Here is a 243,793-nt window from a genome sequence, read left to right on the forward strand (position 1 = left end):
CCCCGCGCCTCGGCCCGCGACTCCTCAAGGCGTCGGAGCAGCTCGAGGGAGTCCGCCCTCGCCGAGCGAGCCTCGGCCACCGACGCTCTCAGGCTCATCTGGAGCTCTGTATTACGCCCCTCGGACGTCTCCAGCCGCATCTAGAGCTCCGCGGACCGCTCCGTAGATGCTTGGAGCTCCGACCGAAGGCGCACCGCCTCCGCCTCCAAATCCGAAGCGCGCCGCTCGGCCGCCGCGACAGCCTCAGGGCCCGCTCCAGCCCGAGCCTCGTCCGCCTGCTTCCGGAGCTCGGCATTGCGACTACTCAGGGTAGCGATGACCCGTCCCGCATCACGGACGCGATCCATCAGCGCAGCGGCGTAATGGTTACCCTGGAGAAGCAAAGAGGTCAAAATCAAGCGCCCTAAAACGCACAAGCAGAAGGGCGAGACAACACTTACCCACAACAGCGACTTGGCGGACTTGCTAAGCAGAGTCTCGGAGGATAGAGTATATAAATCCCGAGCTATGTCGGGATGCAGCCCTCCGCGGACGAACCTGGCCGCGCAATCACCATCGGCCCACACCCGGCTACCCCGGGTGAGACCGTCCCACCGGCCGACTAGCGGGTCAGTAGCAGCGCCGCGCGGAAGAGCGCCCACCTCCCGCGCCAAGTAAAGCTCGCCCTCCTCCCCGAGCGGAAGACAAAGGAGCTCGCGAATGGAGGGCTGGCGAGGCGCCTCCGTTGCCACATGTCCACTCGGACCAGCCTCGCCCTCTGTCTGACTCCTCGCGGCATGATCCGTCGGCGCCACCACGCCCTCAGCCCCCGCCGGCACCATGACACCTCCCGCTGAGGCCGTGACCACCTCAGGGTCGTCGCTCGAAAGCACCCGCGCCTTCTTCCTAGGCTGACCGGCCTCGACGTCCACGGGGGCCTCTCTTGCTCCCGCCCGGGTGACAGAAGGCGAGCGGTCCAACGCAGCCGCAGGAGTCTCTACCCCTCGAAGGGCCTCAAGACGCACCATCTCTGCAAGAAAAAGCCAAAAACGACAATAAGTTAAGCGGGCGACCCATGAGCGAAAAAGAACCCCTAAAATCGCCCCAAGGGGTATACCTAGAGACACCGGGTTGAGACCTGCCTCCGCCAACCACCGCTCGGACATGTTTCGAATGGCTCGGGAGGCCGGGAGGATCTCTCTAAGCCTCTGGAGTCCTCGGCGCCCCTCGTCGTCCAAAACTGGGACGGTGTTATCTATCACACGCGCCCCCCAGCGAACCCCAAAACCCCAATCTCCCGGGTGACTGACGAAGAAGAAACGCTCCTTCCACCCCTTGTTGCTGGAAGGGGCCCCGCTCACCCGAAAGCCCGCTCGGGCGGACAGATAGTAACCCCCCGACCCCTTAGTAAGACGAAAGCAAGAAAGGAAGAGGTCACGGGTCGGGGTTATGCGGGCATAGTGACACTCTCCTAGAAACGCCGCCAGGTAGCGCCACGAGTTCGGCGCCATCTGAGACGGGGAGATACGCCACCAGGAAACACACGAAGTTATGACGAGGTGGAAGGGAAGGCGCAGCCCGGCCTCGAAAGCGTCTATGGTAAGGGCGAAGCCCCTAGGGATTGGGTCATATGCTCGTTGACCGGGCTCAGGAGCACGAAGGACGAACTCCGCCGGGATACCATAACGATCCCGGAGGAAGCTCAGCGACGACTCGCCCACGGTAGAGTCATGGTCGTGCGACCACATCAGGGCCTCAAGGGCCCGGGCCGCCCTCTCATCGGACGACGAGGCGGGATTCGATGAAATCGTCGTCTCCACGGTTTTCGAAGGGGACGAAAGGGAGGAGGAAGACGCCATTTCTCACTGACCTTTAGTAGGGAAAGAGGGAACGACTGATGCAAGACAAGAGTAGGTGCACGAAGCAGCGTGATGAAGACAGATGAAAGAGACCCCAGCGGCTAAACCTCAGGCTGCTTATAAGCAGGGCCGCATCCCGCCGAAACGCAACCCCTCGTCTCCCGAAACACGCTTCGAAAACAGAAAAGCATCACCTCGCCTTAAATGAAGTATGACGTGGCTGCCGACAGCAGCGCGGTGCGAAGGCGCCCAATCATGTCAGCCTCGAAAACCGGCAGCCCCAAAAGGGGGAAACCCTTTACTTCCCCCAGAAGAAAGGCGACCCGGCCTCCCGCGCCCGCGTGCGTTAAAACAGCCGATCCCCGGCCGCAACCAATCGCCAAGCACCATGCCATCCCGAGACACCTGCACGGTCACCCCGCCCGTTGTGTTCCTCGGCCCTCGGCTCTACGCCATCCCGAGACACCTGCGCGGTCACCCCGCCAGTTGTGTTCCTCGGCCCTCGGCTCTACGCCATCCCGAGACACCTGCGCGGTCACCCCGCCCGTTGTGTTCCTCGGCCCTCGGCTCTACGCCATTCCGAGACACCTGTGCGGTCACCTCGCCTGTTGTGTTCCTCGGCCCTCGGCTCTACGCCATCCCGAGACACCTGCGCGGTCACCCCGCCAGTTGTGTTCCTCGGCCCTCGGCTCTACGCCATTCCGAGACACCTGTGCGGTCACCCCGCTTGTTGTGTTCCTCGGCCCTCGGCTCTACGCCATCCCGAGACACCTGCGCGGTCACCCCGCCCGTTGTGTTCCTCGGCCCTTGACTTCACGCCACCTAAGACGCACCCGCACGGCCAGCCCGCCTGCGCTGCGCTCCTCTGCCCTCATCGGCCCCATTGCCCCCGAGTCCAACCCTGCTCGGCTTCCCGACTAAGTTGCGCACCTCGACCTCATACTGCTCGGGACACGTTCGCGCGGCCGGCCCGCCTGCGTCGTACCCCTCGGTTCCGTATAGACAGCCCACCTGAAGTAATAAGCCATGCATCGGGCTCCCCGCATGCAAAAACCGACGCATAGCTCCTTTCGGGGGGGGGGGGCATATGATAGGGGTAAAAATGGCAAATGTGACACGTCAGCACGCCTCGTAGACATACTGCCCGAGGAACCAAAGCTACAACGCAGACTCGACATTCGCCGACGTCACCCGCCCTCAGTCAATCACTTTAGCTTTGACCTCGTGCGCTCGGTCGAGGCATAGGAGCACACCAATCGAGGCCCGCCATACCCTGCAGCCGCTCAGCCTTCCACGCAACCCTAGTGGCAATGTCAGACGCCACCAACGGTACCGTCCTGCCCCTGCAAGCGGGCACGTCAGGTAACATCCAACCTCCTCTATAAATACCCCTGAGTCCTGAGGACAAGGGGAAGGAGAAAAAAGGCACTAGAAAGCACCTCTACTTCTCTTCCTCCAAAAAACCCCTCCACATCCTTCTCTGACTCGATCGTCGGAGGAGTCGGGTCGAGCGCCCCGACCCGACTTGTGCGCAGGTACAAAGACGGTGTCGCCTCTTCCCAGGAGCTTCCTCCTGACCCGAACCACGGTGCTCGACCGCAGGGAAAACCCGAGGGACGTAGCCTGAGATCCTCGACATCCGGACCCCAGAACAGAGCCGCGTCGGCCCCGAGGCCACGGCTTAAAAAGTTACTTTACCGTAACATAAGGTAAACTTGTGCATTTTAATATTGTCACATCTTTGCAATGATCATAAACATTTTTCAAGTTTCTGGTGGTGCTAGTTTCTCCACTGTTGTTTATAGTTGAGTTATTAACCTATGTTCTTCCAAGCATGTTTGCCTTGAGCTAAATGTAGTACCTGTGGGATTTACAATTGAAAGGTATACAGTAAGATGAAGGCAACAGAGGTTCTTAATGACTTACTGGGAATGGATGCTAAGATGTTACATAAATGTACTTAAATCCTTTGGGTCTCAATTGACATTACAAAAGGCTTGTTGTAAGTGCAATGCCTTTTGTGCCATGGTGCAGGTGAGAGCTAAGCACAATGATAATATCTATATTAAGATAAAGTGTATGAGGCAAATGTGAATTTTGTTGGTGGATATTTCATGGTGGTCTAATCATAAGTGACAGAAGATTGGATGAAAGAAACGGATTAAGATTTGAGTCTATGAGTGATAAAAGGAATTAGTAAATGAGTCCCTCTCATGGATTGCGTCAGATATCGAATTTATTTTGTGTCAAGTCCTCATCATTATGCGGACATTTTTTTTTGTCATCAATGATGATTGTGGTTAACTATTTAACTCTATATGTGTAAAAGAATATATATATATATATATATATATATATATATATATATATATATATATATATATATATATTAGCATTTATCTCTATATCCCTTGCTCCAAGATCCTAGCTCCAAGATAAACTGGATTGTTGGAATAATAATAATAATAATAATAATAGTCTATAATAATAATTATAGAAGATTGGATTTTGGAAAAAATTATTACATAAGGAATTGGGAGGCAGTCAACCTCATTCCTTTCATGTTGAAGAACAGACCACTTCAAAACCATCAAGAAGCTTCATGTGTAAGAATTTTCATACAAAGTCGAATGTGCAAACTAACATTTAAGCTCAAAAAGGTTTAGATGTGATAATTAAATGTGTATTTCAAGATTCGTTAATTACCTTTAGCTCTTGTAGTAGAGTTTATGATCATTTGCATCACTAGTATTTCAGATTTATGCACACTATCTTCACTCATTCTCAACTCGTTTTTTTTCTGCCTAGTCATGCCTTCGTGCATATCTTTAATATTATTTCAGATAGGATCATAAGATTATCAATCATCTTTATCAATGCGTGATATGCGTTTTATATTTTGATATCAGTTTTTTCGTCTTTGAATAGATTCTGTGCAGGAGTTGTAGAACTGATAGAACTTGCAAGTTCATCAAAAAAATTGAGAAGATACTCTTTTTTCTTTATGACTGAATAATAATGTCCCAAATCTTTTTGTCAACACACGTATGTCTCAATTTTGGGAAGACGGACATTAATGAAATGAATATATGGAAGGAAGTGAGAAAAGTAGAATTCATGAATTTAAATAAGACAAGTAATCTAAGCAAAATCGTGCACTTATTTCATGTTAATGAACCAATGCAATGTGAACGTAAAACAAAGGAGAGGAGACTTTCGGATGGTCACGAAATTAGCATGTATAGATTGATTGTCTCCTGATTGAAATGTGGCTTGCTATAATTAACAAGTGTTGTGATATATATATATGTATATATATATATATGTATATATATATATATGTGTGTATATGTATATATATGTGTGTATATGTATATATGTATATATGTGTATATGTATATACATCTTTGCATCGATTCTCTGGATAATCTTTCCTTTTTTTGCATGAGGATCATCTATAATAGTCGATGGGCGAGATTGCTAATGTTTGTATTGTAAAAAGCGATGATCGATAGAAGAAAACTGAATATTAAAAAAAATATTTTTTTTTAATTTAGGCAATTTCATAAGAAAATTTGAATGTAGAAGTTTTTTTTTAAAAAAGAATTCGTCGGATGTTCAAATCACTTTTCTCATGAAAAGCGTGTTTTCTTATGGAGAGACAAAATTATATAAATATTTTGTCGATCACTTTATCCATATTTGTGATATAAATAATTTATTGCTGCAGTGTTGTATTTCTTGTGCATAGCGAAGCTTATACTCACTACATATAGGAATTAGGGTACCCATTTCAGTTCTCTTTCTTCTCCCACAATGGCGGCTGCGACGCTCCGCTCTGTACTCCGCCGCAATCGCCTCCTTCCCTTGTTCGAAACCTGCCGCCTTCGAGATCGCCTCTTCTTCTCCTCCTCTGTCAATGCTGCCGCCGTCACCGTAGGCGGCACCATGTCTCCAGATCCCCACTTCATGGTGGAATACCTCGTGAACTCCTGCGGATTCTCCCCCTCCGAGGCAGCCAAGTTCTCTAAACCCCTTGCGCGCCTCCGATCCACCGAGAATCCCGACGCCGTAGTTAACTTCATGAGATCTCAGGGCTTCGATGGCGCCGGTATCAGGAAGGTGATATCTGCGAATCCCAGATACTTAAGCTACAACGTGGAGAAGAACCTCGCCCCGAAGTTTCAGTTCTTACGCGATTTGGGCCTATCGGAGTCGGTTATCGTCGATGCCATCCTGAAGAACAATGGCATCCTCCTCTACAACGTTCACCGTTACTTGGTCCCCAAATTGGAGATGTGGGAAAGTCTCATGGGATCGAGAGAGCTCGTTCTCAAGCATCTCAAGAAGAGAAGTTGGTTTTTCTTCTCCAGCGTTGAGAAGACTTTGCATCCTAACCTAAAGTTCTTGAGGGATGAGTGCGGCATTCCTGAAGAAAGGGTCTCTGTCGTCTTGAGAAGTCACCCACAATTAATCTCACAGAAACCAGAGTCTCTCCGAGCTTTGGTGGCGAGAGCCGATGAGCTGGGGATGCCACGGCAATCTCGGATGTTCGTGCGGACGCTTGAAGCTCTCCACATGGTAAGCAAAGAAAGGTTCGAGGCCAAGGTCGAGTTCATGAGGAGGTTCGGTTGGTCGGAGTCGGAGTTTTCTTCTGCTGTCAGGAAAGCACCCACCTTCATAGGCATGTCCCTCGATATGTTGCGAAGAAAAGTTGAATTTTTTATCTATGTGGTCGGTTACACCCCTTCCTTCATCGCCGACAAATCATATCTCTTGCTATTTAGTCTGCTGAAGAGGGTAATTCCTCGGTTTCGTGTCACAGAGATGTTGAAATCGAAAGGATTGTTGACTGGACAAGCCAAGTTTCCATACATTCTCACATTATCAGATACCAAATTCTTGGAGAAGTTTGTTCTCCCTCACAATGAAAATGTTCCTGAGCTGCTCGATATTTTGAGAGTTGAGGGCGTGTGTAAAGGAAAATGATACCTTTCATTTGGTATCGGAGGCTGAGAAAGGCCTTAGCTGATGGTCTAATTTGCCAACGACGAAGGTAGATTACCCCCTAATTTGAGATTTTGGAAATAGAATGCAAAGGGCTTATCAAAAGGTGTATTGAGGTGTGGGATTTTTCTTTAATGGCAAGCTAGATTAGCATTGATTATAAATCAAATTTGTTCCGTCTTACTAATTGTTAGCTTAACTTATTTTCCGATTGTCTTTGGCACAGTATTGTTGGTTTGTATGTAAACTGCATGTTTTAAAAATTCTACCAAACAGTCCAATTGAGATGACCTTCGGATCTATCGTAGGGACTTTTGGCTTTTGTCCAAATTAATTTCAATTCCGGATGGGATTTTGGTTTGTTGGGTAAGTCTCAAAGAGTCCTATTTTAGATCAACTTATGCAGTAAGTATATACAAAATATCACCAAAGATCACAGGAAGTTGCTGAGTAGTAGTTGCTCTAACGATTTAAGTGGCTGAAAAAATCATAGAACAGTAAAGAGTTGTTTCTGTAATTTGTTTTGAAATGAGTCGTCACCAGATTTATGGATTTGGATGTCTAAGAAGGCTTCTTTGCATACTTATTTATTTGTGTGCTAATTGGATATTGAAACTTGATTTATGCATTGTAATATTAGTATGCAGTGGCTTCAATGGAGTTTGAAAGAGCAGTTGCATTGGGTTGATCAGGAGTCACCAGCTTTAGCACTAATTTTGTTTCAAGGTTGTATAGACTTTTCTCTGAGCATCAAAACTTGAGTATGCTATCCTGAAATGTCTTCTGCCTCATTTGGAATTGCTAAAGTTTTTCCTGCATCAACAAATTCTGACTTGCCTCCGGGGGCTTCAGCTCATCCACCCTTTGTGATTTGGTTAGCTGATCTCTTCATTCTTGGAGTCTGTGGTGTGGAGAGTAACTACAAGGAGCATCCTCCAGATACATGCTCTTACAATCTCACAACTTCCTTGCATAGAAATCTTCACTTGACAAACCACCCATAAGAGAATTCCCAACAGAGACTAGAGTTATATCAGAGTCACATTCAATCAATTTTGGATTGGTATTCACTTATCTCACCTTGGAGTCATTGCTCAGTTACTTGGTTCTTTCCGACATTGTAACTAGTTGTCTAACTGGGTCAAAAAAATATTTGACCATGTGCATCAAACATTCTTCTCATCAGACTATTTTTGTTGTAGATTGACTTTTCACAATGAGAACCCCCTTTGTACATTGTTGTTACCTTATTAGATCAAGGGTTCATCATAATCAACAAAATTATTTCCATGGAATGTCAATCTTCACATATATGCTGCATCACAATTATCTTACGTGAAATTTTAGGAATATATACTTTGGAAGCCATCTACAGATTGTTCACAATCAGATATAAAACTGCTGCCATGCCACAAGACTTGAGTGATCACTTTACCAATTTGGATAGTTGTTCTACCCCATTTGGGTCTCACAGTAATGCAACGAACACTCACCATCCCACAACATTTGCGATCAATGGTGTTGTCCTAAAACGTTCCATCAAGAGAAGACACATAATCGCAATGCTTATGCTTACAGCATTATCTGTAGCTATAGTCTACAGTGATTTCTCCATCATAACAACAATAAGTTAATGTGCTGAATAAATTGACAACAACTACTACTCTTACTTCCACCATGATCGTTGCAATGTATTGAGGATTTTAACTGTCATGTCAATCAACAAAAAATCACAAATAATGGCAGTGCAACATACCATCACTATATCTACTACTGTGGATCTCATTAGAGAGAATCCTCATCTCAATCAACTCTTGTATTCAGTCATATGCCAATGTAGTGCTCATCTCCAGCCACAAATTCTGAAAACCATGCTAGTGAATAAAGCAAATGTAAGTTCTGGCAACATTACTTTCCCTTCTTTTCTCTTTCTCTTTTATCTTTCCCTGCCACTACCTTCCCCTCACCATCACCTTTGCAGCTATCCGCCAAAAGCTCTAAACCTGGATACCTTTAATGACATGGAGCAATTAGAAATGCGGAAGAAAGAGAAAACCAACCATGTCTTCCAAGCAGACTCAGTATTACTAGGTTGCTCTCAAATCGAGGAACCATCAGGATATTGGAGAATCTAATGTCAATTTTCCCCTTAAATTCCCTCTTTTCCTCAAATAGGTTTTCAAAATCAGAACTTTACTGTAGACATCATCAATTGCATACAAGTCCATGCTACAATTACTAGGAAAGAAATAGTATACCTTCTTTCTGCAGCTAAGATCCAACACATGTCTATTCTTGCCAATCATATTGACAAGATGTTTAAGTCGCTCAGGGTCCATCTTCCCATCGCTGAAAATATACTACGAGAGAGTAACAAGTATTGGTGGTTTAGACCCAACAAATGGGAATAAATTAGTACACAATTTTCAACAGACAAAGTGCCTGTATAACTGCAGCTGAATTCTTAAGATTTTGGAGGATCAGGAAATTGAGGCTGTCCCCCAACTTTGCCACCTATAGTTTCATTTCCTAATTATTTTTATATGTTTATAAAAGTGAGAAAGTAGCTTTTGGTATCAGAATTCAACATATATAAGCATATAATAGAACTAGTAATCAAAATATGATGTAATAAAAAAAAGACATAAAATCAATAAGAAATTTCTATTATATATTTTGTATGTAAATAAAGCATTATCTAAAAATAGACTTTTCAGTTCTTTTTACTATTTATACTGTATATATGTGAAGAGAAAGAATAAAAGATATTCTACACCAAGGAGGTGTGTCCATGTCCAAATGCACAGGGGACTCTGGACAAGAGCCGTATCCCTTCTGGTATGTTGAATTGATAGCAATAAATAAGCCATTAAACTATCAATGTGTTACGTAAAAAATGATGAACCAATAAAGTTCTCTTAACATTCTTTCTTTTTTCCCCGATAATCATCTTTTGATCTGGGAGTTGGTTTAGGCTTATGAATAAGATTGGATTGCAAAAATTCGCACTGCAAACATTCTACATGCAAGTAAATGAATACATACCGAGGTAACAATCACATGACTTGCCCCTTCTTCAAGATAATTCATGGCATTATCTGCATTGATCCCACCTCCAACTTGCATACCACCTATAGTTACAATTCAACAAAGCAAAGCAAGAAAACATTAAAGTAGAAACTTGAATTCGAAAAATGGAAGAACTACAAAGAGAAAGGAAAAGACATGACTTGAATGATAATGCGTCAAATCTTTATGTCGACCCACATAAGTCTCCAATTTGGCAAGATGGACATTGATGAAATGAACGTAGAAGGAACTGAGAAAAGCAAAATTCATAAATTTGAAGAAGACAAGTTATTAAAGCAAAATTATGCACTTATACCATGTTAATGAACCGTGACAATGTGAACATACAACAAAATGCACATTTACACACGAAGGATAATATACCTATGGATGATCACGAAGTTACCAGGGTAAGCACGAAGGGCCTCGAAGGCCGCAGATTGGCTTGCGGCGTCAGCGCCAAGCATTATGACATGGCCACCCTTGAGCCCGTCCTTCTTGTACAGATTCGCAAACTCTGCCGGCGACTTATCCGACTCGAAGTTGGTCACCAGGTCCGACGCGCCGCCGTCTGTCGAATCACGAAGCGTGGATCCCACGATTTGTTTCACTTTAACCTACCACTTTGGATCTCGTTCTACTCAGCGGTGCCAAGAGAACCCGAGGAGAAAGCAAGAGAAGAATGCGCAGTACCTTGTGGATGTCGATGCAGGGGCGGAACCAGACGGTACAGCTGATCGAGCGAGGCTTGCTGTGCTTCCTCCCCATCCTCCAATGGCTCGCGGGGTGGGAAGAGGACAATGGGTTGCGAAGAGGGATCGGGGTCGAAGGAGACGACCGGAGACTAGGGAACCTGCGAGTAATCAGTGGCATCCCTTCGGGTGGAGCTGAGATGAGGAGATAGGAGGTGGTGGCGGACGCGGGCGGCGTAGCGGCGTAAGTGCGGGGATTGGGGCGGCGATACCAGCGATTCCACTGAACAATGTGATCAAGTGGAAGAGATCATATGCAAGGGGATACAATTTTGATCAAGACCGTTCATTTCTAGGGTAACGGTCGGATGTTCATCCTCAACTCGGTCCCGCGTGGTGTTTTATGGTGCAAGTTTGATCCACTTCCGTGGCTCTTCGACACGCGGGCACGGTATAAATTGATACCTCGAATTCGTGTCGTGAAGTGTGTTGTGCTTTAATTAACAATATATTAATGTACGGTCAAATTTAACTAAAATATATATTAAGCATGATCAACTTTACTCAAGAATTTTTACAAGTCATAAATATTAATTAAGGTATATTAATTCAGACAAAAGAAATATTTTTTTCACTTTGGCAATTAATAATTTTATATTTTAAAGTGTGAATGATAAGGATGAATTAAAAAATATATAATTTTGGTTTTTTTTTTCATTAACGCTTCAAATTTAAAAAAATTTCATATAACATCTTTTTATCGGATGAAAATATCATTTTCGTCTCGTAACATAGAAAATTTTTACATATAAGTTTGGCTTAGTCATATCTCCACCTATGTATAATAGATTTTAACCCTAATATGACATAGGAGAAGACTCGGGAGTCCACTTGAGATGCATGTTTATTTTTTTTATAGATTTTTATATTTTCTTATTATCAATAATCATGATGTGTAATAACGCTCTTATCAAACATGTTTAGAGTCGAAAAAAAAATGAATAGTAGTATGATGATAATTCTTAAAAAAATATTTATATATAATTTTTAAAACTTAGAGCATTCTACTAGATTAAATAGTCAAAATTCGTCCCAAAATCAAAATTATTTTCTTTAGCAAGTGTGTTTTTCTGAAAAAGTTAAAATTATATAAATATTTTATAGATCATTTTATCATATTTTTTAGATACAAAATTTATTCCTGTAATTTTGTATTTCTTGTGCGTAGCGAAGGTTACACACACTGCATATAGGAATTAGGGTTTCGCTTGGGGTGCTCGCTTCTCTCCTACAATGGCGGCTGCGACTCTCCGCTCCGTCCTCCGCCGCAATAGCCTTCTGCCCCTGTTCGAAACCTACCGCCTTCGAGATCTCTTCTTCTTCTCCTCTTCTGTCGACCTTCCCGCCGCTGTAGGCGTCACCACATCTCCTGATCCCCACTTCATGGTGGAATACCTCGTGAACTCCTGCGGGTTCTCCCCCTCCGAGGTAGCCAAGTTCTCTAAACCCCTTGCGCACCTCCGATCCACCGAGAAACCCGACGCCGTCGTTAACTTCATGAGATCTCAGGGCTTCGACGGCGCCGGTATCAGAAAGTTGATATCTTTGAACCCAAATTACCTATGCGTGAACGTGGAGAAGTTGGCCCCGAAGTTTCAGTTCTTACGCGATTTGGGCCTATCGGAGTCGGATATCGTCGATGCCATCCTGAAGAACCATGGCATCCTCCTCTTCAACGTTCAGCGTTCCATCGTCCCCAAATTGGAGCTGTGGGAAAGTCTCTTGGGATCGAGAGAGCTTGTTCTCAACCGTCTCAAGAAGACAGGATGGTTTTTCTCCTCCAGCGTTGAGAAGACGTTGCATCCTAACCTAAAGTTCTTGAGGGATGAGTGCGGCATTCCTGAAGAAAGGGTCTCTGTCGTCTTGAGACGTCACCCACAATTAATCTCACGGAAACCAGAGTCTCTCCGAGCTTTGGTGGCGAGAGCCGATGAGCTGGGGATGCCACGGCAATCTCGGATGTTCGTGCGGACACTTGATGCTCTCCTCATGGTAAGCAAAGAAAGGTTCGAGGCCAAGGTCGAGTTCATGAGGAGCTTCGGGTGGTCGGAGTCGGAGTTTTCTTCTGTAGTCAGGAAAGTACCCACCTTCTTATGCATCTCCCTCGATATGATGCGCAGAAAAATGGAATTTTTTATCAATATAGTCGGGGACACCCCTTCCTTCATCGCCTCCCAGCCATCTATCTTGCTATATAGTCTGCAGAAGAGGGTCATTCCGCGGTTTCGTGTGACGGAAATGTTGAAATTGAAAGGATTGTGGACTGGAAAATACAAGTTTACATCGATTCTCGTATTCACAGATACCAAATTCATGGAGAAGTTTGTTCTCCCTCACAAAGAAAATGTTCCTGAGCTGCTTGATATTTTGAGAGTTGCTGGCACCTGGAAAGGAAATGATACCTTGCATTTGGCATCGGAGGATGAGGAAGGGCTTAGCTGATGGTCTAATTTGTGACGACGAAGGTAGATTATTCCCCTAATTTGAGATTTTGGAAATAGAATGCAAAGGGCTTAACAAAAGGTGAATTGAGGTGTGGGATTTTTCTTTTATGACAAGCTAGATTAGCATTGATTAGAAATCAAATTTGTTCTGTCTTACTGATTGTTAGCGTAAATTATTTTCTGATTGTCTTTGACATAGTATTGTTGGTCTGTCTGTAAACTGCATGTTTTAGAAATTCTACATGACAGTCCAACTTAGATGACCTTTGGATCTATGGTAGGGACTTTTGGATTTTGTCCAAATTAATTCCAAATCCGGATTGGTTTTTGTTTGGGTAAGTCTTGAAGAGTCATATTTCAGATCAAGTTATGCAGGATATAGAAATTATCACCAAAGATCACAAGAAATTGTTGAGTGGTAGTTACTCTAATGATTTAAGTGGCGAAAAAAACTTAAAACACCAAAAAGTTGTTTCTGTAATTTGTTTTTAAATCAGTCATCACCCAATTTATGGATTTGGATATATCTAAGAAGGTGTTATCTCGTCAGTGGAGGCTTCTTTGCAAACTTATTTATTTATGTACTAATTGGAATATTTAAATTTGATTTTTGCATTGTAATATTATTATGCAGTGGCTTCAATGGAATTTGAAAGACCAGTTGCACTGGGTTGATCAGGAGTCACCAGCTTTAGTGCTAACTATGCTCTTCTGAAATGTCTTCAACCTCCTTTGGAATTGCTAAAGCTTTTCTCGCATCAACAAACTCTTGCATGCCTCCATAGGCTTCTGCTCGTCCACTTTGTGATTCCAGGTGCAGATCTCTTCATTCTTGGATTTGGTGGATGCAACTTCTCATCATCATAGCTGAAGCTTCTGCTCCACTTGAAAGCCTTCAGAAGGCTGCACAACTAAATTTCTCCAACATCTTTATCGAGCTAATTCCCTTGGAGTCAGTCGATTCGTTGGTTCCTTGAGAATATTTTGGATGTCATTTTATTTCTTATTTCAAGTCTTTATGTTGCCGATGTGGTCCATGTTTCCCGCATCATGAACCGTGTGGCCCATTGGCTAGTCAATCTCGGAAGGGCTGTAATTTCTGTGTTTTTGGGTCTTGTAATGATAGATCAGTCTAACTCAGTATCTAGTCCTCTTTAATCTTTAATGAAATTTCTCCTATTTCGGTAAAAAAAAAATAATCAAACTCTAGTATTTCTGATTTTTATGCACACTATCTAGACCCGTTCTCAATCAGTATTTTTCTGGCTATCGATGCCTTTGTGGATGTATTCAGTATATCATTTCAGATAGGGTCATAAGACCATCATCATCTTTATCAATGCATGAAATGTGTTTTGGATTTTGATATCAGTTGTTCCATCTTTATTCTTTATGTCTTGGATAATAACGTCCCAAATCGTTATGTCAATACAAGTCTCAATTTTGGTCAAACAGACATTAATGAAATGAATTTATGGAAGGAACTTAAAAAAGTAGAATTAATAAATTTAAATAAGACAAGTAATCAAAGCAAAATTATGCACTTATATCATGTTAATAAACCACTGCAACGTGAACATACAACAACATGCGCATTTTCAAACAAAGGATAGGATATTTATGGACAAACACGAAGTTGGCATGTATAGATTGATATCTCCAGATTGAAATGTGGTCTGCTATAATTAAAAGTTGTTATGTTACAGATATACTATATTGGTGTACAGTCAATTTTAATTAAATATCATATAATCCATGATCAACTTCTATCGAGTTTTTTTTTTTTTTTTACGAGTCATAAATACTATTCAAGGCATATTAATTTAAACAAAAGAAATCAAGTTTTGAAGGATTATAAGATTGTTTTTTCCTTAAAATCTGTTTCAACAATAAATTATTTTTGGATCAAATAAATGAATAATTATATATATAAAGATATAAAATCATATAAATATTTTGTAAATCACTTTATCCATATTTTTGATATAAATAATTTATTCTTGTGATTTTAATCTCTGGTGCATAGCGAATGACAGTTGTTGGAATTATGATACCCTTATATATATGCTTTCATTTATCATCGAATGTTAGTTATAATGCTCGACTCCTCCTTTCACCGTGATAATCCCTTTTGTCGTTATTCAAAACCTATCATATTTGTGGTCTCCTCTTCTTTTACTTTATTGTCGATCGATTGTGATCATGCCTAGATCTAATTGGCTAATAGAAAAATGATAATTGAGTTTTGTCTAACTATATGTATTATATCGTACTTAATCATATAAATTAAATTATGTTGAATCAGGTTGGATTATACCTTACTATTTGAACTAGGTTATATTTAGTCACATAAGTTAGGTTATACTTGACTATATAGATTGGTTTGGTCAATCAACTTACGTTAAATCATTAATTTAACTCATCTATTAAATTATATTTTAATATTTAAAACATTTAAATAATAATAATTAACCTTAAATCCATTCTTTTTTCAAGAATTAACTAATTTAGATTCATAATTTTAAATGTAAAACTAATTAAATTATACAAATTCATACATAATTTTTTAAACATAAATATGTCTAATTAAATAAATTATAATAATTATTAAATTAACTAATTATTTTAACATCATAATTCAATAATTATTATTTATTAATCATAATATTTTAAAATTACAATATTATTTTGCAATATTATTTAAAAAATTCTACTATTAAATATTTAAAAATATATAAATAAAAATGATAATAAAGAAAATAGAGAATCCTTCTCATCCTTGCAATCATGTCATCAAAAATTTTTTTTTCTTAATCCTCCATCCAACTTCTAAGCTTGAGGAACGAGGGAGGAGGAGGAGAAGATGAACTCTTCTCCAAAGATAAATAATATTTTTATTTTACTTTAATACAAAAATAGATTGTAATATTTATTTTATATTATTCACATACAAAAAAAAAATATTTGCTTTCTATGAATCATATCACTCATTAGGAAATAAATTAATTAATAATTTAATAAATTGATAAAATTCTTAATTTATTCACATAATATAAAGAATAATTTTAATTAGTTTAAAGTATACTAAATAAATAAATTAAATATAATAATATATGATTTATAATTAATTAATTTATGTTAAGAAAAAAAATCTATGATTACAAAAATCTTGAAGTTTCAGAACACCTAACATCTATAAAAGGGGAGAGTTGAGTGATAGCCACACAAAAATGGTTACTGGTTCAAGTTAAAAGTATATATAATTAAGTAATTTAACTGTTAATCCGAACAGCAAGCCGAATCACTACATAATAGGAGTCGTCAGAAACCCGTAGTTATTAAAACAAGGTGCTATAAAAAACAAAAATCAGACACGAAGTTACTTTAGCTTATTAAAAAGAAAAATGAAAATGAGAAGTCGAGAGGTCATCTTATCCCCTCAGACATCAACTCCATATGTGGCAGGGAACTCCAAGATATCCTTGTCTAAGAATAACATCACTACCATCGACCAAAAGCGACGAGAAATGAAAGAATTCCTTCTTTAGAAAAACTAATTTAACAAGTTCACAACAAGTCGTCAACCAATAAAATTGACAAAAGTAATGTCATACTATATAACAATAAAAAATACACAAGTCAACAAGCATGATCACGCTACTTCAATCGATCTAATTGGATCGACTATAACCTAATTGAACCGACCTCTAATTTTTATTTATTTGATTTAGAATCATCTTAAGCTAATATAATTTAGATTAGATTAAATTTAATTTAAGTTAAATAGATTTTAATAAATTGAATCGGTTAGAATCATCTTCAATCGATTTAAATTTATCAAGTTAGATTTGACTCAATCGAAAATAAAATAAAGATAATATGTTAAATTGTATAGTAATAAGATATGCTAACATAGTCGATGTACTAATCATTATACATGACGACGATGCATACATCATACTTGGTTCGAACTAATCATGTGCACTACACATTATTATTCATGTTGGGTCGAATTGAATGATTAACCAGGCTTAGTCTGTTCGTTGGGTCTAATATACGGGGTTATAATTTAGCATGTGGGTAGAGCCTCATTTGCTAAGCAGAATTCAACCTAAATCATAATTAAATTTTTTTTAATTTTAAATTATAATATCATGAAATTATAATCAAAACACCAAACTATTACGAGTCGTTAAAACATAATAAATAGTAATAGATTAAAAATATAAAATTACATTAAAGGGAAAATAAAATTTTTACTCAACTATTGTACAAATCTAATAGAAATTGAATATTATAATTAGTATGTTGCATGCAAGATAAAATTTTCAAAAGTTATTATAGTATGAATAATTATAATATATTAAATCTAAAAATAAAATTTTAAATATTTGGATGAATATAATAAAATTTTAGAAACTATATATAGCATGAATAATACAAAATAATAAAAATTATTTTTTTAAAATATAGAAACGTCTATCTCTCTTATTCTGATTTGACGTAGTGAAAAATAAAGAAAAGGAATCGCCCCTATTAAATAAAAAGAGTGGAGACTTCCAAGGTAATAAATATTTTTAATTTTATATTTATTTAATTAATTAATAAAAATAATATCACTTAACTTAAAATATTGAATATTTATTTTATAATTTTTATTCATAAGAAAAGAAAGTAAATAATTGTACTTAAACTGAAACATTTAAGGACATATGAAACCAGTCAAATTAGCATTTTAAGATTATTTTATCCATATTTTTTATATAAATAATCTATTCCTATAATTTTGTATTTCTTGTGCATAGCGAAGGTTATACACACTACGTATAAGGAGGGTCGTTGTAATTAGGGTTCCGCTGCGGCTGCGGCTGCTCTCGTCCCACAATGGCTGCTGCTCCGCTCCGCTCCGTACTCCGCCGCAATGGCCTTCTGCCCTTGTTCGAAACCTGCCGCCTTCGAGATCTCCTCTTCTTCTCCTCCTCTGTTGACACTGCCGCCGCGGTAGGCGGCACCATATCTCCAGATCCCCACTTCATGGTGGAATACCTCGTGAACTCCTGCGGGTTCTCCCCCTCCGAGGCAGCCAAGTTCTCTGAACCCCTTGCGCACCTCCGATCCACCGAGAAACCCGACGCCGTCCTTAACTTCATGAGATCTCAGGGCTTCGATGGCGCCGGTATCAGGAAGGTGATATCTGGGGATCCCAGACACTTATGCTACAACGTGGAGAAGAACCTCGCCCCGAAGTTTCAGTTCTTACGCGATTTGGGTCTATCGGAGTCGGATATCGTCGATGCCATCCTGAAGAACGATGGCATCCTCCGCCTCGACGTTCACCGTTCCTTGGTCCCCAAATTGGAGATGTGGGAAAGTCTCTTGGGATCGAGAGAGCTCGTTCTCAAGCATCTCAAGAAGACATCACGGTTTTTCCACTCCAGCGTTGAGAATAGATTGCATCCTAACCTAAAGTTCTTGAGGGATGAGTGCGGCATTCCTGAAGAAATGGTCTCTGTCGTCTTGAGAAGTAACCCACAATTAATCTCACAGAAACCAGAGTCTCTCCGAGCTTTGGTTGCGAGAGCCGATGAGCTGGGGATGCCACGGCAATCTCGGATGTTCATGTGGACACTTGATGTTTTCCACAACGTAAGCAAAGAAAAGTTCGAGTCCAAGGGCGAGCTCATGAGGAGCTTCGGGTGGTCGGAGTGGGAGTTTTCTTCTGCAGTCATGAAAAATCCCACCTTCTTATGCATCTCCCTCGATATGTTGCGCAGAAAAGTGGAATTTTTTATTAATGTAGTCGGGTACACCCCTTCCTTCATCGCCTCCCATCCAAATCTGTTGCTATCAAGTCTGCAGAAGACGGTAATTCCTCGGTTTCGTGTTTTGGAGATGTTGAATACGAAAGGCTTGTGGACTCGACGAGGCACGTTTTTGTCCTATGTGACATTATCAAATACAAAATTCATGGAGAAGATTGTTCTACCCTACAAAGAAAAGGTTCCTGAGCTTCTTGATATTTTGAGAGCAGGTGAGTGTGAAGGGAAATGAGCCCTTTTATTTGGTATCAGAGGAGGATGAGAAGGGCTTAGCTGCTGGTCTAACTCACATTTGAATTTCTCATCAGGAGCTGAGCAGTGATTCAGCACCTTTTCCCTTGACAACAAGCTGTCTTACATCAACCACCAGCCTTGGCCACTGAGGTGCAGTCCAGTGAAAGAATTATTCCGTTGGTGTCATATGGTAGTAATGTTGTAATTGGAAGGTCTATGCAATGCCCAACACAAAATGTCTTCCAGTTTTACTCATTAAGGTTCATGGAAAAGTCTGTTCTTTGTTGCAAATCTGAAGTCCCTGGCCTGTTTGAAATCTCTGATAGATGAAGGTAGATTATTCCCCTAGTTTGAGATTCTGGAAATAGAATGCAAATGGCTTCTCTAAAAGTCTATTGAGGTGTGAGATTCTTCTTATGTGACAAGCTAGTTTAGCATTGATTATAAACGGACTTTGTTTTGTCTTACTAAATGTTTGCTCGAATCATTTTCTGATTGTGTTTGGCACAGTATTGTTGGTTTGTATGCGAACTGCAGGTTTTATAAATTCTGCTTAGCAGTCCAACCAAGATTATTTTGGATCTTAAGAACATTTGGATTCTGTGCAAATTGATTCTGAACTGGTGTTTGGATTCTCTCCAACTTAATTCTGGATCGGTTATTGGTTGTTGGGTGAGTGTGAAAGAGCCATGTTTCAGATCAAGTTATGCAGTATGTATACATCACCAAAGATGACGAGAAGTTACATGGAGTAGTACTTGCTCTGATGATTTTAGTAGCTGAAAAAAATTTAAACGCCAAAGTGTTGTTTCTATAATTTGTTTTAGGTGAGTTTTCACGGATTTATGGATTTGGATGTCTTCAAGGTGTTGTTATCTTGTCAGTTGAGTTTCTATGCAAACTCATCTGACATGTATTGTGATATTTGCATGCTGGGGCCTCAATGGAATTTGGAAGACCAGTTTTTGTGTTGATCAGGATTACCATTGGTTTGGTACTCACCAATTTCTTTTGCATGTAAGAAGGTGTCTCTTTGCTTGCAGGTTGAATGGACTTCAGAGAATCAAAACGTGTGAATTGTTGAGTATGCTATCGTGAAATGTCTTCAGCCTCACTGGAATTGTTGAGTTTGCTATCCTGAAATGTCTTCAGCCTCATTGGAATTGTTGCTCAGGCATTTCCTGCATCAACAAACTCTAACATGCAAACTAATTTATACGCCTAAACATTTTAAAATTGACAACAAAATGTGTATTTCAAATCTCTGTAATTGTCTTTAGGATTTGTTTTAGAGTTAATGATCATTACATCATAAGTTTTTATGTCCCGCATTTAGTGCAGAAATGACTACTTATGATTGTGCAAACTATCCTTACCCATTCTCAGCTACTCTTGTTTCGGCCTCTCTATGCAATTGTGCATATTTTTAATATCACAATTGAGATAAGATCATAAGAATATTGATAATCTTTCTCATATGTAAAATGTTTTCGGAATCTTGATATCAGCTGTTCCATCTTAGGGACTTTTGGCTTTTGTCCAAATTAATTCCAATTCCGGATGGGATTTGGTTTGTTGGTTAAGTCTCAAAGAGTCATATTTTAGATCAAGTTATGCAGTATATGCAAAATATCAACAAAGATCACAAGAAGTTGCCGAGTAGTAGTTGCTCTAATGATTTAAGTGGCTGAAAATAACTTCAAACACCAAAGAGTTGTTTCTGTAATTTGTTTTTAAATGAATCATCACCCGATTTATGGATTTGGATATGTCTAAGAAGGCTTCTTTGCAAACTTATTTATTTGTGTGCTAATTGGATATTTAAATTTGATTTATGCATTGTAGTATTAGTGTGCAGTTGCTTCAATGGAGTTTGAAAGAGCAGTTGCACTGGGCTGATCAGGAGTCACCAGCCTTCGTACTAACTTTGCTTCTGGGTTGGATGGACTTTTCTCTGAGCATCAAGACTTGAGCATGCATGCTATCCTGAAATTTCTTCAGCCTCATTTGGAATTGCTAAAGCTTTTCCTGCATCAACAAACTCCGACGTGCCTCCGGAGGCTTGTGTTCATCCACCTTTTGTGATTTGGTTAGTTCATTCTTCTCGATGTGATCTATGTTTCTCGTGTCACGAGTGGCGTGGCCCAATGGCAAGTCAATTTTGGGAAATTTATAAATTCCCTAATTTTTGGGTCTTCTAATCGTGTGTAAGCCACTTTATCCTTTAATGATATTTCTCCTTTGTCAGTGAAAGAAAAAAACAAACTATAACATGCCAACTAATATGCAAGCTCGAAAGGTTTTTAATTGACGATTAAATGTGTATTTCAATTTTCTGAAATTGCCATAGCTCTTGTTGTAGAGTTTATTTATATTTGCATCACTAGTGTTTCAGATAGAATCATAAGATATCAATCATCTTTGTCAATGTGTGAAATGTGTTTTGAATTTTGACATCAGTTGTTTCATCCTTGCAGAGAATCTGTGCATTATGAGTTGTAGAACTGATAGAACTTCCAAGTTGATCAACAATATTGGGAAGATACGAAAAAGATTCTTTTTTTTATGACTTGAATAATACTCTGACAATATCACAATTTGCTTGCATCGAAATCTCCACTTGACAAATCACTCATGAGAGAATTCTCAAGAGACTTGAGTTATATCAGAGTCATATTCAATCATCTTTGGATTGAGAGTCACACTGACTTGTAAAAGAAAACTGACAGCGAATAAGGGGAAGTGCATGGATTCAGTATTACTCTCAAACTGAGAAACTATCAGGATCTTGGAAAAAATGTCAAATTTCTGCTTGAAGTCCTTTTTCCCAAATAGGCTTCTCAAATCAGCATTCACAACATTTCCATCAATACTTTGATCAACATTCACAACATCACAAGCTCCTCGTCGATTCCTAGCCTACCATAACACAAATGGATTAGTCAAATTATACAATAAATTATATGTTTTTAAATTTAACACTCTCAATTTACCTTAAGCTTCTTGTAGCATCAATGTACCAGCAAAAAGGTTAATTTTTAAAAATCAAATATAAATCAAGTATTACAATTAGTATCATGCATGCAAGATAATTTTTTTTAAAATAATATTAATATAAATAATTATAATATATTTTAATGTAAAATAAAATTTTAAAAACATTATAGCATGAATAATTATAATGTATCTTAGTCAAAAAATAAAATTTTAATAGCTATATAAAGCATGAATAATTATAATATATTTTAATCTAAAACTAAAATTTTAAACACTTAAATGTATATAAGAAAATATTTATTTTTTAAGAAAGTTAGAGGGATCTACCTCTCGGGATATAATTTCTTATTTTTCTCGTTTTTGTTGATGAATGAATGAGAAAAATCTCTCACCTTAGATTAGAGTGGATGAGTTTCGATCTAAGGTAATAAGATTTTTTACTTTTATATTTATTTAATATTTGTTTTTATTTAATTTATTAGTAAAAATAACATCATTCAACTTGGAATATTTAATATTTATTTCTTAGATTTTATTAGTAAGAAAACTCAAGTAATTATGCTTAAAACGAGCGATTTGATTATATTTATTCTCGATTTGGTTTTCAAAGTCAGCTTACCTCAAGAAATAAAGGAGGATATTACTCTCTTGTATATTATTCTCTTTCCCAAGATGTCTTTTGTCCAAATGGTGTCGTCAACAAATCTTTATCGAAGATATAATTTTATTCATTAGAACATGATTTTTCCTTTTCAAGATCTAGTTCGATTGCTTTAAGAAGGTGGCATTGTCTCATAACTACGGAGGCTAGTAACATATGATATGAGATAAATCCCTGATATACCTTTAGAGTATAGAAACATGAAATTCATCATAGATATTAGTTAGAACTAGTGGCAAAACTAATTTGTATGTCACATGCCCAACCTTCTGTAAAATCTCAAATAAGTCAATAAATCTAGAGGTTAACTTTCCTCTTTATCCAAACCTCATAACCCCTTGGTTGGTGATACTTACAAAAAAAATATGATCATCAATTTTGAACTATGGATCTCTTCGATTTCGATATGCATAACTTTTCTAATGTCTTTGGACCGTTAATAATCTTTTGCATATTGTTTAAACATGTAAGATTAATCATGTGACATATATTTTCTCCGATAACAAGCTTTAAATATGACAATCTATGTACTATTTCAACTTCCACTAAACCCAAGCCCAAGCCCAAGGCACAAGCTCTTAAAAAATCTTTCATTGTTCATTTTTTTTTCTCAGATTGACCATTAGTTTTGGGGGTGAAAACTATTTTAAATTTTAATTATGTGTCCAAAGATTTCTACAAACTCTCTTAAAACTTAGAAGTGAACCTTGAATCTCTATAAAATATAATATTATACCTCAAGATATCGAATGATCTTCTTAATGTATAAACTTGCTAGTTTATCCATTGGATACTTCTTGTTAATAAGGAGAAAGTGAACATATTTAACAAGTCTATTTACTACTAAAAATTTATTGTATCCTTTCACTGGAAACTTATTTATTTATGTACTAATTGGATTATTCAAATTTGATTTATGCATTGTAATATTATTATGCAGTGGCTTCAATGGAATTTGAAAGACCAGTTGCACTGGGTTGATAAGGAGTCACCAGCTCTTCTGAAATGTCTTCAACCTCCTTTGGAATTGCTAAAGCTTTTCTCGCATCAACAAACTCTTGCATGCCTCCGTAGGCTTCTGCTCGTCCACTCTTTGTGATTCCAGGTGCAGATCTCTTCATTCTTGGATTTGGTGGATGCAACTTCTCATCATCATAGCTGAAGCTTCTGCTCTACTCTAAAGATTTCAGAAGGCTGCACAACTAAATTTCTCCGACATCTGAATCGAACTAATTGCCTTGAGTTAGTCGATTCGCTGGTTCCTTAAGAATATTTTGGATGTCATTTTATTTCTTATTTCAAGTCTTTATGTTGTCGATGTGGTCCATGTTTCCCGGCGTGGCCCATTGGCTAGTCAATCTCGGAAGGACTGTAAATTCTCTATGTTTTTTTTTTTTGGGTCTTGTAATGATAGATCAGTCTAGCTCAGTATCTAATCCACTTTAATCTTTAATGAAATCTCTCCTTTTTTGGTTAAAAAAAAAAACTCTAACATGCAAACTAACATGTAAGATCAGAAGGTTTAAAAGTGACAATTAAATTTGTATTGCAAGATCCTATAATTGGCTTTAGTTCTTGTTGTAGAGTTTATGATCATTTACGTCACTAGTATTTCAGATTTATGCACACCATCCTGACCCGTTCTCAACCAGTTTTTTTCTGGCTATCCGTGCCTTTTTGCATGTATTCAGTATCTCATTTCAGATAGGATCATTAGATCATCACTCATCTTTATCGATGCGTGAAATGTGTTTTGGATTTTGATATCAGTTGTTCCATCTTTATTCTTTATTCTTTATGTCTTGGATAATAACGTCCCAAATCTTTATGTCAACACAAGTCTCAATTTTGGGAAGAGAGATATCAATGAAATGAATATATGGAAGGAACCGAGAAAAGTAGAATTCATAAATTTAAATAAGACAAGTAGTCAAAGCAAAATTATGCACTTATATATCATGTTAATGAACCAATGCAACGTGAACAACGATAGAGTATTTATGGATGATCACGAAGTTGGCACGTATAAGATTGATGTCTTCAGATTGAAATGTGGCCTGCTATAATTAACAAGTGTCTTGTTACAGATATAGTATATTGATGTACAGTTAATTTTAATTAAATATCATCTAATCCATGATCAACTTCAATCGAGCAATTTTTTTAAAAATTTTTTACAAGTCATAAATACTATTCAAGGCATATTAATTTAAACACAAGAAATCAAGTTTTGAAGGATCATAAGATTGTTTTTTTTTCCAAATCTGGTGTAGCAATAAATTATTTTTGGATCAAATAAATGATTAATTTTATATTTTTTAAAGATACAAAATCATATAAATATTTTGTAGATCACTTTATCCATAATTTTGATATAAATAATTTATTCCTATAATTTTAATCTCTCGTGCATAGCGAATGATAGTTGTTGAAATTATGATACTCCTATAGCTCTCCTTTATTCTAAAATGATTGTTGTAAAGCTTGTTTTCATCCTTAGTATGATGACTTCCTATCCCTATTCGAAACCTATCGCTTTCGAGGTCTTTTTTTTGTGTACTTCATCGCCGATTGATTGTGATCATATTCTTTCAAATTAGTTGAAAAGATAAGGACGATTGAGGATGAACTCAACGTTTAAGAAGAAGAAGATGAATTGCATCATGGAACTATGACTCAAATGTGTCTCATGTCCTTTTGTGTACAAGCAAAACGATGACCTCATCAAACTGGTGGGTGAATCCATCAGATGATCGAGATGGAAGCACCTCTGCCGGGCGCATACCATGCCAGGGAGCATCCCCATCATCATCAGACAATAATACATCTGTTGACCTATGTATGAATATACAACATGAAAAGGGAAGCACTTAGCCTTCAACTCTTCTTCTTCCTCCCTTGAGAACTAACGTGGGATGCCGAGTGAGCTAATGGGGGATGCATGAGGCCACATAAAGAAGAGCAGGTAAGGAGATAGAGGAAGAATGATTCTGGAGGTCTTGGTAGTCAAGGACATGACGCTATGATTGAATCTTCCAACCATGAGAGCAACATATACAATTGTCTCTGTCACTCTCTTCCCCCACATATAATTCATCCCTGCTTTGGCTCAATGCATTCTGCAATGACAAACCAACAGAGTGAGTTTTCATAGGTACATTTTGATATCAGCATTTTGATATCCGTGAACATGCATTGGTACATACATTAATATCTAAAACCTTTAATCATAAAATGTTTTGATTTGAGTACCTGAAACTCGATGAATTTTATGGATCAATAATCTCATAAATTAAATCACTAGAAAGGTTAATTTATACGATTACTATGTATCTGTTCTCCATACTATGCTACCATACAACTTTAACGTATGGAGAGTAACGACAACGAACATCTGCATATATAGTTTTATGATCTTAACTTAGAGTTAAATCATGATCACAAAATATAAATCATATAAATCGAGTCATATATAATCACATTCAATTATACTTTATCATAGAAGTTGAATTATATTTGATTATATGAGTTAAGTCATATCTAACTATATAAGTTTGGTTATATTTAGTCACATTTGTTAAGTCATACTTAATTACATAAATTGGATCATATTTAATCATGAGCTAAATTATGTTTGATCATGGATTATGCTTGATCATATGAGCTGAGTTATACTTAATCATATGTGCTAAGTCATAACGACAAATAAGTTAGACAATCCTTGATCACATAAGATAAGTTATGTCTAACTATATATATTATATTATATTTGACTAGATGGATTGTGTTATTTTTGAATCACACAAGTTGAATCATACTTAACCATATAGATTGAGTAATACTTAATCACGTCAGTTAGATTATATTTAACCACATAGGCTAATTTGGTCAATCAACTTAACTAAGGTTAAATCTCCAATTTGACTCGTACTTGTTAAATTAGATTTTAATATTTTAAAAAATATTTTTAAAATATTATAAAATAATAATTAATCATAAATCTATTATTTTTCATAAATTAACTAATTTAGATTTATGTTCCAAATTTAAAAGTAATTAAATCATAAAAATTCATACTTAATTATTTAAAACATAAATATACTTTCAATGATCATTATTTATTAATCATAAAATTTTTAAATAAAAATATTATTTTTATAACATATAAATTAAAATAATTCTAATATTAAATATTTTTAAAATATAAAAAAAATAATAATAATAAAAAAAATCTACTCTCCTCATGAACATTTCCTCTAAGAGAGCTAGGAATTGAGGAAAGATGAGCTTGAGCTCTCCATAAAAGATAAATAATAATTTTAATAATATTCTTAATCATATTATATAAACGAAAAATACTAATTTAAATAAAGAACTACATGATTTAAAGTAATTAATTGATGTTAGAGAATTATCGATGGTTACAAAAATCACGACTTTATTGGATGATCTGTATGATTATTAAATTAATAAATTATCTACCGTCAATCAAGCTCACCTAATAATTACAAGAACTTTTGAATGTTGATAGTAGCAATTTGTTCACTATGTAATCAAACAGAGAAGACAAAATCCAGAATATGCTACAAGTTCCTGAAGTTTCAGAACACCTAACAGCTATATAAAGAGGGAAGAGTTGAGATGAAGCATTATGAAAACGATGTAAAAGTATAACATGAAAATGTACCAAGGAAAAAAATAATATAATTCATCAAGAAAAATTCAGTTCATAAAGGGCTTTCTTTCGCATGCATGCATGGCAAACAAAAAGGTTCAATTGTGGTTTTAAAAACATAATTGCCATGCAAAAACAAAATTTAATGGTTCGAGTAAGATATATCTTAATAAGAACAATTTAACTTTTAACCAAGCCGAATCACTACACAATAGGTAGGAATAATTAGAAACCCACAATTATTGACTTAAAAAATCAGAATAACTCCAGTCACCTTTTTCCACATAAACCACCTTTTCCCATAAACAAAAAATTTATTTCCAATATATCTTTTCGTAACTAAGAATAACATCAGTAAACTTCTGCCATATATCGGTAACAATGACATACTTCCCATCTGCATGAGACCAAAGGTCAAGAACAAAAACCTAAGAAACCAAATAATTATTTCTTTAAAAAATCAATTTAATAAGTTCATCATATTAGTTTGACGGATGGATCTAATATGTGGGTTATATTATAGATTGAGTCCGTACACTGATTGATTTCAATTCAAATCATAATTAAATTATACTATCATTAAATTATAATGAAAACATCTGAGTGTCTTATTAAAACATAATATTAACTTAAAATATTGAATATCTATTTTATAAATTTTATTCATGAGAAAAAAGTTAAATAATTAAACTTAAACTGAAAGATTTGATTACAAATGAAACGGTCAAATTAGTATCTTGTAGATCACTTTATCTATTTTTTTTATCTAAATAATTTATCCTTTAATTTTGAATTTCTTGTGCTTAGCGAAGGGTTATACACACTGCAGATAGAAGCGGGTTGTTTGTCTTAGGGTGCCGCTGAGACTGCTCTCTTTCGTCCCACAATGGCGGCTGCGACGCTCCGCTCCGTACTCCGCCGCAATAGCCTCCTGCCCCTGTTCGAAACCTGCCGCGTTCGAGATCTCTTCTTCTTCTCCTCCTCCTCTGTCGACCCTGCCGCCGCTGTAGGCGTCACCACATCTCCTGATCCCCACTTCACGGTGGAATACCTCGTGAACTCCTGCGGGTTCTCCCCCTCCGAGGCAGCCAAGTTCTCTAAACCCCTTGCGCACCTCCGATCCACCGAGAAACCCGACGCCTTCCTTAACTTCATGAGATCTCAGGGCTTCGACGGCGCCGGTATCAGGAAGGTGATATCTTTGAAACCAAATTACCTATGCGTGAACGTGGAGAAGAACTTGGCCCCGAAGTTTCAGTTCTTACGCGATTTGGGCCTATCGGAGTCGGACATCGTCGATGCCATCCTGAAGAACCATGGCATCCTCCTACTGAACGTTCAGCGTTCCATCGTCCCCAAATTGGAGATGTGGGAAAGTCTCTTGGGATCGAGAGAGCTCGTTCTCAAGCATCTCAAGAAGACAGGATGGTTTTTCTTCTCCAACGTTGAGAAGACATTGCATCCTAACCTAAAGTTCTTAACGGATGAGTGCGGCATTCCTGAAGAAAGGGTCTCTGTCGTCTTGAGAAGTCACCCACAATTAATCACAAATAAACCAAAGTCACTCCGAGCTTTGGTGGCGAGAGCCGATGAGCTGGGGATGCCACGGCAATCTCGGATGTTCATGTGGACACTTAATATTCTCCAGAGGGTAAGCAAAGAAAGGTTCGAGGCCAAGGTCGAGCTCATGAGGAGCTTCGGTTGGTCGGAGTCGGAGTTTTCTTCTGCAGTCAGGAAAAATCCCGCCTTATTAAGCATCTCCCTCGATATGATGCCCAGAAAAATGGAATTTTTTATCAATGTAGTCGGGTACACCCCTTCCTTCATCGCCTCCCAACCATCTATCTTGCTATATAGTCTGCAGAAGAGGGTCATTCCTCGGTTTCGTGTGACGGAAATGTTGAAATTGAAAGGATTGTGGACTAGAAAATACAAGTTTACATCGATTCTCGTATTCACAGATACCAAATTCATGGAGAAGTTTGTTCTCCCTAACAAAGAAAATGTTCCTGAGCTGCTTGATATTTTGAGAGTTGCTGACACCTGGAAAGGAAAATGATACCTTGCATTTGGCATCGGAGGATGAGGAAGGGCTTAGCTGATGGTCTAATTTGTGACGACGAAGGTAGATTATTCCCCTAATTTGAGATTTTGGAAATAGAATGCAAAGGGCTTATCAAAAGGTGTATTGAGGTGTGGGATTTTTCTTTAATGGCAAGCTAGATTAGCATTGATTATAAATCAAATTTGTTCTGTCTTACTAATTGTTAGCTTAACTTATTTTCTGATTGTCTTTGGCACAGTATTGTTGGTTTGTATGTAAACTGCATGTTTTAAAAATTCTACCAAACAGTCCATCTGAGATGACCTTCGGATCTATCGTAGGGAAATTTGGCTTTTGTCCAAATTAATTCCAATTCCGGATGGGATTTGGTTTGTTGGGTAAGTCTCAAAGGGCCATATTTTAGATCAAGTTATGCAGTATATGCAAAATATCACCAAAGATCACAAGAAGTTGCTCTAATGATTTAACTGGCTGAAAAAAACTTAAACACCAAAGAGTTGTTTCTGTAATTTGTTTTTAAATGAGTCATCACCCAATTTATGGATTTGGATATATCTAAGAAGGTGTTATCTCTTGTCAGTGGAGGCTTCTTTGCAAACTTATTTATTTATGTAGTACTTGGAATATTCAAATTTGATTTATGCATTGTAATATTAGTATGCAGTGGCTTCAATGGAATTTGAAAGACCGGTTGCACTGGGTTGATCAGGAGTCACCAGCTCTTCTGAAATGTCTTCAACCTCCTTTGGAATCGCTAAAGCTTTTCCCGCATCAACAAACTCTTCCATCCCTCCGTAGGCTTCTGCCCGTCCACCCTTTGTGATTCCAGGTGCAGATCTCTTCATTCTTGGAGTTCATTCTTGGATTTGGTGGATGCAACTTCTCATCGTCATAGCCGAAGCTTCTGCTCTACTTGAAAGCCTTAAGAAGGCTGCACAACTAAATTTCTCCAACATCTGAATCGAACTAATTCCCTTGAGTTAGTCGATTCGCTGGTTCCTTCTTTTATTTCTTTGTTCAAGTCTTTATGTTGTCGATGTGGTCCATGTTTCCCGCATCATGAAAGGCGTGGTCCATTGGCTAGTCAATCTTGGATAGACTGTAAATTCTCTATGTTTTTTTGGGTCTTGTAATGATAGATCAGTCTAGCTCAGTATCTAATCCACTTTAATCTTTAAAGAAATTTCTCCTTTTTCGGTAAAAAAAAAAAAGAAGCAAACACTAACATGCAAACGAACATGTAAGCTTAGAAGGTTTAAAAGTGACAATTAAATGTGTATTGCAAGATTCTGTAATTGGCTTTAGTTTTTGTTGTAGAGTTTATGATCATTTACATCATTAGTATTTCTGATTTTTATGCACGCTATCTTGACCCGTTCTCAACCAATATTTTTCTGGCTATCGATGCCTTTGCATGTATTCAGTATCTCATTTCAGATAGGGTCCTAAGATCATCATCATCTTTATCAATGCGTGAAATGTGTTTTGGATTTTGATATCAGTTGTTCCATCTTTATTCTTTATGTCTTGGATAATAACGTCCCAAATCGTTATGTCAATACAAGTCTCAATTTTGTTCAGACAGACATTAATGAAATGAATTTATGGAAGGAACTGAGAAAAGTAGAATTCATAAATTTAAATAAGACAAGTAATCAAAGCAAAATTATGCACTTATATCATGTTAATAAACCACTGCAACAACATGCGCATTTTCCAACGAAGGATAGGATATTTATGTATAAACACGAAGTTGGCATGTATAGATTGATGTCTCCATACTGAAATGTGGTCTGCTATAATTAACAGCTGTTATGTTATAGATATACTATATTGGTGAACAGTCAATTTTAATTGAATATCATATAATCCATGATCAACTTCAGTAGAGCTTTTTTTTTTTGAATTTTTTACGAGTCATAAATACTATTCAAGGCATATTAATTTAAATAAAAGAAATCAAGTTTTGAAGGATCATATGATTGGTATTTTATACAAATTTGGTGCAACAATAAATTTTTTTGGATCAAATAAATGAATAATTTTATATTTTTATAAAGATAAAAAATCAGATAAATATTTTGTAGATCACTGTATCAATAATTTTGATATAAATAATTTATTACAGTAATTTTTATTCCTCATGCATAGCGAACGACAGTTGTTAGAATTATGATACCTTTATGGATGCTCTCCTTTATCCTTGAATGTTAGTCACATCACTCGACTCCTCCTTTATTCTCGAATGCTAGTCACCAACCAACAAAATTGACAAAAGTAATGTCATATTATTTAACAATAAAAAATAAATAATTCAACAAGACTTATATATATATATATATATATATATATATATATATATATATATATATATATATATATATATATATTTTTTTTTTGAAGGACGACAACAATGTCATATCCTAAATTTCTTTTTACAAGATTTTACAAACACATCAATAAATATCATTTTTAATATATATTATAAATATATATATATATATATATATATATTATAGTTTATTTATACATCAAAATAAAAGTTAACAGTAATCATAGATTTTATTGAGAAACATAATAATATAAACTCAAAAATAAAATTCAACTGGATATACTTTGCAATAAAGGAAGGTATGGTCTCATTGGAATTTGGTCTAATGCTACTAGAAGGTTACTTGAAAAAAAAAATAACAATATTAAGTCATAACATCTTATAACATAAATACATATCAAAAAGTTAATTGAAAGAACCAAGGAACAGAGCAATCACTCCAAGGTGAGATATGTGATTACCAATCCAAAATTGATGGAATGTGACTCTGATATAACTCTAGTCTCTGTTGGGAATTCTCTTATGGGTGGTTTGTCAAGTGAAGATTTGTATGCAAGGAAGTTGTGAGATTGTAAGAGTATATATCTGGGGATGCTCCTTGTAGTTACTCTCCACACCTCAAAGATTTGGGACGTTATTATTCAAGACATAAAGAAAAAAGAATTTTTGCATATCTTCCCAATAATCTTGATGAACTTGGAAGTTCTATCACTTCTACAACTCATGCACAGATTCTCTGTAGAGATGGAACAACTGACGTCAAAATTCAGAACACATCTCACGCATCGATAAAGATGATTGATATTCTTATGATCTTATTTGAAATGTGATAATAAAGATGTGCACAATGGAATGTGCATTGTGCATACCTTTCTCCCAAAATGTGATCCATAATTAGAAGACCAGAAAAATAGGGAATTTATAATTCTGCCTAAATTGACTTGCCATTGGGCCAAGCCATTCATGACGAGGACCAGACTCCAAGAATGAAGAGATCTGCTAACCAAATCACAAAGGGTGGATGAGCTGAAGCCCCCGGCGGCAAGTCCGAATTTGTTGATGCAGGAAAAGCTTTTGCAATTCCAAATGAGGCTGAAGACATTTCATGATAGCATACCCAAGTTTTGATGCTCAGAGAAAAGTCCATACAACCTTGAAGCAAAGATAGTACTAATGCTGGTGACTTCTGATCAACCCAAAGCAACTGCTCTTTAAAACTCCATTGAAGCCACTGCATACTAATATTACAATGCATAAATCAAATTTCAATATCCAATTAGCACACAAATAAATAAGTATGCAAAGAAGCCTTCTTAGACATATCCAAATCCATAAATCGGTTGACGACTCATTTCAAAACAAATTACAGAAACAACTCTTTACCGTTCTATGATTTTTTCAGCCACTTAAATCGTTAGAGCAACTACTACTCAGCAACTTCCTGTGATCTTTGGTGATATTTTGTATATACTGCATAACTTGATCTAAAATATGACTCTTTGAGACTTACCCAACAACCAAAATCCCATCCGGAATTGGAATTAATTTGGACAAAAGCCAAATGTGCCTACAATAGATCCGAAGGTCATCTCAGTTGGACTGTTTGTAGATCAATTAGTATAATTTAAAAAATTATACTGAAAGATTTGAAACGGTCAAATTAGTATTTTGTAGATCAATTTAACTATATTTTTTATATAAATAATTGATTCCTATAATTTTGTATTTCTTGTGCAAAACGAAGGTTATACTCACTACATATATGGAGGGTTGGAAGAATTAGGGTGCCTCTGCGGTTGCTCTCCTTTGTCCCACAATGGCGGCTGCGACGTTACGCTCCGCACTCCGCCGCAATAGCTTTCTGCCCTTGTTCGAAACCTGCCGCCTTCTAGATATCCTCTTCTTCTCCTCCTCTGTCAACGATGCCGCCGCCGTAGGCGGCACCATATCACCAGATCCCCACTTCATGGTGGAATACCTCGTCAACTCCTGCGGGTTCTCCTCCTCCGAGGCAGCCAAGTTCTCTAAACCCCTTGTGCACCTCCGATCCACCAAGAACCCCGACGCCGTCCTTAACTTCATGAGATCTCAGGGCTTCGATGGCGACGGTATCAGGAAGCTGATATCTGGGGATCCCAGATACTTATGCTACAACGTGGAGAAGAACCTCGCCCCGAAGTTTCAGTTCTTACGCGATTTGGGCCTATCGGAGTCGGACGTCGTCGATGTCATCCGGAATAACGAGGAAATCCTCTGCCGCAACGTTCACCGTTTCCTCGTCCCCAAATTGGAGATATGGGAAAGTCTCTTGGGATCGAGAGAGCTCGTTCTCAAGCATCTCAAGAAGTCACGCTGGTTTTTCTTCTCCAGCGCTGAGAAGACATTGTATCCTAACCTAAAGTTCTTGAGGGATGAGTGCGGCATTCCTGAAGAAAGGGTCTCTGTCGTCTTGAGAAGTCGCCCACAATTAATCTCACAGAAACCAGATTCTCTCCGAGCTTTGGTGGTGAGAGCCGATGAGCTGGGGATGCCACGGCAATCTCGGATGTTCATGTGGACCCTTAATGTTTTCCACAACGTAAGCAAAGAAAGGTTCGAGGCCAAGGTTGAGCTCATGAGGAGCTTCGGGTGGTCGGAGTCGGAGTTTTCTTCTGCAGCCAGGAAAGCACCCACCTTCATAGGCATGTCCCTCGATATTTTGCGCAGAAAAATGGAATTTTTTATCAATGTAGTCGGGTACACCCCTTCCTTCATCGCTTCCCAACCAATTTTCTTGCTATATAGTCTGCAGAAGAGGGTAATTCCTCGGTTTCGTGTGACGGAAATGTTGAAATTGAAAGGATTGTGGACTGGAAAATACAAGTTTACATCGATTCTCGTATTCTCAGATACCAAATTCATGGAGAAGTTTGTTCTCCCTCACAAAGAAAATGTTCCTGAGCTGCTTGATATTTTGAGAGTTGCTGGCACCTGGAAAGGAAATGATACCTTGCATTTGGCATCGAAGGATGAGGAAGGGCTTAGCTGATGGTCTAATTTGTGACGACGAAGGTAGATTATTCCCCTAATTTGAGATTTTGGAAATAGAATGCAAAGGGCTTATCAAAAGGTGAATTGAGGTGTGGGATTTTTCTTTTATGACAAGCTAGATTAGCATTGATTAGAAATCAAATTTGTTCTGTCTTACTGATTGTTAGCTTAAATTATTTTCTGATTGTCTTTGGCATGGTATTGTTGGTTTGTCTGTAAACTGCATGTTTTAGAAATTCTACATGACAGTCCAACTGAGATGACCTTTGGATCTATTGTAGGGACTTTTGGATTTTGTCCAAATTAATTTCAATTCTGGATTGGTTTTTGTTTGGGTAAGTCCTGATGAGTCATATTTCAGATCAAGTTATGCAGTATATAGAAAATATCACCAAAGATCACAAGAAATTGTTGAGTGGTAGTTACTCTAATGATTTAACTGGCTGAAAAACACTTAAACACCAAAGAGTTGTTTCTGTAATTTGATTTTAAATGAGTCATCACCCAATTTATGGATTTGGATATATCTAAGAAGGTGTTATCTCTTGTCAGTGGAGGCTTCTTTGCAAACTTATTTATTTATGTAGTACTTGGAATATTCAAATTTGATTTATGCATTGTAATATTAGTATGCAGTGGCTTCAATGGAATTTGAAAGACCAGTTGCACTGGGTTGATCAGGAGTCACCAGCTCTTCTGAAATGTCTTCAACCTCCTTTGGAATCGCTAAAGCTTTTCCCGCATCAACAAACTCTTCCATCCCTCCATAGGCTTCTGCTCGTCCACCCGTTGTGATTCCAGGTGCAGATCTCTTCATTCTTGGATTTGGTGGATGCAACTTCTCATCGTCATAGCTGAAGCTTCTGCTCTACTTGAAAGCCTTAAGAAGGCTGCACAACTAAATTTCTCCAACATCTGAATCGAACTAATTCCCTTGAGTTAGTCGATTCGCTGGTTCCTTCTTTTATTTCTTTGTTCAAGTCTTTATGTTGTCGATGTGGTCCATGTTTCCCGCATCATGAAAGGCGTGGGCCATTGGCTAGTCAATCTTGGAAGGACTGTAAATTCCGTCTTTTTGGGTCTTGTAATAATAGATCAGTCTAGCTCAGTATCTAATCCACTTTAATCTTTAATGAAATTTCTCCTTTTTCGGTAAAAAAAAAAAACAAACTCTAACATGCAAACTAACATGTAAGCTCAGAAGGTTTAAAAGTGACCATTAAATGTGTATTGCAAGATTCTGTAATTGGCTTTAGTTGTTGTTGTAGAGTTTATGATCATTTACATCACTAGTATTTCTGATTTTTATGCACACTATCTTGACCCGTTCTCAACCAGTATTTTTCTGGCTATCCATGCCTTTGTTCATGTATTCAGTATCTCATTTCAGATAGGGTCATAAGATCATCACTCATCTTTATCAATGCGTGAAATGTGTTATTGATTTTGATATCAGTTGTTCCATCTTTATTCTTTATGTCTTGGATAATAACGTCCCAAATCGTTATGTCAACTCAAGTCTCAATTTTGGTCAGACAGGCATTAATGAAATGAATATATGGAAGGAACTGAGAAAAGTAGAATTCATAAATTTAAATAAGACAAGCAATCAAAGCAAAATTATGCACTTATATATCATGTTAATGAACCGATGCAACGTGAACATACAACAACATATGCATTTTCAAACAAGGATAGGGTATTTATGGATGATCACGAAGTTGGAATGTATAGATTGATGTCTTCAGATTGAAATGTGGCCTGCTATAATTAACAAGTGTTATTTTACAGATATAATATATTGATGTACAGTCAATTTTAATTAGATATCATATAATCCATCATCAACTTTAATCGAGCTTTTTTTTCTTTTTACGAGTCATAAATACTATTCAAGGCATATTAATTTAAACAAAAGAAATCAAGTTTTGAAGGATCATATGATTGGTTTTTTTTTTCAAATCTGGTGCAACAATAATTCTTCATCATGTCTGCTGCAACTATGTGTAAGCATAATATAGATTGGAAGTTAAATATATCTCGCAATGATTGTAAGAATTCTTCAATGTCATGGAGAGTATTCAAGCTGAAGCTTTTGCGGAATCATTTAACTATTGATTGTTATTAGCAATAAGTAAGAAGGACATAGCAATAGCATTCTTAGCTTAAATTTTGATTTGCTAATTACCTTACTTTTCACTAAAGCATGATTGTGCCCTGTAAGATTTTTAATCAAAAGTTAAATGTTTCTCTCCCTTAGATTCGTAGTTTTTTAGGTGTTACTGTTATGTGTAGCAACATTATTCGATGGAAGGTAAACTTGTGCATTTTAATATTGTCTCACATCTTTGCAATGATCATAAGCATTTTTCAAGTTTCTGGTGGTGAATCCAACCTCATGTTCTGATGAATGATTTCACTCCTTTTTCTATAAAGAATGCAGCAGGTACTGAGAACACTAAAAGAACATTCTATAGATGATGATGTAAAACGATGAGAATTTGGCTAATTATTTAATTTGATTTTTTATATTGCCTGCTACTTTCTCCACTGTTGTTTAGAGTGGAGTTGTTAGCCTATGTTCTTCCGAGCATGTTTGCCTTAAGCTAAATGTAGTACCTGTGGGATTTACAATTGAAAGGTGTACAGTATGATGAAGGCAACAGAGGTTCTTAATGGCTTACTGGGGATGGATGCTAAGATGTTACATAAATGTACTTAAATCCTTTGGGTCTCAATTGACATAACAAAAGGCTTGTTGTAAGTGCAATGCCTTTGTGCCATGATGCAGGTGGGAGCTAAGCACATTGATAATATCTATATTAAGATAAAGTGGATGAGTCAAATGTGAATTTTGTTGGTGGATATTTCATAGTAGTCTAATCATAAGTGAGAGAAGATTGGATGAAAGAAATAGATTTAAGTGAAACAACAAGGATTTGAGCCTATGAGAGATAAAAGGAATTAGTAAATGAGTTCCTCTCATAGATTGAGTCAGAATTTATTTTGTGTCAAGTCCTCATCATCTTTCCAACCTTTTATTTTGACATCAATGATGATTGTGGTTAACTATTTAACCTTGTGTAAAAGAATATATATATATATATATATATATATATATATATATATATACCCCTATCTCCAAGTTGAAGGTTTTTTTTTTAAAGAATTCGTCTGATGATCAAATCACTTTTCTCATGAAAAGCGTGTTTTCTTATGGAGAGATAAAATTATATAAATATTTTGTCGATCACTTTTATCCATATTTGTGATATAAATAAATCATTCCTGCAGTTTTGTATTTCTTGTGCATAGCGAAGCTTATACACACTATATATAGGAATTAGGGTACCCCTCTCACAGCTCTTTCGTCTCCCACAATGGCGGCTGCGACGCTCCGCTCCGTACTCCGCCGCAATTGCCTCCTCCCCTTGTTCGAAACCTGCCACCTTCGAGATCGCCGCTTCTTCTCCTCCTCTGTCGACGCTGCCGCCGTCACCGTAGGCGGCACCATGTCTCCAGATCCCCACTTCATGGTGGAATACCTCGTCAACTCCTGTGGGTTCTCCCCCTCCGAGGCAGCCAAGTTCTCTAAACCCCTTGCGCGCCTCCGATCCACCGAGAAACCCGACGCCGTCGTTAACATCATGAGATCTCGGGGCTTCGATGGCGCCGGTATCAGGAAGGTGATATCTCGGAATCCCAGTCAGCTATGCGTGAACGTGGAGAAGAACATGGCCCCGAAGTTTCAGTTCTTACGCGATTTGGGCCTATCGGAGTCGGATATCGCCGATGCCATCCTGAAGAACGATGTCATCCTGCGCCTCGACGTTCACCGTTCCTTGGTCCCCAAATTGGAGATGTGGGAAAGTCTCTTGGGATCGAGAGAGCTCGTTCTCAAGCATCTCAAGAAGACAAGATGGCTTTTCTTCTCCAGCGTTGAGAAGACATTGCATCCTAACCTAAAGTTCTTGAGGGATGAGTGCGGCATTCCTGAAGAAAGGGTCTCTGTCGTCTTGAAAAGTCGCCCACAATTAATCTCACTGAAACCAGTCTCTCCGAGCTTTGGTGGTGAGAGCCGATGAGCTGGGGATGCCACGGCAATCTCGGATGTTCATGTGGACCCTTGCTGTTTTCCACAACGTAAGCAAAGAAAGGTTCGAGGCCAAGGTCGAGCTCATGAGGAGCTCCGGGTGGTCGGAGTCGGAGTTTTCTTCTGCAGCCAGGAAAGCACCCACCTTCTTATGCATGTCCCTCGATATGATGCGCAGAAAAATGGAATTTTTTATCAATATAGTCGGGTACACCCCTTCCTTCATCGCCTCCCAACCAAATATCTTGCTATATGGTCTGCAGAAGAGGGTAATTCCTCGGTTTCGTGTTTTGGAGTTGTTGAATACGAAAGGCTTGGGGACTCGACGAGGCAAGTTTTTCCACTATGTGCAATTATCAAATACAAAATTCCGGGAGAAGATTGTTCTACCTTACAAAGAAAAGGTTCCTGAGCTTCTTGATATTTTGAGAGCAGGTGAGTGTGAAGGGAAATGAGCCCTTTTATTTGGTATCAGAGGAGGATGAGAAGGGCTCAGCCGATGGTCTAACTCACATTTGAATTTCTCAACAGGAGCTGAGCAGTGATTCTCAACCTTTTTCCTTGACAACAAGCTGTCTTACATCAACCACCAACCTTGGCTACTGAGGTGCAGTCCAGTGAAAGAATTATTCCTTTGGTGTCATACGGTAGTATTGTTGTAATTGGAAGGTCTACGCAGTGCCCAACACAAAATGTCATCCGGTTTTACTCATTAAGGTTCATGGAAAAGTCTGTTCTTTGTTGCAAAGCAGAAGTCCCTGGCCTGTTTGAAATCTCTGATCGATGAAGGTAGATTATTCCCCTAGTTTGAGATTTTGGAAATAGAATGCAAATGGCTTCTCTAAAAGTCTATTGAGGTGTGAGATTCTTTCTTATGTGACATGTTAGATTGGCATTGATTATAAACCAACTTTGTTTTGTCTTAGTAAATGTTTGCTCGACTCATTTTCTGATTATGTTTGGCACACTATTGTTGGTTTGTATGTGAATTGCAGGTTTTAGAAATTTTGCTTAGCAGTTCAACCGAGATGATTTTGGATCTTAGAACTTTTGGATTTTGTGCAAATTGATTCCGAATTGTCATGGACAAAACTGTAAATGGGGTTTTGATGTAATGCTCATATGTGTCTGTGTCTTTCGGTTTTGTTCATGTTTTAAATAGCATGTAAAGTGTTGACAATAAGCTTAGTAGTCTCATATTCTTTGGTTTTGATGGTTATCTTAGCCTTGCAAACAAAGATTGTGTCCTGTGGGTACTTGTAAGGAATTCAAAGCTTTTAACTCATTTCGATTTTGTAGGTCATAAGAGACCATAGGAGGTTTCGGGGAGGTTGATCTTTTTGAACGGATGCGTAAGAGAGTTGTACAACTTTAGCAAAACCAACTAAGTACATGTTATATTATCTCAAAGCGGGACAAACACTTATAGAAACACTTGGTATACAAACGTAGGGAACCTAGCGAGGTTTGAGAGTAGCTAGCAAGTGTGATTGTTTGGGTGAAACTAACATTGAGATGTAGGAAAAAAGAATCGCTCAGAGAAAGGGATATCTGAGATTGGCATTTAGAGAAATAGCTAATCATTTGCCCAAGAGGCATCACGAAGACAAGTAAACTAGGTAGAATGTGTAGCGCACAAAAGTTGGCAACCATACTTGATAGTGTTTAAGGCAAGCGAGACGCTTGGTTAAGGATGAGATAATACAAGGTGGAAATGAGTTATTCAGCGATCGAAAGAGTTGCGCAAAGCTCACAAAGGTGAGAGGAATTGCTAACTCGAAGAATTCGGTACTCATGTAAGGGCTTGTATGCGGACGATGAAATGTTCGTGGCCATCCCAAGATGATTGAAACTCGGCACCATGGAGCATTGAAACTTTCTCATCGGCATGAGAATGATATGTCCGTAGGAGGTTGAAGTGTGCAATGAGTTCAGTATGTTGTTAGGCCTTGAGGGGTGCAGCAGGGGTTGTATTGATGTGGAGTCACAATTTAACAAGTGCGTTTGCCGGGGCAAAACAATGCATGGTTTGTTCAGTAAGACAGAGTAGTCTAAGAGGATGGTGGTCTCCGAAACTTCCAGAGAGAAAGATGCAAAGAGAGAAGTTGTTTTAACGGGACAAATACCTTGGAGGGATTAGTCCCGGTTCTCTAGAGGGAGAATTATTTGCAACGAATCGTACATATTCAGGAGGAGTATCTCAAAATAATTTCACAAAGCTCAACGGATCGAATCATACATATTGGGGGATACATTATGAGATCAAATAGGAGAGCGACCCGAGGCAACACAAAATGAATGCATACTTGAAGCCGAAATGAAGATTGGATTCAATGGAGGGCTAACCCGTGGAATGGTGGGTGCGAGGGCCACCATCAACTCAATATAAATCTAGGAGCGGAGCAACTTGGGTGTAACTTGGTGAAGTACCCAAGTCGCATGAAGGGAGTCGACATAGAAGATGAAACATGGAGCAGAGGCACGAAGCTTTCCTTAGACAGAGGTCAAGGACATGAACTCTTGCAAAGGCAAGAGCAGGATAATGTCGTTTTATGGGTCCTTCATTCTGATGGTGCGGGCTCATCTTGCATAGTGCCAAAGAGGAAGGGAGCTTCAAGGCACATGTACTCTATCTCGGAGAAGCATTTGACAGAGGAACCAAGGCAACTCAACTTGCAGAAGCGAAGTTGGGTTCATAAGGCTTTGGAATGGGGCAAGAGAACACAGAGGCGGGTACTCTTGAAGAATATGCCAGAATACTGTCATTCAAGTTGCTATGAAGGAAATGGTGCATAGCAGAAATTGTGCTGGTGCGGTAAAGGCTCAGGATCCGGACAATAGTGCATCATTTTCAACGAAGTCGGTGGACTTCGAGAGCTACTAGGCGATGGACTATCCTGGAGCGATGTTTCATTTGGGTGTGATCAAAAAGCAGGTGGACTAAGGTTGATTGTCAAAGAAGCGAACATAATCGAAAGTGGAAAAAGCCCTGCGATGTATTGGTAGAGGCCACACAAGAAGGGATCACAATCCGAGTTCATCCCATAATTATCATAGTTGGCTGATTCCGTTGTAGCATTACAAATAATTATAAATGCACCATATCATAGTTGGTTTAATATGTTGGTTAGTCTAATGGGTTATGGTTTAGCCTGTCCATAGAACCTGATTTGTTAAGCATATTTTAACCTAAATATTAATTATTTTTAAAATTTTAAATTATAGCATCATGAAATTATAATCAAAACACCTAACTATTATTATTGAGTCATTAAACATAATAAATAATAATAGATTAAAAATGTAAAATTACATTGAAGGGAAAAATAATAATTTTACTCAATTATTATACAAATCTAATAGAAATTGAATATTACAACTGATGCATGCAAGATAAAAATTTTAAAATTTGTTATAGTATGAATAATTATAATATATTATAATCCAAAAATAAAATTTTAAATATTTGGAGGAATATAATAAAATTTTAGAAATTATATATAGCATGAATAATTATAAAATATTTTAATCAAAAAATAAAATTTTAAGAACTTGAATGAATAAAAGAAAATATTAGAAACTATATATAGTATGAATAATTATACTATATTTTAATCAAAAAATAAAATTTTAAACACTTAAAGATATAAAAAATATTTATTTCTTTAAAAATATACTTGCGTCTACCCCTCTTATTCATATTTTCCCTAATGAAAAATGAAAGAAATGAATCACCCTAAGAAGAGGTTATCCTTCCAAGGGAATAATTCTTTTAATATTTATATTTATTTACTTAATTGATAAAAATAATATCACTTAACTTAAAATATTGAATATTTATTTTATAAATTTTATTCATAAGAAAAGAAAGTAAATAATTATACTTCAACCGAAAGATTTGAGTTCAGATGAAACGGTCAAATTAGTATCTTAAGGTCATTTTATCCATATTTTTTAATAGATAATTTATTCCTATAATTTTTGTATTTCTTGTGCATGGCGAAGGTTATACACACTAGCTATAAGGGCGGTTGTAGTGATTAGGGTGCCGCTGCGGTCGCTCTCTTTTGTCCCATAATGGCGGCTGCGAGGCTCCGCACCGGACTCCGCCGCAATAGCCTTCTGTCGTTGTTCGAAACCTGCCGCCTTCGAGATCTCCTCTTCTCCTCCTCTGCCGGCTCTGCCGCCGCCGTAGGCGGCACCATATCTCCAGATCCCCACTTCATGGTGGAATACCTCGTGAACTCCTGCGGGTTCTCCCCCTCCAAGGCAGCCAAGTTCTCTAAACCACTTGCGCACCTCCGATCCATCGAGAAACCTGAAGTCGTCCTTAACTTCATGATATCCCAGGGCTTCGATGGCGTTGGTATCAGGAAGTTGATATCTTGGAATCCCAAATACATGTGCTTCAACGTGGAGACGAACCTCACCCCGAAGTTTCAGTTCTTACGCGATTTGGGCCTATCGGAGTCGGACATCGTCGTTGCCATCGTGAAGAATCATGACATCCTCGGCCTCAACGTTCACCGTTCCTTCGTTCCCAGATTGGAGATGTGGGAAAGTCTCTTGGGATCGAGGGAGCTCGTTCTCAAGCATCTCAAGAAGACAAGATCGTTTTTCTCCTCCGGCATTGAGAAGAAATTGCATCCTAACCTAAAGTTCTTGAGGGATGAGTGCGGCATTCCTGAAGAAAGGGTCTCTCTCATCTTGAGAAGTCATCCACAATTAATCTTTCAGAAACCAGAGTCACTCCGAGCTTTGGTGGCGAGAGCCGATGAGCTGGGGACGCCACGGCTATCTCGGATGTTCGTGCGGACACTTGTTGCTCTCCACAAGGTAAGCAAAGAAAGGTTCGAGGCCAAGGTCGAGCTCATGAGGAGCTTCGGGTGGTCGGACTCGGAGTTTTCTTCTGCAGTCTGGAAAGCACCCACCTTCTTATGTATCTCCCTCGATATGTTGTGCAGAAAAGTGGAATTTTTTTATCAATGTAGTCGGTTACACCACTTCCTTCATCGCCGACAAATCATATCTCTTGCTATTTTGTCTGCAGAAGAGGGTAATTCCTCGGTTTCGTGTCACAGAGATGTTGAAATCGAAAGGATTGCTGACTGGACAAGCCAAGTTTCCATACATTCTCACATTATCAGATACCAAATTCTTGGAGAAGTTTGTTCTCCCTCACAATGAAAATGTTCCTGAGCTGCTCGATATTTTGAGAGTTGAGGGCGTGTGTAAAGGAAAATGATACCTTTCATTTGGTATCGGAGGCTGAGAAAGGGCTTAGCTGATGGTCTAATTTGCCAACGACGAAGGTAGATTATCCCCTAATTTGAGATTTTGGAAATAGAATGCAAAGGGCTTATCAAAAGGTGAATTGAGGTGTGGGATTTTTCTTTTATGACAAGCTAGATTAGCATTGATTAGAAATCAAATTTGTTCTGTCTTACTGATTGTTAGCTTAAATTATTTTCTGATTGTCTTTGGCATAGTATTGTTGCTTTGTCTGTAAACTGCATGTTTTAAAATTTCTACCCAACATTCCCAACTGAGATGACCTTTGGATCTATTGTAGGGACTTTTGGATTTTGTCCAAATTAATTTCAATTCTGGATTGGTTTTTGTTTGGGTAAGTCCTGATGAGTCATATTTCAGATCAAGTTATGCAGTATATAGAAAATATCACCAAAGATCACAAGAAATTGTTGAGTGGTAGTTACTCTAATGATTTAACTGGCTGAAAAAAACTTAAACACCTAAGAGTTTTTTCTGTAATTTGTTTTTAAATGAGTCATCACCCAATTTATGGATTTGGATATATCTAAGGTGTTATCTCTTGTCAATGGAGACTTCTTTGCAAACAAAGTTATTTATTTATGTACTAATTGGAATATTCAAATTTGATTTTTGCATTGTAATATTAGTATGCAGTGGCTTCAATGGAATTTGAAAGACCAGTTGCACTGGGTTGATCAGGAGTCACCAACTTTATTATCAGCTTTGCTTGCAGGTTGTATGGACTTTTCTCTGATCATCAAAACTTGAGTATGCTCTCCTGAAATGTCTTCAGCCTCCTTTGGAATTGCTAAAGCTTTTCCTGCATCAACAAACTTGTGATTCGAGCAGCAGATCTCTTCATTCTTGGAGTTCATTGTTGGATTTGGTGGATGCAACTTCTCATCCACCCTTTGTATCATGGCTGAAGCTTCTGCTCTACCTGAAAGCCTTGGGAAGGCTAAGTGAATTGCGATGATTCGCTGGTTCCTTAAGAATATTTTGGATGACATCTTATCTCTCTGTTCAAGTCTTTATGTTGTCGATGTGGTTTATGTTTCCCGGCGTCATGAATGACGTGGCTTGTCGGCTAGTCAATTTTTCCTCTTCTAATGATGGATAAGTGTTGCTTAATCCACTTTAACCTTTAATGAAATTTCTCCTTTTTTCATTAAAAGAAAAAAAAACTCTTAGCATTGCATACTCAAAAGGTTTTAAAGTGACAATTAAATGTGTATTTCCAGATTCTGTAATTGCCTTTAGCTTTTGTAGAGTTTATGTATATTTACATCAATAGTATTTCACACTTTCTTTACCCATTCTCAGCTAGTTTTCTTTTCTGCCTAACCATTCCATTGTGCAACCAATAAATTATTTTGGATCCAATTAATAAATAATTTTATATTTTAATGTGTAAATAATAATAATAAAACGACTTTTTAAAGAAATCAGGTATTTCTTATAAAGAGACAAAATTATATAAATATTTTGTAGACCATAATTTTTATCTAAATAATTTATTACTATAATTTTTATTTCTCATGCATAACGAATGTCTAATAATTTGAGTAACTCCAAACTCAGAAAAATTCTATGAAACAATATTTTCTGAGAAAAAATCACTACTATATCTATGAAAGGTTCATTTCATACAATTGTTGTAATTATATACCATACTCTATTGTCAGACTGCTTTGAGGTGTGGAGAGTAATATACTGTGGAGAGTAATATACTCTTACAATCTCACTCACAATTTGCTTGCATAGAAATTTTTGCTTGACAAACCACTCACACGAGAATTCTAAATAGAGACTTGGGGTATATCAGAGTCACATTCGATCATTCTTGGATTGAGAGTCACATTATTGCATAGAGTCATATTGGGTCATAAAAGAAAACTGACAGTGAATAAGGAGAAGTGCAAGGAGTCAGTGTTGCTACGTTGCTCTCAAACTGAGAAACCTTCAGGATCTTGAAAAATCTATCGTCAACTTTCTCCTTGAATTCCTTCTTTTTCCCGAATAGGTTTCTCAAATTAACATCCACAGTAGTCTCATCAACATTCACAACATCATCACAAGCTCCTCGTCGGTTCTTAGCCTTCCATAACACAAAAAGATAAGTCCGATTATACAACAAATTATATATTTCTCAATTCTCCACACCAGCAATTTACCTTAAGCTTTAAGGAGCATCGATACGCCAACAATATGGTTAATTTTAAAAGTCAAAAAATAAGATAAACATAAACTTAATAACAATGAGAATCACAAGGATAAAGTCTATCACATCCCAAATTTAAAGAAAAATATTATTTGTTTATTTATAATTTATATAAGATTTTTTTGTTAATCTTTAGACTTTGATCGTTATCTTTACCATACTAAATTATTTTTAACTAAAAAAATCATATCTTTTTAGTAAGGTCAAAGGTGATAAGGAAATATCTTCCATCGAAATGTATTATGAAGTAGTATGTTATACTATAAATAAATATAAGTTAAAAAAAATACCAATTATGGTCGATTTTTAAAAAATTATAAAAATAATTTTTAATATTCATGAAACACATACAAATATTAATGATTTAATATAAATTGATAATATATCTATCTATTATTAAACTTATGTATTAAAAAAATAATGATAATTTCTATATAGTAAATAAAATCATGCATCATTCACATATAATATATACATAATAGTCAGGTAATAAAAGCGTAGATTATACCCGATGATATACACACCCAACGATGGATGGAGGAACATATCTTATGAGATTAATTTCTCTCAACAACGGATGGAGGAACATATCCTACGAGATTGATTTCTTTCAACAATGACGGATAGAGAGAACTTATATTACTCTTCATACGGCGGGTGAAGTAGTATCCATTATCTATCCAAGTGGAGACATATTTCTTCTAAAAATAGATGAGAGAATCATCTAATTATCAAGTTTGATGACTTGTTAATTATCGAAGGAATCACTTTATTATGAAGATTCATGATTGATGAATTACTTATCATATTATATCCGACAATGTATTGTAATAAATTGACAGCTTCTTTAATAGATCATACTTCCGTACTTCCAAGGTGGACCACTCTACATAGTTACATATAATATACGATAACAGTCATATTAATATCATCAATTTAATTAAAACTAACGATCATTTCCAAATGACATCTTTAAATGAAGATTTTAAGTTAATCAAATCAATATCTTAATAGTCTTCATTAACAAGAACCTTAATTAGCATAATCCAATTGACTTCACGCAAACTTAATTTAATTAGAATCTTACGAAACTAATCTCCAAAATCTATAGAAGTGATCTATAATCATAATTGACTAATCTAATTTAGATTTGATTAATTTCAATTAGGTCAAATATATTTTTTCAACAGTAGATAAAGATAAACCCTATCTGATGGTTTACTATCTCCGAAGAATCTCATCATATCTATCATCAATGGAAAAATAAAATTATCTCATATTGATCATATATATATCGAGATGAAGTAATACAATACAATGAATCATCTTAATTTATCTTTTTAACATCATTAATGTCAAATAATATCAATTAGCTCTCAACCGATTTAATCGGACCGATTTAACTATAACATAACTAAATCGATCTGTAATTCTTATTTAAATGATCTAACTTACCTAACTATTATAATTTATATTAGATTAAGTTTAATTTAAATTAAATAAACTTAAATAAATCAAATCAATATATTGATTAAATCTTATTAGGTTCAATTAATTCTTAAGTCCAAATAATAAAAGATAAGAATAATAGACTAAATTATATAGTACTAAGTTAGATTGGGTCAGCCGAAATCATATGCAATGCATATGATTGTTATACTAAGCTATGTCAACCCATAGCCAATAACCCAAAGACTAATCAGTTAGGCTCAACTAATCAGTTGAGCCTAACCTACTAGTTATGGCTTAGTCTGTGGGTTGAGCATGACTTGTTGATTAATTTCAACTTAAATTGTCATAAATTTCTTTAATTTTAAATTATAACATCATGAAATTATAATCAAAACATCTGATCATTAACATTATTCATTAAAATATAAATAAATAATAATAAATAAAAAGTTAAAATTGTATAAGAGAGGAAATAATATTTTCAGTCAACTTTTATATAAATTTAATATTAATAAACTATTATAACTAGCATTCAAGATTAAAAAAAATAAAAATTATAATAGCATGAATAACTATAATCTATTATAATTAAAAACAAAATTTTAAATACTTAAAAGAATAAAAAAAATTAAAAACTATATATAGCATGTATAATTATAATATATTTTAATCTTACAATAAAATTTTAAATATTTAAAGATAAAAAAGAAATATTTATATTTAAAAAATAAGAGAACAAAATAAAAATAAAAAATTTTGTTTCTAAAAAATGAAGAAGAGAAATCCTCCCCTTGAATAAAAGAGATGAGCCCTTTAAGGTAATTATATTTATATACTTTTATTTAATTTATCGATAAAAATAATATCATTTAATCTAAAATATTAAATATTTACTTTATAAAATTTTATTCACAGGAAATTTTTTTTGTAGATCAATTTAACTATATTTTTTATATAAATAATTGATTCCTATAATTTTGTATTTCTTGTGCAAAACGAAGGTTATACTCACTACATATATGGAGGGTTGGAAGAATTAGGGTGCCTCTGCGGTTGCTCTCCTTTGTCCCACAATGGCGGCTGCGACGTTACGCTCCGCACTCCGCCGCAATAGCCTTCTGCCCTTGTTCGAAACCTGCCGCCTTGTAGATATCCTCTTCTTCTCCTCCTCTGTCAACGATGCCGCCGCCGTAGGCGGCACCATATCACCAGATCCCCACTTCATGGTGGAATACCTCGTCAACTCCTGCGGGTTCTCCTCGTCCGAGGCAGCCAAGTTCTCTAAACCCCTTGTGCACCTCCGATCCACCAAGAACCCCGACGCCGTCCTTAACTTCATGAGATCTCAGGGCTTCGATGGCGACGGTATCAGGAAGCTGATATCTGGGGATCCCAGATACTTATGCTACAACGTGGAGAAGAACCTCGCCCCGAAGTTTCAGTTCTTACGCGATTTGGGCCTATCGGAGTCGGACGTCGTCGATGTCATCAGGAATAACGAGGAAATCCTCTGCCGCAACGTTCACCGTTTCCTCGTCCCCAAATTGGAGATATGGGAAAGTCTCTTGGGATCGAGAGAGCTCGTTCTCAAGCATCTCAAGAAGTCACGCTGGTTTTTCTTCTCCAGCGCTGAGAAGACATTGTATCCTAACCTAAAGTTCTTGAGGGATGAGTGCGGCATTCCTGAAGAAAGGGTCTCTGTCGTCGTGAGAAGTCGCCCACAATTAATCTCACTGAAACCAGATTCTCTCCGAGCTTTGGTGGTGAGAGCCGATGAGCTGGGGATGCCACGGCAATCTCGGATGTTCATGTGGACCCTTAGTGTTTTCCACAACGTAAGCAAAGAAAGGTTCGAGGCCAAGGTTGAGCTCATGAGGAGCTTCGGGTGGTCGGAGTCGGAGTTTTCTTCTGCAGTCAGGAAAAATCCTACCTTCTTATGCATGTCCCTCGACATGATGCGCAGAAAAATGGAATTTTTTATCAATATAGTCGGGTACACCCCTTCCTTCATCGCCTCCCAACCAACTATTTTGCTATATAGTCTGCAGAAGAGGGTACTTCCTCGGTTTCGTGTTTTGGAGATGTTGAATACGAAAGGCTTGGGGACTCGACGAGGCAAGTTTTTCTACTATGTGCAATTAACAAATACAAAATTCCGGGAGAAGATTGTTCTGCCTAACAAAGAAAAGGTTCCTGAGCTTCTTGATATTTTGAGAACAGGTGAGTGTGAAGGGAAATGAGCCCTTTTATTTGGTATCAGAGGAGGATGAGAAGGGCTTAGCTGATGGTCTAACTCACATTTGAATTTCTCAACAGGAGCTGAGCAGTGATTCGGCACCTTTTTCCTTGACAACAAGCTGTCTTACATCGACCACCAGCCTTGGCTACTGAGGTGCAGTCCAGTGAAAGAATTATTCCTTTGGTGTCATATGGTAGTAATGTTGTAATTGGAAGGTCTACGCATTGCCCGACACAAAATGTCTTCCAGTTTTACTGGTTCATGGAAAAGTCTGTTCTTTGTTGCAAAGCAGAAGTCCCTGGCCTGTTTGAAATCTCTGATCGATGAAGGTAGATTATTCCCCTAGTTTGAGATTTTCGAAATAGAATGCAAATGGCTTCTCTAAAAGTCTATTGAGGTGTGAGATTCTTCTCATGTGACATGCTAGATTGGCATTGATTATAAGCCAACTTTGTTTTGTCTTACTAAATGTTTGCTCGAATCATTTTCTGATTATGTTTGGCACACTATTGTTGGTTTGTATGTGAATTGCAGGTTTTAGAAATTCTGCTTAGCAGTTTAACCGAGATGATTTTGGATCTTATGAACTTTTGGATTCTGTGCAAATTGATTCCGAATTATCACGGACAAATAGGATTTGATGTGATGCTCATATATCTTTATGTCTTTTGATTTTGTTCATGCTTTGCATAGCATGTAAAGTATTGATAATAAGTTTAGTAGTCTCATTTTCTTTGATTTTGATGATTTTCTTAGGTTTATAAACAAAGATTATATCTTCTAAGCACTTGTGAGGAATTTAGTTTGTAGTAGATTATTTTGGACTTTTTTGTTGTGTAATTTTTTAAAGCTTTTAAGTATGTCTGTAATTTCTATATAGTAAATAAAATCATAAAAATATTTTTTAATATTTATGAAATATATATAAATATTAATGATTTGATATAAAATGATAGTATATCTATCTATTATTAAACTTATATATTTAAATAATAATAATATTTTTTATATAGTAAATAAAATCATGCGTCATTCACATATAATACCTATATAATGTCAGATAATAAAAGCACAGAGTATACCCGATGATGTACTCTCCCAATAATTGATTTCTTAATTATTTCTCTCTCAATGGATAAAGATAACTCATATTGCTCTTCATAGATAAAGTAGTATCCATCATCTACTCAAGTGGAGACATTTTTTCTATCAATGGACGGAGGAATACATAGTTAAACACAATCATCCATTTATGTAATATATTCAAAAAATAATATGATAAAATATTATGAAGATTCAATGTATGACTTATCATATTATATCTATTGTCGATCATGTATTGTAATAAATAGATAGCTTTTTTTTTGTCATACTTCAAATGTGGATCACTCTACATAGTTATATATATAATATGATAACAGTCACATTAATATCATCAACTTAATTAAAAACTAACAATCATTTCTAAATGACATATTTAGATAAAATTTTTAAGTTAATTAAATTAATATCTTAATAATCTTCGTTCATAAAAACCCTAATTAGCATAATCCAATTGACTTCAAGCAAACTTAATTCAATAAGAATCTAATAGAACCAACATCCAAATTCTATAAAAGTGATGTATAATCATCATTGACTAGTCTAATTTAGATTTGATTGATTTTGATTAGATCAAATAGATTTTTCTAATAATAGATAAAAATAAACCCTATATGATAGTTTTACTATCCCCGAAGAATATCACCCTATCTACCATCGATGGAAAAATAAAATCATCTCATATTGATCATATGCATGGATAAAATAATACAATAAAAAATCTTAATTTATCTTTTTAATATCAAATAATATCAATTAGCTCTCAACAAATTTGAACTATGATTCAATCGGACCGATTTAACTATAACATAACTAAATCGATCTATAATTCTTATTTTAATGATCTAACTTACCTAACTATTATAATTTATATTAGATTAAGTTCAATTTAAATTAAATAAACTTAAATAAATCAAATCAATAAATTGATTAAATCTAATTAGGTTCAATTAATTCTTAAGTCCAAATAAAAAAAATATAAGAATAAGAGACTAAATTATATAGCAATAAGTTAGATTGGGTAAGCCGAAATCTTATGCAATGCATATGTTTGTTATACTAAGCTATGTCAACACATAGCCAATAACCCAAAGACTAATCATATGAATTGCACATAATCAGTTGAGCCTAACCTACTAGTTATGGCTTAGTATGTGGGTTGAGCTTGACTTGTTGATTAATTTCAACTTAAATTGTCATAAATTTCTTTAATTTTAAATTATAACATCATGAAATTATAATCAAAACATCTAATCATTAACATTATTCATTAAAATATAATAAATAAAAAGTTAAAATTGTATAAGAGAGGAAATAATATTTTCAGTCAACTATTATATAAATTTAATATTAATAAACTATTATAAGTAGCATTCAAGATAAAAAAATTTTAAAATTATATATAGTATGAATAACTATAATATATTATAATTAAAAACAAAATTTTAAATACTTAAAGGAATAAAAAAATTAAAACTATATATAGCATGTATAATTATAATATATTTTAATCTAACAATAAAATTTTAAATATTTAAAGATAAAAAAATATTTATATTTAAGAAAATATAAGAGAACAAAAAAAAAAAACTTTTTGTTTCTCATGTTATGAAAAATGAAGAAGGGGAATCCTCCGCTGAATAAAAAGAGATGAGCCCTTTAATGTAATTATATTTCTATATTTTTATTTAATTTATTGATAAAATAATATCATTTAATCTAAAATATTAAACATTTACTTTATAAAATTTTATTCACAAGAAAATTTAAAAAATTATACTGAAAGATTTGATTACAAATGAAACGGTCAAATTAGTATTTTGTAGATCAATTTTAACTATATTTTTTATATAAATAATTTATTCCTATAATTTTGTTTTTCTTGTGCAAAACGAAGGTTGTACTCACTACATATATGGAGGGTTGGAAGAATTAGGGTGCCTCTGCGTTTGCTCTCCTTTGTCCCACAATGGCGGCTGCGACGTTCCGCTCCACACTCCGCCGCAATAGCCTTCTGCCCTTTTTCGAAACCTGCCGCCTTCGAGATATCCTCTTCTTCTCCTCCTCCTCTGTCAACGCTGCCGCCGCCGTAGGCGGCACCAGATCTCCAGATCCCCACTTCATGGTGGAATACCTCGTCAACTCCTGCGGGTTCTCCTCCTCCGAGGCAGCCAAGTTCTCTAAACCCCTTGCGCACCTCCGATCCACCAAGAAACCCGACGCCATCCTTAACTTCATGAGATCTCAGGGCTTCGATGGCGCTGGTATCAGGAAGTTGATATCTTCGAGCCCCATTTACCTATGCTGCAACGTGGAGAAGAACCTCGCCCCGAAGTTTCAGTTCTTACGCGATTTGGGCCTCTCGGAGTCGTACATCGTCGATGCCATCGTGAATAACCAGCGCATCCTCGGCCTCGACGTTCATCGTTCCATCGTCCCCAAATTGGAGATGTGGGAAAGTCTCTTGGGATCGAGAGAGCTCGTTCTCAAGCATCTCAAGAAGACAAGATGGTTTATCAGATCCACGGTTGAGAAGAGGATGCATCCTAACCTAAAATTCTTAAGGGATGAGTGCGGTATCCCCGAAGAAAGGGTCTCTTCCTTCTTGAGAACTCACCCAACTTTTATCTTACAGAAACCAGAGTCACTCCGGGCTTTGGTTGTGAGAGCCGAGGAACTTGGGATGCCCCGACACTCTCAAATGTTCATGTCGATCCTTAAATCTCTCCAAATGGTAAGCAAAGAAACGCTCGAGGCAAAGGTTGAGCTCCTGAGGAGCTTCGGGTGGTCGGAGTCCGAGTTTTTTTCTGCATTCAAGAAGACACCGAACATATTATGCCTTTCGATGGAGTCGTTTCGTAGAAAGATGGAATTTTTAATCAAAGAGGTTGGGTACGTCCCTTCCTTCATCGCCGACCACTCATTGCTCTTGCGATTTAGTTTGGAGAAGAGGCTAATTCCTCGGTTTCGTGTTTTGGAGATGTTGAATACGAAAGGCTTGTGGACTCGACGAGGCAAGTTTTTGTCCTATGTGAAATTATCAGATACAATATTCATGGAGAAGATTGTTCTACCCTACAAAGAAAAGGTTCCTGAGCTTCTTGATATTTTGAGAGCAGGTGAGTGTGAAGGGAAATGAGCCCTTTTATTTGGTATTAGAGGAGGATGAGAAGGGCTTAGCTGATGGTCTAACTCACATTTGAATTTCTCAACAAGAGCTGAGCACTGATTCGGCACCTTTTTCCTTGACAACAAGCTGTCTTACATCAACCATCAGCTTCTTGATATTTTGAGAGCAGGTGAGTGTGAAGGGAAATGAGCCCTTTTATTTGGTATTAGAGGAGGATGAGAAGGGCTTAGCTGATGGTCTAACTCACATTTGAATTTCTCAACAAGAGCTGAGCAGTGATTCGGCACCTTTTTCCTTGACAACAAGCTGTCTTACATCAACCATCAAGATGTTCTACACTATGCTTGCAGGTTGAATGGACTTCAGAGATTCAATACTTGAGTATGCTATCCTGAAATGTCTTCAGCCTCATTGGAATTGTTGAGTATGCTATCCTGAAATGTCTTCAGCCTCATTGGAATTGTTGCTCAGGCATTTCCTGCATCAACAAACTCTAACATGCAAACTAATTTATATGCCTACATTTTAAAATGACAAGAAATTGTCTATTTCAAATTTCTGTAATTGTCTTTAAGTTTTGTTTGAGTTAATGATCATTACATCATAAGGTTTTATGTCCTGCATTTAGTGCAGAAATGACTACTTATGATTATGCACACACACTATCCTGACCCATTCTCATCTACTCTTGTTTCTGCCTCTCCATGCAATTGTGCATATTTTTAATATCACAGTTCAGATAAGATCATAAGAATATCAATCATTGTTCTTGATTTGTAAAACATTTTCTGAATCTTGATATTAGCTGTTCCATCTTTTGCAGCGAATTTTGTGTAGCTGTGCATGAGTTGTGGAACTGACAACTTGCAAGTGCATCAAGAATATTGGAAGTTATGCAAAAACTGCTTTTCTAATTACATTCTTGATCCTGCCAAGCTTATTAGTAGTAAGACAGAGTTTGCTATGAATCTTTTCTCTTGCAAGCAGATCATTGGAAGTGATTCTTGGATTCTTGTTCATAGTATTTGTTTTATTTTTGAGTGTGTTGGTTTATTTAATCTGTTGTGAGGTCAGTATGACAGTTTCAAAATCATTTGGTTTTTATCTCGATTCTCAATGGGCATATTGAGACTCGTAATGAGCTTAAATTGTGCTTTCACATTGAGTAGGCTTGCTCAATATTTGCGCCCAATTGAACCCATTACGGACCCGTAAGCATCCCATTTTTGTGCGTACACTCGACCCTATATCTTTTTCTTAAATTGTTATAGATTGCTCCTTAGGCAATCAGGTGGGTGTGATTTCTGTGAATTCTTCATCAAGTCTGCTACATTTTCTTCTTTCTTCCAATTGTAAGATATGTATCTGTTATCGTTACACAACTGTGTAAGCATAATATAGATTGGAAGTTAAACATATCTTGCAATGGTCGTAAGAATTCTTCAATGTCATGGAGAGTATTCAAGCTGATGTTTTTGCGTAATCGTTTAACTATTGATTGTTATTAACTTTAAGTAAGAAGGACATTGCAATAGCATTCTCGGCTTGAATTTTGATTTGCTAATTACCTTTCACTAAAGCATGATTGTTCCCTGTGATATTTTTAATCAAAAGCTAATTGTTTCTCTCCCTTTGATTGGTAGTTTTTGAGGTGTTACTGTTATGTGTAGCAATATTATGCAATGGAAGGTAAACTTGTACATTTTAATATTGTCTCACATTTTTGCAATGATCATAAGCATTTTTCAAGTCTCTGGTGGTGAATCCAACGTTATGTTCTGATGAATCATTTCACTCCTTTTCTAGAAAGAATGCAGCAGGTACTGAGAACACTAAAATAACATTCTATTGATGATGATGTAAAACGATGAGAATTTGGCCAATTATTTAATTTGATTTTTTATATTGCCTGCTACTTTCTCCACTGTTGTTTAGAGTGGAGTTGTTAGCCTATGTTCTTCCAAGCATGTTTGCCTCGAGCTAAATGTAGTACCTGTGGGATTAACAATTGAAAGATACACAGTATGATGAAGGCAACATTGGTTCTTAATGGCTTACTGTGGATGGATGCTAAGATGTTCCATAAATGGACTTAAATACTTTGGGTCTCATTTGACATAACAAAAGGTTTGTTTTTAGTGCAATGCCTTTTGTGCCATGGTGCAGGTGGGAGCTAATCACAATGATAATATCTATATTAAGAAAAAGTGGATGAGGCAAATGTTAATTTTATTGGTGGATATTTCATGGTAGTCTAATCATAAGTGAGAGAAGATTGGATGAAAGAAACAGATCAAGTGAAACGACAAGGATTTGAGCCTTTGAAAGATAAAAGGAACTTTGAAAGATATAAGGAATTAGTAAATGAGTCGTCCTCATAGATATGGAATTTATTTTGTGTGAAGTCCTCATCTTTATGCAAACATTTTTTTTTTTGTTATCAATGATGATTGTGGTTAACTATTTAACTTTGTACATGTAAAAGAATAATATATATATATATATAATTAATAAACAGTCAAATTTAATTAAAATATTATTTAATTCATGTTCAACATCTCTGCATGGATCAGTGGACAATCTCTCCTCTTTTTGCATGAGGATCATCGACAATAGTCGATGAGCAAGTTTACTAAGGTTTGAATTATCAAGCGGACGATGAGAAGATAGTGAGGGATAATTGATGAGATAAAAATATGATGAAAAGTATGTAAAAGTACAGTAAGAAACGATGATCAATAGAAGTTAAATGAATATTAAAAAAATATTTTCTTTTTTTTTAATTTAGGCAATTTCATAAGAAAATTTCAATGTTTATTTAAAAAAAAAGAATTCGTCCGATGATCAAATCACTTTTCTCATGAAAAGAGTGTTTTCTTATGGAGAGATAAAATTTTATAAATATTTTGTCGATCACTTTATCCATATTTGTGATATAAATAAATTATTCCTGCAGTTTTGTATTTCTTGTGCACAGCGAAGCTTATATACACTACATATAGGAATTAGGGTACGCCTTTCAGTTCTCTTTATTCTCCCACGATGGCGGTTGCGACGCTCCGATCCGTACTCCGCCGCAAGCGCCTCCTGCCCTTGTTCGAAACCTGCCACCTTCGAGATCGCCTCTTCTTCTCCTCCTCTGTCGACGCTGCCGCCGTCACCGTAGGCGGCACCATGTCTCCAGATCCCCACTTCATGGTGGAATACCTCGTAAACTCCTGTGGGTTCTCCCCCTCCGAGGCAGCCAAGTTCTCTAAACCCCTTGCGCGCCTCCGATCCACCGAGAATCCCGACGCCGTAGTTAACTTCATGAGATCTCAGGGCTTCGATGGCGCCGGTATCAGGAAGGTGATATCTCGTAATCCCAGTCACCTATGCGTGAACGTGGAGAAGAACTTGGCCCCGAAGTTTCAGTTCTTACGCGATTTGGGCCTATCGGAGTCGGATATCGCCGATGCCATCCTGAAGAACGATGTCATCCTGCGCCTCGACGTTCACCGTTCCTTGATCCCCAAATTGGAGATGTGGGAGAGTCTCTTGGGATCGAGAGAGCTCGTTCTCAAGCATCTCAAGAAGACAAGATGGTTTTTCTTCTCCAGCGTTGAGAAGACATTGCATCCTAACCTAAAGTTCTTGAGGGATGAGTGCGGCATTCCTGAAGAAAGGGTCTCTGTCGTCTTGAGAAGTCGCCCACATTTAATCTCACAGAAACCAGAGTCTCTCCGAGCTTTGGTGGTGAGAGCCGATGAGCTGGGGATGCCACGGCAATCTCGGATGTTCATGTGGACCCTTACTGTTTTCCACAACGTAAGCAAAGAAAGGTTCGAGGCCTAGGTCGAGCTCATGAGGAGCTTCGGGTGGTCGGAGTCGGAGTTTTCTTCTGCAGCCAGGAAAGCACCCACCTTCTTATGCATGTCCCTCGATATGATGCGCAGAAAAATGGAATTTTTTTATCAATATAGTCGGGTACACCCCTTCCTTCATCGCCTCCCAACCAAATATCTTGCTATATGGTCTACAGAAGAGGGTAATTCCTTGGATTCGTGTTTTGGAGTTGTTGAATACGAAGATCGGACTCTAACGGAGGGCTGACCCGTAGAATGGTAGGTGCGAGGGTTATCATCAACTCAATGTAAATCGAGGAAAGGAACAATTTGGGTGTAACTTGGTGAAGTACCCAAGCCGCATAAATGAAGTCGATATAGAAGATGAAACATGAAGTGGAGGTACGAAGCTTTTCTTAGACAAAGGTCAAGGAAATAAACTCTTGCAGAGGCAAGAGCGGGATAATGTCGTTTTATGGGTCCTTCATTCTAATGGAGCGGACTCATCTTGCATAGTGCCAAAGATGAAGGGAGCTTCACATACATCCTATCTCGGAAAAGCATTTAACAGAGGAACCAAGGTGACTCAACTTGCAGAAGTGAAGTTGGGTTCATAAGGCTTTGGAATGGGACAAGAGGACGCGAATGCGAGTACTCTTGAAGAATATACCACAATACTATCATTCAAGTTGCCATGAAGGAAACGGTGCATAGTGGAGATTGTGTTGGTGGGGCAAAGGCTCAGGATCCAGACAATAGCGCACCATTTTCAGCGAAGTCTGTGGACTTCGAAAGTTATTAGGCGACGAACTATCATAGAACGATGCTTCATTTGGGTGTGATAAAAAAGCAGGTGGTCGAAGGTTAATTGCCAAAGAAGCGAACGTAATCAAAGGTGGAAGAAGCCCTGCGATGTGTTGGCAGAGGCCACACAAGAAGGGATCACGATCCGAGTTCATCCTATAATGATTAGAATGCAATGGAGATGCCATCAGGAGACGACATGGTGCAGCAGATCGTGGTGGAACAATTCATGACAATGCGATATACACAAAACTAGTCCCGCGAGGGACTGGATCATACGGATATATGATTGGGAGCTCAACTTCGGTAAACAACACGATGACAAGACATCTTGGTGTCTCAAGTTTAAGGACCAAATACACCACTCGGACAATGGAATCACTGTTTGACAATGAGATATAATCAACAATCCAACGTTTCGTGAGCAGATCAATTAGTGAATTCATTCTCTAATGGGTACCTGTGTTGTATCCCTAATGTCCCCACATGAGCAACTATGAGACATGTCGCCTCCATTATATGGATGAATATACAACATCCTAGTATATCTAGTCATCTCAATGTTCTTCTCGAATAACCTATGACTGAGATTGTTTAGGGTTTATATTTAAAATCGAATCTATCTTATTATCGTGATCTTATCACGATCCGATTTCTATTGCATAGATCTATACAACAAATAATATAAAGTGAAAAAAATAGTAAATAAATAATAAATAAAAAAATATGTATCATGTCACCATGCAATCACACATATGATTGACTAGGGTACCTATGACTAGCACGAATGAGCACTCCCCCAATAGTGAACGAAGAGACTTTATTTTATAGGATGATTTTATGTTCTCCGGATAGGGAGAAATCCATATCGCACTCACAACAATTGATGGAGTGATATTCCTCACATGTCAAAGTGGAGATACATTCCTCCTAATAGCGGATGGAAGACATTTGACAACCTTCTAATTCTTGAAAGAAATCACTCTATCTGTCCTCTTTAAGGAAACAAAATCATCTTATATCGATCATTTCCATCGAGATAAAATAACATATTAAAACATCTTGATTTATCTTTTAAATATTATTATTATCAAATAACATCAATTAGTCTTTAATTGACTTGAATCATTGTTTAATCGATCTAATTGAATTAGATTTAACTATTACATAATTGAATTAATTTGTAATTCTCATTTAATCGATCCAAAATCATCTTATACTAATATAATTAAGATTAGATTAATTTTAATTTACGTTAAATAGATTTAAATAAATCAAATATATTCAGAATCACCTTCAATCGATTTAAATTTATCAAATTAGATTTGACTTAATCGAACATAAATAAAATAAAATAAAGGTAATAAGTTAAACTGTATAGTAATAGGATATATTAAGATAACCGATGTATGCATGACTATGTATGTACCGTATCAAATTATTTTAGCTCATAGCCCATGGACATGTGCATGACTCATACTGCACATGTTGGATCGAATTGAACTATTAGCTAGGCTTAGCCTTTTGGTTGAATCTAATCTAAATCTTAATTAGTTTTGCTAAGCAGATTTCAACCTAAATCTTAATTAGTTTTTTTAATTTTAAATTATATCATCATGAAATTATAATCAAAACACTTAACTATTATCAATGAGTCATTAAAACATAATAAATAGTAATAAATTAAAAATAAAAAATTATGTTGAAGGGAAATTAATATTTTTACTCAACTATTATACAAATTTAATAGAAATTGAATATTACAACTAGTATGATGCATGCAAAATACAAATTTTAAAAATTATTATACTATGAATAATTATAATATATTTTAATCAAAAAAATAAAATTTTAAGTACTTGAATGAATAGAGAAAATATTAGAAACTATATATAGTATGAATAATTATAATATATTTAATCGAAAAATAAAATTTTAAACACTTAGAGATAAAATAAAATATTAATTTTTTAAAAAATATAGAAGCGAAAGGAAACGTCTTATTAATTAAAAAGAGTCGAGCCCTTCAAGGTAATAAATTTTTTTATTTTTTATATTTCTTTAATATATATATATATATAATTAATAAAAATAATATCACTAACTTAAAATATTGAATATTTATTTTATAAATTTTATTCATAAGAAAAGAATGTGAATAATTATACTTAAAGATTTGAGTAAAGATGAAATGGTCAAATTAGTATTTTAAGATCATTTTATCCATATTTTTTATATAAATAATTTATTCCTATAATTTTGTATTTCTTGTGCATAGCGAAGGTTATACACACTACGTATAAGGAGGGTTGTTGTAATTAGGGTGCCGCTACGGCTGCTCTCGTCCCACAACGGTTGCTGCGGCGCTTCGCTCCATACTCCGTCGAATAGCCGTCTGCCGTTGTTCGAAACCTGTCGCCTTCGAGATCTCCTCTTCTTCTCCTCCTCTGTCGACATTGCTTTCGCCGCATGCGGCACCACATCTCCTGATCCCCACTTCGTGATGGAATACCTCGTGAACTCCTGCAGATTCTCCCCCTCCGAGTTAGCCAAGCTCTCTAAACCCATTACTTACCTCCGATCCATCGATAAACCCGACGTCGTCCTTAACTTCATGAGATCTCAGGGCTTCAATGGTGCCGGTATCAGGAAGGTGATATCTTGGAAAGCCAGTTACCTATGCATGAATGTGGAGAAGAACTTGCCTCGAAGTTTCTTTTCTTACTCGATTTGGGCCTATTGGAGTCGGATATCGTCGATGTCATCTTGAAGAACCATGTCATCCTCCTCCTCAACGTTCACCATTCCTTCGTTGCCAAATTGGAGATGTGGGAAAGTCTCTTGGGATCGAGAGAGCTCGTTCTCAAGCATCTCAAGAAGACAGGATGGTTTTTCTTCTTCAGCTTTGAGAAGACATTGCATCCTAACCTAAAGTTCTTGAGGGATGAGTGCGGCATTCCTGAAAAAAGGGCCTCTCTCGTCTTGAGAAGTCACCCACAATTAATCTCACAGAAACCAGAGTCACTACGAGCTTTGGTGGCGAGAGCCGATGAGCTGGGGATGCCATGGCTATCTCGGATGTTTGTGCGGACACTTGATGTTCTCCAAATGGTAAGAAATGTTCGAGGCCAAGGTCGAGCTCATGAGGAGCTTCGGGTGGTCGGAGTCGGAGTTTTCTTTTGCAGTCATGAAAGCACCCACCTTCTTAGGCATGTCCCTCGATATGATGTGCAGAAAAATGAAATTTTTCTATCCAAAACCAAGCATCGATTAAAATGAACGTGGACTTGGAAGAGTGCCACAGAGGCATATTTACCGATTGCAAAGAATGAGACGAAGATGCGAGGTGATGGATAGTAGGGTCATGAGCATGGTAGATATCGCAAAGGCGGGACTTTCATGAAGTCATCGATCCCTTGCTCTTATAGAGGGAGAGCGTTTGGTCGTGAAAGGAGTCGGGAATGTGAAGAATGCAGAGGCAAACAACAAGTACCGAGACAAGGTTGAAGGGCAGAGATCAGAAAACTTTGTAAGACCGATGTTAACCATCTTCTTTTTGATAGAAGATAAGATTTTCCTAACTTGATAGAAGATAAGATTTCCCCAATTATATGAGGAAATCTCTCTATTCTGTTTATTCTGTTGAGGGAAATCCTTCCTCCTAATCTATATAAATAAGATAGGGAACATGTTAATATATTTAAGCTAAAGCTATTTCATTTCTATAATAAAACTTCTTCAATTATTGTTCTTATCTTCTATTCTTTTCATCACTTATTAAGATAGTTGAAAGTAAATGACTTCGGGTTGATGCAAGAGTGTTCAATCGAGGAATAAAGTAAACAGTACGTGGTATTGTACCTTTGCAACTCAGTAGGAGTAGGCAACAAAGATGATGGAGAAGACGGGTACAAACCCAGTGGCGACCAAAACTATTAGGGATATGCTCCAAGTTGAGGTGAAAACTTCTTGCATTCCAGAAGTTCAATAGCATTGAGAAGGTGAATCACAATAGCTAACTCAACGTAAGGAGTCCAAACACTTCGAATGCTTTAGAAGTGTGAGCAAAGAGCATGTGAAAGCTAGTAATTAGCTCGATGCATGGAGTACAACCCTCGAAGAGCCAGGCGAAGTCAAGTAACCTTTGCCTTCTTAACTCTTAAGAGAATGGGCGAAACCGAGTACTTCAATTCTCTTATCTATCCAGCAGAGAAGCTCTACACAAGTTCAAAGACCCTTCGAAGAAATCTAATGGAAAACAATAGTTGTCAAATCCTCACCAATGGTGATCAGTGCTACTAAGAATAGATTATCCGCTTCATTTCTTAACAGAATGTCAATTGAAAGCGGAAGTGGTGCGAACCTACTTGAAAGTGACGACGAAGTGGAAAAAGAATCGATAGACAAATTTTATAAAGGAAGGACCCAAAAATTTTAAAGTCTGCGAGGCGATGCTTGCTAAAGCTCCAACAAGCATCTACCTAGTTCAAGCAGCACGAAGCATTTGAGAGACGAGCGCATACTAAGAATGGTTTTTTCCTTCATCTGAGGGATCCACGGGAAACAACAGGATTCAGTACAACTTAGTCGACCCCACACCAGAGTCAGAGTTATTAGCGAGTTGAAACAGCATGGCGGATCAAAGTCCGACTACTCAACAACAACGACGGAGTGCAGTTGGGAGCCATGAGGCGCATTGCAACTGGAGCACAAGATTGAAGACTTAACAAAGGCAAGGAGATGCAGTGTCTGCAAAGGTTTCGATGATGATGTTGAAAGAATAAGTGGGGGAGAATGTTACGGACAAAACTGTAAACAAAGTGTTTGATATAATGCTCATACATGTATGTGTCTTTCGGTTTTGTACATACTTTGCATAGCATGTAAATGGATGACAGTATGCTTAGCAGCCTCATTTTCTTTGGTTTTGGTGGCCATCTTAGGCTTACAAACAAAGATTGTGTCATGTGGGCACTTGCGGGGATTTTGATTTGTAGTTGATCATTTTGGATCCTTTGTTATGCGACCGTTTAAAGTTTGTGTAGTTTATTTATAATTTGCATTGGCTATGAAGTGCTTGCTAGAATGATTACTTGTGGATCCCGAGTGAGATGTTTTCTCTAGCCCGTTTTCTCTTTTGTAGGTCCTAAGAGACCATACGAGATTTCGGGGAGGTTGATCTTTACGAATGGACACACAAGTGTGCTGCACGACTTTGGTAAAGCCAACTAAATACCTGATAGAACGGGTATTAGGATTCTGTCCAAATTAATTCCGGATGAGTTTTGGTTGTTGGGTGAGTGTCAAAGAGATATGTTTCAGATCAAGTTATGCAGTATGTATATATCACCAAAGATCACAAAAAGTTACATGGAGTAGTATTTGCTCTAATGATTTTTGTAGCTGAAAAAATTTAAACACCATTGTTTCTATAATTTGTTTTAAGTGAGTTTTTACAGATTTATGGATTTGGATGTCTTCAAGGAGGTGTTATCTTGTCAGTTGAGCTTCTTTGCAAATTTATTCGTGTGCTAATTGGAAGATTTCATTTCTGTTTCTTTTATGTATTGTGATATTTGCATGCAGGGGCCTCGATGGAATTTGCAAGACCAGTTGCTGTGTTGATCAGGATTACCATTGGTTTGGTGGTACTCACCCTTTTGTTTTGCATGTAAGAAGGTGTCACTTTGCTTGCAGGTTGAATGGACTTCAGAGAATCAAAACTTGAGTATGATGTCCTGAAATGTCTTCAGCCTCATTGGAATTGTTGCTCAGGCATTTCCTGCATCAACAAACTCTAACATGCAAACTAATTTATATGCCTAAACATTTTAAAATTGACAAAAAAATGTGTATTTCAAATTTCTGTAATTGTCTTTATGTTTTGTTGTAGAGTTAATGATCATTACATCACAAGGTTTTATGTCCTGCATTTAGTGCAGAAATGACTAATGATTGTGCACACTATCCTGACCCATTCACAGCTACTCCTGTTTCCGTCTCTCCATGCAATTGTGCATATTTTTAATATCACAGTTCAGATAAGATCATAAGAATTTCGATCATCGTTCTCAATATGTAAAACGTTTTCTGAATCTTTATATTAGCTGTTCCATCTTTTGCAGCGAATTTTGTGTAGCTGTGCATGAGTTCTTTATCTGACAACTTTCAAGTGCATATTGGAAGGTATGCAAAAACTGCTTTTCTAATTACATTCTTGATCCTGCCAAGCTTGTTAGTAGTGCGACAGAGTTTGCTATGAATCTTTTCTCTTACAAGCAGATCATTGGAAGTGATTCTTGGATTCTTGTTCATAGTATTTGCTTTATTTTTTAGTGTGTTGGTTTATTTAATCTGTTGTGAGGTCAGTATGACAGTTTCAAAATCATTTGCTTTTTATCTCGATTCTCAATGGGCATATTGAGACTCGTAATGGGCCTAAATTGGGCTTTCACATTGACTAGGCTTGCTCAATGTTTTCGCCCAATCGAACCCATTGTGGACCCGTAAGCAGCCCATTTCTTGTGGCGTAGGCTCAACCCTCATCCAAACTTCACCCACGTGTCTCTCTCTCGGTCACTCAGAGGCTTCGGAGGCCTCCGTTGCGTCCCACACGTCCCTGCTTGATAGCCCTCGATCCTTCCGCCGTTGGATCATCGTCCATCACGTATCCTGTCCGTCCATGTCCCCCCACTAACAAAGTCCTTTCTCCCGTCCTCTCTTCCCCGCTTCACCCAAGGAAAGAGAAGAGAGCCAAGATGGCCACCCTCCGCCCGTCTCCCATCGCCCTCGCCCCCGCCGCCCTTTCATCCGTCGCTGCCGTCCCCGTCTCCTCCTCCCTCCGTCGCGTCCGCCTCCCCTCCGCCCCCCGCCGCCTCCCCTCACTCAGGGTCGCCTATCCCTCCTCCCGCCGCCCCCGCTGCCCCCGCCGCGGCGCCGTTATGATGGATACCGCCGCGTCGAGCTACGCGAACGCGCTTGCCGAAGTCGCCCGGTCCAACGGCACCCTCGAGGCGACGGTCACCGACATGGAGAAGGTGGAGCGGGTGTTCGCCGATCCGAATGTCCAGTCCTTCTTCGCCAACCCCACGGTGGCGCGCGAGCGGAAGGCGGAGGTGGTGAAGGAGATCGCCGCCTCCAGCGAGCTATGCCCCCACACGGCCAACTTCCTCAACATCCTCGTCGACATGCGGCGCATCGACATCATCGAGGACATCGTGAAGGAGTTCGAGGTGTGCTACAACCGGATCACCAACACGGAGGTGGCCGTCGTGTCATCGGTGGTGCGGCTGGAGTCGCAAGACCTCACCCAGATCGCCCAGACGGTGCAGAGGCTCACCGGGGCCAAGAACGTCAGGATCAAGACGGTGCTCGACCCCTCCCTCGTCGCCGGCTTCACGATCAGGTATGGGCCATCAGGTTCCAAGTTCATCGACATGAGCGTCAAGAAGCAGCTCGATGAGATCGCTTCGCAGCTCGATTTCTCCTCCATCACCCTCGCCTAGTCGACAGGTCAGCCTATTCGGACTTACTCTTCCTCTTCCTTCTTTCAAGATGCAATCTTGTTGTGAATCATAAGGCACTTTGGGGGATTTTCTTTAAATGTTTGTGATAGATTTCTCTTCAGGCAATCAGGTAAGTGTGATTTCTGTTAATTCTTCATCAAATCTGCTCCATTTTTCTTCTTTCTTCCAATTGTAAGCTATGTGTCTGTTATCATTACACAACTATGTGTTAGCATAATATAGATTGGAAGTTAAATATATCAAGCAATGATCGTAAGAATTCTTCAATGTCATGGAGAGTATTGAAGCTGAAGTTGTTGCAGGATCGTTTAACTATTGATTGTTGTTAGCAAGCAGTATGTAAGAAGGACATTGCAGTAGCATTCTTAGCTTAAAATTTGATTTGCTAATTACCTTACTTTTCACTAAAGCATGATTGTGCCCTGTGAGATTTTTAATCAAAAGCTCCCTTAGATTGGTAATTTTTGAGGTGTTATTGTTATGTGTAGCAATGTTATGCAATGGAAGGTAAACTTGTGCATTTTAATATTGTCTCACATCTTTGCAATGATCATAAGCATTTTTCAAGTCTCTGGTGGTGAATCCAACCTTATGTTCTGATGAATCATTTCACTCCTTTTCTAGAAAGAATGCAGCAGGTACTGAGAACACTGAAATAACATTCTATAGATGATGATGTAAAACGATGAGAATTTGGCCAATTATTTAATTTGATTTTTTATATTGCCTGCTACTTTCTCTACTGTTGTTCTTCCAAGCATGTTTGCCTTGAGCTAAATGTAGTACCTGTGGGATTTACAATTGAAAGGTATACAGTAAGATGAAGGCAACAGAGGTTCTTAATGGCTTACTGGGAATGGATGCTAAGATGTTACTTAAATACTTTGGGTCTCAATTGACATTACAAAAGGCTGGTTGTAAGTGCAATGCCTTTTGTGCCATGGTGCAGGTGGGAGCTAAACACAATGATAATATCTATATTAAGATAAAGTGGATGAGGCAAATGTGAATTTTGTTGGTGGATATTTCATGGTAGCCTAATCATAAATGAGAGAAGATTGGATGAAAGAAATAGAGTAAGTGAAACAACAAGGATTTGGGCCTATGAGAGATAAAAGTAATTTAGTAAATGAGTCCCTCTCATGGATTGAGTCAGATATGGAATTTATTTTGTGTCAAGTCCTCATCATTATGCAGACTTTTTTTTTGTCATCAATGATGATTGTGGTTAACTATTTAACTTTATATGTGTAAAAGAATATATATGTATATATGTATATATATATATATACGTATATATATATATATATATATATATATATATTTTGGGTGCTCCTCCATAAAGTTTTGTGGACTTTAAAGTGCTCCTACCTATCATTTTGGAAATAATTATTACATAAGGAATTGGGAGGCAGTCAACCTCATTCCTTTCATGTTGAAGAAAAACTAACATGTAAGCTCAAAAGGTTTAGAAGTAACAATTAAATGTGTATTTCAAGATTCGTTAATTACCTTTAACTCTTGTAGTAGAGTTTATGATAATTTGCATCACTAGTATTTCAGATTTATGCACACTATCTTGACCCATTGTCAACTCGTTTTTTTTCTGCCTAGCCATGCCTTCGTGCATGTCTTAGTATCATTTCAGATAGGATCATAATATTATCAATCATCTTTATCAATGCGTGATATGCGTTTTATATTTTGATATCAGTTGTTCCGTCTTTGCTGTGCAGGAGTTGTAGAACTGATAGAACTTGCAAGTTCATCAACAATATTGGGAAGATACTCTTTTTTCTTTATGACTGAATAATAATGTCCCAAAACTTTTTGTCAACACACGTATGTCTCAATTTTGGAAAGCCAGACATTAATGAAATGAATTTATGGAAGTGAGAAAAGTAGAATTCATGAATTTAAATCAGACAAATAATCTAAGTAAAATCGTGCACTTATATCATGTTAATGAACCAATGCAATGTGAACATAAAACATAAAGGATAGGATACTTTCTTTCGGATGCTCACGAAGTTGGCATGTATAGATTGATTGTATCCAGTTGAAAATGTGGCCTGCTATAATTAACAGGTGTTGTGATATATATATATATATATATAATTTAATTCATGATCATCGATCAGCGGATAATTATTTCTTTTTTTTGCATGAGGATCATGGACAATAGTCGAGGCGGACAACAACATAGTGGGGATAATTGATGAAGTAAAAAATGACGAAACGTGTATAAAAGTACAGTAAAAAACGATGATAGATAGAAGTAAAATGAATATTAAAAAAAAATATTTTTTAATTTAGATAATTTCATAAGAAAATTTTAAAGTTAAAGGTTTTTTTTATAAAAGAATTCGTCGGATGATCAAATCACTTTTCTCATGAAAAGAGTGTTTTCTTATGGAGCGATAAAATTATATAAATATTTTGTCGATCACTTTATCCATTTTTGTGATATAAATAAATTATTCCTGCAGTTTTGCATTTCTTGTGCATAGCGAAGCTTATACACACACTATATATAGGAATTAGGGTACCCCTCTCAAGTCTCTTTCGTCTCCCACAATGGCGGCTGCGACGCTCCGCTCCGTACTCCGCCGCAATCGCCTCCTGCCCTTGTTCGAAACCTGCCACCTTCGAGATCGCCTCTTCTTCTCCTCCTCTGTCGACGCTGCCGCCGTCACCGTAGGCGGCACCATGTCTCCAGATCCCCACTTCATGGTGGAATACCTCGTAAACTCCTGTGGGTTCTCCCCCTCCGAGGCAGCCAAGTTCTCTAAACCCCTTGCGCGCCTCCGATCCACCGAGAAACCCGACGCCGTCGTTAACTTCATGAGATCTCGGGGCTTCGATGGCGCCGGTATCAGGAAGGTGATATCTCGGAATCCCAGTCACCTATGCGTGAACGTGGAGAAGAACTTGGTCCCGAAGTTTCAGTTCTTACGCGATTTGGGCCTATCGGAGTCGGATATCGTCGATGTCATCCTGAAGGACAGTGCCATCCTCCTCTTCGACGTTCACCGTTCCTTCGTCCCCAAATTGCAGATGTGGGAAAGTCTCTTGGGATCGAGAGAGCTCGTTCTCAAGCATCTCAAGAAGTCAGGATGGTTTTTCTACTCCAGCGTTGAGAAGACATTGCATCCTAACCTAAAGTTCTTGCGGGATGAGTGCGGCATTCCTGAAGAAAGGCTCTCTCTCGCCTTGAGAAGTCGCCCACAATTAATCTCACGGAAACCAGAGTCACTCCGAGCTTTGGTGGCGAGAGCCGATGAGCTGGGGACGCCACGGCTATCTCGGATGTTCGTGTGGACACTTGGTGTTCTCCAAATGGTAAGCAAAGAAGCGTTCGAGGCCAAGGCCGAGCTCATGAGGAGCTTCGGGTGGTCGGAGTCGGAGTTTTCTTCTGCAGCCAGGAAAGCACCCACCTTCTTATGCCTGTCCCTCGATATGATGCGCAGAAAAATGGAATTTTTTATCAATATAGTCGGGTACACCCCTTCCTTCATCGCCTCCCAACCAACTATCTTGCTATATGGTCTGCAGAAGAGGGTAATTCCTCGGTTTCGTGTTTTGGAGATGTTGAATACGAAAGGCTTGTGGACTCGACGAGGCAAGTTTTTCCACTATGTGCAATTATCAAATACAAAATTCCGGGAGAAGATTGTTCTACCTTACAAAGAAAAGGTTCCTGAGCTTCTTGATATTTTGAGAGCAGGTGAGTGTGAAGGGAAATGAGCCCTTTTATTTGGTATCAGAGGAGGATGAGAAGGGCTTAGCTGATGGTCTAACTCACATGTGAATTTCTCAACAGGAGATGAGCAGTGATTCGGCACCTTTTTCCTTGACAACGAGCTGTCTTACATCAACCACCAGCCTTGGCTACTGAGGTGCAGTCCAGTGAAAGAATTATTCCTTGGTGTCTTATGGTAGTAATGTTGTAATTGGAAGGTATATGCAGTGCACAACACAATGTGTTCCTTTTTACTCGTTGAGGTTCATGTCAAAGTCCTTTCTTTGTTGCAAAGAAGAAGTCCCTGGATGCTTGTTCATAGTTTTTGTTTTATTTTTTAGTGTGTTAGTTTATTTAATGATGATGTAAAACGATGAGAATTTGGCTAATTATTTAATTTGATTTTTTTATATTGCCTGCTACTTTCTCCACTGTTGTTTAGAGTGGAGTTGTTAGCCTATGTTCTTCCAAGCATGTTTGCCTTGAGCTAAATGTAGTAGAAAGGTGTACAGTATGATGAAGGCAACAGAGGTTCTTAATGGCTTACTGGGGATGGATGCTAAGATGTTACATAAATGTACTTAAATCCTTTGGGTCTCAATTGACATAACAAAAGGCTTGTTGTAAGTGCAATGCCTTTGTGCCATGATGCAGGTGGGAGCTAAGCACATTGATAATATCTATATTAAGATAAAGTGGATGAGTCAAATGTGAATTTTGTTGGTGGATATTTCATAGTAGTCTAATCATAAGTGAGAGAAGATTGGATGAAAGAAATAGATTTAAGTGAAACAACAAGGATTTGAGCCTATGAGAGATAAAAGGAATTAGTAAATGAGTTCCTCTCATAGATTGAGTCAGAATTTATTTTGTGTCAAGTCCTCATCATCTTTCCAACCTTTTATTTTGTCATCAATGATGATTGTGGTTAACTATTTAACCTTGTGTAAAAGAATATATATATATATATATATATATATATATATATATATATATATATATATATATATATATATATATATATATATATATTAAAAATATGAGCATTTATCTCTATATCCCTATCTCCAAGATCAACTGGATTGTTGGATTAATAATAATAATAATGGACTATGATTATGAGGCAAAAAGAAAAGAAAAATCTTATTATGCCTTGCAAAGTATCTGTCTACTTCCACATATGCCACTTAAAAAATATAATACTTATATATCTCTCTAAACGGCAAAAAATATCAGCTATAGTGACCCTTTTCATGGGCATACATAACCATATGTGCTATACCTCTCCTATCAAAAATATATTTTTTTGATTTTTTTTTTACTTTACGTCAGCAGTCAGTTCTTTGTATCTTTTCGTGGGTGGATGTGTTCTTAGTATAAATAGTTGCATTACGATGCCAAAAGATTGGATTTTGGTGCTCGTCCATGGAGTTTTGCATCCATCTCAGATGGATTAATTGCCTCTTAAAGGTCAGATTTGTGGACTTTAAAGTGCTCCTACCTATCATTTTGGAAATAATTATTACATAAGGAATTGGGAGGCAGTCAACCTCATTCCTTTCATGTTGAAGAACAGGCCACTACAAAACCATCAAGAAGCTTCATGTGTATGAAAAAGTCAAACTCTTCATGCCATGAAGAAGCTTCCGTGGCAAAGAAAGTCAACCTCAATTTACGGTGGAGACGACCTTCCAAGGGCGGCTGTTGAGTCGTCATGCATGACACCATTCTTCGCGTTGCCGCCACCCCAAAATCCACGCTCGTTCGTGGAACCCCATATTGTTGCCTTGGCCTGCAATCCAACCACGAGCACTATAAAGCCAGTCTCGCCTCGTCTCTCGATTCTTACACATGGCGACGATAGGAGCAGACTTCGCGCAGGCCTATGTCATGAAGAAGCTCAACAAGGAGAGGATGAAGAGTCTGGAAGAAACGATGGGAACGGGGGCTGAGCAGCAGGAGCTGAACAAGAGTGCCTTCTGGATGATGATGAAGAAGAAGAAGAAGAAGATACACCCAAATGGATCGGCATCACCCAAACGCAGCGAGAGATACTTGGCACAGATACAATGACAAGACAAATGGCTCGGCATCACCCAAACGCAGCGAGAGATCTCTGGCACAGATACAATGACAAGAAATAGGAATTAAGAATACTGTTATTTGTTTCTCATTGTTGGGTATATGTAATATTTCACTGATGAATAGTACAAGAAGAAATTTATGATCTTGTCTAAAGCTGCAGTTTTTACAGCCACAAATCTACTAGCATTTCTCCTCAATCTTGCAGAGACCACATTTTGTGCAATTATCTCACATTAAGAATAATTTATGAGAATGAAACAGATAGACCTAATAATCCAAGTAGCACAAGTTGTATTAAGCAAATCACAGCTACATATCACCAAGCAGTATCATTTCGAAACCAACATAAAAGGCTGCTGCAACAGGAACAAAAAGCTGTAATGACTGGAGCAGCATCGACTATACTTCAAACGACTCATTGAAGATTGCACAACACCAAGCTTGCTTCTATACACTTCTGATGTATTGATGTAGATATGTTTTTGATATAACAATAGATGCTAGCTCCACCATCCTGTTCAGGAAAATAATGTATTTACAAGAGTTGGGTGATCCCGAGATCCAAACATGTCAAAGATCAAGGACCTGACAGCCTACAAGCTCTGCCGCCCCAAAATCCTTAGCAGCAATGACCTTCAAAATTTGAGGTTCTTCCTCTTCCGAGGAATCCGCAATGGCGTCAACCGGAGCAGTTGATGAAGTCGAAACATTCGAGCCTCTACATCTCCGAGAGTCAGCCTCCAATATAACAATATGATCACTGGCATCTTTTGTGATAACATGGAGCTTCCCAAGGAAACCAGCAAGTAGATATGGAGACTCAGAGTCATTGAAACAATGAAGTGGAACCCTTTCTGCAACAACTCTCCAAGCATCCTCCTCCTCATCGTATACCTTTATCTGGGCACTGTCCAGATACCTAGAAGGATCCAAGGCATATAGATCCCCATTGACCACAGCACCCAACTTTGTCCCTGCCTGTCTTGCAGGCCAACCGTCACCCATACCAGGTGGCATGTCCACCCACGAACCTGTCTCTGGGTCATAGACCTCACCTCCAATATCAAAAAAGAAGGGCCAAGAATACAAGCTCTGAGGAACACACAGCCTTCCTCTGTATGAAGCCATTCCTGTTGCAATTGGCTTCACCATGTCAGCCAAGAAAGCAAGAGGAAATACCCGTGTTTTCAAGAAAGGCATGCTTGGCAACTCTGTCCAAAGACCAGTTGCGGGATCAAAAACTTCGGCGGAGTGTAATGGAGTTAACCCATTTCTTCCCCTAATGACACCACCCACAGCGTAAAGTTTGTCGTTCAACAAGCATGTCTTACAAAACGCCCTGGCACTGATCATGGAATTCACTTCCTCCCACAAATTATGGCACGGGTCATATCGCCAAACACAGTCGATTGCAGAAGCTCGAGAGAATCCCCCAAATACATAGAGGCAGCCACCAACAGCACCAACTGCGCAACCACAAAACGACATTTGATCCAAGTTATCCCTCCGGCCAAGCCAGCCTCTTATGAGATCAGCAAGTTTGATGCTAGATCCGACCACGCTCCACATCCGTAATCTAGGCAAAACCCTCTCTCGCTCCTCCTCGTTCGCAAGGCAGGGCATCGGTGGCAAACGTTGCCACTTCCTCAAACGAGGGTCCAGTGCATGCCATGAAAACTTATCCGTTCCAGTCTTTGTCATCATGTATAACCATTCTTCGGTCACCCCCAATTCTGCCCTCAGCCGAAACAGCTCATCGCTGATAATAGCTGCCTTCCAACGCTGGGAAACCAATTTCACGTTCAAGTAGTAGATTCTCGGCAATCTCGCAAGAATTTGCATCGAGATTTCATCTGGAAGACTAGCAATCAGTCTCGGCTTGTCATCGCAATAGCACGACATCCTCAGCCTCTTGTTTGCGTCGCCACGGGGCGTCTCGGAATTCTCACCTGCGCGAGATTTATTGGCAGGCACGCTCAAGAATGAACCCATCAAGATCCAGTAAACTTCCACCGGCTTTTGGGGCAGAATGGGAAGCCAATTTCCAGCAAACCCCTCGATCTATTCTTCGTTACCAGAAACAAAAGAATATCAAATTCATCAGACTAAACGAGATCAGACAATTCTCCAAAAGGGGAGAACCCCCCTTTCAGCACCTTCAAGCAGACCCTAAAAATCTAATCTTTGCAGTGAATAACGAGGGGATCAATCGGATTCTACTGAGACTTTAGAGCTCTAATCCAACAGAAGAACTCACACAAATCAATCAGCCGATCAAACATCAGATCTGAAAAAACCCTACCAAAATCGAAACGGAATTGAGAAGTGTGCATTCCAACAGGAACAACAGAAAACGGAAAAGCAGATGAATCCGAACGATAACAAGAACAGAAAACATCGAATGAAGAAAAAAGTCACCTTCAGGTAGCGATCGGGAACAGGAAACTTTCTCCTTTGATTTTTCTTTCCTCTTATTTTTCTCCGTCTTTTTCTCCTCCCGCCGTGCGACGACAATTGCTGCAACTTTCGGCTTACCGCTCTCTGATCCATCTCCCCGAACGGCATCCTTTTCTACGGCCAGCGCTGCTTCTTCCGCGACTTAACTCACGATTTTTCGGCAATCGACAAATCCTTCTTCACCGTGACTAGAATCGTTGCTTCGGTCATTCGTCGTCTTACGCGTCGTCATCCGTAGTTACCATCTCGCACGCGACCGAAGCCACGCCGAGATGGGGCGACGAATCCAACGATCCAGCCTGCCTCCACATCCGCGCTTCTCGGTCGCGATCCACGTCCATCACACTTTGAGCTTCGTGCAATAGTATTTCTTATATATATCAGTAGAGAATAACACTGAAAGAATATTTCCTATCTATATCGTTTCATGATAAGACAACATCGGTGAACAAATATATCGTGACCGGTGAATCAACATGACTCGATCCAAGAGTCAATGTTGGAGTCTTTCACCGACTGAATTGGACGTCCAACAACCACGTCGTATTTTGAACTCAACATATACCTTATCAGATAATAAAATATTTTTAAATTTAAATAATTTCGAATAAAAATAAATACACTCACGCTAACCTTCTTTGAGATAATATTATCAGAACTTCTCGTTTGTTCAATAGAAGTATAACGATCTAAAATAGGGATCGTTGCATACTTATATAGGACGTCTTAATATTAATAGACACCATCCTTGTCTAATACAAAGTATTCTTTATATTTTGTCGGATCAAAATATAACTGATAAATTAAAATGTCATTTTCATTATGCATCCTTCCGTGGAAAAAAAAAAGATAGAGATATTTATTATGAATCATAGTTCCTTTTTATTGGTGATAGAAATAGCGTTCGTCGGTGACCCGACACGCAGATGCATGTGAGTTTCTGGGTCCCGCTGTCGTTCCTGCCAACTGTCGACGTTCGGCGCAGGCGGGCGGGCACTTTCCGTCCCACTGTACGGACACGGTGGCAGCCATGCACAGTCGTGGCACGTCCACTTTGTGGGTCCCGACCCCAGCCCACACCTGGTTGGCCAGCTCTAAGCGCTACGTCGACGACCTCCCGTGCCAGGTTTTGACGACGCCACGTACTCTCCTTTTTCTTCTCGCCTTTTTTCGTTTTCCGAATAAAAGAAACTCCATAAGTTCAAATCCTAACACAAAATACTGATCTAAAAAGAAGAAATCCTTTCTTCGAAAAATACTAACTGGTAAACATGTTGACTCTTAATAATCAAATCTACTAATGGATGCTTTTTGGTGTACCATTCATTCGAAGAGATCACTGTTGAATGGATTTTGTAATTTTATGGGAATGAGATTGTACAAATTATCCATTCAGACCACGTACTATCATCATTGCATGCAGACTATTTATGAATAAATAAGAGAATTCCTCGATGTCGACATGGAATTCTTGTTCGTAGAGATCAGATCTTAAAATATTTCTTACCTGCAAAGGAATTCTGTGCTAGTTTATAAGAAATATGTGCCCTTTTGAATGCACTCTTGTCTCATTGTCCCCATCTCATCTTAGGTGACCATATACTAAAAACCTCAAATACTTTGATGGTCATATAATGTTGTACAAGTCACAGCCTTCTCTACAAGATGGTTGTCACCTAATCTCTCCAACCCTAGAGGATGTAGATGAACTCCAACACCTAATTTAGGCCAAGTTCTCTCTTTTCCTTTGTAGATTGTCCACATTCCGAGTGGTGGGGGATACTCCTGATGCTTTTGTAAGAAGGAAAGTGGAGGTTCACAAACCTTATCGTGTTGGAGAATGGTAATGTAGCAACACCGTTCCTTGTGGGATACCAGTAAGAGTGTTTGTATGGACAGATGGGAGAGACTCAGGCAGAGATCATGCCATGGTTTGGTGATTGGGGGTGTGCAGTAAAAAGGGAAAAAGAAAGCAGTAAGACTTGGGAACTTAGGAGGGAACAGTAATGTGTCAGAAGACTGTGAGCTGCTCAGTCTTCAGTTGCCGAATCTTTCCGTCTGTTTACAGCATTAATTGTACTGAACTTTAACTGAATCCCTACCATCTTTGCTTCCATTCTTTTTCCTCTCTCTCTCTCTCTATTTTACCATTTGGTTTTGACCACTGTTATCCCTAGCAACTTCTTTTTGCAGTCATAATTCCACCCCTGATGCAAAACCTCATCCATCTGATTCTGATCAGATGGTTTATGTGCGGTGAGAGGATGGTGTAGAAGAAATGATGATACTGTCTTCTACTACTTGCAGCTCCTCTGGTTAGCTCGGTCATTAACAAAGCACGTCTCCTTTACAGTATTCCCAGAGCACTGTGTAAGTTACAGTACTCGACACATTAATATACATCTCAGGATTTATGTAAAGAATTAAAGAAGAGGTAACAGTAAGTAATTATCCTCATGCAGAAAAGATAGTTTCTCTCTCTTACTTCTTACTAGTTCAGTCTGCCAAACTTAAAGTTCAGCAGGAACACCATAGCTTTTCTCTCTTTAAGTACCACTCTTCCCTCTCTCGCCTTCTTCCTTGCAGTGAAGTTGCATATCTCTTTCTCTCTCTCTCTCTCTCTGGTACACACACATGAAGGCCAATGGCTTCCTGTGCCGGTCACATATCGACGCAGTTTGCGTCCCCGGCGACCCTCGGTCGATGATAAGGCCACGGCGGCCGGACAGGACGCTGGTGGAGCACTCGAGGCTGGTCGACTTGAAGTACTCACGTCTTTTCGACTCCCGGAGATTCCACTCCGGTGACCGGAGCCGGGCCGTCACCCTTCCGATGGTTACGAAGAAACAAAGAGACCCACCGAGGCCTGCAAAGACGAGTACCAGCAGCGTCCCCTCCCTGCCTCCACCCAGTGACCATGTCTTTCAGGTAACACCCTCCTACTCGTTAACCTTTTACGACTCGCGCCCTGTGAGACTTCAAGAGACGAAACTTTGTGCTTCAAACGTACATAAAATGGTTGATTTACTACGTTTAGAGTAGCAAATGTGATTTGGTAGCTATGTGGAATAGACAGCGTTTGCTGCGGTGACAACATTACTTTAATGGGAATTTGAGGGAAGAGAAAAGGTTAAAGTAGGATGGAAGGATCAATACCAGTGGAAAGCACAAAGGCTAACAGTGATACTATATTCTTTCATGTGGAGGAACTGCAACACTGGACCAGTGGATACTTTTTCAGATTCACTTTTATCTATAGACACCAACCTATTTTTTTGTCTTGAGATCCACTACAATTATTCTCTTTTGATTTTTGTTCTCCAATCCTTGATTTATTTATGTTTGCCAGGTGGTGGTGATGAGGGTTTCGATTCATTGTCAAGGATGTGCAGGAAAGGTTAGGAAGCACATCTCTAAAATGGAAGGTATGAGATGCATTCTGGACACGATTATTGTATGGTAATATTCACATTCGGTGGACTTTTCTGACAATCAAAACTGGCAGGAGTGACATCCTTCAGCATAGATCTGGAATCCAAGAGGGTAATAGTGATGGGACATGTGTCCCCAGTGGGGGTCCTGGAGAGTCTATCAAAGGTGAAGAAAGCGGAGTTCTGGCCATGCTGAATTGAACTTAGGGTTCCTCTTGTGCATCATAGTCTCAAAAAGTGCAAGAGCTTTTGGAGATGACAAGATGGATCATGCTTTTCTTTTTGTGCCTATGTTTGGCTGTTGGTTAGTATTGTGGCATTAGCATAGAAAATTGTGTTGATTGGTAATGCAGACCTTGGCAGTCTTGTAGTTCTTCTATAATATCCTCAATCATCATGTTAGTTCTATATCTTATGGTCACCGTATATATGATATTGGGACTGCTGTACATTACTCAACCGAACCATGTCTTGTTTTATGTAATATGTGCTCATCAATCAATTTGAACTTCTGAAACCTCTCTGTTGATGGAAACAAGATGAATAATTCTATCTTGAGACCTACGAAGTCTGGTTACTGTCACTCTTGAGGACCAGTGTCTGTTGTTTCAGGACCACCTGGCCATAAACCAGGATAGAGTAGATCCACATCTAAAGACAATTATTAATCCAGGAGTAGGATTAAGAGCCATGCAGTGTTAAGAAAATGCAAGCAGAAGATGTTGTGTTGCTGTTTTCTCTTCTATTTCTTTTCAGGATAGTTGGCATTGCAGGTTCATAGACTTGGTAGTTGGGGGGTGGTGAGTCCTTTGGGCACCTAAAACTGTGGCAAGTTGATGTGGACTGACTACTTTTTGATCATGGTGGGGTTGTCATGGCATGGTAGCGTGGACTGAGCACAGTGTGGGTGTGTCAGCTTGGGACGATGGCGATGATCCTCCACTCATGGCAGTGGAAACTGGCCACCAACCTTTTGGGCACCACTTCAGTGGCTTGCCAGTCCTTTGATGTACCCAACAATAGTGTAAGATGGCAGCTTCTGCTTTCAGATTATCTACAGTGTCTTCAGCTTGATTTCTGACCTGTATTCTTGTTGCAGCTGTATGCTTCCTCTTCCCAAGCTGCTTCCGAGATGTACACGACTCTGAAACACCTTCCCTTGTCTCTCCAAAAACAAGTAATGCATGCTTCCAGCATGGGTTCTTGAGATCCAACACTTGTTGAGGAGAAGAAGGTGAACCATGGTGTGGGCCATGGATCAGCAGGGAAAGAAGCTCGATGACAGTATGAGAACATTCACCGCTAGAGCAAGGAAGGAAAGTAGATTTAAGACTCTGCATCATACATACATGAGAGAGAGGAGCAGTGAGCATTAGAGCCTGTGTGATTTGATCCTTGAGCTGATGCCCTTCCACCAGCACTCGCTCTCTCTCTCTCTCTCTCTCTCTCTGCACTCCACTGTTGCTGGGGATGCATGGAAGCAGAATCTTAAGCTGGAGTTTACTGTTAATTAGGCTCAGCAGCGTTGCTTTGTAAATTAATGGTATATTCACATAGCAATATCCAACTGCAATAAATTCCATCAACATGTAGAAATAATTGATTTAAATATATGAAGCTTACAAAACCCCTCATAATGCTATTGGGTTGTGAAAAGTGGCAATCGATCACATGTCTTATCATTTTTATTCGAATATATCCCATGAACAACATTGAATGATATGGAACGAATTCAAATGCTATGAACAGTAAGACTATGAACACATTGTTCAGCGCCATCCTCATGGCATCCCAACTCCCACCATGGCTTCCTGGCGCTGATCCGACCTTCGCCGCAGTCCGCGAAGCTGGGCTTCCCAGACTTCTCTGTCCAACTCCGGCCGCCGCCTCCTCTGTCCCTCCTTTCTGCCATATCTCAACTCCATGTCGTGTTTCCTGCGTAAAGCAGGGTTCGACAGCGTCTCGTAAGCTCGCTGCAGCTCGATGAACATCCTCGTGCACTCCTTTCTCCTCCAAGGAGCGCAGACGTCGGGGTGGCACCTCAGAGCCATGCTCCTGTAGGCCTTCTTTATCTCCTCCACCCCCACCGTCTCCGACTCCAAGGAGAGCACCTCGTAGAAGTTGGTCTTAGGTTTAAGCTCACTGACAATGGCTCTGCAAGAGAGTCTTCTCAGTTTGGAGTCCCATGAGATGGTTGGAGCATGCGAGCTGAAGCTGAGGGAATACATGATGGATGGAACAGAGGAAGGAGAGAAGGAACACAGATATATAGCCTGTGAATGGAGAAAACAAGGAGAGGAAGCTGACAAAATGATGGCTGTAAAACATGGTTTGTGATGGTAGACCGAATCAAACAAATCTATAATTATAATGAGGTTTTCTGTCTTCTACTGACCCATACAAGATTGAACTTTACGTGCCAAGATTTCCTTCGACTGCACGATTGCTTTGCTGAGATTATATATGTGTGGCCGGCAATCATATATATATATATATATATACTTTCCAATAATCGATGATTCCTCAACAAATCAATTGCTGAAGTCAAATATGTTTTTGTCCAATGTTCTGATTAGATATCGACGACAGCAAAGTCCAAAAGATCTATGAGCAACAGTTGGAGCAGTTCAAAGATCCACGAACGTTATCCTTGGGATCAAGAGAGAACGAATCGCCTTCTTAAAGATCAAACCTTTACAGTTGAAATGATTTAAGCGATTCAATGGCTGATAAAGAGATAAAATCCAAGATTTAGTTAGAATTTCTTGGGTTAAACACTTCCCTGTCCCATCTATATATATATTTACATCATCTTGATCCCCTTCATCTCTTCCCATTTCCTCTGGTCTTTGATTTGCTTCCTTCTAATCTCTTACTTGCTTTCTCTGCTTCAGTCTCCTCATCCATGACCATGCCTAAGGTGGCCTTCCTGCTCTTTCTTCTGCCAGCATGTCTGATGGTTTCAGATATTCCTGGTCACAATGCTGATGGTTGTGATCGTAACCATGGTAAGTCCACCATCTAATTTTTTGCTTCAATATATTGATTACATTTTTGAACCCAAACATGTTTCAATCTTGCGATGGGTAGTGTTAGAGGCTAGATTGAAGATTGTTCTTTAGGAATCAACAACCTAGCATGAAGACCGAGTGGTAATCAACGTCACAATCTCTTACATGTCACTATGTAATTCCTTGATCACTATGTATTCATCCTCATCAAAGAATCTGCCACTGTATCCACCTTCATCATCTCCGACGACATCACCACCGAAGGCACCAACAGCTCTAGCACCAGCTCCTGTCTCATCAATGGCGAGCGCCACAGAGTTCTCGGTGTTCATGATCGCCTTTCCCGTTGCTGCAACAGTTCCCGATATTCTATCTTAGCTTAGATTTCCTACTGCTAATCGTTAGGTTAGATGGAGGATCATAACTCTTTGCCCTTTTTTCTAGCATCACTATGATGGGCAGGATAGATTAGATAGATTGTTCTTAGATTATATTATTTACTCCCTTGTGCTGATCCTTATTGACATATCTAATAAAACTATATTTGCAATGTGCATTTGTTTGAATCATTGACTGTGATGGAGTTTCAAGTTCCAAGGAAGATGATAATGAAGCATTCAATATTCTTTGCTTTAGCCTTAAAGATGCTACAGAGTTGCTCTAATCCAAGCCATATCTACTTCTGTAAACAAATGGTATCGAGCTCATGCTGTGTGCCCTTCAGATCATGGTACCATCTGACCAAGAAACCAACATAATCTATTACAGAAGGACGCATCTTGGGAACCTAAATACCAGGCAAATTTGGATCTCCATCTTCTTGGATCTCTCAACTGTTGGCACACGTGTGTGATCAAGATTCAGCAGGAGTATAGCAGTGCAAGATAAGGGCAGGAATCGATGGATTTGAATGGGAGTAGTTTAGACTTCACAGCACAGGGCTCCACAGCAAGTTGAGCTTGTCAGTAGGAGGAGCTGCAAGCCTGTCGACAAGGGTTGCCCGCAGTGACTTCTTTTCTTTGCAGGGGAGAAGAGTCCATGCACTTCCTGTCAGCAGTCGGCTTTGTTTGCATCCCCCATGGAGCTGTCAAATGTTAGTGTCGTCAAGTTGCTCGCCAGTCAATTCCTCAACAACTGGACTACATTATTTGTCACCCTGATGGCACCACAATCTTTCACCAGTCTGATTCACAATCTTTCAGAACTCTGGAATTTCCATTAGGTGAAGGTAAAAACAAAGGGGTGTGTGTAGACAACAGTACTCACTTGCATGCTCTTGCTTTTAGCTCTTATTTCCCTGATTCATTTCTGAGACAGGACTCACATTTTGTTTCTGAAAGGCTGTTAATGCCAACCCTTCACTGGCAGAACACAGTGACCACAAAATTTTGCTTGCACTCAAAATCTGTGCTGCAGAAATAGTGGATCATCTCATTGATCTGCCCTCAAGTTCATCCACTCACTGCATAGACTCATCAATCATGTGCTCTTCTCTAGAACATTATTTAACTCCAGTAGGGGCTACAGAAGCTTGCCCAAATCCTTATCCAACCCGGCTAATTAAATCAAGAGTGCATCTCAAGTGTCTCATATGAGTATTTTAGATACTATGATCATTTGTTAGCCAATCTTAAATAGAAAATTATATGTATCGCCACTTGCACAGGTGACTCCATTGGGTAATGGACAAATCTAAGCTGAGTTGAGAACGAGGTTGATTAGGTTATTTGGAAGAAATGGCTTGGCTTTCTCATCAACAGCAAGTTCTGATGTGAAAAAAGGAGACAGTGATCAGTGTGGCTGTGACCTGAAAGATATATTAGATATCAAACCCCCATAATAATTCATGGCTGGGCCTTCCCAACTTGACCACAGATTGCAATACCTTATGTCATGTAAAGATGACACAGATATCAGATTACTGAATGCCACTCCTTTTCCCCATGGGAAGACCAAATGGAAGAAAAAGATTGTCATTCTTTCGGAAGGCCCTCCACTGTATCATCAGCCACATTTGTTCCATCATGTGTGCATGGCTACCTCAAATCTGCATCTTTTTTGACCATTTAATTTGGTAGGGCCTCTGCTATGCAGTCTGATTTGGTTCTTTAGACTGTGCTACACTCAAAGAAGCTAAGGAAGCTTCACTGGAAACAACAAGAGGGATTTGATTTAGCTTATGAGATAATGAAGAGTATTGTTCTACACTGCATACTGCTGAAAAGTTAGAACTACTTCACCGCACATCAAGCTTTTGATTCTGACCGAAAGATGGTGGCAGCGGTCATACTAAACGATAAATTTGGAGCTACGCAAAGATGGGAAGACGACACGTTCTTCTGAATGGAAAAAGAAGAGGTGAAGTCTTTCGGTCAATGCAGGTTGCTACTGATTAACGATGTAAACTACTGAGCGAGACCTTGTTTCTGCTTTACGTCACAGAGCAACGATGAGAGAGGAAACGAAGGGTGATAGCGTTTGGGTTGGGGGTTGCCATCATTGCTTCGTGTCGCTCTAGAATCCCTTTACACACGCACATTTCCTTATGCTCTCTCCCAGTTCCATACGTCTGAACCCCACAGCATGGGAGCTGACACTGATCCCACCACAAGGTGATTCCTGTTCTCCACCACCGTGATAATGATAATAATAATTTAGCAGGTGCCGTGATTAGCCTTCTCCGCCATTGGGAGTCCTTCCATGGCTCTGTTCTAAGGAGCAGAGCCTTCGATGTACCCTCAAGAGTGAGATGAACAGTAGCTGTGTTTTCCACTACATTTCCAACTGTTGTGATTTATTTGTTCGTATATTTGGTGGATTTTCTCATCAGATAGCCTTATCTACTCTGCTGGGGGATTAACAATAAGATCAAGAAATCTTGCTGCTTGAGATGCATTGTAGTTGAATCACAAGACTATGGTTGGATAACTTTATTTACTACTTAATTGTATGATTTTGTGAGAGTGATGGATTGTTAGTACTTTTTATTTTTTGCTGGGGTCAAAACTTGATCATGTTAGTTAAGATCATGATGCATGATAATGTACTTGGATATCTTTTCTAATAAAAATTTAATGAAAAATACTGATAATATTGGAAGAACAATGTACTCATCCCATCTTTTCTTTAGCAAATAAGCAAATGTTTAGAATGGATACACAGGAAGGTTACCATATAGAAATCACCTAATTGATAATGCAATTATCTAGAAGACCAATATGAGGAAGTATAATTTATACATATGATTAAGACTTGGTAAAAATAATAATAATTTTCTTATAAGCAGAATTACATGTCCTTGATGTCTTCATTCAACTTTTGTCTTCAAGATAATATGCTCATATTCTATTCTCAACAGCTTGTAACTCCAGTCCATTTTTTGTTGGCTCTACAATAATATTCCTGAAAAGATCTCTTGATTGCCATTCATAAATCACCTGATTGATAATAACCATCTGCCAATTAAACTGGAAGGCCAAATATGATCACCTAATACAACATATGATTGAGATCTGCTCAAAACTAAAAGAAAACCATCTTCTTCCAGGCAGGTATCACCATTACAATGACACTTAACACAAAGGTTGGAGATTCTCATGGAAAAGGATGTTTTTTTCTTATCTTCACTCAAATCATTCATTGACCTAAACAAACATCAGCGAGAAATCATCAGGAATCAAAGTGAAGAATGGGGAATCATTTGATTCTAACAAAACTCAAAAGGTAGATAACCATTCCATTAAAAAAAGAGAGTATCATTTTACAGAGGAACAGAGGAATCTAGAAGAGAGTGTAGGGTCTCATATTACTTCTCATAAAAGCCAAGAAGATTGAAAACACAACAACATCGAGTCTACACTTCTTATCCTGATGAGTTTGTTGATGCTGGAAACCCATAAAACCCCACAACATTCATCTGATTGCATTATAACATTTGCAATCTTTTCTTAGGAGCCTTTGCGAATTCTATAAACAAAGAAGCCAAAAGCTTAAGCAGCCGTGGCTGTTCCGCCATTGCCAGATTGTTCAGTGTCATCGGTAGGAGAGGGTGTATCCTTCATGGAAGTCGGGGAGCATTTCTCTCTCTGTTCATCTAGGTTCATTTGCTGCTGACGACATTCGAGGCTACAGAATGCAACTTCACCCCTGCAAAATGCAAGAGAATATACATACATGCACATAGAGAACTTGTAGGAACACAGTCCAAACATTTAATGCCAATTCTATAAACATCTGAATCACATGAGAAAATTAGGTCTTAGCCCCAGAGAATATATGAAAGACCAATCAGCTTTTTTTTTTCTTTTTTTTTTTTCATTTATAAGACATGCAACTCATAACACTATTTATTTACTTTGCATTTGTATAAGACATAAAACTCTTAACACTGAGAAGCATGGAAAGGAAAAAAAGATTTCTTGAATTATGAGGAAAAGGAAGTTGCTGAGATGCAAATATCATGGAACCAAACAATGATATGATCACATGGAAGTTGCTCAAGTCTAATACTTTCTCCTGTTGAATTAATATGAATCTGTACAAGACATGTAGCTTATAACAGTAGTGAATTAAAATGCAGGGAAAGACATATATAAGATGACTAATGAGGAAAAGGAAGTTGATGAGATTCAAATATCATGGATCCAAAACACAGACATGATTAGTGCAGACTGGGTAATAAGATGATGTATGGAAGTCTGGAATTACGATAAATCAAATTCTTCCTCAAAGGAGGGTAATTAAAGTTAAGATCTGTAACTCATTACAAAATCCAATGAGATCTGAAGTAGAAACTTCCTATCTATCTACAGTAGCTATGGTACAACTAATTAGATTTTAGTAAATCTATTCAAACAAACAAATCAAGAAAATGGACAGTTATAATAATCATCAAAATATAGAAGAAAAACAATTAAGTTGAAACTAAAACTCCTCAAACCATCAACAAAATTAGAACTTGTAAAAACAGAGACGATGAAACCGAGTAGCATATCAAGATGAACAAAAGTAAACATTTAAAGAACCAAAATAAAATCTACAAGCAGAAAAACCATTAACGAGTATGTACCGAGAAAAGAAGAATCGATTACTTAAGTTTAGGTGGGGGAAAAATCGATCTTTGAACTGGAAATCATCAAGCAAACCAAAAAAAAAAAAAGGAACTTTTAGTAGAAAAGGTCGTAACAGAGAGAAGTACCTATACATGTAAGCATCGCGGCCGGGTCCGAGGCGGCGGTTGCAGAGGCCGCAGGCCCTCAAGAAGGGCACCGTCCTCGCCGCGGCCTCGAAGTCGCCGTAGTTCCTTCTGTGCACGCCGCCGCGGGGAGACAGCATGGACCCCACGTAGCTCGCCGCCCGCCAGTCCGCCCCGGTCGCCGCCGTTCTCTGCGCCACCTCCGTCGCGCCGTGCCGTGGCTCAAGGTGGCGGCTACCGATCCCGTCCTGAGCGAACGGCTCGGGGGGCTCCACGTCGAAGAGGACGCCGGCATCGAACTCCGTCGAGCTCGTGGTCCGCCTCATCGGAGGCCTCGGACGCTTCCCCAGCAACATCTTCGTCTCCTCTCCTCTTCTTTAGGAGGGCAGGAAGCTGCGGCGAGAAGGCGGTGACGGGACCACTGACCAGAGAGAGAGAGAGAGAGAGAGAGAGAGCAGAGGAGGGAGTGGGGGTTTCAGAAACCGCGTGTGGGGGAGATAAAAGAGAAAAGAATAGATCTGGACCGTTCAATATTGATGATCCGTCCTTTTAACCGTCTATCCCCTCTTTCTTTGTCTTGATACTGGAACTCGACCCAAACGCATCGAACCACATTTGAAGTGATCTTAAGAGATGGCATTGATGAACTCGACACGGGGAATGTATGATTAGAACGAGTCAAGTTTGACAACGTGGCATGATTCATTTGTGTACTACGACTACTGCAAGTCTCCATTTTGAGCATCTATTACCAATTGTTCTCTCGCTTGCAATGGGTGTTTTGTTCTTATATAACACCATCATCCTTTCGGTGTATAAATGGTATTCTTGTGAGCTTCTACTCCAATTTGTTTTCATTGGATTATTAAAGTTATGCTTACGTGATTTCTACATGAGATCAAATAGGATTCATATTTATGCACGTAAAGACACGAAGTATAGAGATCGGACAAATGAAGCATACTCATTATTATGTGTGTGGAAAATCTATTTTCCACTTCGTAATTTATTGACTTTGAACTCATGGATGAGTTGGTGACAACGATTAATACGAACGTATGCTTTTTTTTTCTTCTTGATTCTTGTGGGAAAGATTAGAGGCGGAACCCATTGATGTGGTGATGTGGGTTGATCATGTTTCGACATTTTTGTACCTATGTGACCAAGCAGAGAAGGAAACAAATGGGGAAGATGAAATGGTGGAGTTTAGTCGAACATATGGTCTACTCACATATTCATTACTACCTTGTGTATTTTTTTTATATAATTTATCATCATCAAATAGATTTGGATTGAAGTTATTTTATATAGTATTTTTAATAAGAACATTAAAAAATCACTTGGGAGTTGGTGTGGGTTCGCTATCAACGATTACATGGAGTTTGGCATCAAATTATTGGGGTAAAATTTGTTTGTTGTTCCCAATGGAATCGACAAATATATTGACTATTTTGAGGTATGCTCTTCCATAGATTTGAGTCCATATCATTCGGCTGTATAGGGAAGTAATAAGAAACATGCCAAGCATGACATGGATTGGCGTATAATATACAGTACATGAGCCTAAGATGTCGATACTGCCATGGATGGAAGCCCCTGTTGTGCGAGTCAAGACCTGATGTGATGGTTTGAGACTACCCAAGAACTGGTCCCATTTGTACTACTATCTTTTTCTTCATAATTATATACAATGTATCTACTCTCTCTCTGTCTGTCTCTCTCTCTATGTATATATATATATAGGTCAGATGTCATGGAGCCTTCCAATCTAAAAGGATAAAGAATAAGTGACGTGATGTTATACATTGTTTTGGGTATTAATCCTGTAAACTTTGAAGCTATTCGAATAGATATTGGCATAGCTGAGGAAGACTATTTATTCACCCACTTTCTCTCCTTCACATCATAATCAGAGCATTCACAGCTCTGAACCCAAAGTTCTGAGGCAGACTGTCGACACAGAAGACACGGTCATAAAGATATGGTTTAGGTATGATGCTGCAAATTCTATAGGGCAATGATCGCCATCCACAAATCCACGCTTTACTGCAAACATCTAAAGTTCCATGAGGCTAGGTGACACATTGGCCACCCACTTGAACAAGACTTTATTAGTTCATGACATCACCAGTGGGATCAAAAGTCTCTCAGAAGCATAAAGCTTTTACACCATGGTGCAGCACTTCCACCTTTGTGTCTGCTTTGCATCATAAAGTGTGACAATGACCCTGTGATGTTTCTGCACTGCACTGCACTGCAGGACTGAACTCCAATGGAGCACCACACTGCACATAGGAGCCATAGAGATCACCAGATTGCTTGCAGAAAAACTGCATACTTGGAGCAACAAGTCACTGGAATTTTAGGTATGCTCACAGTCATCAGTCAGTAGCAGTTGCTGTAATCACAATGCACTTAGTCCTCTATTGGACAATACTGATATCTCCAGCATATGATCATCATCTTTATATGTTGCGCTACCACTAGGATTTTACACATCCATAGTGGGGTAAATTCATCATCTCCAAAAAGCCATAGCCCTTCTCAACAACTACTGTTGCATAGTTGATTCAACATCCTGTATGATCTTAATGGAGCAGTCACTTACATTTTCTACAGTGGTATACCTGCAAATTCTTGTTAAGCAAAGGTGAGAAAGCTGTCAAATTTTTTTTCCCATCCAAAAAGTTGATGCACCATGTACTATTTTGTTCGTAAGAACTTTTAAGCTGAATTGAAGTTTGCAGTAGTATTATTCACAACTGACATAGTACCTTACAGTGCCAATATCAACAACTCAAATCATCTATTCATACACCATCAATATCTTCCTTTGCTAATATTTTCATGGAATGCACCCATTCCGATCTGCTACGCCTTCCTCAGGTAAAGTTTTCATCTCAGTTATTTCTGACCTGGCCATCAATTTCTTTCTCAGGTTCATCCAAGTCTGATGCTGACTTACCAAGACTAACATCAGGTGTGGTCGCCGGCAACTGTTTGTCGGACGATGAAGAATTTGATCGTTTCCACAACAAAGGCATCCGCTTGTCGTCTTCTCTCATCCTAGCAGCATAATCATCGATGTTAAAACTGACTTGGTTGTTACCCCCAAATGCGCAATCAAGTTCGTCCACATTGAAAAGGTCCTCCATGATCTTCTTGGTGCCATTGTCATCGGAGTACACAAATTTAACTTTTCTGTAGGTCTTTGGCTCCAGAAAGGGTTTCACCATCTGCCAAACAATCTTAGAAAACTTAAAACAACATAGACAATGCGGTTTTAGGTTACATGAAACTTATTAGTCGAGATAAATGCTCATAACCTTACATGAATCTATTGGAAGATCTATTATTCTTTCTTCAGAAGAGAATACTCACCATCCAAAAAGGCTCAAAGAACTTTGGGGGATTGTAGAGTATTGCTAAGGCTAGTCTTTCTGGATAATGGTTTTGCAAGACATCAGCTGTTTCTTTTGTGACCTTTAATGATATATTTGACAAGTTGAACTCCTGGAAATCGATGACCCAAACCATCTGTTCCTGATCAGGTGGCAGATTTAGAATTGCATTCTCCATACAGTATACCAAGTATCTAATTTGACCCTTGGTCGATTTTGTGTTCTGAAGTTAAAAAATAAGGAATCAAGTTAGTAAACATCAACTTGCAAAAGTAATGTGACTAGTAGTTTCGGTAAGATGGAAACAAGCAATGGAAGTAGATTCATCGAACCTGGCAACCGGGTCTCATTACAAGAATGCTTCTCCCATACTTGTCTGAGTAACTTGATCGGTAAATTTTTCCTGTCTCAGCTTCATGGGCCACTTCATCCTAGAAATAACCAAGTTCAGAGAAAAAGAACAAGATAAAAGAAAGATGAAGATTTGCAGACATGATGTGATAATACAAGTTTCATGCCAGAAAGGAAAGAGAGAAAACCAAATGCTCAATGACAGTAACCAGAAATTACAAGTTAGCTATATGCACAGAAATCTGTCAGAAGTAATGACAAACTATGTCTAACTATAATTTTCATGCAAATCCAGATGAATTTCTAAGACTCACCCAACGAATTTCTTCTGGCTTGTATTCAAGCCGCCATTTCAAAGTGTCATTCAGCATTTTAGTTGCCTTCTTCACATTCCAGTTCCTTGCTGTCAAATATCTTGCAAGCGATGCATCGGAAGAATAAAGAAATAACTTGTCTGCCAATTTTCCTAAGGATGCCCTCACTTCATTTATCTAGAACACATAATACATAAGGCAACTAAAACATTCATTTTCTTGTTTTAAATTAAGAAAAGAAAGATGATCATGTTGTTGATCAGAGTTACTTTTGCCCTTTGCTCTTCAGAGAATGAACTCTCTTCAGAACCAATGGCCTCATACATCACTGAACTCATACTTCTTTGGAGGTTTCCTGGACAAATGAAGTACAGAAGAATCAATGAGGAGCTGATCTCCAAAATAAAAGAATAAAACCACAGAAAGGATTTTATTGCATATATAACCCTGTAAGATTGCAAAATTGAAGATTTGGATCCTCAAAGTATTAGATACTTAAAACACCATTCTACAACAACAACAACAAAATCGTAAATTCCAAATATTTTGGGTCAACTGCATGGATCTTTTATGGCCATTGAGATTTGTAAAAACCCATATGTTTAGTTAAATTCAGAATATTTAAATATTTATTTATATTTTCTATTAGAGTATTTTTAGATTTTTTCCTACCTTTCCTCGTATCATTAATATTAATCATTTCACCTCTTCTGACTATCGCATTCGAAGGTTTTCTAAGTACATGCCCGTACCATCTTGAATAATCTTCCCTCATCTTATTTCTTATCGAAGCGATACTTGGTTATTCATGAAGATAAAATATTTTTCCATATCTTTCTTAGTAACTCCGCATATCTATCTCAGTATTCTCATTTCGATAACACAAACTTTTTGTGTATATTATTTCTTCGCTGCTCAACACTCAGATCCATAAAGTATTATTGGTCTCGCAATTGTCTTATAATTTTTTTCTTTTAATCTCACAGGTATCTGATGATCACACAAGATTCCGGATGGACCTCACCATTTTAACCATCTTATCTTTATTCTATGAATAATATCTTCATCAATCTCTCCATCTTGTTGAATAATTGATCCAAGATTCCTAGAATTTTTACTTATGACTTCTTGTCCATCCAATTTAACTATATTCTTTTGTCTATTTTAAAATTACTAAGATTACATTTTATATATTTGGTTTTAGTCCTACTTAATCTTAAACCTTTAGTTTATAAGGCTTACTTCCATATCTCAAGTTTATAATTAATTCAACTTAGGCTCTTATCAACTAAAACAATATTATCATCAAATAACATACATCAGAGAGGTCTATCATATAAGTGACTAATAAATTCATCTAATATCAATGTGAAAAGGTAGGGACTTAATGCGGATCCTTGATATAATTCTAGGTTAATAGGAAACTCAATAGACACACTCTTATAGTTCCAAAACTAGTACCTACATCATCATACATATATTTAATAACATTAATATAATTAGTAGATATACTTTTCTTTTCTAAAACCCACCATAAAAAGATCTCTAGGAATTCTATCATAGGATTTCTCTAAGTCTATAAAAACCATATGCAAATATTTTTTTTTCTCCTTATACTTTTCCATTAATTGTCTTAATAAATACATAGCTTTTATGGTTGATCTTCCAGACATAAAATCAAATTGATTTTCAGAGATATTTGTTTCAAATATTATCCTACTTTCGATAACTCTTTTCTAAAATATGACTCATGATTTTAATTCATTTATAATTTGAACAAAATAGTGCATATATAACCAACATATACAACACATACACACATTTATGAACCTGCAACAAATATTAGATGGATCTAACTATATATAACATAGAAGCAAATTAATATGCCATGTTATAAAATATACATATTAATAAGTTACACAATAAGTTGAGACTGAACCTTGTCATGGCCTAAAATATTTACATTAGAAAATCAAATCATACATTTCATATATGTGTGAGGATCATTCTTTCTTTCTCTGTCCAGATGTGGAAATATTGCAATACCATAGGTTGGATATTAGAAGATCAAAGCTAATCAAAGATTAAAATCACCTTGCACTATCCCATGAACTCGGTCATATACCTAGATACTCAAAGTTCACCAAGATAAGGATTGAAACATGGTCTTATATTCTTGAGGATCATCATCATAGATCCAAGTTACACCATCCCAACATTGTAGTCGTTCTAATTACCCAACTAATACTTGACTGGTTTCTCACCATCCACAATGATAATCCACTTCAACTGCACAAATAAATCATTGAATCATCATCCTTGACAAGCCACTTCTCTTACAATGAAAATCTGTCTTGCCAACCCTGGCTATCTATTCCAGTGGACAAGAATTGTCTTACAATGAATCATCATGCTTAACAAGCCACTTCTCTTACACGAAGAAGGCTTGACTTTAGAAGCAGCATCTTGGATCACGAGAGTTGATCATTAGTCACCTATTGGTATATTTATCTTCATTGCTGGTCTTGGATATCAACACCTATCGGTATATTTATCTTCATTGTGATGTTCTTTTACCATTAAACCCAATCCTGAAAGCTTTAATAAGACAGAGGAATTTGTTGTTATGTCTCTTTTCCTTATCTACCAAAAATTAGAACTCAGACGCAGATAATTTACTGAGCCATTTCCACAGCCCAAAATTTTCCCAATTAATCAATGAATCAGGAGTTCCGTCCAAATGAAAATATGCGCTCCAAGAATCATCAAACTGCCTTTTTTTTCGCATATCATCGAATCATTTTGCAGATAATGAGTGAAAACGAGCCCGCTGTCAAACATGGGTATAGAAATGAAGGCATAGAAAACCAAAACCAGAATCATCATAGATCACACTTTTCATCGTCGACCGATGATTTGAGCGCGGGATACGAACCAAGCGAGCCCCAAATTTACGTGATTTACTGGAGAGAGAGAGATCAGTCCCGTGAACTCCAGGTGGAACAACGAGAGGGCACAGGGATTAAGGAACTCAGGACAACGAAGGAAAAAAGTGAGCCTTTCTGAGAGGCATAGCAGAGCAGGGATTACCTCTGGCGAATCCGACAGTCGAGAGCCCACGTCGCGGCTAATGGACGCTGCCGAAACGGCCGCCCGGGAGAAAAGGATCGCCCTTTGCAGGGAGAAGGTCAAAGCAGTCGCCGGACGCGAGACTAAAGAACAAGGAGGAGTGGATCTGCACGAATCTCAAGGATTCTTCAACCTGACAGTTATGATCGCTCCAAAATTCGCGTCGATAAGGAAACCGATAGCGGGATCAGGGGGTTGCACTGAGCTTGGTGGGTCCATCACACTGCAGAGACGGGTATTTTTGTTTAGTGGGGCCTGTCTCGGGTGAGTAAAAGTTTGTCGAAGATATATTTCCATTTAAATTACGTCTTGCCTTCTGTTGCTTTCTAAATTGCGAAAAATATAGGAAATTGCAATGTAGGTAGACCCAAAAAAAAATCCGCTTCTTGCCTTTTCTTTTTTTCCTTTCTAGTATTAATGGTTTGGATTATCACATAAAAAATCCTCTTTCTTTTCCCCTTTTTTCCTCCTTAAATTATGAGAAGATAAGACAATGTTAAAACCCCTACTCATCAAGTTTATGAGAGCTCGCGATAGTGATGTTTAAGAATATTCGGGTGAAAAAACAATTGTTTACTATTTACAAAAATAAATGTCTGGTTTATCATATGCAAAAAATATATATATGGTATGACAATGGATGCAATTTATTCTTTACAGTTACTACTTTGCCTTTCTCTTTCTAGATTATAGATAGTAAAAGCATACAATATGAATTATGAGCGGCTGATTCAAGAAACAGAAGCTATTTAAAGTTCTTGACAGACCAAATTAGATATATAAGATAAGATTGGATGTATTTCAAGTTAAAGCAATCCTTTTTCATCATGTCCTTCCCCATTGTTGGATTCCCATATATTCAAAGGTTTATTGTGACTAATCTTCTCTAGTCCAAATGTTCTTTAACAATGGTATTTTATTGTAAAAATTATGAAAAGAATAACTTGCTCGAATTGGGTTAAGATGATACTTAAACTGAGCTTTATGTGGCTTACTTACTTCATCAGTAATACTAATAAATTCTCTTATCTCACCTGGATATTATGTATTTGTTTCTTGCATCTTCAAGATTTCCATTCAAATTCATCACCTTTCTTTTTAGCTACAATTTCTAATATTCCTTTATTAATTGATATTTACAAACAAATGATATATGCACAACCAAGAGACAAATTGACCAACCCTAAAGAAAGAATACAAGTATGAGAGGCTTCATGGATCATCAATATTTCAAGAAACCTTGTGCTAAGAAAGAGGCACAGCATATGATAAACACTTGCTTAGAGAATGTTAACTTCATTAAGCAATCTGATAAATATGACCAGCAAATGTTACATACATTTTTAAAATAATCTTACAGAATCAAATCCATTCTTGGGTGAAAATTTCAATTGATGCACCATTTCAATCTTCCTTGCAAATCAACTTAATTTATTTCAACTGACAGACTTGGATTTATTTGTCTGAGGGAACCATGCTGATGGTCTCCAAATCTCTCTTGCATATCTCTCTCAGTTCTTTCAGCCTGAGAAAGTTGGCATGCTGTAGAGGCCAGACAAGAAATAAGCTCAACAACATACAAGCAAATGTAACTTTGAAGTTAACACAGCTTAACATTGTCAAAAAGTCTATCATCACGTAAAACTAATGACCCCTTTTTCTTAAATATTAATAACACTCAGACATCTGAGATTTATAGATAAAGCTTAGAGGGGTTTGCATGCTCAAACTAAAAATGAAAAAACTAAGAGGGTTTCTACCAAAGATGAATATAACCTTGATGAACTACAACAGGCTTAGAGACATTGCAATTTCAATCACTCTCTCCTACATGCCTTCCTGGTCCACATTTTTCACCTCTTGTCCCAAGTCACTTCTTTTGGATACCTATTGAACTAGGAATGAACCATGAACAAACATGTGCTTTGCTTATTTAAAGATTTACACAACTGTGTAAAAGAATCTCATGGTTGCTAAGATAATGAGTGTGAAGTGCCAAATTTATTCCCTAGATCCCTAATCCAGTTAATGAGCATAACTTAAATCTTGCATTTGGATGATGTTCACCTAAATGAGGTTGTCATGAGAAGCAGTATCGTAGCACTTGCACTAATGCACAAAGAACGGAAAGCACTATCCTTGCACATCACTTAGCAAGGTTGTTACAAGAGTCAAGAGGCAGCACTTTCTGATACATCATGAGCAGTAGATAATAATCATATTACTAATACATTTTATTAAGAATATTATGAGTAGAGAAAACATTACGTGAAATTATAAATCATAAAACTTCGGAAATCATTTTTTTTGTGTGGAACTCTAGTAATTAAGAAGCATATAATATATGTGTGTGTGTGTGTGTGTATAAATGAAAGGAAAAGAAATAAAAGGGGAAGAAATTCCATCTTTTCTTCTTAGCTATCTTCTTTATTTCTAAAGTGCCACTGTATAATATCCTTAAATTTTATTTATTAATCATTAATGATTTTAATTATTTATTAACCATTTTAACATTATCTCATCACCAAAGCATCCAAAAATGAAAAACAGATTCAACATTCAATGATACAATTGAAATGTCAGGCCGTATTAGCCAATGAATGAAAATCCAAGCTGTGTTGGCTAATTAGTGGATTATAAGGTTTGAGACAAGTGGAGAAAAGACGGAGAGGAGGGGAGGAGAGTAGCCTTGGGATATTAGACTTTAGAGTAGACATACAGATTCTTTGCTTGTGAGAAGCTTCAGAACAAATTTGAAAAAACAAACTGCCATTTATTGAATGGCCATACTAGGATAAACATTTCCAATTATTACCAAGTCATGCTGGCCTCCCTCCCCATTATAATGTGAGGTACCTCTTTGCTCTTATAATGTGAGAAAATTTAATCTTCACTCTTAAAGATTCTTTTTACCAGGAATAAATTTTTTTTATATGTGAACTGAATGAAATGACAGTCTAATATAGGATAATAAACAATTCCTAAATGCTAATTATCACTCCTAAATCCTAATAATGAGAAACATATCATCAAACAAATCAGATCACCAATAGCCAACCAAAAGCAAATCTGTTGGACAAAGAATGCAGTTTCCTTTTCTTTCTTGATAAACTAGAGAGAGAGAGCCAAGGTGACTGACATGTAGCAAAAGAGCATCAAATGTATAATCAAGGGGGCCTATGAGGTTGTTTTATCATTTATGGCATTTATACAATAGTATAAGAAATGGTAGATGTATAACTTGTTTGAAAAAAAAACAAAATCTTTTCACTCAAGATGTCTAAAATTTCTTAAACTACATCAGATTCCTATCCAAAGCCTTTGAGAAATCCTTGGTGTTAAATATGTTTATGACACTACCAAGATTCATATCATGTAATGAGTAGACAAATCAAAAGAAAGGAGGCCAAGATGACTTACAAGCTGGGCTGTTTCAAGCACAAGGGCATTCTCTGTTCGAAGGAAGAGTGATCTCCACTGTTGAGTTAATTCAAATTCCAATTCAGACGATCTTTTTGTGCTCTGTTGAATGGCTTTGATGTTATGGTTACTGCTGCAACTTCTTACTTCTAAGGTCCTCGCAAGCCTTTTGCTTTTCTTCAATGCTACAGACAAAACAAGTGAAGTTAATAAACGCAACAAGGTACAAAAAATCAATATAACTATATGTTTCCTTCTAAAACAATTGTGAAGGAAGAATTACACACAAAAAAATAAAAAAATCTAGCTTGTCTCCAAGTATTCCATGGATGCATAGCACAAGCTTACCAGCAAGTCTTCCTCGAACATCCTGATAGTGTAGGTCTGCCCACATGTAAGCAGCTGATGACATAACATTGACATGACAAACCATAATCAGACAACAAATACATAAATTATTATAGAAAATTTTCAATTGGTAAATAGTACAACCTATATAATGTCCACACTTGATCCATCAGAAAGGTAGGGATTGTAACTTGCCTTTAAGACAAAAGGAACATTTACAAGATTTTTCTGGCATGCTGATCTCACTGCAATTTGAAATACCATTAATAGGATCCGACCCATCATCTACTTTAATATCCGATGACCGAGACGGCTTCAAGCACTTCGAGAAGCCTGATTTATCTGGCCCATCAGCTACTTTGATATCCGGTGACCCAGACGGCTTCAAGCACTTTGAGAAGCCTGATTTACCTAGTGGAACATTGCTGGGAGCTTCACCACTGTCAACATTGCCTTCTTTTACTGCTGCAAAATGCAAACCAGAACAATTTGAAGCAGCAGATTTACTGACATCATTTTTAGTCCGAAAGGAATATCTGAAGGAATCAGCACTATCAGTCTCGTCATCCTCTAGACAGTCGTCTTCTGTATTGGTCTCACTTGATTTATCACAATGGGCAGGCACAGACTCAAAATCACTGTAGCCTTGCCCTAACTTGTCAACTTCAGTAAACCCATAGACAAAGATTCCTTTAGAATCCGAAGTCACAAGTTGACATGCCTGCTTAGAATCAAAGGAATAGAGGCCTTTCCCTTTACCATCAACCAAAAAGTCAGCTACACCATCGATTTTGTCCTTGCGTTTCATGGAAACCCTTGCATCTCCAGCTAATTGTTCATCAAAACTGGCATCTTTAAGTCCTCCCCCTTTCCTGCCAACATTGTGTCTTGCAACATTTGTTTCTAAATCCAAAGATAACCTTCTCTTGCCATTAATGTTAGTTATATCACCCAGAACACCCTTCTTGACAGCCATTTCTCTAGAACCACCTCCTTCCCCCATTGTCCACACCTCTAACAGAGATGGTCGAACGCGAAGTTGTTTGATCTATTCGCCAAGATACAACTTTCAAAAAGACATGAGAAAGGAGGCCGAAAATCATCCCATTTTTTTTCTACAAGAAAACGTTTTTAGAGGATGATTATTAGATTACAAAAACCACGACACGGGTGAACGAGAAATATAGAATAGCCACGCGGTTCATGTTCCCAGGTGACCAAAGCTCCATTTCAAGCAAACCCTAATTTCGCCAATAGCAAGAATTGGCAGGAGAAAGAAAGGCAGAAAAATGATTTATGTGTCCAAAACCTCGAAACAAACATCAGAATCAACCGACGATCCCAAACGATATACGCATCAACCCTCACGATGCAAGAAGAGAAAAAAAGGGAAAACCGGTCGTGAAAAGCCTCGATCAAAATCGAACGGCATGTCCGGAGACGCCGAAACTCGAGACGAGATCAACAACAGCAAGAATTAACGGATCAATGCTACCAACCTTTTCGCCGACGGCTGCGGGGAGACCGAGAGAGAGAGAGAGAGAGAGAGAGAGAGAGAGGAGTGGGATCAGATTTGGCGGAAGAAAGAAAAGGGCGGGCTTTTAGATTTGATAGGGAAGAGCGAAGAACGCTATAAGCGCGCGGACTTCATTGGGATTTCTCCCAAGGCGGCAGCGGGATGCGGTGTTTCGCCGGTGACGATAACCGAACGCTCTCTACGCGTTTGCGATCGCTTATCTTGTGGACGGAGGTAGGTCCGACCGCAGGAACACAAAAAAAACCGTAAAACGTATTACTTGAACTCGTTGGAATGCGATCGCAGCAACATCCGACTAAATGTCTTCGGATAACCGGAGAATTAAGGCGGATCACACCATCTAAAACATTGATGGTGTACCCGATCCGCTAGGGTTTAAAATCTCATCCAAAATATTTTGTGCAGGTATTAGCTGAGAAAATTATGATAGTTTATCATGAGATTCTAAGTTCAAATTTTGTCTTCGTCATTTATCATTTAAAAAAAAATAAATAAAAGATTTTAAGAAGAGCAGAGAAAAGAAAAGCCCACAGCCCATTGGGCCGGAATGCTGAGTGTACAGTCTTCTATAATTGTGGCCCAGAAGATGAACAATGGAGAGACTGTTTTAGTGAAGCTTCATTTCACCAATCATTTAGCCACTAAAACTTCAAGGAGGAAGAAGGTTTTCATGGGGACACTGTTTGCATGAGATCCCTCGGTTCATGGAGAGTCGTCGGCCGACCATGGGAAGACCACTGGGAATAAGAACACCGGAAGACATTGGCGGTCATATGTGTGTCATGGACGACAGTAAGATTCCAAACCTCATCAAAGCCAAAGCCGCCGAAAGCTAACGCCTTTTCACATGCAAGAGCGTGAATATTATTAGCTGCACTTGCCATCAAGAGGGCCACGTCTGAGGGTTATTCTTCCACTCTCGATCCCCACATCACACCTTCTCTTGCATCCCCAAGAAGAATCGCAGGAAAGTTCACGATCAGTGCCATGCATGTCTTACGACAGCCATGAAAGGTTGAGAGCACCACCGACGAAGAAGATGGCTTATCGTCAAGGCACAACCACGCTGTCCGATGTGGGGAATAGCGAATAAAGGATATGTGCCTACCCACGCCACCGAATTCATCGTAAATTTCCATGTCATGGGCGAAGATTTCAAAGAACATGAAAAGCGTGAAGCATGGGAATTGGATCTCGATAGAAAATAAGGTCTCAGGCTTCAGTTGACTTGAGGTGTTGGAACGAAGAATGTGAATAGATGTGGCACACTTGCATGAGGGGTTAGAATCCAGCGTTAGGCAGAGAAGGATCAGTTTACTTTGCGAATGGATTCTTGGAAGGTGGGAAGGTGTTGGAGGCATATCTGCATCTCCATGGGACTGTCAAATGCATGCATGGATTCTGATGACCTATGTGAGAGACAGAAACACTGGAAACCTCCAGGAACAGAGAAGGTTGGAGTAGTGTTAGAATATTGGAATGAAGAAACATGAACAGTTGAAGGTTCTGACGAATTCAAGGTAGGGCATAAAAGTAGTCTGACAAGAGGATTCCTGGAAGGTGTGTTTCTATCAAAAGAAGTAGAGATCACAAAGGCATGTGGATGTCCCCAACTCACCCACTTGTCATTACCAGTTTATTTCCAGTAAGATAACAATGAAAAATGATGCCAATAAGTAAGCAGTGTAGTATTTGTTTGTCGACGAGAAGCATATATACATTTTACTTTCTTTGTGTTTATCAAGAAAAGGCAATTATTCTCACACTTAAATTTTTTTTTTGGGGGGTCAAAAGTCATCTTTACTTCCCAAAAGTATTAGAGGCAAAAAGTTGCCCTACAATACAGGAAATCTTGAGACCATTGTGGGGGGCAGTTTGCCAACCTAGCTAGAATGTCTAGGTGAGGTCAATGATGTGCAGATTTGGCTTGGCTTCTGTCCACTTGACCAAATATCAATTCTACAATTGACCTGCAAAAGTCATGTATAGATCTTTTCTTATTAATGCAACCAAAATTGTTTCAGAATGTATGCAGATCTGATCGTATATAATTGGAGCTGTACAATAATTGAAAGAGGAATCAATTCCTGAAGCTGCCATCACCAGTAGTTCATGAAAGGGAATGTTTTCAGCCTCCCTCTAAGCTCCATCCAGTGGGGTTGAAAGATGATGCGAAGATAACGACGACGACAAGTCTATGGATACCTGCATTCCCAAAGGGATAACCAAGGAAAGGGGGGGTTTCTTCTAGTGCTGTCCAAATCTGATCTGAATCATGACACTTGAGCTAGAAAGATAAAGCCAGGTTTTCCTGCGCATGACTTTTTGTTTACCTTGTGAGCAAGAAAAGGAGAAAGAAAGGAAGACCAAAAACATGTGAAAACCTAGGAGATATCTCAATTGTTGGATTTGGATTTCTTGTGGGGCATAAAAATCCAAAGACGTCCTAGAGATTAGGTGGGCTCACGAGAATGAGCTGTCGACAAGCAATTCCATTTCCTTGCATTCTTCTTCTAAAGTTGCTTTTTCATCGTTCATGGCTTCATCCAAGTTTTCTACTGCACTTGATAGCTTCAAACATCTGTTGGGTATCCAATCAGTTTATGGAGCTATATCACATGTCAGTTATTATGTTTTAGAAACTAAAACCTGATGCTATATGTTGAACTACATAACCTAATGGATCATTTTCTTTGTGGAGTTTTATGATTTATTATTCCTGAAGAACTTGCGAAGCCTTTTTCAGGAAGAAACAAGAAGCTCCCACTGGTCTTTGTCCTCCATGGTTGATTGAGAAATCCTACCTTAAATATTGATGATAAACATGCATTTTCTTGCACAGTAAGGACTAAAACTAGTCGAGCCAACCTTTACTGTTCTTGTCAGATCATATATCAGCAATCTTTGTGCTCGCAATTATCTCATCAAATTATGTTTATCCAGAGCACCAAAGTGGACATCATATCACACCTGATCAAGCTTGCATTGCTTTTGCCTGGGATATATAATTGAAATCCTTGGTGTACTTCTGCTAGTCCACATGTTTATGACTCAGATTTACCTTTCTTTTTCTGACAGTGAGATCAGTCACTTGTTTATTAGCTTTTGGAGCCTTGTGTGAGCTAAGCAGCTGTTTGCTTTCTTTCATGCATCATCAGTCTCATGCATGAGATTGACACATACAATAATAATATGCATAGATGTGTATGCGATTGGAAAGTTCCTACTCACTCATGAAGCACTCATTTCTTGTCAAAGGTGTCATCGACTCTTTAGCTTCCCCCATAATCATGATTCTTCTTCTCTTTTTTTTTTTTCTTTTTTTTTGGCATTTTAGTTGCGGAAGATTCCAAGAATAGATTGTCCAATGATTAAAGTGAGTGAAGAAACCACTGGGAGAGGAAAAATTCATTGAACTGTGGGAAAGGTGAAGTTAGATTTTGTCCCATTCTGAATGCATGATCCTTGAGACATATATAAAGGTGGGGAAGAAGATCTCACTCAAACAGTTTACGAACAACCCTTATATAACCCCCAACTTTTAACAGTATTTGATCATATAAAAACAAAAAATATTGAACAGTAAACTCAATTAAATTAATCAACCTGTTCCAATATACCGATCTCCGATAACATATCTCGTGTCCAAATCAAGAAGGAAACGCTGATCCTCGATAACCTTATTCCGACTTGACTACCTTGTCGTAATTGGGTGGATGTGAGGCATCGGTGGGTCCCGGCCGAGTCAGCGATGGGACGGACCAATAGCATCCGGGGCGCCGTGACAGCGGTGGAGGCCACGCCGAGCTCTTTGTCAGCCACCCGAGCCTCATCTTTTGGTGTTGAACGTGCTCAAAAGAGGCGTTTTGTCCCGTCATCAACCTCCGGAAATTGGTCGTCCCCATCAGGGATGGATGGAAAATTTTGGATTCTCCTCCTCCATGTCGCATGCATCGAGTGACGGCCAACTTGATCAACATGTCGGTGTCATTTCATGCACAGATATATCATCGCATGCATGTCCCCATCTATGTTAGGAATCCTCCTTTCCATTGGGGATGATACCATTGATCATCCACCAAAATAGATGCAACCCTCCATAGAATGAATACACAGGTTTGCTACTTCCACCTTCATTCTCAATTTGTGCATCTCCATGGGAGGATCGGCCATTAATTTTTCTTGTCCCACCATGATTTAGTGATCATTCGATGGAAGAGTACACACACATGAGATCAAGGTGGTGATCATGGAAGCATCATGACGCGTGCTTGAGGAGGATTCCTGTTCTTAAGAGCACAAAGTGAAACACTTATCATTACGTATTGCGGCTGAAAAGTCCATGCAAAAGACCATTTTTTATGTTGATAATATTCTTATGGAGGAAAATTTATTTTTTCGATTATCAAAGTCTTTGTGTATATTTTCATTATCAATATGAATTAGTGTCTTGCTGACCATACAATAATGATTGGGATGATGGCGATACATCAGTTTGTAAGCTTCCTACTTGCAGGTTGAGACAACTCCCTGATGTGTGACCCGTCCTCAAGGATCCGACTAGGTGAGCTCTCTTGGACCAATCGCCTCTCGAAACGGGTCCGCTTTGGGTGACACTATCGGACCTGTCTCCATCCGAATGCTCCATGATCTGACTCCATCCGACCCTTTATCGTCTCAAATCAATCGCGCCGATTTCAGCCTTGTTCCTACGTGATGTCCGTTGGGCAGCGCAGCGACTCATCTCACACTCCCGGGAAACCCGTCGACCAGTGGAGTGAATGGAGCCATGGTCAAAATTATTGACTCGATTGGCCGTTCAATTAAATTGGCTCGTCTCCCTGGTCAACGCCCACCGGCTTTGACCATCCCGTGCTTGGTTGACCTGCATGAGGTGGAAACAGCCATGCGCATGAGATGGTGACGCACGGGAGGATACTCATCTGTTCCAAGAATCTCGTTGACTATGAATGTATTAACGTGGAAGACCAAATGTATCTTAGTCGTGAAGTCAACAAGTCAATCTTTGGTTCGTGTTAGAGTCCACTAAATTTTATTGATAAACGAGTTTGACAGGAGCATATCTAACAAAAATCCCTCAAATAAGACAGTGATGAAATATAATACATGATATAGTGGGTTCAATAATCCCTAGTTGATATAGTGGGTTCAATATAATACATGATAAGTACTGAGCATAGTTTAGTACGAACATGCGTATGTGTAAAGAACGTACATATACTTGTACATGAAGTATTTCCAGTATCTTTGTTGCATCCTCGTGTATTAAATGCGAAGGACACGTGGCGCCATGCCAAACGCAATACGCTCACGTCGCGTCTTGTCCACCTCCGACAGGTCGCTGAAACCCTTAACGCGAGTATCCTTCTCGGAGTCTGGGCGGTGGGTGATCCGGTGCCGTGGGCTCTGCACACCGAGCTCGCACACAGCCGCAGCGGCAGTAACAGCTAGGGTTAGGTTACGGTGACATGGAATTTGCAGCGGCCGAGGAAGATCATATCTACTGAAGTCGTCCCGTCCCATCTCCGCCGATCACCTGCATCGTTCACATCAGAGGACCTGACAGACTCGCACGTCACCGCCATGCAGGGTGCACCGACGAGGGGTAGGGACGTGGTTGCTATGGAGAGGACGCAGAAGACACGCAAGACGACATGGTTGCTGCTCTCTCTGTTCAGGTTCGACGGGTCGCCGACAAGAAAGCGCACACAAAGCTCAGAGTTGTCTTCTCCAGGCAATTGCAAGCAAACAAGCAGACCCTTACAACACATGTAGCTCAATCTTTAACTCTCTTCTATATTCATCTTTGACCGCTATGTGTTCCATGGAATGCTAATCTACATTTCCTGCAACATATATTTGTGTTACTACATGTACATGAGCGAAAGTGTATGTTCTGACCTTCTCCTTCTATCAACTCAATTTGACTTGAAATCATTATATATATATATAATTTTATTTATTAAGATAAAAAGTATTCATATAAATTTTGAGAGATAAATTTTTCTTAATCAATCATAATCAAATTAATTATTCAAATATATGATTGATCCTCGAATCATAATTAAATATATAAGAAAATATGAATATTATTTTTCTGTCATGATCTTCTATCAAATCCATACTCGACAACACAAAAAAACAGATATCTTTATCTATCTTCAAACTTTATTAGTTTAGTTTCTCATCCAATGTAACTCCTCAAAATTCTATAATATATGATATGTATCTGCCACAGACTGGATTATCCAAACTATTAATAAGTGCATGATATAAACTAATAAGAGAGGAAGACATTGATAAATATTTATCGAATATCAAATAGAAGATTCACTCATAACATGATATTCATTAAAGAATGAGTGACTAATAATCCCAAAAGATTAAAATTTTCTTTAAAAAGTATACTATATTTTAAACCCTAACAATTAAGATTGGTTAAGAAACTTGACTGGTGAGTCAATTCAAGTCAATCTCATTATCATTATTGTACTCTCCCAATCCAGCTTGATTGGACCCACCCGAACTTGATAATGCCAAGTGGTGAATGAACCCAATGTATAAATATTGTAAGAGATTTTATTCTTTTCTTTCAATCATTATGTATTCGATACCATGTGTCGATTTCTGGTTGGTCAACATCGGATTTCATGATTATATTTCTAGAAATATAAATATACTTTGCGAAGCATCCCATCAAGGTTCTTAAATGAAACATATACAAGTAAATCTACAGCACATTATCCCAATTGGACGAGCACGGAGTTTAATTTCCATCGATGTGATGGTTTCCATCACAAATCAATCAAACCTTGATCAAGTTGTTGAGCTCCTCTCGATGTGATGTTTCCCGTACAAATGAAAGATGGGGTGGGCTTTATACTTCCTCCTCGCTATAAATTCACAATTATAGAAAATAACATGAACCTTGGGAAATGATGTCAAACCATTTAGTAGAAATTTATACTTCATTGGATATAAAATATACTTTGAGAAAGATTCTACCAAATCGATTAATAATATCATTAGACGATAAAATCGGTTCGTATTCACTTAGTAATATGATGTGTTGATACAATACAAAATTTAGTTTTAGACACTGATCAAACGATAAATAATTAGAACTATAGTATAATTCTTTTAAATAAGAATATTTATTAAAAATAAATTCTTGGCATTTGATTCCTTATCTCCACTCATTATAAAATCGAGTATGAATTCGATTGAGATACTTATTTTTTTTACCGACTTAAACGGTTGAATATAGTTGTTATTATCATTTCGATAAGTTACTCATGGATTTCAAATAATCTAAACCCAAATTAGATATCTAAATTTCTATTTATTATCGGCTCAAATTTGATTAAAAAATATTAAAAAATTGATTAATAGAAAAAAAAAAAGAGCCAAAGGAAAGGAACAGAAAAGTCCCAACTCCAAGCCTTTTAGGTAAAGAACATAAAGAATAAGTATTTGGTTCCCTAAGAAGCTTCCAAGAAGGATGTGTTAATGATGTATTAGCATGGTAAGAAAAGATCGAATGAGTCAAACCAGCTTTCAAAGGTGGCTAACCAAATGACTCATTTATCCCTCCTATGAAGCTAACACATGCACACATATGTATATTTATTTTGGGGACTTTAAATCTACGTAGAGGAAACAATAATATTGAGAAATAATAATCATTCGATGACTCTCAGCATGACTGATGATATTGATCTCGAGATAATTCAAACATCATTGATTGCATACTTCAATTAATTCTTCTTGTCAATAATGTTTTGCCACTATTTCATATGCATAGTTATGTTCCAAGGATCCGCTGTTCCGGAACAGGGAGATACCTAAACGGGTGGGCCGGCACGTGGGGGACGAGTGGACAAGGGGCCCCACCCGTCCCTGCGCGGGGCCCGCGCCCCAGGGATCCTCCTCGTCCCTCCCCACCCTATAAATCCGCCCCTCCCTCCTTCTCGCCACTTCCATCGCTCCGAGTCCCACAACGGCACCCATAAAAATCCCATTTTTAGACGAGGAGGACGACAAAGATCCGGCCTTTCCTCCTTCCCCCTCCCCCCCTCCCCCTTTCTACCTTCGATCCGATATCTCGCCCTCGGCAACCGGCCTTCTCGTTCCCGATCCGAGAGCGTTCCCGGCGCCGCGATGACGAAGCAGAATGTCGTGCCGGCGGAAGCCGTGGCGGCCATCACGGCCGCGGCCGCGGTGGCGAGCTCGTCCCCCCTGTACCCCTACCCGCCCCCGCGATCCTTCCAGAAGAAGTACCTCTCCCAGCTCGACTTCGCCGGCGGCAGGATCGGCACGTGGGTGGAGTCCATGAAGGCCTCCTCGCCCACCCACACCAAGGCGGTCGGCGCCATAGGAGTTCCCGTCGATGAGCAGTCCGCCGCGTGGATCGTGAGTGCTGTTCCCCATCGGTTCGTCTCATGGTTGCAGTCCGCTGGTTGCTAATTCTCTTTTCCTCCGAGCAGATGCGGTACCCCTCGGCTTTGACCAAGTTCGAGCAAATCATGAGCGCCTCCAAAGGGAAGCAGATCGTGATGTTCCTGGATTATGACGGCACGCTCTCACCCATCGTCGAAGACCCTGACTCCGCCTTCATGACCGACGCGGTGAACCCTTCGCTCTTCTCCTACCTCCTGTTCCATTGTCCCCTGCTTAAAGATGACATCTCGATCGTTTCCCTGTTGCTATGGCGACGTTAGATGAGAGCGGCAGTGAGGAACGTGGCGAGATACTTCCCTACCGCGATCGTTACCGGGCGATGCCTGGAAAAGGTACATTTCCATCTCACCGCTCGGTTTCCTCGCGTCCTCTGTTTCTTCCCTGACTCCGTGGTTCCAACGGCGTCCTACAGGTCATTGACTTCGTGGGATTGACGGAGCTATACTACGCCGGTAGCCACGGCATGGACATCAAGGGCCCGGCGAAGCCCCGGCACACCAAGGCCAAGGTAGGCGCTCCTCCCACCTTGTCGCAAAATCTCGAATACCATCAGACTCTTCCATCCTTTTCTTACAGAATTCCCCCCTTGGGCATGCTTATCTTTTCCTCTCATTTTGTGTGGTTCAGGCCAAATCGGTTCTCTTTCAACCAGCTCGCGAGTTCCTCCCCATGATAGATGGGGTCGGTTCCTCTTCCCAGCTCCTCTCCATCAATCCTCAACATCTTCTCTCCCTGCTAACATCCTCTACCTTTCCTCAGGTCTACAGATCTCTGCTGGAGAGAACCAAATCCACGGCTGGCGCCAAGGTGGAGAACAACAAGTTCTGCGTGTCTGTCCACTTCAGATGTGTGGATGAAAAGGTTAGATTTCGTGTCGGATTTGAGCACCTGCTTCCTAATTTATGCCAGAAACGGAAACCATAAGCTCACCTCATTCTGCATCGACACTCTGCAGAGCTGGGGTGCACTGATCGAGCAGGTGAGGTCTGTGATGAAGGAGTACCCCAAACTTCGGCTCACACAAGGAAGAAAGGTGAGAATTCCGTCTGATTCCATTAGCCAACAACACTACTCGTTTTGTGGAGTATCACAATCCACTGTTCAGCTAAAACATGATGGTGACACTGTCTCTTTGGTGGCCGAGCCTTTAGGTTCTGGAGATTCGTCCAACTATTAAGTGGGACAAGGGGAAGGCGTTGGAGTTCCTATTGGAGTCACTCGGTAAGCTGAGAAAACAGCCCAAACATGCGTTACATCACATCGTTTTCACTAGTTTGGTTCGTCGATGCTATTCGGCGCAAAACCGTCAGTTTTTGTCGGCCGTCGGCCTGTGATGAGAGCCGCTCGTTCTAACAGTCTCTTCCGTGCACAGGATTTGCGGACTGCAAGGACGTAATGCCGGTCTACATCGGAGATGATCGCACCGATGAAGATGCCTTCAAGGTACATGAATCTGCACCTCTGCGTTGCTTGTCAGCCGGTGATATCGAGAGGAGGCTAATGGTGTGTGCTCATCTCAGGTTCTGCGAGACCGTGGGCAGGGCCTCGGCATCCTTGTTTCCAAGTTCCCCAAGGAAACGAATGCTACTTACTCGCTGCAGGAGCCGACCGAGGTAAGATGATGACGGTGACAAGATGGCAAGAGGTGATGTATCTCCCCCGGTCGAGTACGAGTGATGGCATGATTCTTGGTGTGTCTGTGCAGGTGAAGGACTTCTTGGTGCGGCTGGTGGAGTGGAAGCGCCCGACGATGAAGGCTCTGTCGAAGGTGTAGATAGGATACGAGCTCCTGTTGCGGCGCCACCTCTGCGAAAGCTTGAGGGTCTCATGGCACTGAATGAAATGGGAGTTCATGTGATCCCCCCCGCCTTTGTTTCAGGAACAATAATGCACCTCTGAAGACGTAGAGGCACGACTTCTGTATTCCTCCTTTACTCCTTCCTTTCTCGGGCTTGAAAGGCTCTGCAACTCGAGCTTTCTTCCCTCTGCACAGGCAGCTGAAATCTGTAATTAGATCTGTGTACAACTGAGGAAGAAGAAATAGCATTTGTTTTCTTTTCCGCCATTACAGTGAATGCGGATGGCAAGTCCAAATGATCACAAAGAATTAACTCGAAGCGTCTCTCTCATTTCTTGCAGTAGATATAGTGGCACGGTGATGCATGAGCAAACACATGCAGTGCGGCAGTACATAAATTGGCTTGAATTGTGATGTCTATTGTGCTCTACAGAATGATCTGACAGTGTCGCGTGAAAAAGTGCAATGAACTCGACACTGCTCCTGCCAGATTCTACAGTACATCCATGTCCAGTTCCTGTTGTTTCATGTGCCTATTAGTTCATTGATATGGACATACTCTTGGTAGCTGAATGGTCTTAAATTAAATCAGGTGTTAAGATTCTCCACTGGAGAGAAACAAAGATTTAAAGTGATGAATTCATGATAGGTAGAAAGGTGGAGACTAAACAAGTTCAGGTGGTCCTTCAATTTCTATGATTGACAATTTAGCAGATACAAGGACATGGATCCCAATCATGGAAGATTAATTTCTCATAATTTATGGCTTGTTCCTTAAGACAATAGCATTGAAGCTTTATCATACAATTGCTCGTGATTGTAAAGGAACTAATGAATGCCAAGGGGACCATCATGTCAAAAGTTCAACCTTAATGGATGACACTCGCAGCACTAGAAAACATCCACCAGTAACATGATGAGTTGAGAAACTACCCTATCATCTCTGTGCAGTCCACATTCAAATCCACCAGCCACAGCATCCATCCCATGAGCCCATTCATGAGAAACCATGATGATGATGATGATGATAGTAGTAGTGCCATGTTTACCATCTTGTTCTTGTCCAACCAGTGGCTGGGTTGACCTTATCTGCTTCAGTTGATGCAGAAGCAAGTTTGGGAGGTGTGCATCTGTTGAGTAAAACATATTAACATGTGAGGACAAAGAGAATCTTATCTTAAAGAAGATCCAAGCTCCTCCGCATAGGAAGCTGTCACAGTTGCCTCTCATGCTTTGTTTACAGGGATATATGCTTTTGGTGGCAGATCATGAGACAGTTCCAGGTAGGGAAGCTTAAATTGTTGGTGACAACAAGAGAGCCAGCAGAGGTATTGGGAATAGAATTAGTCACGTCCATCAGATGGAAGCCAATGCAAGCGTGACACAATGACTCTGCACTAGTCTTCTCCATCGGACTAAAGTTGTCTTCTTTGCCTCCCACCTCCACGCAGACTCCTAAATAAGACTGGTCGTTGCTGAGTTCTTGAGGCTATCATGGAGATCTCCAGCTCAGTGTACCAGGAAAAAAGATCCTTGGAAGTAGAATATTGACTGCAACCATTATAGGGTGCAAGAGAAACCATTAATATAAGGAAAGCAAAGCTGCAAGAATTGTTTGCTTGATCAGATAAAAGACACAGCACATGACCTCGGTTGCTTAGCAGCCCCCACAAGATTGTAATTTCGAGGGAAAGAAGACGACCACCACCTGTGCTGCTCAACGCAAGATCACAACTCCACCATTGGCCACCTTGGATCGTGATCAGTGCCTCCTCAGACGAGGGAGTGGAATCCCATCATTGTTAATGGCCTCTGCTTGGTTTATGTGTTTGGATCAGGGGATTTCCAGAAAGAGAGGCACCAACTAAGGTGTAAAGGAATTCGTGGTTGGGAGAGGAGTTGGATTCCACTTCAGCCCTCATGCCTTTGGGCACGACTGGTTTGGGAATGGGGGAGTCGGTAACATGCCGCGATGCCATTTCCACAGCCCTCCCCCCCTCTTTCCGGCGTGTAAAGAGGTCGCCCACTGCATGCAGCTCATCATTGGTGCCCAAACACAGATAAACAAAGCCCCCGGTTTGGCCCCATTATTGGTGTTACCAACAGTGCCTTCCATTGCAGCATCCGCCACCAATCATCAATACTCGAACACCTCGTCTACAGTAGAATTAAAACGATGCTGAGTTTGGAGAAGTCACGTTACTGTGGCACGAGGAAGAAATCTGAAAAATCAGGCTGCTTCGAGGCAGATTAGATACTGCGGAATAAGAACTTGCGAGCCCAACTCTGCATCGTTCAACCCACATGCAATGGATAAACCACGGTGGCAACCATATTATTGTAGCAGGGGATTTGCATGGACTTGATGTGGTCATGAACTCTCGGTCTCTGCATGATTGGGGTTGAAGCTGCAATCGGCATGAAAATTGGAAACCTCGTGCAAGTCAATCCTTGCGGATTTCTTCTCTGAAACCTCAGCTTTTCTTTGGATTTGGTGCTGGCTGAACAATAGAGAATCACAGAGATCTTTTCCTCTGTTTCCGCGTAAAATTTCTTGTAAGCTCAGTATCACATAAGGAATCAGTGAACATGGCACGCCGGCAGACCATTGTGCATGGTGAAGTCATGAATCATACGCTTTGATATGTTTTGAGAGTTCCATTTGTTATGGAATTCGAATCTAAATTTATCGAACTAATTGTGGTTGATGATAGATTTTGAAGCACATCAAACTATTGTAGCCATCTTTTCCTCTGTAAAAACCTTGCAACTTCAAGGCCAGTGACTGATGAATGAGCCGAGAATGGAAGCACAGGAGAATAAGTAATCATGGATTCTCTAGTAATGCAACCGGTAATCGGACTAATAATAGTTAAGCCAACAAAATTAGATATGATTTCTTTCCTAAAGCTGGAGGAACTTTTAATTTTTCTAAGAGGAAAGATGGTGGAAATTTCACCATGGAGAACATCAAAAGAACCTAAAGGGGACATCAGAAGAGTTTAACCACAGATGTCACTTTCATAGATAAAATCTGAATCAATTCACTGCATCATGATCATAAAGCATAATGTGAGTGACTAGAATTGTGCTGTCTCCTAACATAGAATTCTTTGTGGGCCTGGAATTGATTCAGCATCACAAGCTGCTATCCAATGAAAGATTTCTGATACAAAAGAAGTTGGAAGTATCCAGTTGCTCAAGATTATGACAACAGAATATTTAGTCTCCATTTCATGATCTGCACCTTCAAGTTGGTCTAGACTCTAAACTATGTTGGTGTCCAAAACGATATAAATGTCAAGACTAATGTCCTTTATTGGGTTATTATTACATCAAGAACACATTGCATAAAACCTCAGACTAGATTCATGGAAGTAGTGAGACCTTCCACAACCATAAGACTATTTTGCAGACAGTTCAGCAACATCTGATAAAAGCATTCTTCACTTTCAAGCATTCATCTTGAAACTATGAAACAAAACTTTGATTGAGCTAACAGGGATCCAGAACATTTTTCTCTTCAAACATATTAGCACTTGTTAATGACTGCCTGCCAAGGTCTAAAATGTAATGTCTATAAAATCATCCAACCCAAATTCTTATATGGGATGGCCTTAATCACTCCAATTCTCTTTGGGGCCTCTATTGTCCATATCACCTTGGGAACATAGCCCACCAAGCCTTTGTCTCGGAGTATAGACAAGCTTAAAGTGGTTTCTAATTGATCCTTGGATTTGTAGCATCTCCACTGGAAAAGTGTCAAAATTTTTTATAGTAACACCATTGATAGTCCAAAATTTTCAAAAAAAAAAAAATCAAATTGGGGTTTAGGCATATTTGTATGATAATAATAATTATGTCCACTCTCTAGTGGTAACAAATGCAACATTTATCTAGTTTAAGACACTCAACATTTCTCTAGTTCATTCTTGTGGTCAGTCAAACAGCTAGAGCAAGGAATTGAGCTCGATAAAGGTGGACCTACCAACCTACCTTCTCACACCTCTGAGAGAAAGGCTTCAACTGTGGTAGCTTTCAGCTGCTTGCATGGCTACTGAGACATGTCTTGTTCATGGGATCTCCTCCTGTGTGAAACATTGCCACAATGAATTCTGTACAAGTGTGGATGCTTTGCTGATAAGTTCCTGTTTTAATCTTGACAGAACTGTATCAAACTTGACTTACTCTCCACTTTCCTGTTCAACTTTAAAGACCTTGCTGATAGCTTCATTCTGCATGATATTTCTCTCACAAATCTCTACTGACCCACTTCAGACCAGATCAAACTTTTGTATAATGATCTCAGTACAAATCCTATTTGATGAGTTTATAGCATCACAAGCTCTGAATACCAAAGCAAACTCAACAGAGAGAACAGACAGCACTTCCAGAGCTTTACATCCCCTTAGCACTTGGAAAGCAGGCATTGAGAAGGTTCCCCAACAAAGCTGATTGCAATCAACCACAGGAACACTGGTGATGAGGGCCACTCTCATCCATGCCCTCAAGTGCATTGCCTCTTTCATGATTGCATCTCTTCTTTAGCCACCCACCCTTTACACACAATAATACCAAATTATCTTCACCCAACCTTTATCATTAAGCAACATTTGCTTAAACAAAACCTCTGAAGGAGAGAAGCAAACTAGTTGACAGCAAGCAGCATAATGAAACTGTTGTCCTTGTTTTGAAGGAGAATAGGAGATAACCATTTGTGCTCAGGCATATCCCTCGGTTAGGACCACTCCCTCTTCTCTAGGCTTCCCAGTTATGATATATGTGCTGCAACATGATACTGCAACAAAATACAAACCAGTTCAGCTGATGCTCAAGAACATGTATGAATTTTAAAGTGCTTCAACCTCTTTGGAAGATAAACAAAAGCCTCGAGTCCTTTTCTTTTGTTGATTGAGTTCAATTATTAAGTCATCAACTGATCTAGTAGGTGTTTTAGCTTGGCCTCCTCACTCTTGTTTGTTAGGATAAACAATGAATTGCCACACTGTAGTGATAGAATGGTTGTGTGCAACTATGAAGAGAATAATTCCAGTATTGACTGATAAATACTCTTCTTTAGTGGTTGTGAAGTTGCAAATGATTCTTGATGTAGGAATTGTTCATCTTGTATTCTAGGTTTCAGGACGAATAATCATCCTTCGATTGTTAATACGAGATGTAAGGATTGTAATTAAATTTAGAGAGATAATTAGTTCAAAAGATCTGTAATTTGTCTTTTTTTTTATAGTTTTCACTTGGTAGATTATTGGAGAGAAAAAGGCAAGAATCTTAGAAAGTGGCTATTATAATGACTCACAATTAGTTACTCCCCACTCTAACCAACCAAGCCACCAGCCCAATTTACTAGAACCACAAGGTTGCTTGTTCTAGTCATAGTTAAGAAAAGAACACTCTTCAGCTGAATGAGAGACCGATTGCATGCAGATGAATGTGAGAAAAGAAACAAAGAAAACCATGAAGCTTACCTTTGATCTTAAAGATCCTGCATACATCATTAGTTGGTAGGTAGGTAGGGTTTTAAATTGGATGATGAATCGAGTGTTATGGCCAACTACATGTATTAAACATGGGATCCAAAAAGCTACTGCCCCCTACTCCCACAAAAGGAGGTGAGCCCTCACCCCGTGATGGCCAGCCAAAAGCAAAATGAAGAGAGAAAGTAATAAAGGTGTAGAGAGACTAAAATAAGAACCAAAGGAACAGAGCAAAGCTGGCACACCCCTCCCTTTTAATCCACCCTTCACCTCCTCTAACATGCCGTAGCAAACTACAGAGCTAGGAGATGGAAAGAAACTAGAGAAAGAGAGAGAGAGAGAGGGAGAGAGAGTTACAGAATTAGAGAGAGATGAAGCGAAGAGTGGGAGGAAGTGGAGGAGCTCCGACAGACCTTCTTGTCTGCTTTCCGTCCCGAGCACACCTGACATTGATGCCGAAGCCGATATGCAGTCCCTCTCGGACAGCCGAAGCCGGGAAGCGCCACCAGGCGAGGTCTGGAACTCGTGGCCAGGTGAGTCCCCTCTTCAGGACCAAAAGCAAGAGCATGAGCTCGGAGATCGCGGAGCCGACGTCCCCCAAGGTTACATGCGCTGGTCAGATCAAGGTGAGGCCCAAGTCCAGGACAAGGCAGCCTCCGAGTGGTGGCGGCGACAAGAATTGGCTCTCTGTGGTGGAGCAGATCGAGAGGCTGCACAAGCAACGGAAGAGGGCTCATTGGCTAGACACGGGTAGCCTCAAGAAGGACATCATGCATGTCATCGGCGCCCTCCGAGGCCTCCGCTTCAACATGCGGTGCTTCGGCGCATTCCAAGGCCCGGTGGATTGCATAACCGATGAGGAAGACGGCGAGGGATGCGAAGAAGAGCAGGAGGAGGAGGAAGCAGAGACCAGCACTGCGTCTAGAACAATGTTCTCAAAGTTGTTCATGCTGCTGGAAGAGAACCAAGGTACAAGATGTAAGAAAGAAGGCAAGGAAGAAGTACAAGAAGAAGAGGATGAGGATGAGGAAGAAGAAGAAGAGGAGGAGGACGAGGAGGAGGCAGAGAGAGATGAATGCAAAGCACCACCTTCTTCCGCGCCACCTCCAAATGCGCTCCTGCTGATGAGATGCCGATCGGCACCGGCAAAAGGGTGGCTCAAGCGAAGTGGAGAAGAAGAAACAGAAGATGAAGCAGGAGAGGAGGTGACTGCACAGATGACCAAAGAGGAGGAGAAGGACAAGGAAAGGTTGGTTCTAATGAGCTACGCTCCCGACTTCTTCAAGATCTCGACGGACATCGCAAAGGAGACTTGGGTCGTCGGAAGCATGGATCCACTGGCGAGGAGCCGCAGCTGGAGAAGATGACAGAGGCGGAAGGTGGTGGTGATGAGTTGATTCACTTTATGCATGTGGAGACTGGTAATCTCCATGCTTCTTTCCAGTCTTCTTACTATGAAACATATCTATATATACACTTGTGCATGTGTGCTACAATTCGGTGTGGTTCTTCTTGTTCTCATCTCCTTTGCTTGGGTAAAATCCAAGGTATATAGAGGTGGTTTGATTTGGAATTCTCTCAATCCCTATGTACAGTATCTTTTATAGTTACTGTCCTACTTTTGGTTCAAGATTCTTGCAGCAACTAAAGATTGAGCTCAGTGACAGTAAAAGTTAACATGAATCGTCTACTTATGTTTTGTGCTTAAGGAAGACTCGTAAAGTTGTGGTGGGGACAGTGATGCGAACCTTGTCGGATTTCTTCTTTTCCGAGATGGAACGCAGCTGTATCCAATGGAGTAGCAGAAGTGGTGGAGTGCCATGTCTTCTTCTCCATGTTCTGGCTCAAACTTTTCCTGCAAAAAAGCCTAGTTGGGAAGGTTTTGAGCTATTCATCTGAAAGAGGATTTTAATCACACGTTTTACTCTGAGTTACTCACCGTAGAACAGAGCTAGTATTTATACAAGGAAAAATAATGTGAAAACATGATTCTCAAGTGCACAAGAATCGAATGAGGTTTCAATACCTCAAAAAGAGAAACTTGATGCCTGAGAGAACGGATCTTTAATCAAAACAGGAGAAGAGCTATGAAGACCTCGTCAGAATAGCGGCACTACCAAGGCATGTAGTTGCGGAAACTCCACTGTGCTTGCTTGCTGGAGACCACGAAGAATGCTTTACTGAAGCACTATACATGAGAAATTCCACTTAAAGTGAATTATGGATACAGTGATTCTACCTCCATCTTCACAAAGAAATCCCAACACTCAATTGTCATCTTCATCAGCTTCCATGTTTGAAATATCAGGATCCTGTTGGATCTGACCTACCGCCATATCGAAGGCCTTTGGTGTATTTCTTGGATCATATGATGGAAGAGTTGTCTGAAAGGAAGTCTGCAATCAGAGTGAAAACGATTGAGATCTGATTTATGGCAGAGAACATTATACGGAATGGAAACCTAAGACCTGCTACAATGCTAGTGGCGAGCGGAGGTGCTCGGTCGGCGGAGTAATGGCACCGTGCATGGATATCTCGGTGTCACAATACATACTGAGATTCGACGCCAGGCGTGGACACTGGCACATGCAATCCACAAAACATTTAATGTCGAACCAGGTTACGTCACGCTGATTCGCGGCATCCGATGACTGGTCTTTCACACCCATTGATGCATCATCCCTTGTCAGGTAGGGTGGAAATCGAAAATAATGGTTGATCACGCGATGCTCGGGCCATGTTCGAAGGCACATTTCTTCAAACACGTTTCGGTCGCAGATTGCCCATCGGAAGTAGCCGAGAAACAAAAGTTGAACAGTCTGCTTCTCCTTTTTTTCTTCAGAGGAGCACATATGCGAGCTAATTAGGCCGCAGAACTCGCCATGTAACGTAAGAGAGGAATTTTTGAGACCTAATCGTGGCTTCCTCATCATCCTCCGCTGAGCTAATAGGATCATGGCACCTGGAAGAACGATAAAGAGACAGATTAGCCATCCAGCGTAAACAGGATTGATGTGATGAGAGAGAGAGAGAGAGAGAGAGAGAGAGAGGTAAGTACAATCCATCATCCATCCTTCTTCTATGGAAGCTTGGACATCCACTGATGACGTAATCAGCGTTTCAGCTAATCGATCACGTAGCGGGCAGGCGGTAGCCAGCGAAAGGCTATCTAATTGGTGGAATGTAGTGGGTCCCATTGTTAAAGTTATATAAATGTCAAGTTAACAGAAACAAATACTACGCTGCACTCTCAAATCTGACTTCATGGTTTATTCTTAAAAAATAATAATAAATATAATAATATAAAATATCACTTCATGAAATCAGCAATTACTATATTAACCAAACATCATCCATAAAAACAACTCTAATATAGCAGCAAAAACATTCCTTGGGTAAGTTCATCAAACATCATCCATAATAACAACTCTAATATAGCAGCAAAAACATTCCTTGGGTAAGTTCATCATGATCACTCTAAAAATGAGTGGTCAAAACCAAACAGTACTAAACCAAGCAGATGGAGCGTTTGATTAGTCCATACAAACGTGTTTTGGAAATTGATTAGAAAGCCAGACTGCGCTAATGCATAAGTCAGGGTAGCTAAACCAGAGCAATGCTGCTCTCACCACCAGGAGGCTTACGGACTCCACCGAAGTAGTCTCTGGAGGCAGCTTTCCCATCAGCAAAGATGTCGCTGCCGCTCATCTCTCTTAGCTTTGCCTCGCTCAGTGGCTTCTCAGCAGATCCCGGGGGTGCATCTTCCTTGAATATGTCATTGCCCGTCAGCTCTTGGAACTTCTGAGTGTGGATCTTCTTTGTTGTCTCGGTGATGGTTTCCTCACTAAAAATGATATCGCTAGGACCCCCAGCCGGCTACAAAACCAATTAAAAGTTTAACATGGTAAGCATTCAAAGAAAAGGTGAATGAACGACGGCATACTAATGAGAGCATTGTAGGTACTGAATAACAAAAACAAGCATTCAAATGAAAGACACACTTTAATGTAGAAAGAAGGTGAGAATAAATAAAATTGGAAGCCATGGTCAACTGATACTCTCACTTACATTAGTTACTTTAACTGATGTATGTACGTTGCGAGGCTGCGGCAAGACAAAATCCAAGTGACCCCTCAGCTCCAAATTCCTTGCAGCTAACGGCCTGGCTGGAACCTCAGGAGGAGGACCAAAGATGTCATGCCCACTGAGCTCTTTGCTCTTCGCTTCAGACAGCTGCTTCTTGATTTTAGCATCTAACTCACTCTCAGTTGTTCCACTTAGCTCTCGTTGCTTTGCTACCTCAGCGATTGAAGTAGGCTTCTTTGTGGAAACTGTCTCTTCAGCACTGAATGAGATCTGGCTAATTGCACTAACGGCTTGCTGATGGACAAAAATACAAATTAATTGATTTAATCTACATGCAATAATAGTAGTGACACACTCTAGGCATTTAAGGATCATTATATGAAGTGAAATTATTATACATTACAAGCATGACTTGGATTAAGCAAAACCTCTATTGAATGATGCATAAAATAAGAAGAATAAATTCAGGTTTGATGAAGTAAATGAATTAAATAATTTAATTGCAACATTCAAAATGCCAATGCTAACATTGAACTTGTTGTGTTGGTTAAGCAAATGCATAACCTTGGTCGTTGTATATCACAAATCCTAACTTTGTTAAATTAATTTCTTGGCATTTGATTGGAATACAAATAAGAAAAGATTGAAGCATCAATAGGTCACCATCAATATTAAATAATGAATGAAAGGCTGGGTCCAAACAAACTGAAAAAAGTTACCTGACAAATTCGCACACTTGTCTTACTAATAGGATTTGAAACTGCATCGTCGGATTCCATTGTATCACTCTCACTCTCTGCTGCAAAGATACCACTTCCAGTCATCTCCCGCATTTTCGAGCTTGAACAGGGTTTCCTAGAAGACGGAAGGATTTTCAGTTTGCAACCGCATACAGACACAGAAAAGAAATCCTAGAAGACATGATACAAGGTGCACCAATTAGCTTGGCAGACAGCAATAACAAAGACATGCAAACCTACATTAGAATGCAAGCTACAAAGGTACAAGGTTTGCCACTTAGCTTGGTTCACAGTACATGCAAAGTAGGATTAGTTGGCTCTTACTTTGGGCTAAAATATAATTTGAATAGCCTACTATAGAATGCCTAAGTTATGTTCTCGTCTTAGTAATCAACCAAGGATTGAACTTTATGGTAAGTGAGATGAGTATTTTATATTGGCAACCCAAATTCAGTACAAGTGACACACCAATACTAATATATACGGAATATATGAATTTGATATTTATTTTCTTTACTTATTTTCTTTATTGGTCAGTTCTGTGTTCTTTTTAGCTTTTTGTGTTGAGGAAATATATTGCATATGAATGTCTAGATTTTCTTTTTCTCTTAAGATGGATTTTATTAATAAAACATAATGACATCAATAAGGTTGGAAACTCAATTTCACAATCTTAGTTACACGCCACAACAATATTGCATGCTAAAATATTGTGGGTTGAGATTGCTAACCCGATCATCGTGGGAAGGGGGACAAAGAGATTCCAGTAACTATGATTTATCCTTAATAACTTTCTGAAAGGAGTCAAAAATGTGGAAATGTTAGGTACAATCAGCTTCTAATACTTAATCTGAGCTAAAATCTTTTATTATTCACTTCCTCCCCATTTGACATAAAATGAAGAGCGCGTGTAATCACAAGTCAAAACATTTCAGTTAACTAAAACTTGAGAGTTTTGCTGATCAATTCTATAGAATAATGCAATCGATACCTACCAAAAATTTCATTAGAAAAAAAAATTGAAAAAGGAAGTAGTCGTAGAAAAACAGGGTGAGGGAAAGGGGGAAAACTGCTGAGTCATCAACCAAGCAGATCATTAGCAGCCTATCAAATAGCATCCAGCAAAATATATTGTAGTAGTATTGACCGGAAGCTCACTTCCTAATTGCACAACAGACATCCTAAATGCTAAGGGAAAAAACAATCTTTTGACCAGATCAAGAAAGCAGGCAAATCAAAACAGAACCTCCTGGCCAGAGAATTTAAACCAAGCAAAGAGGGAAGAAGAGAAAAATAGGGAAAACCCATCTCACTGATAAATCAGGAACACACTTATCAAGGATCAGCTCAAAACCCTAGCCGCTGGCCCTGATCTCTCACCTTTTGTTCAAGCTCTCGGCCTCCTCGGCGGACATCTGCGCCCCGAACATCACCGGGGTGATCCCTCCCGCCGGCTGAGACGAAACACAAGGTTAAGCCCTACGCTGCCGGAAGCACCAAAGAAGAAGAACAGCAGAATGTCTTGGGACCTGCATTTACCTTGAGGGTCCGGCGGGAAGGCGGCGTCGCCTGATCAGCCGCCGTCGGCTGCGTCTCCGACCACGTCAGCAGATCGGCAGTGGAGGTGTGCGACTTCCTCACCGGAGTACTACGATCCATCTCTCCTCGTCCTCCCCGTCCTCTTCGTGCGAGCCTTAGACCGACTTGCGGAGGAATGGCCTAGCAGTAATGGAAGAGAACGGGGCCGGGCGTGTAAGGCAAAGGAAAAAGAAAAGAACACAAAAAAGAAGTCCTCTCTCTCTCTCTCTCTCTCTCTCTCCGCTCGATCTCCGTAGACCACGTGGCGTTTTTCCTGATCTTTATATGTACTGTGGGTCGGGTCACCGCTGTCTTGCGCAGGACGCTCACGGTACCGCAGCTGTGAGACAAAGGGCAAGCGGTCATCCAACCGCGAGCGCACATAATTTGGGCGCTACGACGTACCCTTAGCTGAACTGTTCCGAAAATGATGCTATCGGGAGGGCATGCGCATAGCTGTCTGAGATCGAGCAGGGAACCCACCAATGCGAAAATAAGTGGGATCCACAGCTCGATCAATCGCCTCAGTGGAGGCGAACACCCACTAGCACCTATGAGAAACTAAAGCTGGACCCTGTCTGATCCGACACGGGTTACATATGTTATTGCCTATTACACGAGGGGCCGAGTCCGGTGACCGGATCCCCGTGGGGCCCACTCAGTGGACTTAGGACGAGCGACGGCACGTGGGAAGGTGGCGGGTGGATGTCATCACTCCCGCAACTTTAGCTGATATGTACAACTATTTACAGCTTTGCCTGAAGCTCAACTCTTCTCACCACGCACTGAAAGTGTTTGGTTGGATTAACCTTGTCATCCAAGCTGGTCTTCTGCGAACACCTACCCGCAGCACAATATTAATATCTTCCTCCACTTGCACCACAATGTCAATGCCAGCTCAAGTTGCAGTATCAAATCTGAGCCCTACTCTGTAAAATTGGAATTTCTATGATCTAGAAGCACTTGCTACAAGACATTTTCCTCGTTGACTTGTGAGTTATACGGATAACAAGCGAAACAAATAGGTTCAAACAACTGGCATTGGTGTTTCAAGCAGAGATGCAAGCTGCAGAGCACTCTGTTCGTCAGCCTAAACTTCTGCTTCACACTTGCAGAAAACTGCAGCAAGCAATGCTTGGGTTTGCCAGCCACTGAAACCGGCATGGCCGATACTGTGTGGAGGACAAGTAGCAGAGGGATCCCTTCCAGATCCAGCAATCTAGTTTTCAATCATCATGAAGAGTTCTGTTATGTGTTGTTCAGATCAAGCTTGCATGTGTTCTTTACAGAGGAGCCTTGAGATCATGGCTTAGCCTTGAGAAAGTGTTCTTTACAGAGGAGCTGTATTAGGATCTCATATAACTTCTAAGTCAAGCAGCAACAAGTCACCTTATTCTGGCATATGATATAATGCCTTTGATGAGAGGCCTTTTGAGCTTTTTGCTGCCTTTGAGACAGACACCACCACCTCTCAGCCATCCTGACAAAGAAAATATGATATCAGCAAGTGGTTTGAGAGAAGCTCTCATTGCTTTTGTAGAAAGGAAGGAATAGAGAAGAGCAGAAATTAATAGAGAAGGCAACACAAAGGGATGGTGTTGGTGAGATGGGCACTCACATGGTATTATTTCACATGAGGAGTTTATCTGGATTGGTCTTGATGATTGATATGAATAATGTGCCAGAGATAGGTTGTCCTTTATTACTCATTACTCATGTTGAAGGAATGTCACAGTGAAACTGGATTGGGTGATTAAATAAAGTTATTTTCACACATTATCAATTGGTCAAATTATAATTTACATTAACCCACATATACTATCATCATATGGGAGTGCCAAACACATTATTATGAAATAGAACAAGTACAATATTATGAAAGAATAGGTTTCTACATTTACATGCTCCTTCCATTTGATCAGTCCACTTTATGTGAGAGCAATGCCCTCCCATCATTGTCATCAGTCTCAAAATCTTCTCCTCCATATGCTATATCAATCACACTTCTTTCAGAAAGCTGAAGTCCAGAAGATTCTACTAACATTTCATGATCATCATCCAGCTCCATCTGCTGCATCTCTGATGCTTTCAATAAATTCATTCGAGCCCTTTCCCTGTCTCATGGATAGGTGCAGTACAAGAAGGAATATATGAAACAACAGAGTAACATAGGAATTGCTATTGCAGTGTAAAGTGCTTTGGCCAGAGATGAAGCATTTTGTCTGTCAATCTCAACACTGGTACTTTCACTTGGTCCATAGAAAATTGGTTTGTATCCATAAACATGCTCGGCTAAAATGCCAACAGTAGGGGGTGCAAACGAAGATAGCACAGACACAAAAGATCTGTCCAATGCATAAATGCTTGTTCTTGATTTTTCAGGGACAATCTCTGCAGATATAGGGCTGCATAGAAAATAAAGAAAAAGAAATTAAACAATTAGAATGTGAGATAATAACTCTAATAAGGAATATTGTCAAGTTTTTTAATGACAACAAGACTGTGATGAAGACAGCAATTAACACCTTTGACTCTTAGAAGCCTGATAGAGGGCTTCAAATTTTATGTAAAGTAATTTAATGACATTATCTTCTGTTTTTACACTATACAAACAGTGAATGGAATGGTTTAGATCTTACAATGATGTAATCCTTTACTGAATTATTTTAAAATGACATAAGACGGTTCGGATCTTTACAGCCGAAATATCTAAATGAAAATATTTCAAAAAGTTTTATCTTGGTAGTCAATTTCACCTTCTTTATTGAGAAAAATGAGGAGAAACATAGCAAGAAAGTCTTCATTCAGTTACTAGATAGATTGGGCCACCATAAGAGGAAGATGTATCATTGGGCATTACTTGAGTTACTTAGGTCATCATTTTGTTTACATTGTTATGAGTAGGAACAAGATCTCATGGGTTAATTTAGGCATCACTTGATCAGTTTGATAGGTACCACAGATAAAAATTGTAAGCGTACCTGTTTGTAGCTGGACCACTCAAAGAGATGCTTAAACCTGTGACAAACATGAGAAGGGCATGTCCCAATTCTGCAGAGGGATTATCTGGTAAGAACAACATCAACAAGGCTGCAAGTGGGATTGCAGAGCCTGAAGTTATCTGGGAAAAAAATATCCTTCCAGAGTTGGGAAAATATTTAGCAAGACAATCCCCCATCTTTCCTCCTAATGGTCCTCCAAGTGAACTTGCAATGATAAACATACTCATGAGGACCCCAGTTTGATTATGAGAGTAACCAATGAGCTCTAACCACATGGGTGCAAACAATAAGGCAGACCATGGAAATGAACCAGCAACTCCTTGAGCCACAATGATCTGAAACGATGGGATTTTTATAACAGCCTTTGCTTCGTCAAGCATATACTTCACTTCTTCCCTGACAGATTTCCGTGTGAGAAACGCATCAGCTGGTTTGACATCATCAGAAAAATGAGGATCCACCGCAAAGATTCGGATGAGTAGTCCAACAACCACACTTATTATTCCAACCACATGAAAAGCAACCCTCCAACCAGCAATTCCCATGAACGTAGTGGAAGCTAATAGTAGAGAGAAGCAACCACCAAGGATGGAACCGATATTGCCAGTCAGTTGTAACCATCCGAAAGCTGAACCACGAATGCTATCATCAGTAGAGTCAGCAACAAGGGACTGGATGGCAGGTATCACCAAGGCTAGTCCAACGCCATTGAAAGCTCTTGAGATTGCTACCTAAACAACAAAAGGAATTTCATGCATTATTCAAACAGATGTATTTTCATTGCAATAATATCACTTAAACTGCATCCATGGGGAGTAAACTTTCTGAAGCAGAAAGCAAGAAAAAGGTACAAAACCTCTAACAGAAATGAGTCTTGACTAAAAATGACAAACCAGGGATCTTAAAGAAATTAACATGTAAGGTCTTTAACTAGCTTAAATGTAAAATCTCTGTTAAGTACATTGGCAAATGAAATAGGATTTACAAAAAATCCAACCCAAACTAGTCAATGCAAGCATGGTGGTAACATGGTTACCCCATGTAAGGAAGCAACTAATGCCAATAATTATTTCGCTACTACGCGAGCAATATATTCTTGGCAATAATTAGTGACAAGTTTCTAGTTCCCATCTGGACTTCGATCCAGCCCTGATATGAGAAAGAGAGATATAGTCGAGCATAATAACCATTTATTCGAACCATAAGCAGGAACTGATAAACAAAAGACTTTATATCAGTAAGCCTACCCACTCATAGCTAAATGTTTTTGCACGCCGTCAGCATTAACAACATTGCAAGTAACATTCAATCCATTAACCAAATGGAGATCGGCATTAGACACCATAAATTATTACTGAAACACACAGAAAAAATGCAAATTCCAACCGGCATGTAAGCTCTCAACAATGGGAGCTCAATCACACTAGCATATGCGAAAACGCGAGTAATGCAAACTATAGGACCAATAAGCCGAGCCAAGATTCGATTTTCCCAGCCAAAATCGTTTCCTCACTGTCCCGCAGACATCAACTAATTGATTCAACCACAGTCCCGACAAGCATATATCAAGAAAAGTCGAATCTTTAGGCACGCACCTGGAGATAGGTGTTGGATAGAGCGACAAGGAAGGTGGCTGTGGCCCAGAGGAAGGCGCCGAGGGCTATGACGTGGGTGCGATTGTGTCGGGCGGCCATGTAGGCGGCGAGGGGGTAGCAGGAGGACTGGACGATGGAGCGGAAGAGGGTGAGGGAGCCAAGCCCGGCGGGGGAGACGTGAAGCGCCGCCCCCACTTCCTTGTACACCGCCGGCAGCAGCGCCTCATCGGCGCGCTCCAAGATCGCCGCCAGGTTCACCAGCACCAACGTCCACCGCCCGGCCGCCACAGTCCCCATACCCCCGCCTCTTCCTTCTCCGCCAACAGCTCCCCCCCAAGTAGGGCAATCGACAAGGTTCACAGTGGGGGCCGTTGACAGAGTGGAATCTTGTCTTTACATGCTCCTCTTCCGACTTGAAGAGAAGGATGTTATCAAGACAAGTAGTTTCGCATGATGCTAATATTACCTCATGTATTTAGTTACGTTTAACAGTCTAATTTCTATACTTCAAAGGCTATATTATAAAAATAAAATATCTAGATTTATTTAACTTAATATTTATTAAATTATTAATAAAAAAATAAAAAAATAAATAATTTAAATAATTTGATGATATTGTTGGGGACCCAGGATGGTAATTGTGGATGAGAAGAATTTATGTCGATATAGACACAGTTACTAAGCGACTCTTTCATCACTCTGCATTTACGTCGGTATTGATGTAGATGCAAATGGACCCTTATCTCTCGTTATTATTTTTCTTATCTACAATAGTCATCCATAACTCCAATAATGTTATCGTTCGTCATCATTAATTAAAACGTTAAAATTATCTTTTTGCCTTTTGCCTTTTGTCTTTATATTTCTATTGGTAAAATCGATGACGTTAAGATAAATGGATCTAAATATTTTATTTTCGTAGCTATAGAAATGTCAATATAATTTTCTAAAATATAGGGATCGAAATGTTAAGATTAGTTAACTAGAGGAATAATATGTAATTAGCCTCCTGATAAATGACAAGTAGTGTTAGTTATTAATATGGTAATATCTTATAATAAAAATATATTTGATTATTATTATTTTTATAAAAATATTTTAATCTTCTTTAAAATTAAAAAGAAAGAATTTATTAGACGATTGCTATGAGAAAACTCATCTTTTTTTAACCCTTTTCTAATAATTTATTTGAAATAAACCGATAAGATTGGCTAGATGAATTTTTATTGACCTCTGCATAATACATAAGTTAAATTAAGGGTATCTAAATATATTTTCATCACCGTTAATTATTTTTAATTTTATTCATATTAAATTATTAATACTAATAGCCATCTCATAGACAATCTTATAGTAATTTTTATATTTTTTATTTGGATGATACTTAATTATTCTTAAGTGATTGGACAAATTTCCTATAATTTTTACTTTTTAAAACATAAGGTTTGTATTTTTTAATTTTTTTATCGAGAGTCTTATTTTTCTCTATTGTAAAAAATATAAATTCTAAAAAAAAATCTATAATTTTAAGAAGTTTTCATATTACATCCTCATTTTCAAACCTTCTAAAAAAATAATCCTAAAAAACAATTTTATTTTTGTCTCGACCTTGTCGGCTATAGATTTTGCTTCACTTATCTCACCCCAACCACTTACCATCCTCATTGTTCTTATTACCATATTAGTAGATAGGTCTATAGCGTGAGGGTGCATATGTCTTCTCACCTTTCACTCACTATCATCATAGTCATAATTGATATGGAATATTCCAGTACCAACCACGGGTCGTCAATTGGTAACCACCATGGAGTCGACACAGAACACGACCCAACATCTGTTTGACACAGAAGGGAGTCGACACGGAACACGACCCAACATCTGTTTGATACAGAAGGAAGCTGACCTCATAAGCAGTGCACTTTTGGTTAGCTTTGCATCGCACGGGATTGTATAAGTCAATGCTGCACTATAGGAACCTGGACGGGCCAACCAGTTGTCACGAATGGTCATCGCACACCTGCAACAACTCTGTTCAACGAACCGTTCGTCGTTCTCGTCTACATGTATAATTGCTTGACAGTATGTTTTGACGTGGTTTCAAGTCCTTTTGCTTGTAAAAATGTAAGTTCGAACAAGTTGCAACGCTACAGTATAATCACTCACCGAACCGAGCAAAACAATCCCAAAACAGCTCCGTTTTCGCGTGCCACGGGCTGATTTATGCAGCCCGCTGTTGCACGTAAAATGTTAGTCATCTTAGCACCCTGGAACCACCCGGGTGGTACAGGGTTGGATGGGGCTTCGATATAGTGTCGGGCGTTGAACAATCTTTCGTAAGTTCGCACGTTACCTTGACGAGAACTTGTTGTTGCGCTCGGCACCCGGTGAGCAGCTGTTTGTGGATTTGCAGTTGTTCGTTCAACCTTCTAAAGTTCTTGTTCCCCCTCTTCCTCTTTTCTCTTATGCACGTAAGGTGCTCGCTAAATTGCTTGTAAAGCTTCCCCTTTTTGCGAGATGTCAGGACTTGTCCGTCACTCGTTCTTCGAACTAATCAACTTTCTCTTTTTACAGGTTCTTCGGGACCTGCAAGAGGTTGCAAGTAGGCTGATCTTTGCGGATGCTAATCGCAATGGTGAAGCGCGACTTAGGCAATACAAGCTAAGTTCGCGTCTTTGCCGTAAGGATGCCTCATGACTTAGACAATGCAAGCTAAGTTTGCGTCTTTGCCACAATGGTGCCTCACGCCTTAGGCAATTCCAGCTAAAGTCATGACACCGCGTTGCAGGGGACGTATGGGTTGGCTGCCCACATGATTGCACCGCAGGAGGTACTAGCAGTCATTATCAATCATCGAACCCCCTGACTGTCTCCACATATATAAATACTAGTTCCTTATCCTGAGACAAGGGATCGATTCTTTGTGAATTAACTTAAGCATCGGAGGGGTCGAGTCGGGAATCCGCGCACTACGGTGACCCCCCCCCCCCCCCTCCGACGATATTGACCTATTATGTAGGATCTCAGCATAGATCGAGTACGACTCGACTCTACCTCAGGACACCCTTGAGGGTTCGATTATAACCTCGGAGCTATCCTCTCCAGCCCGATCTCGCTCTCCATCCGTCTCTCTTTCGAGGGATTACTTGGATGATCTTGTGCTTCCAGAATTGGACCAGACCATACCAACTCTCAAGCTACAACATAAAAGTACAAAATACTCGTCATCATTCTTGGTGGAGGGGGTCATTGGTGAGGACAATGATGGTGCACAGGTAAGGACGACGATGGTGGTAGAGGAAGTGAGGAGAGAAAGTGAGGGTAACGATGCAAGATAGAGGCCAAGATAGTAAAGTATGAGGATAGTCGAGTGGAGATGACTAGAGGTAGATATAGACGAGGCACAAAGCGTGTCTGTGTCGCATGTGGTAGTGGCCACGAGTCAAAATTATTTTTTAGAAAGAAGGATGTTCTGCGAAATTTTTTTAAAATTGGAGTGCTCTAAAAAAATTCTCAAAACTATTTTTTTAAATTTATCCTTGTAAAAATATATTTATATTATTTTCTAGTATTTTTCTACCTATAGTTTGAGTGTTATTGGTATAATTAAAAGGAAAATTTGGATGCTTTATGGGAAATTTGGAAAACAGGGTGGCAAGGGAAAAAAGAAAAGAAAAGATGGATTTTCTAAAAAAAAGAGCACTTTTCTCTCACATTAAAAACAAAAAACTGAAAAATATAAGGGAGGAAAAACATGATGCGCGTTATCTCATCGGCAACGCGTCGTCATCAGAGAGGGCTGAGAGAGAGAGAGAGAGAGCGAGCGAGAGAAGCTGGAAGATGATAGCGCTCGGGGTCTCGTCGCCGTCGTCGTCTTCCTCAGTGCATCACGTCCTCGCTTCTCTTGGGATTTCACCTCGACTGCATTCATGGAGGGCTTCCTCATTCCGTGGAATCCGACTGGAGGCTGGCGTCCGAACTGCGACCCCGCTGTCGTATCGCAGTGGCGCCAGCGGCGGACGGATGGTGGTGAATATGGCGAAGCGGGAGGAGGAGATGAAGGAGATTCGGGCGAAGACGACGGAGGAGATCAACGAGGAGGTGATCGACCTCAAAGGGGAGCTCCTCATGCTCCGCCTTCAGAAATCTGCACGGAACGAGTTCAAATCCAGCGAGTTCGGACGCATGCGCAAAAGGGTATCCTCCTCCTTTTCTCTCTCGATTATTGCTCATTTAAGGGTTAGCACCGCTTCTTCTTTTTCTTTTTGCTATTCTTTTTATTTCCTCGCTGATTAAGGGGAAAAATGGCTCGCATTCGAGTCCTTTCCTCTCCCCGTGTTTGTAATGTGGATAAAATACTAAAATTTATACTTCTCTTTATCAATTTATCTTTTTTTAGTCTGAATCGATCGTGTTTGCCTTTTGTCTTCATCTAATTTTCAGTATACTGCATTTACTAATGGAATTTAGATGCTTTGCACGTCAAATTATTTTTTGTAATTTCGACATTAAGAATAATCTTTTATGCTCTGGATTACATCTTCTTGATTTTCTCTTCTCTGTTTGTAATATTTCAAGCTTTACTACCATAGGCATCTGTGTACGCTTTCACATCATTTTAAATCTAATACAAACCTTATATTGACATTGACATAGAATCACCAAGCAAAAACACTAAAATTTTTGTACTCTTAATTATTCTGGTAATTTTGTTTTTTAAATTAAGATATCATACTAATGCATGGTTTGTGTGTTTCTAATCCCTTTTAGATTGCTCGAATGCTGACGGTAAAAAGGGAGAGAGAGATTGAAGAGGGGATAAACAAAAGATTGTCAAGGAAGCTTGACAGGAAATGGAAAAAGAGTATTGTGGTCAGGCCACCTCCTTCCCTAAGGAAGAAGCAAGAGGAGCAGAAAGCTGCAGAAGCAGAAAAGTCATCATAGATCAACTTCATGTATCAAGTAACAAGCATATTTCTCATGAATCCTGATGTATTCCAGCTGAATTTATTAATGCTGTCTAGGTGCCATGGTACTTGAACTCAGTTCTTTTCTTTCGCAGTGATGAATCCTGTTATTAGAAATTGTCTACCAGAGTTGTCTTGATCACATCATACTGTAGTGTTATTTTACCATTATTTCTTGTGTCATATGTTGTTTGTCAATTCCATGACATTTATATTCTAAAACCTATAACAACCATCATTTTCCTCATTAATTTTGCTCTACATGATCCTTTTTTGAAGCCTAAATACAACCCGTGTTAGCATGATAATTGTTTTATGCACATTTGAAATGTTTGTGAAGATGATTGAGCAAAAGATGCTCTTATATGGCAACACTCTGTTTTCCTTTATCCTTCTTCTGCCTGTTCTTGGGCAGAACAGAACTCATTAAAGTGTAAGACAATACAAGAAACTAAAAGCCTGAGTTTAGCTGTCAATTAGATTAGCTTGAACCTGCAATTTGGAAGTCTTGTGTCCAATTGGAATTATATATATAGTACATCCATTAATAGACCTTGGAATGAAGATCCTTTGAGGTTAATAGATCGTTTTTTTTTTTCCCACTTTTTCACAGCTCACGCAAGCGCGAGCTCTGTCCAAAATTCTTTGAGTAATATTTTTTGTGAATGTTAATTGATAGGGATAAATGTGACTAGGATAACTTGAGAAAACATTTGATTGATATTATCCAAGTCATTTTACCAGCATTGATTGTTAAGCTTCTACTATATACGCTTCTGTAAATGATTTTGATGCACATCCAACTGAATCACTAATTGCATCAGATGATGATGACCCAAGCTATTGCATGAAAATATATAATGTCCCTTTCTGATGTTGCTATTCTTCTACTCCTAGCTAAGGTTTCCTTCTTACAGTGACCAACTTTGTTAAGGTTGATGCCAAGATTGGTTTTCTGACAACTGACATAAGAAACTTACTGTGATCCCCAACACATGGGGCACGGATTAGGTAGTGGAAGTTTCTCTTTTGTTGCTATATTCTAATTTCCTTGACAACCCCAGTTCACATACCTTTGTGAAAGAGTTCAACAGAAAAATACATATGCTTGGGACAAGAAAGATAGAGTCATGACTAGTTATTTCTAATATTAGGATTTCGTAGCTGAAATAAACTTCATTGTATACCGATCTGTTTCAGTGTATATGCACTGATTCCAAATTTCTTATTTTTGAGTTTTGATGTATAATAAAATTTAGAGACATAGCATAGAACTCCCAACCAAGTATGTATGAAGAACAGAGGAACCTTCTGTGTACATTGACAACTGTTCAAGAACCTGTATAACGTATTGGATCAGTGCCAATTAGCAATCAGCAATGCATGCATGAGGCAGAATCTACATGGGTATCCGCTTGAAATTTTTAGATGAACTCGCTCATAAATTGGTCATCAAGCATGATCTCAGGCCAGCAGAAAGGAGTCCCATTTCCATCACAGCTAGTAATACTACAACCATCCCCCTGGTTTGTAACCGAGACATCAGTGAGAGGAGGAAGAGGTGATGCAAATGGTGTTCTTGGCTTGTTGTTCTCTCCCTGGTTAAACCCAGAAAAGTTTGAGCATTGTTTGGTATCATTGCTTTCAGGTGGCTCAAAGAAGGATGCCAATTGGTTGCTGCTATCAATATTCTGAGGAGGATTGTGAGAAGGGAAAGACGAAGTCATCTGAGAACTAAGCAGGCTTATGGTCTCCAAGTCACTACAGTTGTAGGAGTTATTTGAGGTGGCACTGACCGACTGTATCAGGCATTGAAAATACTGGAGCTTTGCAGCCTGGATTGCCTCCAACACCTGGAGCCGTGCAGTGTGGTCGTCATCCTGTGGGTGGCTGTTCATGAGCTGGTGGAGCTGGAGCAGAGCCAACAGCTGGGGAAGGGCAGTGAAGAAGTCGGTCCTCGGGCGGTGCGTCATCGGGTCAAAACCCATTTGGATCAGCTTCTTCTTGAGGTGAGTGTGCCACAAGTTCTTGATCTCATTGTCGGTCCGCCCGGGAAGGTGCATTGCGATTGCAGACCACCTGAATGGATCAGAGTTCCTCTAGGTTTAGATTTGATTCAGAATGGTCATAAGAGCACATGTAGTTAGTACAGTAAGAGAGCTGATAAGTACTTGTTGCCTAGGATGGAATGGAGGTTGAGAATGGTTTGCTCTTCTTCTGGGGAGAAGTTGCCTCTCTTGATGTCTGGCCTCAAGTAGTTGGTCCATCTGAGCCTGCAGCTCTTGCCGCATCGATTAAGTCCTGCAAGAGAGAAGAACACCAAGCATACAAGGCTGTAATACATAAGAGAAAGAGAGAGAGGTACCCACCTGCAAGTTTTGGGAGTGCTCTCCAGCTGCCATGGCCATGCTTTTGAATGTATTGGACCAGCTTCTGGTCTTCTTCAGGAGTCCAGGGACCTTTCTTAAGGCCATGTTCATCACAGCAGGGAGATCTCCCCATTGAAACCCTAGGAGGAGACTGGGTGGTGGTGGGTTGGAGAGTGCACATTCCTACCAAGAGATGGCTTGCTCATATATACACTTCTGTATCTTAGCCTGAGCTCACAATATTTCTGCATCGGACCAAAGTGATCTCAGCCCTTGGACCAAAGGAAACATGGTATTCTTCCATCAGTGACCACAGCGGATTTACTTCCACAGGTGATGCAAGAATCAAAATGCTACTTTCTGGTATGCATATAAACCTCAAAGATAGCAGCAGTGATGTGCAATGGCAGGCTCAGGCCCAGTAGTTCATAAACTGGGAACTCAACCAACCGATCTACCCTCTCCTACTACTCTTAACTTTGGGGATCAGGAAGTCAAAAGATTAGGTGACAAGTTGGCAATATTGCATATCCAGGTCTTTCATTAATATATCAAGGAACTCTCAGTGGTCTTCTCCAAGGGTTGCCATCTCTGAAGATAAGACTTCAACTAAGTACAAGGAACTTGTTTTAAGAGACATGCACAGTTTGGTTTCCTGTGTGCATCCTTGTGAGCTGACACTGTTACATATTAATTAGCAGAAGGCACTCCGTTTGTAGGAAACAAACTTGCTAAGGACTTCATTCTGCCTGGAGACAGTATGCCATGCAGCATCACTCACTTTGATTCTATATATCTCCAAAGGAACGAGGAATGAGATGTGGACAGAGGTATCATTTCGTTTAACTGAAGGTTTTACATGCATGCCAAGGAGATGTGGACAGAGGAAGGTACCACTCTTTTTGACCATGAAGTAGTATTAGTGATGGGGTTGGTGAAGCCAACACCAAATACCTCCATTCTCTCTTTTCAGTATGAGCCTTTATGACAATCTTCAAAGGTGACACTTTTTCCTCTCTCAATGTTTCCTCCCCACAAGGAGGTGGGAATAGGATAATAAGAAGATTACTACTAGTGTCAATGAAATTATAGTCATCTTTTGCATGCATCTTTGTATTATCCTTGACTTGGATCATTTGGTGCTGGCAACAAGTCAAGCTATATGCTAAACCCAATGGTGGACAAAATCCATAGGGCTTCTGATTTCATTAAGACTGGGTTCCTGAAGGAAGGTTCCTTGTCTGATGGACCACCTCACAAAACAGATGATTGCTCGTCTTAAATCCATTGTCTCCAATATAATTAATGGCAGAAAAAGGCAGCTTCTTAGTTGTGGACTTGGATTTCAAACAATGTCTGCTAAGTCCTGTAGTTGGTAAAGAAGTTGGGAACAGAAATAATGGCTGGACAGGTACTATTAGAAGATGAAACTGCACATGAATGTGCGTATAACATCCCATGCATGCACATTATATATACAAACGGAACATTGTTTATATATATATATATATATATATATATATATATATATATATATATATATATATATATAATTGTTTGACATTCGAATTAGGAAATTGAATATTGTATTGAATTACAATATGATAACAGATTAGTAATTAGCTTGTGAAATCATGTGATGTGACTGACATGGAACAAGACATGAACTATGTATGATCTCCCATTGCTTACATGACAAAAATATAAATCTTCAATATTGTAAATACTTAAACATAGTTTGTTGATAAATTTTATTAGAAAAAAGAATAAATTATTTAAATTAGTAAAAATAAATGAAAAATATTTTATTTTCATTTCTTTTATTTGAAAACCTAAGAAAATTTTAAAGATCTATCGATGTCATATCTGAACAATCAAAGATAACATTCAAAAATATGTACAACATGACATCAGACAAACAAGAGAATCCTGTTGTGCAATTCGAGCTGGTTGGATCGGATTGTGTGCAAACCCAACCTAGGCAATTCTGGAACATATGCTCGTGACCCAACTCAATCGACCCACTATTAAGCCCTCCGATCTGAGCCTAATCGAGGTTTGGGTCACGTTGGATCAATTGAGTTGGCCACATATTTAGCTCTATAGGCTTCGACTTGGTTTGGATCAGGTTACTTGATGCCATATCCGAAACTCAACTCGAGTCGAGCTTCTGCCAAAGCTTTCGGAGTTGGGTTCGATCGACCCATCATATAGAGGAGTCGAACCGAATAAGTTTTGGATCGTTAACAGGCTCATATTCTTCAAGCCCAACCCGTTGGGCGAGCCCGAACCATGGCACATCAATCATTGAGAATACTACCACCAACTCACCTCCTCCACAACATGATAAGGACAGAGTATTAAGAATATAAATTAGATCATATGTTACCTACTTGCTTAAAAGACTAAGAAGGAATATGAACCGAAACGATTTATTTTGATTCGATGAGAGACCATTTAGGTGACCAATCATTAGTGTGGCCCGAAAACTCATAAAAAATTATCCGCTTTGGACGATGGACGTACATGTAGGGTTTTGTTAAATACGTTTTTGAGGGTAAAAGAGATTCGACGGACTTATGAGCCATTGGTTCTTATACTCCTCAACCAACGTGAGAATAAATGATCTTATCAGTGCTCCCTCCCGTACGGGAGCCAAGAGTTTATAATAATCTCAAATAGGATCATCGAAGAGTCGGATAAAAATAAAAAATAAAAATCTCAAAAAGAGCATAAATGAGAAAAAGGAAACAACAGTGTCACACATGCTACACAGTATGGTCAAAGAGGGGCTTCTTCCGAGGTGGATCCCTAAGTTTATAATAATCTCAGAGATCATATCTATTTCTTGTGCGGTCTCACATACAGCACTTGGAGAAACCATTTGTATCATTTCAAAACAAAAGATCAACCTTTCAATTTCGCCTTGGAATTATGCCCAAAATACCTACCAATTTAACATCAGCAATGGAAACGCCTAACCTAATGGAATTGACCGATGTCACCATCATGAAAGATATATGTTTTGAGAGCTGCCTGCTCGAGCAATATCATCTTATATATGAAGATGTTGATATCCACTTGACCAAGTCCATCAAGAAATATTTCCTTGACCCTAGTTGCGGGTCAAAGAACACAACAATGCCATTCATATATTATATTATAAATACTTAAAATAAGAATGTTATAATGCAAACGAATAATGCAAAAAATTATTGCTCATCAGGTATCAAGCTTGACAAGTTCCAATCAACGTCCAATATTACCCTAAACCCCCATCTAACCAAGTACCATCCAGGGTTATGAGATAACTAATGTTTTTCTCTATTTCTATAGGCTATGACATATAAAAATATATCATTTTGGGATAGTTTTATCGATGAGTGATTGCTTTGTAGCTCTATAAATTATTCATATTTATAATTTTTAAGTAAAAATATATAAAATAAGACAAAACCAAATATATGTATAAGCAAACAAAAGCGATGAACATTCTGTTGATGGAGGTGTTGTGGGTGAACAATGACCGTTCGTGATAAATTGTTAAAGACATAATAACATGATAGATATCCCAGCATAAGGTGGTTAATACTTCGATGCTAGATTAGTACTTTGGGTTTCAAGTAGTCGATTATTGTCTCACCACCGTTCAATTAACGAAATATGCTATAACATGTCAAGAGTTATCACGTTCCAAGTACAATGTGCCGTAATGTTAATTTAAGGAGAGGCAAATCATGTTTTTTATAACTAGTGTTAATTATGATATAATAGCTTCTAGGTCTACTATAAAAGGTTTTTTTTTAGATATGTTCCTAACAAACATAATTCTCTATCTCAAAAGCTAACTTAACCTCTTACTAACTTCAGTATAAGAGGGGCATTGTCGAAAATGCCCCGACATAATATTGTAGGGATCAGCATAGATTGAGAGGGTTTGACTCGAGATTGACTTGAACGAAGGATTTGAGTTTGATCCGCAACTTAAATAACCAAGATGTAACTTAACAGTAACCAATACCAATCATTAGATATGAGTCATATCAATATGAAAAACTTTTTTCACGATATTTGTATGCAATAACTCAAAAAAAGATTAAGTTGAATCAATATCGTGGAATCGAATCAACGACTAAAGTTGACTATACGGGGAGTTGTTTTCTCCGTACTTTAACCAACGTAGCAAAGTGTTGGAGTCGGACATGAAGCGATTCTTCTGAATTGGTATTAATAGTTTATGGTTGATCAGATTTAGATATTGTAGCAAAATTTGGTAATCAAATAACGATTGTATCAACATAGAGAATCGACGAACTTCCGATCTCTCTCCCATCGGATCATGAAACATAGTGGATATTGTACGATCTACATGTTATTCTTTCTCCCATCTTATTCTTCATTCTGCTGGTTAAACATGTCACATGATTTTAGGATTTGAAGGACATGATGGAGGACCCAAATATCGCACTGAATCCACAAATGGGACATTAACCCGACCCGACACATTACCACCATCCTTCCCCCACTGCCATAATGCACCATCCACTTCTTCTCTCTCTCTCTCTCTCTCTCTCTCTCTCTCTCTCTCTCTCTATAGGAGGTTGTACTACTTGTTAGCATTTGCAAGTTTCATCATGGCTACTAACAAAACCCTAATAATATATTGTCTCATAGATTCGATGTACTCGAGCAACATGAAGATTAAAGTTTCTTTTGGAGAAATTTTAAACATACTATCTCATGATGAGCCGATTAGATAGAGTGATAGACATTTTGATTGGATCAAATAAAATATTTTTTTTCTTCTTATTTTAAGTTTATAATATAGAACAATAAATCTGAAGAATCCAATAAAATATTGAGATCCTATTAAGTATGTCGAGAAGTTCAATAAAATATTTTTATTTCCATCTTGACTTATTCTTCCCTTCTTGATTCTAGACATTAGGTTAGTAATATCTTGTTATAATTGAAAACTTTAATTATAGTAAAAAAATATTTATAAAAGATAATTATCAAGTCTATCATCTATTAAGATTCGAGAATTGAAACAAGAATCTTTTGGAATCTATTCGAATCTAGTTCTATTTTTTTTATAAAATCAAAATAATTAATTTTGAAATTGAAACTATCATTTCACAATCTCATTTTGTCCTTCTTATACCTTTATCTTTATAATATATATAATATTATTCTAGGCTCATCATGAAATAGATAATATCTTTTTTTTTCATTCCTCATCCGCTTCAAAATAAATTATAAAAACATTTATTGCACTTTCGATGTATGCATATGCATTAATTGTATTTAAAGGGTGGAGTTTCATGAGGTGTTATCATCCTCGTTTGATCCAATCCAATTTACCAAAATTAAAGCGGTTCAAACATGACTCGATTTGATCAAATCGAACCGGTGCACCGATGGGTCTGAGTTAAGACTCCAATCGTGTCGAACCGGGTCGCGGCCGGATTGGCCGAGTCGGATCGGTCCGATTAGTACGAACGTGTGCTCCACGGACCCGGTCGAAATAGACCAACACGTCACTCACACGTTAATGAGCTGTATTGTCTTCCCTATTTTTTATTAAGCTTCAAGTAAAAGACACGCGTATGGTCTTTGACGTGGCTTTTGGGTTGCTTCTGTCGCTGCTCTTCATCGCAAGCGTCTGAGGAATCGAAGTCAACCGTAGTGGCCGAGGTCTCGTTCGTGTTCCTGTTTGCAGCCAACCATCGCGTGTTGATTTGTTGATTATCCTCTCTCTCTCTCTCTCTCTCTCTCTCTCTCTCTCTCCGCATCTGGCGACTGCTGACGAACTCGTTTGTCACCGAACGCGTAATTCCCCGGTTCCACTTCTCTCACAAGAAGCTACGTGTGGCCATACACTTCCTTAGATTTCTCTCCTCTTTCGTTGGTAACCTGGAACGGGGAGGTTGGTCGGTCCGGTAAGCAGATTTCTGAAAATTTTGACTTTTTCTCTTGCTGCTGTGGCCGGCTTTTTGTGGATTGGATTTGGTTCGTCGACTGGTGGATTTTCGTAGCAAAGTTGAGATTTTGTGAACCGAGCTTGGCTAAAAATTGTATCTTGGCATCCTAGGGGAGCGGAGATTGGGGATTTCCCGACGACAACCGCTGGGAGCGATGATTTCTTTCTTTCTCTATCGGGATTGTTGTAGATGATTGGTGTTTGGGTTTTTGAGGTGCAGGCTGTTGGCTCCGGCAAAAAAGAGTGAGGTTTTTCCGATTTGGGTTTGTCAAAATTTAGGAATCGCCAGTGAGGTGTGCGGATTTTGATGGATAAGATCGGCTGTCTGAGGTCCTGCTGTTCTCGGGTAACAATTTGTCTCATCTGAGCCCTGATTTTGCTCTTCTTTTATGTTAATTAAGATCCTAGAATTCCACTTTTCCTTTGTTTAATTTGGCTTATCATTCTTTCGCTGCTGAGTAATAGGGAAATATTATGTTTAAAGTTATAATTGGGCATCTAATAATATTTTGCTTGGGTATGGAAAAATTTGGATTGGAATAAAGGCGCTTGCCCTCGTCCAAAGTGTTGGTTATACAAGTCTCTTGGTTGATTTGTGGGTAGAGACTTGGTTTTCTCTTCTCTTACTTGATATATTTCTTCTTGATTAATCTATTGAACTATAAATTTTTCGTGGAGTATGTTTGTAGGACTAGATTTTCAGATTCTCATTTGAGTATCTGTCGGTGTTGTTTGAAGGAGATATCTTAGTTTTCCAAAATCTTGTTTTGAATAAGTCACCAGTTCACTTTGATCATGCATTTCTATTAGCTAACAATTTAATAAATCATTGAATAGACAAAAGATTGTCTCATGAATCTTTTACCTAACTATTTTGGCTGACACTGGCCATGCTATTCAGTTTGCAGGTCCCTCACTAACTGTTGGTAAAGGTAAAAATTCCCAAGCTCACATCAGGATTACTTATGGGTTTAGCCTACTAAAAGGAACAGCAGATCATCCTATTGAGGATTATCATGTGGCTAAATTTGTTCGCATGAGAGATCAGGAACTTGGTCTGTTTGCTGTGTTTGATGGCCATTTGGGCGATACTGTGGCATCATACTTACAGAAGCATTTATTTACCAATATCATAAAGGAGGTAACTTTTAGCTTATTTGTGTAGCATGGAATTAAAACTCATGGATGCACATGGAATAATGCAATATGTGTCGCTTCTTTCTAGGAAGATTTCTGGACCAATCCTGATATAGCCATCAGAAGGGCCTATGAGAAGACTGATAATGAGATACTCTCTCATAGTCGTGATTTGGGGCGTGGTGGATCCACTGCTGTTACTGCAATTCTTGTAAACGGCAGCAAATTGTGGGTGGCTAATGTTGGTGATTCACGAGCTGTTCTGGCCACGCGTCGAGAGGTGATACAGATGACAACGGATCATGAACCGAATTCTGAACGTGAGCGTATTGAAACAAGGGGTGGATTTGTTCTTAACATGCCAGGTTAGTCGGGCACCTTTCTCTTTTAGTTATGTTTTGTGGAATAGTAGAAAATATGGAGTAATGAAATGCCAGTGGGTCATTGCTTTGGTTTTCTTTTTATGATGAAAACCAAAATTTATGCAATCTTATCTCTGCTCAAATTTGTTGTTGTTTCGTAAGTCCTTTGGGTGCTTACCAGTTACAAGTACTCATAGAAGGCTTTATTAATTTAATGAATCATTTAAGTGAAGGTCTTCAACAATTTCTAAGGATTATCCCTTTTGAATGAAATGGTTTCTCTATGATTTTTCAGTTTTTTTATCTGTAACTATTCTTGTATATGTGTTGTTTCATCAGTTGGCGAATAGAATTGTTCCTTGTAATAGATTGATGAACTAACTCTTTTACCCTTAGTCTCAGAAATAGCTTATACAGGATAGTCAACTATTGAAGGTAATTGAGTTGATATAGAGAAAAAGAAACTTGTAAGTAGTAACCCACATAAACTAACAATTTGGACTTGTTTTTTTCAAGTGAAACGGAGAATATGAACTAATGCTAACTGTAGGAAAAGCTGAATAAAATGCATAAGTCAATGCGTCCTCTTAATGATTTCATGTGAAGTTTGATATATCAGCTGCTTCCCTTTTCAACTCCAGTCGAAGATTCATTCAGGTTAGACGGAACTGGTGAGCTGGATATGTAGTTAAAATGCGTATGTTTATGCATGTTTGCTAAGTAGTTTAAATCACAAGGAGCAATCCAAGTTATACGGTTGTCCCGAACTACTTCTCTCTTGCTTTGAAATCTTGATTGTATGTGTCACGAAATGAAACATACTAATAAACTGTTTAAAGTTCTGCATCTCTTTTATATAATGATTTATGTTTGCAAGAAAAGCATGTCATACTAACTAAAGCTTTTGAAATTGATATTACCTATTATCCTTGAACTTAATCAGAATTGTTATAGACAATTTTCACCAGCTTGACATTTTTTTCTTTGACCACATCATGATAGAAGGTTCTTTTTCAATAGTGCAATTTGCTCTTGCCATCCTATAGGACATTCAAGGATTCCTTTCGGTTTAGTTTAATACTAATGAACTTTCAGGGGATGTCGCAAGAGTTAATGGGCAATTAGCTGTTTCGCGGGCTTTTGGAGACAAGTGCCTCAAGCCACATTTAAGTTCAGATCCTGATATACAAGTTGAAGACACAAACTCAGAAGCAGAGCTGCTCATCCTTGCAAGTGACGGCCTCTGGAAGGTTATTTATCATAAGTTCCGGCATTCACTAATCATTTAAGTTTGCCACATACTTACAGCAACTTTTCACCAGGTGATGAACAATGAGGAGGCTGTCGATCTTGCAAGAAAATTCAAGAATCCACTATCAGCAGCCAAGCGGCTGACTCTGGAAGCTTTCAACCGAGATAGTAAAGATGACATATCGTGCATTGTTGTTCGATTCAAGCGGTAGGATTCAGTCATAAACCTCATAAGATGGTCATCAAGAGCTTCATTACTTTACAGATGCTTGTATGACTTACTACCCGTGCTGTTTTCTTGTAAATGCTTCTATAAGTTCATGTATATCAGGTTCTTTTTTGTACAAACCAATCATAGTTTACTAGTGCATATATGGAGACTGCAAAACTGTGATAAATCTGATATTTTTTTCAGAAGGTGATGAGAAGGGTCATGTAGTGTCCTGCTGTTTATCAAGTATAGAGATTGGTATTATGCTTGCATATAAATTGAATTGAATTGGATTTTTCTTTATCATTTTTTGGTGGTTTCCTTACTTTTGCATGCCAAATTGTCGAGTAAATATATTGAGAAAAGGTTCTGTCATCTAATATACCTCATGATTTTATTGAGAGCAAAACATTATGCAGGTTGTGGCTTACATGAAATAGCATTCAGATTCACATGCTTGTTGGAGGACAATGTTCAGATGAAGGTGTTTCTCAGATGATCCAAGAAACTAAAGTTGGATGAGAACAATCAGATCCCGCTGTTCTCATCAATCACAATTCTTACTTTTAGACTAATCAGGAAAATATTACTTACTGCTAGAAAAACAGGAGATACATGAAAGAAATCATCAGTCTGTCATCCTCTGACAAATGAGATCTATGTTTTTTTTTGTCTTCCTCTCTTTTTTCCCTCTTAAAAGTAATAACCATGGAGCTATGAGATGTACAAAAAGAAAGAGAAAGTGTTGCTTCAAAGAAGAAGATTAATAAGAGAAAAAGAATAGTTTTTTGCTGGCTCTCTGCCTTCAACCATGTAAATTACAGCAGTCATTCCTTAACCAGTATACTTCTTAGCAACATAAATTTTTAGGCTGCTTGTTCATATATTTATGCCAAACATGGCAAACTTGACCTACCCTATGCTCTCTGATGCAAATTTATTGCCTAATTACATAGCCCACGCGAACCTTGCGGTTCCGCAGGAGTGCAACATTGGTTGTTGAAGAATCTTCGCCTCACCACTGTCTGTGTTCTTGCTTCTGATTCTACCTTTTGCATGATGAGAAATTTATGGAAACCACCATCCACATGTGACCAATGATTTATCCTATGCCGAGCTGTTGTAATTGTATGAGTTACTGCTGCTTCCTAAAGAACAGCTTCTGACAAACCAGGAGCTTTTTGTCACTGCTACTGTCGAGCTCCACCATGCGGGCATCCCATCTCAGCTGTGTTGTCATTGATCTAGCAGCTTCAACAAGATGTGCCGCATCGCGGATTATCACCCAACCCTACAATTGTGCCAGCAACAATATTGGATCAAGTACGTCGTGCCACATTAACTGAATGAATATAGTTCAATATTGTAATGAACTAGGTACAAACATGTTGTGAAGTTGCCAAGGACTTCATGATTACATCTCCTGATAGTTATTCAGCTCAGAATGATGCATCAATGCTGAGTAGCATATAAAAAGTTCCACAGGAAGAAGAAACTGTAATGTACCTCAGGTCGTAGAATGCGATCAATCTCTAAGAAGATGTCGAGCATGGAACACCTATGCTTTTGGCGAGTCTCGAGAGACAGCAATCCATCAGCATGCACCATATCATAAGTTCTTGGATACGTTGGAAATGCTTCACACCTAATGAAAAATGTATCGATTAGATTACCAAACCCCTATAAAATGATATAGTATCTAGAAGAGCTACATTTAATATTAATATCAGGATTCTTATCAACTATTCCAATACCCCTTGAACATGATGACAGGAAAAAGGCTTTTGGATATTTATGTATCATTACAGGTCAAATCAAGGAAAAATATACAGGTGTGAGGCTGCAACATATGAAGAAAAAAATAAGTGGTTTTAGCGGCTCATACCAATCATGCTGAACACCAATAAACCCCCTGTCGAAAATCATTGGGAGATAGTTTGGGCCACTTATCGGCACAACATTCATCACCCACACGGATTTTCCAGCATCCAACAAAGCAGCATTAAAACCACCAAAATGAGCATTCATATCAAGAACATTTCTAAGCATGTTAAATGGCGGGGATGGGTCCTCATCACCAGGTCTCTTTGGATGATCCGAAAATATAAGAGGTGAAAGAAGTGACCAAAAATTATGAATCACCGAATTCCAATTTGCAGCATCCTCAGCGAAGTCCTCAAGGTGTATTCCTGATCAGACGAAATGTTAAAGAAGCATTTACATATCATGCAACAGGGAAACTTCATCAGCTGAATCTTGTATTTACCATGTATATCAAGTTCAGTTGAATTCAGTCTAGCTCGAGAAGGCCAGGGTGTACGACACTCAATGGGAATCCACCGCCGACTTCTTGTCCCTGCTATACAGGGATTGAGTGGTTGGTAATATGGAGATTCAACATCATGGCTTCTACCACAAACTGCAGGTCCAGCCTTCCTGTAAAAAGTAAACACATAGCATTATGAATAATTGGGAGTTATTAACCATTTCTGTTGTTGCATTAAAGGACCACAGTTAGATTTTCCCCATGACGGAAAAATATGAGCAATACAACAAAAATGGATTTGGAGGAGTCAATACCTAGAACTGTAACATTTCCTTCTGCTAGTCTTCTTCCAGACAATTGTTTCATCTTGCTGTGACAACATATCCCAGCAAAGATTTTCAGCAAAATCACGAATCAGTGACCACTTCTTTTGATTTTCTTTTTCACGTTGGGATCTATGAGTATTCATTTGCGAAGTCCAGACAAAGTAACCCCCAGGTCTCATAAGTCTGTCGACTTCAACTAGGAAAATACCATCTGCCCTGATATCAACATTTTAGCAACCGAAGCCCAATACATATAGGATAGACTAACATACAATTACAATATGCGAAAGAGGAAGAAGGAAAAATGGTAAAAGTACTCAATTTTAAAAACAGGAAAGAAAAAAAAGGTACTTTCATTCATCCACCTTTTACTCGCCCTTTGAGATGTTTAACAATGAAGATGCAAGGTTATAATACCACGATTTTATGGAAACATGTTAATTATCTGCAGATCATATGGCACTTCATTATATTAGTAGACACTGACAATAATTTTTATTGCTATAAATTGTACTCAGTTTGTCATCACAAAAGTAAGGTTATGTTGTCTTTGTCAATCAGATGTCATCTTAGGAGATAATAATCTTGTATTTCTTGAATGTTGTCCTGAACGGTGGAAGCTTGACCAAGTTGACTTCTATCAACTTGCAAGAGAAATAAAAGACAGAAGAAAACATATGACAAGTTCCCCCTAATTCTAAATTAAGAAAAAAATAATAAACGAACACTAACCATTTTTCTCCCACTCAATCTCACATCTTGCACAGTGCAGCATATCAAAAGAAAGGTACGGATATGGCAACTGTCTTGATGAAAATGAACCGATCATGGCAGGAATGCCTCTCTCGAGTGTTAGTTGAACTTGACTACCCGATGCCTCATAATTTGCGATGCACATGGTCAAGAGCTGCTTTGAGAAGAGATGTGCTCCAAAGCTTCCAAAACCACACCCTATGTCTAGAACAGTTCTTATCTGGAAAGTCAACACTAATATGTCAACGATATCTATATAGAGAATTACAAAAGCAACAATAGATACTGCCATAATGATAAACATGAAGCTTAATTAGCATGGAGGATTACAAAAGTGACAAGAAATGATACCATAAAGATAAACAAAAAAACCTAACTAGCATTAGGAACATTTTTAATATCAAATGCAGATGAAAGTTGAGGACAATTACTAATTAAAATTATTTTAAGAATAATTTGACTGAAAGCTAAGCCAGACAGATGAAGATCAGAGGCTTTTTCTCAAGGATCCATGAAAATTGACAAAGAAAGCGAAGATGATCAACTTATTTCTATAGAATACCTAAAGCATCAACTACATGTTAAGTTAGACAGATGCCAGAAAAGATCATGAGAATATGCTTATAACAGGTTAATGTATTTTGTGAGTGAGAAACAACTACAACTTATTAACTCGTTGGTGCGACTGATGCAGCAAAATAATGACCTTAAGTACATTGTATTCAACTTTTGTTGTCTCCTATATTTAAAGTTTCTTCCCTTGATCTGCAAAAGCTAATTCAAATAAACAAACAGATGGCTCTCATACAGTGAAAAGAATGGCACTTACCCCAGACTCGATGAAGTTAGATTCGTTCGGCAACCCAATCATCTCTGCTATTTGATGAGTATAATCTTCTACACCATCAACCATGAGGGAGCCAGAACGGAAAGAGATCTGCTCTTCCTCCACCATCATCCTACCAACGCCCGGCTTATTAGTCACATATATTATATAAGTGATGATCAAAACAATGTACAGAAAAAGAAAATAATAATATCCATTCTACCTCTTGGTTAAGCTCCCAGAGGAGAATTCGTGTCCGGTGATCTTGACATTCTCCTTCCAAATGATGTCCCTCCCACCTGGCCACCTCAGTGGAATTCTGTAGTTCCTTGGAGGAAGAATCAAACAACCCTTCTTGGCATCAGGAACACAGTTTCTTTCATACTCAATTGGCACCAGGGGATCTACCAAATCAAAATCCTCGGAGACATTGTTATAACAAGGGGCATAGTTCTCATACTCAGGCGGGCAGAATTCCAACTCTTTCAACCGTGCAATTCCAAGCGAGAGCTCTCCGATCTCTGTGAGATCAGCGACAACCTGTTCCTGGAGGCGCCGGTAGCCGTGGTGGATGTTGCCCCTAGAGGAGGTGGAGATGGAGATGGCCCAATAGAGGGAGCTGGAGAGCGAAAGTACGATAAAGACGACTAGACCCAGCTTAAGGAAGGTAAAAATGAGACTTTGCCGGCTTCGATTTGTTCCAGCGGGGCTCATGAGCTCGTGGCCGAACCCATTCTCCCCTAAATCCTTTGCCTGATAGCTCACATCAAAGAAGTCATGACCGGTGCCGCCGCTGCCCCTTCCGCCACCGGAGAACCCACGGTACAGCGGCCTCGACATCGCCTTCTTCCCTGCTCCAACTGCAATTCAGAAGAAACTCAAATTGAGGTTTCATCAGAAGGAAAACACAAAAATATTACTCCTTTCCACCTAAAAGCAGAAGAATGTGACTGTGAACGGGAGCTGTAAGTACCGGAGAAGAGGGAACGGAGAGATTGGATGGCCTTGCATCCCAGAACAACATTAAAAGCCATGGAATGGCACCAACTACCTCATAAATACGGCAAATACATGGCGAAAAAGTGGAAGTTTTCTAAAGGGGGGAATTCCCCTACCTCAGTTCCGGTTCAGTAAAGCGCGCAGGATTGCGCCTCGACTTCTATCTTCTATTGTTCAATAGAGCCCAACGTTGATTCCGATACCACGGGAACGCAAACCCGAAGGCATGTAGCAATTCAAGGAGCAAACTTTACACAGGGGTTGTCGACTGAACGGAAGAGAGCGCCAGAAAAATCCCAGCTTTTTTTCAGAATGGAGATCTCAAGAGCTCTGCCCCCGCAGCCATCTCACCATCCCCAAAGAACCTTTATCTTGGGATTCTCTTTCCTCCTGATTTCTTCGCCGCCCCCGCCCTCGCCCTCGCCCTCGCCCTCGCCAACCAAATGGCGAGCACAGCATAGAAGAGGACACGGGAGATCAGTCCGCCTTCCTTTCCTCTGTCTCTCTCTCTCTCTCCAACTCCCACTGCTGTTCTCCTGGCTTTCCTTCACGAGCCTCTCTTATGTCACTCTGCCCCGAACAACACTAATATAATAATGAGAATAGCATTCAGTTCTCAACAGTAAGTAGGATTTCATGGAGTCCAGCAATGCATGTAAAGTTCGGTTCTTGAGAGGACGGTGAGTTACCTCAGTGCTAAAAGATCTCGTTGAAGTTTTGTTTTTTTTTCTCGGAAAGAAAATTTATGTCTCCATCACAATATAATAAACCAATAATATATAGAGAAAACAGAAATAATCATTGCAGATCAAAGAAAGGGTTACACTCCTATGGGTTTTTGCATCTGCATTGCAGAAAGGTGGATTTAAGTATGCAGGATATGGCTTTAGGAAAGGGATTTTGGGAAATCTGACATCAAAACAACTGTGGTCTCCACTTAAATTTGCAGACATAATGAAGTAGATTTTGCAGAGCTATAAGAAAATGAGGCATCTGAAGCAACATTTTGAGATGGCACCACCACCACATCATAAAGTATGCTAGCCATCTTCTCAAGAAGAAGTGAGAAGCACCTCAAGATCATTCAAGATGGCTCAAAACTGGCACTCCCAGTGGAAAAAATGAGCAATTAATTCCTCTCTCAGAATGATCCCAAACAGTTTTATGAGCAAACACAAAGGAGTAAAATTGAAAAACCCTCTTTAATTAGCGCGCGCACACACCTCTTTAAGAGGTAGCACACGGTTCAACAATGGAGGTGGTGAGATGGGCACTCCCATGCTTCTTTAATGGAGGCGGTGCGAGCGCATTACCGCTCTTCTATCTAGACTAGTATCTGCCCTACCACGACCGTTGACCTGAGAGGGCACCTGTGGGTCCCGGGTGCCACGGGATGGGTTGCTGAGGCGGGTAGTCGATCGGGATCGGGGTCGGTGTAGGGACCGTTTCGTCTTCGTCGTGACGGGCGAGATATGAACGCGCGACGCCGATACGGCACCCGTTACGACAAACCGCGTCGGGCCGTGTCGGGGGCCCACCTTACGCCGCCGAAGCGTCTGCGTGGCGCTATGGTCACCCCGTGATCGGGTGTCTTTACCACGAAATGACTTGTTTACCCTAAACACTATAAAAAAATTACGAGAAGGCCAGCCTGCCGCGGTGGCGATTCCGTGATGTGATTGGCCTCGTTTCGTGGGACTCAAGGACGTCACGGAAACCGCGTAAATTCCACCTCGGAGACGGTGGAATCCGTACCTTTCCCAATCAGCGCACACGAAATCTCGCGCATAAGCACCCATTCTTGACGTCATAAAGCGACACGAGACGTCATCATTGCGGTGTAGCGAGCCTGTTGTCTACGCCGCGATAGATAGCGAAAGTTTCAGGTCGGAGACTGTACCCTCGTGATCCTATACATCACATTCTCTCCTCAGCTCACGTACACTCCCATGTATTTTGAAGAATAGAACATGTTATACTGCATCATTATTTGATTCTTCCGCTAAATTCGGTATGACGCTGAAGTTAAGTCTCTTCCATCGGAGATGTCATCCTTCCATGTCCCGAGACAATAATGGATATGTAGGAGAACAGACAAAGGACATATTACGCCCTCAGTCCCTTTCTCAAGGAAACAGCAAGCATGTCATGGATTCCCTCGCCCACAACTTGGCTCTTTGGTCCCCTTAGTGTCCGTATATTTCCAAGAAAACCTACCGACACTTGGTCCACGAGCTTAATCTTATTTCTCTAATGTAGCATCTGAAGGAAGGGGGAGGAGTACATAATGAGTCTAGTCTGCATTAAGGTTTTACCATTCATCCTTAAGAATTATTCCAATAAGATTTTGGATCAGCCTTGCAACTCGAGGTGAGTATCGTAAGTATGATGATGGTCACCATCACATCACACTAGTGGAATGCATGAATGAGAGGCTATGGGGGGATGCATATCTTCTTTCTACATACTAAGTTGGCCGAATAATTAAGCATGATCATAGCAGTTACTACTCCAAAAGAACCAAGTATGATTTGAAGAGGGTGATCTAAGAAGGCAATAGTGGGGTGGTAGACTTCCACAGCAAACAGTGGGGTCACATCACTGGCTGGATTTGACACCATGGTCAATGTCAACAGTTGGGGCATTTCTTTGTATTAGAATGAGTTGTGGCATCCCCACTAGTGACATTTTGATCATTATGATTAAGATATGTTTGGCTTTGAGGCAAGTGACCGAGGACCCAATTGTTAGAAACAAGTATTTAATTAGCTGTTCTTAGTATAGCACAATTATATTCATTTTCAAATGGTTTTGGAACATCAGCTTGTTGCCTTTGCTTGTATTATTATTGTCTAAATAATAGCCATGTCCTCACAAAAAAAATTATTTAAAATAACTAGAGAAATAAGAAATAGTGAGATTAATCTTTGTCAGACAATGTGAAATGATTAGGAGTAATGATGTGAGAAGATATAAAAGAGAAACCTTATGTATATGAATTGATTTCCCCCTTTGACATAACAACTTGTAGGCCATGAGTAGGGGAAAAAAAAGACTTAAAAAGCAACCTATACCATGATTATAATCAAATACTATTCCCTTGGATCCTTGTGACACCAATCTGTATAGCTGTATGGTTATTATACATCTTAAGAAACTATACTACTTGAAGACAATGAATAAAGATATCCTACTAATTGATGATCCTATTTGTTTAAGGGGAAATCAGTAATCCAGAATAGTAGATAGCACTAAATCAAGAATAAATAGACTGTCGACATGTTAAAAGTGGTGTTAGTTTCTGTGATGGATACAGCATGAGCTCCATCTAGTGGAAGAGAAAGAGAATGAGTAGAGCTTTGGACATTGTCGATGGATAGGTAGGAGGAATGTGGAAGATATTGTTTGGTGAAATAACAATTCATGTTGTTCAGTGCAAGTCAAAGAAGCTGTGGTGAAATAACAACTCATGTTGTTCAATGCAAGTCAAAGATGCTATGTGAGCAGCCCTCCACAAAGAGATGGGGGTCACACAAATGGCAGGCTGCTTGGCTGTTGTTGTTGACTTGTGTTTTGTCTGTGAGGCAAAGTGCAGCCTACCCTAACAAGGATTTGTGTTAGGGAGGCACTTGTGATGTGGATTTCTTGCTGTGATATTTCTACTTGCATGCAGGATTTTGAGGCCACTTTCTTTAAATTTTATTAAGGTAATTGTTATGGTAATTATGACATGGGTAAAGAACTCATAGTACATCATGAGTTCAGTACCTACTTTATTTGTGGATCCAATAATATGTACCATTTATCATAGAGAATACTATCATGTTGTTTTTCCTTACATGGTACAATAATATTGTCATGGACTCAAAGAAAAAGAATTTTTTCCTTTTATTTCTAATCCTGTTATAGTAATTTTAATACTTTTACTGGACACTAAGAGACAAAAAAAATATTTATCAGTTCTTGAGATATTATAATTAATATATATATATATGCATAATTTAAATTTAGAGAGATAAATATGAAAAACACTTATTTTGGAGGGATATATTTATTATAGATGTAGTTTTGCCTAAGTTCAAATTGTGGATCAGAGGAATAAAAGATGAAGATTAATTTGTGGATATTTGATAGATTTTAGTAACTAATGCTAAAGAATTTTGATTAGAGAAAGAGAAGTGGACCTGTGACAAGGACTGGTGTCACACCATTCCAGGCTGTTGGATAATGGTTAGGCTTGATGGGTACATCAATGCCACAGCAATAACTAATCAATGATTAAGATGACCCACTAATTCACGTGTTCTTTTAGTCCTCTTGCATGTCATATGATTTCCATTGTGATGTATTACCAGACTATGAAATTTTGTGTCCTCAAAATTGATGTCACAGCATGTTTTTTTTATTGTTTGTTCTCGTTTTATTTCTCCTCATTGTTTTCTTTCTTTTCATGAAATGAGAGAGTTATGTTCCCCTTGTGATCTCTCTATGTTCATGTTTGGACTTGTGATTTGACTCTTAAAAGAGCAGATTTGTCAGGAAACTACTGCACAGTCCTATATTATATCAAACACCAGAATCTGTTAACAGAGACCATTAGATCACATTTGACAGTTCCACATATCATATAAATTGACTCAGGAAGATGAAAAGATCATTGCAATTCCTACATTTTATTGTATATTACACACAAAGCAAACTGCAGGAAGAAGATGTGGAGGATACACACAGACATGAACAGTTCTGTGAGAGATTTTAGAACGAAAGCATGGTAATTACATAATATGCAATCATGCAAAAGCCAATTGAGGTGTTCAAGATTCCATACGTAGCGATCTCAACTTCCTACAGGAATCCCCTTCCCTTCGGTTTGGAAGGGTTTGCAGGCATGAACAGTTCATGAATAGGTATTGTCATTTAAGAGAGAGGAGCCAAAACAAGGACAAGTCGTCCTTGGAACGCACAGCCCAGTAATGATGGACTGTTCTGCCGTCTCACCTATGGAGATTCTGCTGCATCCCTACCAAAGCAGACAGCCGTAGACACCGTGAGCTACTCTACTCGTGGGAGAAAATTACCTTTGCAGTAAATTCCTGGACACCAAGAAATTTCACTAGCAATGGTTTGTTTGAGTTGAACTCGATGCACAAGCCACTTCTGGGCACTTCTTCATGCCGAACAGAATCAGAGTACATCAAGTAGATGTTAATTCCAGCATTTGAAAGGAATGCATGGATAAGAATGTTCATAAAGCTATCCAGAATATAGGACAGGCCAATCGGAAATGAAATAAAAGTGTTACATTAACATTCTTCCGACTTGGAACTTCAATCAACTGCCCCACATAATATAGGGTGGGAAATAAGAAAAAACAAAGGTATATATTGCCCTATTGGTAAATATGAACAGGTAACCATGCGCCGGGTTTGGCAATGGAAGTAACCGGCTGAAATTGACGAAGAAATCAGACAGATTCATCTAGCCAGAAGCAACAAGAGCATTTTGAAGTAACAATTTAAGGTCCTCAAGCCTGCAACCACCGAAAAGCTTCACACAGCCGAATCCTAAAGAAATTGCATTCACAAACAACACAGGTACATACCTCACATTACTCAAATCCGGGTACGTCGCAATTGCATCACTGAAGTCCTATATTAATAAAGAAGCTATATATCATTACAAACTCAATGTCCTATATGATTAAGGGGTATAAATCTGGAAAGAGAGCAAAGATCACCTGTTTGGCGGTAGAAGATGTATATGTAATTATACATGACATTCCAGCCCCACTTGCTGCCTGATAAATGAGGAGAAGTTCTGGTCAAAATCTGTAGTAATAGTTGTTTTTGCATGTAAAGTAGAAAACTTGCCTGAAGTCCAATGACACTATCCTCAATGACCAAACAGTTCCTTGCTTGCAAACCTAATGTCTGGGCATTAATAAAGAAGCTTTTTTGTTCAATACAATTTGTAGAGCAAGTTCTAGATTCTTTGGTAAAATCCACTTAACAAGACTGTAAACTACCATTCTATGGAATTACCTTTAAAGCCGTAATATATATCAATGGATCAGGTTTTTTGGCTTTGACATCATCACCTGCAAAAACAATTTTTTTGTTAAGGAAAATGCAGTTTGTACCTCAGCTTATATGATATACCGGTTATTCTAATTAATTTCAATGAAAATGGTCAGAATCATAAGCAAAATTGTTACATCCATGCATTTATGATGGACTCATTGGAAGTCGGAACTCATGACCCGTACGTGTTTGAGGATCAATCTCAATATCCTTCTTTCACTGGTGGCATAACAGTCTTCCACTAATGGCAGGTTTGCTGAGTGAAAACATGGCATTATTTGTACAAATCCATTTGTGCATCTAAATGGGTAGAAATGTGGCCAGATCCTAATCTGGGTACCCATAGTGTTCTAGATCTGGATACAGATCGAAAACTTTGATCCAAATATGGAACAAGTTGGACGATTGAATTGAAAGAAAGAGATGTCATTAGGGACATTCTGTACAAATCCTCCATTTCTCTTCCTTTCTCTTTCAAGCCTCCTATCCTCGTTTTGTGGTTTTAATTGTCATATAGTGTCTCACTGAAATTAATACAACATTACGTGGGTGAACTATATTTTACATAATATTAAATGATCTATTTAGTGATATAATGCATAAAGTTTATAACTGAAAATTGAGTATGCAACGAATTGGATTGGTAGCATATGATCATGTAGGTTTTTGTGTCTGCTTAGGGAGAAAACATAAAAAGAAACCAAAACTGCCCAGAGCAGTATTTATATTCATTAACCATAGGTGAATAAGGTAAGCTTATGGTGAGAACCAGAGCCGCAAAACCTATCAAGATGTGAACTAATTTTATCAATCTTGAGCTGACACAGAACTTTTAACTCCAGCAGAAGTTCTGATACAAGTTGCTAACCATTTCGTATCAAGAAAGCAACCATGTGTGGAGAAATATTTTATCTATTCACAACAGAAGCAGTGGATAGAAAGACATAATAGTTGAACACTTCCTATTTATATGCAATGAAAAAACAACATCAACAAACAAGCATATAGTGTTGAATATTGAAATGAAAGTACCTGCAAGGAAGCAGTCAAGTCCTTGGAATCTCTCCTACAAGAACCACAAAAACGTGATGTCAACATATACGGTGCACACTAGATATAGAAAAATGATAAAGTTTTAGAAGAAAGGATTACTAGTCCAAGAAGATTCTCTAAGCTCAGGATAACTGAACTCTTTGTTGCTGCAGAACAAACAGCAACCTTAATACCCTGCATTTTCAGAAGTCATGCACCATAAATTAATGTCTGATAATCATTAAAACACATTACAACATCTTGATGGATGACACAAAACAAGATGATGGCCAACAATCAAAAGTAGATATGCAGTTAGTTATGGCTTTGTGTCTGCAAAGTTTATTACCGCACCCTTGGCATCATCCATTAATTGCAAAACACCGGGTCGAGGCTCGACCTAGTCACAGAAACAAAGCTATGGTAATTGTGATGTATTTTTTAATCTTAACATCATCAGCGAATTTATTGTCATAAAGACTTGTTAGCAGTGATGAGAGACTAATACTTACAGAGCCAGATCTAATTATTTCTTTGTACCTTTCGGTCTTCCAATCCTGCAAAAACAATGATCCAATTGTCTAGTAATAAGCATGTTTCCAAGTGATCAAACCAACATCAAAAGTATCAAACAATTATACATTGAAATGACATGGATCAGATCACCTAAAACGTATATGGTGGTCATCCATGCCTCCTCATAGTTCTCTTGGGAAGTGTAGTGGTGCTAAATTGGCGAAAGATTTGTGTGGACTATCTAACCGGTTTCAAACAAATGAATGTAGTACACGGACCATTAAAGGCACCAACCTTATTCTATTGCTTGCACTTTTCCCAATCCATCGAACTCAATAATTCAGTACAATCAATCATCAATTACCAACTTGTCAAATCCTCTTTTTGGTTTCAGAATAAAAGAAATTCAGTGGGAACCAAAAAACATGCAAAGATGTTGATTTCACTCGCCTGGAGGACGTCGACCAACTTTTCCCTGTCTGAATCACTGGCTGGAGGTGTCTCAAAGATAGAAGAAGAAGGCCACCCATTCTCACCGAAGTACCTGCGATCCCGATCCCCACCCAAATTTAGGTTATCAATTTATCATCAAGAAACAAAACTGGACGAAGAGGCAACGGAAATAAATTGACGAGAAGAGAAGTAAGTGCGAGGACCATCTCATCTTGGGCTTGCCACCGCCGATGAGGTTCTGGAGCTCGTCGTAGAACTCGGAACCCCAGTGAAGAGGCTGGGAGGAGGATGGGGGGCAACGGACGGCGAAGTGTTCGAAGGCATCGTTGTAGGCCTGGCGGTGGAGGTGCTCCGATTCGAGGATGACGCCGTCGCAGTCAAAGATGAGGGCTTGGAGTGGGGAGGGGGAGGAGGAGGCGGCGACGGCCAACGGACGAGGGGAGCGAAGACGGGGGCTATGGGGTAGGCGAAGAGGCGAAAGGGCGAGGCGGTGAGGAGACGGGAGACGACGAGAGAGTGGGGAAGGGGAGGGGATAAGAAGGGAAGCGGAGGCCATGCCGTCGCTACCGATGCTTCTATCCGATGCGGTTTCGTCCTCTTATTTGAAACGAGAGGCAAAAGGAGAAGGAACCAACGACCAACGGCAAGGGAGGAAAGGGGGGGGAGATCGGAGATGAGGCGTTCGTGGCGTTAAATCGACGGCCCAACTCGAACCCAACCGCTACTCGCCTTTGGATGTGTGACATACACACATATGTACATGTACAAGTATATATATACTAAATACATAACGTATTTAGTATATATTTGTGTACATACATATGTGTATATATACCTCGCATTCCTCTCAGTCGCCATGATGTTTGGTCCGAAGGTAGTGTTCGAGTCTAACTCAACCTAATTCTCTAGCGGGTTAGATTGGATCCACATCAAACATTTCTTTTCTTGTTATTGTTGTTTGATACGAAAAGTTCGACACCAAATCAAACGTTCAGTTCAGTCAATCCTATGTGATGGAATCAGCTTGATTCATATGATCAGCATCTCGGACAACCAAAATCAGCCAACCCTGTTGATTCATAAACATCTCGGACAATCAAAATCTTAAACGCGTTACGCCAAAAAAGCTTTGATAACATTTTAGACAAACAAACATTGTAATCAGGATCCTCATGCACTAACATTACGATGTGGGAAGATACCCACAAAACAGATCGGTATCAGAACTTTAAGACAGGAGGTGCAAACAACACTCCTCCGAGTTGCTTGGATTTAACCATGAGAAAACTTCTGCTGAATGATGTATTGTGCTTCCTCGACCAATGACTTCACCACTTCACCAGCAGGCAGGATTTCCTTGATGAGACCAACACCTTCACCAGCATACATGGCCATGCAATCAACATTACCCGTTGTTGTTGGATTTGGAACAGTACCAGCGAACCGACGTATCTCCTTTGGCTGAGAAAGAAAGATTATTTAGCTTTGAAGTACCATTTTCCGGTGCTCGTTAGTATTTGCTATCAGAGTGTAAGATCGAGACTCTCATAAGCACATAATTTCACAGCTATGTATAAAGCCACAACAAATATGAATATTGGCAAGGTGATCTGAAGAACATGTAATCCAACTGTTCCAAAGGAACTGCCGCATGTGCATAAATATCTTCTAACATAAAATTGCTTTTGAAAAATGGTGTTTTGCATAACAATATTCAAAGCAAAAAAAGAAAAATCATATATTGATCTCTATAGTACTCAATTGAAGGCAAATTGTTGAAAACATAAAATTCTATGTATCATGCAAAAGCCAAGATGTAGTGTCCGAAAGCTAAAGAATAAATGTTTCCTAGCTAGCAACTATCGCATGTGCTCATTATATCCTGGTGGGCCATGATTTTGAAGAATCATTTTGTCACACAGCATTCACATAAAACATCGCATATTAAATGCCATATATGAATAGAAGATACAAGCCAATGGATCTCTATTTATCACCCAAGAAGAAAGTTCATCAGGAATTCTGATAGAGAGCCATGTAAGTTTCAGCATTTATACTTGAGATTCTACGAGTTGATCTACAATAAGAAAGTGACTCACCACACCATGAATTGTTGAGAGACCAATGACAGGTTGATTTTCCTCATTTTCGTGTTCTGGAAGATGCCTCCATTCATTGAAAAAAGGTGTTTGTAGCACACGTTGTGGTGCACCGGGCCATCTTGAACGGCCAAATATATTTGTAAACTCTGTTTTGTCAGATTCAATCAGCTTTTGCTTATAATGAGGGTGTGCAAAGCTTTCAAGAGTAGCAAGAAACCTATTATTGTTAAACATGTGAGCATAAGGAGATGAAGGAATGTAAAATCAAATGCTTGGACATATAGAACATCAAGCACATTGCAGACCTAGTTCCAAGGCAGACACCTCGAGCACCAAGAACCAGTGCAGCTACATAACCACGTGCATCTACAATGCCGCCTGCAGCAATGACTGGAATATCACAATCGGACACCAAGTCCACTACTCTCGGCAATAAAGAGATCAATCCATCCTGCATAAAGAACAAAAATTAAGATCAACTACATAGTTTCTATTTTCAAACACGGGAGAACATGCTCCTCCTTGAGACCATATTTATAAGTATGCGATGTTTTGATATGGTTCTTGTGTCTACAAACCCCATCCTTGATGGTAAATATAAAGCTGAGCATAGTCATGGAAATGAAACATGACACAAGATGATACAGACATGTCGACATGGCTAATCTTCGTAATATAGGACACCAAATGGCATAGGCACAACAATTAGAAAATTCTCAGCTTGCATATATTGCAAATATAATAAGAAACCTAAAAGATAGTCATGAAATGCCTTAAATCCATATGCAAAACACTAAGGAGATATTCAGCCATAGAAAGTTCAATATTAAATTACAAACATGATATCCATAGTCAACATATCTAGAAGCCTTATTTGGATGGTATGTGTTCTACAGTTATCAATTATGCCATATAGAAATATTAACAGATGTAGATGATGCAGATATTTTTGATATTTTTTGAAGTATTGGACATGTGTCCAGAAGTTTCTTCCATGTAAACTAAATAGACCTGGCAGATCTTTTGAAATATCTCTGCTTTATAACTATAAACTAAGAATACTACAATGAAATCACTTAACTGATTGTAAAAGGAGCATAAATCTAGTATTTGGAGTTCGCAAAACATGACTAATAATACCAATACCTGACCAAGTACATGTCCACCTGCTTCATGACCTTGAACAACAATTGCATCCACACCAGCACACTTGGCTTTCTTGGCATCTTCAATGCAACCAACCTATACAAGGGCATAAAAAAATTGGCCAAACAATAAGCAAAAAAAACAAGAAATGAAATTGACGAGTAGTCCTCATTCTGCATAATTTCTAAGCAGTACTATCTTTTTAGAAAAAAACAATTACACAACCCTGTAACCTTAATGCTACAACGGTAGCTTAAATCTACTTGTAAATTGTAGAATGGACATGAATCAGATATCTGGCTCAAAACTTGATCTGGTCAGAACACAACTTGAGTGAGGACATGACCGCCTCTTGTTTTGAAAATAAGTACAGAATCATTTTGAGTACTCTATAATAGTCCATATAGAGCTGCTTTAACAAATACCACGTAGAGGTTATATTAGTGAAATTAGGTGTTAAACATTTGTGATCAAAATTTTATTTTATTTTCTCTAAAAAGCACCAATTTAAAAATTTTGATCATTCCATCCTGTCCCTTCACATTCTGACTATTCCATCTAATTTCATGCACAGGATTTCTACCACATAGCCCTTGAGGTGCTCTGCTATTTGGCTTGGGACTAAGACCAACATTAAACAGCTTGACTTGCTTCTAAATTTGTTCTCCAAGATCAGATTGCAAGTGAATCAAGTCCTCATTCATTGCATATGTTAATTACAATTCAGATATAGGAAGACATGACATCAATCACATATGATGGCAACAAAAAATAAGGGCATCTTAGTTGAGGCTTCATAAGAGAAACCAAGCTGATGTCAAATTATAATGCAGGATAAAGAAATGTAATATATGTTGTGCAAATTTTCCATTCTGGAACCAAGTATACAAGATCAGCAAATGGAAAAAGAAAAAAATAATGCTTCCAAGTTTAGCTGCGACTTTAAAAGAACAAATTTAACGTGCTGAGAAATGTGTAGACAAGTAAATAGGTTCTGCATTCCCTAATAAGATCACGGGCTAATGCATGTTACCATTAGACGCCCAAATGATACAATGGCTTTATAAAATTGAGACAGCTAAATCGATCCATAAATACTTACTTGGTGAATGACCTTGACGCCTGCACGATGAGCTTCAGAAACAAGCTCTTTTGGGAAGTCTCCCCATGAAACTTGCAATACTGCAACCTTTTCATCCAACACAGCTTTCAAATTTTCTTTGTGTGGAAATGATAGAACAATGCCAACACCAAATTGTTTGTCTGTCAGGGCTCCAGTTTCCCGTATCAACTCCCTTAGATGGTCAGGTGCCTCCTGGAAAAATTAAAGATGTAACCTGATTTAAATCGCTAAAAGAAATCGAAAAGAAACTACAAAATCTCTTCAAAGTAATTGCGTTACCAGGAAATATGTATATATATTTGTAACAACAAATTATGGAGGGCTTGAAATTCACGAGGAGGAGCTAATTCTCCTTTTAACTTCTTGACGGTGTCAGGAAGCAGATTTGATCTTCGTGCCATCAATCATAAGCCCAAAACATCTACTATTACTCTTCTATTTTCTATAGTTCCAACATACAGAAGCAAACTAGCATGAAGACATGTTAAATTCGCAGTAACGTGCAATTTCTGTTCCAAGATTTACCCATTCCTGTCTTCCTGGACAATCAAATTTCTGTAGGCTATGATGGAAAAGAAAATGATGACAAAAGCATCGATTACAGCAAGAAAAGAGACGCTTTTGGTGATAAGTTCAAGAACTTCTTCCACATAATGAACGTGCAAATATGCGATTTTAGCATGAACGATTAGAGAAGAGGGGAGGAGGTACCCAATCGGGGGCTCGGAGGATACCGATGGCCCCGGCGTTAGCGACGGCAGCTACGAGTTCCGGACCGGAGACGTCGGGGCCGAGGGGTCCCTGCACGACGCCGTAATCGAAGCCGAGTATGCCTTTCCACCCCATCGAAACCAGCGTGCGTCGGAGAACCGCAAACACGAGAGGAGACGTGACATTGTGAGCAGCTATTAGGGTTGGAGACGGCGATGGAAGGGTGAACGTAAGCAACGATGTCAGCAGCCGGCGGCGCCGCCTCGTATTACTTCTTTTCGATTGATAATGTCGCAACAAAATTAATTAGTCACTTACTTACCATTGGGGTGGATGAATATTTTTAGATTTCTGAATCAATAATTTCAAGGATAAGTTAGATAAAGAATTCAAGCATGGACTTCTCCATGAATTAAAAACTATTACTCATTAAGGATCGATCTCAAGTTCTTCGTTTAGGATGGTGCTAGAAAAGAAAATTCGATACATCAAGAATTATACGATCATTGAAGGCTATATTCATCATCATCGCACATAGTCAGATCGAGAGAGATATATAAACATTATATACGTGATTGATCAATCAATCATATGAACCTCGTGATTAGCAAGCATAATCTAAACTATGCCAACCAATGATTTGATCCAAAACGGTTGATGATTTTCGAATAATAATTATCTCTAAGGGACATTTGTTACGAACGTTCTCGATTTAGTTTTTATAAATTTAATTCTCTATAAACAATGACTTGAATTAAAATTAATTTGGAATGAACTTTAGTTAAATTCGAATCATCTTCCTAGCTCCTCATCAATATGAGAAAAAAAAATATTTATTATTTTTAAAATTATTTTTTATATGATTATTTCCTTTAGTTGCTATTCTAAAATTAAAAAACGTCTTTAGTGATTTTTTTTCTTCAATTTTTTTCGTATTTATTTTATAAAATTAGGCGTTATTGTCGATGTCAAGAGCCACTCAAACTTGCCATGAATTCATTAATAAATACTCTACAAATAAAAAAAAAATCACAAACACCCAAATTATAAGCCAAGCCGGTATCTTTCTCTCAAGTCAATGTCTGCCACCACTCGTGCACCAAGTTTGAAGGTCCCACCGTCACAAAACTTGGGCGCCCATGAGACACGCTCCACTCTCACAATGGCCACCCAGCTAGCTAAGCCGTTCCATGTCGACAGCATCACAACCTCATTTGCTCCATTATCACAAACAAACACAGTGTCCGGGAGAAGACAGCAGAGCTAAACGACACATCACAACTAATGCCGCTGCGGCACCAAACTTTCCCGTATACTTGGAATTTGAAGTCATCCTTCCTCTGTGGAAACCCATCGACCAACATGGAAACCTTGCTGCCTTCATAAATGTACTCCGTGAGCAGGGTGGAGTACTCCGGCGGGCCCACGGCGACATGTCCGAGTCACGATCATCATCATCATCCGCCGCGCGGGCGCCAGCTATCGGTGGACGCGCGCTCGGCGCCCGATGGCTACACGGGCGGCTCCAGCCTGGCCTCGACTCCCAACTCCCCGTCCCCGCCTAACGTTCTACTCCCCCTTCGTCCTCCTCTCGCTTTCTCCTGTCTTCTTCCTCCGCCCTCCTTTAAACGCCTCGAGAAGCGCTCTCCCTCCGTTGCCCCTCGCGCCCGCCTGCGCTTTGGCTTTGCGCGGACCCCATTTCCAACGTTCGAGTGAGGGCATTTTGGGGAATGCGGGAGCTTCTGCAGTGCTACAGCTGGGAACAACACGTCGAATCCAGCTGTCTCCCAGGTGACCGTTGCCAGACTCGCCTCACCACGCTTCTTTATCGGTACTAAAGCATCCGATGTGGGCCCACCGGTCTTGTCTCTTGCTAACTCTCACCTTCCCCGTTCGAAACCCAGTCGAGCGCTGCTTCTCGGTTGCGGCCTCCATATATACCCCACTCGCTCCCCTCGCCGCTCCCACACCCTCCTCTCTTCTCCTCAAAGAGAGCAGCAGCACGCCCATCACCTATTCGATCGATGGCTTCCCCTGCCATTACACTTGTGTTCCTGCTGTCAACAGCCTCGCTTCTGTTCCAGTGCTCCTATGGAGGCAGAACTCTCGCTGCCTTGGTGGAGCAGCAGCCGCTCGCCATGACCTACCACAAGGGAGCCCTGCTCACTGGAAACATCTCCGTCAACCTTATCTTTTATGGCAAGTTCACTGCCTCCCAAAGAGCTATCATCTCTGACTTCGTTGCCTCCCTCTCCTCGCTTCCCCACCAGGACTCCATGGAGCCCTCCGTGGCCACCTGGTGGAAGACCCTCGCCAAGTACTACTCCACGTCGAGGACACCGTTGCCCAAACTCAGCCTCGGGAAACTGCTCCTCGACGAGGAGTGCTCCCTCGGCAGGTCCCTACGGGACGCCGACATTGAGACGCTGGCGGCCAAGGGGGCGCCGCGGAACGCCGTCAACGTGGTGCTCACGGCGGACGACGTGGCAGTAGAGCGGTTCTGCATGAGCCGGTGCGGCACGCACGGGGCTTCCGGCAGGTCCAAGGCCGGGGGGAGGTTCGCCTACGTCTGGGTGGGGAACTCGGAAACGCAGTGCCCCGGCCAGTGCGCTTGGCCCTTCCACCAGCCGATTTACGGGCCCCAGCCGCCGCCGCTGGTGGCGCCCAACGGCGACGTGGGGGTCGATGGCATGATCATCAACCTGGCGAGCCTGCTCGCCGGCACCGCGACCAATCCGTTCGGCAACGGCTTCTTCCAGGGGCCGAAGGAGGCGCCACTGGAGGCGGCGACAGCGTGCCCGGGGGTGTACGGGAAGGGGGCTTACCCGGGGTACGCCGGGGAACTACTGACGGACCACGCGACGGGTGCCAGCTACAACGCGCATGGGGCCCGCGGGAGGAAGTACCTGCTCCCGGCTCTCTTCGACCCGGCCACCTCGTCCTGCTCCACCTTGGTGTAGTGTTGTGGGTACGGCTCGTTCCGGGCCAAGTTCTGATGCTGTAAGATGAACTAGTCGACGCATGCATACGGCATACGACCACGAGATGCCGACGCAGAACGAAACATACTCAGTGCTTTCAGTGCCTACATATAAATATGATGTCTGTAATAATTCTTTCATTTGTTCAATGAAACTTTTAGTGATCTCGATATCTGTAGTTTAAGATGATGAATGATGCATCGGCGTGCGCGTTGATCATAAAAGAGACACGAATATTTCGGAACTTGAAACAAAGAGCACGATCTTACTTCATCCTTCTTTTATTGATAACATTAATAGACTAAGTGGTCAGTTGGACGAGAGAACACTCCATTTTTTTTCTTTATAAACTAAAATTTAATAGATTAAATTAACTATTCGTCAATACATTGTGAGGGGTGTAAAGCATGTTATTTTCAAAATTCGTAGTAATTTTTTATTTTGTTTAAATCAATTAACTATATTCGTAACAATTTTTATTTATTTTGTTTAGATGTGTGTGATATACCACAAGGACGCACAATGTTGACATGAACACCGTACCAGATTCGACTAAGAAGATATGGTTGAAGTGATCAGTACTTCAGCATAACGAACGAGGTGTTATACTATTACTGCGAGGGTGGTCTTCAAAATTCACATTATATATACACACAGGTGCATGCATGCACACACGCAGCTATTTATGCGTCCGTATACAGGTCTTGTCGTCCCAAGGTTAAACCATGGTGGAACACGCGGACGTTGACGGGTCAAACAGCGCTGGGACCAGATACTTCCTCCCGCGAGCCCCGTGGGCGTTGTAGCTTGCTCTCGTAGTGGGGTCCACCAAAAGGTCACCGGGGTAGCCCGGATATGAGCCCTTCGCGTACACTCCGGGGCACGCCGTCGCGGCCTCAAGCGGCGCCTCCCTTGGCCCTTGGAAGAAGCCGTCACCGAAGGGGTTGGTGGCGGCGCCGGCCAGCATGCTCGCCAGGTTGATCACCATGCCGTCGGCACCGACGTCACCGTTTGGCGCCACCAGCGGCGGCGTCTGCGGCCCGTACATGGGCTGGTGGAAGGGCCACGCGCACTGTCCCGGGCACTGCGCAGCGGAGTTCCCCACCCAGATGTAGGCGAACCGGGAACCGGCCTCAGAGAGGGACGACGACCCGTGGGAACCGCACCGGCTCATGCAGAACCTGTCCACCGCCACGTCCTCCGCCGTGAGCACCACGCTGATGGCGTCCCGCGCCGCCCCCGTGGCGGCCAGTTTGGCGAGGTTGGCATCGCGCAGCGATTTTCCGAGGGAGCACGACTCGTCGAGTATCTGTTTGCCGAGGATGGGTTTAGGGAGCGGCGCCTTGGACGTGGCGTAGTACTTGGCCAGGGTCGTCCACCAGGTGGCCACCGACGGCTCCAGAGAATGCTTCTGGCGCGGGAGAGGGGAAAGGGAGGTGACGAAGTCATAGATGATGGCTCTCTGGGAGGCAGTGAACTTGCCATAGAAGATGAGGTTAACGGAGACGTTTCCGGTGATCAGGGCTCCCCTGTGGTAGGTCATGGCGAGCGGCTGCTGCTCCACCAAGGCAGCGAGAGTTCTGCCTGCATAGGAGCACCGGAACAGCAAAGCAACCAGGAGAAGTCTAACAAGAACAGAGCAGTGAGCATTTGTAGTGAGGAAGGAAGAAGCCATGGTAGTAGCCTTTAGCGTTCCAGTAGGAGAATAGGAGAAATGGTGCGAGCGATGGGTGTATCCTACCGATCTGATGTCGGGGAATTTATATTGCGGAAGTAGCATCCTGGTTCGTGAATGAAAGCATTAAAATACGGTGGGTGTGGGAAGGCGAGGCGAAGGCTGGAAGCGAGCATAAAGAGGGCGCGAGTTTGACGCGCCCCCATCCGTCGGCGAACGCGACAATGGCTTAGCTGGACTGCGTGCCTCCCTTCTTGACATAAACGCCACTCAAACAACGTGCCTTTTGTTCTTTTCATGAAGGTTACTTTAGTCATTTCAAGAACATAATAAAAGAGTGGCCCCACTCCACGAGAAAGAGAAAAGATAAGGAGAGATAAAAAAGAAAGGCAAAGTTCGGGATGAGAACGAATCCAACAAACGAGGTAAGAGGGAAACAACGCAGAGACGCAGTGGCTCGTCTCTTCACCATCAGCGGAAATCGCACGGAATGGATGTGTCACGGCGACCCTGTGAAGGGAAACAACTCGCGCCTGCATGGCCGCACGTGACGGCGCTCTTCTACCACTTCGTCGTCGCCATCTCTTCGAGAGCACGAGTTAGAGAGAGAGAGAGGGGGGGGGTGTTCGATGACTGTCTGGGCTCCTCTTGGCCGACAAAAGCAGACTAAATCTTTTATTTCAATGCACGCGTCCCTTCCGGACTACTCTTGCTTCGTCTCCTCGGTTCTCTGGAAAGGGAACTACATGTAGTATACCTCGGTTGAAATGAAGCTGTCACGTTGAATACACGCATGGGAATTGGAATGGCGAGCAGCGTGTCTGGCGGAGGCTGGACCCGCGGTGGAGCCTGTAAACATGGTGAAGTCTGGCTACCCATAACCATGGCTTCCAGAAGGCTACAATTATTGATGCAGATCAAAGCTACTAGTCATGGCATCCTGTGTCGGCTGACACTATTCTTAATTAATCCCACCACTATACATCTATAGCTACCTCCTTAGCTTAGTCGCAGATGTTTATGCAAAAGATGGCCAAGCTTTTGAGTGCGTAAACCAAGACTTGGATTAATCATTCCTATACTTGATAGGAACCTTCCACCATCACATGCAAGTCTTGTCACGCCGGCCACCATAAATCGGTGGCGGAATCTAAGTGACCGGCCTCCCCAGTTTAACTCCCTTCGGACTTCTTCAACGTTTTTATATTCTGTGAATGCTGCAAGCAGACTCTATGGACTAGAATTGGAGAATCATGTGCATGTCTCCCAGTTGTCTCCTCCCAGTAATACTTCACGAAGCTGAGATGAACCTTCCTCGTTAACATGCAGCTGGTCTCGTTAACCTATATAAACTTCTCCGGCCGAGAGATCCACTCATCACACAAGTGGTCTATCTTCCACTTCCTCCCAAAGATTTGCTATATCTTCTCCGAAATGGCTTCTTTCCCGGCCTCCAAAACATGCATTGTGGTACTAGTTTTAGTGAGCTTGGCACAGGTGAGCATGGGCTCTAGGAAACTTGCCAGCTTGGTGCAACAGGCATCCGACCTCCTCACGTACCACAACGGTGAAGTGATGCAAGGTGACATCGCCATCTCGATCACCTGGTACGGGACGTTCACCCCAATCCAGAAGTCCATCATCTCAGACTTCCTCCTCTCCCTCACACCGAGCTCCCAAACCCAACCACAGCCATCAACGCCTTCTGTCCGCCAGTGGTGGAACACCATCGATCGGCTTTACTTGGAGAAAGCTGGGAAGAGGAAGAAGAAGACTAACGTTGTGTTGGCCAACCAAGTGTCGAACGACAAGTGTTCCATGGGCAAGTCCCTCAAGACATCCCAGATCCCCGAGTTGGCGGCCGAGGCCGGTCCGAAGAAGGGCGGGATCGCGCTGGTGTTCACGGCCGAGGACGTCGCGGTCGAGGGCTTCTGCATGAGCCGGTGCGGCCTGCACGGTTCCGACCGGAAGACCGACTCCGTCTACATCTGGGTGGGCAATTCGGCGGCCCAGTGCCCGGGCCAGTGCGCGTGGCCCTTCCACCAGCCCGCGTACGGGCCGCAGACGCCGCCGCTGGTGGCGCCCAACGGCGATGTCGGGGCCGACGGCATGGTGATCAACCTGGCGAGCATGCTGGCCGGCGCTGTCACCAACCCTTTTGGCGACGGCTTCTTCCAGGGGCCGAGGGAGGCCCCGCTGGAGGCGGCTACGGCGTGCCCCGGGGTGTACGGGAAGGGAACCTACCCGGGCTACGCCGGTGGCCTGCTCGTGGACCTTATCACCGGGGCCAGCTACAACGCGAACGGGGTCCACAGGCGGAAGTACCTGGTGCCGGCACTGTTTGACCCGACGGCGTCCACTTGCTCCACGCTGGTTTAAGAGGATGATGATGACGTTTCGAGTGATGTGCCCTCGGATCAATGTCTATTCTTTGATTCATTTCTTTCTCTCTCTCTCTCTCTCTCTCTCTCTCTTGGGAAGCTCGACAACATGAAATAAATAGCATCATAAGCAATGAATAATTTGTGTGGGTTTTGATTGAGATGAGGTAACCTGAACTGGACCTAACCTGCCTCAAGCATCAAGAACTTTGAACCCAAGTCGCCGTACCACAGTTGGGATCGATAGGAGTTCGTTCGGCTAAACCTCATCATGAAGGAAACGTAGGCTCGACTCGACATGATCCAAGTCCCCAACACAAAGTGTGTTTGGCCCATACCAATGAGTTATATCGACAAATTTACCTGAGAATTTAGTTCAATATCGATCATATTTAGAATCATAATGCGAAATTACCGATTTTGATCTGTAGAGAGAGGAACAGAATTTGCTTTCCTTCTCAGTAGCCAAAGTCTTCTGTCCTCCTCCAACTCTGTTGCGACTCTGCTGCTACTCGTTCCATGCAGCTGTTGGCCAGTCCTCCCAGGCCTCATAGGGACACCATTAATGGCGATATGGACCACGCAGCGTCCCCGTAATGATGGCAGGGCCGAGATGAAACTGAACCCGATCACTTTACCTCGCTGCTTACAGCCTATCTCCTCTTCTGCTTCAGAGTAGAAGACAACCATAAAGGAGAACAGTAAAGATGGCATGTAGGTTCTTCGTGCAGTCACGTTTGTCTTCGTCGTTCTTCTTTGCAGTCTCTTCTTCATTAATTCATGTCCACTAAGCTTTTGCCTCTCTACGCTGCGAAGCAGCACATGTTACAGTGATGCACGTCGTCTTGCTGTTTATTTCTGTGTATATATGTAATTGTTTATTATATATGGCGATATATTTTCTACGTCTTCGTCAAGACATGGGAGAGAGAGAGACACAGAGAGAGAACATCACAGCCATGTACAGGGATCAGAGAGAAGGTGTGTTGGTAAAAGGTCAGCAGATCAAAACCACTGTGGCCAGCTTCACGTTAGCTTCCTCGTCACACTTGGTTCTTCTCTCTTTTGCATCTCAGGAAACCCATTTCCAGGATAGGGTCAGACTGGCACTTCCCGTTCTCCGAGGAGGAAATGGATATGGTCCTGCAAAGCTTGCGAAGAAAGCCAAGATTTTATTTAAACCAGAGAGAGAGAGAGAGAGAGAGAGAGATCCCAGTTGAAGGTCGAGTTAAATTTATGCCTGCACAAGCTGGAATGATCTACCACTGTTTAAGATTAGTCATATTTATAATTAAGAATGATATCAAGATTTTCCTAACAGCTTATTTTTTTATTATATAAATTGTATCCAGAAAACAAAAGAAGTGGTGTTCGATGAGCCCTAAATTCTATGGTTTGTAGGCTTACATAGGTAACAATGAAGAATCAGACATTTTCTACAGAAAGATTCAGACCTCATTTGAAGCTCAAGTTTGAATTCACTCTGTGTAAGCTTCAAGTAAACAAAAAGCTTCCAAACAGGAGAAGCAAAGTCTAAGCTGTTCTTTGAGTGCATTTTGGTCTTTGCCTATTTATAGTCAAATTACCACTATTTTTCCTACCAAATTTTCAACAAATCTATTGCTCAGTACTTTGTTAGACCAAATAATTACATGAGCAAATCTATCCAATTTTTTCCAGCTAAGAGAACTCCAGCTGTTCATATAAATAGGACAAGTGAATCCAGCCATTTTGACCCACCTTAATTTCTACAGATTTTGACTAGTCAACCGGTTGACTCGGAAACAACATGCCCAAACCATTCCACACGGCTCGCTTACAGTACTGCTCTGTGCACAACCTGTCCGCCACTTGCGTATTATTTCTTTTCCTCTCCTACCTCTGTTTTCCTTTCTCTTTCTTGTATTGCTTGATGATTTCAGTGTGCCTACGTCTAATGGTCAATTCAGCTTTAATCGCCAAGACGTGCCCACCACAGCTTTGATCTGTGTCTGAACTCTCCCTTACTATCCCTTTATGCAGAGTGTTATAAAGCTGCGTCGTTTGCTACACTCTCCCACATAAACCGGAGGCTAGACACATAGACTCTCTTCGAAGGGCGTCTCCATGGCTTTCTCTCCTCCTCCTCCCCTCCTCCTCCTCCTCTCCCTCCTCTCTCTTCTAGTGTTGCAGTCTTCCGCGGTCATCCCCCGCATGCTCTTCCTGGTGCCGCAGCAGCCACTCGTGCTCAAGTACCATAAGGGCCCCTTGCTGAAGGGCAACTACACCGTCAACCTCCTCTTCTACGGCCGCTTCACCCCCGCGCAGCGCGCCATCGTCGTCGACTTCGTCCGGTCCCTCTCCGCCCCTGCCGGGTCCTCGCGGCCGCCCTCTGTCGCTTCCTGGTGGGGCACCACCGCCCTGTACGGTCCCGGCGGCGCCACCCGCCTGTCCCTCGGCCGCGTGCTCCTCGACGACCGCTGCTCCCTCGGAAAGTCCCTGACCGACTCGGACCTCCTTACGCTGGCCTCCCGCGCGCCCCACCGCGCCGCCATCACCGTCATGCTCACCGCCCCGGACGTTCTCGTCGACGGCTTCTGCATGAGCCGGTGCGGATTCCACGACTCCGGCCGCGGGGGGAAGCACGGCAAGTCCCGGTACACGTACCTGTGGGTGGGCAACCCGGCCACGCAGTGCCCCGGGGAGTGCGCGTGGCCCTTCGCCCAGCCCACCTACGGGCCGCAAACGCCACCGCTACTGCCGCCCAACGGTGACGTCGGCGTCGACGGCCTCATCATCAGCCTGGCGACCCTGCTGGCCGACACGGTGACCAACCCCTACGGCGACGGCTTCTTCCAGGGTCCGCCAACGCTTCCCCTGGAGGCGGTCACCGCCTGCACCGGCATCTTCGGCAACGGGGCCTTCGCGGGCTACCCAGGGAACCTGCTCGTGGATCCCACCAGCGGGGCCAGCTACAACGCCCGGGGATTGGCCGGGAGGGAGTACCTGCTGCCTGCAATGTGGGACCCGAAGACGAAACAATGTAAAGCCCTCGTTTAGAATGCACGATGCAAAATAATGAGACCTTAATTATCTCCTAAAACTTGCTATATTCCGCATTTTACTTTGGATTTTTGTTGATAGACTAAGGTGGATATGTTGCTTCTTGTGTTCATGTCTATGTATCCATTGAATTGTGATCACTCATGGAATGTATATGTTTGTCACGAAGTTATCCGAGCGACAGCAATTGATACAGATGAGGACAAGCTGTCCACAACCCTTGACATTTCCTTCCCTATGTAACATGCAATGGATATATGCTTCATAGAAGCTGATATAGGTGGTCACATTTGCATCACATCCCCAAGTGGTCAAGCAATGATCGTCACGTAGTGCATGAAATTAGGCTTTTAAGCAACATAATGTGGCATTAATATATGTTTCAAAGTGCACTCATGGTGGTGGTGCCTTATCTAAATCATTACCTTGATTGATTGAGCATCTATAGATGCTCGAGTTCACTGCACATTATCTATATCTATCATACATCATCTTGATGCGCTTCGATGATTTATAGAAAATAACTCACCATCGAGTATGTCATTTACCACCAAACAATATCATGATTGAAGTTTGTCCCAAATGATGCTTGGAGCTCCGATGTGCCCAAACAAGAGATAAATATATTCTCATGCGGTTTAAGTGGCTCACAGTTGTAGCAACACTTCTTAACACACACATACTATATATAATGATAATTATATATGTAGGTTTTGATGAGATGCATGCCAGCTACCAAATTAAAGAGGTAAAGAAGATTGAGGTCTTTGTACTTTGTATTGTGCCCCATCATACAATGTTCTATTATTGAGCCAACAACGAGTCATAAAGGTGTTATATCTATTTGTTTGTTCATATTCCCTCCCCACTTGCTTCTCATGCATATAAATGAGCAGCAAAGCCCCTTATCATCATATTGTTTGGAGAGGCGATTCTTATGATAACCATAGGGAAAAGTGCAATCTAGTGCTCAAGACACATTATGCCATTTGAATTGCATGTTAGGTTGGATCAAAATCAATAGTCGCTTTGCATTTGAAGGAATTATTTCCGAATCTTCGATTGATAGGAGATGTGTGTGGTTTAGAGAATTAGAAAGCTGTCTCGTTGCAATCATTAGGAGGCCCAATTGATGTATGATCACATTATCCACAAATTATTGTAAATTATTGTCTCGTTTGTAATCATTAGGATTTATTTATTGTCACATTTAACAGCCCAATCTAGCATGTGACATGAAGCCCGTGAATGGGCTAACTCGAATCCGGGCTTATTATGGTCCGAATCTTAGCTTTGGTCCATTATAGAGCCCAATTTAATTGAGGCCCATGTCAAGGCGTCCGCCTTTTCCGTGAGAACCGCTACCGTTCCATCGATTCCACTTGCCCCACTGGGAACAAGAATGGCCGACTCCGATCCATCCGCCGCCTCTCCTCCCGTCTCTTCCTCCTCCGCCACCGACACGCCGTCGCCGTCGCCGCCCATGTTATGCGCCGCTTGCGCCGGGGCCACCGCTTCCTGGTCTTCCCCACCGCAGTGGTCCGACTCCTCCCCTCCCCCTGCCTACCGCCCCATCCGCGCCCCGGCCATCAACGCCCCCACCGCCACCGCCTCGATAGTCCTCGCCCCCGTCCCCCAGCCCCTCCCCGTTCCCCCAGCTGAGCCCCCATACCGCTTCGAGATCCCGTCCAAGCGCATCTCCTCCCCCGACGACATCCGCCGCTTCCACTCCTCCGAAACCGGCCGTCATTTCGTCGGCTTCGTCGCCGCCCTCTCCCGCTCCGTCCGCGGCCGCAAGCTCTCCGATCCGGTCCCCTCTCCTCTCCCCACTCCCCTCTCCGGCCTCCTCTCGGTCCTCCACACCCTGGCCCGTTGGATCGACGAGATTCCCCCTCTCCCCCACGCGTCCCGCTACGGCAACCCCGCCTATCGGTCCTGGCACGCCCGCCTCACCGACGAGGGCCACGGCCTTGTCGTCGCCCTTTTTCCCCCCTCAGACGAGCTCCACCCCGCCGCCGATGAGCTCCTTCACTACCTTCTTGACTCCTTTGGCAACGCCTACCGCATTGACTACGGCACCGGCCACGAGACCAACTTCGCCGCCTTCCTCTATTGCCTCGCCCGCCTCGGCCTCATCAAGGAGGACGACTACCCGGCCCTTGTGCTTAGGGTGTTCGCTACCTACCTCGACCTCATGCGGAGGCTTCAGATCACCTACTCCCTCGAGCCAGCTGGGTCGCACGGCGTGTGGGGGCTTGATGATTACCACTTCCTTCCCTTCATATTTGGCTCGGCTCAGCTGATCGATCACAAGTACATGAAGCCCAAGTCAATCCACAACCAGGACATTCTCGACAACTTCTCCAACGATTACATGTATTTGGGATGCGTGGCCTTCGTGAAGAAGGTGAAGAAGGGGGTGTTCGCGGAGCACTCGCCCATGCTTGATGATATCAGTGGGGTGCCCAACTGGAGCAAGGTGAACAGTGGAATGCTGAAGATGTACAAGGCTGAGGTCCTCGAGAAGGTGCCTATCATGCAACATTTCCTCTTTGGATGGCTCATCAAATGGTATGTCCATATTCATCCCTTTGGCATGGTGGTATATAAAATGTCAAGTCTCTTTTTTCATCTGGTTCATAAACTTCATTTAAAATTGGTGTGTGATTTAGATTTCTATTCTTGTAGCAATATTTGATTCCTTGATGTTCTACATTCTGATTCACAGCCCTGAATAATCTAACTGGAAGATCAAGGGTTTTAGGAATATAAAAAGGGAATATTAGAAATTTAAAGACCATGAGGATGCCTATACAATTAATTCAAAAATCTCCATTAAAGTCACAATGTACCGTAGGATAAGGCATGAGGATGAAACTGTAAGAAATTTCAGTGATTTCTCCAACCCTTGACTGTAATTTCTCCAACCTGCAAGGTTTTGTGTGCCAATTAAAAGCTTCATAGATTTGTATATTATTAATGTCAAAAATAATTTATGCATTATGTGGAAATTTTGAAATCTATTACAAACTTTTGGCTGAATTTGTGTCACATCGATGAGTTTAACCGAACAATGGAATTGTATATTTGGTAAAATGGACACTGGAGTGAGAAATTTTGCAACACTTATTTCCCTGGTTTTTTTGGTAAAGAGAAAGTGGTGAAGGTGGGTTTTGATTATTTGCCATTGTGATGAGTCTTTACCAGCTAAGCTATTTGATAAAATGGACAATGGGGTGAGAAATTTTGCAACACTTATTTTCTTGGTTTTTTCTGGTAAAGAGAAAATGGTGAAGGTGGGTTTTGATTATAGGCCATTGCGATGAGTTTTCACTAGCTAAGTTATTTGATAAAATGGACAATGGAGTGAGAAATTTTGCAACACTTATTTCCTTGGTTTTTTTGGTAAAGAGAAAGTGGTGAAGGTGGGTTTTGATCATACGCCATTGCGATGAGTCTTTACCGGCCAGACTATTTGATAAAATGGACAATGGAGTGAGAAATTTTGCAACATTCATTTCCCTGATTTTTTTGGTAAAGAGAAAGTGGTGAAGGTGGGTTTTGATTTTACGCCATCGCGATGAGTCTTTACCAGCTAAGCTATTTAATAAAATGGACAATGGAGTGAGAAATTTTGTAACACTTATTTGGTTTTTTTGGGAAACAGAAGTGGTGAAGGCGGGTGGGTCATTGCGATGAGTCTTTACCGGCCAAGCTAGGTAGCACCTTAACAAAAATAATGTTGTAAAAGGATTTGAAACCTCAACCTTAAAGCCGACTTAGGCCTTTCCTTGTTATTGATATAAAAGACTACTTATGTCTACCTCTGCATTCCATATCGAAACTTAAAGCTTTCACCCATCTAGCGGAAGATGACAACAAATCCGTCTTCTCTTTTTGTTGCGGCTCATTCAATGTCGACCGCTTTGTGTTTCTTTTGCTATGTACTGTAAGAAGTTGATATGCCAACAGTAGGTGGTTCTCAGGTTAAGTGTGATCTCTATGCCTAGGCAACTCTCTGTGTTGTAAATATATCTGGTTTCTTGTTAACGAGCAATATACTATCATAACTCTGATCTGTGATGCATTTTTATTCATCTGCCAACTTTCCAGGGAGTGAAAGTCATCATCTTCACGAGGCTTTAAAATGTGTAGGTTGCCGTCCCTTGGTTTCCCTGGCAGGCGATAGCATTCATGTAAGTTGATCGTATGACTTGTTGCTTTGCAGCATCCAGTAATTTTGTTTTCCTTTTATTGATTTCATTTACTGCTGCTCTTTTGTTTGGATCACGAATGAAAAAGGATATATTTATGTAAAATATCCATATCGCTACCTGTTTAATCTTATACTGCTTCAGCCTTGTTCGAATCTAGCAACTTAAGGTATCCTTTTCTTAATAGCACGGTGAGGGAATGCTAAATACTGCATATTAGTGACCTTTATCTTCGCCACATCTGTAGAACAACGCTAACTTCTCTCTGTAAGGTGTGTCTGGCATTGTAATAATCAAACCCAGGCTGTTCTTGAGCCCAAGAACAATTCAACAGCACTTTTGTGTCTTGTTTGATGGATTCTGTCTCGCACTGCCATTCATCGTGACACGAAATCTCAGTTCAGTTTGGAGTGCCGGCATTCTTCCTACTATTTGGTCTCTGAAGCACTGAATGGAGCCACAGAAGTGAGAGTAGAACTCAACTCAATTTGACTGAGCTTTACTTGACCTTCACGGTTTCCCGATGTCTAGATTGGCTTGTCACTTGCCCTATGATTCAGCACTCTTTAAGAGTTGTGTTTCCAGCTGTGTTACTGTTTGTATTCTTGAGTTGCTCTTAAGAGCCATACATAAGGTTCAGCTTCAAGTTTTGTTAGCTAATTGGCCTGCTAGGGTTTTATGCACTTAAGGAGGTGCCACAATTGTCAAACTTTAACCTCTCTCTCTAAAACAAGAAAGACAAAATCTCTTTAAAATCTTCAATTGAATTTTGTACTCGCCCCTCTTAAATTAATAAATTTTATGGTATCGATCTCAAATTAGTAATTTTTATATTTTGCTCATTTAAATTTAGGAAATAAAAAGTTCAATTACTGTTATTGCAAAGCTAACTTTGATTCAAGTTCAATTCAGTAGAAAATCTTACAAAACTAAATTGAGGGAATGCTTGATGAATCCTAGTAACAAAGAAGGAACGATAATGCAAGATACATAGTGCTTATCCGAGCCGATAAACTCTGATAATAGTCGATACTAAGTGGGGAGTCAACTCACATCGTAGGTTTGTAGGGCGTTACTCGGAAGTAGAATCATCCGAACCATCGAACGAACATTGCAATCGCAGCGTCATGCTAGCCTTGTGGTGTTTAGGATGTCCATGTATCCGATCAGATTCGCCATATCAATAATCATTGAAAGGATAAGACACAAAATTAGGTCTTTGCATGAATGCCACTCGCAGTGGCATACGAAGAATCCTGGGCGGCCCCCACTGCCAACCTGCACGAAAGAATCATCAGAATGGAATTTGATCTAAATCGGTAAAGTTTCCAGGCGAGAGGATCGAGTGTAAGCCCGAAAGTTTGACATCAACAGAGGAAGTTTTCTGTTGGTGAGTAGCAGCAGCAGCAGCATCCATGTTCCTTGACATAATGCTTTTAGCACACCGAGGCAAGCGAATCAACAAACTATGCGACAGTGGCATCTTGTTTTCACCTTTCCATTCTGAAGGATTCCTCATCACCGATTACTGGAGGTATATTCCATGTACCAAATGCATGTCCAGACGTCGCCCCTCCTAGAGGGAATAAAAAGGTTTATATTAACATTGACTTAGGCTAAAACTCGACAAGATTTATTATTACGCACATCGAAGCAGGACAACAGAAAAAAAAAAAAAGAAAAAAGTTACCTTCTCTTGTAGCTTCTTCACATCTTCTCCTATAACTTGATGACAATTCAGGATCCAAAGTCCTTATGAGGCGCTCATATTTTTCTTCGGCTTCCGCGATACATTTTGCCTGGCAAAAGAAGTTGGAATAGTGTGTAAAATGCTATAATTGACTTTTTTCGGTTTATGGTGATCATTATCAACATTCTTTCGAGTGCACACATCTCTAGTACTGACCTAGGAGAACTTGCTCATTCTTACAGAAAATGAACCTACTCCTGATAATATGATGATGACAATTTTCACATATGAGATGCCATGGGAACTTATAGTCTATGCTACAAGATGCACCTTATTCCACTGGAGCTGTAATTGGCTTTAAAAAGATTGCTATACTCACCAACATACTCGGTGCTGTTGAAGCTCCATAAACCCCCACAAACATACGTAATATGTTGAAGCTGTTTTCTACTACATCATCCTAAATATGCAACAAGCGTGCAACCAAATGTCATCATCATAACATGTCGATGTGCGTCAAACACAATCTGGTGAATGGAAACACACCTCATAGTCATACCTACAACATATTGAATTTGTCATTGGTCACCAGTATGGTGTCTCATGATAAAGGAAGAAAAACGAGTGCTGTTAGGAATTAAGAAAGTTTCGTTTGAGTGACAATTGGAATCATTTGTAGGTGCACATAACCAAATAAGATAACAGCGTTAAAGTTAGCAAGCAAAATCCAAATTTAGATTAAAAAATTTTAATATCCTGCTCAGAGTAATGACGAGTAGTTTGAGCATGAGATTGGAAGCTAGATACTTATATAAAGAGTGCCTCTGACACATTGCAATCATCAGCTCCACAAAGTGCTCGAATTTAACACAGATATGCTTACCCCTACAATCAACCCCATGCATGCATCCTTCTGTTCACAAAGATGAATGAGGGTGACCGGGAGAAACATCTAACGAGGTGTAGGACCTGAAGAACTCTAGTTCAACTGAAGGTACAAATATATTTAGTTTGGTTTTAATCGGCTTCAATAAGTACCATAGTTGCCGAGTGAGCGAATTATAGGCTACCTTTAACATCCTGATCCCTACACTTTAGAAAGTTACATTGGTATCCCTATAGTTACGAAAGTGAAACATGTGGATCCATTTATTCCAACGCCATCTGTTTTATCAATGAAAATATGAAAACAAATCACAAAAAGATAATTTTTAACATTCTAATTGGTGGTAGCTAATGGCGTCAGTGGTGGTGGACGACGGTGCCACTGGGGGCCACGAGTGACTGTTGTGGATGAGGAGAGTGCCAACGGGAAGTGAGGGCCACTATGCATCTGCATTGATATCGATGCAGATGCAGAGTGACGCCACTCGACATTTGCATTGGCGGCTCTTTCATCGCTCGACAATTGCGTTAGCATCGACGCAGTTGCCGAGCGGCCCTCACCTCTCGTCGTCGCTCTCCTCATCTACAACAGTCACTCGCAGCCCCCAGTGGCGTCGTTGTTCTCCACCATCGACGTCGTCAATCATCACCAACTGGAACATTAAAATTACCTTCTTACTCTTTGTTTTCATATTTCCATTAATAAAACTGATAACGTAAGTATAAATAGAACTAGATGTTTCACTTTCATAATTATAAGAATGTCAATGTGATTTTTTAAAATATAGGAATTAGAATGCTAAATTTAACTAATTACTGAGGATATTATGTAATTAGCCCTTGTCGAATTCATGTAGACTTTTGGAAGGTGAACCTATCACTTGGCATCAAACCAAGTGCAGGCACCAATGGAACTTCAGTAATTGAAAATTTATTAAATAGTCATCATAGTGGAAATATAATGCACCAACATCCAATTAGCCATTGTAGCACTAATACTTCGCATAGGCAGCAGTAAATGGGTCATCTAAGGAACTAATGTGCAACTTCATTGTAGCCTATGCAGCATTAAGAGAAGGCATCAAAAGCATGTGACTAGGCTAACAACAATTAGCTTTGCCAATTCATCAACATTTTAAATTGCCATTTTGGACAGGTGATAAGTAAACAAATAATCCAACAGACCAGACTTACAAGGCTGGTTGATGTACTTAACAAAACTTATACTTACAAATCATCTGCGATCTCAACTAGAAACTCTGAAACTGATAGAAACTCCATATGTAGCTCATTAACCTTAAAAAATGATAAAGGCAGTCATTTTAGTGTGGGAGTGAAAAGAAATGTGCAGATCGATTTCTTATATAACAACAAAAGAAGAACCACTACTAGCAATATATTCGATGAATCAGAAAGCAGTGAAATCTTCTAAGCAGAAGAATAAGAGTGGTCAATCTTGCAGAAAATTCCAATTTATAGCGGTTTACATAAAAAAAGAAAAAGAAAAAATCATCCCTAAAAGCTCTCCCCAATTTACATGACAATGAACATGTTAAGAATTCATTATATTAAAGAGCTACAAAACAAATAAATTTGTTTATTTTGTCAACCAGCCTAATGTAGGTTACTGAAAACCAAGGTCTGTCATACCGAAACGTACCGCCCGTATCGGGCGGTATGTACCGGTCCGACAGGTTACCGGTACGCGGACCGCCCGATACCGCTACAGTGCTACAGTATTTTACTATAACAATGCTACAGTATAAAAATATAAAATTATTCGGTACATCAGGGTGTACCGCTCGGTACGCCCTGATGTACTGCCCGGTACACCGGTACCATACCGTACCGAGCTCGGGTCCAAACGTCTGTACGGTACGACGAACCTTGCTGAAAACTACAAAAATCCACTAGAAAGGTAAAAGATATTTTACTATTGTTTCTATTTTTGAACAACATAACATTTTATGACAAATTTCCAACAATATTTCCTATAGAAGACATTAATCTAACTAGATAAGCATTTTAGACAAAGTTCAGAGAAATGCTCGAAGGCATAGCTCTTTCGCCATGATTTGGGTTCAGTACACAAACAGTACCTACCACACTGCAGGACAACGAATAGGGTGAATCCAAACTCTCTTGCCATAGTGGTCGTGTCAAAATTCCAAGTCTTATTGTGTGAGTGCCCGTGGAGTACTTTACAGGTATAAGTAACTTGAAATAGGAGCCTTTATTAGACTTTTCATTCATGAGTGGACCAAATAAATTCAAATGTCAGCTTCTATAAGTAGATACAAGATAGCATTGTCCTTTCTTCATCCATTTTGATATCAAACATCTACATAATCTGTAGAGCTCCTGTTTATTCCTCTTTGATTCAAATGACAATCAGACTTATCCATCCTTCTCAAAATTCTGATAGGTTGTTACATGAAAATAAACCAGGAAAAAAAAACAGATTGCCAAATGTGAATGTTATGATAAAATAAAACCATGAAACTACAGTTACAAGTTTAATCACTTGAGTCAAAGTGCAGAACAGCAAAAACAAAGTTAATTATGCACTAGGAATTGTAAGGAAATCTACCTGTTGGCCTCTCAATTGGTACAACAAAAGGTTCAGTACTCGATAATCAAAGGATTTTAGATGAATTGCTTTCATAATATCTTCCATTAGTATCTGAATAACAAAATTCTATTAATAAAGTTAGGCTGACAGGTACAGATACTATAACAAAAAAAGATGAGACAAATAAATGACACTCAAATTATAGAGATTTTATTCAAAATTCATAAATGTTGAAAAGCATAAGATACAAATGCAAGAGATAAAGAGTAAACCTAATGCACAAGGCTCCAACTAATGCAGATTTTTGGGCCAATGCACATAGCATTATCAGTACTTATTTTTCGGATTTCCACCTAAGAAATAATCATGATCGAGTTTCTAGACTATTTGTTCTGAAAAATTTCTGATCCCTAGCATATGATTATCATCGACTGATGAGTTGTGTTTAATTCAATAGACAACAAAAATGATAAATGTCAAAAAGAATAAAAGATGACACAACCTTCTTTTTTCCTGACAATGCATGACATAACTTCCTTTCAAGTGCCCAGTACTCAATACCTGAATTAAGCTCTTTTCTTATCCTATATAAACAAGATTTAGTCAGAAAATTTTGATTTTAAACATAAATTACATTTACGAAGAGTGGTGCAAGACAAGGTAACGAACCGCTCACTTAAGAGCCCTTCACACTGTAGAAGGCGAATAAGAGGATCAGCACTGCAAAATTCATTTGTATTGTTTCTCACATTATGATACGTAACCTACACAAAAGAACATTGGACAAGTCCCATACTAGCAGTGAAGAGTCTAAAATAGTAAAATGGCCAATAAACAAGAATACTCTCCCAAAATATCAATAGATGTGCTGGTACATACATCATTACGCAGATGGGTCAAATTATTCAACTCGGTTGTTGGTGATGTTGCAACCTTAGATGATAAATGCAAAGCCTTCTCGTTCAAAGTGTCTAACTGCAGAAAGAGAACAGAACTTTTTATGAATTCATCATTTCAACACAGTAAATGCTCGTACAAGGTCATCACTGTACCTGATATATGTAGCTCTCTGTGAAGGACAGAATGGGAAGGTACTTAAATATCTCCCTTGGTTTGCTAGCATCCAATCCATGAAACATAAAATAAGACCTGCACTGTAATTTTACCAATAAGTGTATTAGATTGATATCGACAGCATTTTCTGTATGAAGTGTTTGAATAAGAATAGAAGGAACATATCCAAAAGCACTTTTTGTTGAAACCAACAGCAAATCATACCATAAACAAAATTTCTACAATATACAACTTTCCTCTTGATTCAGGTAATTTTTGCCACGAACAAGGACTTTCAAACATTAACATACTCTATGGAGGCAAGAATGCAAGTCATGCTATTAAGACCAGACCAGTGATTTGACTAAATTGTTTTAAACAGAATACCTTTTTTCTCAAAGTTTCAAAATTTGTAAGCTAATTTATAAAACTGTATTAGGACAACCTACAAAAAATAATATTAAGTTTTTATAGTAAATAGAGCTTTTATGAAAATACAGAAAAAATTTACAGATGAAGGCTGCAAAACAATACAAAGACTTGGCACTAAACCATGTCAAAATTATGGTCTAAAACAAAAAAAATTTAGTACTATCTTGGCACATAACAGGTCCACTGAGAGTATCAAAAACTTGTCCTGAAATAAAAAGAATGCACCATTATCAACATGGCACCCATATTATTAATAGTTCCAATTTTAAATTATGCCCTTTAGTGGCTGTAGCTCGACACGTTGTCAGATTGAAATTGGCAAAAATTTGAGATGCAGATTGGATTCAAGCAAACCTACTTGGTCTGGTTAGGTTTTAAATTGGTTTTAGGTTTGTTGAATCAATTTCTATTGGTAAGATTGATTAGATAGAGATTAGTCTCTTTTAACTCTGATGCTTAAATCTGTCAATATTGTTTTTTCTTTTTTTTTTGCATTTCTTGGAGGCAAATAAAAAGCAGCTAAAGAAGGTGACTATCTTCAGATTCTATTATTCATGAGTGAACAGTAACCCAAGTGAAGAGAAGATACAAATGGTGTAGTGCCTAATTTAGATAAATTGGACATATACTGATAAATATCATGGGCTTTGTAAATTGTAATCATATTCTTCCTTTTTTTCTGTGTTCTCATCCTACATCTAATCTCTTTCTTCCTTCCATATCTTCTTTCTCCCCACATCCTATGTCTTCATCAGAAGTCACATAAGTTTGCTTATCAGAGCAGACAACCATCATGTTCCAGCATGATGGCCAGTTCAGTAAAGATCAAGGAATTTAAGGTAACAAACAACTTACAAAATCCTCCAAGGTGGAATTGGCTCGTTTCATTGCATCCAGCCCAATCATAGGTGTTTCTTTGATTTTTGATAAATCAATATCCAGGTCTTTTTCCACAGAAGACTGCAACGAAGGCCCAGTATGAATCTGTTGGCAGTCTGAACAAATAATTAGATTTTATTATATGAACACATCATGCAGCTAAAACAAATTGTGAAACTACATCAAGAGTATTAAAAAAAATTTCCAATTAAATAAATAATGCTTCTCAAGGCTCGGCGGTAGATCCATATGGGGATCTTCAGAAAGTCAAAAATAATGATTGTTTTAATTTTAATTTTTTTTGCGAAATTCATTAAGCGCTACTATAAACAACAAGATTAAACATCAAGTTTTTTAACATCCTAACTAATAGTTCTGAGACAACATAATCAACCAAACCCAAGTGAATCATAAAGAAATTCAGACATAATTAGGGGCACATTTCCATTTTTCTGGTCAATCACTCTGGAATGTCAATGTGGAAGTGGTTAAAAACAAAGAAAGCATTCCATCTTCTTGGTTAAAAGCACATTATTTTCATAATGTAGAATTAAAAGGCATGCACAGACTCAGTAATTATCATACTATCAGTAGGCAATTACATTGCAAAACAGTAATTTCCTACTTAATTCAATAGGCAGGAATGACTTCATTGCAAACACTATCAAGATATCAAGGCAGTACAAAAAAAAAAAATACAAGCAGTCCAGTTTAAGTTAAAAATTATAGCAAGAAAACTAACTGAATTTCAGATTGTATCCAATGTTTTCTTTCTTTTCTATGCCTTCCTTATTGGCAAAGATAAAAGCTTCTTCAAGAACCTCAGATGAAGTCTGCTAAATGAAAAGAATAGTTGAGAACAGTAGAAAACATTATCTCAAAGAACTAAACCTGAAACGTCAAAGCAAATTCAACCTTTGGTAAAAAATCAGAAATTATTCTGCATCTGTCCTCCACAGTGAGAATCCCACATGGTTGCACCTGCATGAACTCCTCATCATATCGTAAATACATACTATCAGACAAACCTACAAGATGATAGTTTATGAATAATAGTATACGAAACACTATGACAAGAACAGTTAAGGTTGAATAAACTGCAAATCTGATGCAGCTACATGATGCCACATTGTTCAAATGCAAGAATTGACATTATGTTTTCCAGAAAATCTCATTTGTGATTTCTGTTTAACAACATAAAAACATCATTCACAATATAACTCGTAAAGGATATCCACATTTGTGTAAAGCTTTAAAATACTGTTTATGAGTACAAGTCTAGTGTGCCTGCTATTGTTTCATTATGTTCCAAGAAATATATGCTATTCAAAAAACACTTGACAGTTGCCTATAGTTATCATACTGAAAAGAGTTGCAAAAGTGAACACTCAATTGGATTATTAAAGTTTGTGATTGACACATTTTTTTCACCAAGTACAAAACAAGAAGTTCTGAAGGTCCATCACCAAACTTAGACATAACACTACAACCAATAAATTTGACAAGGAAAAGAAATAGCAAGTTGAACAAAGTAACAGAAAAAAAGAATACCCATTCACTAAATGACCAATCAAAAGTTATGGCCAGGAATATGCCAATGAATCCCAGTCCTCAAGTAGTGCGACCCGGAGTCCAACAAAGAATAACTCAGACAATCTGTACAGAGTAGAAACATGACTGACAAGTAATTTCTGAAAGGATGCTATTTCTCAAAGCTAATTCCAGATGCAATGTCCAATACAGGCAGACACAAAACAACCAATTCATATGCAGTATGCAGTACCCATCCAAATCACTTTTGGATCACTTGTAATCACCAGACATGATACAGTAAGCTAAGTTCTCGGCTTAGCTCATATCAGTGATTGAGACCAAACACCAAACTACTTAAATCCTGATCTAACCCCAGTGACAAGCTAGAATTTCTGCACACAGTCATGCATTCGACGGCAATTACTACCGAAAAACCAGCATTAAACCCTTCCAAGAAAGGAACCAGCATAAAGAAATTATGCTTTTCAGCCACCGGATCAATAAGCAAACCCGAGCCCAAAAAAAAAGGAACCTATTTTTCCCTTCCTATTCCCAGTTTTTAGGTTTTGCAAGACAGAAAAAAAGATTCAATCAAATAATCTTCTGTTATTTGTAGACGCTTTCCAATAACTAGTTCACTCAACAACCAAGAAAGTGCAAGCGAAACAACCACTTCGGAGAAAATATTCCGTAACATAAGTATAGTGGGGAAAAGAGAATCAAATATGATTCATCTCTTCAAAGTTCTTCTTTTGTCGATTACATCAGAAAACACTCTCACGGACGATTCGTGGAGAGAATCACGACACAGGTTCGCGATCCGAGACGACGACCCAAATCAAGGGCACGAAGAAGGGGAACGGGGAGAAAGAAAGACAGCGGGGTGGGGAATGCAAAGACACCAACCAGAAAGAGAACAAAGTCGGCGAGGAAGCGATCGGCGCCTCGATGGCTGGAGGAGAGGCCTCGAGCCTCCATCAACGACAGCAGGCTTTGAACCCTTTCCAGCTTCTGCAGGGCTTCCATCACTCCTCCCTCTTCGAGCGAACGAGATATGTCGACGGCAGCCTTTCTCGGAACAAAATGTTAACGAGGCAAAATTTGATATATAGAAATCCCTCCAAAATTAATATTTTATATATTTACTCTTTTTTAATTTAACTTTATCGTTCGTATAATGATTTTAAATTCCATTTTAAAAAAATATTTAGAAATTTTTTATATCTCAAATAAAGATATTATATAATATTAAAATTGGAGAGGGATAAATATTAGAAGGAAAGATATGTAAAACTCCCTAACAAAATAATAATTTTCACCAAAATCTCGATAAACCACACAACTCTACATACGAATAAATCCGTTTGACCTTCAAAATTTCTTTGTATATTCCTCGAACAAATAAACCACTACCAAATTTGCTATTATTTTTAAAAAATTTAGGATTAAACCACTGTTTAGTTGATTGATAGGTTATGACTAGTTAGGATGAACAAAATTCATATTATCTTGGGCTATAGGATCCTTTGAAAAAAACACACATTTGATAGATTTTGCTGCATCCAAAATATAATATTTCTGTGTTACCAAAATTCACATATATCATCATGAAATTATTGTTTGACCTTATATAAGATTCCTCAATCAATTGTTTCCTTCACCCTCTTGTCTCCAGGGAGTCCCAAGACAAAGAAATGCATCGATAAAGAGCGAAAATACTCCATCCTCAAAGGCAGGACCAAAAAAGGCACTGGATTTTACTTGTGTTTGGCACTTCACAATCCAACTCGGCATCGCGTATACGCGATGCGTAATGACCTCAATCTTTTGATAGACCTTTATGACTCTATCCCTTGCAGTGAAAATCCAGGAGTTTGAACAGATGTAATGCATATCAAGATTCTTCAGATTGGAATTTAGATATGCATACGCTCACATCTTTACGGGAAATCATTTTATTTTTCTCCAATGCGATGTTAAGAAAAAATGTCTTCCTGAAGCCTTACAAAAGAAAATCCGGGTGTGCCGCACTTAGGCTGTCATTGCCTTCCCCAGCATGTCTTTCTGACTGGAACCCTGGCTGGCTGTTTTGTTCTTTCTTTTCAGGAACTGAGCTATTAGTTCCCGCTCTACCTTGTCCTATGAAGTCGCTCTTGCTATCTAATAATCTCCCAGCCTTCCCGATTGCAAGGATCAATTCGAGCTGCTTTTGTTGTTGTTCCTATAGCACAGCACAACATGAAAACAAGTTAGGGGCAAGAACACAAGATAATTATCACGGTTGTCAACATGAATTTATCAATGCAACACTAGTACCATTCAATCTGCATTGCTCTAACATGAGATGAAAATCCAGTCCTAAATTAGTCACCAACTTGTCCAGCCAAATGTTAAGTTTGGGTTTCATGCAATGGCGACAGCAATAACAAGATGGGATAGTGAGATAAAGCAAATTGCTAAATGTTATACATAAAACTGTGAATGAAACCATGACCTTGAAACCATAATAAATGTGGTCTGGTCTGTTTTTTATGTTCTTAATAAGTACTACATGTTATACAATCCCAGGTTGACTCTGTCAAATTGAGAAAAAAGAAAACAATTCAATGATGGTCTAATATCACAGAGGAGCAAATGTTCAAAAGCCACCCCCCAAAAGGGTGCGTATGCAATTGCACAACAGCAGCACTTGGATCAGCAGACTAAGACCATATGTAGCAGCATATACGGTGACATATTAATGGGTATATGGGATTTTTGCGAGTCATTGTTTTTTTTTTTCGTTTTTGGATGGAAGAATTTTATCGGTCTCAATCTATAGCATAGTTAACTGCTACCTCATATCAACGTCACTAACCATGAGGCAGTAATTTTAAATTTATGTTATACTGATAGTTAGTAGTGCTACCTCATATCAATGCCAAAGGCACAAAAGCTGACTCTAATTGTTGACTATAGGAAAAACGCAATTATCTAAATAGCACAACATCAAAACTTCAAAAATTCTACAGTTGGGAGGAACAGTAACCCATTTGGTTGGATGACTTCATTATGAGAACATAAAATTTCTCGCTCTCATAGCTTACTGCTATTTCTATTTTTTTTATTCGGTGCTGCAAAATCAACAGAACTAACATTTAAAAAGTCTTCCTAGAGGAGCCTCACCTGCATGGCCAACAAGACCTTCTGAATTTCACAAAGCTCCTTCTCAAGAATATCTTCTTGCATTGCTAGTGCCCGAGTAGCTTCGGAGTTCTTTTGTGATAGAGCTGCGGTCTGCAGCATAACATTACACAAAATTAGTGAGTATCACAACAGATCAAATGTTTTAATCTATTGGAGTTGTTTAAAATTCTTGGACCACAAGATTAACAAGATGAGTGTCTGAAAGCCAATCAATTTTGTTTCGTTTCTTTTCATGTTCCCAGAAAAGCTACTGGTGCAAGATATATTTGAAGTCGTATTCTAAGTGAGTCAACCCACTGTAAATATTATTCTTCACCTCCTTTCATAACCCTTGTCCATGAAGTACCATAGCTATTCTTGTCACAAATTTACTAAATTCAGATATCTCTTACAGTTGCATTTTCACTATTTTAAACTACGTGTGAAATTTAGATTGAAGCTGATAAACTTAAAAAGAGCAAACAAATGATAATGCTTTTACTTATTCCAATGGCTTCTCAACCAACACTAACCCTATGTCATCTTTCCTCGTGTAAAATAAATATTATAGAAGCTAGCAAAACAACTAAGAAATGTAATCTAGTGCACATGGTCTTTAATCCTTTCATATCTATGATTCCTAGCATGCCAAGCCAATCAAACAATCCTTGATAAAGGCAGAACAGATTGGCTAAAAGTTACAACATAACAAATATGTATAAGAAACATGTCCTGCATTTTCCCTTATTACAGCATATATAGATTATGAAAACAAGGGACTAATGGTCAGTGAAACTAAGAAACACATTAAACCTTGATTAGATCGAATTTGTTCCTGATGTTGAGATGGTCTTAAGCACCAAAGATACACGAAAGAGCCAAATATCAGAAGATCCAATTATCTTTCCAAGATAAAATCAGGATAAGGTTCAAACTCAGATAACAAGTTGAAAAGAAACAAGTAAGAAAAATAAGAACTGCGGCTGAAATCAGAGAACAAGCATACCTCAGCAATTGGCTCCTTCAAGGTCTTCCTAGTGACCCTAAACTTAATTCCTAGCTTTTCAAGCTGCCTGGACAGCACCCTAATTATTTTGACCGAGCTCCGTAGATCGTCCTCCACCTTTTCAATCCTCCTAATCAAATCAAAACTCATTCCAGTCTCATTCCCCATATAAATCCTCCGCCATTGCCTCCAACGAATCAAACTACCAATCGCCACCGCCGCAACCAACAAAATGTACTGGAAAACAACAACTTTGCTACCCAGGAACACTTGGAACGGCTTGGACGCACCTGGAAGGACGGAACTCACAAGACACCAGATCGAAAATACAGCGGAAGGTGCAACGCAGAGTACTTCAGCAACCCAAAGAATGTGATCCAAGCTTTGCCGCCCCGGGGCCTCCCTGTCTGGACGCCGATGAACACCTTCACCTGGAAAAAATCAAATTTTTAAGCTTTGTCCGATTTTAACTTTCCGCAAGAAATAGTTGGGACGGAGATTTAATATTACCGGACAAGGATGCCCCAGTCCGCCACCGAGATGCATCTGATGAGGCATTCGCGGCCTTGTGCGGCGGCACCGAATGCCTGGGCGGCGAGAAAAGTTCCCAAGAAGTGGGAGAAACAGCGAAACGAGCGAACTTTACGCGATTTGCGCAAACGAGAAGCTGGTAAGCTCGACGAGGACGAAGAGTTCGGAATGGACTTGGACCACACGCAGCGGTGGCAGCAATCGGCATCCTTTCCGGCAGAGATTTCGATCGGTTGCACTGCCTTCAGAGCCGGTGAGACATGCAAGGGGCACGCATCGGATCGTCGTCGTCGGGGATGCGAACTCCTCCTAGGGTTTCGGAAAGGATGGAGGAGTGGACGCCGTCACAAGGTGCATCGTAAGATCCATCAGAAAGGGAGGCTTAGATACGCCAGAATACTACCAAGATTGATTTCAGGGTTTCGACGCTTGTGGACCACAGCTATGACATCAAGGATTGTGGATGAGACAGCCTCAACCGATTCGATGACCCTTTGAGAGGCGGAGGATCGCCATCTGGATCCTCAGTTAAATTAAATATATATTAACTCTTTATTTAGAATTTTTAGTAAGTCTTTTGGATCTGCTTCTGTCACTCCTCCATCTGGTCTTACAATTAGCATAAAAGCTCCTCTTAAGACAAACCTGTATAACATGTTTTCTTGAATCCAAGATCGCATCAAGGTCACTGCTGGCTGCAAAACTCCCAAAGAAGCAGACTGCAGTTGACTTGAGCACTCAATGCAGTTCAAGGACTGATATGAAATCTATAGAACCTGAAGAAACGCACAACTCAGTGGACTGCAGAACATAAGATGCAGCTAACCACTTCCAACACTTGCTGGAAGCTCGATTCTGACGAACAAAAATCTGCATTGGCAATTAGAGAGTCGAAAGACATCGGAATAGAGAAACTCGGGTTTCAGTCATCCTGTTTGTTTGAAGTCCCAACAGAGGTATCGAGAAATCCGAGTTCTGCAGAATTCTATTTTCTTGTGCTGTTGATTTCAGATGAAAACAAATATAGAGTTATCAGGTCAAATGTGGCATATCATTTATGCATGATGTTATCACAGAAAAATTAGAAGCACCAAAAAAAACACGCAACACCAAAAATGTGTTTATCCACCAAAAATAGGAGAGGTGGGATGCATATATAAGTCATCGGTATTAAAAGTATCCAGACAATGTTAATCCTGCAAGATGATCTCTTAAAGAACATGAGTGAGTGGCTCATAAGACAAATGAAAAATGATCCGAGACAGGATACCCAATTATCATAACAAAGTCAGATGATCTGAAGTATATAGTTTGTACACATTTAAACACCTGAAATATCGAGTCAGATTATTTCCATTCTCCAAGGAGGAAAACAAACATAGGCAAAAACTTGTCCCCCCCACCGCCAAGGCAATCCAACCTATCAGAACCTATCATATAGCCTACGCAAAACTGCTTTGCCTTGCAGCCTACTGTCAAACTATCAACAAGAGGAACAGTTTTACATAGAAATCTCCTTGCTAACATGCAAGATGCTAGTCAACTAGACAAAAAAAAACCTAGTCCAGTAATTACAAATGTAAACATAATACACTCATTATCAGCCAATTCTTATCCATCGATTGGTCCAGAATTTCATTGATCAAATTATAAGATCATAACTTTTGAATCTGACGACCGATAATAGCAGTTTGAAGAACAGGACATTATATATTGTATAACTTGTTCTTGCCTGTCCCATGGTAGATTTCTTCCGTTTGCCGAGTATATTCCTGCTTCCTCAGAACTGAAGTCACTAATTTAAAAGATTCAACTTAAGGCTAAAAACTCACTTTTCTTTAAAGTATTCCAATGAACTTTCAGAAAAGTTACTATGTTTAAAACTTTGGTTACCAGTTAGGAGTGCGCAGATATAAAACAAAAGGATAGTCAATGATTCTAGTCCAAAAAATTATTTTTTTCACATGATGAATTGTTGGCACCAGTCCTCCATTCTCATCTCTCTAGACTTGCTACGAAAGGAACGGGTAGAGAGTCGTACCATAAGAAAAGCAATGAGGTCAACTTGCTCTATCAGGAGAAATTTTAATCAAGCAAGCAGGGAAAGGTTATTGGGCTCTCTCTTTGGCTCTAGATCTGCCTTGTTTTTAGTGGTAGAAATGTAACTCATTCTAATAACAACTCTATCAGGAGAAATTTTAATCAATCAAGCCGGGAAAGGTTATTGGGCTCTCTCTTTGGCTCTAGATCTCTTTGTTTTTAGTGGTAGAAGTGTAACTCATTCTAATAACAACTTAAATAGAACAGGGACCTTCCAAATTTCTTTTCTACAACCAAATAAGGAAATATATATTTCTTCAAATGGTTAATCCTTTACCCCATCTTTGCATGATTAGGAAAATGAGACCGACCAGCCTGTAACACGTCTTCTGTACATAACATACTGAGAAACAACACCTTCAAGTAAGATAATCACTTAAGTGAGATTTCAGAAATGACACTTCTAAACCATCATTGCATTAAGTTCCCTGTTAAAAAAAAAAACAGGAAATAATCTTTTCTTCGGGAAGAGTACATGTCCTGATAGCAGACAACAAAGCATGTGAAAAGAGGGCTCTATTTTAGCCAAGCAATGTAAAATGCCACACATCTATATTGGTCACCTTGTGCCCAACAGCTCTCGTTCTGCATTGTTACCAAAAGAATGAAAAAGACAGTGGAAACAAAAAGAACAATTGAAATATATAGGACGATTTCTTTAGAAAATATTCATATTTTAAGTATTTCCCAAAAGGTACCCCCCCCCCCCCCCCCTCTTTTCTTTTGCCTTCTCCAAACAGTACCCCTAACTTGAAAAATACCTAAAATGCCCCCTCAAAAGTTTTTCTGCCAAATTTTTTCACCAGTGTTTTTATGGGTTTTCAACTATTACAGTGTTTTCATTTGGCTCCTTTACAGTGTTTTATTGAAACACTGAGGTACTTAAAACATTATTGAAAAACAATGTAAGTAGCATCATATTGTGTCTTTTGATTGTCATTGCTCATATACTATTATAATACCATATTTTTAGGCATGTAGTTAATTTGATTGAGATTAGGAGTCTATTTAGATCATTTACAGTGTTTTCGATTAGGTCTTATAATGTTTTTATTGTTGTGGTCTAAGCACTGTAATAGGTAGGAAAATTTTTTAGGGATAGTTTGGGGTTTTTTTATTAGTGATACTGTTTAGAAAAAAGCAAAATGGGGGTACTGATTGGGAAATACCCAAAATGTGGGTATTTTTTAGGGAAATCGCCCAAATAGATACTGTAATATTGTAGTTCAATAAGCTAGGAGCCTGTCATTGGGACAGAATACAATGAAAATAACATAAAGTCACCACTTCTAGAGCATTTAATTCATTGTAATGCATGGACATGAAGAACACAAAAGTGAGGTTCACAACTTTGAAAAAGAAAGGTTACTGCAACAATATCATAGCAAAGAAAAAAACAGCATGCTTAATGTTAACTATAAAGGCAAAACAGAACCAAAGAAACAAAAACTTTGATTCTGTTTCTAATAGCAAAACTTGGTCTACTTGTAATGATCAAGTAAAAGCCTGATACATCTGATAACTAATAGACAATAGCTGTACAGATCTTTCATTATGGACCAGTTTAAATTGACAAGGTGGTTTTGGGTTTAGTGATGGTAAACAATTAAGTTAGAAAGATAAAGCCCACAAATGATTGAATATATAATTACATCGCATCTTATCCCTTGTTCTCCACTGTTCTGCTTAAGTTATTTCTCCATTACACTTCTCTAACCTTCTGGCGAATAAAATCCTGAAGACAATACTAACTTTTGCATACCTTGACCAAGAAATCCTCAAAAATCACCATTGTGATAACCCCTCCATCCGATTACGTGAAACATGATATTGCAAACAAGTAATCAACAAAGTAGGTATCAATGACTGACCTAAAGTTCCACAGTAAATTATTAAGTGTATGATATCGATGTGCACATGCTAAATGATACTAGCATTAGTAAAGAAGACAGCATCTTTATAAGTGCCCTCAGTAAAGATCAAATCCCTCTTGTGAAACCAGAAAAGCATATATTACCCCATTTCTACAGCTCCATCCTACGGATGTGTATAAAATGAGAAATAAAAGGTAGAAGAAAAAAGCCTTAAGGGCATCAATAAACAAAATAAAGAGGAAAAAGCCCAATAGCTCGTCAAAATCTGGTCATTTTTAATGGTGATAGAAACAACAAGGACAAAGGCGTGAGGTTGCATGACCTTTTGTTGCAGCCTATAGATTATGAGACTTCTTGGGCTTCTTGGCCGATGGGAAAGCACCGGCTATCTTCTCCAGGAGGCACCGCTGTGATTCCATCAGCATCTCCGCTCTCTTCGTCTCCATCTCCATCCAATCCCTCTTCATCTCCCGCATCAGTTCCCTTCTCCTCTTTTCCATCCGCACCAAGCGGTCGCCGAATCCCCTCACCACGGCCGCCATCTGCGACAAGGCCTCCGCTTCACCTGCGCCATCCGCTGCCTCCTCCTCTGATTCATCTTCGTCGTTTTCTTCCTCGTCGTCAGCCACCATCTCAAAACCTCTCATTTTGGGAGGTACGAGGCTCCTCGCAACCCTAGAGGAATTCCAGCTGGAATCCCGAAGAATCCCGTTGATGCTTCGGGTGTTGTTCCGCTCGTCCTCATCCTCGTCCTCATGGTCGTCGTCGTCGTCCTCGTCCTCGTCGGTGGACTGGGCGGCGGGAGGAGGCGGCGGGGGCCGGAAGGTGATAGGGAGGGGCCCGCGCTCCATGCGCTCCATGCGGTTAAAGAAGGGCCAGGCGGAGGGGACGGGGCGGAGGCGCTCGGCGCGGTAGCGCTTGCGGAGCTTCTCGACCTTGTGACGACACTGGGTGCCAGTCTTGGATGGCTCGTCGAGACCGCAGCGTCCGGCAACTGCGACGGCGACGTCCTCCCACTGCCGGGCCTTGAGCTGGCCGCGCTTCAGAGCGTACCACCGCTCCTCGTAGGCGTCGATCAGGTGAGCGGTCTCGATGTGGGACCAGGGGTGGCCGGGGGCGGACTTCCGCGACGCCAGCGCCGGATGGCCGGGGCGGCGCTCCGCCGATCCGGCGGCGGTGGCCATTGTTTCGGCGGCGTGGAGAGGGATGGGCTGGAGAAGATTAGGGTTACAATTTAGGGGGGAGGGAGTCGGTGTTGTGACATGGGGTGGGGAAATAGGAAGACGTTGGGGAGCGAGTCGGGCGGTGCTCGAGGGGCGGTGGCGATGGTGCGGGATAAGGCTTGGGTGGGCCTGGGAAGTTGAATGGCGCACCGGCCCGATTTTTTACTTTGGACCGGACCGATCGAGTGGGGTATAAAGAGACGCTCTGTGAAGACACTTCGAATATTTGCTTGTAAAAATCCTGCAGCTAATTATATATTATCCTATATGCTCCTATTAATATCATAATTTTTATATTTTAAAAAAATATATTATAATTTTTATAGTATGAAATAAATAATTTTATTTATTATATATTATAACATCATCAGTTGCATCGATAAAAAATATAACACGTGACATTATAAACTGAATTGACATGAAAGTAATAAAATAATAATAATTTCAACATCTCTTTTATTTTCAATACATGAGATATTAAAATTATTTTTTTATTGATAAAATTATTGAAACATAATAGAAGTTGAAATTATCTTTTTGCTCATCATTTTCGTATTAATCCAACATATGATGATTGACGGTGTTAAAACAAATAAAATTATTTATTTAATTTTTAAAATTATAAGGATATTAATATATTTTTTAAAATACAAGAATCATAAAAATTAATATATAATTACCTTACTTTTTTTAGTATAATTTGTTTGTAAAAATTAAAGACATCTTTTTAAGATCGAACAAACTTAGTGATTAATTATGAAAAAATGAATAAAATAGGGAGGACAATAGGATCAGACAAAATAAAATTATTTTTTCAGGATCCTTTCGTTGAGTTTATTGAGTTAGATGCAGAGATGATCTCATTCATATAATATCTATATAAAAAGTGAGAAGAGAAATGACAAGAGGAGAGAGCAAGATAACATTAGAGCAGACAGCCAGAGAGACAATAGACAGACTAAACTGCCTTTAGAGGCCAAACTGAGAACAGCTCCAACTGAAAAGAATTTCAGACAATCAATCAACATTCAGCTTCTCCTTTCAGAATTTGTCAAACAGATTTTTATAATTTATTTTTCAATCCTCATGCCAAGAACAAACAATTATCTTTGGCGTACATAGGTAGCACAAATAGTAGGGAAGAACCACAAGATAACACTGTTATGAAGCTCATATCCGATTACCCAGAGCACAAACACATCCGGAAAGAAAAGAATAATTCTGGTCCTTCCAGCATATTTTTGTGATGCTAGTCTCCTTCAAAGACCCAGGGTGGGCAAGGAGTTGAGTTGACCGAAGGATGTGGATGCAATCCTTCTCTTTCTTAGCCGCTCGGCGATGATGAAGGCCAGCTCAAGAGACTGGGAGGCATTGAGCCTGGGGTCACAGTGGGTGTGGTAGCGTGAAGACAGGTCATCGAATGTGACGGTCCGCGATCCACCGATGCACTCTGTCACGTTCTGGCCGGTCATCTCCAGGTGCACACCTCCTGGATGGCTTCCTTCTTGCTCATGGACGTCAAAGAATGCTCGAACCTCAGCCTAAGGAATGGGTAAAACTTTGATTAGTGCTACTGAAAGCAATGAGCACCCAAAATAATGCAGCTACAGCTGTTGAAAATGATCCAAGACACTCTTATTTTATACATCACAGGCCCCACTAACATTGCACATTGAATGAAGATTGGACTCACCAACTACTCTTATGACTTTTCATCAATCAATAAAACAAGAAAGCAGTTCAGTAGGCAATAGAAAATTGGACTTGATAAGCACTTGACCCTTTAACCCAACTTAATCCCAACTATTATTGCAAAGCAGAGGATGTATTGGAGATTGGCATGACAAAGCAGTTGATCTTTCTCATTTATGTTCAACTTTCAATAAAATGAGTAGATCAAGTTTTTGGTGCATCCACTTTATGTGTAGTCCAAGGAACATGAACATTCCTGACTAAAAGGATTGGCATTATCACAAGTGGGGAATAGAATAGAAGGAGATAAAGAAAATATACCAGAATTGAGTCGAAAGGTCGAGTCTTGAGACCACAAGGGGCTTTGATGGTATTTCCGTGCATCGGATCACTGACCCAGGTTACAATCTGTCCAGCTCCCCGGACTGCCCGAATCAGATGAGGGAGTTTCACTCTCATCTTATCTGCCCCCATCCTTGCTATAATGGTGATCCTCCCTGGCTTGTTTTGAGGGTTTAAGATCTCAATCAGCTTCACAAGCTCCTTGGGGTCCATCTTGTCACTCACCTATATCAATTGAACAATCGATCATGAGCTAGATATGTAAAATATGATCCTGGCATTCAAAAGTTTGAGCTTTTGTAACTCTTTTTTGAGCTTTACTAGTAGCAAAACAATCCAGTTGCCGCACAAGAACATGGATTTTAACTTTCCAACAGATGAATGTTTGACTGGTGTCATCGATCTGAAATGCACCGGAGAGAATGGACTCCTCATCTATAACGATAAGATCAAATAAATATTATTCTTACCTTGATGCCAAGAGGGTTGGCAACGCCACGAAGAAACTCAACATGGGCACCATCAAGTTGGCGTGTCCGCTCTCCGACCCAGAGGAAATGGGCAGAGCAATCATAGTAGAGGCCAGAGGTAGAGTCCTCACGAGTGAGAGATTGCTCGTAGGGGAGGAGCAGGCACTCATGGGAGGTCCAGAACTCAGTGGTGGTCATGATAGGATGGTCCATGGTAAGCCCAGCAGCAGCCATGAACCCCAGGGCCTCGTCCACCCGGTGGGCCAGCTCCTGGTACCTGTTAGTGACATAACAACAACCACCATGACAACTTCAGCTCCGACCACACTAAATCCACCAAAGAAGAGTTGGTGATATTATACAATTGATCAGTAGACTTCTCGAAGATTTGTTTTCCGCCAAAAGAAAGTGGAAATAATCAAAGGATTGACCGACTTCTATGTGATAGATGAGAGAAAGATGAACGAAATTGTCATGAAAAAGAATAAAGCATTTTTATATATAAACGTGAATACATGTCCATTCATTCCTTCGATACACACACAAGAAAAAAAAAATGCAATAGACAATTCTACATCAAAGTATGCAACAATCCAATTTTACATTTTTTTGTCTAATTTTCTAATACTCTAAAAAAGGTACAAGAAGAGAAAAGGCACAGTAGATGGAATCAACGAAAAGTACATAAAAGATCAAGCGTTATAACAAGGAAAACATAGTAAAAGTTCTTCTGGAATAATTTGTCAAAAGTCCAAATGGGAAGACACTGAAAAAGGAACCAAGCACAAGCAAGTGTATATACATCAAAAATATCAAATCTACAGGAGGCGGCATAGCCAAAGAAAAAAACGCAGATCATAAATCGAACGATTTAGTCAAAATTGGTGAGAAATTTGTTCATATACCATGGAAAAATGATATTTGTTTCTCAACAGAATGAGAAAAAAAACAGCAGCATAGCCATAAATTTATGAGAAAAAGTGTTCGATGGTTGCGTACCTGTCTCCCTGCTCACTGTGCTCGGTGAAGTCCAGGTTCCACTGCGTGACGCGCTGCATAGCGGCATAGCCACCTGTGGCGAATGCGCGGAGCAGGTTGAGCGTCGCTGCCGCCTGGCAGTAGGCACGGATCATCCTCTGCGGGTCGGGAATCCGCGACTTCTCGTCGAACGCGTCGCCGTTGATGTTGTCCCCTCTGTAGCTAGGCAGCTTCACCCCATCCTTCTCCTCAAACGGATCCGACCTCGGCTTCGCGAACTGCCCCGCCATTCTCCCCACCTATCGAATGAAATCAAACAAAAACCCCCAGATCGAGATCTTTATTTCAGTCACCAGATCTGGCGAGATCGGAGGCGATCTTAAAGGTAGGATCTTGATGTTACCTTGACGACGGGCATCTGTCCACCAAACATGAGGACGGCGCCCATCTGGAGGAGGATTCGGAAGGTGTCCCGAATGTTGTTGGCGTTGAACTCCTTGAAGCTCTCGGCGCAATCGCCCCCTTGGAGGAGGAACGCCTTGCCGAGCGCGGCGTCGGCGAGGCGCTCCTCTAGGTGGCGGGCCTCGCCGGCGAACACGATCGGGGGGAAGTTCTCAATCGTCCGCAGCACCGAATCCAGCTCCGCCTTGTCCGGGTACTCCGGCTGCTGAAGCGCCTTCTTGGCCTTCCAACTTTCCACCGACCACTTCCCCGGCTTCGCCTCCGCTATCGGCGCCGGTTCCTTGATCTTGATCGGGTTCTTAGCAGGCTCAGCGGCGTGAACAGCGGAGATGGGGCGAGCGAAGGCCCTTCTCCGGCCGGCTCGGACAAGAGACGGTAGGTAAGCCTGGGCGGCATCGGAGGAACAGGGAAGGGGCTGGTGTCGGGGGAGGAGGGAGGTGTTGCTCGCAAGGGCCATGGCTCTACTTCTCTATCCCCGGCTAGAATCAGAGGCTTAGAGAGAGAAGAGTTTAGGTTAGAGCAACACTTCCTAAGGAGCGAGGAAGAGAGCGGTAGATTTATAGCCCGCGAAAGGGCGCGGGGTTGGTGCGAGATGGAGCCGATCAGAAGTCGCAGTAGGGCATTTTGGGAACTTCGTAAAAAATCTCAATTAACATGAACTAATTTATAAACTAATACATTTTCATCGATTTCTACCTGTTCAGTAATTGGAAACTCTTCGCCGGGACCCATGTAGTTCCAATCACCAGATTGGTATAATTAGGTAAGATAACACTGCTCAAGAGTCAGTCTGATCTGTTAATTGACATTCTGCAAAATAATTAAGTAACCTGTTTTGTGAGTAGAGATTGAAGCGGGGCCCACGTTATGGTAGGATCATTTAGTGGAAATTTGAAGTCGACTGGAAAAGCTAATCAACTTAAATGACGCATTTGCCCCGGTTAAGAAGCCCAACCATTGGTCATAAAAAAAAGGCCAAAAAACCTATCCTGGTACCACCCAGCATACACGTACCGGCTTTTCCGCGACCCTTTCCGTCCCCACTTCGAAAGCGCCGTGGGCCCCAGCGAGCTCGCATAGTGACGGACCGCAAAGCGTTCCGTGGGTGGGTGGAGGCGGCGATGAGGGTAGGTAAGGACACGCGCACAGCACGTGCTGATTGACCGCAAGGTGGGTATGGGTCTGTGTTGGCGTAAGAAAAAGCCACGTTGTCTCCCCAACGTAGGCGTGGCGTGCTTTCCATGGCACTGAACGGTGGTTGGTGGCTGACCTGACTCGGTGCACCTTGCCGATCACATTCCACCAAGTTGGACCAATCAAAAATAACAATCACATGATAAACCAAACATTCCAAATTATGATTGGAGAGATTTAGAGGATGGTCATTTATACGATTCAGCGAATCAGCCATAGTGGTGGGGGAGTCTCAAGACGTAGTCAAGCTTAACACGGTCTTAATTGAACAACAGAGACTCATTTTGTAGAATTATTAGAAAAATAGACCCTGATATGATTTTTATTTTAATTTCATACAAACACCAAAAAAAATCTATGATATATATTGATTTCTTTGTTCCTAAAAAAATAATAAAATGAAAAATAACCCCATGTGTGATGACCAGCCAGCGTTAAAGAATGGTGGACCAATTCATGTGGAATCTCAAGTTTACCAAAGTCCCACCTACCACATATCAACATTATTTCACCTACTGAGTGGTGGATCAACAGCCACATCTAATGACTCTAATGCCTGTCAGGTGTACTTCTATCATCTGTGAACCTATACACAAATTATGGGGTGCGAATTAAATCAGGAAATGATATTCTTGAACGTTTTGATGATGGATACATGAAATTGACGTACAACTCATATGCAACAAAATCCCTTCATGTGACTTTGCGAGCCAATTCCGAGCAGCGTGAATTGCGTGGAGGCAGCTACATAATTGGAGTGCACGTGACGTGTACGAGCTTAAAGATTCAATCAGTGCATATGGCAGACCAATAATGCGTCGACAGTTGAATTATTCATGTGGCCCCTCATGCATGCCACGTGTATCAGAATATTCTCTTCATTTGATCACTTGTTTTTCCTTTTTCCCGTTATTATTTTGTTTGTTGTTCAACCATTTATGGAGATGGATTTTGAAGGTCAAGCCATGGATTTGACCGTCTCCAGAATCTTCAGGGTGACTAAGAACGTTAACCTGTAGAGCACAACCATGCCAAGCAAGATGGCAAGATCGATCCACTTGGAGTAGCCCATCTCGACTTGCCAAATGTCTCTCAAGATCTATTCTCCGGTGACGGTGGGCGGCCCTCTGGCTTGCTCATTGGGAAAGGTCAACCCCAAGAACTCGTTCTTGTAGAATCCCTGGTTGGCGTACTTGTGGAAGGCAACGTAGTACATGGGGTAGCGCCATACCGGGCCGGGCAGAAGCCCCCGTTGAGCATCATTACGCCTTGGATTCCTGCCCCGGTAATAATGCCCATGAGAAAGTCCGGGACGACGCTCGCCACCATCATCATCAACCCCTCCACCAGCATCATGCACATGAACAGCACGAGAGCGAAGTAGATGAAGTGGCCCGCCCCCCTCTGCAGGCCGACCAAGTAGTAGGCCATGGCCCCCGGGATCACGGAGATGAGAGCCAAGTACGGGGTGGCGGAGAGCGTGTTCGCAACGGTGAAGGCAGTCACGCCGTAGTGCCCGTTCAGTCTTTCTCTTCCAAAGATCTTGTTTGAATCCCAAAAGAACCAAGTGTGAGCACTGTGATCTCAAGGCTGAGTGGCTTGTGGAGGAAGGATTTGAACCAACCTTCATGTCTTCTACGAAAGAGGGGAAGCCTCCAATCGCCATGAAGGTTAGGAAAGCAGCTGTGAACATGAGCATGGACCCTTTCGCCTGCAACATGTACGAGGGAATGACCATGAGCTTATAGGTTCTTAAACACGCTTGTCGAGGAGTGGACATTACTTGAATCGAGCCAAAACCGTGGCCAACATCAAAGTAAATTGTGCCCACGCAGAGGCAAAGCGCGATGTAGATGGCAAATCGCAGCCAGTAGTAGCCCAAGTCCCTGTACATGTTCACGAAGGATCGTCTCGTGAGCACAAGCGTTTGAACGAGGAAGCTCGCTTGGTTCCTCCTCTTCACCGAGGCTCCTCCCTGCAAGCAAAAGCCATGGAGTTCACATGCTCCGCAAATCGGACATGAACCAGGTTTAATCAACATTTCGATTACCAAATCATGTATCCCCGCTATTTCTCGTGTGACACGCTGCAGGGTATCCGAAGAGCTGTAAGACTTCACGAGGATCTCGATTGCTTCGGCAGTGCTGGTTCTTGTCTTGGACTCAGGATCTTGTTCGAGATCCTGTGGGGATCTTCTTATTTTGTCATGGGGGAAAAATGGCAGATGAAAGGAAGAGGGAAAATATGGCACTGACCGTGTCGAAATCTTTGTTGATCGTCCTAAGATAGTGATCGGAAGGATTTGTCAGCGGAGGACAGGGGAAGGCGTGCACAGCAAAGAACTGGAACAACAAACTTCGATGTTACATCACTGATTTGTTCGCTTTAAGCTCACGAACTCGACATTGAACCGGCTTGCTGATGCTACCTCATTAGCAGTGGAAGCTGGGCCGAAGAAGACGGTCTCGCCGTAGGCCAGGAGGCAGAGGCCATGGAAGAGGTCGAACACCTCGCTGCTCGGCTGGTGAACGGCCGCCACCACCGTCATAATCTCGCGTCGAGCGAGCCTCGCGATGCGGCTCATGACATGGTACGACGCAGCGCTATCGAGCCCGCTCGTGGGCTCGTCGAGGTACAGCAGCTGAGGGCGCGTCAGGAGCTCGATGCAGATGCTGACTCTCCTCTTCTGGCCGCCGCTGATGCCCTTGAAGGCCCATCCTCCGATTCTCGTGTCCGCGGCGTCTTCCAGCCCCATCTCCCGCATCGTCGCCTCCGCTCTCTCCCTCTTCTCGGACCTCGTCATGGAGTCCGGCAGCTGCAGCTGCGCCGAGTAGTACACGGCCTCTCGTACCGTTAGCGTGGTCATGAGCACATCTTCTTGGGTGACATAAGCCTGAGGGAGGAACAGCACTTCACCGGAATGGTCTAAGAACTGAGATGGAAGAACAAAGAACATAAGGCTTCGATTAAAGCTCTGTACCGAGGCCCCGAAGGCGAGTTTCTGCTTCTGGGCATTGATCAAGATTTCTCCTTTTTGACTCACTCCAGATCCCAATCGTCCTGCAAGTTGATTTCGCATACGAATTAGATGCAAATACGCTAAATCTAAGAATCAATCAGCAACAAGAATCTATAAGTTACCTGCTAATGCATCGAGAAGGGTGGACTTGCCGCAACCGGAAGGTCCCATTATGGCCAAGACCTCGCCAGGACGGGCGTACCCAGTGATCCCACGAAGGATCGAAGCACGCCTCCCTTTGCGATCCGACGCCGATACCCACAGATTTTCCCAGGTGAGGAAAACGCCTTGTTTGCTCTCGCCGGCGTCACGGAAAACCCCGTGGCCCACAAGGCTTCCGTTTCCTACCTCCTCTGTTACGTGCTGGACGTCGTGACGAGGACTCCGGTTCACCAGAGGTGGTGGAGTGGGAATGTCACCGAACGGAAAGATGACATCGTCGCCGCCGGAGCTGAAGCCATCGTCGGCGATGGCTCGCGGCCGGCCTGGGCTTGGACTTGGAGTCCATCTGGGCACGCTCGAAGGGGAAGCCATGAAAGCTCAACGACTAACCGTGAGGCAGGGCGGTGGTGAGAGACGCTGAAACCAATAAATAGCCATGAACGCTGCATGGTCTCTACGTCGGAATGCTTCTACCCGAACCCAAAATTTCAACGTCAGTTAAAGTAGTAATGGCGGCTGGAGTCGGCAAGCACGGATCCATCGTTTTCCCACGGCGCTTAGGATCGAGCGAGTGGTGGCATGGAGGAGGAAGAGCTGCATGAGGTCCGCTTCGATCAAGAATGTTGTCGAGGTAGAAGAAGCACTTGAACCTGATTTTTAATTCGGAAGACAACACAGCGTTGCTCGCCAAATGAGTTGCAAGTCAAAATTGGAATCGATATCTTCGGATTCCTCTCGCACGTTACCACTTTGTTAATATCACATATCTTTTTTTCTGTGAACACAGATCATCATCATCATCATCTCAATTATATAGGTATAGCAGATCAATAATTGTAGCTAAGGTTGATATACATTTGAAGCATTTAGTTTTTGTTTACATTTGTGATGGATTTGGTCAAATTCGATCGTCGTGATCTCAACATATTGAATTTGAACTCACATACTTCGAATAAGATGCGTCGATATTGGTTGTCGGGCTGCAACGAGGCTTAATCGAGGTGGGTTGTTGTGAGATGTTGACATGAGATCCCTTGTAAGATTAATCATTGGTAAGACTATCGAACGATAAGAGGGCATCCTTTGCGTAAATAGAATGAATGCTTCCTTTTATTATCTTAGATGGTATTTAGATGGTAAAAACATATTAAGATTTAATAATGACGTGGCTAAGTGAGTTGGTCGATCCTAATGAAATTTATAGATATGTTTGAGGTTGGTTTCAGAATTATCGATTTATGTTCTAATTCTAGAGCTATGATCGAATCTATCAAGATGACCAATCGGAAGGGTGGCGAACAAATAGCGTGTAGAGAGTGAGAGATGCTCAAAATAATTATAGACGACTATAATGCGAGGAAGGCCTTAGAAGCTCTATAATTATGATCATCTATTTTATTTTTCTCATCTAACTCATATAAAATTAAAATTAAAATTTTTAATTACTCAAGTCATGGTTGCACCACCAAACTTTGATTCCAGGTTTTAGTGATTGGTGTAAAATATCTATATTCATTATATATATATAAACCATCAAAAACCATATGAAAGAAATCATTGTTAGGGGATTGGTAGAAATCAATACTAAGGACATGGCAAAGTCAGAGTACGCACCCTTTGTTGAAATTGAAATTAAAAGTAGCACCAACTCTTTTTTTGGCTCTTTAGACGACTATTTAGAACAGGAGATTATGCGTGCTTGTTGAGTTCATGTCGCCATTCATATTTCTTTGGAGTGGTTGGAGTGCCATCTTAAATAGGGATGTGACGTATAATGTGAATGTTGGCATCTAAGACTAACAACTGATCGTTCCACAAATGTTCATTAATCATCGATGTCAATTACCAGAGTTTCCATGCAATTCCGGAATTAGCTTTCAAGAATTCCTTCGTCCATTAAATATTGAAGACAAGTTCGAGCTTGCTCCGATGGCAAAGATTTGCATTCGATGATCTAATTCACAGAGATCGTCGGGCAGGTTTGATACAAGGATCGATCTCCTTCTTTTGTTGACGTTGATATGCTTTATATAGGTGTTGAGTGGAGTTTATGATTTGATATTAATCATATCAGAAAGAATGTTGAAATCTCTATATAGAGATCTTATGACTGATACGGTTCAGTTGACGCTCGTTTGTAGAGTATAAGTCATCCTCCCGAGGAATCGACAATCATTAAAAGATCGCATACGATCGATCGCATTATAACAGATATAAAAGTCAGTTATCTGACAAATGAGAGGAGACTTTGAAAACCTAATTCTTTCTTATTTTATTTTTAAGTTTCGGATTGGTCGAATCGAGAAATCCTTCTCTCGATCTCGACTTGAGTGTAGGATTCGGACGATGAAGCCAACGACTTCTTTCACTCGAATTGTATATTAATGTGATAAATAGTAGTTTTGATTCTTGATTTCGGAACTACAAAACTTGTTTGAAAAAATCAATACAATATCTAGAAAAATGAACATCGAAAACCATAAGATTACAGCGTTTCATATCTCAATTAATTTTTTCTTTAATTAAATAAATTACATATATCCGTCGGTCTGCGTCAGTTTTTATTAACGTAAAAAACCTCCGCTGTTTCTTCTCACCCGAATAATCTACCTGGCATTTGATCGAAGGTGGCGACGGCTCGCGTGCGTGTCACTCATGGGGGCCCCACATGCCAATCTCACCTGCAATTGTCACCGGCGTTGATTAATTCTATTAAAGTCTCTATCTTAATAATTGAGCACAATATTAGAAGAAATTAATTTAAATGAAATTATTCCTTTACCAATTCCTCAAGCCCGATTTTAGTACCAATGATCGATATCGTCAATATCTTACGAACAGCAAACTTACGAAGTTATCTCTGCACGTTTGGAACGGGTATTGGCATGGGTCCGTTTGTTCGTGTCCACAGAAATGCTGCTAGTTTAAACACCCTCGTCGGCTTCCTCTCTTTTTATACGTTGCCCTCTTTTGTTCGCTCAAGTCCATTTCAGATTTCCAACTCCTTTCCGGCGGGCGACGGTGACTTCGCTATGGCGTCGGCAAGAGAGGCGAACGTGTACATGGCGAAGCTGGCGGAGCAAGCGGAGCGGTACGAGGAGATGGTGGAGTTCATGGAGAAGGTCGCCGGCGCGGCGGCTGCGGGCGAGGAGCTCACGGTGGAGGAGCGCAACCTCCTCTCCGTCGCCTACAAGAACGTCATCGGCGCCCGCCGTGCCTCGTGGCGGATCGTCTCATCCATCGAGCAGAAGGAGGAGGGCCGCGGCAATCACGACCACGTCGCCGCCATCCGCGCCTACCGTGGCCGGATCGAGGCCGAGCTGTCCTCCATCTGTGCTGGGATACTCCGCCTTCTCGAAGACCGGCTCATCCCTGCCGCTGCTGCTGCGGACTCCAAGGTCTTCTACCTCAAGATGAAGGGCGACTACCATCGCTACCTCGCCGAGTTCACGACCGGATCCGAACGCAAGGACGCTGCCGAGAACACCCTCGCTGCCTACAAGGCCGCTCAGGTTCCATTCGTTCTCCCTATGTCTCGGTCCCATCGATTTCATATTCTGTTGGAGCAAATTGGGGTAGATCTGCAGCGTAGATAACTTCATCAGCTAGCATTAGGGTTTGGAGCTTTGACTTGTATCAAGCCGACGAATTGATCTCGCAGGACATTTCGTTAGCGGAGTTGCCACCAACACATCCGATCAGGCTGGGGTTAGCATTGAACTTCTCAGTGTTCTACTATGAGATCTTGAATTCACCAGACAGAGCTTGCTCTCTTGCAAAGCAGGTGAGCCAATGAGGTCCTTTTTGCTTCTTATTTTTGTTGCATCAATAATTTTGACGCCTTAAGTGCATAAATTTGCATCACATAGATGGATTTGTTGCATTATCTTGTAGCTCTACATTTGGGTTTTGATCTGCGGGGTTTGATTGGTTTCATGGTGGTCAAGTATGTAAAACATCTTGGAAATTCTTTGGGATTTGTGACAAGTTAATAGTTTTACTGCTTTCTAATATTTGTGTTCTTATTTCTGAAAGTCATAATAATTAAGAACATGATCTAATTGAGAATTTGAAAAAAAAAATATATGATTGGTCACATTTACGAGATGAAAATTCAAGGATGCCTGATAGGCTGAGTGAGTAGATGATGTTTAAATTCACTTGCTTATCCATAGTTTTCCTGGTTGGGTTTGAAACCTTGTTGAATTGAGGAAGTATTCTTCATAGGTAGTTTAAGTTATTCCAAACTTCAAGCCGATATATCTGCTTGATCTTTTTTATTATCTCTTCCTTTCATAGTTTTTGTTCTGCCTTAATCAACAGATGCTATTACCGTCACATGTCATTCCTGGTCATCCAGGCACCTATAGAATAATGATCCATAATGTTTTCCTGGCAGTTTGCATTAATAGATCGTCTCCCTTCTCTTTCACAGTCATTGCCTGTATTAGCTTTTATTTTTCAGAACATGTCCCTTTTCTTAGCTCTTCATTTTCAGTGGCACCCTGCCCCATCCCCATTGGAATTTTACCATGTTGTACTCTAGCTTTCTTGTTGTTGAAGCTCTCTCCATCAAACTGGTCATTTATACCACACTTCCAACTCTCGTGGTACCTACAGTACAAGTTCATAAACTATGACTTATTCTAAGGTGTGTTGCTCTTTCTTTTTTTCTCTGACTTTACTTATTTTCATGAGATGCATTTTCAGTTGGGACATTTTGACTTGTCGCTGGTGGTGTTTAGCAATTTTTTATAAGGTAAAACAATATATTTTTCTCCTATTTTCAGCATTCTCTTTGGAGAATGGCTGTGTAAGGTCTTCCTAGTGTGAGTGTGTCAGTTTTTTGTGCATCTTATACTTTTTGTATTAGCAGATGTCTATGTTTTGAGTTTGAATGAAACTTCTGACAAATTGGTCTCTTCATGTTATCTTTGACCCTGTGTCTCGTTCTGAGCTGATTGTTCTTCCGTCTTTGTTGACAATTTTTGAAGGTAATCTTATTTTGAAATACAGAAGACTCCAATGATCACGATTTGTGTTTCGAACAATCAAGTGTTTCCTGTTGCCCCCTCTCACATTATTAAACATATGTAAAGGCCTAGATGATCAATTGCTATGACTCTCATGGTCGTTTGGGCATTGAATCTGTGTCATCATCTTTTAGGCTTTCGATGAAGCAATTGCAGAGCTAGATACTCTTGGAGAGGAATCGTACAAGGACAGCACTTTGATTATGCAGCTTCTACGTGACAACCTTACTTTGTGGACCTCAGATATGCAGGTTTTTTGTTTGCTTTAACGAACATTTCCCAAGTTCATCTAAATGACATTTCATTTTCAGATTTGACCACATCACAAATAACATATTGCTACTTGTTTAATCGTAGGATGATGGCATGGACGAGATCAAAGAAGCAAGCAAGCTTAACGACGAGTAGTAGCTGAAAAGGATCGGCCATAGCTGCTGCTTGTGTTATTTTAAGGTGTTTCAGCTTGCAAATCGACTAGGTTTGTGGCACCTTGTGCTATTTTCTTTTTCTTTGTTTTCTTTTGCTCGGGGTTTTTTCTACATCCTTCTTGCGCCTGTTTCCTTTTTCCTGTTACTTGGTTCTCGTTTATCAGTATGTCTTGTTTGCTGCAGCTGTGTTTGCATTTGGGTAGTGCTTATAGACGGACAATGTTTGGGATTTAAGTTCCTTTATTTTATGGGACGACACCATGAGTACATTCTGTATGCAATGTCAAAACCCACTCTGGGTTTTCAGATCCATGAAACAGTCATGGATCTGTTGATGCCTTCTGTTGGTCATTTTGTTGTGCCACTTCTTGTGGGGTATGTTCATGCGGAATGTCTGCCATGTAGTGATGTAAAGAATGTTCCTTGTTCGTAAATCATGTTGCTTGCTTGCTGAAGAAGGTGATAGGTCAGTTTATCAGGTAAAATAAAATAAATGATGTTAAGAATGTTCCTCTGAAAAGGAGAGTCTCTCCCACAAACCTTGACATTGTGGGATAACTCTGCATGATTCTGGACTCGAATATTGAAGAAACGAAATCATCGATGCCAATGTCTGGAAGAAGATGCTGTGCTAGAAATCCCACACTCTGGTGGAAGAAAGGCTGCATGGAGTAGAACCAGCAATAATACATGCATATACTTCACTTATTTTTTTATTCATTTATTTCCCAACAGAATCATTTTGGAAGCATAATTGTATCATGATCCGGCGAAGTAAAGGAAAGCTTGAATGCTTGTCATCATTGGCTTACCATCTTTTGGGCGAAGTAATCCATATATATATATATATATATATATATATATATATATACTCTAATGGTCCGTCATCGGAATTAAATTACAAGGGAATATATATATATATATATATATATATATATATATATATATATATATATATATATATGCTTTTTTTAAATATTAGTCAAACATATATGTGCTGAGTTTAAATTCTGAGGGATATATTTGTAATTTTGCTAAGAAAACGAGAACAGAAACGAAGGAACGTTTGACCGCCAAGTGGATCATCAGTCGTTAAATCTGATCAAGCGGCAACGTCGATGGAGTAGAATAATCCGACGCATTGACGACTCGTTCCCCCTCGCTCGCTCTCTCACTTTGTAATCTCCATATCTCGTCTTCGTGGATCCACTGACGACGTGTAGAATAAGACGACGCGGAGCCCGACGAAGCCGTCGCTTTATTAGATGCTCGACTTCAAAGCATGCCGCTTTAGACTGGTAGTCGTGGAAGAGCTCGCGCGATCCCGGAGGAACGCCCGCAAGTTTTGATTCCAGGTGTGATACGTACGCCCTCCCTTTAATTCTTCGTTCCAATAAATGCTTTCCTCTATTCTCACATCCGGTATTTTGGATCTTTTCAAAAGGAGACACAGGTTTAGGGGGTCACGGCGTCTCGATTCCTTACAAGATGCCATTTTTGAATCTTTCGTTCCCGTGAAAGCGCCGGCTTTCTTTTTTGGTCTCCGTCCATGACGAGTTCATCATCTTGCACTCGCTTCTCGTTCGATTTCTACATCGTTCCTCTTTGAATTGTTCTGGTTCTGTTTCTTTCTTCTAGATGAGCGATTAATTTGCCTCTTGGATGTTGCCCGACAAGTCCCGGTACCCTAAAGTCCTCACTTTTCCCCCTGTTTTTGACCGATTGCTCTGGTTTTGAGACCATTTTAGTTGGCTTCGAGTTTCTTTGGATCATTTCTCATCAAGCCCCTATTTCTTGAATCCTTTCTGAGATTTGAACTCTTTTAGTTTGCTTCCGAGTCCTGGATCTCTGAAAGTTCCACCTTTCTCCCTGAAGACTGGTTTCTACGTTTTTTTTTTTGAGAAGATTGGAGAGGAGAGAAAAGAAAGGAGACAAAGTTAAAATCTTGAGAAGAAATAGAGAAAAAGATCTGTTATCTTTTCCAATCCTGGTTTCTTTGTGATAGAGGAAGTTCAAGAGGAGTTTTATGTGATTCTTGTATTGCCCTCATTCTGTTCTTTATCTGATCAAGTCAAGAACTGGAATTCTTATCTTCTTATCTATTTCCTCCTCCTCCTCCTCAGCTCCCCTCGCCTCTCTCTAAATTTAACCTTTTTGGTCTTTTTCGATGTGTACTAGTTTGTGACACCATCTGCGTCGAGGTCTGCCTCCACCAAGATGGCACATAAGAACTCTCCTTTAAGTCCTAGCGGAAAAGGTATGCGATCCAAGTCAACCAAGGGCTCGCCTTCCTCGTTGGATTCTTCGGATTCAAGATCGCTGAAGATTATGCCCTTTGCCAAGACAGCACCGTCGCCTGAGGTAAATTTCCTGTTTCATTATAAGTTGTTGTCTCTGAATGTAATCTTTCTTCTTGTTTTGATGTTTGGTTTCTTCCAGAAACAAAATGCACGAGTTTCTGATGTGCAACAACAGTTAAGAAAGCTTCGGGAAGAGCTGAACAAGGAGAAAGAGGAGAAGTCCCGAGCAATCGAAGAGCTCACTGATATGAAAAGAAATGTTGCTTCTCAAAGAAATGGAGGTGAAAACAAGTTGAAGATCGAAGTTTTAGAGAAAGAAGTACAGAAAGCAAAGGAATCGGAAAGAAAACTGCTCGAATCACTTGTGTCTCAGACGAAACTGCTTGAGCAGACAAAGATATCTCTTGAAGAAGCCAAACTCGAGAACAGGTCCCTCCGACAGAGCAACCGAAGCTTGGAGAGTTCTGTAAACCTAGGTAGTCGAAGCAGTAGGAAGTCAGAGAAGCATTTGTTGGGGAATGATCCTTTGCCTATGATTCATGCAGAAGAGGAGATGACGGTGCTAAAAAATGAGCTCAAGTTAGCCACAGAAGCAGAAGAGAAAAGCAAGATAGCCATGGATGGTTTAGCAATCGCCCTGAAAGAAGTAACAACTGAGAACAATCACCTCAAGAGAACACTCAGCGTAGCCCAATCCGAGTTAGAAAAAGTACGAGCAGAAGCAGAGCAATTGAAGTCTTTGCTAAGGAGCATGGAGGAAAAGTTTCAAGCAGCATCAGCAGAATCCGAGAGACTGCAGTTTGAGCTTGAGGAATCTGTTGCTGCTTGGAACGAGAAAGAGAGTAGCTTCATAAACTGTGTTAAGATGTCTGAAGATGAGATCACCAATGCAAAGGCAGAGAACGATAAGTTGTTTGAATCACAAAGAGTGGTCAGGGAAGAGAATGCCAATTTGAGGGACATACTAAAGCATGCTGTGAATGAAGCAAGCATTGTCAAAGAATCCCTAGAGATTGCCAGGAAAGAGAATTCTCAGCTAAAGGATCTGTTAGCTGAGAAGGAAAGTTACTTGCAGAGCTTAAAGCAAGAATATGAGTGCCTCAAGGTGAGTGAAGCTGCAGCCACCGATAGTGTTCAGGGGTTGAAGAGCTTGTTTGCTGCAACATCTACAATGGACTCGAGTACATTAGTCTCTTCATTTGAGAATGAATCGATCATGGTAAGTGACAGTAAAGCCAGTAAATTTTCATCGGAACGTTGGAGTAATGGTAATCCACGGATTCAAAAGGGGCGTAGGCATTCGATCGGAGAACCAGGAAAGTTTAAGGGATCTGTGTATGGAGAAGGAGGCTCACCAGAGCAGAATGGTGTGATATGTGCATCACTTAGTAATGTGTCTGACCTCAGGGATGTTTCCTCCATTGTGGCCTACGATGAGGAAACACTGATCTCTGCTGGTTTCAATCACACAGATGCAAAGCTGAAAAAGAAAAAGACAATTCTTAGGAGATTTGGAGATATGCTGAGACGAAAACACTCTTACAAACAGAACTCATCATCTCTTTGATTTTAATTACATGATAAAAGTAACAACAGCACTGCAGCATGATTTGGCACTTTGTGACTGATAGATACGTTGATTTGAATGAACAATTCTGCGTCAAGATACAGTTGGAAACTGCTACGAAACTTTTGTTGCAGATAAAAACATGGTCAAGAACATTATTGTGGTGTTGGTTTGTAGTTAGCTATACTCCATAGATTTTGATATATAAGTTTACGACAGATATCAAACATTATTGTTGTCGAGGGTGCCATTCTCAAGTTTTCGAGGACAAGCATTTACAAAACTCACCATCCTTAATAATTTTGGTGAGTTTGCCTGTGATGTTTTGTTTGAGTTATTCTTTTACCGCAAAGATCTTATGTGTTCCCAAATCTTTCGGCTTTATCACAAAGAAATACTTCATGGTTGATTCGTTGTTTGAGACTCTTATCTTGTCTGAAACCTATAGCATCTGTATTTGTAGTAGTAAAAGAACAAATGAATGACTGTACCCAATGATTAATGTAAGGTGAGATTCCACGTACAACAATGGTGGTAGCAGAAGAGGTTTCTTCTACAGTAGAGTATTACACCATGGATCATTCAGGAACTAGTTGTCTAAGCACGATTTAGTTCATTACACTCGGTGATCACAGATGAATCCACTTCTAAACATGAAACAAAAAACAACTCTTCATGGATGGCTTGTTACAATGTGAACAACTTTCAGCTGTATCCACTGTTTTACAGCAATAATAAGATGTTACAGTGCCAAAAATTAACACGACAACACGATTCACCAGGCTTACAATCCCTAAAGGAATCTAGAATAACCTGCAACCTCATGCATTTCCAGATTTTTTTTTCCTGGCTGATCCACTCAACATGATGTCCACAAGAAAAAAGTTGGCGATCCCGCGTATCCACAAAAAACAATCGATAAATTGTTGGGTGCTATTTACTATGTTTCTATCTACAGATGATTATACAGTATTCTTCTTAATCACCTGCTCTGAACAGAGTCCTCGATGGCATCTAGAAAGTGAAAATGGTTCGAGACACCTAATCTTTCTGCAAGATGACGGATATGGATCTGTGTTACAGCAGATTCCGGAGAGAGAGACTCGGGAAGTTTAGGGACACATTCAGGTAGGTGCACGGCACTGTCCGATGGAGAACAAAAGAGAGAAAGCACGGTTCGGCAGAATATAAACCTGGTCAGAAAATTGCAAGAGAGCATAATAAAAACCCCAAGGTATACTCGAGTTCAGATGAGCAAAGCAATACAGGACCTTTAAACAAATATCATCAACCATATGCAAATTAGCAATGGTCTTCTGCTCAGTGTATATAGTGAATCTCCCTTTTCCATAAACTCAAAAAAAATGCCTGAAAGTTGTGTGACATAAACTCACAAAAAAAAGCCATAAATATTTGATAATGCAAGCTCTGATAATTTTCATTTCATACCCCATATCCTTTGTTGACCATATCTCAAGAATACTTGTTTAACAATTTAATAAGGAAAGAATATCTTATATCACATTGAGCTGGTCCACTGTACTGTGAAGTATGAAGAGACGCTTAACTTTTGCTAACTCAGGTATTAATTTCTTTGGTGCAAAAAGATTGTTAATTATTTAAATTTTGACAGTAAGAGGTTCTCTGTCTCATGAAGAATGGCTAAAGATAGAAAAAATACTTTACCTTAGAATCAGCCGTCGTAGAAATGGATCAGTTAACACCTGAGCCCATACCCGATCAAGGGACTTAGATGTACAGAGTGTAACTTCCCATTCAGCTAAAGCAGAAGAAAGCAGACTCTCGGCGTTGCTGTATATATCCTGAAAATGCATATAAGCACCTCAGATGTGAAACCTTCAGATAGATATATCATGAAGCATCAAGGCAACTTACAGCTTCTACATCAGGAGAAAGGCCTACTAACTGGCAAAAGGCCTGTAACGGGGCAGTTAGGAAATATGTAAATTGGCTTCCACTAGATGTTAGATCAGTCTCAGATACCGACAATGGTTTTTCATGTGAAAGAAGCAAGGCAGATGCTTCTCCTCTTTCTGCACCATGTATAGTCTGCACATTTGACAAGAAGCAAACAAGAGATGAGCCCAGGAAGAACGTGAAGGAAATGTGACCTATAATTTCTTTTAGCAAATTAGTGGACTAGGCTGATATGCTATAGGATGAGTGACCCAGTGGATGAGATTCCCGCCTATGCTAGATCCAAGAAGGATCAATGTATAAAGCCTTATACTTGCAAATAAGGGGGGTTGTATTTTGTGTCATTACTATGGGACCAAGGGTCTTCCTCACTTACATCCCAAAGAATCACTAAAGAAAAAGAAAATAGTACAAGAAGCAAAAAAAAATTAAAGACAAAGATACATTTTTAATATGCACACATGACACTCCAGGCTAGGCTCGAGATATTTCACTTATTCAATATATAAAATTATTGAACAATCTTATCATATATAAAATTAGTACAAGATAATTTTATCTGTGACCTAATTTATGTTTGATACTTGAAAAAAAAAATTACAAATATGGTTTAGTACTTTTCATGGCTTAATATGACACTTTTTATTTTAATTAAAACTGGTATCATTTTGTAAGTACATAGGCTTTCTTCCTATAAATTCGGTATTCAGACCTGTCATGTGAAATGGTCTAATCTACGATGGCAGCTGACAGCTGCAAACAAGTTCCCCAACTGTTGTTTAGTTCGTGTTGCAATTACTTGGCCTTTAAATTGGTTCCTAGATGTGAATGCCAATAGATATGTCAAAAGCATATACGAGTCCTCTATTCTAATATGTGCGTGATAATGTAAGCACCAATATCAAAACATACTATCTATTTTGATATGCTCAAATGAATTTTCCAATAAAGTTACATTATCCGAGTCCAATCTTTTTTTGACATGAACTGGACTTAAAAAAACTTTTTTAATGACAGAAAGTTATCATCAAACATTGCATGTGAATCTCTTATCTGTCTTAGTGTTTTTGTATGTATCACTGATTAGAAAGTCCAGAACAAGTTTTAACAAACTTGCCTTGAATGCTCGGCTACTATCACTGTCAATAATAAGAAAAAGTGGCTTTCGTGTAAATGGAACCAAATCGTCAGGATAGAGGTTGTTAGAACCTGATATAAGGAAACAAAGTTAAAAGTATACACCCACACATGCATCCAAAATAAATAAACTTCTAAGCCTGTGTAGTTCCAATAATAGTAAATATTTATCTGAGACAAAAGTTAGCTCCAGCACCTTGAGCACCGAGGCATAAATAACTCCCGGGATTTGTTCTTGAGTATAGCTTATCATCAGTGGCAGGTTGAGACGGTGAGCTGTCCCTTTTCCAAGAAGCCTGTGGAGCATGATTTGCTTTTGAGGAGTTTGTTGACTTTCCATTAACATTTTTGTGAGAAGCAACACTACAATCTGTCTTTCCTGCACATTTTTCACTTGGAGTTATAAAATGGGATGGTCTCGGCAAACAGACAACGAACATAATAGCAGAAGCACAAGAGAGACCTGAAGCTGATATATAGATCAGCAAAATGCTGTCTGAAGACAACTCTTCACATATTGTAGCAGTTACCTGCAAAGAAAGTGTTACTCCATCAAAAATCCTTGACATTCAACTAATTTGTAGAAAACAGAACTTTAGAACAGAGCATTGGTTGTGATATGGGTAAATGACTTGATATACTCAGCAGATACAAATAGAAATGTAATTATAATTGAAAGTCATGAAACAGATGCAAGTAATAATTTAATAAACCAAAACCCTTCAGTCAGGCTACCAACATAACCACCTCCCCACTTCTCCCTTGACTTCACTTAGAGCATCTATGCATACAACCATATATGCACTTTGATTTATCTGAAATCCATTGTTCATCCAGCGAAAACTGGTATGACATACAAGGAAAAATGGCATCACAAAGAACACCAGAATACAAGAGAAATTAAATGGCAAAGTGACAAGTCTTGAAATGTGAAAATTGTACTATTGTTATATAGTTCCAAATTTCCAATCTGGAAATTAGTATGTGTGAAGACTGGAAAACATGTTATTTGTCACAAAAACATTAATACATCAAAAGGTTCATCATACCGCAGTATACCGCTCAGTATGGGCGCCATGTACCAGTCCAACAGGGGTCTGGTACAAGCAGTATATCAGTATATCTCCATGTACCATGTGTTAGTATGCTCAATATGGCTCGGTACGTACTATACTAACAGCTAGTCGGTACACCAATATGGAATGGTAAGACAAACCATGCATCATATCTGAAAAAAAGAAGCTAATAATTATAGCACCCTTAACAGTTAACACTGACATAAAGCAATTGGCATTCTGAAGTAAATGTTATCTGAAAGACAAATGAATGTAATAGATGTGGAACAGAAAATGAAAACTACAACACCCTTAATACTCACCGCAAGAAATTGTGAGACAGAAGGGTGATAAATAACTGCTTTACGTGGGTTTGGAGGCAGATCTGGATCCATCAGATCAGCAGCAAGGTTTATGTCAATCAATCCAGAGGCTCCACTCTGGTCACTGAAAGCACCATTTTCGTATGGTTCTTTTCTAAAAAGCTGGTAGGAGGATCCGCTGTGTTCCCATTCCAAACACTGTACCATTCTGTAAGTGTCGAGGCTAAGTTCTGCAAACTTGATCTGAAAGCATGGGCAAGGCAGCTTACACTCATAAGTAACAAAGTTCTAAAGATCCACAAGTACTTTGCATTAAAATGGAAGATTTAGTTGTTGACCCCAATAAATAATTATAAGAATCTGTTCACTAAATTGGTGAGTGAACACTTATTCTTCTTCTGAAGCATAAAAATCAACAAACCTCATTCCGGCGATAGCTTGCCAGCAAAGCATCTCGGAGTCTCAACACTCTATTAGCATGAAATCGTGCAATATAGGGGAAGGAAGATGGATGAGCATCAAACAAGACATTGTATCTCAAGGGCCTGGAAATTTTAGAAGATACATCAGCTTTTAAAAACCTGGAAATTTCTTGCGCTACTTGCTTCCATTCCTTAAAGTTAGTCGCCTGAGAAATTTTTTAAAAAAAGTCACTCGAATACTTTGCAGGCAAATGAATGCTATCACTAAATAAACAAAAGGAGCAACTCAAAATTAGATTAAATGGCTGATATCTTGTACAATTTGAATCAAGAACATTATTTAATACATCAACATGTAAAGCCATATGTACTAATGTTCCATTTTCATCATTTTCAAAGAAAAGAAAGCCTCAAACGTCCATCGTTTGGAAGAACGTGCATTTAAGTAGGTTTGGCACCAAGAACACTACGCTTCTTTCATAAAATGAGCATGTCCAGTTTTTTTGTGCGAAGATTGTCATCATACCATTTCTTTAACATATAAAGTTCAGCATGCACTGTACGAACCATAACCATGGATAAAATTTGCATAGACATTCAGCTAAGTCACATCCAAGCTTTTGGTTTTAAATTCCGCACTGAGATGTAACAAACGGTATTCTTGTGTGGAACTATTTCTCCCTCACTAAAGAAGACAGGAGGAGATATTTGTCCCAAAAGCATTACGACAGTATACAAAATGAGAGATGAAAATTCAAATTGATCTTCAAAGTGCCCCAGAAAGATGCCAACGGGAACTCAATGGTAAGTTTGCATATCCCTGCATTAATGTCTAATTAAGGAGTAAATTATTCATTTCTTGCTCATGATTTCGAGAAAATAACACCTCTTCTTCAGAATTCGTCCGGGCATGAAACCACAAACCTCAAGAACATCTTTTAGTAATTTAAATCAAGGATTGTAATTTCCTACCGTAACAAAGTGTATGAGCATACCGAGCGGTATGCTTTAGCATATTGCTCGATATATATATATACATATACATACATATATATACATATATATATATATATATATGAGTTAAAAAAAATAAAAGAAAGAGGCGACGTCGTTGAGCGCCTCGTTTCTTCTCCCCACGCGGGGAACGATTTCTTCTCTCCGCGCGGATGAGGAGAAGTTGCTTACGACGTCGAGGCCTCGTCGCCTCAGACGAGGAGGAGGCGACATCTCATTTGCAGCGTCCAACGAGTGAGTGTAGCGATGGATCGGGATCGTTGAGAGAGAGTGGCACCGAATCTCCAGGTTCTCCCTTTTCTTCTCCCTCTTCTTCCTTCTCCCTCGGCTAATACCGCCCACTATGGTAATGGGACAGAAACAGCCTTAATCGACGGTACTGTCAGATAGCAAGCGATCCCCATACCGATTTGCTAGCAGACCGGTACGTACCGCTCAGTACGAGCGGTATCATTCAAAATTAAAATCCTTGATTTAAATTAGCTTCCACAACAAAAGAAAAAAAGAAAAGCAAATGAAACCATTCAGCAACAACAGAGCCAAAAATTCTCCCTACAAAAAGAAACTCAAATATAATAGGTCGGCCGCACCAATGACAAACATAATCAGCCAAGGTTGGATCATCTTGATTTCCTATATTTTCTTTTATTTATTACACATTGATGAATATACATACTATACAGCACTGTCTGAAAGAGGCAATTTTCCATTTGGAAAATCAAGGAGAAATTTTCCATTTGGAAAAAAAAAAATCAAATACTGTCTGAAAAGGCACCACAAAGTCAAATTTCAGAGACGGGGGAGCTGAAGGCACTGGATTATCAGCTGATATGATTTAATCAACTGAACAATTCAATACAAACACTTGGTTGTTTCTCTAGCAACACTGAAGATTGCTCACTACAAATTTTTTTCATAATTCCTTAGTCATTTGTACTAGTCCATTGAAGAAAAAAATTTAAGTTTATCGTGCGCCCATAAATTATAAATTTGGAAGCAAAATTCAACAGTTACACACATGGAGAGCAGAAAGAACAGTAGAAAGAATTAATCTTTAGAGTACCGGGAAGGCGGCCTTTGACTCCTCCACCAGAGCCCTAAACCGGTCAGCGAGCTGCCTCACCTCATCAGTCCGATTCAGCAACAATGCCACGATGAAGAACCGCGCTTGGAACCTCAGATCCTTGTACCTCAGCTTGAGATCAGGCGCCGCAGACGCCCTCGCCGCCTCGAAGTACCCCCTACTCACGATCGCCTCGTAGAAGACGTAGGCCTCGAGGAGGAAGCGGACCTCGCTGGTCCGCTGGTACTGGCCGTAGTAGAGCTGCCCGATCCGGGAGGCGATGTCACCAATCTCCCAGCGGCGGAGGCCTCCAGCGACGAGCTCGCGCCGTCGCTGCTGCTGAAACTGCCAGAGCCGGGTGTAGGCCTTGAAGGCCTTGCGGCAGTGGAGGAGGTGGAGGGCCCCGCGGGCGGTAGGCGGGAGGTCGCGGACGCGGGCGAACTTCCGGTCGGCGACCTCCACCAGCGAGTGGAACCGGGCGAGGACCTCGGAGGCCGCCTCTCCCCTCTCTTCGTCCGCCATGACGGCGACTTGGGGAGGAAGAGGAAGAAGAAGAAAGCCTTCTCGTGCAGTCCTTTGTAGAGGCGTTATGAAAGAGGGGCGTCATAAAAAGACGGCAGATGAGGAAAGAGAAAACCCTGTTCCGGTGCCCCGCGATTCGTTGTAAGCTAAGTAGGACAGCGTCCCGGACCCACATGCGGGCCCACTATTTGCCCCAGTCACCAATTAGGTGCTCACACGAGCCATTCGCAGGTGAGTAGATAAAGTACTGTTTTTGTTTAATAGGGAGCTTTATGTGTCAATTAGACCAACGCGTCCGTTGAACAACAAACGCTTTCTCGCCTGTCTCCCTTACTCGTCTCATAAAAAGGAAGGAAAAAACCATGGGACCCACCTCTTGGGGCCTGCTTTGTCTAATTGTCAATCGGGTAAGCCGGGGGGGCAATTCGACGCCACCTGAGTTAATCGATGGTTGCGATAAACTAACGGAGTCCAAAGGCATTACAGAAATGCAATCATAGAATTCAGTTCCCGAATTAAGTACACGATTACTGTGCAGATGCAATCATCGGACTTTCATCTCATTTAATTAAGTGCGTAATCATGTCTCTGCTTTGTTAATGAGAAAGAAACTGTCAATTGGTGTTACATAATCAACAAATTTAAAGCTTCTGGGATTGCTTGAGCGATTCATATGGTTGCCAGCTACAATCCACGTACGCACATGAAATGTGAGCCTGTTATTAATACTAATCAATGATTGTTTAGAAAAGCCAAACAATTCCTTTCATTGTGACGGTACATAATTGACCCAAATAATTAAGAACTCAGCGTACAAATGGCATCGAAACAATGCAAGGGAAAGCTTGCAATTAATTTCACTACATCATGAAGATGATCGAGATGAACTGTCGGTGCCCTGAAGTATTAGCCGATCCTATAAAAGAGGGGGGAAATGTTCAGGTACATGTCTCCATCTTCTCTTGCGAAATGTATCTCATCTCTTACATGTTTTAGAAAAAATGGATAATATACAAGTTCATCATTTACATACATAGTTTATGACTCGGCCTGTCGGCGTAAGAAAGGACCGCTGGGGAAATGGAAGATTGCAGCATATGGACGGTGAGATGCTTCCAACGGAGAGGAAATCTTTATCGGAGTCGGTGATGATTCGGAATCTTCTTCGCTGCACTCCTTTTTACCTTTGACTTGGGTCTCTGTATGTTACCTCCCCACTCTCATCTCGTACGTATACTTTGCCGGTCGATTTTTTCTTCTTCTTCTCCTCCATCCGACGCCGTCGTCGTGAACATGAAACCGGAGCGAGGAAGACGATGGCCCGGGGATTGTCGGGTTGGATCCGCCTATGACCCGAATCCGAGTTCGATAAAGGAGCGTGGGATCTCTGTCGCGAGTCAACTCGGATGTGAAGCTGATGATGCAGTAATTAGCCAAGCTCAACTCTGCACTCCCCTCGATTTTAGGCAAGTTTGTGTGTCGATCACATCAGGTTGCAGCTGTCAAATCATGGATTCAGGACCATTTGTATGGATTCATCATTTGGTCCTCTATACGTGTATGTATATATATACATATGCAATGTTGGCATAAAAATAAAGAAGGAAAAGCTCCATCTGATGAGGATCTGACGGCAATGATGAAGGGAATAAAACAACTGACATCTTTAACGCCTGCCCCGCTGCTTTACTACATGCCTGGGTTGGCAAGGACAGGCCAACAGGGAGGGGCCTTACGTGGTTCCAGCGGATCAACACGAGTATTGCTCTGGTTTTCCCCTTGAAACCAAATGCGTTTCATCCAAATATGATAGGGAGCATGTCGAAGAGACTACAGGATAAAAAAATCCTATGAATTTTCTTCGTATTATTATATGTTTGCAGGTCAATTGCACGTGAATAGAGAAACAGATATCAAAAGAAATCTCGAGCGATTAGCTGATTGCTCAAAGGAAAGAAGGCATGTCATTTGCTATGATTCTTCATGGATCCAAACATGGGTTTACTTTGGAAAAGGATGGATGTATCGATCAAGTTAGTGGATGACAGTGGAGTGGAGCGAACACACCACAAAAGTGCCGGAGACACAGGATGTCTCTGCAAAACGCAGCAAAAGCAGACCTCGCCACCCGATAAAAGAAGGGGCTTTGGGACCTGGAGAAGCTTCGATCTCGCATGGCTCCTTTGGCAAGTCAAAAGATGATGAAAGAGATCACATCAAAGCGAATCATGGCCGTTGAAGCGGCTCAGCTCCGGTGGACTTGTTGCTGGTGAGCGTGGGTGATGTGTAGGCTCACACTTCATCCGATGAAAGACGGAAATATAATTCGACCCTGCTAATATAACTTTTACAAGTTCTAATGGCATTAATAAGAACACAACAGATAATTTCATCTCGACTGAAATATATGTATACGACTCCTTAAAAGCATAATGTTTTGTCAAGTTTATTCACAGATTTCTAACGATGATAGTTTATGCAGCAATTCTACGTGTGAAAAATCTCGACCTAACCCTTACCAAACGATCTTATAGAAGAAAAATCAAACTTGTACGATAGTGAAGAAATTAAAATCAATGAGTTGGGACCATTGATTCTTCTAAGAAACTCACTTGATGTGGGCTGAATTGAATTCGACCACAGGCGGGTTTCCTGGAAGCACTCCGTTGCCACCTCTGCGTGATTGTATTCATCGATGAGGTTGACTGGTGGGTCAATTCCAGCTGGGGTCCGCAGCGTCCCATACATAGCTGGTTTATCGTCAGCTAATGTACGGTGGTAGCTCATCACATAAATTTGGGAGCTTATTTTGGTTTTTATTAATTGTCACCATCGTCCTTTCATTTGGTTCATAATGCTCTATTCCAGTGTTGATTGGCTTGTATGTATCTCTTGCTTTCTTCCGTTTGTAACCAAAGAAACACTCTCTCTTGTTGATATGTGTATGTACAATGAATTAAGGAACAGTTCTCAGGAAACATGTACTCAAACTACCACCACAAGACAAAAGAATCGAATGCTTCTGCTAGGCGAACAAGACCAACTTGGGAGAAGGCTTCTCCTTGAAGGTGTGGGAGTGCGGCAAGGCGCCACCAGCCATTCTTTTCTTCTGTCTCCCGTTCGACCCGCTCAGCAGCTTCGACCAAAACCTCGATTTCTTCTTCTTCGTCTTCTCCTTCTCTTTCCCTTTATGATCCCCCATTATCTTCTTCTCTTTCTCGTTCTCTTCGTGGCTTCGGACGACGAAGACCAGGGACAGGCTCTTGGTCAACTTACCTCCTCGCCCTGCGACACGTGGTTCGGGAAGAAGCCATCCCTTGGGTCTCTTCACGTCGCAGTGGTGCGGGGGAGTGGAAGCATAAGAAGAGAGGTCAGAGTCGGAAGTGCTGTAGGGCGATGAAGAGGCCGAGGAAGAAGAAAGATAGACAGCGGAGGAGGAGGAGGAGGGGTGGGTGAGGTGAGAGAGCCTCTCGCGGAGGCAGAAGGGGCAGACTCCGACCGACTGCCGGTGCTTCGGATGCCGCTTGCATCGGCTTTCGTCTTTCGCCGGCCTCCCCATTCCTCTTCTCTCCGATCCAACAAAGGCTATATTTGTGGCACTTCTACTGCATTGCATTGCATGGGGGTGAAGAGGGAGGGAAATATATATAGAGAGAGGAGGGGAGGTTGGAGACTTTCTTGGATACTTCTTTGACTTGGACAAGTTGACGTGGGTTGGGGTTGGTCTGGCGTTAGCTTCGGCCATGGTTTGGTGTGGGTGACTAGATTGGACTTTGCTGAGGCCCGCCCGCCCGCCCGCCCGCAGGAATTCCACGTCGGTGAGCGGCACAAAAGCTGGCGTCTTAATCGCCAAAGTTCGTCGGTGGGGACTCGAGAGAAAAGCTGTACCAGACGTTGAATCACCGTGAAGAGTTAATAATTAATCATTTCTAACACGACTAAGCTAATAAAACGATAATATAGATTAAATGGGTTATAAGGCACATATACCGGTATGATTAATCTTGGCCCATGTTAGAGTTTGAGTTTATCACAAGATGTTAGAAATTGATTTAATTTGATAAAAAATCTTATAAAAAATTACATCATCAACATGCGAAATTTTGAAAGTATTTTTGTGTTATGGATTTTAGTGAAAAATCATATTACTTACAAAATTAATAAATATTAATTAGATATTATCCCTTATAGTTAATTTCATTTAGTACTAAGGTTTTTATGTTTTAAAAAGTTTGAAAGCCAAATATTTAGATTCATTTATCGTAAGATCGTCGGTTTTACTAATAGAAATATAAAAAAAAAATTAAAATCTTTCTGTTGATACCGACTTACTGATGTTGATGATATTAAAGGTTAAGTGTGACTATTATGAATGAGAGTGATAAGAATAGATAAGGGTCACTCTACATCTAGCATTTTTCATTACTCTGTATTTATGTTGACGTAATTATAAAGTGGCGCCGCTTTGTAATTACATCGGTATAGATACAAAAGGACATTCACCTCTCGTTATCATTTTTTTCGTCCATAATAATCATCCATGATCGCTAACAATTTCGTTATTTATTATCACCAATTGAAACATTAAGATTATTTTATATATATATTATATATATTTTTATTAATAAAATCAATAACATTAATTGATCAAAATATTTTTAATTATATGGAGACCAATATAATTTTTTAAATATGTAAGGATCGAAATATTAAAAATAATTAACTACATGAAGATAATATATAATTAGTAAAAAAAATAAATCATTTAAACCATTAGATGTTACAATTATATAATAATGGATCACTCTCAGTATCAAGAAGTTTCAATAAGTGTAAAATTAACATTAACATTACATGTAAATATACATATGTCAAGTTTTCTTATCACATATGGAATTTTTAGTTGAGCTGGACATGAAATGTTCATATAATCTAAATTATTTGATAATCCTAAAGACAGGTGTGGATAACTTTACTTTCTCGTTTAATATAAAAAAAATCTAATTTATGGTTTGATGGTAAGTCCTATCCAAGAAATTGAACTCTTAAACGCACTTTAGTAGTTGAGTGTCCTATAATTTGAATAAAAATGGTATAAACAAGCAAAAAAAAAGAAGTCATAATTAACAAGCGATCTTGAATCTATAGTACGTTACTAACTTGTTATTTAAGATTTTTATTACTTTGCCAGTGGTTTTCGTTGAATCAATCATCCACGCTCGGAATCGGTGGCCGGTGGCCCCTTTTACCTTAGTTTATCATGTGATTGCGCTGTCATTAGAACAGTCATTCAGTTTCTCACCACGTTTTCTTCATTGCTGCACGTGGGCTATGTACATGAGAGTCAAGGTCAGTAGTCCGTGCCACATCTTTTCCCACCTTCCTTCGCCTTTCACCGGTGATTAGAGGTCCGAATGGGCCCCACAGAAGGCCCACGTCGGACGCCGTCGAACCATTCAATCACCGGGCAGGTAGCCAACGCGAGTAGTCTTTCCGGAGATCTAGTTCTTACATACGACATGGAACATACCAGCTCAAACCGGGTCCTCGATCCGGTCAACAATTGAAATGTTCGGTCAAAATCGGATCCAAATCCAGCCTAATCGGATCGTATTTCGGCACTAATCGGGTGGAAAGTCCATTTTGGGAGCGGCGTTCCTTTTCCCGCCGCCCTCGATCGCCCCTCTCTCTCGCTTCATTCGGCGAACAAGAATGACCGGGCCGAACGATGTCGAAGAGGAGCAGCAGAAAATTGGAGCCTTCGCCCGCTTCCTCATCTCCCACCACGCTCCCCTTCTCCGCTCCATCGTCCTCTCCCCCGACCCCAATCTCCATTACCCCCTCCTCGTCGAGTAAGCCCTCGTTTCTGCCCTGTCTCACTGTATAAGCATCGAGAAGCATTGTTCAACCCCTCACTTGTCTTCCTTCTCCCAGCTTCGCGGAGCTACTGGATTTCGACCCTTCTCTCGCCCACCTCTTCTTCTCCCGCCCGTCCCATCTCCTCCCGCTCTTCGACGAAGCTGCTCGCCGCTGCCAGGTTTTCTTACATTTCTTTTTTTCCGCTTCGATGCAGTGTGTTGTATCTCTTTCTTTCTTACTTTCGCTTTGAATTGTGCGCCGCAGGATGTCATTCTCGAGAATCCTGACGATCTGGGCCATACAGCAAGCAAGAAGTATCACGTTCATGTCAGGATCAACGTCGGTGGCTCTCCCTTGGAATCTCCCGGTTTGATCTTTGCCATAGCCTTGTTTATTTGATTTTTATTAGTTGTTGGGAAGAGAAAAAGAAAAGAGAAAAAAAGCCAAAAGAAAAAAGATGGATGTGCTGATGGTGTGGTAATGGTGTTTTGGGGGTGGGTTCCGTTCAGAGACATTTCCAAACATTGGGCGGATTAGGGTGAAACATCGTGGGATCCTTCTCACACTTAAGGGGACTGTCATCCGATCAGGGGCCATAAAGATGATCGAATGGGAGCAGCTTTATGAGTGTAGGCGGTGCAAGCACAGGCAAGGAAATTTCAACTCACATATATAACGTGTTTGATGGTTCATAACATACATGTATATTCATAATTTATTGAATTTTTCTTGTTTCTTGATTGAACAAATTTATCTGATATTTTTGGTAGCAACATAATGCAATGTACGTTGACTCATTAGCCTTTTCATCATGTCTCTAAGATATCCATGTTCAGTAATTTATTAGGTTATGCAAACAACCTAAATGGTCTCCATTAGTGAAACATGGAGCAGAATCTAACAGTAACACATACTTTTTAGTCTATTCCGAATAGATATTGGTGGACTTGTGCCTCCTAACCAAGGTATGTAGTTTCGAATAATACCGTCCAGTGCGGGTGGTACGTATCGGTCCGTTAGTTGACCGGTACACGGACCGCCAGTTACCGGACGAAAAAAAATAAAATAAAAAAAAAATATATATATAATATTTACATGTAAATATTTTTATAAAAGGCGACGTCACCTTATATATATATATATATATATACGGAGCGACGTCGCCCCGCATGGGAGAAGGAAAAGGTGTCGTCGCCTTTTATAAATAAAAATAAAAATAAAAATAATATATATATATATATATATATATATATATATATATATATATATATATATATATATATACCGAGCGGTGTACCGCTCGATATACAATATCGTACCATACCGAGCGAATGTCGAAACTCCGGTACGGTACGATATTGCATACCTTACTCCTAACATAATATGTTGCCATCTAGTTTGAAAGTGTTTGGTGGTAGCATGGCACAATGATAACTACGGCTGAACTCAAGGCTTAAACTGATTTATTAGATTGATATATATGTTTACCAAATATTGAACAGTACAACTCTGTATGTATTGCCATGTTTTTTACTTTTTAGGTCTTGTGGCTGGTTGGTATGTTTCCTAATTCCCCAAGTTATCAAATATTTCAACATAAGCTCGATAAGCAGTTTCTTTTTCCAACTGACAATTTTTTCCTAAGTGGATGTTTCAAATATATAAGTATGGCCTTTTTGAGTAAGTGTTTAGGTATGAAGGAGTAGAGTTGCTCATGTCAACTTCTATAATGAACTCTTCTAGATTGTGCTGGTCTTCTTTAAATATCATGAGTTCTCATTGGCCAAGATGTATTCGATACCTGTAAGCAATTAATATTGAGTTGTATCTACTACCCTAGAATGTCATCTAAAATGGGCAAGTACATTGTTCCAGCAAAGTTAGATCTTTCCTCTCTGTCAAACTTCTCACAGCAGTAGACTGGATACTTTCTATGGTTTTTTCTGTTGCTAGAGTATTATAAAGTCATCTCACTATCTTTATCGATCTTTGATTTATATGAGAAACTACTACTCATTGTTCTCATTGATATCTGTAATTAGGTTCAAAGTTCATCCTGAGCTGGAAGCCGGAAAGTCCATAAAACCTCCTACCTCTTGCCCTTCTAGGGTATGCTTCTTTAAGTTGTATTTACTTGTTTCTATCCAGTATTCTGTTTTTTATTTCTTCTGTTTTTGTGTTGGTTACATTTGTTTTTGTCATGCTTGTGCCAGCTCAATTCATATACGAGGCATGATTTACATATTAACAACCATCTACAGTATTATACACTTGTTATCCTTTAGGATTTCACCGGTAAATGTTCTATCTATCTGTCCATGGTGAAGATACCTGAAAAATATTGAACTTAATTTTTCACAGGGGTCTAAAACTTGTGAGGGAACATACTTTGCTCCTATAGAAGACAGTAAAGTATGTCATGATTACCAGGAGATCAAAATCCAAGAAAGCACACAACTGCTGGGTGTTGGGTCTATACCTCGTTCAATTCCAGTTATTCTAATGAATGACCTGGTTGATATGGTCAAGGCCGGAGGTACCACGATCTGTGAAGCCCTGATTTTACTTTCAACTGTTACATTCATGCATCTAACTTGACCATTTGTGGTATTTGTCAGATTGTTCTATGCTAGCTGACTACACCGAAATATTCTTTAATTTATTATAATATCTGGCATGTGACCAACTGATGCAGGACAAACCATGATGGCCTATTATGTATGGTTAAAACATTACTCAAGTGCACTAAAATTAAAATGAGATATATTACTCGACAAGGACCAGAAGCTGAAAAATTCAATTTTAAGTCAGCCGAGCAAGTAGCAACCAATACAGCATCGGTAGCATGTGATCGACCAAGAGACAGCAGATAAGTGAAGTGTACTGGATTTAGAATAGTATCAGTAGCACTTAACAAATAGTTGACCAGTATGTATAAACATAACAGTATGATTGGCATATGGTTGAGAACTTTGTATGATTGGCATATGGTTGAAGCTCAACACACTCATTTCATTTTCAGATTATATATAGAAATTGTATTATTTATTTTTTGATTATATAGAATGATCCAAAGAATTTTTATTCAGCAAAAAGTATGCATTTGATCATGTTGAGGATGTATCCTCCACTTGCTCTTAAGATACTTCTTGATGTTTTCCTTGTGCTTCAGATGATGTCATTATTACTGGGGTTCTATCAGCAAAGTGGTCTTCAGATTTAAAGGACGTGCGCTGCGACCTTGATCCCATCTTAATCGCTAACTATGTGAGGTAAATAGTTATATTTTTGTTGTTGAAAACCTGGAACAAGGTATACTCAAGTTTCAATATCACCTATGTAGTTATCATAGATTAACAAGTATAATTCTTATTCAATTTTTTGAACTTGAGCTACAATCTCTAGAAGAGAAAAATGTGTTTCTTGATTTAGTTGTTCTAAATTTTGTTCTTTTTGGTGCATATATTCACTCTGTTATATTCTACCTGACCAAACACATTAGTTGATGAGGCTAAAGAATCAGCCTTTTTCATAATTTGTAGTTCTGGAAACTTGGGACAAATAGTACAGCTTTGATTAGCTCGTTTTCTTGACTACTTATGCATATTTAAACATATAACTTCCCATGACTGTGCAAACTTTCATGTTCCTCAGGCTCAAAGTACAATTATTTTATTAAACGTTTCTAGAGAGACATTCATGCACAACTATTGGAAAACACATTCTTGTCCCTTTGAATGTTGTACAGAGAGATGTTTAGGTACATTTATGAAGACACATTCAACAATTGTTACATCTGATCAACCCAAAACCAATTATTTGAATCAATATATGTGCTCTATCAAGGCATTTGTAGTATTGAGGGCCTAACTCTCACATTAATTTGTTCATCCTATTTTTTCAAATAATTTAAAACTTCTCTATTGTCGGATCAATGATTTCTCTTTGTTTTGATCTGTTCTTAATTTTAAAGTTAAGCACAAGAAAGAGTCTGAAAGCTTTTTATTAGCAATGTCTATGTTTGCAGTTTTATGAAACTGCATTGTTTTCATTCAATAAGATAAAATCTTGATGGAATGACAGTGAAAGACATCTGCATTTCTCACAAGTTGGGTTATGAACAGCTTCAGTAGTGTATGCTCTCTCTTAGGTTTCTTGTCTGTACATATGCTCTCTCTCCCCCTTCTGTCACCCCTCTATAAATTCATAGTAAAATTTTCCTGTTGTAGGAGAACCAACCAACTGAAGTCTGAAATTGGCATCCCAGATGACGTTATTAAGAAATTTGAGCAATTTTGGTTACACTACAAGACAGCCCCACTAAGAGGTGCTTTCTGCCATGAAAGTTATTACATGCTATAGTGTTTCAATAAATGCATATCAATATATATCCTAATGTTTAATAAGTGACTAAAGCATGCTCAGAGCTACTATCAGTATGTCTACGTAATTGATTATTCAAGCACCATCTATGAACCCCATTTTGTGATTTTTCTTGAGAACATAGTTCATGATATCAGCCAATTCTGATACAAATATGATACACTTAATTATCTGCTAACAATGATATAATTTTGGCCAATATCTCAACCTTATAGCTAGAATTTTGTTGAAATGAGCCAGAATCAGTCCAACTATACTAGAGTTGGTTAATTATGACCAACTTTAGCCAATTTAGTAGCATTAAAAGAAAAAGAATGGGTAGGAGGAACAGGAGGAGGAGAACAAGAAGAGAGGAGTCGAGATAAAGGAAAGACCAATGCTACTATTGCAATGTAACAAAAGAGACATCGCTACTGTTGCAGATGCTATTTGCTATAAGTATCACATTTGCTACCAACCCCATAATCATGATATTTGTTGCCATGTAAGACAGAGGAAAGAACACAGGAAGAAAAACAGGGAGGTAGAGGATAGTCAACTTTGAAGGAAATGAGAATTCTAGTACAACGAAGGACATGCCATGGTATTTAGGATTTACTTCAAATCAAGTTGGCACTCTCTTTATATAAGTTTTTACTTTATTTGTCTCTACATGTGGCGTGTAAAATGGTTAGAGAAGCATGGAGGCCAAAATAGGGCATATTACTTCAAAAATATTTGAATTAAATCTTAATATGGATTAATTTAAGACATAGATATAATTATTTTATTGGGCCAATCCTACTTACTCTCTTTTATACAACTTTTGTCTCTTATGTTTGGCTTTAGTATTTGTGAAGTTCCATATATGTCAAATACAAAAGGTAAAGAAATGTTTTGATTTCTCAACTTTTATTTTATTTTTTTATTTTAAAATAATTTTTCATGTATAAATTATTTTTTCGACTGATCTTGATCCTATCATCTCTAACCATTCCTGACTACAATTCTGATCTTTCAAATGATACTTGAGAAGATCGTCTTTCATTGGAGAGACATGTAGATTATTATGATCGAACTAGCTCAAACTTCATTTATTGAGGGTGAAGAAACTATTCTTTTTCTTTAATCTCCATTCTTAGTTATTTCTTAATAAAAAGTCTATTCTTGCTTTCTTAGTATATGATATGATTCTTCGTGTTTTTCAGTCTTATATATTCACAATCATTACAGGAAGAAATGCTATTCTACAAGGAATTTGCCCTCAGGTTTTTGGTCTCTTCACTGTGAAGCTTGCAGGTAGGGAACCCTTTTTATTTCCAAAATCCAACAGTACATGTTGGAATGAAAAAAAAAGACAAAAAAAAGGAAAAAGAAAAAGATTGTTGCCCACCTTTAATTTAATATAAAGGCATATGTCACTTTTCCCTCTTTGAACAAGTAGGAATCTGTTTCATCTTTAACATTTCCATTTTCTTTGGTTCTCAATTAACTGTTTTCACACTTCTGAAAGCACAGTTGCTTTGACACTTATTGGAGGAGTCCAACATGTTGATGCTTCTGGAACAAAGATTCGTGGAGAATCTCACTTGCTTCTTGTTGGTGACCCAGGTATCACCTGCTGCATGGTTGGTAACTTTCATCAGATATGACCTTTGTTGTTTCACATTTCTAATGAGGTCATTATTCTATTTGTCTATATCAAATTGATATCTTGGTATACAAAATAAAGGTCATGAAAGGGCCATAATATTATGCCTATAAGATTTTGTAAGCAAAGGTGATAGAGCATGTTTTGCTTAACTTTCTCCTCTTTTCTTTAATATTGTTGCAATTTTTTACCCATCTTGTTGAATATAATGTAGCTATCTAACTTTATCATTTGTTTACTTTAGGCAAAAAATATTGCATGCCTCATTTTATTTTCTCCATGCTTTTTCCACATGGATGAGGGCATTTCTTTATTACTCCAGTCTCTACATCCACCTTGTTCTTTTAGATACTTCTCTTTTTGTGTCTATATCATGACTACCATTTTAAGGAAAGTGTTCAGGTCATATCTTGACAACCTTTGCCTGAACCTGATTCTGATTCATTTATCTGCTTAATTAGGTTCATGCACTCTTGCTCTTTTGATTTAATTTTATATTCCATAACTTTTCATTGTAATTCTGAATATGCTTTTTATAGACTTGTTTTTGTCAAATAAAGCTAGGTTAGGTTCAAATAGTGCATGATGGAACATTCTTCAAATACTATGCCTGAAGTTCATATATGAGTGCTATATATATATATATATATATAAGATGTGTTTATTTGTGACATTTTCTTCTGATCATTTTCTTGCTTATCATTACTGTTTCTTATGTTCCTTTCTCCTATATAAACCGTATAAATGTGCTTAACAATTACACACACTTAAAATTTTCCTCTATTCCTGCTAAATGACTGACTTGCTGTGACATGCTTTCTGCAATTTAACCCATGTGTTGTTTTTTTTTTTCTCTTCTTGAATGTTCTTTCTATTACAAGGCTAAAAGTTATGTTGGATTTAACTGAAATGCAGAGAAATCAGCTCTTAGGTACTGTTTTCATTTTTTGCCTTAGCACTTTTTGTCTTTCTTCACGATGTGTCTTTCTTGAACAACTTGAAATTGTGCTTTTGAATTTAAATTGAATAGTTACTTGTGCTACATTGTGTAGCATTTCTAGTTTTATGAGTCAACACTATGACAATTGAGTAAATATTTTTCCTTATGCATATACATCTATGAGACATGGTAAATCAATTTATTTAGTTTTCCTTATGAATATAAAAGTATTACAATAAAAGGCAGCTGGTAGTAAAAAGTTGAGCTATTGGTTGATAGTTGACTTTTTTCATGTATCTGTCAAAGACAGCTAAATAGTTTCTTATTTATCAAATTGTAGGTACTGGTAAGTCTCAGTTTTTAAAGTTTGCTGCAAAGCTAAGCAACCGATCTGTGATCACTACTGGGTTGGGAAGCACCAGTGCTGGCTTAACCGTTACTGCTGTCAAGGATGGAGGTCTTGTATGCTTTGCTTGTGTCTTCTTCCCTTTTAAACACTGCTTAATATTTAAATATTGAATTTTTTGCACTCTTATGTATTTTTCTTAATAAATATTTTTTTATGCCTTTATGATCAATCTAAACTTGCAGACTAGTGGCAAATTATTTTTGTTATAGTACCATCAAGTAGTCAAGCTTAAAAGTTTCAGTGATTTACTTCTTTCTTTATAATTTTCTTTATAAATTTGTATTGTGTTTTACTTCTTTTTACTTCTTTATCTCTTTCTTGTACGTCCATATTATTGTCTCACTCATCAGTTTCTTATTTTGTGAGCTTTGCATGGGAGACCGAAATACTGAACAACAAAATTTTTATGTCCAAGTTAAATAAGTTTTAAGGCTTATGTCTTAAGGGATTTTGGACATTGGAGATCCTCTTTGATGTCGTTAAGGTATTGTGAAGATTAGTTCTTTCTTCTTTTCTTCAGTCTAGTCCCAATAGGTCTTAAGTAATAACCTATATTCTTTAGTTTCTTTGTGCTCATACAAACAAGTAAAGCACATCTTCCACAAAGAAATTTAAAATATCAATGTTGCTTATAATAGTTTTGAAATTGCAGCCACCATTTGCATGAAGGTGATTTTCTCATTGATCTTCTTCCTATGAATTCTTCTGGTAATGTGCTGTTTGGGATCTAGTGGTGCCTTTTGTTTTGTGATTCTTATTATATTATTAATGTCTAGTGTAATGCTTGAGAAAGTAAGGATGGTGGCTTTGAGATGAATAATTAGATCCTAATTGTGTTGGAAAATGGATGAATAATAACTCCTATATTCAGAACCAAATGGAGCATGAGCCTTGATATCATGGTAAGATTGCTCATTTGTGATTTAGGTATGACCAGGGTTTAAATCACATATATAACCTTTTTGGTTTCAGGGATAAGGCTAAATACATGCCCTACATGTGCAAGAGCCTAGTACATTAGGCTGCCCTTTTGAACACAAATTTGAGTAATGGGATTATTGTAAGTTTATGAGTTTCAAATTGGTACCAAATAATGAAAGATGCATGCTTCTCATCTTAATTTTGAAAATATGCTATTTTTTCATGTGATTATTTACTTGTACCTCCTATGCCATCTCTCATATATACTTTACAGGGGAATGGATGCTAGAGGCTGGGGCACTTGTTTTGGCTGATGGGGGACTTTGTTGCATAGATGAATTTGACAGGTTTGTTGTTTCTTTTATTTCAGTGCTTCTCTTTTTGGTATATTATTGCTTCCAAGATTTTCTCTTTAATGAAGGGTTTCTCATATTGCTATATTTTAATGCAGTTTCACTGCTTAAGGATCAATTACTTTCATACTCTACCATGTCATGTACTTTATGGTGATAATGCACTACTAAGGAGATATCAAGTTAGGTTTAGTTTGATTAGGGATGATCAAGTAAAGTTCGAGCCAAACTCCAATTCAGTCTAATCGGAGTTCCAATCAAACAAGCAGAGACCAAGCCCAATAAAAAAATGGTTACTTGTTGTAAAGGAGACGACATACTTAATACATATAGTATCAAAGATTTTATTTCATATTGATGTTGTTTTCTATAGCTGCACAACTGCTTAAGCCCTAACCATAAGAGCTTTTGGCTCATCCCTAGTGACCTAGTTCTTAAGAACTCTATTTATGTGTTGGTATATCTTTGAAAACATTGAACAACATTGCCTTCCTTGCTGGTGATTTTTTTAAAGTAGAACATATTTGATATTGGGTGGGTTGTAAAATATGGTCCCATTTAAGACTATATTTCAGTACTTTGTGGAGTTGTATGTACTTCCTTCGGTGTATCAGTTTGCCATGCATGTACATGGTAGACCAGTAATCTGTGATACTAGTTTCTCTTGGTTCTTAAGTTCTTATGTTATGCTATTTTTTCTTTTTATCTTTTGAGCAATTATTATGAATGTTTTGACGGAGAAAACTAAAATGTACTTGTTCTGGACTCTAGTATATGCTGCAAAAAACACATAATGGAGTTTTAATATGCTTAGTTACACTTCTTACATCCCATCCGCTGTTAAAATTTTATCAGTTATCTTATTGTTTTGTGAGATTCAGGATAAACCTTGGACTGACAATTCCTCTGTGCATATATATAGCATGCGAGAGCATGATAGAGCAACCATACATGAAGCAATGGAGCAACAAACTATCAGTGTCGCAAAGGTGTCTTTTGTTTATTTTTTGTTAGTTATTATTTAGTACTAGGAGTTATCTTTTTCAATATTAGTTTGATTCAATTTCTTGGATATGATTTTTTTTTTGCTTTGAAAAGTATTTAAGTGATATCTTAGCGATATTTCCAGGAAGCCATTCAAGCTATTCATGTAAATAATTCTCAATATTAACCAAATTACTACTAAGACATGCACAATTTTCAGTTTGGTTTCAATTCAAAATATGTATTTTTAATCATTGATACTACTATTGATTAGGTAGTTGATCTTACTGATACTTCATGATGTTCATTCTTTACTTGGGTAGACAGTTTGGAGAACAAAATTATTGCTTTAATTTGTCCTCGGTTATTATTATGTTTTTTTCATATATTTTGTTAATAATCAACAATATTTATTTAGATAAAGTGACAATTTACCCCATTTAGTGCATTAATTATTCTTTGATGAAAGTGTTGTGAACTCAAGTTAATTAATATTTTAAATTTCAGGCTGGCTTGGTGACTACTCTCAGTACCAGAACAATCGTGTTTGGTGCAACTAATCCAAAGGGACAATATGATCCTAATCAAGGTACTTCATTCTTTTGAAAATTGAACTGCTTTTTCTGTTGAATTACAAAAATTGGTTAAAGTTAAGCCCAAATGTAAATATTTGACTTTTTATTGTCCACAAATCAGTGAGCTTTTTGACATCTGATGGACATCAAGATGCTTATTGTAATCTTAAAATCTAAAATGAATAGTTGGTTTCTTTTGATGTGTCAAGTATAAAAAATGAATGCTGTTGAAAATATCCCTGGAAAATAAAATCAGGCAATTAGTACTTCGATTAGCAGTTTAACTTCTAATTTTATCTGAGGATAAGTGAGCATAAGCAGTAACAAAGCCTCATGTTTGCTCTTGGTATTTGCTATATATTGCTACATATCTCATGATTTGGAAATTCTTCATAGACAATTGCATTTAAGTTCCCATCTCGTTGTTCCTTGGCATTAAAATCATCAACATCCTACTATGGCAAACTCGTGACATTTCATCTTTGCTTGTCCGTTCAGACTTGTTCATTATGTTCTTGTGCCTTCAACATAAAATAAAAATGTCATGCATATAACTCAAAATTGTTGTATTTTTATGTTATATGGACACATGCAAGATAAATGTTACTTGACTAATTGATGTTTCAGTAGAAGATTTTTTATACATTTTTTCCAACTTGTGACGCAAATTCTCTTTGCAATTTTCAGCTTTATCTGTGAACACAACTCTTTCTGGGCCACTTTTGAGCAGATTTGATATAGTTCTTGTTCTCTTGGATACCAAAAATCCTGAATGGGATGCCATTGTTTCATCTCATATTCTGGCAATGGTAAATATCCATGCTTGCCTATTATAATGGTGAAATAACTCTCTTATGTCTTAACCAATTGCTACTAATCAATTCATCTTATATGAAAATTTCCATATGATTGATATAAAGTTTTAAGGTGAAATTTTAGTTGAATTTATCATTTGACTTTCCAGAATGGAGAACAGGGAAGCAAAAATGATGAGTTCATAGATAATATCTGGTCAGTAGTGTTGCTTAGAAGGTAAGCCTTAGAGTTCCTTGTGCTTCTGTTGTCTTCAGATGTTTCTTTATATTTCACAAAAAATATTTTTGCACCACTCTGTTTAGTTGATGTTAATTTTTGGAATATTTTTTCTTTTGACTTGGAGACATGATGAAAAGAGAAGTGCTTGTCGTAATGGGGACACTAATACTTCAGATTGCACTCATTTATTTTCTATAGCAACACTATGAAATTTAGCCATATATCATCTTTGTTCAAAGTCTGACTTTGACTCATAATGGATCAAATTTAAATCATTATTGTAAGGGTAGTGAAAATGAGCTGACGGCACACAACTTGTAATGCTAAAAGCAATAAGAATAAGATGTTTAGGCCAAGGTCTGTCATACCGAAGCATACCGCCCGTACTGGGCGGTACGTACCGGTCCGATAGGTTACCGGTACGCGGACCGCCCGGTACTGCTACAGTGATACAGTACTATACTGTAGCACTGCTACGGTATAAAAAATATAAAATTGTTTGGTACACCAAGGTGTATCGTTCGGTACGCCCTGATGTACTGTCCGGTACACTGGTACCGTACCGAGCCCAGGTCGAAACGCCGGTATGGTACGATACGGCGAACCTTGGTTTAGGCTAACTTGAAGCATGTGCAGACTGAAATTCGAGGAGGCTGCAAGTTTTAGAAAAATAAGGGTAGAAAACATGTGTTATGCGAACACACACATATACAGTGAATATGTATTTTATCAAATGCAAAACAACTGTGCTTTCCAAGGAAAGGAAAATTCAAAAAGGTACCAAATAATCTATTTGATCTATACAAAGTTCATGGTAAGTTCATGAGATTAGTGGAGTCCATAAATCACATCATGAGTGCTGAAGAAGTGATTTGGTACAATATCGACAGATCACAAAAGAGAAAACAAAGGATACAACCTTTTACTGGTCTTATTAGAACTTTGTATCTGCGGAAAGTAGTTCTGTACAATTTTATTATACTTTTCAGTACGTAAAGTGTTTTTCAGCCTCTGGATATCTTCTTGGAAGCAATTAAATAAATGATTGAGTTAACAAGAAAATCTTCTTTCTGCACACGGGGAACATATCTGACAGCACCTCAAAATTTATGGAGTGCTCTGTCAAATACTTGCCAATCCATGTTTTTATTACTACTGTTGCTAGTTGGATAATGAAACATTTTAATTTGAGTAAGTTTTTGGAAGAGGGGCATGTTCAATAACATCCAAATAATGTTTGAATTTGATTTAGTTTGTTGGCTGGAGTGGAGAGATGTCCTTTTACCTTCTGAAGTTCAATATGCAGGTATATTCACTATGTAAAGCAACATTTTAAACCTGTGCTGACAAAGGAGTCTGAAAGAGTTATTTCAAGTTATTATCAACTCCAGCGAAGATCAGCAATACATAATGCAGGTTAGTATGGAAATGCTATCATAAGATAAAGCTTGCCGTGTCTCAGGAAGATATATTTATGCAGCAAGAACCACTGTGCGAATGCTTGAAAGTTTGATAAGATTGGCGCAAGGTATGCTGTAGAAGCAGAGTCAGCCATCGAGGCTCCTCGTTACTTGATTATATAATTCAACTGCCTTTCTCTTGCAGCACACGCAAGACTCATGTTCAGGAATGAGGTCACACAGCTTGATGCTATTGCTGCAATTTTATGCATCGAATCATCAATGACAACATCTGCCATTGTGGACAGTGTTGGGAATGCTTTACACTCCAATTTTACCGATAATCCTGATGAGGAATGTATCCTGTGAGATCACTGAATTTCATTGCATAGTCATCAATTTACATTACACGCATGTAGGTATCCTAGTTTTGCAATTCGGTCCATTGCTAATGAGAAGAGTCTCAGTTCTTAGATTTCTGAACATATTTTCTTTTTTCATAAATCAGGGTTACGTCATTTTGTTTATAGCATGGTAGTTTACCTAGTTGTTTAACATGACAAGTAACAAAGTTTATTGAATATTACCTTATGGGTGGCTAATAAAGCCACTTTTATGCGCATAGAGCCGAGCATATGCACATCCATTTTTCGTTGCATTCCTTTGAAATTCTTGACATGCCATACATAGATGCCAAGCAAACATCCATTTTTCGTTTCAATCGTTTGAAATTCTTGACATGCCATACATAGATGCCAAGCAAGAAAAGTTGATCCTCGAGAAGCTTCAAGTGATTGAAGAGTTCCAGTAAGAGCAAAGAGCTCGCAACAACCACACTACATGAGGAAAGACTGGGAAAACTCTCGTTGGTGGACCTCTTACTATCCTGAAAGCAAGAGCTTGTGGCCGTATGTCTTTCGGTGCATATTTATATCTATATGTATGTATATAACCACCCACAACCTTCAGAAGCTTCATCTGTAGGGGAAATGGTTCGATACGAAATTTGGTTGTTTCTTACGATCTCTTAAATCTCATCATCTGAGATGCATGCTAATTGAAGTGATGTCAACCGTCGTTTGTTTAAGACTAATGAAGGAACACCGGTGCTTGATGGGGCGGGACGGCCTTTGTTATTATGGCGACTATGATTGGATTCGCCATCAAACTGTTAAAATGGATCCGTAAAACTCGTTCTTTGGAATTGTTCACTCCAGCTGTCACGATTTCGGACTCTTTCCACCGCATCCTAGCTGAGTTGAAAGAATCGAGGTACTTACCTCGGGACGTATAAAAGATTAGATCTATCTATCTATCTATCTATCTCCTTGGCGGCGATAGGCCCAACGACAGCGCATTCCCTACGACACATTCATAGATAGGCGCACCATCCTTTCTTTCATCAAATCTTGCGCAAAATACGAGGTATCACTGGGATCCACCACACCCCCATAAAAGCTAACCCGTCTCGTACTCCGTCCACAGTTGGCTCGCAACTCCATGCCGATGTGTGTATATATATATATATATAAAGATCCAACATAGGTCTCACATCATCTGAGTGCCATGGCAGCGTCGGTACGACGGTCACGAAGTTTTCACGGCGATGCCTTACATTAACATTACGATCCCACACGAAAAAGACCACCGCCATGAGACGACGTGGGGACGCCAACTCTGATGCTCGGCCTGGTAGGGGGGGAAGGCGTTTGGCGGAACCGAGAAGCCGTGCTACGACGGTAGCCCTCTCCTGTCGCGTCCTCGCGGTGCGTGTCTCGTTGCTTTCCGCCAGCTTTCTTCGTCTGTTCGGGGGGTTCGTGGAAGGGGGATCCACCGTTCTCTGTCCCTGCAACCCCCTTTCCCACTTTTTTTCCCAGGATCTTCTGTCTCGGATCAGCCAGGACCATCGTCATTCGAGCCAATGAGCGTGCTCAAAACCACGGAGCCTGTCGGGAATCGGACCAATAAGGACGCCTCATTGGTTCAGAGAACGGACCCCGCCTCATCGAGGGGCTGCTAAAGTCCACCTGCCGCGGACCACAGAGCTTTTGTCTCCCATTACAAACTGCTCATATGGCTTTCAGCGATCCCCCACCCCTCCCCCAGCCTTCGCTGTCCTCGCTTGCTTTCTTGGCTTTTGTTGCGTGGGGGACGGCCCACTCTGGACCACATAGGATGGGACGGAAAGATTAGATTAGAGCGGGGGAGGGGGGGGCGAAACGCGGTGGTTCTCTAGTCCAAGCATGCCATCGCCCTCTCTCCGACTGTCTGTTGCTGACTTTGTCTTGGGCGTCGGATCAACCCCGCATACTACTAGTGGATTGGGTTGTAGCAGAAAGAAAGAAGACGAAGAATAAAAGAGAAAAGGTATGCTCTTCACTGGCCGGTGATAAGAGAGAGAGAGAGAGAGAGAGAGAGAGAGAGGAAAGAAAAAGATGGCTAGAAGTCATGCCGAGCAATAAGACGGCAGCTGCATGGATGGGAGATAAAAATTGGAGTTGCGGGAGGTGAAGGATGTTAATTCGACCCTCCATTTCTTCCACCAGTGTTCTTTTTCCCAAGCGTGGATCATCTGATCATAAACACAAGAAGCCCTCATCCGTGGCTCAGTGTAAGCTCGCCAGTGTTGACATGCGTGAGACCGTACGTGCATGCACACGTCGGAGCCTTTCACCTTCACAACTTTGTCCTTCCGACTTCTCTCCTAGGAGATGAGATTATACTGACAGGAGGAGCCTCACACATATGTCGAAATAAACATCGCAAGTTCTATCCATTGACTCCTGCGGTCAAGGAGGAAATCCCTAATGCACTTTGAGATTTCATTCACACTTGTTGTTGCCTGCAGCAATATGTGACACAGATGCCTGATAAAGATTCCATCTAGAAGACTGCAGAAGTAATTACATTCTCACTAAATGTTGTTTCGAGTTGATCCCTTAAACTCTTCTGTATTCTTTCTTATTGGATCCTCAAACCATTTAGCTCTAAGCAACAATTCCTTCCCTCATCACTAGTTATTAGAAGGATTATGTTTTACCCTTCCATATGTTTAGAATAAGAAATTTTTTGCTACTTTAATCATCTGATTTTTCTATGGTAATTGTAAGAGAGAGAGAGAGAGAGAGAGAGACTGAACTTATTGGGAATCAAATCCAGCAGCTGAGAGTGATCTGATGGCATAACATTGTGGTCCAAGTTATCCTCTGTGGTTGGCCACTCAAAATGGACTTCTGACACAATATTAATTTGCCAGAAATCAGCAGTTAAAATGAGCACTACATAAAAAATTCCCATTTATTATATTAAATAACGTATAAGACGTGGACTCGAACCTGACAGCCATTACTTGTGCAACAATACATGAATCGTCTCAAAAGAGATAATTTTCTTTAATCGACTACTAAATTATTCTCAGATGTTTGTGCCAATTAATCCATGTAAGAGACACATGAATTCCAAGAATAACATAGTCTTCGTCTCCACATAAAGATATTTGTTAGGTAGAAGAAGATGAGTCTGTGATCTCAACATAAAGAAATATGACATGTTTATGCTCAACCAATCCCTCTCTCTCTATCTCTCTCTCTCTCTCTCTCTCTCCCTCTCTCTCTCTGCAAGCTAATATCTCTCGCTGGATGGCTCAAAACCAGTCATTGAATAGGAATTACTCACAACTCATCACCACACTACACTGTTCAAACTTAGATCAAATTGACTAAAAGTTGATAGAAGAACGAAGTTTTCTTGTAGTGCTAACCAAATCAGTTTGATTGCAACATCTCCTATTTGGGGGAACCTTCGAAGTTGTTCATGGAGGGAATCTTCTTCCATTCCAAGTATCGTCAAGATGGGTGTAAACATGGAATTGATTAGGACTGCAGGCATTGTGTGTTTATTAAGGAGACGAAACACAGAAGAAGGAAAACATTGGTGTTGTGTTGGATAATACAATAATTATAATTAAGCTCAAATAAAGAAAGGGGCTCATATGAACATATGTAGCAAAGCTTGTTGGAACAATAAATATGCAACTCATGATTTTTTCTTCCAATTACAATTACTGCTCACTTAATTTCTACCGATGATAGAAAGAGATCAAAGTCTTTCTCCTTCTCTTACAACAGCGAAAGCATTTCCTTTTCGATTCTTATTGCAATAATGCACAGTGGAACATTGAGAAAGATTACATAACAAAATTTCCATAAAGCTCCTTCCATTTCAACACATTCATCATCTTCATCATAGCTTTTAGCTCTAGTAGAACCAGTTGGGTGATGGAGTTTGGTCGTCAGAGAAGAAGCCACTGCATGGCTCGACCACACCAAGAAGCTCTTCCATCTTCATGGCATGGTTCTGATGATTGAGTCCTCCGATGGGTTTCAGTGTCCTAAAATCCAAGTTTAGCAACGGCGGCGGAGAAGCCGGGAAGGAAGAGAAGGTGCCGTATCCGATCGCTGCCACCGACAGGATGTTGGGGGCCGACGCCGACGACGACAGCCCGCGAGGGCTGTCGTCGTCGTTCAGGATGGCGTCGTTGAGGACGGCGCTCGAGTCGCTGTCCGAAGACCCGTCCTTGCAGATCAGAGGCGGTGGCTCCTGCGGGGCCGTGGCTTTTTGCTCGGCATCGGACGCCACCGGATCCTCCTTGCCGAGGCAGAAGCTTAGACTCCCGTCCTCGGCCAACTTGGCCCTCAGCTCCTTGATCTGTACCACCGCAGAATCGGATCCATGTACGAGCAATTCGACTTAAACTTGGATCAAACTCGGTAGCTCACCTCTGCGAGCAGGGACTCCTTGTCACGGCGGAGGGCGTCGCAGTCGAGGCGGAGCTGGTCGTAGCTGGCCTTGAGGGCCGCGTAGTCGTGCTCCAGCTGCTTGGTCTTCCACCGGGCCCGGCGGTTCTGGAACCAGACGGCCACCTGCCGGGGCTGGAGGCCGAGCTCCTGCGCCAGCCTCACCTTCCGCTCCGGCTCCAACTTGTTGTCCACCTCGAAGTTCTTCTCCAGCGCCCTCACCTGGTCCGCGCTCAGCCGGCGCTTCTTGGCCCCCCGGGGGCCGCCGCTGCACATCTCCTCGTCCATGAACTCATCGTCCTCCACCCCATCGATGAAGGGCTGGAACATGCTTCTCTCTTCTCCTACACGAATTCCAAATCAGAGACCAAGTAATTACTCTGTAACTAGAGCAAAGAATTCTGATCACAACACGCATGTCGAGTACCAGTGGGGATCAGATGATCCGAGTAACCGAGCGGCCTCTTCATGCTCTCACAGCTGCTCGATGGTTTCAGAAGAAGTTGCGATGTCCAAGAAGCATACGACACCCGTCACACTCTAAAGGAAGTAGGTAAGCAAGGTTACACACAGCAGCAGTGGGAGCAGCTGTGTGGAGGATAGAGAAAGAGCAGAGGAGGAGGGGGAGGAGAGTCTCTTCCATATCCCCTCTTCTTTCTCCTTCTGACTCATCTCCTCTGCTTCAGAACCCATCAATGGCGAGACATCATCCTGTGGTCTGAATCTATAGTAGTTCTCATAGACCAGTGAGAGAGAGAGAAAGGAATGGGAGGGGGAATAGAGAGAGAAAGAGAGAGAGAGAGAGAGGTGCTGGAGCTGAAAGGGATAGCGGGGAAGGTGGCAGAACAGAAAGCAATAGATTCCCGGCGTCCATAAATAGAAGAGGTCAAGTGGAGGGTTGAAACCCTGGGGTTGAGTTTAGGGTGACCGGGGTGGGTTAAGAGGCTGACTTGTGTTTGGGGTCGAATGTGAAATGAGAAGCCAAATGAAACTCGTCCCAAATGCATATTCCCTGACCCCTCCCTCCTAATTTCTTTTGCTCAAAAGTCAAAAGTGTTTTTAGATCCATTTTGCTGGTTTTTTTTATTGACTCAATACTTCGTCGTGGCCCCCAAATTATCCCTACGCGTTTGATCCAACGTCGTACACCCCAACTCTCTATGAAAAGATTTCAAGTTTACTCCTTCGACTCTCGAATATTATATTTTAAATATAAAATATTATTTTTATTTTTCTGAATCTATTAATTATCAGAAAAATCCTCCTCGAACACATCTCAATATATCACAAATCATTAACCCCTTCACCAGACTCATTGTTAAAATAATATTTAAGTAATTTTTTTCTTGGATTCATGCAGATCCAAGAAATGATCGAGTCCCTATTAAAGAAGGTATCTCGATTTCACATTTACCGTGAATATTATTATTACGGGTGCCTAATTTATCTTTCGGGTTTCGTTTCTTGGGTGGCTTAACCACACTACGATACCAGCAAACAAATCCCGAGTTTTCACGGTGACGTGCGATACCGACCATTTCAGCAGTACGCAGAAAAGGTGCGCGTTCCATCGAATTCAATCTTTTAATACCCGCCGGTCCCACCGGTACCCATCGCGGGTCCACCCGGTGATAGGTGTCTTTTGGTCATTGCCTGGGGTCTCGTGTTAGACTTCACCGCCACACGCGAGCCTGCCTCCTCCGTGCCCCGTGCCCCGTGCCCCTTGGCCCCACCCCCACCTCCCATGGCCGGCACAGAA

General features: G+C 39.9%; 44 protein-coding genes and 1 long non-coding RNA gene across 71 annotated transcripts; 24 read left to right on the forward strand and 21 right to left on the reverse strand.

The window, feature by feature from the left end:
- Positions 1–5,604: 5,604 nt before the first annotated feature.
- LOC135586156 (transcription termination factor MTERF15, mitochondrial-like) lies at positions 5,605–8,079 on the forward strand. The gene is made up of 2 exons (XM_065129857.1): positions 5,605–6,894; positions 7,486–8,079. Exon 1 carries the CDS (start codon positions 5,655–5,657, stop codon positions 6,825–6,827), a length of 1,173 nt encoding a protein of 390 aa, XP_064985929.1. The 5' UTR covers positions 5,605–5,654; the 3' UTR covers positions 6,828–6,894; positions 7,486–8,079.
- A 320-nt stretch (positions 8,080–8,399) lies between these two features.
- LOC135625287 (1-(5-phosphoribosyl)-5-[(5-phosphoribosylamino)methylideneamino] imidazole-4-carboxamide isomerase, chloroplastic-like) lies at positions 8,400–10,905 on the reverse strand. Its single transcript, XM_065129863.1, has 6 exons — positions 10,608–10,905; positions 10,299–10,531; positions 10,076–10,164; positions 9,891–9,976; positions 9,104–9,205; positions 8,400–8,856 (listed from the first exon to the last, which is right to left on the reverse strand). Exons 1-6 carry the CDS (start codon positions 10,785–10,787, stop codon positions 8,827–8,829), a joined length of 720 nt encoding a protein of 239 aa, XP_064985935.1. The 5' UTR covers positions 10,788–10,905; the 3' UTR covers positions 8,400–8,826.
- Positions 10,906–11,841: 936 nt separating this feature from the next.
- Positions 11,842–14,335, forward strand: LOC135585724 (uncharacterized). Of its 2 annotated transcripts, none has more exons than XR_010491968.1 (2): positions 11,842–13,189; positions 13,745–14,335. XR_010491968.1 is itself a non-coding variant. In XM_065129864.1 (2 exons), exon 1 carries the CDS (start codon positions 11,900–11,902, stop codon positions 13,106–13,108), a length of 1,209 nt encoding a protein of 402 aa, XP_064985936.1. In that variant the 5' UTR covers positions 11,842–11,899; the 3' UTR covers positions 13,109–13,131; positions 13,745–14,335. The 2 variants fall into 2 exon arrangements, 1 of the variants encoding a protein (XP_064985936.1); XM_065129864.1 differs by having other exon boundaries at positions 11,842–13,131.
- A 3,601-nt stretch (positions 14,336–17,936) lies between these two features.
- LOC103969887 (transcription termination factor MTERF15, mitochondrial) lies at positions 17,937–19,635 on the forward strand. Its single transcript, XM_009383525.3, has 2 exons — positions 17,937–19,141; positions 19,238–19,635. The coding sequence occupies exons 1-2, from the start codon at positions 17,995–17,997 to the stop codon at positions 19,249–19,251; spliced, it is 1,161 nt and encodes a 386-aa protein (XP_009381800.2). The 5' UTR covers positions 17,937–17,994; the 3' UTR covers positions 19,252–19,635.
- Positions 19,636–28,336: 8,701 nt separating this feature from the next.
- On the forward strand, positions 28,337–30,714 carry LOC135625950 (uncharacterized). Of its 2 annotated transcripts, none has more exons than XM_065131106.1 (2): positions 28,337–29,621; positions 30,219–30,714. In XM_065131106.1, exon 1 carries the CDS (start codon positions 28,383–28,385, stop codon positions 29,553–29,555), a length of 1,173 nt encoding a protein of 390 aa, XP_064987178.1. In that variant the 5' UTR covers positions 28,337–28,382; the 3' UTR covers positions 29,556–29,621; positions 30,219–30,714. The 2 variants fall into 2 exon arrangements, with proteins under 2 accessions (XP_064987178.1, XP_064987179.1); XM_065131107.1 differs by having other exon boundaries at positions 30,226–30,714.
- Positions 30,715–33,668: 2,954 nt separating this feature from the next.
- Positions 33,669–35,988, forward strand: LOC135625612 (uncharacterized). 2 transcript variants are annotated; one of them, XM_065130643.1, is made up of 2 exons: positions 33,669–34,944; positions 35,553–35,988. In XM_065130643.1, the coding sequence occupies exon 1, from the start codon at positions 33,710–33,712 to the stop codon at positions 34,919–34,921; it is 1,212 nt and encodes a 403-aa protein (XP_064986715.1). In that variant the 5' UTR covers positions 33,669–33,709; the 3' UTR covers positions 34,922–34,944; positions 35,553–35,988. The 2 variants fall into 2 exon arrangements, with proteins under 2 accessions (XP_064986715.1, XP_064986716.1); XM_065130644.1 differs by having other exon boundaries at positions 35,560–35,988.
- A 2,315-nt stretch (positions 35,989–38,303) lies between these two features.
- LOC135625793 (uncharacterized) lies at positions 38,304–39,008 on the forward strand. The gene has a single exon (XM_065130881.1). It carries the CDS (start codon positions 38,304–38,306, stop codon positions 39,006–39,008), a length of 705 nt encoding a protein of 234 aa, XP_064986953.1.
- Positions 39,009–39,015: 7 nt separating this feature from the next.
- On the forward strand, positions 39,016–39,471 carry LOC135625794 (uncharacterized). Its single transcript, XM_065130882.1, has one exon. The coding sequence runs from the start codon at positions 39,016–39,018 to the stop codon at positions 39,469–39,471; it is 456 nt and encodes a 151-aa protein (XP_064986954.1).
- Positions 39,469–45,400, forward strand: LOC103969890 (uncharacterized). 6 transcript variants are annotated; one of them, XM_065129870.1, is made up of 3 exons: positions 42,915–43,852; positions 44,067–44,328; positions 45,012–45,400. In XM_065129870.1, exons 1-2 carry the CDS (start codon positions 43,094–43,096, stop codon positions 44,259–44,261), a joined length of 954 nt encoding a protein of 317 aa, XP_064985942.1. In that variant the 5' UTR covers positions 42,915–43,093; the 3' UTR covers positions 44,262–44,328; positions 45,012–45,400. The 6 variants fall into 6 exon arrangements, 4 of the variants coding, with proteins under 4 accessions (XP_064985942.1, XP_064985940.1, XP_064985939.1 ...); XM_065129868.1 differs by having other exon boundaries at positions 45,024–45,400; XR_010491970.1 differs by lacking the exons at positions 42,915–43,852; positions 44,067–44,328 and adding an exon at positions 39,469–39,805.
- A 3,599-nt stretch (positions 45,401–48,999) lies between these two features.
- On the forward strand, positions 49,000–50,768 carry LOC135625288 (uncharacterized). Its single transcript, XM_065129865.1, has 2 exons — positions 49,000–50,183; positions 50,280–50,768. The coding sequence occupies exons 1-2, from the start codon at positions 49,037–49,039 to the stop codon at positions 50,291–50,293; spliced, it is 1,161 nt and encodes a 386-aa protein (XP_064985937.1). The 5' UTR covers positions 49,000–49,036; the 3' UTR covers positions 50,294–50,768.
- A 2,466-nt stretch (positions 50,769–53,234) lies between these two features.
- LOC135625611 (transcription termination factor MTERF15, mitochondrial-like) lies at positions 53,235–55,537 on the forward strand. Its single transcript, XM_065130629.1, has one exon. The coding sequence runs from the start codon at positions 53,273–53,275 to the stop codon at positions 54,440–54,442; it is 1,170 nt and encodes a 389-aa protein (XP_064986701.1). The 5' UTR covers positions 53,235–53,272; the 3' UTR covers positions 54,443–55,537.
- Positions 55,538–65,789: 10,252 nt separating this feature from the next.
- LOC135625289 (ATP synthase subunit delta, chloroplastic-like) lies at positions 65,790–66,854 on the forward strand. The gene has a single exon (XM_065129873.1). It carries the CDS (start codon positions 65,820–65,822, stop codon positions 66,564–66,566), a length of 747 nt encoding a protein of 248 aa, XP_064985945.1. The 5' UTR covers positions 65,790–65,819; the 3' UTR covers positions 66,567–66,854.
- A 137-nt stretch (positions 66,855–66,991) lies between these two features.
- Positions 66,992–70,739, forward strand: LOC103969891 (uncharacterized). Of its 2 annotated transcripts, none has more exons than XM_065129872.1 (2): positions 66,992–69,929; positions 70,143–70,739. In XM_065129872.1, the coding sequence occupies exons 1-2, from the start codon at positions 69,165–69,167 to the stop codon at positions 70,332–70,334; spliced, it is 957 nt and encodes a 318-aa protein (XP_064985944.1). In that variant the 5' UTR covers positions 66,992–69,164; the 3' UTR covers positions 70,335–70,739. The 2 variants fall into 2 exon arrangements, with proteins under 2 accessions (XP_064985944.1, XP_064985943.1); XM_065129871.1 differs by having other exon boundaries at positions 68,877–70,314; positions 70,411–70,739.
- A 1,943-nt stretch (positions 70,740–72,682) lies between these two features.
- LOC103969117 (F-box/kelch-repeat protein At1g22040) lies at positions 72,683–74,994 on the reverse strand. Of its 4 annotated transcripts, none has more exons than XM_009382564.3 (2): positions 74,833–74,994; positions 72,683–74,475 (listed from the first exon to the last, which is right to left on the reverse strand). In XM_009382564.3, exons 1-2 carry the CDS (start codon positions 74,977–74,979, stop codon positions 72,985–72,987), a joined length of 1,638 nt encoding a protein of 545 aa, XP_009380839.3. In that variant the 5' UTR covers positions 74,980–74,994; the 3' UTR covers positions 72,683–72,984. The 4 variants fall into 4 exon arrangements, with proteins under 4 accessions (XP_009380839.3, XP_064985946.1, XP_009380841.2 ...); XM_065129874.1 differs by having other exon boundaries at positions 72,683–74,712; positions 74,833–74,961; XM_009382566.3 differs by having other exon boundaries at positions 72,683–74,480; positions 74,833–74,959.
- Positions 74,995–77,462: 2,468 nt separating this feature from the next.
- LOC135625290 (protein SODIUM POTASSIUM ROOT DEFECTIVE 1-like) lies at positions 77,463–78,710 on the forward strand. The gene is made up of 3 exons (XM_065129877.1): positions 77,463–77,799; positions 78,221–78,296; positions 78,377–78,710. The coding sequence occupies exons 1-3, from the start codon at positions 77,506–77,508 to the stop codon at positions 78,496–78,498; spliced, it is 492 nt and encodes a 163-aa protein (XP_064985949.1). The 5' UTR covers positions 77,463–77,505; the 3' UTR covers positions 78,499–78,710.
- Positions 78,711–85,025: 6,315 nt separating this feature from the next.
- Positions 85,026–86,985, reverse strand: LOC103969120 (FCS-Like Zinc finger 6). Its single transcript, XM_009382568.3, has 2 exons — positions 86,511–86,985; positions 85,026–85,459 (listed from the first exon to the last, which is right to left on the reverse strand). The coding sequence occupies exons 1-2, from the start codon at positions 86,861–86,863 to the stop codon at positions 85,303–85,305; spliced, it is 510 nt and encodes a 169-aa protein (XP_009380843.2). The 5' UTR covers positions 86,864–86,985; the 3' UTR covers positions 85,026–85,302.
- A 1,848-nt stretch (positions 86,986–88,833) lies between these two features.
- LOC135585265 (uncharacterized) lies at positions 88,834–93,814 on the reverse strand. Of its 2 annotated transcripts, XM_065131019.1 has the most exons (7): positions 93,664–93,752; positions 93,469–93,536; positions 90,843–90,928; positions 90,574–90,750; positions 90,241–90,339; positions 89,889–90,131; positions 88,837–89,743 (listed from the first exon to the last, which is right to left on the reverse strand). In XM_065131019.1, exons 2-7 carry the CDS (start codon positions 93,473–93,475, stop codon positions 89,408–89,410), a joined length of 948 nt encoding a protein of 315 aa, XP_064987091.1. In that variant the 5' UTR covers positions 93,476–93,536; positions 93,664–93,752; the 3' UTR covers positions 88,837–89,407. The 2 variants fall into 2 exon arrangements, with proteins under 2 accessions (XP_064987092.1, XP_064987091.1); XM_065131020.1 differs by lacking the exon at positions 93,469–93,536 and having other exon boundaries at positions 88,834–89,743; positions 93,664–93,814.
- Positions 93,815–95,029: 1,215 nt separating this feature from the next.
- Positions 95,030–99,075, reverse strand: LOC103969122 (uncharacterized). Its single transcript, XM_065127787.1, has 5 exons — positions 98,970–99,075; positions 97,666–98,585; positions 97,471–97,524; positions 97,123–97,307; positions 95,030–95,244 (listed from the first exon to the last, which is right to left on the reverse strand). The coding sequence occupies exons 2-5, from the start codon at positions 98,471–98,473 to the stop codon at positions 95,158–95,160; spliced, it is 1,134 nt and encodes a 377-aa protein (XP_064983859.1). The 5' UTR covers positions 98,474–98,585; positions 98,970–99,075; the 3' UTR covers positions 95,030–95,157.
- Positions 99,076–107,042: 7,967 nt separating this feature from the next.
- Positions 107,043–109,553, forward strand: LOC103969123 (probable trehalose-phosphate phosphatase 6). Its single transcript, XM_009382575.3, has 11 exons — positions 107,043–107,440; positions 107,515–107,655; positions 107,749–107,820; positions 107,901–107,996; positions 108,116–108,169; positions 108,248–108,349; positions 108,444–108,521; positions 108,640–108,709; positions 108,861–108,931; positions 109,009–109,101; positions 109,194–109,553. Exons 1-11 carry the CDS (start codon positions 107,189–107,191, stop codon positions 109,260–109,262), a joined length of 1,098 nt encoding a protein of 365 aa, XP_009380850.2. The 5' UTR covers positions 107,043–107,188; the 3' UTR covers positions 109,263–109,553.
- A 3,541-nt stretch (positions 109,554–113,094) lies between these two features.
- On the reverse strand, positions 113,095–117,882 carry LOC108951588 (uncharacterized). Its single transcript, XR_010491971.1, has 5 exons — positions 117,250–117,882; positions 117,021–117,177; positions 116,808–116,937; positions 116,530–116,648; positions 113,095–114,084 (listed from the first exon to the last, which is right to left on the reverse strand). It is a non-coding gene; the product is annotated as an uncharacterized LOC108951588 (long non-coding RNA).
- LOC103969124 (uncharacterized) lies at positions 114,862–116,363 on the forward strand. The gene has a single exon (XM_009382576.3). It carries the CDS (start codon positions 115,153–115,155, stop codon positions 116,146–116,148), a length of 996 nt encoding a protein of 331 aa, XP_009380851.2. The 5' UTR covers positions 114,862–115,152; the 3' UTR covers positions 116,149–116,363.
- Positions 117,883–118,154: 272 nt separating the features above from the next.
- Positions 118,155–121,404, reverse strand: LOC135625291 (uncharacterized). The gene is made up of 5 exons (XM_065129878.1): positions 121,147–121,404; positions 120,988–121,061; positions 119,587–119,722; positions 118,850–119,161; positions 118,155–118,657 (listed from the first exon to the last, which is right to left on the reverse strand). The coding sequence occupies exons 1-5, from the start codon at positions 121,264–121,266 to the stop codon at positions 118,385–118,387; spliced, it is 915 nt and encodes a 304-aa protein (XP_064985950.1). The 5' UTR covers positions 121,267–121,404; the 3' UTR covers positions 118,155–118,384.
- A 1,610-nt stretch (positions 121,405–123,014) lies between these two features.
- Positions 123,015–126,173, reverse strand: LOC135625292 (uncharacterized). The gene is made up of 3 exons (XM_065129879.1): positions 125,783–126,173; positions 124,167–124,918; positions 123,015–123,590 (listed from the first exon to the last, which is right to left on the reverse strand). Exons 1-3 carry the CDS (start codon positions 126,077–126,079, stop codon positions 123,305–123,307), a joined length of 1,335 nt encoding a protein of 444 aa, XP_064985951.1. The 5' UTR covers positions 126,080–126,173; the 3' UTR covers positions 123,015–123,304.
- A 3,371-nt stretch (positions 126,174–129,544) lies between these two features.
- On the forward strand, positions 129,545–130,917 carry LOC103969127 (large ribosomal subunit protein uL29c). Its single transcript, XM_009382579.3, has 2 exons — positions 129,545–129,976; positions 130,550–130,917. Exons 1-2 carry the CDS (start codon positions 129,620–129,622, stop codon positions 130,721–130,723), a joined length of 531 nt encoding a protein of 176 aa, XP_009380854.2. The 5' UTR covers positions 129,545–129,619; the 3' UTR covers positions 130,724–130,917.
- Positions 130,918–132,170: 1,253 nt separating this feature from the next.
- LOC103969128 (transcription factor MYB92) lies at positions 132,171–133,570 on the reverse strand. Its single transcript, XM_009382582.3, has 3 exons — positions 133,116–133,570; positions 132,918–133,047; positions 132,171–132,825 (listed from the first exon to the last, which is right to left on the reverse strand). The coding sequence occupies exons 1-3, from the start codon at positions 133,294–133,296 to the stop codon at positions 132,171–132,173; spliced, it is 966 nt and encodes a 321-aa protein (XP_009380857.2). The 5' UTR covers positions 133,297–133,570.
- Positions 133,571–138,762: 5,192 nt separating this feature from the next.
- LOC135625294 (probable protein phosphatase 2C 41) lies at positions 138,763–142,365 on the forward strand. 2 transcript variants are annotated; one of them, XM_065129882.1, is made up of 6 exons: positions 138,763–139,057; positions 139,210–139,444; positions 140,000–140,239; positions 140,324–140,600; positions 141,693–141,847; positions 141,920–142,365. In XM_065129882.1, exons 2-6 carry the CDS (start codon positions 139,406–139,408, stop codon positions 142,058–142,060), a joined length of 852 nt encoding a protein of 283 aa, XP_064985954.1. In that variant the 5' UTR covers positions 138,763–139,057; positions 139,210–139,405; the 3' UTR covers positions 142,061–142,365. The 2 variants fall into 2 exon arrangements, with proteins under 2 accessions (XP_064985954.1, XP_064985955.1); XM_065129883.1 differs by having other exon boundaries at positions 139,319–139,444.
- A 457-nt stretch (positions 142,366–142,822) lies between these two features.
- Positions 142,823–147,786, reverse strand: LOC135625293 (probable pectin methyltransferase QUA2). The gene is made up of 9 exons (XM_065129881.1): positions 147,346–147,786; positions 146,454–147,090; positions 146,234–146,363; positions 145,384–145,624; positions 144,640–144,862; positions 144,326–144,495; positions 143,945–144,248; positions 143,566–143,704; positions 142,823–143,350 (listed from the first exon to the last, which is right to left on the reverse strand). The coding sequence occupies exons 2-9, from the start codon at positions 147,068–147,070 to the stop codon at positions 143,195–143,197; spliced, it is 1,980 nt and encodes a 659-aa protein (XP_064985953.1). The 5' UTR covers positions 147,071–147,090; positions 147,346–147,786; the 3' UTR covers positions 142,823–143,194.
- A 4,633-nt stretch (positions 147,787–152,419) lies between these two features.
- Positions 152,420–155,972, reverse strand: LOC103969131 (haloacid dehalogenase-like hydrolase domain-containing protein At4g39970). 2 transcript variants are annotated; one of them, XM_065129885.1, is made up of 11 exons: positions 155,514–155,972; positions 155,308–155,401; positions 154,854–154,898; positions 154,691–154,741; positions 154,462–154,536; positions 154,342–154,375; positions 153,271–153,326; positions 153,096–153,159; positions 152,967–153,022; positions 152,832–152,878; positions 152,420–152,759 (listed from the first exon to the last, which is right to left on the reverse strand). In XM_065129885.1, exons 1-11 carry the CDS (start codon positions 155,864–155,866, stop codon positions 152,708–152,710), a joined length of 927 nt encoding a protein of 308 aa, XP_064985957.1. In that variant the 5' UTR covers positions 155,867–155,972; the 3' UTR covers positions 152,420–152,707. The 2 variants fall into 2 exon arrangements, with proteins under 2 accessions (XP_064985957.1, XP_064985956.1); XM_065129884.1 differs by having other exon boundaries at positions 152,420–152,776.
- A 429-nt stretch (positions 155,973–156,401) lies between these two features.
- On the reverse strand, positions 156,402–160,591 carry LOC135625616 (uncharacterized). Its single transcript, XM_065130659.1, has 6 exons — positions 160,393–160,591; positions 159,661–159,873; positions 158,559–158,654; positions 157,718–157,863; positions 157,410–157,629; positions 156,402–156,771 (listed from the first exon to the last, which is right to left on the reverse strand). The coding sequence occupies exons 1-6, from the start codon at positions 160,525–160,527 to the stop codon at positions 156,583–156,585; spliced, it is 999 nt and encodes a 332-aa protein (XP_064986731.1). The 5' UTR covers positions 160,528–160,591; the 3' UTR covers positions 156,402–156,582.
- Positions 160,592–162,328: 1,737 nt separating this feature from the next.
- Positions 162,329–163,543, forward strand: LOC103969134 (protein PHOSPHATE-INDUCED 1 homolog). The gene has a single exon (XM_009382589.3). It carries the CDS (start codon positions 162,417–162,419, stop codon positions 163,350–163,352), a length of 936 nt encoding a protein of 311 aa, XP_009380864.2. The 5' UTR covers positions 162,329–162,416; the 3' UTR covers positions 163,353–163,543.
- Positions 163,544–163,955: 412 nt separating this feature from the next.
- Positions 163,956–165,149, reverse strand: LOC103969135 (protein PHOSPHATE-INDUCED 1 homolog). Its single transcript, XM_009382590.3, has one exon. It carries the CDS (start codon positions 165,046–165,048, stop codon positions 164,092–164,094), a length of 957 nt encoding a protein of 318 aa, XP_009380865.3. The 5' UTR covers positions 165,049–165,149; the 3' UTR covers positions 163,956–164,091.
- A 1,126-nt stretch (positions 165,150–166,275) lies between these two features.
- Positions 166,276–167,590, forward strand: LOC103969136 (protein PHOSPHATE-INDUCED 1). Its single transcript, XM_009382591.3, has one exon. The coding sequence runs from the start codon at positions 166,372–166,374 to the stop codon at positions 167,425–167,427; it is 1,056 nt and encodes a 351-aa protein (XP_009380866.3). The 5' UTR covers positions 166,276–166,371; the 3' UTR covers positions 167,428–167,590.
- Positions 167,591–169,465: 1,875 nt separating this feature from the next.
- On the forward strand, positions 169,466–170,701 carry LOC135625865 (protein EXORDIUM-like 2). The gene has a single exon (XM_065130979.1). It carries the CDS (start codon positions 169,536–169,538, stop codon positions 170,466–170,468), a length of 933 nt encoding a protein of 310 aa, XP_064987051.1. The 5' UTR covers positions 169,466–169,535; the 3' UTR covers positions 170,469–170,701.
- A 1,131-nt stretch (positions 170,702–171,832) lies between these two features.
- Positions 171,833–175,039, forward strand: LOC103969138 (uncharacterized). Of its 2 annotated transcripts, none has more exons than XM_009382594.3 (2): positions 171,833–173,042; positions 174,585–175,039. In XM_009382594.3, the coding sequence occupies exons 1-2, from the start codon at positions 171,874–171,876 to the stop codon at positions 174,589–174,591; spliced, it is 1,176 nt and encodes a 391-aa protein (XP_009380869.2). In that variant the 5' UTR covers positions 171,833–171,873; the 3' UTR covers positions 174,592–175,039. The 2 variants fall into 2 exon arrangements, with proteins under 2 accessions (XP_009380869.2, XP_064985966.1); XM_065129894.1 differs by having other exon boundaries at positions 174,627–175,039.
- Positions 175,040–175,533: 494 nt separating this feature from the next.
- Positions 175,534–184,822, reverse strand: LOC103969901 (uncharacterized). Of its 6 annotated transcripts, none has more exons than XM_065129887.1 (15): positions 184,636–184,822; positions 183,112–183,186; positions 182,939–183,029; positions 182,173–182,312; positions 180,885–180,986; positions 180,712–180,807; positions 180,502–180,596; positions 180,335–180,416; positions 179,851–179,958; positions 178,492–178,556; positions 176,922–176,934; positions 176,755–176,835; positions 176,376–176,484; positions 176,180–176,261; positions 175,534–175,963 (listed from the first exon to the last, which is right to left on the reverse strand). In XM_065129887.1, exons 1-15 carry the CDS (start codon positions 184,753–184,755, stop codon positions 175,897–175,899), a joined length of 1,326 nt encoding a protein of 441 aa, XP_064985959.1. In that variant the 5' UTR covers positions 184,756–184,822; the 3' UTR covers positions 175,534–175,896. The 6 variants fall into 6 exon arrangements, with proteins under 6 accessions (XP_064985959.1, XP_064985960.1, XP_064985961.1 ...); XM_065129888.1 differs by having other exon boundaries at positions 183,112–183,177; positions 184,636–184,821; XM_065129889.1 differs by having other exon boundaries at positions 179,851–179,943; positions 184,636–184,821.
- A 633-nt stretch (positions 184,823–185,455) lies between these two features.
- Positions 185,456–188,877, reverse strand: LOC135625295 (uncharacterized). The gene is made up of 4 exons (XM_065129895.1): positions 188,411–188,877; positions 187,901–188,331; positions 186,895–187,005; positions 185,456–185,950 (listed from the first exon to the last, which is right to left on the reverse strand). The coding sequence occupies exons 1-4, from the start codon at positions 188,637–188,639 to the stop codon at positions 185,732–185,734; spliced, it is 990 nt and encodes a 329-aa protein (XP_064985967.1). The 5' UTR covers positions 188,640–188,877; the 3' UTR covers positions 185,456–185,731.
- Positions 188,878–189,029: 152 nt separating this feature from the next.
- LOC135585300 (trihelix transcription factor ENAP1-like) lies at positions 189,030–193,769 on the reverse strand. The gene is made up of 2 exons (XM_065129896.1): positions 192,728–193,769; positions 189,030–189,429 (listed from the first exon to the last, which is right to left on the reverse strand). Exon 1 carries the CDS (start codon positions 193,587–193,589, stop codon positions 192,741–192,743), a length of 849 nt encoding a protein of 282 aa, XP_064985968.1. The 5' UTR covers positions 193,590–193,769; the 3' UTR covers positions 189,030–189,429; positions 192,728–192,740.
- Positions 193,770–194,675: 906 nt separating this feature from the next.
- Positions 194,676–198,105, reverse strand: LOC135625296 (phospho-2-dehydro-3-deoxyheptonate aldolase 1, chloroplastic-like). The gene is made up of 5 exons (XM_065129904.1): positions 197,514–198,105; positions 197,132–197,409; positions 196,133–196,409; positions 195,642–195,887; positions 194,676–195,169 (listed from the first exon to the last, which is right to left on the reverse strand). Exons 1-5 carry the CDS (start codon positions 198,027–198,029, stop codon positions 194,888–194,890), a joined length of 1,599 nt encoding a protein of 532 aa, XP_064985976.1. The 5' UTR covers positions 198,030–198,105; the 3' UTR covers positions 194,676–194,887.
- A 1,288-nt stretch (positions 198,106–199,393) lies between these two features.
- On the reverse strand, positions 199,394–202,642 carry LOC103969902 (ABC transporter G family member 1-like). 5 transcript variants are annotated; one of them, XM_065129900.1, is made up of 5 exons: positions 201,908–202,642; positions 201,747–201,826; positions 201,195–201,659; positions 201,022–201,108; positions 199,394–200,948 (listed from the first exon to the last, which is right to left on the reverse strand). In XM_065129900.1, the coding sequence occupies exons 1-5, from the start codon at positions 202,317–202,319 to the stop codon at positions 199,866–199,868; spliced, it is 2,127 nt and encodes a 708-aa protein (XP_064985972.1). In that variant the 5' UTR covers positions 202,320–202,642; the 3' UTR covers positions 199,394–199,865. The 5 variants fall into 5 exon arrangements, with proteins under 5 accessions (XP_064985972.1, XP_064985970.1, XP_064985973.1 ...); XM_065129898.1 differs by having other exon boundaries at positions 199,394–200,477; positions 200,550–200,948; positions 201,195–201,826; XM_065129901.1 differs by having other exon boundaries at positions 199,394–200,308; positions 200,391–200,948; positions 201,195–201,826.
- A 2,273-nt stretch (positions 202,643–204,915) lies between these two features.
- On the forward strand, positions 204,916–207,747 carry LOC103969142 (14-3-3 protein 6). Its single transcript, XM_009382598.3, has 4 exons — positions 204,916–205,459; positions 205,609–205,731; positions 207,115–207,231; positions 207,338–207,747. The coding sequence occupies exons 1-4, from the start codon at positions 204,980–204,982 to the stop codon at positions 207,386–207,388; spliced, it is 771 nt and encodes a 256-aa protein (XP_009380873.2). The 5' UTR covers positions 204,916–204,979; the 3' UTR covers positions 207,389–207,747.
- An 838-nt stretch (positions 207,748–208,585) lies between these two features.
- LOC103969143 (putative WEB family protein At1g65010, chloroplastic) lies at positions 208,586–211,696 on the forward strand. 2 transcript variants are annotated; one of them, XM_065129905.1, is made up of 3 exons: positions 208,586–208,763; positions 208,853–209,769; positions 209,848–211,696. In XM_065129905.1, exons 2-3 carry the CDS (start codon positions 209,626–209,628, stop codon positions 211,273–211,275), a joined length of 1,572 nt encoding a protein of 523 aa, XP_064985977.1. In that variant the 5' UTR covers positions 208,586–208,763; positions 208,853–209,625; the 3' UTR covers positions 211,276–211,696. The 2 variants fall into 2 exon arrangements, with proteins under 2 accessions (XP_064985977.1, XP_009380874.2); XM_009382599.3 differs by having other exon boundaries at positions 209,587–209,769.
- Positions 211,697–211,929: 233 nt separating this feature from the next.
- LOC135585313 (uncharacterized) lies at positions 211,930–218,820 on the reverse strand. The gene is made up of 9 exons (XM_065129903.1): positions 218,228–218,820; positions 216,150–216,356; positions 215,729–215,971; positions 214,814–214,880; positions 214,547–214,729; positions 214,331–214,422; positions 213,172–213,345; positions 212,962–213,098; positions 211,930–212,468 (listed from the first exon to the last, which is right to left on the reverse strand). Exons 1-9 carry the CDS (start codon positions 218,747–218,749, stop codon positions 212,258–212,260), a joined length of 1,836 nt encoding a protein of 611 aa, XP_064985975.1. The 5' UTR covers positions 218,750–218,820; the 3' UTR covers positions 211,930–212,257.
- Positions 218,821–221,774: 2,954 nt separating this feature from the next.
- On the reverse strand, positions 221,775–222,308 carry LOC135625795 (uncharacterized). The gene has a single exon (XM_065130883.1). The coding sequence runs from the start codon at positions 222,306–222,308 to the stop codon at positions 221,775–221,777; it is 534 nt and encodes a 177-aa protein (XP_064986955.1).
- A 2,106-nt stretch (positions 222,309–224,414) lies between these two features.
- LOC108951140 (probable DNA helicase MCM9) lies at positions 224,415–238,192 on the forward strand. Its single transcript, XM_065127629.1, has 20 exons — positions 224,415–224,601; positions 224,684–224,786; positions 224,873–224,975; positions 225,118–225,256; positions 226,651–226,717; positions 226,970–227,144; positions 227,781–227,880; positions 228,838–228,935; positions 230,204–230,269; positions 230,489–230,581; positions 231,902–232,018; positions 233,166–233,238; positions 234,167–234,233; positions 234,736–234,817; positions 235,491–235,612; positions 235,768–235,835; positions 237,145–237,254; positions 237,319–237,366; positions 237,444–237,596; positions 237,991–238,192. Exons 1-20 carry the CDS (start codon positions 224,462–224,464, stop codon positions 238,047–238,049), a joined length of 1,983 nt encoding a protein of 660 aa, XP_064983701.1. The 5' UTR covers positions 224,415–224,461; the 3' UTR covers positions 238,050–238,192.
- A 3,046-nt stretch (positions 238,193–241,238) lies between these two features.
- Positions 241,239–242,879, reverse strand: LOC103969147 (homeobox-leucine zipper protein HOX20). Its single transcript, XM_009382602.3, has 3 exons — positions 242,462–242,879; positions 242,017–242,378; positions 241,239–241,945 (listed from the first exon to the last, which is right to left on the reverse strand). The coding sequence occupies exons 1-3, from the start codon at positions 242,502–242,504 to the stop codon at positions 241,496–241,498; spliced, it is 855 nt and encodes a 284-aa protein (XP_009380877.2). The 5' UTR covers positions 242,505–242,879; the 3' UTR covers positions 241,239–241,495.
- Between the last annotated feature and the right edge of the window lie 914 nt (positions 242,880–243,793).

Source organism: Musa acuminata, chromosome BXJ2-10 (assembly GCF_036884655.1).
Source record: "Musa acuminata AAA Group cultivar baxijiao chromosome BXJ2-10, Cavendish_Baxijiao_AAA, whole genome shotgun sequence".
NCBI lineage: Eukaryota > Viridiplantae > Streptophyta > Magnoliopsida > Zingiberales > Musaceae > Musa > Musa acuminata.

Coding starts and splice junctions, on each gene's coding strand:
- LOC135586156 (XM_065129857.1), top strand. CDS start 5,655: ATGGCGGCTGCGACGCTCCGCTCTGTACTCCGCCGCAATCGCCTCCTT.
- LOC135625287 (XM_065129863.1), bottom strand. CDS start 10,787: ATGCCACTGATTACTCGCAGGTTCCCTAGTCTCCGGTCGTCTCCTTCG. Junction 10,165..10,298: donor AACTTCGTGATCATCCATAG/GTATATTATCCT, acceptor TGCTTTTCTCAG/TTCCTTCTACGTTCATTTCA. Junction 9,206..9,890: donor GTCATGTGATTGTTACCTCG/GTATGTATTCAT, acceptor ACTCTCTCGTAG/TATATTTTCAGCGATGGGAA.
- LOC135585724 (XM_065129864.1), top strand. CDS start 11,900: ATGGCGGCTGCGACTCTCCGCTCCGTCCTCCGCCGCAATAGCCTTCTG.
- LOC103969887 (XM_009383525.3), top strand. CDS start 17,995: ATGGCTGCTGCTCCGCTCCGCTCCGTACTCCGCCGCAATGGCCTTCTG.
- LOC135625950 (XM_065131106.1), top strand. CDS start 28,383: ATGGCGGCTGCGACGCTCCGCTCCGTACTCCGCCGCAATAGCCTCCTG.
- LOC135625612 (XM_065130643.1), top strand. CDS start 33,710: ATGGCGGCTGCGACGTTACGCTCCGCACTCCGCCGCAATAGCTTTCTG.
- LOC135625793 (XM_065130881.1), top strand. CDS start 38,304: ATGGCGGCTGCGACGCTCCGCTCCGTACTCCGCCGCAATTGCCTCCTC.
- LOC135625794 (XM_065130882.1), top strand. CDS start 39,016: ATGCCACGGCAATCTCGGATGTTCATGTGGACCCTTGCTGTTTTCCAC.
- LOC103969890 (XM_065129867.1), top strand. CDS start 43,094: ATGGCGGCTGCGAGGCTCCGCACCGGACTCCGCCGCAATAGCCTTCTG.
- LOC135625288 (XM_065129865.1), top strand. CDS start 49,037: ATGGCGGCTGCGACGTTACGCTCCGCACTCCGCCGCAATAGCCTTCTG.
- LOC135625611 (XM_065130629.1), top strand. CDS start 53,273: ATGGCGGCTGCGACGTTCCGCTCCACACTCCGCCGCAATAGCCTTCTG.
- LOC135625289 (XM_065129873.1), top strand. CDS start 65,820: ATGGCCACCCTCCGCCCGTCTCCCATCGCCCTCGCCCCCGCCGCCCTT.
- LOC103969891 (XM_065129871.1), top strand. CDS start 69,165: ATGGCGGCTGCGACGCTCCGCTCCGTACTCCGCCGCAATCGCCTCCTG.
- LOC103969117 (XM_009382564.3), bottom strand. CDS start 74,979: ATGCCGTTCGGGGAGATGGATCAGAGAGCGGTAAGCCGAAAGTTGCAG. Junction 74,476..74,832: donor TTCCCGATCGCTACCTGAAG/GTGACTTTTTTC, acceptor AACGAAGAATAG/ATCGAGGGGTTTGCTGGAAA.
- LOC135625290 (XM_065129877.1), top strand. CDS start 77,506: ATGAAGGCCAATGGCTTCCTGTGCCGGTCACATATCGACGCAGTTTGC. Junction 77,800..78,220: donor CCAGTGACCATGTCTTTCAG/GTAACACCCTCC, acceptor TATGTTTGCCAG/GTGGTGGTGATGAGGGTTTC. Junction 78,297..78,376: donor GCACATCTCTAAAATGGAAG/GTATGAGATGCA, acceptor CAAAACTGGCAG/GAGTGACATCCTTCAGCATA.
- LOC103969120 (XM_009382568.3), bottom strand. CDS start 86,863: ATGTTGCTGGGGAAGCGTCCGAGGCCTCCGATGAGGCGGACCACGAGC. Junction 85,460..86,510: donor CGCGATGCTTACATGTATAG/GTACTTCTCTCT, acceptor TGCATTTTGCAG/GGGTGAAGTTGCATTCTGTA.
- LOC135585265 (XM_065131019.1), bottom strand. Junction 90,340..90,573: donor AGCCAGAAGAAATTCGTTGG/GTGAGTCTTAGA, acceptor GGTTATTTCTAG/GATGAAGTGGCCCATGAAGC. Junction 90,132..90,240: donor TAATGAGACCCGGTTGCCAG/GTTCGATGAATC, acceptor TTTTAACTTCAG/AACACAAAATCGACCAAGGG.
- LOC103969122 (XM_065127787.1), bottom strand. CDS start 98,473: ATGGGGGAAGGAGGTGGTTCTAGAGAAATGGCTGTCAAGAAGGGTGTT. Junction 97,525..97,665: donor ATGTTCCTTTTGTCTTAAAG/GCAAGTTACAAT, acceptor TTATGTCATCAG/CTGCTTACATGTGGGCAGAC. Junction 97,308..97,470: donor TGTTCGAGGAAGACTTGCTG/GTAAGCTTGTGC, acceptor TTTTGTCTGTAG/CATTGAAGAAAAGCAAAAGG.
- LOC103969123 (XM_009382575.3), top strand. CDS start 107,189: ATGACGAAGCAGAATGTCGTGCCGGCGGAAGCCGTGGCGGCCATCACG. Junction 107,997..108,115: donor CCCGGCACACCAAGGCCAAG/GTAGGCGCTCCT, acceptor TGTGTGGTTCAG/GCCAAATCGGTTCTCTTTCA. Junction 108,522..108,639: donor GGCTCACACAAGGAAGAAAG/GTGAGAATTCCG, acceptor CCGAGCCTTTAG/GTTCTGGAGATTCGTCCAAC.
- LOC103969124 (XM_009382576.3), top strand. CDS start 115,153: ATGAAGCGAAGAGTGGGAGGAAGTGGAGGAGCTCCGACAGACCTTCTT.
- LOC135625291 (XM_065129878.1), bottom strand. CDS start 121,266: ATGGATCGTAGTACTCCGGTGAGGAAGTCGCACACCTCCACTGCCGAT. Junction 119,162..119,586: donor CAAGTGTGCGAATTTGTCAG/GTAACTTTTTTC, acceptor TTTGTCCATCAG/CAAGCCGTTAGTGCAATTAG. Junction 118,658..118,849: donor CATCAGTTAAAGTAACTAAT/GTAAGTGAGAGT, acceptor TTGGTTTTGTAG/CCGGCTGGGGGTCCTAGCGA.
- LOC135625292 (XM_065129879.1), bottom strand. CDS start 126,079: ATGGGGACTGTGGCGGCCGGGCGGTGGACGTTGGTGCTGGTGAACCTG. Junction 124,919..125,782: donor TATCCAACACCTATCTCCAG/GTGCGTGCCTAA, acceptor TTTGTTGTTTAG/GTAGCAATCTCAAGAGCTTT. Junction 123,591..124,166: donor AGTGGTCCAGCTACAAACAG/GTACGCTTACAA, acceptor TTTTCTATGCAG/CCCTATATCTGCAGAGATTG.
- LOC103969127 (XM_009382579.3), top strand. CDS start 129,620: ATGATAGCGCTCGGGGTCTCGTCGCCGTCGTCGTCTTCCTCAGTGCAT. Junction 129,977..130,549: donor TCGGACGCATGCGCAAAAGG/GTATCCTCCTCC, acceptor AATCCCTTTTAG/ATTGCTCGAATGCTGACGGT.
- LOC103969128 (XM_009382582.3), bottom strand. CDS start 133,296: ATGTGCACTCTCCAACCCACCACCACCCAGTCTCCTCCTAGGGTTTCA. Junction 133,048..133,115: donor AGCACTCCCAAAACTTGCAG/GTGGGTACCTCT, acceptor TCTCTCTTGCAG/GACTTAATCGATGCGGCAAG. Junction 132,826..132,917: donor CATTCCATCCTAGGCAACAA/GTACTTATCAGC, acceptor TGATCCATTCAG/GTGGTCTGCAATCGCAATGC.
- LOC135625294 (XM_065129882.1), top strand. CDS start 139,406: ATGGATAAGATCGGCTGTCTGAGGTCCTGCTGTTCTCGG. Junction 139,445..139,999: donor TGAGGTCCTGCTGTTCTCGG/GTAACAATTTGT, acceptor CATGCTATTCAG/TTTGCAGGTCCCTCACTAAC. Junction 141,848..141,919: donor CAAGTGACGGCCTCTGGAAG/GTTATTTATCAT, acceptor ACTTTTCACCAG/GTGATGAACAATGAGGAGGC.
- LOC135625293 (XM_065129881.1), bottom strand. CDS start 147,070: ATGTCGAGGCCGCTGTACCGTGGGTTCTCCGGTGGCGGAAGGGGCAGC. Junction 145,625..146,233: donor CTAACTTCATCGAGTCTGGG/GTAAGTGCCATT, acceptor TTGACTTTCCAG/ATAAGAACTGTTCTAGACAT. Junction 144,863..145,383: donor GATTGAGTGGGAGAAAAATG/GTTAGTGTTCGT, acceptor ATATCAGGGCAG/ATGGTATTTTCCTAGTTGAA.
- LOC103969131 (XM_065129884.1), bottom strand. CDS start 155,866: ATGGCCTCCGCTTCCCTTCTTATCCCCTCCCCTTCCCCACTCTCTCGT. Junction 152,879..152,966: donor CATCTTCTACCGCCAAACAG/GTGATCTTTGCT, acceptor TTATTAATATAG/GACTTCAGTGATGCAATTGC. Junction 152,777..152,831: donor CCGGATTTGAGTAATGTGAG/GTATGTACCTGT, acceptor GGCTGTGTGAAG/CTTTTCGGTGGTTGCAGGCT.
- LOC135625616 (XM_065130659.1), bottom strand. CDS start 160,527: ATGGGGTGGAAAGGCATACTCGGCTTCGATTACGGCGTCGTGCAGGGA. Junction 158,655..159,660: donor GCGTCAAGGTCATTCACCAA/GTAAGTATTTAT, acceptor GCCCTTGTATAG/GTTGGTTGCATTGAAGATGC. Junction 157,630..157,717: donor GGTGTCTGCCTTGGAACTAG/GTCTGCAATGTG, acceptor TAACAATAATAG/GTTTCTTGCTACTCTTGAAA.
- LOC103969134 (XM_009382589.3), top strand. CDS start 162,417: ATGGCTTCCCCTGCCATTACACTTGTGTTCCTGCTGTCAACAGCCTCG.
- LOC103969135 (XM_009382590.3), bottom strand. CDS start 165,048: ATGGCTTCTTCCTTCCTCACTACAAATGCTCACTGCTCTGTTCTTGTT.
- LOC103969136 (XM_009382591.3), top strand. CDS start 166,372: ATGCAGCTGGTCTCGTTAACCTATATAAACTTCTCCGGCCGAGAGATC.
- LOC135625865 (XM_065130979.1), top strand. CDS start 169,536: ATGGCTTTCTCTCCTCCTCCTCCCCTCCTCCTCCTCCTCTCCCTCCTC.
- LOC103969138 (XM_065129894.1), top strand. CDS start 171,874: ATGGCCGACTCCGATCCATCCGCCGCCTCTCCTCCCGTCTCTTCCTCC. Junction 173,043..174,626: donor TTTGGATGGCTCATCAAATG/GTATGTCCATAT, acceptor TAAAATGTGTAG/GTTGCCGTCCCTTGGTTTCC.
- LOC103969901 (XM_065129887.1), bottom strand. CDS start 184,755: ATGGAAGCCCTGCAGAAGCTGGAAAGGGTTCAAAGCCTGCTGTCGTTG. Junction 182,313..182,938: donor TGGATACAATCTGAAATTCA/GTTAGTTTTCTT, acceptor TTATTTGTTCAG/ACTGCCAACAGATTCATACT. Junction 180,808..180,884: donor CAGAGAGCTACATATATCAG/GTACAGTGATGA, acceptor CTCTTTCTGCAG/TTAGACACTTTGAACGAGAA.
- LOC135625295 (XM_065129895.1), bottom strand. CDS start 188,639: ATGCCGATTGCTGCCACCGCTGCGTGTGGTCCAAGTCCATTCCGAACT. Junction 188,332..188,410: donor GACTGGGGCATCCTTGTCCG/GTAATATTAAAT, acceptor GATTTTTTCCAG/GTGAAGGTGTTCATCGGCGT. Junction 187,006..187,900: donor TGAAGGAGCCAATTGCTGAG/GTATGCTTGTTC, acceptor GTTATGCTGCAG/ACCGCAGCTCTATCACAAAA.
- LOC135585300 (XM_065129896.1), bottom strand. CDS start 193,589: ATGGCCACCGCCGCCGGATCGGCGGAGCGCCGCCCCGGCCATCCGGCG.
- LOC135625296 (XM_065129904.1), bottom strand. CDS start 198,029: ATGGCCCTTGCGAGCAACACCTCCCTCCTCCCCCGACACCAGCCCCTT. Junction 196,410..197,131: donor CACAGTGAGCAGGGAGACAG/GTACGCAACCAT, acceptor TGTCACTAACAG/GTACCAGGAGCTGGCCCACC. Junction 195,170..195,641: donor GACCTTTCGACTCAATTCTG/GTATATTTTCTT, acceptor CCCATTCCTTAG/GCTGAGGTTCGAGCATTCTT.
- LOC103969902 (XM_065129897.1), bottom strand. CDS start 202,319: ATGGCTTCCCCTTCGAGCGTGCCCAGATGGACTCCAAGTCCAAGCCCA. Junction 201,827..201,907: donor CCTTCTCGATGCATTAGCAG/GTAACTTATAGA, acceptor ATCAACTTGCAG/GACGATTGGGATCTGGAGTG. Junction 200,949..201,021: donor TCAACAAAGATTTCGACACG/GTCAGTGCCATA, acceptor AGATCCCCACAG/GATCTCGAACAAGATCCTGA.
- LOC103969142 (XM_009382598.3), top strand. CDS start 204,980: ATGGCGTCGGCAAGAGAGGCGAACGTGTACATGGCGAAGCTGGCGGAG. Junction 205,732..207,114: donor CTTGCTCTCTTGCAAAGCAG/GTGAGCCAATGA, acceptor ATCATCTTTTAG/GCTTTCGATGAAGCAATTGC. Junction 207,232..207,337: donor TGTGGACCTCAGATATGCAG/GTTTTTTGTTTG, acceptor GTTTAATCGTAG/GATGATGGCATGGACGAGAT.
- LOC103969143 (XM_065129905.1), top strand. CDS start 209,626: ATGGCACATAAGAACTCTCCTTTAAGTCCTAGCGGAAAAGGTATGCGA. Junction 209,770..209,847: donor AGACAGCACCGTCGCCTGAG/GTAAATTTCCTG, acceptor GGTTTCTTCCAG/AAACAAAATGCACGAGTTTC.
- LOC135585313 (XM_065129903.1), bottom strand. CDS start 218,749: ATGGCGGACGAAGAGAGGGGAGAGGCGGCCTCCGAGGTCCTCGCCCGG. Junction 215,972..216,149: donor CAAGCTATCGCCGGAATGAG/GTTTGTTGATTT, acceptor CCATGCTTTCAG/ATCAAGTTTGCAGAACTTAG. Junction 214,423..214,546: donor TTTATGCCTCGGTGCTCAAG/GTGCTGGAGCTA, acceptor TCCTTATATCAG/GTTCTAACAACCTCTATCCT.
- LOC135625795 (XM_065130883.1), bottom strand. CDS start 222,308: ATGGGGAGGCCGGCGAAAGACGAAAGCCGATGCAAGCGGCATCCGAAG.
- LOC108951140 (XM_065127629.1), top strand. CDS start 224,462: ATGACCGGGCCGAACGATGTCGAAGAGGAGCAGCAGAAAATTGGAGCC. Junction 234,818..235,490: donor ACAATATGATCCTAATCAAG/GTACTTCATTCT, acceptor TGCAATTTTCAG/CTTTATCTGTGAACACAACT. Junction 235,836..237,144: donor TCAGTAGTGTTGCTTAGAAG/GTAAGCCTTAGA, acceptor TTCAATATGCAG/GTATATTCACTATGTAAAGC.
- LOC103969147 (XM_009382602.3), bottom strand. CDS start 242,504: ATGAAGAGGCCGCTCGGTTACTCGGATCATCTGATCCCCACTG. Junction 242,379..242,461: donor GGATCATCTGATCCCCACTG/GTACTCGACATG, acceptor GAATTCGTGTAG/GAGAAGAGAGAAGCATGTTC. Junction 241,946..242,016: donor AGGAGTCCCTGCTCGCAGAG/GTGAGCTACCGA, acceptor GCGGTGGTACAG/ATCAAGGAGCTGAGGGCCAA.